Source organism: Pan paniscus, chromosome 11 (assembly GCF_029289425.2).
Source record: "Pan paniscus chromosome 11, NHGRI_mPanPan1-v2.0_pri, whole genome shotgun sequence".
Classification (NCBI taxonomy): Eukaryota; Metazoa; Chordata; class Mammalia; order Primates; family Hominidae; genus Pan; species Pan paniscus.
The window spans coordinates 10,689,377-10,972,269 of NC_073260.2; the positions used below are offsets into that span (position 1 = coordinate 10,689,377).

The 282,893-nt window shown below is 49.3% G+C and overlaps 6 protein-coding genes, 2 long non-coding RNA genes, 1 other non-coding gene and 1 pseudogene across 55 annotated transcripts in view; 3 read left to right on the forward strand and 7 right to left on the reverse strand.

The window, feature by feature from the left end:
- The first annotated feature begins 4,671 nt into the window (after nt 1-4,671).
- DYNC2I2 (dynein 2 intermediate chain 2) lies at nt 4,672-28,968 on the forward strand. 4 transcript variants are annotated; one of them, XM_034929205.4, is made up of 9 exons: nt 4,672-4,979; nt 21,666-21,914; nt 25,596-25,705; nt 26,185-26,342; nt 26,862-26,971; nt 27,370-27,537; nt 27,708-27,940; nt 28,246-28,403; nt 28,647-28,968. In XM_034929205.4, the coding sequence occupies exons 1-9, from the start codon at nt 4,794-4,796 to the stop codon at nt 28,883-28,885; spliced, it is 1,611 nt and encodes a 536-aa protein (XP_034785096.1). In that variant the 5' UTR covers nt 4,672-4,793; the 3' UTR covers nt 28,886-28,968. The 4 variants fall into 4 exon arrangements, with proteins under 4 accessions (XP_034785096.1, XP_034785098.1, XP_034785097.1 ...); XM_034929207.3 differs by having other exon boundaries at nt 4,779-4,979; nt 27,454-27,537; XM_034929206.3 differs by having other exon boundaries at nt 4,779-4,979; nt 21,666-21,887.
- On the reverse strand, nt 28,967-110,127 carry SPTAN1 (spectrin alpha, non-erythrocytic 1). Of its 16 annotated transcripts, XM_055117147.1 has the most exons (59): nt 109,995-110,096; nt 107,293-107,343; nt 95,702-95,941; nt 93,782-93,907; nt 87,829-87,969; nt 87,299-87,445; nt 85,689-85,822; nt 85,372-85,516; nt 85,139-85,293; nt 84,400-84,535; nt 82,899-83,000; nt 81,574-81,711; nt 80,747-80,857; nt 80,084-80,161; nt 79,791-79,946; nt 79,359-79,563; nt 78,671-78,852; nt 78,118-78,361; nt 77,800-77,922; nt 76,678-76,895; nt 74,951-75,043; nt 73,703-73,837; nt 71,323-71,471; nt 69,896-69,955; nt 68,569-68,767; nt 64,454-64,558; nt 63,979-64,002; nt 62,848-62,883; nt 59,340-59,387; nt 58,513-58,604; nt 57,756-57,900; nt 57,457-57,638; nt 55,202-55,301; nt 54,855-55,052; nt 54,628-54,774; nt 53,926-54,029; nt 53,619-53,781; nt 53,238-53,252; nt 51,065-51,196; nt 50,641-50,778; nt 49,400-49,504; nt 47,035-47,243; nt 45,114-45,234; nt 44,766-44,887; nt 43,910-44,042; nt 41,671-41,769; nt 38,117-38,276; nt 37,425-37,501; nt 36,623-36,832; nt 35,913-36,209; nt 35,100-35,212; nt 34,666-34,683; nt 33,421-33,483; nt 32,234-32,288; nt 30,306-30,502; nt 30,145-30,198; nt 29,911-30,057; nt 29,674-29,821; nt 28,967-29,420 (listed from the first exon to the last, which is right to left on the reverse strand). In XM_055117147.1, the coding sequence occupies exons 2-59, from the start codon at nt 107,323-107,325 to the stop codon at nt 29,295-29,297; spliced, it is 7,533 nt and encodes a 2,510-aa protein (XP_054973122.1). In that variant the 5' UTR covers nt 107,326-107,343; nt 109,995-110,096; the 3' UTR covers nt 28,967-29,294. The 16 variants fall into 16 exon arrangements, with proteins under 16 accessions (XP_054973122.1, XP_008974132.1, XP_054973127.1 ...); XM_008975884.6 differs by lacking the exon at nt 107,293-107,343 and having other exon boundaries at nt 109,995-110,127; XM_055117152.1 differs by lacking the exon at nt 69,896-69,955.
- A 54-nt stretch (nt 110,128-110,181) lies between these two features.
- Nucleotides 110,182-135,590, forward strand: LOC103786748 (uncharacterized). Of its 4 annotated transcripts, none has more exons than XR_010109084.1 (6): nt 110,207-110,323; nt 117,942-118,018; nt 119,011-119,314; nt 121,494-123,340; nt 125,735-125,863; nt 133,751-135,590. It is a non-coding gene; the product is annotated as an uncharacterized LOC103786748 (long non-coding RNA). The 4 variants fall into 4 exon arrangements; XR_010109083.1 differs by having other exon boundaries at nt 117,945-118,018; XR_008626559.2 differs by lacking the exon at nt 121,494-123,340 and having other exon boundaries at nt 117,945-118,018.
- On the reverse strand, nt 118,719-118,780 carry LOC112440883 (U7 small nuclear RNA). Its single transcript, XR_003028876.1, has one exon. It is a non-coding gene; the product is annotated as a U7 small nuclear RNA (small nuclear RNA).
- GLE1 (GLE1 RNA export mediator) lies at nt 120,405-157,660 on the reverse strand. The gene is made up of 16 exons (XM_008975883.5): nt 157,402-157,660; nt 153,710-153,931; nt 147,108-147,218; nt 139,979-140,127; nt 139,459-139,519; nt 138,953-139,207; nt 137,387-137,615; nt 135,521-135,633; nt 135,287-135,356; nt 129,063-129,205; nt 128,767-128,957; nt 126,206-126,335; nt 124,602-124,706; nt 122,992-123,074; nt 122,352-122,415; nt 120,405-121,593 (listed from the first exon to the last, which is right to left on the reverse strand). The coding sequence occupies exons 1-16, from the start codon at nt 157,498-157,500 to the stop codon at nt 121,525-121,527; spliced, it is 2,094 nt and encodes a 697-aa protein (XP_008974131.3). The 5' UTR covers nt 157,501-157,660; the 3' UTR covers nt 120,405-121,524.
- A 3,693-nt stretch (nt 157,661-161,353) lies between these two features.
- Nucleotides 161,354-207,275, reverse strand: ODF2 (outer dense fiber of sperm tails 2). Of its 20 annotated transcripts, none has more exons than XM_003822328.6 (21): nt 205,829-207,058; nt 202,420-202,510; nt 201,414-201,530; nt 201,070-201,138; nt 192,947-193,117; nt 190,866-191,026; nt 189,288-189,417; nt 188,589-188,720; nt 180,659-180,730; nt 179,427-179,498; nt 178,246-178,362; nt 177,415-177,600; nt 176,826-176,935; nt 174,267-174,402; nt 169,757-169,867; nt 169,488-169,592; nt 167,646-167,804; nt 166,172-166,272; nt 163,744-163,906; nt 163,182-163,307; nt 161,354-162,245 (listed from the first exon to the last, which is right to left on the reverse strand). In XM_003822328.6, exons 1-21 carry the CDS (start codon nt 205,990-205,992, stop codon nt 162,057-162,059), a joined length of 2,682 nt encoding a protein of 893 aa, XP_003822376.2. In that variant the 5' UTR covers nt 205,993-207,058; the 3' UTR covers nt 161,354-162,056. The 20 variants fall into 20 exon arrangements, with proteins under 20 accessions (XP_003822376.2, XP_008974095.3, XP_034785087.1 ...); XM_008975847.6 differs by having other exon boundaries at nt 201,013-201,138; XM_034929196.2 differs by lacking the exons at nt 201,414-201,530; nt 205,829-207,058 and adding exons at nt 204,650-204,884; nt 205,364-205,687.
- An 8,217-nt stretch (nt 207,276-215,492) lies between these two features.
- Nucleotides 215,493-223,941, reverse strand: LOC129398688 (protein PAT1 homolog 1-like; annotated as a pseudogene).
- A 767-nt stretch (nt 223,942-224,708) lies between these two features.
- On the reverse strand, nt 224,709-251,104 carry CERCAM (cerebral endothelial cell adhesion molecule). Of its 6 annotated transcripts, none has more exons than XM_055117170.3 (15): nt 250,646-251,104; nt 243,102-243,221; nt 241,305-242,192; nt 239,200-239,310; nt 238,913-239,030; nt 237,901-238,035; nt 237,559-237,763; nt 233,646-233,765; nt 233,234-233,310; nt 233,031-233,137; nt 230,751-230,883; nt 227,829-227,956; nt 227,445-227,648; nt 226,144-226,396; nt 224,709-225,207 (listed from the first exon to the last, which is right to left on the reverse strand). In XM_055117170.3, exons 3-14 carry the CDS (start codon nt 241,499-241,501, stop codon nt 226,144-226,146), a joined length of 1,788 nt encoding a protein of 595 aa, XP_054973145.1. In that variant the 5' UTR covers nt 241,502-242,192; nt 243,102-243,221; nt 250,646-251,104; the 3' UTR covers nt 224,709-225,207. The 6 variants fall into 6 exon arrangements, with proteins under 6 accessions (XP_054973145.1, XP_034785082.1, XP_034785084.1 ...); XM_034929191.4 differs by having other exon boundaries at nt 242,103-242,192; nt 250,646-251,100; XM_034929193.3 differs by lacking the exons at nt 243,102-243,221; nt 250,646-251,104 and adding an exon at nt 240,868-241,175 and having other exon boundaries at nt 241,305-241,621.
- Nucleotides 251,105-268,040: 16,936 nt separating this feature from the next.
- Nucleotides 268,041-270,700, forward strand: LOC117974374 (uncharacterized). Its single transcript, XR_004664356.3, has 2 exons — nt 268,041-269,566; nt 270,271-270,700. It is a non-coding gene; the product is annotated as an uncharacterized LOC117974374 (long non-coding RNA).
- A 1,272-nt stretch (nt 270,701-271,972) lies between these two features.
- URM1 (ubiquitin related modifier 1) overlaps nt 271,973-282,893 on the reverse strand; it is a 21,811-nt gene continuing 10,890 nt past the window's right edge. The window contains exons 3-5 of one of the 2 annotated variants that reach the window (XM_003822325.5): nt 274,820-274,901; nt 273,405-273,453; nt 271,973-273,048 (exon numbers count right to left, since the gene is read on the reverse strand). In XM_003822325.5, the coding sequence (XP_003822373.1) occupies nt 272,980-273,048; nt 273,405-273,453; nt 274,820-274,901 (200 nt within the window). In that variant the 3' untranslated portion in view covers nt 271,973-272,979. The other variant, XM_008975843.6, reaches the window with a different exon arrangement.

Below are 282,893 nucleotides of genomic sequence, written 5' to 3' on the forward strand. Positions count from 1 at the left end.
CAGACTCCCGAGTAGCTGAGATAACAGGCACCCGCTATGTCACCCGTATAATTTTTGTATTTTTGTAGAGACAAGGTTTCACCATGTTGGCCAGGCTGGTCTTGAACTCCTGACCTCAGGTGATCTGCCCACCTCGGCCTCCCAAATTGCTGGATTACAGGTGTGAGCCACCACACCAGGCTGGTTTTTTTTTTTTTGAGACGGAGTCTCGCTCTGTTACCCAGACTGGAGTGCAGTGGGGTAGCAATTCTCCTGCCTCGGTCTCCGGAGTAGCTGGGATTACAGGCATGCACCACCACGTCTGGCTAATTTTTGTATTTTTAGTAGAGACAGGGTTTCACCATGTTCATTGGGCTGGTCTGGAACTCCTGACCTCAGGTGATCCACCTGCCTTGGCCTCCCAAATTGCTGGGATTACAGGCGTGAAACATTGCGGCCGGCTCAACACAACAACCTCATTATTAAAACAGCTTTGACCTGGCGCAGTGGCTTTTGCCTGTAATTCCAGCACTTTGGGAGGCTGAGGTGCGCAGATCCTGAGGTCAGGAGTTCGAGACCAGCCTGGCCAATATGGTGAAACCCCGTCTCTACTAAAAATACAAAAATTAGCCGGGCGTGGTGGTGCATGCCTGTAGTCCCAGCTACTTCGGAGGCTGAGGCAAGAGAATCACTTGAATTCAAGAGGTGAAGGTTGCAATGAGCCGAGATTGTGCCACTACACTTGAGCCTGGGCGACAGAGCGTGACACCATCTCAAAAACATAAATAAATAAATAAAAAATAAAAATAAAATTAGACAGCTTTGTCAGGCCAGGCATGGTGGCCCATGCCTGTAATCCCAGTACTTTGGGAGGCTGAGGTGGGCGGATCATGAGGTCAGGAACTCGAGGCCATCCTGGCTAACATGGTGAAACCCTGTCTCTACTGAACATACAAAAAATTAATTGAGCGTGGTGGCACGCGCTACACTGAAGGCTGAGGCAGGAGAATCGCTTGAACCCGGGAGGCAGCAGTTGCAGTGAGCCAAGATCACACCACTGCAGTCCACTCTGGGCAACAGAACAAGACTGTTTAAAAAAAAAAAGAAATAATAGGCAGGGCACAGTGGCTCATGCCTGTAATCCCAGCACTTTGGGAGGCCGAGGTGGGCAGATCACAAGGTCAGGAGATCGGGACCATTCTGGCTAACACGGTGAAACCTTGTCTCCACTAAAAATACAAAAAAACTTAGCTGGGGGTGGTGGCGGGCGCCTGTAGTCCCAGCTACTTGGGAGGCCGAGGCAGGAGAACGGCGTGAACCCGGGAGGCGGAGGTTGCAGTGAGCCGAGATCGTGCCACTGCACTCCAGCCTGGGCGACAGAGCGAGACTCTGTCTCAAAAATAAAATAAAATAAAAATAATAATAATAATGAGTTTTGAGGGTTTTTTTTTTGTGTGTGTGACAGGGTCTCACTCTGGCACCCATGCTGGAAGACAGTGGCGCAATCATGGCTCACTGCACTTGACCTCACAGGCCCAAGCGATCCTCCCAACTAAGCCTCCAGAGTAACTGGGCCATAGATGCATGCCACTACACCTGGCTAACTTTTTTTTTTTGAGACAGAGTCTTGCTCTTGTTGCCCAGGCTGGAGTGCAATGGCGCCATCTTGCCTCACTGCCACTTCCACCTCCCAGGTTCAAGTGATTCTCCTGCCTCAGCCTCCGGAGTAGCTGGAATTATAGGCATGTGCCACCACGCCTCGCTAATTTTGTATTTTTAGTAGAGACAGGGTTTCACCATGTTGGTCAGGCTGGTCTCGAACTCCTGACCTCAGGTGATCCACCTGCCTCGGCCTCCAAAAGTGCTGGGATTACAGGTGTGAGCTACTGCGCCCAGCCCTAATTTTTTAAATAGATTTTGTCTTAGAGACGAGGTGTCCCTATGTTTCCCAGGCTGATCTCGAACTCTTAGCCATGAGCCACCACACCAGACCTTAGTGAGTTTGTGTGTGTGTGTGTTTTTTTTTTTTTGAGACGGAGTCTCCCTCTGTCGCCCAGACTGGAGTGCAGTGGTGCGATCTCTGCTCACTGCAAGCTCCACCTCCCAGGTTCATGCCATTCTCCTGGCTCAGCCTCCCGAGTAGTTGGGACTACAGGCGCCCGCCACCACGCCCGGCTAATTTTTGAATTTTTTAGTAGAGATGGGGTTTCATCATGTTAGCCAGGATGGTCTCGATCTCCTGACCTCGTGATCCGCCCGCCTCGGCCTCCCAGTTGTGAGCCACCGCGCCCGGCCCCTTAATGAGTTTTTAAAAAGTCCCTTTTTCTTCAGTCTACATTTGAGGAAGGGCCTTTCTAGGTGGTGGTAAACTGAGGCCTGAGGGGTGTGCTTGAAGCAGGTGGAAGCAGAGGCCATGGGGTGGAGAGAGGGTGGGAACAGGGACGGAATCTTGGGCCCTGAAGGGATTGAATTGTGTTTTCAAATACCATCTGCTTTGGCCTGGGGAGTGGCTTAGCCTGTATTCCCAGCACTTTGGGAGGTAGAAGTGAGCAGTTCACTTGAACCCAGGAGTTCGAGACCAGCCTGGGCAACACGGGGAGACCCCTGCCCCCATCTCTACAAAAACACAAAAATTAGCTGGGGATGGTAGTGCATGCCTGTAGTCCCAGCTGCTTAGGAGGCTGAGGTGGTTGGATGGCCTGAGCCTGGAGAGGTTGAGGCTGCAGTGAGCCATGATCATACCACTACTCCAGCCTGGTGACACAGCCAGACCCTGTCTCAAAAAAAAAAAAAAAAAAAAAAAAAAAAAAAAAAAATTAGGTCAGGTGAGGTGGCTCACCTGAGGTCAGGAGTTTCAAAGCAGCATGGCCAACACGGTGAAACCCCATCTCTACTAAAAATACAAAAAATTGGCCAGGCGTGGTGGCGGTTGCCTGTAATCCCAGCTACTCGAGAGGCTGAGGCAGGAGAATCACTTGAGCCTGGGAGGTGGAGGTTGTAGTGAGCCAAGATAGTGCCACTGCACGCCAGCCTGGACAACAAAGCGAGACTCTGTCTCAAAAAAAAACAAACAGGCTGGGCGCAGTGGCCCACGCTTGTAATCCCAGCACTTTGGCAGGCTGAGGCAGGCAGATCATTTGAGGTCAGGAGTTCCAGACCAGCTTGGCCAACATGGTGAAACCCTTCTCTACTAAAAATACAAAAATTAGCCCAGTGTGGTGGCATGTGCCTGTAATCCCAGCTACTTGGGAGGCTGAGGCATGAGAATCGCTTGAACTGGGGAGGTGGAGGTTGCTGTGAGCCGAGATCACGCCACTGCACTCCACCTTGCGCGACAGAGTGAGACTCTGTCTTAAAAAAAAAAAAAAGTGGCATCTATCCTTCCCAGATCATTTTTTAGAATTTTTTTTATTATTTTGTTGTTATTATTATTATTATTATTTTGAGACAGGGTCTCACTCTCTTGTCCAGGCTAAAGCACAGCGTGGTTCAATCAGGGCTCTCTGCAGCCTCAATTTCCCTGACTCCAGGGATCCTCTCACCTTGGCCTCCGGAGCAGCTGGGACTACAGGTGTGTGCCACTATGCCTGGCCAATTAAAAAATTTTTTTTTGTAGAGAGGGAGTCTTGCTGTGTTGCCCAGGCAGGTCTCAAACTCCTGGGCTCAAGTGATCCTCTTGCCTTGGCCTTCCAAAGTGCTGGCCATCTCGTCTGGCCTATTATTTTTTTAGAGATAGGGTCTTGCTCTATCACTCAGGCTGTAGTGTAGTGGTGTAATCATAGCTCACTGCAGCCTCAAACTACTGGACTCAAGGGATCTTTACACTCAGCCTGCCGAGTAGGTGGGACTACAGGCACGTGCCACCATGCCCAGCTAAGTTTTAAAACATTTTTTTTTTTGTAGAGACGGGGCTCTCACTATGTTGCTCAGGCTGGTTTCGAACTCCTGGCTTCAAGCGATCCTCCTGCCTTGGCCTCTCAAAGTACCGGGATTACAGGTGTGAGCCACCGCACCTGGCCTATTTGTTTATTCTTTATTTTTATTTTTTAGTCCTCAGGTCAGAATCTCCAGTGTTTTTAAATTCCGGTGGGGCGCGCGGAATGGCAGAACGACATAATATAGTATAAAAAGCAATTCTTTCCTCAGGGTGAGAACTTAGTAAGAAAGAGACGTTCTGGGCTCTTTGCCTGACACACAGTAGGCACATTATTTAGTTATTTGCTTTTAATTTCGATTTAATAAGCATGTTTCTGTAGAAGACCTCATTTGGGCCTCCCAGCTTTTTAACCACATTTAGAATCTCCGTAGGAATATTTTTCATCATCATTCTATTGAGACAGAGACTGAGGATTAAAGGGAGATCACTTGGCTTCGAGGTGACAGCCTGTTCGAGTGGCGCGGTTCTCGGATCTGCTGGAAGAATCAGCTGCTCAGCCAGATCTGCGCTCCCAGGCCCAGACCTCGCGGGCCGGCCACGGCCGCAGGCTGCCGCCCTCTCTTCGCTTCTGCGCTTGGCTGCTCAGCGCCATCTTTGAACCTGGCACCAATGCCTCACTTCCGCAGTTTCCTCGCCCAGGAGTAGCGCGCCTACCCTTAGAGTGCTTTTTCTGGGGACAGGGTATGCAAAACCGGTCATGCTTCTCTCTCTGGCCGAGAAGAATCGTTACTTTTCTTTCTTCCAGGTCTTGCAGGAGGCGCTGCGACCAATTCAAACATGGCGCCGTCAGCCTCACGCTCCCCGTTTTCCGCTCATGGCGGCGTAGGGGCGGAGGTCGCGCCTGAGTGCGTCCGCACGAGAGGGCGGAACCGTCTCCATGGCAACCCGCGCGCAGCCGGGGCCACGCAGCCAGGCGGGAAGCGCTGGTGTTGCAGCGCTGGCGGCAGTCGGGGTTGCGAGCGGCCCGGGGCCGGGGCGGCCAGGGCCGCTGCAGGACGAGACCCTGGGTGTGGCGTCCGTGCCCTCGCAGTGGAGGGCTGTCCAGGGCATCCGCGGGGAGACGGTGAGGGCGCGGGCCCCGCGCGGAGCGACGCGGGCGGGAAGGCGGGGGCGCAGCGCGGCCGTCGGGCGGGTTCGGGCGTCCCACCGTTTGCCTTTACAGTTTATTCCACAGAAACTGACCCAGAGGATACTTTCGGCCCATTTTTTAACAACAAAAAGTGGAAAAACAAAACACCTCCAAGGATCCCACGTTTTGAAGGATTTTGTGTGAACTGTAGTTTTTAAGCATTTCAAACAACTTTTTTTGGTTTTGTTTCGTGTTTTTTTTTTTTTGAACAGGGTCTCGTTCTGTCGCCCAGGCTGGAGTGCAGTGGTGCGATCTTGGCTCACTGCAGCCTCAGCCCCCGGTGCTGAGCGATCCTCCCACCTGCGCATCCAGAGTATCTGGGACCTCAGGCGCGGGCCACCACGCTGGCTGGCTATTTATTTATTATCTTGTAGAGATGGGGTCTCCATGTGTTGCCCTGGCTGGTCTCCAACTCCTGGGCTTAAGCTGTCCTCCTTCCTCGGCCTCCCAAAGTGCTGGGATTACAGGTGTGAGCCACCGCGTTCAGGCTTTTTTTTTTTTTTTTTTTTTGAGACAGTCTCGCTCTGTCGCCCAGGCTGGAGTGCAGTGGGGCGAACTCGGCTCACTGCAAACTCCGCCTCCCGGGTTCACGCCATTCTCCTGCCCCAGCCTCCCCAGTAGCTGGGACTACAGGCGGCCGCCAGCACGCCTGGCTAATTTTTTTGTATTTTTTAGTAGAGACGGGGTTTCACAGTGTTAGCCAGAATGGTTTCCATCTCCTGACCTCGTGATCCGCCCTCCTCGGCCTCCCAAAGTGCTGGGATTACAGGCGTGAGCCACTGCGCCCGGCCTTCTTTTTTTTCTTTTTTTTTGAGACAGAGTCTCACTCTGTCGCCTAGGCTGGAGTGTAGTAGCGCCAGCTACTTGGTTTCGGCGCTACTTGGTTTCTTTCTCTTTTTTTTTTTTTGGAGACGGAGTCTCGCTCTGTCGCCCGGGCTGGAGTGCAATGGCGGGCTCTCTGCTCACTGCAAGCTCCGCCTCCCGGGTTTATGCCATTCTCCTGCCTCAGCCTCCCTAGTAGCTGGGACTACAGGCGCCCGCCACCACGCCCGGCTAATTTTTTTTTTTTTTTTTTTTTTTTTTAGTAGAGACGGGGTTTCACCGTGTTAGCCAGGATGGTCTCGATCTCCTGACATTGTGATCCACCCGCCTCGGCCTCCCAAAGTGCTGGGATTACAGGTGTGAGCCACCGCGCCGGCCCAGGCTAACTTTTAAATGACCAAACTGCATCGTAAATTCTAGATAAGCCAGTTTTCCAGGTGTTTAATCAAACGCACACGAAAGGAGATGCTCTGATGAGGTGAGGGGCGGGGCTGCTGCGTGCTCAAGGCCTCTCCCTAGGGGTCTGTGCGGACTTTCAGCTTGAGCACCTGCTGTGTGCTAGGAGCGGTTCAAGGGTTGGGGACTCATCAGAAAAGAAGACGGACATCTCTCCCTCCTCGAGCTTACATGGGGCAGTGGCAACGGCTGCAACATTAACAGTATATTTAATAAGTAAATTATGCAGTGTGTTAGAAGGTGAATAGTGCCGTGGACAAAAGAGAAAGCTGAGAGATTGGAAGGACTGGGTTGGGGATTGAGAGGGTGGTTTGCCAGGTGGGCTACAGTGAGGGTGACATTTTAGCAAAGATTTGGAGGAGTGAGCATGGGCTAAGTGGATACCTGGGGTAGAGTCATCTAAGGAGATGAAAAGTCAAGTGCAAAGTAGGGTGCCCTGGCATTGTGCCTGTATTTCCAGCTACTTGAGCAGCTGAGGCAGGAGGATCCCTTGAGCCCAGGAGTTGGAGGCTGCAGTGAGCTATGATTGCACCACTGTGTTCCAGTTTGGGTAACAGAGTGAGACCCTAACTTTACAGGGGGAAAAAAAAGTCAGTGCAAAGGCCCTAGGGCAAATCTGTCTGTTTGAGGAGGCAGGTGGGGCTGGAGAGGAGTGAGGGGTGGGGAAGAGTGGTCCCAGGTGAGGTCAGAGAGGGTAAGGAAAGGAAAGGCAGGTCAGGTGGGGGCTGTCAGAATATTGTAAGGACTTATGTTTTTCCTCTGAAAATGAGCAGCATTGGGTGCTGCACACGTCCCAGAAGAGAATACTGAGGCTTAGCTTGCTGCATGAACCTGCAGAGAGCCCAAATCCTCCCCAAGGCCAGTGAGGTTTCCATGAAATCTTACTCTTGAGGGCAGATTTATTACCTCAGGCCTAGAAGTCTGCACAGCTGAAGCCAGGATCTGATGCGGCTTGCACGCACTTCCCACTTTGCTGTGCTGTATGGGAACGGTTCGCAGGGAAAGCCAGGGCACTAGGTGGTTTAGTTAACTGTCCATCCTTATCGCAGGTCAATTGATGATTCAGATGCACTGGCTTTTAAGCAATACTCAAAATAGCTCTTGCTGAACATTTTGTTTTTGTTTTTTGTTTTCTTTTGAGATGGAGTCTGGCTTTGCCACCCAGGCTGGAGTGCAGTGGCGCAATCTCGGCTCGCTGCAAGCTCTGTCTCCTGGGTTCACGCCATTCTCCTGCCTCAGCCTCCCCAGTAGCTGGGACTACAGGCGCCCGCCACCGCGCCTGGTCAATTTTTTGTATTTTTAGTAGAGATGGGGTTTCACTGTGTTGGCCAGGATGGTCTCCATCTCCTGACCTCGTGATCCGCCCATCACGGGCTCTGAAAGTGCTGGGATTACAGGCGTGAGCCACCACGCCTGGCCTTGCTGAACATTTTTAGAAGACTCTAGGTTGGGGCTAGGTGTAGTGGTTCACACCTGTAATCCCAGCACTTTGGGAGGCTGAGACTGGTGGGTCACCTGAGGTCAGGAGTTTGAGACCAGCTTGGCCAATATGGTGAAACCCCATCTCTACTAAAAATACCAAAAATTAGCCAGGTGTGGTGGTGCACGCCTGTAATCCCAGCTACTCTGGGGCTGAGGTGAGAGAACCGCTTGAACCTGGGAGGCGAAGTTGCAGTGAGCCGAGATTGTGCTACTGTACTCCAGCCTGGGTGACAATGAGACTCTGTATATAAAAAATAATAATAAAAATAAAAAAGACTCTAGGTTAGGAATCATTGATTCAGTTTAATACTTTTTTTTCTGATACAGAGAATGAGATTGAGTCTGGCTAATTTTCTTGTTGATAGCTTTAACCTGTAGAATCCCAAGAAAATGATTCTAACACTTGGGTGCGAAGGCTTTCATGTGTGAGGATGGTTCAATGGAAACACAGCCAGCTCTCTTACCTAAGGAGATTCTTTTATGTTGTAAGAATGTTTCAAGGGTGAGAAGAAGGTGGTAAGTTACTTCTTTCATCCCTTCCCTTTCTTTTGTCCCCTTCCCACTCTTCCCTTGCTCCCTTCCTTCCTTCTTTCCACAGGGTCTTGCTCTGTCTCCCAGGTAGGAGTGCAGTAGTGTCATCTTGGCTCACTGCGACCTCCAACTTCCAGGCTCAAGCCATCCTCTTGCCTCAGCCTTCTGTGTAGCAGGGATTACAGACACGTACCACTGTGCCCAACTGATTTTTAAATTTTTTTTTTTTTTTTTTTGTGAGACGGAGCCTGTTGCCAGGCTGGAGTGCAGTGGTGCCATCTCGGCTCACTGCAGCCTCCACCTCCTGGGTTCAAGCTATTCTCCTGCTTCAGCCTCCTGAGTAGCTGGGACTACGGGCACATCCCACCACGCCCAGCTGATTTTTGTATATATATTTTTTGAGACGGAGTCTTGCTCTGTTGCCCAGACTGGAGTGCAGTGGCATGATCTCGGCTCCCCACAACCTCCGCCGCCCGGGTTCAAGTGATTCTTTTGCCTCAACCTCCTGTGTAGCTGAGACTACAGGCACGTGCCACCATACCCGGCTAATTTTTGTATTTTTAGTAGAGACAGAGTTTCACTATGTTGGCCAGGTGGGTCTTGAACTCCTGACCTTGTGATCCACCTGCCTCGGCCTCCTAAAGTACTGGGATTACAGGCGCAGGCCACCATGCCTGGCCTGACAAAGCTGTCTTATTTTATTTTTATTTATTTATTATAGTGGCGCGATCTCGGCTCACTGCAAGCTCCGCCTCCCGGGTTCACACCATTCTCCTGCCTCAGCCTCCTGAGTAGCTGGGACTACAGGTGCCCATCACCACGGCTAATTTTTTGTATTTTTAGCAGAGATGGGGTTTCACCGTGTTGGCCAGGATGGTCTCGATCTCGTGACCTCGTGATCCGCCTGCCTTGGCCTCCCAAATTGCTGGGATTACAGGCGTGAGCCACCGCGCCCGGCTTGGGTTTTTCTTTTGGAGACAGAGTCTCGCTCTGTGGCCTAGGTTGGAGTGCAATGGCGTGATCTCAGCTCACTGCAACTTCCGCCTCCCGGCTTCAAGCGATTCTCCTGCCTCAGCTTCCCAAGTAGCTGGGACTACAGGTGCATGCCAGCACGCCTGGCTAATTTTTTTTTTTTTTTTAGTAGAGGTGGGGTTTCTCTGTGTTAGCCAGGATAGTCTTTATCTCCTGACCTCGTGATCCGCCTGCCTTGGCCACCCAAAGTGCTGGGATTACAGGTGTGAGCCACCGTGTCCGGCCCAGTTTTTTTTATTTTTAGTAGTGACGGGGTTTCGCCATATTGGCCAGGTTGGTTTTGAACTCCCGACCTTTCACCATGTTGGCCAGGCTGGTCTCAAACTCCTGGCCTCAAGTCATCTGTCTGCCTCGGCCTCCCAAGGTATAGATATTACAAGCCTGAGCCACCTCACCTGGGCTACTCTTGGTACTTTCTTTTTTGTGTGTGAGACGGAGTCTCGCTCTGTTGCCCAGGCTGAAGTGCAGTGGTGTGATCTCAGCTCACTGCAACCTCCGCCTCCTGGTTTCAGGTGATCCTCCTGCCTCAGCTTCCTGAGTAGCTGGGATAACAGGTGCACGCCACCACATTGGGCTAATTTTTGTGTTTTTAGTAGAGACAGGGTTTCACCATGCTGGCCAGGCTGGTCTTGAACTCCTGACCTTAGGTGATCCACCCGCCTCAGCCTCCCAAACTGCTTGGGGATTACAGGTGTGAGCCACCGTGCCTGGCACTCTTGGTACTTTCTTTTTTTTTTTTGAGACGGAGTTTCGCTTTTGTTGCCCAAGCTGGAGTGCAATGGCATGATCTTGGCTCACTGCAACCTCCGCCTCCCGGGTTCAAGTGATTCTCCTGCCTCAGCTCCTGAGTAGCTGGAATTACAGGCATGTGCCACCATGCCTGGCTAATTTAGTATTTTTAGTAGTGAGGGAGTTTCTCCATGTTGGTCAGGCTGGTTTCGAACTCCCGACCTCAGGTGATCCACTTGCCTGGGCCTCCCAAAGTGCTGGGATTACAGGAGTGAGCCACTGCGCCCGGCCTCGTTTTTTTGTTTGTTTGTTTGTTTTTGTTTTTTTTTTTTTTGAGACGGAATTTCATTCTTGTTGCCCAGGCTAGAGTGCAATGGCACAATCTTGGGTCACTGCAACCTACCTACACCTCCCGGGTTCAAGCGATTTTCCTCCGTCAGCCTCCTGAGTACCTGGGAGTACAGGTGTGTACCACAGCACCTGGCCAACTCTTGGTACTTTCTTTTTTTTTTTTTTTTTTTGAGATGAAGTTTCGCTCTTGTCCTCCAGGCTGGCGTGCAATGGCATGATCTCAGCTCAGTGCAACCTCTGCCTCCTGGGTTCAAGCGATTCTCCTGCCTCAGCCTTCTGAGTAGCTGGGATTACAAGTGCCTGCCACCATGCCCAGCTAATTTTTGTATTTTTAGTAGAGACGAAGTTTCACCATGTTGGCCAGGCTGGTCTCAAACTCCTGACCTCAGGTGATCTGCCCACCTTGGCCTCCCAAAGTGCTGCGATTACAGGCGTGAGCCACCGCACCTGGCCCGATTCTTGGTGCTTTCTAATTGGTCTGTCTTGTTCCTCTGGTTCTTCTGTGATTTCTGAGCCAATCTGGTCAGTTTCTGTGCCAGTCTGATGAGAATGTTCAGTACTTCGGGTCACCTGGATCAGGCTTCCAGTGCCTTGTAGAAGCATTGCCCTTTGAGATTGTAGCCAGTCCATGTGCATCATTCTCTGCAGCACATGTGCTATATTTCTTTCTTTCTTTTTTTTTTTTTTTTCCGAGATGAAGTTTTACTCAGTCACCCAGGCTGGAGTGCAGTGGTGCTATCTCAGCTCACTGCAACCTCTGCCTCCTGGATTCAAGCAATTCTCCTGCCTCAGCCTCCTGAGTAGCTGGGATTACAGGCGCCTGCCACCATACTCAGCTAATTGTTTATATTTTTAGTAGAAATGGGGTTTCACTGTGTTGGCCAGGCTGGTCTCAAAACTCCTGACCTTGGGTGATCTGCCCGCCTCGGCCTCCCAAAGTTCTGGGATTACAGGCGTGAGCCACCGTGCCTGGCTGTGTGCCATATTTCATGTCTCCTAGGCCTCCAGTTGTGGCTCTCCAAGGTGTGCTTCTCATCTCCTGATAGTTTGGCAAGGTCCTTCCAGTAGTGTTTTTTGAGACAGTCTCGATCTGTTGCTCAGGCTTGAGTGCAGTGGTACGATCTTGGCTCACTGCGACCTCTGCCTCCTGGGTTTAAGCGATTCTCCTGCGTCAGCCTCCCGAGAAGCTGGGATTACAGCCGTGCGCCACCACGGCCCGTTAATGTTTGTATTATTAGTAGAGATGGGGTTTCACCATGTTGGTCAGGCTGGTCTTGAACTCCTGACCTCAAGTGATCTGCCCACCTCGACCTCCTAAAGTGCTAGGATTACAGGTATGAGCTACTACCCCCGGCCCTTCTGGTAGTTTTGAAGCTTAGACATTATGGGGTTACGGAAAGATAGAGGTGCATAATGTAGTTCCTCCTCCATCTCTGCCAGCTTTTTGTTTCCTTCCTGTTGCTTTTCATCAAAATCTCTGATCAACTTCTCTTTGGTCCCCACTGCACCCAGCAGGCGCTTGGGCACTCCTTGTAGGCCTTCATAGAGACAGTGAAAGATCTCATGCCGCTTCCCGACATGCTCCGAGGAGGGGGCAGAGGTGGCCATGGTGCAGGCTGTGTTCAAGCAGCGGCGACAGATTCTGGGTGCCGGTTGTGCTCCTAGCCTGGCAGAACCGCACCCAGCCCCTTAGCCGTCATGGTGACGACTACTGCGCCACTGCTGCCTGGTGCTTTTTGAGTTAACTTTTTGTTTGTTATACAAGTAATCTATGGGCCGGCGTGGTGGCTCACGCCTGTAATTCCAGCACTTTGGGAGGCTGAGGTGGGTGGATCACCTGAGGTCAGGAGTTCAAGACCAGCCTGGCCAACATGGTGAAACCCCATCTCTAAAAATACAAAAATGGGGCTGGGCGTGATGGTTCATGCCTGTAATTCCAGCACTTTGGGAGGCTGAGCTGGGCAGATCAACTGAGGTCGACTGGGAGTTGAAGACCAGCCTGACTGACATGGAGAAACCCTGTCTCTACTAAAAATACAAAATTAGCCGGGTGTGGTGGCATATATATATGTATATATATGTATATGTATATATATGTGTATATATATATGTATATGTATATATGTGTGTATATATGTATATATGTGTATATATATATGTGTATATGTATACATATATGTGTATATATATGTGTATATATATGTGTATATATATGTGTATATATATATAGTCTTTGGCCTGACTTGACTTTTCTTGCCACATCCCTATCTGTTTAGAGGGACAGTGTCCTGGACCTTATTTTCGATCTGAGTTTGAGGGTGCAGATCCTTTTTATCAGTGGCTTGGCCCTGGACTAGTAACGCAGTCTCTCTTCTGTGAAGTGCGATTGTTAGGATACTTCTTATGGGGTTGAATGGGACTGTTGACCAGAAAGCCAAGTGAAAGCCAGTGCTGTTCACGTGGAGTTTCTGAGTGTCAGTGACCGGCCCTGCTGTCTCAGCTGAGGGGGGCCTCCTCATTCCTCTTCTCAAAGGTAGTCAACACTGGAATGCCCTGGAAAGTGTTGAAAAATGTGGACTCCTGGGTTCTACTTGCAGTTACTGTGGCTTACTTTGGATGTGGTATGACCTGGGGATCTGGTTTCATAATATCTCCCTAAATGATTCTAATGCTTAGCAAAGTTTGAGAACCACTAGAACCACTAGTTTAATCCAGCTGCTTTCCAGTAGTTTTTTTAAAAAATTTTCATTTATTTATTTATATTTTAGAGTCTTGCTCTGCCACCCAGGCTGGAGTGCAATGGCGCGATCTCAGCTCACTGCAACCTCTGCCTCCCGGGTTCAAGTGATTCTCCTGCCTCAGCCTCAGTAGCTGAGACTACAGGCACGCACCACCATGCCCAGCTAATTTTTGTATTTTTAGTAGAGATGGGGTTTCACCATGTTGGTCAGGCTGGTCTTTAACTCCTGACCTCATGATCCGCCCACCTCAGCCTCCCAAAGTGCTGGGATTACAGGTGTGAGCCACTGCACCTGGCCCAGTTTTTTTTTTTTTTTTTTGAGATGGAGTCTCACTGTCTTGCCCAGGCTGGAGTGCAGTGGTGCAGTCTTGGCTCACTGCAATCTCTGCCCCCTGAGTTCCAGCAGTTCTCCCACCTTAGCCTCCCCAGTAGCTGGAATTACAGGCGCGTCCCACTAGGCCTGGCTCTTTTTCGTATTTTTAGTAGAGGCAGGGTTTCGCCATGTTGGCCAGGCTGGTCTCGAACTCCTGACCTCAAATGATCCTCCCACCTTGGCCTCCCAGAGTGCTGGTGGTCTGGTTCTGTCTCCCAGCCTGGAATGCAGTGATGTGATCGTAGCTCACGCAGCCTCAAACTCTTGAGCTTAAGCGATCCTCCCACTTCAGTCTCCCGAGTAGAAAGAACTACAGGTGCACACCATCGCGCCTGGCTAATTTGGAAAATTCTGTAGAGTCAGAGGTCTTGCTTTGTTGCCCAGCTGGTATTGAACAACTGGCCTCACGTGAGCCTCCCACTCAGCCTCCCAAAGTGCTGAAATGAAAGCTGTGAACCACCATATCTGGCCCGTTTTAACCATTTTAAAAAGTGTGCAATTCAGAGGCATCAAGTATAATTCCAGTGCACAGTCATCACCGCGATCTATTGAACTTTTTCCCAGTGGGGTGCATTTTTGACATTCAGGTCTGTCTCCCGTGATTTAGCTCCTTGAGGGCAGGGGTGAGTCTCCTGTAGTTTTCCATGTCCCAGAGGTGCCTAGGAAATGCTGAATTGAATGGTTTCTTGTGTGCTTTCACTCCCTGGCAGGCCTCTGCTGCATCCCTCCTCGGAATTGACCTAGCTGCCTAGCTCTGGGCCTCTAAGTGAGTGCCTCTTCTGGACTGGCTGTAGCTTCCGGCCCAGCAGATTCTCTCTCTCTTTTTTTTTTTTTTGAAACGGAGTCTCCCTCCGTCGCCCAGGCTGTAGTGCAGTGGCACGATCTTGGCTTACTGCAACCTATACCTCCCAGGTTCAAGCAGTCCTCCCACCTCAGCCTCCCTAGTAGCAGTGATTACAGTTGCCCGCCAACATGCTTGGCTAATTTTTTTTTTTTTTTTGTATTTTTAGTAGAGATAGGGCTTCATCATGTTGGCCAGGCTGGTCTTGAACTCCTGGCCTCAAGTGATCTGCCTGCCTCGGCCTCCCAAAGGGCTAGGATTACAGGCCTGAGCCACCATGCCTGGCCCTGCCCGCTTGGCTTGGCTTGGCTGGGCCTGGCTTGGTCGGGCCCAGCCCAGGAGATTCTCTAGCATATGGCACCCCCTGCTGGAGTGGGCTTGTTTGAGATGGAGTCTGGCTCTGTTGCCCAGGCTGGAGTGCAATGGCGCGATCTCAGCTCACTATAACCTCCACCTTACTGGTTCAAGTGATTCTCCTGTCTCAGCCTCCCGAATAGCTGGAGTTACAGGCGTGTGCCACCATACCTGACTAATTTTTGTATTTTTAGTAGAGATGGGATTTTGCCATGTTGGCCAGGGTGCTGGAACTCCTGGCCTCAAGTGATCCTCCTGCCTCGACCTCCCAAAGTGCTAAGATTACAGGTGCGAGCCACTGTGCCCGGCCAGTGTTCAGTTTTCATTCAGTCAGAGAAGTCTGGGGCTTGGGGCCTAGCTTGTGGCTTGGGTAGGAGGTTTTCCAAGAAAGGGGTCCTGTGGGGCAGGTGGACTTTCCAGAAGGCATCTCCTCACCTTTCTGGGCTTCAGTTTCCTTCCTCTGAGAGGCAGGAGTGCTGATGTTCTGGGTTTCTCCCTGGCTGCAGGCTCTCTTGGGGCAGGAGAATTGGGCTTCAGGCTGCAGAGGGTCCCTGGGGCCTCAGACTCTCAAGAGGGTGGACCCTGCTGGTCTTGCTTTGGTAATTACTGTTCTCTGATTCCCTCCAAGGATGTCCTGGTCTGATTACATAAAGTCTGGCCCAGCCCTTTGTATTCCCCTGAACGCATTTTTTTTTTTTTTTTTTTTTTTGAGATGGAGTCTTGCTCTGTTGCCCAGGCTGCAGTGCAGTGGTGTGATCTCGGCTCACTGCAACCTCTGCTTTCTGGGTTCAAGCAATTCTGTCTCAGCCTCCCGAGTAGCTGGGATTACAGGTGCATGCCACCACGCCTGGCTAATTTTTTGTATTTTTAGTAGAGACGGGGTTTTACCATGTTGGCCAGGATGGTCTCGAACTCCTGTCCTCGTGATCCACCTTCCTTGGCCTCCCAAATTGCTGGGATTACAGGTGTGAGCCACTGTGCCCAGCCAACCTGGCTAATTTTTAAATCTTTTGTAGAGACTGGGTTTCCCCATGTTGCCTAGGCTGGTCACAAAGTCTTGGACTCAAATGATCCACCTTCATTGGCCTCCCAAAGTGCTGGGATTACAGGCATGAGCCACTGTGCCTTCCTTAGCATAATTTGTAAGGGCCCTAGAATTATCTGGATATAAATGAGCTTTGGCTTTGACTTGAAGTCATCAGCTGCATTAGCCCCTAACAAGAGAGTCAGCCTGTCTCTCGAAGCTTTGAAGCCGGGCATTGACTTCTTTCTAGTTCACATTCCTAGATGGCATGTCCTTCTAATGTTTCATCTACTTTGAAAATCTGGGCCAGGTGGCTCATGCCTGTAATCCCAGCACTTTGGGAAGCCCAGGCAGGCTGATCACCTGAGTTCAGGAGTTTGAGACCAGCCTGGCTGACATGGTGAATCCCCGTCTCTATTAAAAATACAAACATTAGCCAGGCATGGTGGCGGGCACCTGTAATCCCAGCTACTCAGGAGGCTGAGGCAGGAGAATTGCTAGAACCCAGGAGGCACAGGTTGTCGAGATCACACCACTGCACTCCAGCCTGGGTGACAGAGTGAGACTGTGTCTCAAAACAACAAAAACAAAAAAACAACAACAAAAAGAAAATCTATTGTTTAGTGCGGCCACCTTCATCAATAATCTGAGCTAGAACTTCTGGAGAACTTGCTCTGGCTTCTCCAGCAGCACTTGCTGCTTCACCTTGTATTTGTACATTATGGAGATGGCTTCTTCCCTTAAACCTCATGAGCCAACCTCTGCTGGCTTCACACTTTTCTTCTGCAGCTTCCTCACCTCTCTCAGCCTTCATGGAGTTGAAGAGAGTTAGGGCCTTGCTCTGGGTTATGGTGTGTCTTAAGGAAATGTGGCTGGATTGATTTTCTATCCAAGCCACTAAACTTTATCCCTATCAGCAATAAGCTGTTTCACTTATAATTTGTGTGTTCCCTGGAGTAGCACTTTTAATTTCCTTCAAGAACTTTTCCTTTGCATTCACAACTTGGCTGTTTGTTGCAAGAGGCCTGGCTTCAGCCTGTCTCAGCTTTCAACATGCCCTCCTCACTAAGCTTAATCATGTCTAGCTTTTGAATTAAGAGACCTGCAACTCTTCCTTTCCCTTGAACATTTAGAGGCCCCTGTAGGGATATTAATTGGCTTACCTTTTTTTTTTTTTTTTTTTTTTTTTTGAGATGGAGTCTCACTTTGTTACCCAGGCCAGAGTGCAGTGGTACGATCTCGGCTCATTGCAACCTCTGCTTTTTGGGTTCAAGTGATTCTCCTGCCTCAGCCTCCCAAGTAGTTGGGACTACAGGCGCCCGCCACCATGCCTGGGGTTTTTTTTTTTTTTTTTGAGACAGAGTTTCACTCTTGTTGCCCAGGCTTGGTTCAAGTGATTCTCCTGCCTCAGCCTCCTGAGTAGCTGGGGTTACAGGTGCACACCACCATGCCCAGCTAATTTATGTATTTTTAGTAGAGATGGAGTTTTGCTGTGTTGGCCAGTCTGGTCTCGAACTCCTGACCTCAGGTGATCCGCCCGCCTTGGCCTCCCAAAGTGCTGGGATTACTGGCATGAGCCACTATGCCCGGCCAATTTTTGTTTTTTGTTTTTTTTTTTTTTTTAAGTAGAGATGGGGTTTCACCACATTGGGCAGGCTGGTCTTGAACTCCTGAGCTCAGGTTATCTGCCCGCCTCGGCCTCCCAAAGTGCTGGGATTACAGGCATGAGCCACTGCGCCTGGCCTAATTGGCTTACTTTCAATATTGTCTTGTCTCAGAATAGGGAGGCCCAAGGAGAGAGAGAGAGACGGGGAACAGCTGGTCAGTGGAGCAGTCAAATCACACGCAACATTTATCGATGAAGTTCACCATCTCACGTAGGCACAATTTGTGGTGCTGCAAAACAATTACTGTAGTAACATAAAAGATCACTGATCACAAATCAATGTAGCAGATATAATAAGAATGAATAAATTTGAAATAGTGTGAGAATTGCCAAAATGTGGCAGAGGCATCAACTAAGCACATGCTGTAGGGAAAATGGCCCGATAGGCTTGTGCAGTGCAGGGGCGCCGTGATCCTTCAGTTTGTGAAAAGTGCTGAATCTGCAAAGCGTATGAAGCAGAGCGCAGTGACACGTGGTGTGGCCCAGCTTCGCACGTGTTCGGGAGGGCACCGTGGCTGAGATGCAGTTTACTGTTGTGAGGTCAGACAATCTAGTGGCAAGTCAGGTTGGACAGGTGCGGTGGCTCACGCCTGTAATTCCAGGACTTTGGGAGGCCGAGGAGGGAGGATCACTGGAGCCCAGGAGTTGGAGACAAGCCTAGATAATATAGTGAGACCCTGTCTCTATGAAAAAATTCTTTTAAAAAATCAGCCAGGTGTGGTTGTGTACCTGTAGTCCCAGCTACTTGGGAGGCTGAGGTGGGAGGATTGCCTGAGCCCAAGAGGCAGAGCTAGATTGCAATGAGCTATGACCACTCCATTGTACTCCAGCCTGGGCAACAGAGTGAGACCCTGTCTCAAAAAAAAAAAAAAAAAAAAGGCCGCCTGGGTTCAAGTCGATCACCTTTTGCTGTGTGACCTTGGGTGAGTTACTCAGTTTCTCTGTGCCTCAGTGCCAACATTAATATGAAGATAGGATTTACTTCATAGGGTGGTTGTGAGGAAGAAAGGTGATGTGGGTGAAGTTCTTGGCACAGTGCCTGGAAGTGAGCTCTTACCAACTGGCACTGTCATCAGAATTGTGGCTTCCATGGAGTTTGAGATTCTGCCTTAGTCCCCTTGCATCTTGGCTCGGCACATGCACTTTCTGATCCCCTGGCCCATTCATTCATTCCTTGGTGTGTGTAGTCCCTCAGCAGCCTCCTCCAGCTCTGTGGCTTCAAGTCACATGTCTGGTCAGAAACTCTCCAGAGCTTTGTGACCTCCCCCGGGAATACTTGGTGCCTCCCCGTGGGTGGCTGAGGCATCTGAGTCCAAAGCAGGCCCCACAGAACTGCCCTGTGTTCTCTGCCTGAGTGTGACCTCACATCTGGGGACACCCCGTCCACAGGTTCTCAGTGCAGATCCCAGGGTCACCTTGGATTCCCTTCTTTCCACGATTCCCAGAGTCCAGCACGTCGTCTTGGGCTTTACTTGCTCTGTTGCCCAGGCTGGAGTGCAGTGGCACAATCAACTGCTCACTGCAGCCTCCACTTCCTGGACTCAAGCAATCTTCACACTTTAGCCTTCTGAGTAGCTGGGGACTACAGGATGCGCCGTCATGCCTGGCAATTTTTTTTTTTTTTTTTTTTTTGAGATGGAGTCTCACTCTGTCACCCAGGCTGGAGTGCAGTGGCACGATCTCGGCTCAGTGCAACCTCCGCCCCCCAAGTTCAAGTGATTCTCCTGCCTCAGCCTCCTGAGCAATTGGGATTACAGGCGCCTGCCACTGCACCTGGCTAATATTTTTGTATTTTTAGTAGAGACGGGGTTTCACCATCTTGGCCAGGCTGGTCTTGAACTCCTGACCTCGTGATCGACCCGCCTCAACCTCCCAGAGTGCTGGGATTACAGGCATGAGCCACTGCGCCTGGCTTCTGGCAAATTTTTAATTGTTTTGTAGGTACAGAGTTTCTCTCTGTTGCCCAGGCTGGTCTCAAACTCCTAGACTCAAGTGATCCTCTTGCTTCAGCCTCCCAAAGTGCTGGAATGACAGGCGTGAGCCACTGCGCTCAGGGGATTTTCCTCCACGACATTTTATTCTGGCCCACTACACTCCTTCCTGAAGCTTTCCACTTGGCCGGCTCCTTCATGTCCTTCACATCTCAGCTCAAATGCCATCTCCCTAAGAGGCCACCCTCACCATCCCATCCAGACAGCCTCCCTTGCTGTTTCCTTCCTTTCTCGTGCCTCTGCATGTGCTCAGTGCTGTGTGGATTTGGTGTTTTTTTCTTGTTTATTCATCTCTCCCCACCCCTATGTAAGCGCCTGGGGCACAAGAATCTTGCACATTTTCTTTTCTGCTGTGTCCTCATTACCCAGACAATGCCTGGCAAGTAGATGCTCAATAAGTAATTTTTTTTTTTTTTAATGGAGTCTCGCTCTGTCACCCAGGCTGGAGTGCAGTGGCACGATCTCGGCTCACTGTAAGCTCTGCCTCCCAGGTTCACGCCTTCCCGAGTAGCTGGGACTACAGGCACCCACGACCATGCCCGGCTAATTTTTTTGTATTTTTAGTAGAGATGGGGTTTCACCATATTAGCCAAGATGGTCTCGATCTCCTGACTTCGTGATCTGCCCGCCTCGGCCTCCCAAAGTGCTGGGATTACAGGCGTGAGCCACTGCGCCCGGCCTCAATAAGTAATTTTTTTTTTTTTTTTTTTTTTGAGACAGTCTCCTACCATAGGCCAGGCTGGAGTGCAGTGGCATGATCTCGGCTCAGTGCAACCTCCGCCTCCTGGGTTCAAGCAGTTCTCCTGCCTTAGCCTTCTGAGTAGCTAGGATTACAGGCACGCACCACCACACCTGGCTAATTTTTTTTTTTTTTTTTGAGACGGAGTCTTGCTCTGTCGCTCAGACTGGAGTGTAGTGGCACGATCTTGGCTCACTGCAAGCTCCGCGTCCTGGGTTCACGCCATTCTCCTACCTCAGCCTCCCGAGTAGCTGGGACTACAGATGCTTGCCACTATGCCCAGCTAATTTTTTGTATTTTTAGTACAGATTGGGTTTCACCGTGTTAGCCAGGATGGTTTTGATCTCCTGATCTTGTGATCCGCCCGCCTCGGCCTCCCAAAATTCTGGGATTACAGGCGTGAGCCACCGTGCCCGGCATTTGTGTGTGTGTGTGTGTGTGTGTGTGTGTGTGTGTGTGTATAAATGAACATCTGCTTTGTGCCAAATACCATGCAAAGTGCTGGGGATACAAAGATCAGACAGAGTCTTATGCTGGGGGGCTGGCGGTTCAGTAGGACACAGACAAGCAGAGAGAACTGAGTGGCCTGTGGAGGTGAGGGTGGGTACCAGTGCTGAGGCCTGTGTGTTCAGAAGAGAACTGTCCTGGTGAGTCCGGCCCTCTTCCTCCGGGCTTGCCTCCTGGCCCAGCTCGAATCCCGCATGAGATGGGAAGGAGGGAGTGTGGCAGTCCAGGGCCTTGTCATTGTCCCTTGAGCAGCCACCCGAGGAGAGCCCCTCACAGATAGCAGCAATCACCATGATTGCTTCCGCCCAGAGAGCCTTGGTTTGGTGAAGATTGGGCATGTCTGTAAGAAAGGGAGGCCGGCCTCTCCTGCCCTGTTCTGATGTTTGTACCTGTGCCAGGTACAGCTAAGCAGGGGACCAGGAATAGTAGGCGTGGTGGCAGGGTGGAGAGCAAGGCCTCTGGGGGCGGTGCTCTGCCTCCCACCTAGCAGCTCATAGTGGATGCTGAAGCTGCTGTTGCTCACCCGGGTGCTGGGAGGGCTGCCCGTTGAGGGAGGGCCTGGTGGTGTGAAGCTGGGGTGTTCATGGGCATCAGACCATGTGTCTGCCAGGGTGCTGCTGTGAGCCGATGTGGTTCTGCCTGCGTTCCGCATCTTCAGAAAGGGAGCCCTCTGACTCCTCCGAATTGTTGCACCAAAAGTCTTGGGGCAGGGTCTCACTGGCCTGTGTTGGTCACTTGGCCAGCCCTGAATTGGTCACTGTGGCTGAGGTAGGGACACAGTGCTCTGATTGGCTGGCACTGATTGGTTGTGGGACATAGGAGAATCAAGGGGCCATCTCCAACCAAGACCTCACTGAGAGAGGCCCTAGCCTGAGACCCACAGCAGCAAGGAGGGGGTCAAGCAGGAGGGGCAGGCAGGGGGCTGGGTGGGGGCTGTGCGAGGACAGCTGGGTGGTGACACTTGTTTTCACCCTCCCCCCAGAAAAGTTGCCAGACGGCCAGCATTGCCACTGCCAACGCATCTGCCCAGGCCAGGAATCATGTGGACGCCCAGGTGCAGACGGAGGCCCCCGTGCCTGTCAGCGTGCAGCCCCCGTCCCAGTACGACATACCCCGGCTTGCAGCCTTTCTTCGGAGAGTGGAGGCCATGGTCATCCGAGAGCTGAACAAGAATTGGCAGAGCCACGCGTTTGATGGCTTCGAGGTGAACTGGACCGAGCAGCAGCAGATGGTAGGGGATGGGCTGGTGCAGCCTCGGGTCGAGCCCCTGCCCCACTTCTGTCTCCCCTTGTTTTCCTTCTCACAAATAACAGCCATGCCAGTCATCATCACGGCCAGCAATCACCAGGCTCTAATGTTCTGCCTGGTACTGTGCTAGGTTCCCTAAGAATAAGTCAGTGAGCCTTCACTGCTGACCTTGAGGTCGGTATTGTTCTGTCCACTTTACAGTTAGGGAGATGGACACCCTATGTGGAAGTAACGTCCAGAGTGAAACTGAGCGGCTGAGCAGTGGAGGCAGGCTAGAGTCTGGGTGGCCCGGCTGCCCTGCCTCCCCATGTACGGTGCAGTGAGGGCCTTCTTTGGGCCAGGCACAGTTTAAGAATGTCTCCTTGGCCAGGTGCGGTGGCTCATGCCTGTAATCCCAGCACTTTGGGAGGCCGAGGCGGGCGGATCACGATGTCAGGAGATGGAGACCATCCTGGCTAACACGGTGAAACCCCGTTTCTACTAAAAATACAAAAAAAAATTAGCCGGGCGTAGTGGCAGATGCCTATAGTCCTAGCTACTCGGGAGGCTGAGGCAGGAGAATGGCGTGAGCCCGGGAGGTGGAGCTTGCAGTGAGCTGAGGTCGCGCCACTGCACTCCAGCCTGGGCAACAGAGCGAGACTCTGTCTCAAAAAAAAAAAAAAAAAAAGAATGTCTCCTGTGGTATCTTCTTCACTCCTCAAAACAACTGTATGAGGCTGGGCACAGTGGCTCACGCCTGTAATCCCAGCACTTTGGGAGGCCAAGGTGGGCGGATCACCTGAGGTCGGCAGTTCGAGACCAGCCTGGCCAACATAGTGAAACCTCCTCTCTACTAAAAATACAAAAATTAGCCAGGCGTGGTGGTGCACGCCTGTAGTTCCAGCTACTCGGGAGGCTGAGGCAGGAGAATTGCTTTAACCCGGGAGACGGAGCTTGCAGTGAGCTGAGACTGCGCCACTGCACTCCTGCCTGAGTGACAGAGCAAGACTCCATCTCAAAAAAAGACAAAAAAACAAAAAAAAAACAACTGTATGAGGTAGTGCTATTATAATCTTCAGTTTATAGATGAGGCTGAGAGGCTAAGTGACTTGTCCAGGTCCACACACACAGCTCCAGAACTTGAACCCCAGTCTCTCTGGTTTCACTGCCATGCTCTGGGTCATCTGCCCTCCAAGTACAGTCCAGAGTTATGACCCTGTAAATGCTGATGGGCAGTTGGGCAGACAGCATTGGGTTTGAGATGAGGGAGCTTTTGTCTTTTTCTTTTTTTTTATTTTTTTGAGACAGTCTCGCTCTGTCACCCAGGATGGAGTGCAGTGGCACGATCTTGGCTCACTGCAACCTCTGCCTCCCGGGTCCAAGCAATTCTCCTGTCTCAGCCTCCTGAGCAGCTGGGATTACAGGCACCCGCCACCACGCCCGGCTAATTTTGTATTTTTGGTAGAGATGGATTTCACCATGTTGGTCAGGTTGGTCTCGAATTCCTGACCTCAGGTGATCTGCCTGCCTTGGCCTCCCAAAGTGCTGTGATTACAGGCGTGAGCCACCTCGCCTGGCCAAAAAAATTTTTTTAGAGTTAGGGTCTTCCTATGTTGCCCAGGCTGTAGTTCAGATGGGCTCAAGAGATGCTCCTGCCTCAGCCTCCTGAGATGATTTTTTACAAAGTATAAACATTTCTTGAACCAAAACCCAGATCAAGAAAGTGAACATTACAAGGCCTGTAAAAGCTTCCTTCCACCTCCTAGCCCACTGTAGAGCTTTGTTTGAAAATAATAGGTTCATGCGTGTTGTGGCTTGGGTTGGTGCTGCGTTCCTTTTTACAGCTGCATGGTGTTGCATGGACAGACCACATTCATTTAGCCACTCATCAGCTGATGGACATTTGGGCTGTTCCCCTTTTTGGCTATAGTGAGTCATGCTCTTGTGGACATTGGTGTACAGGTGTCCATGTGGACATGAGTTTTAATTTCTCTAGGGTCTAAACCTGGGAGTGGAGTTGCTGGTCCTGGTCTCCTGCAGCTTGTTCTCCACAGCAGAGGCACCTCTTGCACGTGCTGCAGCAGTGCGCGGGTTGTGGCTGTGGAGCTCTTTGTGGAGTGTGGAGTCTTTCCAGTGGATAGTTTCTTTTTTATTTTTTTACAAAATGCATTTTTTTTTTTTTTGAGATGGAGTCTCGCTCTGTCGCCAGGCTGGAGTGCAATGGCGTGATCTGGGCTCACTGCAACCTCTGCCTCCTGGGTTCAAGCTATTCTGCTGCCTCAGCCTCCTGAGTAGCTGGGACCACAGGCACGTGCCACCAAACCCAGCTCATTTTTTGTATTTTTAGTAGAGATGGGTTTCACCATGTTGGCCAGGATGGTCTTGAACTCCAGACCTTGTGATCCGCCCGCCTCCGCCTCCCAAAGTGCTGGGATTACAGGCATGAGCCACCAGGCCTGGCCTTTTTTTTTTTTTTTTTTTTTTTTTTTTTTGAGACAGGGTCTTGCTCTGTTGCTTAGGCTGGAGAGCAGCAGTGCAACCTCTGTCTCCTGGGTTCAAGTGATCCTCCCACCTCAACTTCCTGAGTAGCTGGGATTACAGGCTCTGACCCCCATGCCCAGCTAATTTTTGTATTTTTGGTAGAGACGGGGTTTCACCATCTTGCCTACACTGATCTTGAACTCCTGAGCTTAAGCTATCCTCCTGCCTCAGCCTCCCAAAGTGCCGAGATTACAGGCGTGAGCCATCTTGCCTGGCCCTCAGTTGATAGTTTCTTTATGTAGAATCATGAGGTCAACAGATCTGAAACATCAGAGGATCTGAGAGGCTGTTTGGATTCCTGGCACACACCACTTCCTGGGCAGCTGGTGCCTACCCCTGGCTAGGCTGGTCGTCAGCCTCCTCACATGCAGCTGTGGCCGGCTGCGGGGCTGAAAGCAAGATGCCAGAGCTTGACAAAAAATCGTGTGCAGCCAGGCACAGCAGCTCATGCCTGTCATCTCAGCACTTTGGGAGACCGAGGCAGGCGGATCACCTGAGGTCAGGAGTTCGAGACTAGCCTGGGCAACATGGTGAAACCCCATCTCTGATAAAAATACAAAAATTAGCCAGGTTTGGTGGCACGCGCCTGTAATCCCAGCTACTTGGGAGGCTGAGGCATGAGAATCACTTGAACCCAGGAGGTGGCAGTTGCAGTGAGTGGAGATTGCACCATTGCACTCCAGCCTGGGCCACAGAGTGAGACTCTGTCTCAAAAAGAAAACCAACCAACCAACCACCACAAACAACAAAAAATCATGTGCGTGTAGCACAACGTGACGTCGGGTGGTTCGCTTGACCCCTTGTACTTGGCCGCGTTGGGCACTTTTATGCTGCTGGGCAACCATCCCCACCTTCCTGCTGCAGCCCCTGAGGCTTGGAAACTGTGGAGTGTGCCTGTGAGGGCAGCCACCGCTCTGGGCGGGAGCCTGGTCGGCCTTGCTTCTCAGGCCATGCCTTCTGGGCTTCTGGAAGCATCCTGCTGGGGCAGATGTGGGGATGAACGTGCCACATTTTCCTCTAGGCCTGGCTGATGGACTTGAGGGCCTCTAGGGCTAAGGGTGGCCTGTCCTAGGTGGGGTTTGGTTAGGCAGTCATGAGGCCCCTGCTGGTGGCTTTGGACTCAGGGTTGGGGACGTCTCCGCAGGTGTCTTGTCTGTATACCCTGGGCTACCCGCCAGCCCAAGCGCAGGGTCTGCATGTGACCAGCATCTCCTGGAACTCCACTGGCTCTGTGGTGGCCTGTGCCTACGGCCGGTGAGTGGCAGCGGGGCAGGTGAGGGGCAGCGCGCCACCCCAGGACCCTCCTTGGGCCTTGTCTCTGTAGCTGCACAGGGAAGGGTTGGTTCTAAGAGCTTGGCCATCCTGGGAGTCTCTTCTCAAGCCTTCCTGGGCCGGGTTGACAACAAGTGGCAGAAGAGCAGGCAGTGGGGCTGAGTGCCAGGATCACCCTCCTCGCTGCCTGGCGGCCCTGGGCCTGCCTGCCTCACCCGCCCCACCAGCTGCTTCCCCATCCTGCATGGCATGGACTGTCCTTGGTGCCTGGGGACCGTTTTCCAGAGAATGCCACACCCTTGGGGTGCTAGAGTGGAGCGTGGGCCACTTCAATACCCAGAGTAGTGTCTGGTGGTGACAAGGACACAGAGAGTGTGTCCGGGGCTAGTGGGGAGAGAGGTGGGGTGGGTGATAGGAGCCCCACCCAGGGGCACAGCCGGCTCAAGCCTGTCCCTGCACAGGCTGGACCATGGGGACTGGAGCACGCTTAAGTCCTTCGTGTGTGCCTGGAACCTGGACCGGCGAGACCTGCATCCCCAGCAGCCGTCGGCCGTGGTGGAGGTCCCCAGCGCTGTCCTGTGTCTGGCCTTCCACCCCACGCAGCCCTCCCACGTCGCAGGTGAGCTGCCTGCTGCGTCTGCCTCCTCTCCTCTCAGGACTCAGCTTCCCGCCCTGCAGAGGGCACAAGGGAGCTTTCCATGGGCCCTTTGGCCCGGAGACAGGAAGGCGGGCCCTGACCCTCTCAGTCTGGAGCCCAGGTGAAGGTCTGCAGTGAGCCCTGAGGGGTGGAACTCGGGGGAGGAGTCTGGAAGGGGGCCAGGGTCGGGGCCAGGACTGGGGGCTGTGGAGAGGCCAGAAGAGGCAGGTGCCCTTGGGAAGCCGTCAGTGGTAGGGGGCAGGCAACGCTGGAGGGAGCTGCCAGGTGCAGGGCAGGGGTGTCCGGCAAAGCTCCCTGGGGTACAGCAGGGGAGCTGGGGGCTAGGACTCTCCCTCTGTGGGGATGACTTCCAGCCAAGTGGCTCTGCCGCCTGGCCCTGGCCCTGGCCCTGGCCCTGTAGGTGAGCTGGGGCGGGTGTTTGGCCAGGAAGTCAGGCTGGGGGTGGGGCTGAGCCTCTGCCCAGGTCCACTGTCCCTGCAGGAGGGCTGTACAGTGGTGAGGTGTTGGTGTGGGACCTGAGCCGTCTTGAGGACCCGCTGCTGTGGCGTACAGGCCTGACGGATGACACCCACACAGACCCTGTGTCCCAGGTCAGGGCAGGGGCTGCCGGGCGGGGTGGGCCCTGAGGCAGAGCTGGGGAGAGGGCGCCCACTCTCCTAGGAAGGTCACCCGGGCGTTGGCAGTTGGACAGCTGCCTCCTGCATTCTCGGAGCTCCCGCAGCATGAGTCACCCCCCTCAGGAGCCACTCCCAGGGCCCTGTGGCCATTCCCAGCCTCCTCTGCAGGCACCGAGTGAGCAGCGCTGGGATTCTGGGACTGGAGAGGGCCCTGGGAACCCTCCAGGCCTGCCCCCTGGTGGGTGAGCCTGGCTCTGGGGCCTCCCGGAAGATTTTTTTTTTTCCTGGAAGAGAGGGAGGGTGGGGGTGGGGCGTGACACCTGGGCAGGTGTCCCTTGTCTCCATCCTGGCCCTGCATGCTGTTAACTCAGGTGGTGTGGCTGCCTGAGCCTGGGCACAGCCACCGCTTCCAGGTGCTGAGTGTGGCCACTGACGGGAAGGTGCTACTCTGGCAGGGCATTGGGGCAGGCCAGCTGCAGCTCACAGAGGGCTTCGCCCTGGTCATGCAGCAGCTGCCACGGAGCACCAAGCTCAAGAAGGTACGTGGGCACCCGGAAACTGCCCTGGCCTGCGCCGGTGAGCCTTGGGGGTGGGAAGGTGTGGCAGTGGGCCTGACTTGCTGTGATCTCCCCTCCTGTTCTCTGGCTCTGTTGGGACAGTGCCATCTGATGCCCTTGGCTCTGACCCTGCTGCTGCCATTTCTCCACAGCATCCCCGCGGGGAGACCGAGGTGGGCGCCACGGCAGTGGCCTTCTCCAGCTTTGACCCTAGGCTGTTCATTCTGGGCACGGAAGGTGGCTTCCCGCTCAAGTGTTCCCTGGCAGCTGGAGAGGCAGCCCTCACGCGGATGCCCAGCTCCGTGCCCCTGCGGGCCCCAGCACAGTTTACCTTCTCCCCCCACGGCGGTCCCATCTACTCTGTGAGCTGTTCCCCCTTCCACAGGTACGTAGGGCAGGCCTGGGGCACAGTGGGGCCAGGGTGTCCCTGCCCTGCGGGTCTCTAGCCTGCCAAGCCTCATGACAAACTGCTTCAAGTGCTTGCCTTCTGCCCACTCTGAGACCCGTGTTCAGGTCTTTGGTGGTTGGCCCAGGCATCGTCCCTTCTCTAATGAGAGGACCAACTCCAGGCTGAGGGACCCGGGAGGCTCTTCACGAGCCTGGCAGCCCAGGAGGGGTCTGGTGTTGGGGGCCAGCACCACCCAGACCCCAGCACTGATTCCCTTGCCTGGCCCCCTGCATCCCGTCTAGGAATCTCTTCCTGAGCGCTGGGACTGACGGGCATGTCCACCTGTACTCCATGCTGCAGGCCCCTCCCTTGACTTCGCTGCAGCTCTCCCTCAAGTATCTGTTTGCTGTGCGCTGGTCCCCAGTGCGGCCCTTGGTTTTTGCAGCTGCCTCTGGGAAAGGTAGGAAGGGGCCGCTAGGCCTGGATCTCTTTAAGGGGTGGGTGGTCTGGGCCCTGCTTGTACCTGGGGTTCTGGGTTGGGGAAGAGACCACACATGGGGGTAAGGACGGCTTCCCTCCAGCAACCCAACTCAAAGCCACTGTGGCTGCACACGACAGGATTGAACCCGGGCGTTAGCCTCCTCCTGCCATGTGGTTGGTCTCTAGAGTTTCTCTTACTCCACGTATCTGTCTCTCTTTGCAGGTGACGTGCAGCTGTTTGATCTCCAGAAAAGCTCCCAGAAACCCACAGTTTTGATCAAGCAAACCCAGGATGAAAGCCCTGTCTACTGTCTGGAGTTCAACAGCCAGCAGACTCAGCTCTTGGCTGCGGGCGATGCCCAGGGCACAGTGAAGGTGTGGCAGCTGAGCACAGAGTTCACGGAACAAGGGCCCCGGGAAGCTGAGGACCTGGACTGCCTGGCAGCAGAGGTGGCGACCTGAGGGGTCCCGGGAGGCGGGTGCAAGCCTTCGCTGTGCCGAGCCTTGTGTTTCTGACGCAAGCCAAATGAAGAAAAGCAAAGCTTTGGGGGAAGTCATCATTTATTTGTCTTTTACATGAAAACAGATTTGCGGGAGGGTGGGAGAGAGAACAAGGGGAGGAGCCAGCTGCTTCGATTTTCTGAAGTCGGAATGAGGGCAGCTGCTTCAAGACACAGATCTGGGTCCCCACAGTGACGTGATGATTGTGACTGGACCGGAAGCGGGTTAGTGAAGCACCATTTTCTCCTAAGTCTTATTCCAAGCTAAGCAGGCTTAAGGTTACAGTGGAAAGTGAGAGCACACAGAGGAGCGGACATGCAGCAAGGCGACGCAGGGCAAGCAGCGAGGGGTGGGTGACCCAGGGAGTGGCTCAGTTCACGAAAAGCGAGCGGGTGAACTCCACGTAGTCGAACGCGGTGGGGAGCTCGCGGCCCTTGCCGTCCACGTAGGGCTTCATGTGGGAGACGCAGTAGTCGGCTTGTTCCCGGGTCAGGTTCTGTGGGGTAAGAGATGGCACCTGGTGCCTGAGCCAGCTGCACCCACTTCAAACCCGACCTCCCAGGTCTCAGGATGCTGGGGGCTCGGAGCTGCTTCTACAAGCAGATCCGGGACTTCTGTCCATACTGAGTTTGATTTGTAAATGGGGAGAATACCCAGCGCAGGGCCTGTTACCCCAGACTCAGCTCTGCCACAAATTTGGCTTTAGTTTTCCAAAGGACACCTCTTCACCCACCTCCTGAGGCCCATACCTGGTAGAGCTCCTCCTTGGTCACGTAAGGCTTTCCCTCTGAGCTGAGGGCCCGGAAGGCGCTCTCAATCTCCTCGCTGGACTTGACGTTCTCAGTTTCGCGGCTGATCATGAAAGCCATGTATTCTTGCAGGGAGACATGGCCATCTCTAGGAGGGGGAGAAGCAAGAGCCTGAGCAGGGAGGGCAGGTGGGTGCCCAGGGCAGAGGCTCACAGCACCTGGCCTTAATTAATTTACCTGTTCGGATCCACCGTGTCCAGGATTGCCTCGAACTCAGGGTCAGGTTCCCCTTCCTCCACCATGGGCAGGTCATAGCCCAGGGAGCGCAGGCAAGATTTGAACTCCTGATGGTTCAGCCTGCCAGACTTGTCCTTGTCAAAGTGTCTGCAGCACAAAGCCGAGGGCGGCTCAGCACGCAGCCCTGCTGCCGAACACCCCCCACCCAGCCAGGGCGAGTAAGGCTGAACTCACTTAAACATCATGCTGAATTCTTTGAGGGCCTCCTCAGTCACACCTGTTGTGTTCCTGGAAGAAAAGCAGAAATTAGGGAACAGACCCTCCGCACAGCAGGTGACCGTGTCTTTTCCTCCCCCTGCTCTGGGCTGAGCCTGGCCCACAGCCCTCCCGGGTACCTGGCCTGGATCTGCTGCTCCAGGTTGTGCTGCATGCGCATGCCCAGCTGGTCCAGCTGGTCCCACTGCTGGGCGAGGCCCACGGTGCTGTGCTCCGTGTACTTGTTGTCCAGGATGAGGGCCTCCTCCATGGCGGCCCCCAGGTCCTCGATCTTTTTGAGCTGACTTCTCATGGCTCGGATTTCCTGGTGCTTGCGCTGCAGGGGTGGGGAGCACAGACCTCAGCTCAGTCACCAGCCCAGGAGCCACTTACTGCCCTCTGGTTCCTGCTCCAGGCCTGGCCTGAGACCTCGTAAAACAAGAACATTCTAGAATAGGAATAGTGGGATGGGGTGAAGCTGAAGAAATCCCAACCACCTCAATAGAGGGAGAGACTTTCAATGTGAGGGTTCCACAGCAGCTGGTAGACCTGCCAGAGGGCAGTGCACGCCAAGGACAAGTATGGCGAGGACTCCAGGAAGCAGTGGCCGAAGGTTTTTATTTTTAAATTTTTTTGAGATGGAGTCTCACTGTCGCCTAGGCTAGAGTGCAGTGGCGCAATCACGCTCACTGCAACCTCCCGGGTTCAAGTGATTCTCCTGCCTCAATCTCCTGAGTAGCTGGAATTAACAGGTGCCCATCACCACACCTGCCTAATTTTTGTATTTTTAGTAGAGGCGAAGTTTCACTGCATTGACCAGGCTGGTCTTGAATTCCTAGGCTCAAGTGATCTGCCTGTCTTGGCCTCCCAAAGTTCTGGGATTATAGGCATGAGCCACTGCAGCCAGCCTTATTTTTAAGACGAGGTCTTGCTATATATTGCCCATGCTGGACTTTGAGCAGGTGTAGGCCACCATGCCCAAATAATTTTTTTCAGAGGGAGTTTTGCTCGTCACCCAGGCTGGAGTGCAATGGCCTGATCTCGGGTCACTGCAACCTCCGCATCCCAGAATCAAGTGATTCTCCTGCCTCAGCCTCCTGAGTAGCTGGGATTACAGGTGCCTGCCACCACACCCAGCTAATATTTTGTATTTTTAGTAGAGACAGGGTTTCCCCATGTTGGCCAGGCTGGTCTCGAACTCCTGACTTCTGGTGATCCACCCATCTCGGCCTCCCAAAGTGCTGGGATTACAGGCGTGAGCCACCACACCCAGCCCCAAAGACTTTAAAGTGAAGAGCCCTCGGCCGGGCGCGGTGGCTCATGCTTGTAATCCCAGCACTTTGGGAGGCTGAGGTGGACAGATCACTGCAGATCAGGAGTTTCAGACCGGCCTGGCCAACAAGGCAAAACACTGTCTCTACTAAAAATATAAAAACTAGGCCAGATGTGGTGGCTCACGCTTGTAATCCCAGCACTTTGGGAGGCCGAGGCGGGCAGATCAGCCGAGGTCAGGAGTTCGAGACCAGCCTGCCTGGCCAACATGGTGAAACCCTGTCTCTACTAAAAATACAAAAATTACCCAGGTGTGGTCGTGGGCGCCTGTAATCCCAGCTACTTGGGAGGTTGAGGCAGGAGGATCACTTGAACCCAGGAGGTGGAGGTTGCAGTGAGCCGAGACCATGTCCATTGCACTCCAGCCTGGGCAACAAGAGTGAAACTCCATCTCAAAAGATAATTAAAAATAAAAATTAGCCAAATGTGGTGGCACACATCTGTAGTCCAGCTATTTGGGAGGCTGAGGCAGGAGAATTGCTTGAACCTGGGAGGTGGAGGTTGCAGTGAGCCAATATCGCACCACTGCACTCCAGCCTGGGCGAGAGAGAGATTCCATGAAGAAAGAAAGAAAAGAGAGAGAGATAGTGAAGAGCCCTAGACTGCTTTAGGCCAAGGGAAAAGGGTACAATAATAGCACATCTGGTTCCTGACTTTAAGCCAGGAAGGGAAGGGGTACCCTGGGGGGTGGCTGGGTGAAGGGTCTCTGCTGGGCCAGAGCCCCACGGGCACTTACTTTGGTAGCTTCAAGCTGGGATTCGAGGGTCCCCGACTCTTCCACCATACAGGACCTAAACATGGAAGGACAGTGAGGAAAGGGGCCTGCTCCCAGCTGGCCGAGAGCTCAGAATGAACCTTCTCTCAGAGAGAGCAATGCCTGGCAACCTCACATTCCTTTTAAGGAAACCAAACCTAACTGCAATTGGCCATCTTTACCTAATGGGCCTCAGGGATCCAGGGAGGGCAGGGAGCATTTCTCCCGTTTTAGAGATGGGAAGCTGCTGCCTTGGTGTGGGCCAGGGCTGAGCCCACTTGTCTTGCTCCCAAGGCCAGGATGACTCAGGAATGGAGTTTAAATTCCCCCATGGGTGCAGGGCGGCTGCAGGCCTGTCTGAGCATCCTCTCTGCAGCCATGTGGGGGATGGCACACCCTGACACCTGACAGACAGGAGACCTCAGGGCAGAGGGGAGGCTGAGAACCTGACAGCCTCCCCACAGAAACCCTGGAGTGTCCCGGCAAAGTTCCTGAGGAGGGAGCCCCATTCTAGGGGGAATGAGAGCACGACCCTGCAGACAAAGGACACAAGTGGAGTGCTGGGAGATCACGACCAACTGTGCCAAAAGGAGGGAGATGGCTGTGACTAAGCCCCAGATCCCGGTTCCATCCTCTAGACACAGCCAGGGAGGAAGCCTCCTCTCTAGGACCAAGTTCTGAGAGCAGATGGGCTCTGGGGAGCCTCCTTCCCAAGAGAACACAGTGCCAGGTCACAGAGGCTACCAGTAAACAAAGACAACAAACGAGTTAGGGTTACGTGCAGGGACGAATCACACGGTGCGTGTGGCCTTGGTGGGGTTTTAGCCCAGGCTCCCCTGTACCCACATTCGCCCCAACCTACCCTTTTAAAACCCGGCGAGCCAGGGTTAGCTCTGCAATCTCCCCAGGTTCAAAGTGCTCTAGCAAGGCAAGGCACCAGGCTTCCTCCTACCCCAGCAGGTCAGACTCACAGTCACGCCATGTCCCCCCGGGGAAAATGCCCCCCAGGACCTGGGGGCAGGAGGCTGGGTGCCGGTGCAGTGGGAGGACAGACCCCTCCTTCCCAAGCGGCCGAGGGCGGCAGGTTAGTCAGGGTGGAGCCGCCTGGGGATGTCAAGAGTGCATCAGTAAAGCCACAGTGAGGTAAGAAGAGAAATAAGGAGAAAAACCTTCCAGACAGATCATCCCCAACTTCATACTGATAGACACGAATGACCCGACGATATGCTATGCTATTCAAAGAAAAGAAACCAAATGAATACACCAAAGGGAGGGGAGGCAAGAGCACACTGCAACAGACACACACAAGGCCCAAGCTGGCAGGGCGCAGGCAAGGGCAACCTGGTGCCCGGCAGGTACCTGGAGGCAGCAGGCCCAATGGTTCACCCCAGGCAGCTCACACTAGGAATGGGCAAGACGGGCAGGGCTTGGGAGGAGCCATAAGGTGAGGGGAGCGTGGCACCTCACGGAGACAAGAGCAAGACCAGCAGACACAGCCATGGGGCAGGGAGGGGAGTCAGGTGGCCAGGGTGTCCTACGGGCACAGGCCGGAAACTGCGATCCCTACGTCCCCAGCTGCTCTGCCATCAGAATGTGTGGCCCGGCTGGATGGGTCTATTTCTCCCCTGGCCGCCTATACAGGCTTGATGTGCCTGGGTGCAGAGCCTCAGGAGTGCAGGCCAAGCCACTCCAGTCCCAGCAGCCCTGGCTTTCACAGCAGGCTTGGCAGATTACAAAGGTGACCCGGCCAGGCAGAGGCCCCAGGCCAAGCAGAGAAGTCCCTGCCGGGACTGGGCGGGACAGCCCAGCCCTGCTCCTCCCTGGGGCTCCTCCCACGTCCTGTCTATCACATAACGGGTGCATTTTTGCCTTCTATTAGGGCGGACAGTCTTGTTACCCTCCCTGACCCCAGGAAAGTAAAGTGGCAGCCTCAGCTACTTAGGGGGTGTCAGTGCCCAGCCCTTCTCAGCTGTGGACTTACTGTACCCTGCCTGAGCCCCCAGCACTGCCATCTGCTTCATGCCCACTGACCACTGTTGGACACACTGGGGAAGCAGAGGTGAGAGCCCAACAGAGCCTGGTGGCTGGACAGGCACAGGGGTTCATAGGGCCTCTGGACTCCAGCTCTGGCCTTCGTGCTTCATCACCTTCCCTACCCAAAGTGAGCCCTTGGAATCGCCCAGTGAGGCAAGGACGGCTCCCCCTGGCTTGAAGGCTCTATCGGGGACCAGGGACCATGGGCTATGGGGCAAGGCACACACTCCTCGTCAGGTGACGGGAAGGGTGGGAGGGGAAGTGCAGCCCGCCCTGGGCAGGAAGGCCCATCCCGGGATCCTCCACAAGCCAGGCCACGAGGGGCAAGCGCACGAGACCCCCACACGACAAGCCCAGAGAAGGAAGAAAACAATATTAACCCATCGAGGAGGTATGTCCTGTGGAGAGCAGATCCAAGCAGCCGGGAGACAAGGTGGTGTCCGGACAACAGCAGCAATCGGGGGGGACAGAGAGAAGACACAAGAAAGAAAGGAAAACAAAAGCAAGAACATCAGTACCCAATGCATAGACCCTGCATCGTCTGTCACCAAGTCACGGCTGGGGCTGACCACGCGCCCTGCATGGTCCCACTCAATCCGGGATCTCTAACAACTTGATGCAGCACTGAGAGGCTGCTCCACCTATGCCCCCACTCCCGGCTCCAGAGCCCGACCAGGCGTTGCCAGCCCAGCTTTATTCCCAGGCTGCCTCTGGTTTTACACAAAGCACCACCACCTCCTTGGGGCTGGAAGCTCCCCAGGGCTTAAGTACAGCAGGGACATGCTGCTGCTCCCCGGCCCCAGTGGGCTGGCACCTGGTCTCTTGGATCCACTGGTGGAAGGCGTTGGCGTGCTGGGCAAACTCCTGGCGCAGCTTGTCGTTCTCCTCCTGCCGCCGCTGTTCCTTCTGCAGCTCCAGCTCCCTCTCCTGAGGGCCAAAGGGGGGCAGATGCTGTGCGCTGCTGTGGCAGTGACACCAGCCCCTCCTTCACAGATGGGCTCAGGGTGGTGGTGGCCTCCCCACAAGGAACCTCCCCAAAGATGAGAGAAGGAGGCTGGGAGACATGAGGCCGGCTCAGAGCACTTGGTAGTTCTTTCTCTGTTCCCACCCCCCAGGGGCTTCAGGAAGAGGCGGACCTGGAGGGAAGCGACTGGTCAGTCAAGCAGGGAGTTGCTGGACTGTCAGAAATGGAAACTTCTGGCTGGGTACAGTGGCTCACACCTGTAATCCCACCACTTTGGGAGGCCTGGGCAGGAGGATTGCTTGAGGCCAGGAGTTGAAGACCAGCCTGGGCAACATAGCAACACCCTGTCTACAAAAATTAAAATAATTAGCCAGGCGTGGTGGCACGTGCTTGTAGTCCCAGTTATTCAAGAGGCTCAGGCAAGAGGATCACTTGAGCCTGGGAGGTTGAGGCTACAGGGAGCCATGTTAGCACCACTGCACTGAAGCCTGGGTGACAGAGACCCTGTCTCAAGAAAACAAAAAGAAATGGAAACTTCTGATGAAACCATGCTCCTCCATCCTGCTCCTGTCTTGTCGTGACTCAGTTAAGTGTGGGCTCTGAGCAGGGCCCAGAGAGGGCTCTGGGAGGCCGAGCAGCTCCTGAGGGCAGCGGGAGGTGTACCTTGATGATTTTCTGTAGGTTCCTCCAGGTCTCCTCCAGGGCCTCCATGGTAAACCAGGTGTAGGGGTTGGAGGCTACGCGGAAGCTCTTGATCTGGCGGTCCAGCTCGGCCAGCTGGTTGAAGTCAGCCTGGGCAGAGCTGAGGGAGGAGCGGAAGGCGTCGTGGGCCTCGCGCAAAGCTTTGATTTCTTCCAAGGAGTTGCAGCGCACGGGGTCTGTTAAGTCCTCCTCTGCATTTTCAAACCAGCTGTTGAAGGCAGAAGCCTTTTTGGCGAAGGTCAGGAAGAGGTCCTCCACCTGGAAGCAGAAGAGACTGAGTTAGCGGAGTCGCCAGGGCTGGACGTGCCGACCCAGTGCAGGAGGTGGGGTGCGGGGTGGTTCCTGGGAATCAGAGGCGCACACAGCCTGCTGGGAGCTTAGCTCCGCTCTGCTCCTGTCTCCTGCTCCCCCTTCAAGTCTTCACCAGCCTTTTTTTCCCCTTTCTACCCTTTGCCCTTGTCTCTAGTCTGTCCTGCATGCTTCTGAATGGCGATCTCACAGGGCCCTCTCATTTGCCCTGGTTTTAATTGATGCCAGCCACACCCATGTTTGAAAGCTCTGCGCTGAGCTCACAGCTTCCTCAAGGGGGAGTGGCAGAGCTGGGCAGACAGAAGGTGGGCGTCCTTCCTTGAGCTGTGGGCCAGCTAAGCTTCACGTGGCCCCATCCTCACCTTGCGGAAGTGACTCTGAGCCTCCAGAAGCTTCTTCTTGCGGGCGGCTGAGTTGGCCAGAAGCTGGCTCCACCTCTTCATGAGGGAGGCGTGCCGGGCCTCGATGGCCTTGGACTGAACGTGTTTGGCGGCGAGAAGCTGATCTTTGAGGGCAGTGATGTTGGCAATGCCTTCCTGCTGGAAGGCCTGCAGCCCAGCGTCAAAAGTTTCCTGAACAAGGAGTGACAAGCCAATTTGTGGTGACTCCACAGGACTGGAACTTGCTCTTCCTAGGCTCAGATGGCACCAGCATGTCCCCCAGATGCCCAAGCCAAACTGTCCACCTGGACACTGCTGAGACTCAGTCACACATGCCCCCTTTCCTGCTCTCCTTCAGACCGCAGATCACTGCGGCAGCCTCCTCCCACCTCCCCGACCCCAGCCTCCCGCTCTCCCGCCCCAGGGATCCCTGCCAGCTCTGCCCAGAACACTCACCCTGCCTCTCTCCCTGACCATTTTCATTCACCCCTCATGATTTCGCTTAGGAGTACTTGCCCCTTCAACCCTCGCCTGCTGAAAACTGAGTGAGTGCCCCCGCAGTGCCCAGTCCCATCAGCACCCAGCAGGCTGCTGCAGAGATGCCTGGTTCTGTGTCTGCTTCCCCAGTTAGTCTGGAAGCTCCCTGAGGACCAGGGCAGGATCTTTTTCCTGCTGATCCCCAGGGGCTAACAGAAGATAAATGCCTCAGTGAAAGACGCCACCAGTCATCTCACAGGAGATGCTATCTGCATACATTTCAACCAGTGAAGGGGCCAGGGCAGACCTGTTTGGTGAGGAGCGTCTGCACAGAAGACAGGTCTCGGCCATAATCATCTGTCTTCAAGCTGTTCTCCTTTTCACCTAGAAAGCGAAGTGTGGAAAATATACTGCCCTCCTCAGTGGAGATGGATTAGAAAGGAAAAACACCAAAACCCAGACAATCCATTTTTTGTGTACAGATAAATCCCCATCTTCCTAACTAAAGCCTCGGAACCCACATTAGCAGGCCCCTCCCTGCACCCAGGCCTGGCCTCCATCTGTGCCATGACGAGCTCCTTGCAGCCTGTCTTCTAGTTCAGTTGCTATTACTACTACCCAGGACACGTGGACCCCGATATCCGGACCCAGTTTTCCCTCACCCAGGAGCTGGGTGGCGCCCCTGACCAGGGCAGCTAGTGGTGCCTTTGCTGTGCCAACTTTGTTCATGCCATGACGTCACATTATGCCATCTCTGCGTGCAGCAGCGTTTACAGGCTTTTGTTTATTAACCCTGGTGCCAGCCCAGTTCCGGGTGGCAGCTCTGGCCTCAGGACACTGTCTCCTCCTAGCTGGCAGTCAGTGGTCTGCCCTGGTAGTAGGTTCTCTGCCATGCCCACAATTGATCAGTTTCTTCTCTGCAGAAGAAAACCAATGACACGGAAGGAGACAAAGAGCAGCTCTGGGAAGGCTCTTCCGGGCCTTGCTGACAGTGCTCACCGATCCAGGACTCCACCACGTCCGCCTTCCAGTTGAACTGAAGGAAGGCCGAGTTCTCATCCAGCTTCGCCTTTCTCTGGGCTGCAGCTTTCTCCAGGTCTGACACTTTCCCGTTCAGGCCCTTCATCTTTGAAGAGATGTTCTCCTCATGGTGATTGTTCTAGGCCATGGAGAGAGGCACACACTGGTCAGCCTTACCTGCTGTGGTTACCTGACTATGCCCTCCCTGGAAAGGCTCTAAACTTCTATAAAATGGGCCACTTGTTCCCCTGTCCACTGCTGGGTAAACAATGATAGGGTAAGGCTTTTGTAAGAGCAATGCGGTCAAAGGCTTCACACAAATACACCGTACTGACAATTCTACTTTTAGGAATTCTTTTTTTTTTTTTGAGATGGAGTGAATTTCACTCCGTCGCCCAGGCTGGAATGCAGTGGCGTGATCTCGGCTCACTGCAACCTCCACCTCCCGGGTTCAAGAGATTCTCCTGCCTCAGCCTCCCGAGTAGCTGGGACTACAGGCGAACACCACCATGCACAGCTAATTATTTTTAGTAGAGATGGGGTTTCACCATGTTGGTCAGTCTGGTCTCGAACTCCTGACCTCAGGTGATTTGCCCGCCTCGGCTTCCCAAAGTGCTGGGATTACAGGTGTGAGCCACAGTGCCCAGCCGGTCCAAGGAATTAATTCTAAAGAAATATGGGCCAGGCGCAGTGGCTAACGCCTGTAATCCTAGCACTCTGGGAGGCGGAGGTGGGCAGATCACTTGAGGCCAGGGGTTCAAGACCAGCTTGGCTAATATGGTGAAACCCTGTCTCTTCTAAAAAATACAAAAAAAAAAAAAAAAAAAAAAAATTAGCCAGGTTTGGTGGCACTCATCTGTAATCCCAGTGACCCAGGAGGCTGAGGGATGAGAACTGCTTGAACCTGGGAGGTGGAGGCTGCAGTCAGCCGAGATCATGCCACTGCACCCCAGCCTGGGCAACACAGCAAGACTCTGTCTCAAACAAAAAAAACGAATGGGCTGAAATTTGAAGTTAAGATGATATATTCACTAGTATTATTTTTGATAGAAAAAAACTGAATCATATCACTTAAAATACTACACATACAGGGCTGGGTGCAGTGGCTCACTCCTGTAATTTCAGCACAAGGCGAGAGAATCACTTGAGCCCAGGAGTTGGAGACCAGCCTGGGCAACATAACAACATAGTGAGACCCCATCTCTTAAAAAAAAAAAGAAAAAAAGAAAGAAAGAAATTAGCCAGGTGTGTTGACACCCACCTGTGGTCCCAGCTAGCTAGGGAAGCTCAGGTGGGAGAACTGCTGAAACCCGGGAGGCAGAGGCTACAGTGAGCCGAGATCGTGCCACTACACTCCAGCCTGGGCGACAAGAGCAAGACTCCATCTCAAAAAATAAAAATAAAAAAATTGGCTGGGTACAGTAGCTCACGCCTGTAATCCCAGCACTTTGGGAGGCTGAGGCAGGCGGATCATGAGGTCAGGAGTTTGAGACCAGCCTAACCAACATGGTGAAACCCCATCTCTAATAAAAATACAAAAATTAGCTGGGCGTGGTGGCAGGCGCCTGTAACCCCAGCTACTCAGGAGGCTGAGGCAGGAGAGTCACTTGAACCCAGGAGGTGGCAGTGGCAGTGAGGCAAGATTGCGCCAGTGCACTCCAGCCTGGGCCACAGAGTGAGACTCCGTCTAAAAAATAAATAAATAGGCCGGGCGCGGTGGCTCACGCCTGTAATCCCAGCACTTTGGGAGGCCGAGGCGGGCGGATCACGAGGTCAGGAGATCGAGACCATCCTGGCTAGCACGGTGAAACCCCGTCTCTACTAAAAATACAAAAAATTAGCCGGGCGTGGTGGCGGGCACCTGTAGTCCCAGCTACTTAGGAGGCTGAGGCAGGAGAATGGCGTGAACCCGGGAGGCGGAGCTTGCAGTGAGCCGAGATCGCGCCACTGCACTCCAGCCTGGGCGACAGAGCGAGACTCCGTCTCAAAAAAAAAAAAAAAAAAAATAAAAATAAAAAAAAAATAAAAATAAATAAATAAATAAATAAATAAACAAACCATACTACAAGTCACATTGAATTTAAAGAGAAATTCTTTAACACCTGTGAAAAGGGGGAAAATAAAAAGAAAAAAGAATTGAAAGATAAATTCAAAGAGGAAACAGGCTGTCGCTGAGGACAAAGCAGCCGGCTCGCTGGCCGGGGGTGGTGGCTCATGCCTGTGATCCCAGCACTTTGGGAGGCCGAGGAGGGCGGATCACCTGAGGTCAGGAGTTCGAGACCAGCCTGACCAACATGGAGAAACCCCATCTCTACTAACAATACAAAATTAGCCAGGCATAGTGCCACATGCCTGTAATCCCAGCTACTAGGGAGGCTGAGGCAGAAGCATCGTTTCAACCTGGGAGGTGGAGGTTGCGGTGAGCCGAGATCGCACCACTGCACTCCAGCCTGGGCAACAAGAGCGAAACTCCGTCTCAAAAAAAAAAAAAAAAAAGCAGCTGGCTCGTTGCCAGGAGGCTGAAGGACACTCACACCGGTGATCTCCTGGCGTGAAGAACAGAGAATGTTGTCTGGGTGTGTGTCGGGGGGTTAAGTGTGCAGGAGCCACATCTACATCTATACGTGGCTGTAGCTGAAATTAGTTTCATGCGAGTTTATTTGCAGATCAGAGCAAGGAAGAAAAGCTCTCCAGTGAAGTGGATTTTAGCTACATTGTTGCTGCCTATGGATCAAACCCTAGTCTGAAGGCCATGACTGCTGAGTGCAACCTCTGTGATGAGAAATCTTACTCATGATGTGTGTGTGACAGGAAACCATAGCTGTTAAAACCTCTGTCCTGAGGCACTCCAGGTGCGTCACTGCACCTGAGTGATTGCTGGTGAATTCCCGACCCATGGACGCACTGCCTTCAGTCTAGAGCTTCTGTGTGGGAGGGATGTGGCTTCGCTGCTGCTGAGAAAGCACCAAGCCCCTTTATTTTTTCTCCCAAAAGGGCTGCGAATGAAGTAGATTCATTTCTAAAATGCCTTGTACAGCCTCAAGGTTTTTGATAATTTATGGAGTGATATGATCCTATTAAATGGGACTCTGCGGCTGTTTGATCTAGCTGGTAGCTCTAAACCTGTGGAGAGAAAAGAAAGGTCTGGCAGGTCAGACACAAAGATCTAATGTGTGGTGTCAGGGTGGGGCTTTATGGGTAATTTTTATTTTATGTTTTGCTTATTTGCATTTTCTACTGTCCCTATAAAGAGACTGTATTGCTTGAGAAATAAACTAAGAGCAGCATTTGGGAGTGCCAGTGTCTCTGTTGCTTAATGCAGAAAAAATAAGCACTGCAGAATAACTTTACTGGCTTCAAAAAGGGGGAAATATCCAACTTGTCATGAAACACAGGAATGGAATTGCTACTGGTTTCCACGCAGACCTTGGTTTGGTGAACATCCCGGGAAGTGAACTTTGGGGGACCTCTGTGGTACCAACACGTGGGTGTCCCAGTGGGCGATGGAGGTCTTACCAATGGGCTGGACTCACCTTCTTAATGAGGTCTTGTCCATTGGTGCAGACGTCATTCACGCGATCCTTGTGGACGGTGAAGTCTGTCTCAAAAGCTTCATGTTTCTTCAGTAAGCCCTGGAGTAGAAGCAGCCAAGGCACACTATTGAGAGCCTGCTATGTGTTGTGGGCTAGGCCCCGGGGACAGAGAGTGACAAAACTGCTATGGTCCCTGTCCATGCACACATTACAGTCTAGCTGGGGAAGAGGATAATAAAGAGGAACATTAATAAATAGAGAATCATAAAAGGAAGGAAAACAGGAGGCAGTGAGAGTAACCAGCAGTGGTGGGACAGGCTTCAGCAGGGACAGTCTTTGGACCTTTGGGAAGGGTCAAACCCTTTGTCATCCATCAACAGTGACTTATGGTCTCTCCCCCAAGAGGACCACAAGAATGACACAAAGCAAGCTGAAGATATACACCCAAACAAAAACGATACATTTTTAAGGTTTAACTTGAACACATCTCAGAAAAGGCCTTCCAAGTCATGTCTTTTTTTTTTTTGAGACGGAGTCTTGCTCTATTGCCCAGGCTGGAGTGCAGCGGCGTGATCTCGGCTCACTGCAATCTCTGCCTCCCAGGTTCAAGCGATTCTCCTGCCTCAGCCTCCCAAGTAGCTGGGATTACAGGTGTGCACCACCACACCCAGCTAATTTTTGTAGTTCTTAGTACAGACGGGGTTTCACCATGTTGGCCAGGTTGGTCTCGGACTCCTGACCTCATGTGATCTGCCCACCTTGGCCTCCCAAAGTGCTGGGATTACAGGTGTGAGCCACCGCGCCTGGCCCCAGGTCTTTCCTTAGTACAATTTAAGCACTGCAAACCATGCCTTTTTGGTTGCTTCCAGGGAACTCAACTATGCAGAGGATGGGAAATGACTGACCATCTAAATTTTACCTGAATCACCCTGACCAGCGGGAGGATGCTTCCCATGGTGAGGAAGGTGGCTCAAAGCTAACTCGATTCCTGGGAGTGCACACTCCTGCTTCCACATCTGGGGGCAGGAATTTAGTCATATCTGACCATGATACTTTGCAGCATCTCCTTTCCAGAGGGGAATCTATCCACCTATGCCTCTGGGCTGCCTTGGGACTTGCTTTGGCCAGAAGGCAGTGAGGATGATGTGTGAGGCCGCAGACACCTTGCAGCTCCTGCCTTTGCCTGTCTGAATGCTGCTGAAGGAGGTTGGTCTAGCCAGCTGGAGGACAACAGGCCATGTGGAGGGGAACAGAGATGTCCAGGCTGGATGACAATCAGGCTCAGCTGCCAGTGTGTGACGGATCTCTCAGCCCAGCCACACTCTGCCTGAATGCAGGAGCGTGAGGGACCTCCAGTGACAGCTGCAGATGCCGCTGATCCACAGATCCATGGGAAGTAAGAAATGGGTGCTGCTTTCAACCACTACATTTAGGCGGGTTGTTATGTAGCAACAGTTAACCAATTTAGGGAGTATGTGATGGGCTGAACTGTGTCCCCATCAAGAGATGGTGAAGTCCTAACTTCTGGTACCCATGAATGTGGAAACAAGATCTTTGCAAATGTACTCTGCAAAGGTAAGATGAGGTCATTAGGGTGGACCCTAATCCAATACACCTGATGTCCCTACAACAGAACACAGAAATGTGAATAGACACACAGAGTGATGCCAAGTGAAGACAGACTCAGAGGGAAGATGGCCACGTGAAGACAGACAGAGACTGGAGTGATGCTGCCACATGCCAAGGGCGCCTGGCGCCAGCAAAAACTGGAAGAGGCAAGGAAAGATCCTCCCCTACAGGTTTGCAGAACATGGTCCTGCCTGCATCTTGATTTCACACTTCTGGCCTCCAGAACTGAGAAGCAATAAATCTCTGTTGTCCTCAGCCACTCCATCTGTGCCACTCTGTCTGTGGTACTCCGTTCGTGCCACTCCGTTTGTGGTACTTATTTATGGCAGCCCCAGGAAACTGATATGAAGACTCAAGCCCACAGCGCTGCCTGGTGAATGACAGGGCCCGTGAACTGAGACTGACAAAGCCATACCAGTTTTGTTTACTGAAGGGCGATGTCCCCTAGTGTGAGATCTTGAGGGCTAAAACCAACTACTGAGGCCTTGGCTGCTGGCCCTGTGTGCTCTCCTAGTAAGAGCAGGGCCCTCTAACAAACCAACAGGGAAATGATGACCAGCAGGCAGTTGCCAAGAGAGAAAGCAGGTGACACCTTTGGTTTCTGTCTCACCTGGATGGCAGCAAGAGTGTCGCCATAATCTTCGCTGGCCACCAGGGTCATTTTCTCATTGATCCAGGCTTCCTCCTCTTCCACATTGGCTACAAACTGCTGATATTCCAAGGACTCTTCCAGCCGCTGACCCCTAATTACAGGAGACAGGAAGAAAATTAGCCATAATCTCCTCCAGCTTTGATTGTGATAGATAACATATGCTTAAAAACAGTCACAAAAGCTGGGCATGGTGGCTCATGCCTGCAATCCCAGCACTTTGGGAGGCCGAGGCGGGCAGATCACGAGGTCAGGAGATCGAGACCATCCTGGCTAAGACGGTGAAACCCCGTCTCTACTAAAAATACAAAAAATTAGCTGGGCTTGGTGGCGGGTGCCTGTAGTCCCAGCTACTCGGGAGGCTAAGGCAGGAGAATGGCGTGAACCTGGGAGGCGGAGCTTGCAGTGAGCCGAAATTGCGCCACTGCACTCCAGCCTGGGTGACAGCAAGACCCCGTCTCAAAAACAAAAACAAAAACATTCACAAAAACGGTGAGCCCTCACAGTCAGTCAGGCCGTCCATGGAACATCATGAATCACCCACTCTGTGATTCCAGACTCTCATGTCTTGATTTCTGGAGAATCAAGTGTGATTCATGTGTGATTCTGGACTCATACAGTGGGTCCAGATGAACAGAATGAGACCACCTCAGCATGGCCTGTAGGAGGTGGCTCTGGAGCAAACCGACTATGGCACATGTGAGGCCAAAGGTCCAGGAGACAGTAGGAGGGCCCAGTGGACCCCCACAGCTCAGAGTCTGCCCTTGGGTGCTGGCCTTCCACTTGTTCCTGGGAGCTCCTGCCTCTGACTACTCACCGGGCAGCTGCCAGCTGCTTCAGCTCTTTCCAGTGCTCCACAAACTGCGCCAGCCGCTGCTGGATCTCCTCTTTCCCGATGGTGTTATCATCGGACAGCTTCTTGCCAGTGTCCAGGACACCCTGACAGGCAAGGACGAGGAGGTTAACAGCAGGTAGCTCTGCTGGTGCCTCTGTCTCGAAGCTCCCAGGAAAAGGCCTCAACATCAAGTTTGGGACTTCTCCAGGTTTGGACTGAGGGGTCATGAACACTTTAGGGACCTCAGTGAAATAAGCGCAAGGGGTTTGTCTGTCCCCTGGGGCGCACTCAAACACCTCTGCCCTCTTGGCCAGAAGGCGGCCTCCTTACCTGAATAGCCGGCTCATGCGCAGCCAGTTCTGCTTCCAGGCGCTTGTGCTTCTTCCTCAGGTTCTGCACGCCGGTTAGGTCCCGGCCGTAGTCCTCCGAGCCCACCAGCAGCTTCTTCTCCCTGAATGAGAGATGGGAAACAGCACAGTCGGTCTCTGCACCTCCCTGCTTTCAAGTGGGGACATCAGGTCAACTGTGGACCTCACAGACATCTACTAATCTTTCTGGGAAAATCCTTGCCAGTTTTCTGAACAACAAAAGCCTCTACTTCCCAAATGAGTAGTGACCAAGAACCTCTGTCCATCTATGCATCTATGAGCCCTGCTGTGTGTCCAGATTCTGGAGGGTTGGGGATGCACTGGAGGATGGGAGGCATCACTAGTGCTGCCCTGAGGAGCCCTATCAAATTATATCAATATATATCAATCATGTATACTAAATATGTATTAATATATCAATATATGTCTGTAAATATATGAAGATATTTATATATATACATATATACACACTTTTTTTTTTTGAGACAGAGTCTCATTCTGTTGCCCAGGCTAAAGTGCAATGGCATGATCTCTGCTTACTGCAACCTCCGCCACTCCGGTTCAAGTGATCCTCCCACCTCAGCCTCCGGAGTAGCTGGGACCACAGGTGTGCGCCACTATGCCTGGCTACTTTTTTCTATTTTTGGTAGAGATGAGTTTTCACCATGTTGCCCAGGCTGGTCTCAAACTCTTGGATTCAAGTGATCTGCCCACCTCGGTCTCCCAAAGTGTTGGGATTATAGGCGTGAGCCACCACACCCAGCTATATAGGTAATATATATATTTTTTGAGACAAAGTCTTGCTCTGTCACCTAGGATGGAGTGCAGTGGGGCACAATCTTGGCTCACTGAAACCTCCACTTCCCAGGTTCAAATCATTCTCCTGCCTCAGCCTCCTGAGTAGCTGGGATTACAGGCAGGTGCCACCATGCCCGGCTAATTTTTATATTTTTATTTTTTATTTTTTTGAGACGGAGTCTTGCTCTGGAGTACAGTGGTGCGATCTTGGCTCATTGCAACCTCCGCCTCCCTGGTTCAAGCGATTATCCTGCCTCAGCCTCACAAGCAGCTGGGACCACAGGCGCCTGCTACCACACCTGGCTAATTTTTGTGTATTTAGTAGAGACAGGGTTTCACCATGTTGGCCAGGCTGGTCTCGAACTCCTGACCTCAAGTGATCTGCCCGCCTCAGCCTCCCAAAGTGCTGTGATCACAGGCGTGAGCCACTGCGCCCGGCCACAAACGTCTTTTAAGAACAAAATCCTCTCTCTTAATTCCTTACTTCCTTAAAGCCTTCTGACCAGGCGCAGTGGCTCATGCCTGTGATCGCAGCACTTTGGGAGGCCCACGTGGGTGGATCACTTGAGGTCAGGTGAGGTCAGCTCGAGACTAGCCTGGCCAACATAGTGAAACCCTGTCTCTACTAAAAATACAAAAATTAGCCAGGCATGGTGGCATTCTAGCCTGGTGACAGAGCGAGACTCCATCTCAGAAAAAAAAATGTTTGTTTACCTGCCACATCAACTGGAATCAGTAGACTGACATTTTCGGGGACAGATAGAGAATAAGAAAAAAAGCAACTCTTTCCTTGGAGAAGTGATCTTCTCCAGAAGCTCAGAAACAAACTCACTAACTTTCACGGGAATCTAAAAGGCAGGGTCTAGACAGGGCCTATGTAGCCAGCATGGATCACCACCACCGCCAATTATCATCACTGTAAACCCGGAAAGCAGAAGACACTGAGGCATCCCACGACTGTGTGCCCAAGCTGGGATCCCAGTCCAGCAGGGTTTCCAGCCTCACCACTCAACAGTCAGCCTGTGGTTCCTGCTGCCCACTATTACAGGCGTTAAGGGGCCTTCTAGAGGGCTGAGAAGACATACTTGATCCAGGACTCCTCGTCATCCATGTCCCGGAAGAACTGGTGCAGGCGATGGGATTCATTCAGCTTGGCTCGCCGGGAGGCCGCCATGCTCTTGATCTTCTGGAAGCGCCCGTTGATGGTGTCCCTCTTGTCCTTTACTTGGGAGGTGTCGAAGGCACTGCTGGTCATCAGGCTGTCTGCCTGGCTGTTCAGGTCCTTCAGGCGATCCTGGGGCAGGGGACATAAGAGGGTCAGAAACTGGGTCTCCCACAACTATCTGCTTGAACATAAGAAGTCAGGAATTCCTTACTGAGATGTGGAGTGTTGATATTCTCAAAGTCTGTTATGTGGACCTCTGGCATTCTATGAACTCACACTATTTTCATAACATTATAAGACATTATTATTTTTTACTGTGTGGACATTTGCACTGATAGTACAAAAGCAATGGAGAAGGAGGGGACATGCTGGAGCTTTAGCTCAAATCAAGGCAGTGGCAAACTACTAGCAGAAGTGGATTCTTCACTGCCACCCACTCACAGTGAAAAAAACATGCTGTTTCACTTAAAAATGTCCTTAAAAAGGCAGTGAAAGTTAATTTTACTGAGTAGCCATTCTTTTGTACTTGAAAGAACAACCACCGAACAAACTATGGTCATTCAGACTTGGTATCTCACAGATACTCGGTCCAGAATAAATAAAGTGAGCCTGTCACTTCAAAGAATACTGACAGTTTGTTACTAATGATAAAATTCAAACTTTTATGAGAAAGTAAGAATTTTAGAAAACTTACACCCACCACCAGGAGCCTGAGGGCTTCCTAATATGTGAAGATTTTTCTAATGAAATTGGTGGTGGTATTAACTGCAATGTTTTGATATCATATAATCACGTGTCAACATATAGAACAGGCATAACTCAGTTAAGCAATATTTACCAAATGAGCCATGCATGATGTAACAAAATCATGCACAGGTAAGAGCTACATTCAAAGCCCAAGATGGACCAGTAGGTTTTAATATAATCCAGTATAAAAAGTTTACTGACAAGGTTTCAGGGGCCACTTTGCAACTAACCCCCCAACAACTTTTTTTTTCTTGCTCTGTCATCCAAGAGTGCGGTGGTGTGATCATGACACACTGCAGCCTCGACCTCCTGCCTGGGCTCAAGTGAACCTCCCGCCTCGGCCTCCAAGTAACTGGGACTATAGGTGCATACCCCAACGTCTGGCTAATTAATTTTTGTGGGTTTTTTTTTTTTTTTTTTTTTTTTTTTTTTGAGACGTAGTCTCATTCTGTCGCCCAGGCTGGAATACAGTTACACAATCTCGGCTCACTGCAACCTCTGCCTCCCGGGCTCAAGCAATTCTCCTGCCTCAGCCTCCCAAGTAGCCGGGATTTATAGGCACATGCCACGCCCTGCTAATTTTTTGTATTTCAGTAGAAATGGGGTTTCACTGTGTTACCCAAGCTGGTCTCGAACTCCTGAGCTCAGGCGATCCACCCGCCTTGGCCTCCCAAAGTGCTACGATTACAGGCATGACTCACCATGCCCAGCCTAATTTTTGTATTTTTTTGTACAGACAGAGTCTCATCATGTTGCCCAGGCTGGTCTTGAACTCCTGGGCTCACATGATCTGCCTGCCTCGGCCTCCCAAAGTGCTGGGATTACAGGTGTGAGCCGCTGTACCTGACCACAGCTAAGCTTTAAGAAACTATGACTTTGGTATAGTATCAAAGAAAATTATTCACACTTACCCGAATCAAAATATTCCTCCCTTTTCTACCTACCTACCTGTGTAAAACTGAATTTTCATCCAATACAAAACACCACAACCTGAATTCAGCATTTTTTTTTTTTTTTTTGAGATGGAGTCTTGCTCTGTTGCCTAGGCTGGAGTGCCGTGGCATGATCTTGGCTTACTGCAACCTCCGCCTCCTGGGCTCAAGTGATTCTCCCACCTCAGCCGCCTGAGTACCTGGGATTACAGGCAGCCGCCACCACGCCCGGCTAATTTTTGTATTTTTAGTAGAGACGCGGGTCTCACCACGTTGGCTGGAGTGGTCTCGAACTCCTGACCTCAGGAGATCTGCCTGTCTGGGCCTCCCAAAGTGCTGGGATTACAGCCGTAAGCCACTGCACCTGGCCTTAAAGTTTATGTAATTTTTAATAATGGTGAACATTGATAAAACCTACATAATAAACATCTCTCAAGAGCCCTCAGTAACTGTCAAGTGTATAATGATCCTGAGGCCACAACCTTTGAGAATGGCTGCTTTAAGTGAAAGAAGTCACTCTCTTTTCTCAAACACGCTTGTTTTCCTTAGGAGTCAGGCAGAGCTGCGTCCCAGGCACTCGGGCCTGGCCCGCCTCCCTTTGCTTACCTCATGGGCAGATATATCTGCTTCCAGCAGTTGATGCTTTTTCAGCAGGTTGTTCACAGAAGCCAGGTCTTTGCCATAATCTTCGGATGCCAGCAGGGCCTCCACCTGGCAGTGAAAACACAAAAAGCAAAGGCTACTGTGTGGTGTATACTCAGCATTCTGGAAAATTCAGGTTGCCCAGTGGCTATTCCAGGGCCTTGCTTGGACAGTTTAATACTTCTCCATCACAATGTGTTACTGTGATTCCTAGCCACCCCAATCAGCCTGCCCGGCCTGAGACACTCTCTCCACTCGGTCAGTCAAACCTAGACTCCAGAGTCTATTCATAGTAATTACTACAGCTAAAGGCAAAATGCACAGCAATCCTAGTTCAAGGAAACCCCCCTAGGAAAGAATCAGCAGTGTGGGCAAAGATTAATATTCAAAGATATTCACTACAACAAAATATATACACCAAAAGGCTGGGAACACCCCAATGTCCAACAATATGGGAATGGTTACATTATGGCATGGCTCTATGATAAACTTAGGCAATTATTAAAAAAAAAAATTTTTTTTTTTTTGAGATGAAGTCTCGCTCTGTTGCCCAGGCTGGAGTGCAATGGTGTGATCCCAGCTCACTGCAACCTCCACCTCCCAGGTTCAAGCGATTCTCCTGCTCAGCCTCCTGAGTAGCTGGGATTACAGGAGCGTGCCACCACGCCTGGCTAATTTTTGTATTTTTAGTAGAGACAGGATTTCACTATGTTGGTCAGGCTGGTCTCGAACTCCTGACCTCAAGTGATCCGCCTGCCTCGGCCTCCCAAAGTGTTGGGATTACAGGCATGAGCCACTGCACCTGGCCAAAACCTCTATGTTTTTATAGTCTGTGCTTTCCAAACATTCTCCATGGAGAATACATGACTGACTCTGGCTTCCCAGATGCTACTATCTTGGTTTCTAACCTGGCATAGGCTTGTTAGAGCTGCATGCCATATAACTACCCATAATCTCTTCCTATTTGCCTTCCCTATGGACGTGAGTGACCTGTAGTCCAAGTGCCACTACAAGTCAGCTCTCTTAACATTCACTCCCTTTGCTCATAAATCCCTTACAGCATGCAACTCATATATAATAAAGGTTTCTGTCAAAAGGGGTGTCTGGTGAGCCCTGCCTTTTCGTGGTTTTGGGCACTGATGGACCCACTGTGCCAAATGACTAGAAATCCCCCACTGGTGGGAAGAGGAACCATTCAGTGTTACCTCAGACAGCCAGAAGTCAAAGTCCTTGATCCCTGTGTTGAAGTTCTGCTGCTTGTTGGCTTCTTTCAGTTTCTGGCTCTTTTCCGCTGACTTTTGCACCAAGAATTGCCACTGGTCAGCTAAGGCAGCCAGGCGGGCCTGGGGAACACAAGGGAGCCAAAAAGAGATGAAATCTATGAAGAATCGTCCCTCTCCTAAAGCTCAATTTGAGAACTTCTAAGAGAAGAGAATGGAAAACACTCATAGCAGCCATTCTCACTAGCATTCCCCATCTGTAATTCAGCCTATATAATCCACTTCTATATCCACTTAGTCTTCTATAATCCACTTAGTGTCTTAAGACTGTATGTCCAAGTTATTATATCAGGTTGACAGTGACGGTGCTCATCTTCCTCCCCGGGCACCGGGAGCTGGTGGGCCATACCTTGACAGCATCCTCACTGCCGGCACAGGCTCCACGTTCAATGAGGGAGTTGCCCATGTCGATAACCCCACGGATCCGGTCAGCGTTGGCATGCAGCTCTGCTTCAAAAGCCTGGTGCTTCTGGTGCTTGCTCTAAAAATACCAAAAAAATTTTTTCCAAACCAGTTCCTGCTAGGTTATGTCTTTTCAGGGGGAAGGGGTTCTCAGAGGGAGGGAGTGGCAGCAAACATAAAGAACTGGGGTAAATGCCAACGTTTTTAACAGAAGGCAATTGGAGTTTGTATGAAATATTTTAGGGTTCATCTCTTGGGGAGTTAGCAAAGGAGGAAGGAAATGTACTAGCTCAGGAGTAGATGAACTGGAAGTCCTTTTTTTTGAGACAGGGTCTTGCTCAGTTGCCCAGGCTGGAGTGCAGTGGCGTAATCTCAGCTCACTGCAGCCTCAACCTCTTCAGCTCAAGCAATCCTCCTACCTCAGCCTCCCGAATAGCTGGGACCATGGGTGCATGACATCACACCCGGCTAATTTTTCTATTTTTTGTAGAGATGGGGTTTCGCCATGTTGCCCAGGCTGGTCTTGAACTCCCGAGCTCAAGCAATCGAGCCGCGTTGGCCTCCCAAAGTTCTGGGATTACAAGCATGAGCCACCAAGCCTGGCCAAAAAATCAATTCTTGCAGTAGCTATGCTAGCTATTTGGGAGTGAAGCCCTAGAATTACACACTTCCTAACACTTTCCAGAAGATGGCAATGGCCAACTTCAGTTTTGAATCTGCTTGTACATCAATTTCCATCCATGGCTTTCTCCTTATTGGAGACAGGCTGCAATGAATGAGATACATATGGACATTTCATTATCTAAAGCAGAAATCACCATTAAGCAAAATTCATAACATAAATTGTAATAACCAGCAAAATAATATTTGATGGTCAGTCTTTTCCCTCTGTTGACAGAGGAGAAATCTACAGCTACTACAGACATTGGCTTTGTTGATTTATCTTTAGGTAGCTGTCATTAATCAAAACACTGGGATACTGTCAGAACCCAGGCTTGACTGCAGGAAGGAATTTATTTTACTGGGAAACGAAAGGGCTAGGAGAAGGATGGGCTCCTGATCCTGGGCGCCTGATATGGTTTTTATGAATCCATAAAGAAACAGAAGGTACTGAAATGCTACAAGAGACAATTGCAAGGACATAGCAGCTGTGCCACAATTCTGGGAAAAACAATTGGGTAAGAAATGCAGGGTCTCAGGGGAGTGTTATTTGGGGGGGGAAAAAAACAACTAAAAGGCAGTAGTGTTGGGGAATTCTGCATCAAATGTTTCATTTCAGAGGCAGCAACTGTCAAAGGATGGAGCATCTGGCTCAATTCAGCACTAACATGAAACGCCCTTGTTACGTTCTCCCACCGCCTGATCCCAAAGGCAAGAAGAAAAAGGGTCTCAAACACTCAGCTGTCCTGACAAAAGTCCCATTACCCTCTTCTTCTGTTCCTTGTTCTGATCACCCTTTGGTTCAAATCCCATTTACTCTCTTCTCTATCTTCATTTCTTCCACCCGCTTAAGCAACTTTGAGCTACATGTTGACTGAAGTCTCCTTTCACTACCTGTTGAGTGATGTCTGCTTTTATCTTAACTTCTCATTTGTGTTCCTTGAAGATTTGGAGGTATTAATAGATCATCCGTCTCTCTACAGTTCTCTAGCTGTTCCTCTCCTGACTGGCACCTCTGGATGCCAGAGTGGGTATGCATTAAAACCCTCACACCAGACTGGCCTCCCCCGCCCAGGCCACCGAACACCATGAGCTCATAGCAAGTCTGAGCCAATGTCTACACAGAAAAAGCTGAAGCTGATGTTCCATCTTCAAAAGGAAGCACTCCTTGAAAGAAAATGGTCAATTACTGCCCCGCAAATCAAACACTGTACAGAATTTGCCTAAGTGATAAACTGGGGGAGAGAAGGGGGAGTAAGGCGTTGCAGGCTAATTACAACAGAGAAAGCCACATCCCACAGGGACACTTGAATGGAGTGTAATGGATGATTAGAAATGAAAAGGATGGATGAAGAGACACCAGCAAACCGTGTGACCACAATAATAACAATAATCTACGCAGAGTAACACAAATACTGGAGCTCATTTAACTACAACTCTTAAAAAAATTAAAAACTTACCAGCAGCTTGGAAAGCTACAAAAACAGATTAAAAGAACAAGAGTTCAGTACACTGATGTGGACACACATATCGGCTATTAAATAGAAGCTCATTTTGTCATACTTCCCCCAGGAAGCTCAGCATTTGGGAACAGTAATAGAAGGGGGATTCTATAGACTTTTATTACAGCAGAAATAGTTTTAATGGAGACAAATGAGGAAGGCAACTTTTAAATGGCTCTGAAACTTGACTAGGGATTTCCCACTGGCTGGGCTTACTAAAATATTTTTCACTGACTTCCCATGGGTGCAAGGAGATTGTTTTATAAATGCTTTATTTAACAAAATCTACTCAATAACATAAGGCTACATCAAGACCAACACCCAGTCACTTCAGCTTACCTGGATGTTGGTGGGATCCTTGTATGACTCATCACTTGCCGTTTGCAATTTTTCACTGATCCAAGCCTCAATCTCATCCACATCCCGGCTGAACTGTTGGAGGGTTTGAGATTCTCCTAGCTTTGACCTTTTCTCAATCATTTGGGCTTTCAGACGTCGCCACCTGAAAGAGCGAAACCATGAGATCCAACATGAACATATCTTACCGTGGAGAAGGAAGTGGGGAGACAGAACAGGCCTGGGCCTTCGTATGAGGGGATGCATCCTCTCAGGGCTGCTGACTATGTCAGTGCCACAGGACACCCACCTGTCCAAGACCTCATTGCGCCGGCTAGAAATGTCTCCCTTGGCATAATGGCCGGCAGCGATGAGCTGGTCGGCAAAGGCCTGCAGAGCAGCAATCTTCTCTTCCTGTCAGAAAACAAAGGCGTGAGGTCAAGGTGGGCCTGCGGCTGGGCCCTGCCTGGACTGCCGGTCTTGAGAAAAGGATAGTTATTTTGGGTGACTGAGAACTAGCTGGTGGCAGGATCAGAATACACTGACACTTTAGAAGCAAGAGTGTAAAACGCCAAAAGAAAGCTTGATTTCATTCATTACTAGAGTAGAGTTTAACTCAAGAAGTCTCCAGGTCACTCAGGTGGGGCAGGTGTTAGAATATCAGAACAGAACAAAATTAAGCCTGATAATAGGAAAATGCTGTCAGATTTACAGCAAAGTGACATATAAATCAAACAGTTTTACATCTTCCTTGTTGTTTGTTCATTATTCCCTTAACTACCCACACATTTGTTTTCCATCCCTTTGATAATATTTTTTTTTCCTGTGGCACCCCCCATTATTAAAATCTCAGAAATACCAGAATCTACAAAGTTTAAAAGATTATTTATGTACATATTTTTCTTAAACAACGCAGGTATTCCTTGGAGATATAACAGTGACTATATAAGCCAAGAAACAGATGTCAATCAGGAAAAATCCAGACTCCAACTCCATGGTCCAGAGGCCTCACCTGGACGTTAATCGCTTTGTCAAAGTCTTCATGTTTTTTGATCAGAGCCTCTACGCTGTCCAGTGAGTCTCCTTTGTCTTCGGTATTCAAGAAGGCCTCCCGGGCAGCCATCCAGTTCTCAGCTTGCTCACAGTCCCGATGGAACAGCTAAAGAGGGCAAGAGGCAGGTGAGAAAATGAGGCCCTTCAGCAAGGAAACACTTGGTCAGAAACCAGGAGCACACATACCTGCAGTTCAAGGCACTGATCCAGCATCATCCTGCGCTGAACCCAGGCCTTCTCCAGGTCTGCACGCTCCTGGTCAAGAATATCAAGTTTCTGCTTGATCTCAGGGCTGGCATAGTGTCCGTGAGCCAACAGCTGCTGTCCAAACTGCTCAAATGCCTGGAAAGTGCCAGCCCTGGCATCGATTTCTGTCCGGTGTTCCTGCCAAAAGGAGGGAAGGGATTAGGTAAACTGGCAGCAGATGCCCACTCTGACGTCAACCACCGACTCACCACAAAGGGTGGGAATGAGGCCTCTAGGGCCCTGCAGAGCAGCCACGTCTTTGCTACTCAGCAGGCAGGTCCACCCACCTGGTGTCGCTCCAGCAACGCCTCAGCTCCGGTGACATCCTTGGCTAGCTCATCTGAGGACACCAACCCCCGTATTCCATTGATCCAAGACATGAGGTCCCTGGAAACCAGCACCCCAGAAAAATAGCTATTATATTACCTGGTAAGGAGATCTTCTGCCCAGGAAAACAGAGAATGACATAATTCTTGCCTCAGAAAGTTATCTTGGGTTAATCTGATCTACTGAATGAGGCTAGGTCTTTGGGCAAAGTGTTAAAAAACTTCTTGTTATTTTTTTAAAAGTCCAAATTTCTCAGAGGAAAAGTCAGTAGGTTTATAATTAAGATCTTTTCACCCTCCAGAATAACAAGTTCTAGCTACAATTAAGTCTTTGATAGCTTCAAATGAAAAAGCTTTTGTTGGCCAGGCGTGGTGGCTCATGCCTGTAATCCCAGCACTTTGGGAGGCTGAGGCAGGAGGATCGCTTGAGCTCAGGAATTCAAGATCAGCTTGGGCAATGTGGTGCAACCCTGTCTCTAAAAAAAGAGAAAAAAAAGAAAAAGCCTTTCTTTAGGATTAACCCTTGAAGCCCTAGGCCTGGGCATGCATTTGATCCAGTTTCTCACAGCTGTACAACCACAAGGGCACAAAACTGAGTGTGTAAGGTCAGATATGGTATGATTCCTTTTATATGACATGTCCAGAAGAGGCAAATCCATAGACATAGAAAGCAGATAAAGGATTCCTAGTGGGTGGGGAAGAGAGAAGAGGGAGTGATTAGTTAAGGAATGTTATTCTAGGGCAATGAAAATGTTCCAAAACTAGAGAGAGGTGGCTGCACAACACCGTGAATACATTAAATGTCACTGGATTGCACATTTTAAAGTAGTTAATTGTATGTTATGTGGCCTTTACCTCAATAAAAAGAAGAAAAAGACGACCAGGCACAGTGGCTCACGCCTGTAATCCCAGCACTTTGGGAGGCCGAGGTGGGTGGATCACCTGAGGTCAGGAGTTTGGGACCAGCCTGACCAACATGGAGAAACCCCATCTCTATTTAAAAAAAATACAAAATTAGCCGGGCTTGGTGGTGCATGCCTGTGATCCCAGCTACTCGGGAGGCTGAGGCAGGAGAATCGCTTGAACCCAGGAGGCGGAGGTTGCGGTAAGCCGAGATTGCACCATTGCACTCCAGCCTGGGCAACAAGAGTGAAACTCCGTTTCAAAAAAAAAAAAAAAAAAAAAAAAAAAATATATATATATATATATATATATATATATATGTCTAGGGAAAAATATAATGTCATATGGCAAGGGGATGAGAGGGGGTACGCCCATACTTGGATAGGAAAGTAGAGACTTGTTTTTTTTTTTTTTTTTGAGGCAGAGTCTTGCTCCATCGCCCAGGCTGGAGTACGGTGGTGCGATCTCGGCTCACTGCAACCTCTGCCTCCAGGTTCAAATGATTCTCCTGCCTTAGCCTCCCAAGTAGCTGGAATTACAGGTGTGTGCCAGTGTGCCACCACGCCCAGCTGGTTTGTATTTTTAGTAGAGATGGGGTTTCACCATATTGGCCAGGCTGGTCTTGAATTCCTGACCTCGTGATCCACCTGCCTTGACTTCCCAAAGTGCTGGGATTACAGGCGTGAGCCACCGTGCCCGGCTGCAGAGACTTATTTTTAACAATATGGCATTCAGTAGTTTGACTATTTTACATTGATTATGTACTACTTTTTTCTGTTTTTAATTTTTTTTTTTTTTGAGATGGAGTTTCACTCTTGTTGCCCGGGCTGGAGTGCAGTGGCACGATCTTGGCTCACTGCAACCTCCGCCTCTCAGGTTCAAGCGATTCTCCTGCCTCAGCTTCCTGAGTAGCTGGGATTACAGATGCCTGCCACCACACCTGGCTAATTTTTGTACTTTTGGTAGAGACGGCATTTCGCCATGTTGGCCAGGCTGGTCTTGAACTCTTGACCTCAGGTGATCTGCCCGCCTTGGCCTACCAAAGTGCTGGGGTTATAGGCGTGAGCCACTGCGCCCGGCCGTTTTTGATTTTTAAATTAAAATTTTATAATAGAAATAGGGTTTCGCCATGTAGCCCAGGCTGGTCTCCGGCTCCTGAGTTCAAGCGATTCGCTTGCCTCGGTCCCCCAAAGTGCTTGGATTATAGGTGTGAGCCATTGTACCCTGCTGAGCATGTACTATTTTCACAATAAAAATGACCCCTACAAAGAAGGCTCTGTGTTCCAGAAGTCTGAGTGAATATGGCTCCGTACCGGAAATCGCTAAGGAAGCGCTGCAGGTCGTGGGAGTCACCCAACTTTGCCTTGCGCTGATCTGCACGTTTCCCCAGGCTGCTCCAGGCCTGGTTTAACTCTGTGCACTTTTCCTGCAGGTCTTCTGCTGACTCGGGATGGGATTGGATCAGGCGCTCTGCTGTTTCACCAAGGGAGTTTACCTATGGGAAGAAAGTGGTGAATGAGCTTGCAGTAAGGGGGTATGCTCTGCAGAACAGAAGACTCTGCTCTTTCTGGGGCAAAAATGCCAGACAGAAGGTGACTTTGGGTCCTCTCACCTTGTCACCGAGAGCCGCAAGGTCCCTCTCGAAGCCCTCATGCTTGCGTTGCAGGGCCTGGACACTGGCGAGATCATGTCCATAATTGTCTGTGTTTAGAGCCTGATTCTTCTCTTCAATCCATTCTTTGGTTTCATCAGCATCTCTAAAGGCAAGACACATTCAGGTTAAGAAATGCCGAGTACAACTGCCTTGATTACAGGACAGACACTAAAAAAAAATTATTTATTTATTTAATTTATTTATTTACTGAGACGGAGTTTCGTTCTTGTCACCCAGGCTGGAGCACAATGCACAATCTCGGCTCACTGCAACCTCCGCCCCCACCGGGTTCAAGTGATTCTCCTGCCTCAACCTCCCAAGTAGCTAGGATTACAGGCGCCCACCACCATGCCCAGCTAATTTTTTTATTTTTAGGAGAGGTGGGTTTCCCCAGGCTGGTCTCGAACTCCTGACCTCAGGTAATCTGCCTGCCTTGGCCTCCCAAAGTGCTGGGATTACAGGCATGAGCCACCACGCCCAGCCTAAAAAAATTTATTTAGCTGACATTTGTATATTTGTCTGTGGCTACCACCAATAACTCTAAAAAGCCAAAGAATTCACTTAGCAGGATTTACTGAGCACCCACCCTGTGTCACATATAAACATCAGTAAGAGCCAGCAGTTGCTCTAGGATCTCAGTCAGCAAGCTTGGGGGCTGTCAGGAAACCAGCAGTCACCTGTTTCTCCCTCTCCCAGCCCAGGGCTGACCCCTCACCTGTGGAACCTCTGTACTTCATGGGCGCTGCCCAAGAGCTGGCTCCGTTCCTCGGCCAGCTGCTGTAGGGACCGCCAGCGCTCATTCAGCTCCTGTAGGACAGCAAAACATCAGCTCCACTGCACTCCCTCTCCTGTCATGCCCCCAGTCAGACTTTGGGAAAATGACTTTGTTTGAAGGAGATGCTAGGGCACATATAATTTCCTGTTTCCAACCTTCCTCGCTGAATAAATTAGTATACAATATTCCAGTAAGAGCCAAGCCAAAATTAGCTGTGCTTGACAGCTTCAACACCCACTAACACCTGACCTAGGCATCCTCTCTGAGGCAGCAGGAGAGACACAGCTGACTTTTCCTTACTCTCACCTCCTAGCCTGGGGCCTGGCAGGTAGCAACTGCTTCCTAAGTCACAGTTGCATAGAGAAATCCCAGCGAGTCTGCTGCCTCCCAACACCCAATCAGCAGACTCTCAGGCCAGAGCAGGCCTGGGAAGAGCCGACACGCCACAGGACCTCGCACTGCAGGCAGCAAGGAAGCCGCTCACTGCATTACTGAGACTGTGCTCCTTCCAGCTCCCTGCCCTACTGGAAATCAGAGGGAAGGCTTGCTCCACTGTTGAGAACTGGCGGGCTCTTGACCAGGAAAGCCACCAAGCTACCCAGCGGCCATGAGTGTGCTGATGTTTACTTAGGACATGCTTGGACCCAGCAGAGTGAGATATGTCACAGGTCACCCGGTTGACAAGAACAAGAGCTCTGCTGTAGACAGGGAAAGAAGATAGTGGAGAAAACCAGGGGAGATCAGAGGACCTGGTCACTGCTTCTTACCTTGATGGAATTAAAGGTGGCCACGGTGTGAACCATCAGACGAGCAGACTAGGTAGGGAGGAAAGCAGAAGGCAAAACTAATCAAGTGTCTGGCAATTAGAGATCTGAGCTGCAAGTGTCATTGACTAGGTCCCTGTGATCAACCCAAATTACCTTAAAGGGATACTGTCAACATTCTTAACAGAGATATCAGTAGAAGTGTCAAGTACTGGAATGTCATGAAAATACCCAAAGTGCACAATTAGACTCAACTGAGTAATTAATTTTATCTGATGAAGAGTGAAAAAAGAATGGTAAAAACCACAATTCTAGCAGCTAGTTGGACAGAAAAATACCTAAAAGACTAATGATTAGTGTCATTTTCTTGTCTATACTACAGGAGAACATTCCGGAAAAAAAAAAAAAAAACCCTAAATTTAACAAATGCTGGCAGCTGAGACTGTTTAACAGCCAGGAGCTCTAATAATCACTTTCATCTCCAATTATAGTTACTGGGTTGCTGTTCTTTTTAATAGTATCCCCGTTGAAGGGCAACGGCTTTACCAGAGGGAAAAAATAAAGCAGTGAATTAGCTTTCAACAATGTACATTTCAACAACGTAGCTTTCAACAATGTACATTTCAACAACGTAGCTTTCAACAATGTACATTTCAACAACATAGCTTTCAACAATGTAGCTACTTCTAAAAACCTAAAGTCCCTTAGGGCTAGGCATGGTGGCTCATGCCTGTAATCCCAGCACTTTGGGGGGCCAAAGTGGGTGGATCACCTGAGGTCAGGAGTTTGAGACCAGCCTGACCAACATGGTGAAACCCAGTCTCCACTAAAAATACAAAAATTAGCTGGGCACGGTGGTGTGAGCCTGTAATCCCAGCTACTTGGGAGGCTGAGGCATGAGAATCGCTTGAACCTGGGAGGCAGAGGTTGCAGTGAGCTGAGATTGCGCCACTGCACTCCAGCCTGGGCAACGGAGCAAGATTCCGTCTCAAAAATAAATAAATAAAATACAAATAAAAACAAATAAATAAAGTCCCTTAGGATCTTACAGCCCACCCAATTCACTGGAAAGAAACTCTAATTGGCCCAGGTTATAATGCTCACAACCCTTTGAGTAAAGAACAAGAGGAAGGGCATGATGGCTCACGCCTGTAATCCCAGCACTTTGGGAGGCCAAGGCGGGTGGATCACGTGAGGTTAGGAGATCAATACCAGCCTGGCCAACTTGGCGAAACCCCGTCTCTACTAAAAATATAAAAATCAGCCAGGCATGGTGGCGGGTGCCTGTAATCCTAGCTACACGGGAGGCTGAGGTGGGAGAATTGCTTGAACCCAGGAGGCAGAGGTTGCAGTGAGCTGAGATCACGTTACTGCACTCCAGCCTGGGCGAAAGAGCAAGACTCTGTCTCAAAAAAAAAAAAAAAAAAAAAAAAAAAAAAGAACAGGAGGGCAGGAGGGCTGAGCTTGGATGCAGATGTCCTCATGGCATCCCTAGGTGACATTTTCAACCTGTGTGTTTATGAGTCAGAAGGTGGACCCACTGTCTCCAATAAGAGGTATTGGGATTTATAAAGGTATTTAAAATAAATTTCTGAAAGAATACTTATGTTATCAGAAACATTCTGTTGAGGGGGTAAGGCTGTTGCCCATTCATATAATCAATGACCAAGTTTTGCTACGTAAGAAAAGGGAAGAGTGAGAAAAGGAGAGAAAGTTGAATAGAAGGAAAGGTGTATACCCATGCCTGGCCCAGTTAGAAATCTACTTAATGAGGAGAACAGTCAGAGCCAGTGGGGGAAGGAGGCCACAAGACACAGACCCCTCTCAGCCTAGGTCCTCAGGAGAGGTCAGACAAGGTGACTGAGCGGGTTCAAAGGTGGACACGGAAGGATTGTTGGGGGGAGGCTTTTTGTTTTTAGGTTTTCATGCTTTCTTCATATTTCTGGGGACACACTTTTAAAATTTCTTTTTACTTTTTGTTTTTTATTTGCTTGTCAACTCACCACTGTACTAATGAGGAGAAGGACTACTTTTTTTCTTCTTCTTTTTAAAACATTTTTATTTTTATTTGTAGAGCCGGGGTTTTGCCATGTTGCCCAGGCTGGTCTCCAATTCCTGGGCTCATCCACCTGTGGCAGCCTCCCACAATGCTGGGATTACAGGTGTGAGCCACAACACCTAGCCAAAAGATCTACTTTTATAAAGTCAGAATCTGCTCTCTAACTTGCCTGTAACTCAAGTGATGTATTCCTGAAGAGCTGGGTCAGGAGGGAAGATGCTAGAACTGAGACACAGGCAACTAGTTACACAGGCAACCAGTTACACAATCACAGTTATAAATGTATCACATAAAAAACCTCAGCCGGGCCAGTAATCCCAACACTTTGGGAGGCCGAGGCAGGTGGATCACCCGAGGTCAGGAGTTTGAGACCAGCCTGGCCAACACAGGGAAACCCTATCTCTTCTGAACATACAAAAATTAGGAGGCATGGTGGTGCATGCCTGTAATTCCAGCTACTAGGGGAGCTGAGGAAGGAGGATCGCTTGAATCTGGGAAGCAGAGGTTGCAGTGAGCTGAGATCATGCCACTGCACTCCAGCCTGGGCAACAGAGCGAGACTCCGTCTCAAAAAGAAAAAAAAAAAAAAGACCTTCTCCCTGGCTGTGTGCTGTGACTCAGGCCTGTAATCCCAACACTTTGGAAGGCTGAGGCAGGCGGATCACCTGAGGTCAGGAGTTAAAGACCACCCTGGCCAACATGGCGAAACCCTGTCTCTACTAAAAATACAAAAATTAGCCAGGCATAGTGGCACATGCCTGTAGTCCCAGCTACTTGGGAGGCTGAGGCAGGAGAATTGCTTGAACTGGGGAGGCAGAGGTTGCAGTGAGCCGAGATTGCGCCACTGCACTCCAGCCTGGGTGACAGGGCAATACTCCATCTCAAAACCAAACCAAACAAAAAAACACACCTTCTCCCTGTATTCTTGGTCAGGGATGGCCCATTCTGGTTAAGCCATATTCACACCCAGATTTGTCCAGAAAAATGTCTACTGTAGTGGGGAAACATCTCATTCCTCCCTTTACATCTCTGTATTGGGCATCTCTGAAGCCTTTCTTAGGCCACAGGATAAAGAGGCCAGACAGATGGTGAATGAAGGCCTGCCCTCCTTTACATGTGTAGTTGTTCTCGTGTTCACATCATTTCCCTTTGGACCGCCTCTTACTGGTGGGACCCTGCCAACGACAGTGCTCCCTGCTGCAGCATATCCTGCACCAACATGGGTAATCAATGCAACCTAACTGTACTGAGCATTTGACAGACACTCTGCTTTTGTATATTAAGCATCACATTTTAGAGTTAACAGATTCAGAAAGAAACTAGCCCAAACAAGTCCAGAAATGACTAAAGACTTAAGACAAGCTGAATATTCAGAGAAAGGCACACCAGAAAGGGACGTATTTCATGATCTCGCAAAACTCTTGAAAACGATAATTTGCAAAGGAGTTCTTACCTTCCACGGGGAGGCTGTCTTGGAATCAGTTTCATCCTATTCAAAGAAAGAGGAATTTAGGCAGCCAAGCAATTGACCATGAAACAAAGCACCTGGCCTTTCCAGCGAATGACTCTAGTTTCCCCCAGGGGAGATCCCAGATACTAATACATTAACCAAAACAGCATTTTCCCTCCATAGTTTGGCTGGTAACAAACTACAAGGCTGGTTAAGAAAAATTAAGCCAACAAACAGGGGAGAGAAAAATTCCATTTTTTTATCCAGTAGAAGAAATGGAGAGAATAAAGAAATTTAATAAGAAAACCACCAACTTTTATGTTGTACTCATAAGATTGTCTGCAAAGGGGTAATAAATGAACCTAAAGATAGCTATAGAAAAAGTTTTAGAAAACTGAAAAGACAGAAGACTTTTTTTTTTTTTTTTTTTTTAGAGCTGTGCTTTGTGTTGCATGCCTGTTGTCCTAGATACCTGGGAGGCTGAGGTGGGAGGATTGCTTGAGGCCAGGAGTTCGAGGCTGCAGTAGGCTATAACTGCAGCTGTGAAAAGCCACTGACCTCCAGTCTGGGCAACAAAGCAAGACCCTGTCTCTTAAAAAACAAACAAAAAAAAGACCAAAAAAAAAAAAAACCACCAACTTTTTTTGTCTTTTGGAGAATGGCAAATAGAAATCAATTTCTGGGCCGGGCGTGGTGGCTCACGTCTGTAATCCCAGCACTCTGGGAAGCTGAGGTGGGCAGATCACCTGAGGTTGGGAGTTCGAGACCAGCCTGGACAACATGGTGAAACCCCATCTCTACTAAAAATACAAAAATTAGCTGGGTGTGGTGCCAGCCACATGCGTGGAATTCCAGCTACTCAGGAAGCTGAGATGGGAGAATCGCTTGAACCTGGGAGGTGGAGGTTGCAGTGAGCCAAGATCACACCACTGCACTCCAGCCTGGTTGACAGAGTGAGACTCCGTCTCAAAAAAAAAGAAATCAATTTTTGGTGTTTTCCACAAATCTTTACACACAAAAGGCATCTGAGGTTCAGGAACAGCAATTCTGATGAAGAAGTTCTTAGCTTGGTATTCTTCCCAAGATTTAAGTCCTTCTCATGTTCAAGATCCACATGCAGCACCCGAAACTTACCCTGGGCATCATGCCATACACTTCCTACAAGGAGAGAGAGAAACCAGTTTTATTATTAGAAGAAATACACATCTCTCAAGAATACTTATTATGGCCAAACGTGGAAACACAGGAGATAATTCCAAAAAGACAAATGGAAATGCCAGTCCACACGTCCAGCAGAGCTTCAAGTATTTATACATAAACTTTTTCTTTGAGGAACTTATGAAATTACCATTAGTTAATGGCTATATAAACATTAAATATTTAATGAGCTTATGGAGAAGACAGGAGCCCCCCCCAAACCAAGTGAAAGTGAGGGATATGGGTATAAAGAAGTTAATCAAAATGGTTTTGGTCACATAGAGGACCTGACCTACAGCCAAGCCACAGTTCTGTGTTATGAAACACTGCTTGTTGGGCTATGACAGACATAGGAGGAACAAAGCTGCATCCTTACAGCAACAGAGCCTCACTCCAAGATGGAGACACCTACCTGTTGTTGCACAGCCTGCACCTCCTCTGCCATGAGACCTTCAGACTCCAGGTCTTCAGCTACCTTGTTAATGTCCTTCAACCGTGACTCATTGGCCTTCAGGTCCTTTAAAGCAAAAGCCATAATAACTAAAACCCAAAATAGCAAGCCAAAGTCAAAGGAGACATAGTCACAAACTATGGCTTGAAACTATAAGGATTCTTCTACAGAGGCCTACCAAAAAAAAAAAAAAAGGGGGGGGATTAAAAAAATAAGCTATGGCTGGGGGCATGGTGGCTCACGCCTGTAATCCCAGCACTTTGGGAGGCCGAAGTGGGCGGATCACCTGAGGTCGGGAGTTCGAGACCAAACTAACCAACATGGAGAAACCCTGTCCCTACTAAAAATACAAAATTAGCTGGGTGTGGGGGCCCATGCCTGTAATCCCAGCTACTCGGGAGGCTGAGGCAGGAGAATCGCTTGAACCCCGTAGGCAGAGGTTGCAGTGAGCTGAGATTGCGCCACTGCACTCCAGCCTGTGCAACAAGAGCGAAACTCCCATCTCAAAAACAAAACAAAACAGGCCGGGTGCGGTGGCTCACGCCTGTAATCCCAACACTTTGGGAGGCCGAGGTGGGTGGATCACGAGGTCAGGAGTCCAAGACCAGCCGGGCCAATATGGTGAAACCCCGTCTCTACTAAAAATACAAAAATTAGCTAGGCGCGGTGGCAGGCGCCTGTAATCCCAGCTATTCGGGAGGCTGAGGCAGGAGAATCACTTGAACCGGGGTGGGGCAGAGGTTACAGTGAGCCAAAATCACGCCACTGCACTCCATCCTGGGCAACAGAGCAAGACTCTGTCTCAAAACAAAACAAAACAAACGAAAAAAGCTATAAGGATCTGTTCAACAGGTATCCCTATGGATTGGTTTTCCCAGTCCTCAGATAATTATTGGACTCAAATTTACTTCATTAACTGTAGTTTTTTGTCTTTTTTGGAGACGGGGTCTCACTGTCACCCACGCTGGAGTGGAGTATTACAATCATGGATCACTGCAGCCTCTACCTCCCAGGCTCAAGCAATCCTCCTACCTCAATCTTCTGAGTAGCTTGGACTATAGGCACACACCACTATGCCCAGCAAATAATTTTATCAAATAGAGACTTTTTTAAAACCTCTTTTTGGTTTTAAAACAATGTTTTAAAAATGTGATGAGGCCAGGTGTAGTGGCTCACACCTTTAATCCCAGGACTATGGGAGGCCAAAGCAGGAGGATTGCTTAAGTTCAAGACCAGCTTAGGGCAACATAACCGGACCCCTATCTCTACAGAAAATTTTTTTTCTTTTTTTTCTCTAATGAGACTCAGTCTCACTCTGTTGCCCAGACTGGAGTGCAGTGGCGTGATCACAGCTCACTGCAACCTCCGCCTCCCGGGTTCAAGCGATCTTCATGCCTCAGCGTACCGAGTAGCTGGGTCTACAGGCAGGCGCTACCACGCCCAGCTAATTTTTGTATTTTCAGCAGAGATGGGGTTTTGCCATGTTGGTCAGGCTAGTCTCGAACTCCTGACCTTAGGTGATCTGCCTGACTCAGCCTCCCAAAGTGCTGGGATTACAGGCATGTGCCACTGGGCCCGGCTAGAAAAATTTTCAATTATAATAATGGATGTGGTAGCCTATGTGCATAGTCCCAGCCACTCGGGTGGCTGAGGTGGGAGGATCACTTGGGCACAGGAGTTCGAGGTTACAGTGAGCTATGATCATCCCACTGCACTCTACCCTGTGTGAGAGAGTGAGACCCTATCTCTAAAAAATAAATAAAAACGAGATGAAATTTTAATGCACAGTTACTATAGGAGAAATAAGTTCTCCCTCCTCATTTCAATTTGTTGTAAGAATCCTTTTAAGTGGTGGAATGGATAAACAATGTGTAGTATATCAGGCCGGGCGCGGTGGCTCACGCCTGTAATCCCAGCACTTTGGGAGGCCGAGGCGGGTGGATCACGAGGTCAGGAGATCAAGACCATCCTGGCTAACACGGTGAAACCCCATCTCTACTAAAAATACAAAAAATTAGCCGGGCGTGGTGGCGGGTGCCTGTAGTCCCAGCTACGTGGGAGGCTGAGGCAGGAGAATGGCGTGAACCTGGGAGGTGGAGGTTGCAGTGAGCCGAGATTGCGCCACTGCACTCCAGCCTGGGCGACAGAGAGAGACTCTGTCTCGAAAAAAAAAAAAACGAACAAAACAAAACAAAAAAACCCAAAAACAACGTGTAGTGTATCAAACAGTGAAATATTATTCAGCAATAAAAAGGAATGGAGTACTGGTATGTGCTACAAAAAGGATGAACCTGGAAAACATTATGGGCCGGGTACGGGGGCTCACACCTGTAATCCCAGCACTTTGGGAGGGCAAGCTGGGCAGACGGCCTGAGCTCAGGAGTTTGAGACCAGACTGGGCAACATGGCAAAACCTTGTCTCTACAAAAAATACAAAAATTAGCTGAGCATAGTGGTGCATATCTATAATCCCAGCTACTCAGGAGGCTGAGGCAGGAGGATCACTTGAGCCCAGGAAGCAGAGGCTGCAGTAAGCCGAGACTGGGCCACTGCACTCCAGCCTGGGCAACAGAATGATACCTTGTCTCAAAAAATAAATAAATAAAAGAAAGAAAACCTAAACAAAAGAAGCCAGTCACAAAAAGTCACATAACGTGATTCCATTTATATAAATGTCCAGAATAGGTAAATCTGGAGGCAAGCAGCAGATGAGTGGCTGCGTGGGCCGCTGGGGTTAGGGAGAATGGCAAATGAATGCTTGACGCATATGTGGTTTTCTTCTGAAGTGACACAAATGTTTCGGAACTAGAGGTGGTGGTTGCACAACATTGTGAATGTACTAAATACCACTGAATTGTACAGTTTAAAATGGCTAGCTTTGTGAATTTACCCCAGTTAAAAAAAAAAAGAGTACTTTCACATCTATTGTAGTTTAGGCTTAGAAAAGTTCTTATAACAACATGCAGAGAACATAGCATATCTTTCCTTAAAACTAAACTTGTCCAAAAAGGTTTCAATTAAAGTCTTTTAAAAATAGCTACACAGGCCAGGCGTGGTAGCTCATGCCTGTAATCCCAGCACTTTGGGAAGCTGAGGTGGGCAGATCACTTGAGGCCAGGAGTTCAAGACCAGGCTAGCCAACATGGCAAAATCCCGGTTGTACTAAAAATACAAAAATTTGCCAGATGTGGTCATGCGTACCTGTAATCCCAGCTACTCGGGTGGCTGAGGCATGAGAATCACTTGAGCCTGGGAGGCAGAAGTTGCAGTGAGCTGAGATCGAGCCACTGTACTCTAGCCTGGGCGATAGAGTGAGACTCTGTCTTGAACAAAAAAAAAACTGAGGCCGGGCACGGTGGCTTACGCCTGTAATCCCAGTACTTTGGGAGGCTGAGGCAGGCGGATCACCTGAGGTCAGCAGTTTGAGACCAGCCTGACCAATATGGTGAAACCTCATCTCTACTAAAAATACAAAAACTAGCCAGGCGTGGTGAGGAGCTACTCGGGAGGCTGAGACAGAACTGCTTGAACCTGGGAGGAGGAGTTGCAGTGAGCCAAGATCGCACCATTGCACTCCAGCCTGGGCGACAAAAGAGAGACTCTGTCTCAAAAGGAAAAAAAAAAAAAAATTGAAAAAAAAAAAAAAAGCTACATACATGATGGAATATAATCTATGTAATTTGCATTCCAGTAATTTGCAGTCAGAAATCAAGAGACTCTGGGCCAGGCGCAGAAGCTCATGCCTATAATCCCAGTACTTTGGGAGGCTGAGGCGGGTGGATCACCTGAGGTCAGGAGTTTGAGACCAGTCTGGCCAACATGGTGAAAACCTGTCTCTACCAAAAAATACAAAAATTAGCAGGGCGTGGTGACTCACATCTACAATCCCAGCAACTCAGGATGCTGAGGCAGGAGAATCACTTGAACCCGGGAGGCAGAGGTTGCAGTGAGCCGAAGTCATACCACTGCACTCCAGCTTGGATGACAGTGAGAATCCATCTCAAAAAAAAAAAAAAAAAATCAAGAGACTCAAATCTTTAAACAAATTTTCAGCTGACCCTGAAGACTGCCCATACCTTCTGGAAGTCATCAAACTTCTTCTGGAGCACCTCAACCTGCTCCAAGTCTGCTCCGACCTCCTCACTTGTCAGAGCGGCTTCCTTCTCATTGATCCATTGCTGTAGTTCATTCGCTTCACGGAACAACATAAACTTCTTGCAACTCTTCTCCAACATGCCTTTACGCTTCTCACCCAGTTCCAGCAGAGAATGATATCTGATGGAATTCAAGAGGGTGACAAGAGGGACAAGGAAGGCAGTTAGCTGTAGATGCTAACATAAAGGCAAACCACGAGGTGTCTCCAAGATGTGGATTCCAGGCTACGAGTTTGTAATGATGATGCCCTAGTAACAGAGTTATCGGATGAAGACGAGGATCCCAAGTACCCAAGCCACAGCCTGAGAGATACGCGCACACTGTACTGTTCACAACCAGGTGGCTAGAACAGCCAGGCACACTTATCCCCAGGCCGATTCTGCACTTAGAACAACACAACCACAAGGGACTGAAACCAAGCGCTTAGCACAGTAACACAGGGCTCATGCAACTACAGTGAAGAGATGAGATGAACTTGCTGGGCAGAATGTATACAGACGGTTTTTCTTTTATAATTCTCTGAAGAGCCCCCAGGCTGGGGTGAGGTGGGGGAGGGTACGCTGAGCTTTAAAATATCCTCATATAGGATGTTTTATCTCCATATTAGTAGGACATTTCTAAAATGATACATTCAGCTCTCAGAAAGTTTTGGCAAGTTCAGAAGGAAAATCAGGCACAGTACTGAGTATCTGTGCCATTCTGTTACTTGAAAGATTTCTTAAGAATCAAAGAATATTCTAACCCTCGGGAACTAAAATACAAAAGGCTGAAATATTATCTTTGAACACGAAAACAACAAACAATAAAAAACTAAAAGTTAAAAAAAACTAGAATCATCATCAAATCTAAGTGTCCCAAAGTGAAATAAAAAAGCAATGAGTTACCAAGAATCAGAGCACTTTAAGAGAAGCATATGATTTCCTTCCTACTAAGGAAAACTATAGAACAGGCCTTCAGGTTTGCTGCTGATAGTGGCTGGTCCACCACAAAAACCAACAGGAGGGAGAACCAACACCACTCTGAACACACAGCTGCACATGGAAGCAACCAATGAGATAAGCAGTCATCGACCGACACAGCTGCACCGCGACCTCTTCCCTTGTGAGCCAAAGCTGCTGCACGGACAGGCAGTTCCTCCCACCACCTCATCTTTCTGGATGGACAAAGGCCTTCAAGAGAAGCGGCAGAGGGAGAATGGATAGGGTAGCAGTGGACATTGGTGCTCTGCAAGACTCTCAGCCTACTCACAGTTCTTCCACCTGCTTCATACGCAGAGATACACTGCCGGCCTCCTTAGTTATGCGTGTCCTGCACAGAGGGGGCACAGCAAAAGCATGCACGAATTAGTGGGGTTAATCCACAGGGATGAAAGGCAGCAGCTCCGACTGGTGCCATGATGGTGGATGCTTAATGTTGGGAAACTATGGAGTTATTCAACAGGTCTAAGGAGCAGTCTAAGTCATGAGTGACATGACAGTAAAGAAATAGCAGGAAAATTAGAGGGTTAGTTCACCTTCATTTTCCTGGCGGGTCTGCCATGCTTAAGGCAGATTTTCCTGTGCTGAAAACACTGGTAACTTCACAGAGCAAGGTCAGGGAACAGACTGGACTACCCTTAGAAAGAAATTTTACTGAGTGCTAACAGGCAATTTAGCCACGTATTTGATCTTTTTCCTCTTATATTTATGACCCAGACTACTGGTAAGAATACAAACCAAGGCCAGGCGTGGTGGCTCACGCCTGTAATCCCAGCACTCTGGGAGGCCAAGGCGGGCGGATCATGAGGTCAGGAGTTTGAGACCAGCCTGGCCAACACAGTGAAACCCCATCTCTACTAAAAATACAAAAATTAGCTGGGCATGGTGGCATGTGCCAGCAGTCCCAGCTACTTGGGAGGCTGAGACAGGAGAATCACTTGAACACAGGAGGCAGAGGTTGCAGTAAGCCAAGATCACACCACTGCACTCCAGTCTGGATGACAGAGCGAGAATCTGTCTCAAAAAAAAAAAAAAAAAAAAAAAAAGAACACAAACCAAAACCTCCCATTCTTATCTCTATAGTAACAGAATCTATAAAGTGGACAAATAACTCTGATCTTACTGAGGATCACTGGAGCCCAAAAATTTCACTATTCTACCCAAACTCTAGTGGGAATGTATTTCCTGGATATTTCCCAAGTGTCCAAAACTGCTGATTCCACTAGTGGAGTCAGAAATACCCTAAAGGAGGGACACAGGGCAATATGGGGGCTCAGCTAGAGGAAAGAGGACAGAGCCATTTCATTACAAAATTCCATTCTCAGAACTCAAAGCTATGGCAGAAAGAGAAGCTCTGAAAGCAGCTTTTCAAAGTGGACAGAGCTGTAGGGGCGTAGAGTATCTGAAAATCCAATTTCAAAAAGCATCTCGAACCAAAAGGCAAATGGCAATGATTAGAAAAATTCTGGTTAGGAAAAACTCATGAACACTGGTGGAAAAAAAACAAAGCAATATAAGTCATCAGTCAGGGGTTTGAGACCCACACAGGGAGGTCTGTGGGCTCAAAGTGGAGTGGAGACAGCAGGAGGCGTGCAGGTGGGCTCCAGGAGCCTCAGGACACGCCTAAGCTTCGGCCCATGTGGAACAGAGTATGCCTATGGGACGCCTAGCCCTTGCGGCCCCCAGTGTCATCCTTACTGATTGTCAATCTGCTCCTGCCGCAGTGCTATGCTGCCTTGCTCCTCCAGGAGATTCTCCCGGGAGGCTGACTGGGCGGGGTCCAATTTCTTCACGTAAGCAGCTGGCACAAAACCCTGACGATCGTTCACTTCCACTTTCCACCAATCCTAAGGAAAAAAGACGGAGAACTGAAAGTAAATTCCTTCTCTGAGAGGGAGAATCCAAGGAGGTCATGTGTGTACACACACACGAGAGCGTTGTTTTAAGAGGTCCAAAACGGCCGGCCGCAGTGGCTCACGCCTATAATCCCAGCACTTTGGGAGACCGAGGCGGGTGGATTACGAGGTCAGGAAATCGAGACCATCCTGGCCAACACAGTGAAACCCTGTCTCTACTAAAACAGATACAAAAAACATTAGCTGGGCATGGTGGCGGGCGCCTGTAGTCCCAGCTACTCGGGAGGCTGATGCAGGAGAATGGCGTGAACCCAGGAGGCAGAGCTTGCAGTGAGCTGAGATTGCGCCACTGCACTCCAGCCTGGGCGTCAGAGCGAGACTCTGTCTCATAAAAAAAAAGGTCCAAAATGATATTAAAATCACTTTACATAAGGTCTGATAATTCAGTCCCTTCCTCACCTGCCATACCTGCAGAGGGTCACAGGCAGAAGAGCAATGCCGCCTGCCACCAAGGCCAGCCTTCTCTCTGCTTAGATGCTCCAGAGCTGTGCTAACACTGTAGCCACTAGTCACATGTGCCCACTTAACTTTCATTGAGTTAGAACTCTTTTTTATTGGAGACAGAGTCTTGCTCTGTTGCCAGGCTGGAGTGCAGTGGTGCGATCTTGGCTCATTGCAACCTCTGCCTCCTGGGTTTAAGCGATTCCCTCCCTCAGCCTCCCAAGTAGCTGGGACTACAGGTGCCCGCCACCACGCGCAGCTAATTTTTTTGTATTTTAGTAGAGACAGGGTTTCATCATGTTGGCCAGGATGGTCTCGATCTCCTGACCACATGATCCACCCACCTCAGCCTCCCAAAGCGCTGAGATTATAGGCGTGAACCACCATGCCTGGCCCTTTTTTTTTTTTTTTTTTAATATAAATAGAGATGAGGTCTCGCTATGTGCCCCAGGTTGGTCTCGAACTCCTGGGCTCAAGCGATCCTCCTGTCTAGGCCTCCCAAAGTGCTGGGACTACAGGCGTGAGCCACCATGCCTGGCTTCATCGAGTTATAATTTAATTAAATAAAACACCCAGTTGTACTAGCCATATTTTAAGGGCTTACTATCACACGTAGCTAGTAGTTACTGCAGAAGCAGCACAGACACTTACATTTCCACCATCACAGAAAGTTCTACTGGGCAATGCTGCTCTTGAATAAACCAAAGTTAGACCACAAGTTGGTTTAGGTTTAAATTAGACTCAATAGAAAGATAAGAATCACAGGTTTCCTCAAATTATCATGACAAGGATATATAAGGTGTGGGAATGGGAATAAACTTGCTCTTAAAAATGGCCAAGGACATTTCTCCAGCCTTAACTAAAACAGAAGGCAGGCCTCTTTCAGGATCAGTCAATCTGTGCATGCTTCAAGGCCACTGTCAATTCAGAGTGTGTTAGGGAAGAAAGGCTGGTGGACCAGGATGGATTTATTATTGTCATTATTTAGCCTAAAGAAGACAAAGCCTGTGGGGTGAGGTCACAGTTGTCTTCAATGATCTGCTGGGCTGAGATGTAGCTTGCAGTCTGGAGTAAGAACCAACAGGTCGGCCAGGCGCGGTGGCTCATGCCTGTAATCCCAGCACTTTGGGAGGCTGAGGCGGGTGGATCACGAGGTCAGGAGATAGAGACCACGGTGAAACCCCATCTCTACTAAAAATACAAAAAATTAGCCAGGTGCAGTGGTGGGCACCTGTAGTCCCAGCTACTCGGGAGGCTGAGGCAGGAGAATGGGGTGAACACAGGAGGCGGAGCTTGCAGTGAGCTGAAATCGTGCCACTGCACTCCAGCCTGGGTGACAGAGCGAGACTCTGTCTCAAAAAAAAAAAAAAAAAGAAAAGAAAAAGAAAAAAAAAAGAACCAACAGGTCCAAGTTATACAGAAAGCAAACTTTGGCTTGACAGGACAAAAATTCCACCTAGAGACACTCCATGGTGAAAATAAGCTATCCTTCTGAGTGTGATTATCTATGCTTCTTGCAGGTATTCAAGAAGACAGATTAACTTCTTGGTCATACACAGTACTGCATAAATGTATGTCACGTGGGGGATTGGTGAGGAAACTCATCTCTTTGAATTCTAAGCCTTCTCATTTCAGGGAGACATGCAACCCACAGAAACCCAACTGAGCATACGTGGAGGTGCCAGCGTGGAACAAACACACAGCCACTCTCTGTGCCTTGCCTTGTTGGTGCTGTTGAGTAAGGTAAGGATATCTCCCTTCTTCATGGTGACCTCTCGGGGACTCTTCTCCTGATAGTCGTAGAGAGCCAAGACCAGCTCCTTCCCAGTCTCATCATCCATGGGGGCCACTTGTTGCTAAAAATCCAAAGGAAGGGCAAACATGGTAAAAACACGTCCGCGCTGAGTCATCTAAGTACAGAGCAGATTCAAATGCCACCAGCTGTACCAAATGTACCAAATATACACTCATGAGAATTCTTCACTGAAGCTACCAATAAAATCTGATCCAAGAACTTTAAATTTTTGGTATCTTTAAAAAAAAATCTCATTTTGTCTGGGCACGGTGGCTCATACCTGTAATCCCAGCACTTTGGGAGGCCAAGGCAGGCAGATCACCTGAGGTCGGGGGTTCGAGACCAGCCTGACCAACATGGAGAAACCCCATCTCTACTAAAAATACAAAACTAGCCAGGCGTGGTGGTGCGTGCCTGTAATCCCAGCTACTCGGGAGGATGAGTCAGGAGAATCACTTGAACCTGGGAGGCGGAGGTTGCGGTGAGCCAAGATCAGGCCAATGCACTTCAACCTGGGCAGCAAGAGTGAAACTCCATCTCAAAAAAAAAAAAAAAAAAAAAAAATCTCATTTTAAAGTAGGGCCGGGCGCGGTGCTCATGCCTATAATCCCAGCACTTTGGGAGGCCAAGGCAGGCAGATCATGAGGTCAGGAATTCAAGACCAGCCTGGCCAACATAGTGAAACCCCATCTCTACTAAAAATACAAAAATTAGCTGGGCGTGGTGGCGGGCGCCAGTAATCCCAGCTACTCAGGAGGCTGAGGCAGGGTAATTGCTTCAACCTGGGAGGCAGAGGTTGCAGTGAGCCAAGATAGTGCCACTGCACTCTAGCAAGACTCCATCTCAAAAAAAAAAAAAATTTAGCTGGGCATGGTGGTGAACACCTGTAATCCCACCTACTCAGGAGGCTGAGTCAGGAGAATCGCTTGAACCCAGGAGGCGGAGACTGCAGTGAGCCGAGGTCGTGCCACTGCACTCCAGCCTAGGCGACGGAGTGAGACTCTGTCTCTAAATAAATAAATAAATAAATAAATCTTATTTTAAACTCTGTAAATCTTTGTGTCACAAGAGTTAATAGCAGAGTCAAATGGGGCCTATGATAGAAACACCTGCTGACAGTATCTGAGTCCTTCAAGGCCTCCCTCCAGTAACCCATAAACTGTTACAAGTTTACCCGGCAGGACTGTGCTTGTTCTCGCAAAGCCTGGATGCTGCTGCCGTAGGCACTGAGATCTGACATCAAAGCTTCGTGTTTCTTCAGTAGAGCCTGAAACCAAAACCACACATGGAGCACTGTGCAGGGGCTGAAGCCTCCCATCCTCCACTGCCTCGCCAACCTGCCATCCTGCCTCAACAGCCTTTCTCAGTTGCACAATGATGTAATCACCTCCTGCCCTTCTTACAGTGCTAATATCATTTTCAAAGTTTTTCAGGATTCCCATCTTTTGGGACAATCATATATATTATGATTATAGCTTACTCATCCTGGTCTAGGCACAGAGGCTTATGCCTGTAATTCCAGCACTTTGGGAGGCTGAGGCAGGCAGATAGCTTGAGCCCAGGAGTCAAGACCAGCCTGGGCAACATACTGAAACCTCATCTCTACAGAAAATACAAAAATTAGCCAGATGTGATGGTGCGTGCCTGTAGACCAAGCTACTCAGGGGACTGAGGCGGGAAGACTGCTGAGCACAGGAGGTCAAGGTTGTAGGGAGTCGTGATTGCGTCACTGTACTCCAGCCCTAGCGACAGAACGAGCGCGGTGCCTCACGCCTGTAATCCCAGGACTTTGCGAGGCTGAGGCAGGCAGGTCACTTGAGGTCAGGAGTTCGAGACCAAACTGGCCAATGTGTTGAAACCCCATCTCTCCTAAAAATACAAAAAAAGTTAGCTGGGCATGGCAGGCGCCTGTAATCCCAGCTACTTAGGAGGCCAAGGCAGAAGAATCGCTTGAACCCAGGAGGTGGAGGTTGCAGTTATCCGAGATCGTGCCACTGCACTCCAACCTGGATGACAGAGTGAGACTCTGTCTCAGAAAAAAAAAAAAAAAAGGAAAAATTCAACTCATTCTAGTTTTTGTGAAGACTGGTAAGAGCTAGGTACAGGAACTATACCTAGACCTTTATGAATAAAATTTGAGAATTTTAGTCAAAAAACAGATAACCAGTAAAAAACCAAGTACATCTATGTATGTATGTGTGCATGTTGGTATGTGGGTATATGTGCACACTGGTATGTACATGTGTATGCTGGTATGTTTGCAGGTATGTATGTATGTATGTGTGCATGTTGGTATGTTAGTATGTATGTAAGCACACATATGGTTTCACATAGATGAAACGAGAGTGACAAATGTTAACGGTTGAAGGTGAGTGAGAAGTCATCTTCTCTCTCCTTTAGGTATGATTAAATTTTCATAATAAAAAGTGAAAAACGGGCCAGGAGGGGTGGTTCATTCCTATCATCCCAGCATTTTGGGAGGCTTTGGCAGGAGGATTGTTTGAGGCCAGGAGTTTGAAACCAGATGGGACAACATAGTGAGACCCTGTCTCTACTAAAAATAAAATTAAAATTAAAAAGCGTAGCTAGGCAGGTAGTGGTACCTGCCTATAGTTTCAACTACTTGGGAGGCTGAGGCAGGAGGATCGCTTGAGCCCAGGAGTTTGAGGCTGCAGTGAGCCACAATTGTAACATTGCAGTCCAGACTGGGCAAGAGTGAGACTCTGTCTCAAAAAAAAAAAAAAAAAAAAAACACAAAGTAAAAAATGGATTCCAAAACATTTTAAAAAACAATCACGGTAATGCACACCTCCCGCGCATCACTACTTCTCCTAAGTTCCTTCTCAGTACAAGCCCTGTTCCACTTCCCTGGCAGGTGAGACGCTTCCCAAGCCTGGTTACCTCAGCAGAGTCTTCGTCCTTGCCATAGTCAGTGCTGCCCACAATGGGTTCCTTCTCCCGCATCCAGGATTCAGCCTCGTTAGCATCAGCAAAGTACTGCTGGGCCTGCAGAGAGTCCTCCAGGTCCTGCCGACGCTGGGAAGCTTTGGCTTTCAGTGCCTCCCACTTTTGGTTCAGCTCGTGAAGCTTGGCCTTCACATCCTCTGCAGCAAAATGGCCTGGAAGGTGGGTAGGGAAAGAGGATAACAAAAACTATGTTGACACATCACAGAAGGACAAAAATAAGTTTTCTCTGTGTGTTCACGGCACTTTCATTACTATGTTTTGGTGAGCTGTGCCCTTTCATAATTCCATTTTTTTTGAGAGGCTCAGGTTCTAACCCTCTAATGGACTGTTTCATTTTTTGCCCCCTCAAACCATGACCTCTATCTAGACTCTAAGAAGCAGATATCGCAAGTTGGCATTAGTGATAGTATCATAAAGACTAGTAACAGTACCACTGTAGCGCTCAGTTACTGAGACTGGCACGTGCAGGCACTCTATCAGCTCTTTCCCTACTTGGTTTCACTTACTCCCCACTACAGTGTCAGGAGAGGTGCTGTCATCCCCGTTTCACAGATAAGAAATTCAGGCTCGGAGCCAGGCGCGGTGGCTCATGGCTGTAATCCCAGCACTTTGGGAGGCCGAGGTAGGTGGATCACGTGAGGTCAGGAGTTCAAGACCAGCCTGACCAATATGGTGAAACCCCGTCTCTATTAAAAATACAAAAATAAAAATACAAAAATTAGCTGGGTATGGTGGTGTGTGCCTGTAGTCCCAGCTACTTGGGAGGCTGAGACAGGAGAACTGCTTGAACTAGGGAAGCAGAGGTTCCAGTGAGCTGAGACTGCGCCACTGCACTCCACCCTGGGTGACAGAGTGAGACCCCATCTCAAAAAAAAAAAAAAAAAGAAATTCAGGCTCAGAAAGGGTAAGGTCTGGTCAGGTCATACAGTTAGGAAAGAATGGGGATGGTATTCAGCCCCAGAGCCTGGTTTGTGATGCCCACGTGGCCATGCCCTCGGCAAGAAGAGGAGACACGAGGAGCAGCGCCAAGCCATGTCACTGATACCAATCACTCACCTTCCTCCACCATGGCATTCCCCTTCTGTGTAACTGCTTTGATGCGTGGTTCATGTCCAGCAATTTCTGCTTGTAAGGCTTGATGTTTCTTTAGCAGATTCTGGACCCCAATTAAATCCTTACCTGAAAGCAGACACCAGTCCCCAGTTATCCAACCATGAAGAGAAAAGTCAGCACTGATTTGTCATTCTTAGCTACCACCATGGTTCCAGTTCAATAATTTAAATTCGACCCTGCCCATCCTGACATGCATCCCCTTTATGCTACAATAGCACAGCCTTTCCCAAGTTGATTCCTACCTGAGGGAAGCAGACTGACCTCTGTTGGTAGATGCGGCAATGGGCTCCTTCTCTCGAATCCATGTCTCCTCATCCTCAACATCCCGGAAGAGCTGCTGCAACCGCAGAGAATCGGCCAGCTTCTGCTTCCGGGCAACCATGGGCTCCTTGAGTGCCTCATAGCGAGCCACGAGGGCTTCCTGTTTCTTCTTGATGTTTTCTGCATCAAAATGGCCAGCATCTTGGAACTGGCGGGCCTGAATGGTAATGCCATCAATTCGGTCCTGGGAATGCGAAAGGACAGAGCAGACTTGACTTTGGGTGTGGTTTTATCGTATACAGAGAAAAATTGATAAGGTCTTTTTCCCACTCCTGAGAGGATTCTTTCTGCTATCTCCTTCCTTCATCTGGGGCTCCTAGAAAGCTCTAAGGGATGATATTTAATTTGAGCAGAAGCACATGCAGCACAGAGCGATCTAAGAAAATCAACACATTTCATCCCTCCCAAAACTCATTTAGTCTCAAATTAGCTTTTCCTCCCTCCTATAGTTTCTGCATTCACTTGCCCAACCACAGCCCCCAGTTCACACTACCTGATGAGCAGCCACATCTGCCTCTAGCAGGGCATGTTTCTTCTGGAGGTTCTGCACATTGGTAAGATCTTTGCCGTAATCATCCGAAGCCAAGTGACCTTCTACTTCATATAGCCACAATTCAATATCCTCAACATTGCGATTAAATTGCTGTTGCTGGTTGGCTTCACGAAGCTTTATTCCTATGGAAGGAAACAAGTTTAATTTTGTACTGCTTTGCATTACCCTTTTGCCAACACTGCCCATGAACAGTAGTATCTTAGTGAAGGACTATACAGGTCAGAATTTTATTCCTTCTCTTATGTCACAAAGGGAAAGAAAATATCAATTGCAGCCTCTGCTCTACCTTCTCAAGGTTGAACTGGAAGCATTCTAACCCCCTTGAGATATAAGGACACTGGAGAATTAGTAAATGCCCTTGGCTCTCAGCTGAACTTTGATTTTCAGCAATGAGGCCCAATTCAGTTCCTTCTCACTCAGACTCCCTCACCAACCAGTATGCTCAACCACATTTACCAAATTATTATCAAGAACTTAAGCCAAGTAATTCCTACACAGGAAATTATCCCTAACGCCAAAGTCATCCACCTCACCTTTCTTGGGGGGTATATGTCCCTAAAATACTTAATAGAAAGGGGTATTTAGTTCCCCAAACATGCATGTCACAATCCAATGGAACATCTCTTACCTTTCAGTTCAGTGGCCTCTAGCAGTTTCTTCCACAAACTGATCACCTCATTCATACGAGCTGCCACTTCATCCTTGGCATAGTGGTTGACATCAATCAGCTTTTGGCCAGCTTTCTCCAAGGCATCAATTCGGCTCTGGTTTGCTGAGAGCTCAGCCTCAAAAGCCTGATGCTTCTGTACTTTTCCTTGTAGGTTGGATGGATCCTGTGAATAAAAGAAGGGGGTTCTTTCTATCTTGAACCTGAGAATGTCAAGTTCCCTTGCACTACCTTTATACTTATCTTTATGGAGGAATGTATAAAACAGTTGGCTTACATTAAGTAGTGGGGTTTCTGGAATCCCTTATTTCGTCCTTTAGCTACAATTTATTTGTGAGAGCTGTGTTCAGCTTACTAATCGAGTGCTACATGGCAACACTAACAGTACATTACTTTATAAGCTTCATCTGTGGCAGTTTTCATCTTCTCATTGACCCAACTCTTGAGCTCATCAGAATCACGGAAAAACTGCTGCAGATGGAAAGAATCGGCTAGCTGGGCCCGGCGACGCATGGCTCTCTCGTGAAGGGCATTGCGGCGGCTCAACAGCTGAAAGACAAGGATCCCCTGTGAGTCTCTAGTGTTCACTCCCAAAGGGATGTCCAGTTGAAGAGACTTAACCGGAACATCTTAGAAGAGACATTCACGTACCAAAAAGGAGGAGCATGAAGAACCTACAAACTTACAGCATCTCGGCGAGTGGCCACATCTTCCATTGCATAGTGGTTGTTCTGAATTAGCTTGGTTGCAAATTCATCTAATGCCTAGGAAGGAAGATAAGAGTTCTTCATTGGTAAGCACACTAGTCCCTAGTTTGGCCTCTAGAGAAAAGTAACTGCTGAACAGATCATAAAACACACCAAACTTTAACATAGGTCAAGGTTTTCACCCAAAGGTTGGTGATGACATTTTTCTCATAACTTTTGAGATTTTGCTTGATGTTACCAGTCAGATATCATAAGACTGTACTACCTCCATTCAAGACTGGAGACATTAGTTGTGGCACGATCTCCTGGCAGGGGTCAAACACAGGTTAACAGCTTTCCAAATTCTTATTCCTAAGATGTATTTTCAATGGGAAGAGTACCTCTTAATATTAACCCTGACCTACTTTTAATGAAGGGTACAAACTTAAAGAAGTTTGGAGGTTTCCATTAAGTAAATCATTTTTCCATAAAGTTGTATTATGTCTTCAACGAGATAGCATGTCATCCTTGTGAAAGTTTAAGCACCCACAGGAGTACTCTGCATATGAATCTTTCATCAAATCTGTTTGGAAGCCTTCCAGGGAAAAAGACTCTGGCTTACTATAAGGGTCATTTGAAAGCACTGACAAGAAGGGGTCTTACTGTAATCTTTTCCTCCTGGGCACTAAGGGATTTCTCAAAGTCTTCGTGCTTCTTAAGAAGCGCTTCCACACTATCCAAGGAATCTCCCAAGTCTTCATTCAACAGGAACGCCTTGCCAAAGGAAACAAAGTGTTCAGAATAATGTCCTATTCCTTTGATCTTCTAAGTCTGTGAAGCAAAGGGTATTTTGGCCAAAATATAAAAAGAAGGAAAGAGATTTTATGGCTGCTAAACTTCTAAGATCTCTTCTAGGAAGTCTAAAGTCTTTCTGGATTTTCTTAAAATCAATCCAGCCATATCATGAAATCCTATTCCACATTCTATTGAAACTTCTCTTACATGGTTTTTGTTGCTTCTATTAGATTCAGATGTTACATAATGCTAAGTTTTGTTTGTTTGTTTGTTTGTTTTTATGAGACAGGATCTCGGTGTGTTGCACAGGCTAGAGTGCGGTGGTACGATCATAGCTTGCTGCAGCCTTGAGCTCCTGGGCTCAAGGGATACTCCCATCTCAGCCTCCCAAAGTGCTGGGATTACAGGAGAGAGCCACTGCACCCAGCAATGCTAAGTTCTAAGAAAAAAATCTCTTTAATAAAACATTTTACATCACACTAATCTGAAAAGCTGGGGCCTTTTCTGAAGGCCTTGCAATCTCAGCAGGGAGAGATGCTGGCAGAGCTGAGAGAAGCTTGCTCAATTCCCCCTCTTCAATGGATTCAGAACCAACATGGTACTGATGTCCTAAAACAAAACAAGCACACTACCCGAGGAGGCAAAACACAGGCCCTTCTTCTCCCACCACTGGCAAGGCTTTGCTCACAGATTACCTCCTGCTTGCTCATCCAGTTGTCCACCTGCTCAGTGTCCCGGTAGAAGAGCTGCAGGTCCATGCACTGCTCGTACTGCTGCCTGCGCAGCTCCCACAGCTCCAGCAGCGCCGCTCTCTCCTCGGAAAGGACGGTCAGCTTGGGGGCATAGGAGACATGGTCAGGGAGATGAGGTCAGCCCCAATGCCTCCGAGGCAGACAGAACAGCTACCCTGGAATTCCTAATCCTAGTGCTAATCTTCAGGCCTTTTTTCCGATTTGCAAAAGGGGAAAAACAACATTCACTTGTATGTGCATGTTCAATATAAAAGGGATGGCCTGTTTTAATTAATCTAGAATTAATTTATTGCCACATGATCACAAATGACTTTAGGTAAAAACAGTAAGTAAACTCCCAGGTAGAAGAAATAGGGCATCCATTTAAAAGTGAGGCAGTATAAATGGAGTTTAATGGAGTATAAATGGAGTAGGGACTCTCCACCAAGAAATGTCAACTGAGTGGATGCTCCATAACATATGGAAAATAAATTCAGAAACCCCCTAGACTTTAGGCTCCGAAGCTACTAATGACAAGTCTTTGAAATGTCTTTACTCTATGTAATACTAAAAAACATATAAATCATATAAATCATTATTTATCTAATGTTCCTAGGCAATTTTATACTCCAAGATACTTCAAAACTTACATACATATGTGTATATATATACACATATAAAAAAAGTAAAATAAAATATGTATATATACATATTTTATTTTACTTTTATTTATTTATTTATTTTTTAGAGACAGAGTCTCACTCTGTCACTCAAGCCAGAGTGCAGTGGTGCAAATCATAACTCATTATAACCTTGAACTCAAGTAGCTCGGACTATAGGAATGTGCCACCATGTCTGGCTAATTTATTAATTTTTTGTCGAGATGGGGGTCTCACTATGTTGTTCAGGATGGTCTCCCATTCCTGGCCTCAAGCAATCCTCCTGCCTTGGCCTCTGAAAGTGCTGGGGTCACACCACACCCGGCCTATGTATCATTTTATAAAAATTTGTTTCCTCTTTGCTCCAACTCCTAATGCAAGACTCAGCTCCCTACAGAAAGTCCCTGTAAGTAGGAAACATGCCACACATGCCCCAAATAAGGAGGACTGTCTCTCAGGAAATCAGCACACTATACATATACCTTCTTTTTAAACCTCTGCAGAGAAAGGAAAGTTTCTCACATATCATGGTGAATGCGTTGTCTGGATATTTAAGGATGAATAATAGCTTTCAGAGACTTAGTGAAAGATGTAACTTGCTCCTCAAAAGCTCCATTTCTCTTCTCTTACCTTCTCCCTCACTTCATCTGAGGCATAGTGACCAGCAGCAAGCAGTGCCTGTCCAGATTCATCTGCAGATTTGAAGCTGTCTTCATGGGCATCAATTTCACCCTACAGGAGAAAAAAACAAAGCCATGATTTATGCCCAGCATCTTACAAAATAAAAACAAGGTGCTGAATTTTACATAAGCATTATAAGCCAGACTATGACATCTAAAATGAGAAACAAAATGAAAGATTAGGCCAGATTTCCTAATACATAATCAGTCTAGGTCATCAAATGTGAGAGTATCATTCACTGATGAAGTCCTTTCCAAATGGCTTTTCAGGTCACCTGTCATTTGTCAAGGTTCCACACATTCATATGGGTCTGAGCTCTCTTTCGTTCCAGGGTTCTGTCTTCTTTGTGCCAAATGGACTTGCTTACTATGATTTTATAGAACCTGGTAGGGCGAGTCCCTCCCTGGCCCCATTATGATCTTCAACATTGTCTCAGCTTTTTTTGAATTTTTTTCTTCCAAATCAGTTTTGGAATCAGCTTATCTCATTGCAAAAAGAAACACACACATACACATATACCTGTTGAGCACTTGACTGAAACTGCATTAACGGTATATATCCTGGTGGGAATTTACACCTTCACAAAAGATCGTTCCATCTGTGTACTAGATAAATCATTCTATCTATTCAGTTTTTATTTAATGCCTTTTAACAAAGTTTTATAGTTTTCTCCAGAAATGTCTTACACTCTTTTGTTAGACTTATTCCTAAGTACTTTATATTTTCTGCTCTAATAAGTAGCATTTTTAAAAATTATGTTTCTGTTGCTAGTGTAGAGAAACATGTTTGACTTTCAGTATATTGATTTTGTATCTAACACATTAAAACCTCTCAGAAGTTTGTTTTTTTTTTTTTTTTTTTTTTGAGACAGAGTGAAACACTCTTGTTGTCCGGACGGGAGTGGAATGGTGTGATCTTGGCTCACTGCAACCTCTGCCTCCCAGGTTCAAGCGATTCTCCTGCCTCAGACTCCTGAATAGCTGGGACTACAGGCGCGTGCCACCATGCCTAGCTAATTGTTGTATTTTTAGTAGAGATGGGGTTTCACCATGTTGGCATGGATGGTCTTGATCTCTTGACCTCATGATCCACCCGCCTCGGCCTTCCAAAGTGCTGGGATTACAGACATGAGCCACCGTGCCTGGCCCAACAAATACTTTTTACATCACAAAGGATCAATGTGCCAAGTAGTAGCACTTCTATCTTGCCAGAGCTTGTCTGTTTGCTTTTATGGACCACAGTGAACCTCTTGACACTGAACCCAGTTAAGCCTGTATCAGAAGCAGGTAGACCAGGTCTCCAAAGGCAAAACCAACCATAATCCTCATGATGAGAGACACCTGTGAATAATATGGTACCAACGCCGACTATAGGCCTCACCCAACACTGATAAACTGGTGCATTATAAGCTAAAATCTTCACTTCTGGAAGATTCTAGAGATACCATTACCTTGTGTTCTTGGTGTCTATCTAGCAGGGCTTCAGCCCCAGCCACATCATTGGCAAGCTCATCTGCATTGATGAGGGCTTTCATCTCAGTCACCCAGCTGGTGAGGTCACGGAAGTCAGCAAGGAAGCGCTGAAGCCTAGGGAAAACCAAAGGAAGACATTATGTTTCCAGCGGAGGTTCCAGGGTGGAAAATGGCCTCCCTAAAGCTCTGAATTCTACGCTCTCAAATGTCTAACAAACTATATAAATTCTAATTCTGGGAAATATGAAAATTTCCCAATCTAGACTGTGAAGGAAAGCAAGAGAAGGCTGAAATCAACCCTTTAAAACTTAGGTTCTCTTCATCACTATAATGCCCCAATCCTGTCCCACATTTTCAACTTCCTTGTTATTCCCAGGTTCAACCCTTGGCTAGCAAGGATTCTTTTCCTTTCTAATCCTGGTTTTAATAAGATATTTCATGTGATACTCAGATACTTAAAGGGACATTCCCATTCTATCAATCATAATGCAGTGATGCAGAATAGAAGAATTTATGAAGTTGTAAATACCATACATATACTACACATGATACAGTTGCCAGTCTCCAAACAGAGAGAACATAGGTAAGAAGTGATTTGCATTTGTAGGTGATACCTGACACTTTCACAGAACACAGAACAGACCCTTAACTCTGCTATTCCTGCTTCCAAAAAAGAAGCCAAATGATACTGGTTAAAACCTGGAGCATTATTTGCACCTGTATGAATCATTGAGCCGTGCATGTCTCTCTGCCGCCAAGGTGCGGATCTGCTCCCAGTTTGTAATCAGTTCCTCTCGCTTCACTTGAATCTGTGTTGCACTCAGAGGGTGGGACTGTTGCAGGCGGTCAGCCTCAGCACACAGGGCTTTGACCTAGAAATGAACTCCGTCAGAACTATTCTCCTGACCCTTGGTAACTTATTTACAGAATCAGCTGCTTGTAAAACCCACCTTGTCTTCTAGAGCAGCAAGATCTCTCTCCAGACCCTCGTGCTTCCGAAGCAGAGCCTGAACACTTGCCAGGTCTCGGCCAAAATCATCAGAGGCCATTAACTGCTCCTTTTCCTTAATCCAACTGATAGTCTCATCCACATCCCTACAGAACAAAGGCACCAGTTAATCCACAGCAATGACGACTCCCTAGAACTAGGAACACCCCATGGGACCAAGGCCTAGTCAGCCCCGACAGCTCACCAGCACATGCCCTGTGCTTCACAACTCCCCTCCGGGTTGAGACCCATTCCCCAAAGCCCACTCTGGCTTGACACCTGTTAAAGCGCTGAACTTCTGCTGCCCCAAAGAGCTTCCCCTGCCTCTGCAGAGCCAGGCCCTTCAGCCGCTGCCAGGCTGCATTGACTTCATCCTGCTTAGTCTTGATCAGTTCCTCCTCAGGGTGCTGCTCCTAAACAAGGAAGAGAAGAGACTGGATTTGTACACAACTTCTGGCTCCTCCAACTAGTTACCCTGGGGTTGGTTCCTTGAAGCATCTCAGCAAATCACCACTCTGAAGAGAATCACAAGAAATAATGGTCAACATGATAAGTGAACTACAACTCCAAAGAGTTTCTATTTCTTATGTAAAAAGGGGAGAGCCATTCTCTATCTTTTGGAGTAGTGTGGTTAGTCTATAAGGTGGTTATATGTGCAAAAGTGCCAAAAACCTTTATGTTAATAAATAGTTTGGCAGCAACTTTGTGGTAACTTTATCAATGTACTCATCTACCCTAACTGCTTGAAAATTTGGTATTTCAGATGTTCTTGAGGCTGTTAAGCATTCTTGCACATAAACATAATTTTCGGGGCTCATGAGTTTGTCCCTGGCTTTAGACTGATGACATTTCTTTTTTTCTTTTTTGAGACAGGGTCTTGCTATGTTACCCAGGCTGGTCTCAAGTGATCCTGCCTTGTCAGCCTGAGTCTGAGTAGAGTAGCTGGGTCTATAGGCAGGTGCCACTGCATCAAGCTTAGAGACATTTCTTTAAAAGTATCCTTCCCTACCAACCACATTTTGGTGTTTTAAAAAATATGATATAAAGTAATAAAATGAAGCATTTCAGGGTTCTTGAATCCATTTGGGATACCATGGGTTTGGCCTGACTACTTTTCTCAAGCTCAACCGCAGGAAAGCTTAGGGTTTGGAAAAGCAACACATCTGTCACTGTGGAAGGGTGAGATATTTCTGAGGAATGCCGGGTATCTTTCTCTTAATCACTGACCAGAAAAAGGAAACAAGTACCAGCCTATAAGCAGATTTATACACTTAAAATTTGTACCCCCCAAATCAAATTTCCCTAAAAGTAAAAACTCTCTGGTTCCGAGTACTTGATGTCTTTGGAACCCTTTGGACTCATAGTGGAAGCAGCTTACAAGATTGTACACGTGGGCACTGGGGAAGGGTTGTCATTCCCTCTTAATGGGCTCCAGCGCCAGAGTGGAGAGCCTATTCACGACAAGGTTCTCCCAGGCTCCCAAGAGAGCCCAGGGAAGCTTCAAATAAAAAAGGAAGGCAAGAGCCCTAATGCATTGGTGGACATCTGCCAATACTAACTTAGCATTCACCACCACACCCTCGTCTGAGAAACCCTGAGACCTAGCTTCAGCAGTCCAATAAAAGCTTCACCCAGCCCTACCCAAAAGTGGGTAGAGGAAACAGATCAAATGAACTCTGCCCTTCCTGCCCAAGGCAACACATTGAAAAGCATTTTCCAATTTAGGAGTAATCAGTATTGTGCCTCACATCTAAACAAAACTCTCAGACATGCTTACAAAAACTTGCTCACTCAGAAATTAGGGGACCAATCATCAAAATTTTATCCTGAATATACTAAAAAGTTAACATAATAATGTTGTGAGAAGCATACAGCACTTTGCTATTTACCTGTATGAGTTTGGCAGCAAATTGGTTCACTTCATTAACTCTTTCTTCATGAGCAGCCATATCTGTTTGAAACTCTTCAAATTTCTTCTGTAAAACCTCTACATGCTCCAGATCCTGGCCCAGCTCTTCAGAAGTAACAATTGCTTCCTATTCAGGGACCATAAGAGAGCCAGAGTCACCAACCAACATTTGTTAACAATGGCTTCCAGAAACATCAAACAGACACATTAGGGATGGAGCCATGTTAGCTTTCATGGATACAGTTTTGTCTGTGGTTTGTGATTTTAGTTCCTCCCACAGAAAGTTAAGAGGTTGAGTTCACAGCATTTCTGTCTCAGCGACTCCAGGCTTCAGAGTTACAGAATAGCACATACACCTAGAGAGCAGCTGGAGAGACAGCAACCCCACTTCCACCCTTTCACTTAAAATGGCCGTATCTGTGCTAACACTGGGTCTCACTACAGATCACAGAGGAGTCTCTTCCCTTTTCTTTGAGTAAAGCTTAGCAAACCCTTCTTCCCAAAACATGCCTTGTCATTGATCCAGTCCATCACGTCCTCACATTCTCGTAAGTACTGCACCAACTTCTGGGCCTGCAGCAGTTTGATTCCTTTTTCTCGCATCTTCTCCAAAAGTAATTCCCACTGGCGGTGCAGCTCCATCAAACGGGTCTGAAAGTTTCAAATCAGAGTTTTAATCAGATCACAACTGGCTCTGTGGGATCTGGCTCTTCCATAGAGTTTAGACAAGTTAGAGACCTTATGGAGCTCTGAATAAAAATATTTTTAAAAGATAATCCCTAAACTGAGAGGAAATAGTAAATTTAACTGGGAGTAGGGAAAAGTCCACAGTTCACAGTGGTTTTTTGGTGGTCTTCAAGTTACAAGTAGGTAGATCTACTCTAGTTCTTTCACAGGTAGATTTACTCTAGTTTACATCAGGAAAATCATTATCATTTATATTATTAATAATATCTTTATATTTCATTTATAATTATATTTATGATATATTGTATAGTTATATATTTTAGTATTATATAATAATAGGTACACAATCAATACTATTAATTATTATTAAATTATTAGAATGGAATTCCTAATCCAGAAGACTACTGGGAAAGGAAAAATGAGGAATTAATGTGTAAACTGAGCTGAAATTACTGAAGGATGTATTCCAAATTCATGGAGATAAAGGGAAAAAAACAAAACAAAAGAAGAGGTCTTATAGGCATCATCAATGTAAAAATTATGAGGCACAACAGGAAAATCTTGGTATAAAAGTAGAAAAGGGGAGGCTGGGTGCAGTGGCTCATGCCTGTAATCCCAGCACTTTGGGAGGCCGAGGCAGGCGTATCACGAGGTCAGGAGTTCAAGACCAGCCTGGCCAGCATGGTGAAACCCCATCTCTACTAAAAGTACAAAAATGAGCCGGGTATGGTGGCGCACACCTGTAATCCCAGCTACTCGGAAGGCTGAGGCAGGAGAATCACTTGACCCCAGGGAGGTGGAGCTTGCAGTGAGCCATGATTGTGCCACTGTGCTTCAGTCTGGGCGACAGAGCGAGACTCCGTCTCAAAAAAAAAGTAGAAAAGGGCTGGGCGCAGTGGCTCACTCCTGTAATCCCAGCACTTTGGAAGGCTGAGGTGGGCAGATCACGAGGTCAGGAGTTCGAGACCAGCCTGGCCAACATGGTGAAACCCGTCTCTACTAAAAATACATAAATTAGCCGGGCGTGGTGGCACACACCTGTAATCCCAGCTACTCAGGAGGCTGAGGCAGGAGAATTGCTTGAACCTGGGAGGTGGAGGTTGCAGTGAGCCAAGATTGTGCCATTGAACTCCAGCTTTGGGCAACAGAACAAGAATCCATCTCGGGAAAAATAAAAAAGTAGAAAAGATGGGGTCCTGAAAAGTCATCAGCTATCAAAAAGGATCCCTGATAGAAAAAACTTTGGACCTTCAGTGAAAAGACAGTTTGTGGTACATCTCAAGTGAGGTTTATTTCAAACTTCACCCAAGTGGCAGCCACAGGGTCAAACGTATTCACTTCCCAGCATCTTTGGGTTCTCATAACACAAGCCCAGTAAGGACTTATCAAGAATTGGAGGAAATTGGTAATCAATTCAAGCTTAAATGATGCATTCTGGTATTCCAATCCAACCTCAATGCCTTGATTATGCCTACCCAAGATACTGGGAGTTTCTGTACAACACTGACAGACATAAGTAAAACAAACAAAGAGGTTTAAACACTAACAGAAAAGAAGTCTGGGATCCACCCATGATTGAGATGTCACTCCTAGCAAAATGAAAACCTGAAAACCATGTGACAGTCAACATGGGTGGATTCTCTTAGAAACAAGTGTGGATGTTTTACTTGAAAGGAGAAAGCAGCAGAGGAATACATGCTCACATAATTCACTTCCACCACTGTTGGCAAAACTGTGACCCCACCACTGAGAAAGAAGTGAAAGGCACTCCAAAGCAAGCGGGAAAAGGCAACCGACAGCAAGTCAATACTCCACCTACTCGGATGTAGGACCCGATGTGGGTGGCGGTGACTATGGGGCGCCACGCTGTCCGGTATGGTGTGAAAGTCTAAACCAGTGACAGACAGGTTATCCAGGACACAGACATGCCCTCACATGCCACCCACCTTCCTCTGCTACCACTTTCTGCCAAACTAAGGTACTGAGTTAGGGGACCAAATAAATGACCAAGCCAAGATCACCATAGTAACTGTGAGCATGAAAGTAAAAGATTAAATGAGAGCTCCTGCTCAAATTAAAAATGAGGCCACAGAAGACTAGAGAAAATCCTCTCACATTCAAGTCAATTGTCCATCTCACATATTTCATTTTTACACCCTCAAGGAAAGAACTAGGGCAAGGCCTGTCCCAGTACTGGAACCATTTTCCCATTGCTGATGTGTCTGATCTTGTAAATACTGCAGGTTAGAGAGAGTCTGGCTTCACAGGCTTACTATTATTTGAGAGCGCGAGTGGGCAGGGAGGCAGGTGCGCTTCATAAACATGTGGAAAGCTGACGGGGTGGACAAGCAAGCCTGGTTCTGACTCAGGTGGATTTCTCAATAGGGACATAAGCAAGCAACAGGAGCCTTCATAGAAGCAGATGGTGGAAACATTAAGCAAAGAAGACAAGAATGAAGTACAGGTTGGAAAAACAAAGCACACAGGCTGGGTGCAGTGGCTCACGCCTGTAATCCCAGCACTTTGGGAGGCCGAGGCAGGCGGATTGCTTGAGCTCTGGAGTTCAAGACCAGCCTGGGCAACATGGCAAGATCCCTACCTCTACTAAAAATACAAAAAAATAGCTCAGTGTGCTTGTGCGTTCCTGTGGTGCCGGCTACTCGGGAGGCTGAGGTGGGTGAACCACTTGAGCCTGGTGGAAGGAGGTTGCAGCTAGCTGAGATTGTGCCACTGCACTCCAGCATGGGTGACAGAGCAAGACCCTGTCTCAAAAATAATAATAAATTAAAATAAAACAAATAGTGGTGACTGGACAAAGAAGGGGATAGAGGAAATTCCAGTTCAGTCATCTATCAACTGTGTGACTTTGGGCAAGTTACTCAAATTCTCTGAGACTCAGTTTCTACTCTCACATAATAGGGAAATAATGGCCACCTTGCACACTTACTGTGAAGATCAGAGGTTAGCAAAGTAACTGTACATAAATAGCTCCTAATACCTACTCAACAAACTATATTTAATAGGTTTTTTAAATTTTATTTTATTTTTTTACTTTTTTCAGACAGAGTTTCGCTCTTGTTGCCCAAGCCAGAGTGCAATGGCAGGATCTCGGCTCACTTCAACCTCCGCCTCCTGAGTTCAAGCGATTCTCCTGCTTCAGCCTCCCAACTAGCTGGGATTACAGGCACGCAACACCATGCTTGGCTAATTTTTTGTATTTTGGTAGAAACGGGGTTTTACCATGTTAGCCAGACTGGTCTTGAACTCCTGACCTCAGATGATCCGCCCATCTCAGCCTCCCAAAGTGCTAGGATTACAGGCATGAGCCACTGTGCCTGGCCTTTTTTTTTTTTTATTTTTCCCAGACAGTCTTGCTCTGTTGCCTAGGCTGGACTCCAGGGGTGCAATCATGGCTCACTGCAGCCTTGACCTCCCAGGATCAAGCAATCCTCCCACCTCAGCCTCCCCAGTAGCTGGGGCTACAGGTGTGCACCACCACGCCCCACTAATTTTTAAATTTTTTTGTAGAGACGAGGTCTCACTATGTTGCCCAGGCTGGTTTTGAACTCCTGAGCTCAAGTGATCCTCTTGCCTCAGCCTTGGCCTCCCAAAGTTCTGGGATTACAAGTGTGAGCCACCATGCCTGGCCAGTTAACAGTATTGTTAATGTTGCTTTAATAAGCTATCTAGGCCAGGAGCGGCGGCTCATGCCTGTAATCCCAGCACTTTGGGAGGCCAAGGCGGGCAGATCACCTGAGGTTGGGAGTTTTGAGACCAGCTTGACTAACATGGAGAAACCCTGTCTCTACTAAAAATACAAAATTAGCTGGCTGTGGTGGCACAGCGCATGCCTGTAATCCTAGCTACTCGGGAGGCTGAGGCAGGAGAATCACTTGAAATTGGGAGGTGGAGGTTGCAGTGAGCCGGGATCGTGCCATTCCACTCCAGCCGGGGCAACAAGAGCAAAACTCCATCTCAAAAATAAATAAATAAATAAATAAATAAGCCATCTGGGCTGGGCACGGTGGCTCAAGCCTGTAATCCCAGCACTTCGGGAGGCTGAGGCAGGTGGATCACCTGAGGTCAGAAGTTCAAGACCAGCCTGGTCAACATGATGAAACCCCATCTCTACTAAATATACAAAAAGTAGCCGGGCATGGTGGTGGGCACCTGTAATCCCAGCTAGTTAGGAGGCTGAAGCAGGAGAATCGCTTGAACCCAGGAGGTGGAGGTTGCAGTGAGCCGAGATCTTGCCATTCTGCTCCAGCTTGGGCAACAAGAGCAAAACTTCATCTCAAAAAAAAAAAAATATATATATATATATATATATATATATATACATATATAAAAATAAATAAATAAGCTGTCTAAACAGGGCAGAGGGTACTAATAGACATGAATAAAGTCAGCTTTAGGTCCTCCTCCCTTCCGCCTTAATTACTGAAGCCAAACACTTGATCTCTGTCTAATGTTCCCCATCTGTAAGCTGGTTACATATTCTACTACAGAGGTGCCTCATTCACTCTGGGAAAACAACTTCTATCAAGGAAATAATAACGCAGACTGATTTCATTTACTCTAAGACTGTATATAAAATAGTGTGAAGATGGGAAGATAAATATCTGTATTTAATTGCAAACACATATTACATTGCCCAAATGGGTTAAATGTTATTAGTCATATGACATTTGGAATTCACTTTTATTTCCTATTTACAATCATCATTATTAGTAATAGTTACTAATTATTCATCATACATCTTAGGGCTGATTGTAAGTCCTTAATATGAGACTGCAGAGTATTGCCAAGCAAACGTGAGGAAACAAACATTTATTGTTGAAAATGAGTAGACTGGATCCTCAGTGAACGAAACCTCCACACAGTTATCAAGGAAGAGTAGGGGACAAAACAGTTCTAGCTGGGGCTTAAGGGTGCAGCTTTCATTTAAATCTTCAGGACTGCTTTGACAGGTAAAAGACTAGAAAAGGCTGGGCCTCAATGCAATGTAGCTTTGGATGACAAAGAACCAAAGAGAACACACAGCTAGACATGATGTGTATCAAAGATAGATAAGTACATCCAGTTATAAGAAACTCAATGTGCACACCTCACTGTCAAGAGGTTTGTTTTCCCTTAATATCTTCATACTAGATATGTGAAATGAAGCAGAGAAAGATCAATTACTACCTCAGCTCCAATAAACTCGCACTAAAATCAGCCAGACCAAAGAGTTCCAGGACTCCTGCCTCAAAGTCAGTCCCATCACCATGGTCATTGACCAATAGGTGCCACACATCATTCCTTAGAGCTGGAGCTTTAACAGGCTTGCTGCCTAGACCTCAGTAAACCCCTCCCAGGGCAAGCCAAGATTCAAGACAGCAAGCTTTCCCACAGATAACCTTCTTTATAGTGTCTGTGCTTGTTTCTATTTATCTTTGCATCTGAGTCCTTAAATTTGCCAATTTCACTAATATGCTCTGCCATCTCACTGCCATTTATAAATGTTAAATTCACAGTTTTCTTTAAAGTATAATCACATTCTAATTTGCTCTGCAAAAGGAATATTAATTTCCTCACTGAGTATACAAACACTTGCTTACATTCATGCTGTCATATTACAAAGGCAGGATTCGGGTAACTTCTTAAGGAGACTTCATAAATTCTTTTAAAAGCTGGAAAAGTCTATCTTTTTGGGAACCCAAACTGACATGTATGCATGAATCTACAATGCTCCACCCAGATGAAGCCATCCACGCCACGAGCTACTCATACTCACCCGTATGGTTTCAGATGCAAAATGCCCTTCTGAGATCATCAGGTTTCCAGTTTCATCCAGCTTAACAATGGCTCCTGAGTTGGCCTGCACTTCAGCTTCAAATGCTTGATGCTTCTGAAGCTTTCCCTGTTGGCGGACCTTGAAGTGAGCCTCAGACGCAACCACACAGCATCAGCATTTTGTCCCCCCTGTTCCCCGTGTTCCTCTCCTCCTCAATCCTGCTCCCTCTAGTTAGGGATACATCATTTGGCACCTTGCCCATTCTCTTACCTGCTCAGTTCCTCAAATACTCTGACTGCATTTCTCCTGGTCCTCTGAAAGCCTGGCCAGCGAGGGCCATCAATGGTCCTCACTCACCACTGAGAACTAACATTGTCAATGGAAGATGCTACAAAATATCCTATTAATAATTTTTTTTTTTGCTATCAGAAAATTAGCCTTTATGTGAACATCCAGACCCTTCTAGAAATACAGAACCATACCAACAGTTTTCTCAACATTCAGTGCTTACTCTTGAAAAATCCATCCATATTCACTGACACATGAGACTTTCTTTCACTTGCTTTAGAGGCCAGACTCTTTGACCCTGCCTACACTCCATTTCTCAATACCTCTTTTTCATCAAAAACTAAGATGGGAAGGGGCCTGCCAGGCAGGGATTGTACCTAAAGCAGTGTTCTTCATTCTCTTCTTAGGTTACTGTAGTCAATTTTTTATAGTTAAAAAATCCATGGGCCCAACTACTGTTCCACTTGCTACCGAAACAATTTTCTTTAAAAATCTTTCACTGAAAGTGAGAAGAAAGGCTTTCCCTTTTTATAAAAAAGTTTTGGCCGGGTGCAGTGGCTCACGCCTGTAATCCCAGCACTTTGGGAGGCTGAGGCAGGCAGATCACCTGAGGTCAGGAGTTCGAGACCAGCCTGGTAAACATGATGAAATCCTGTTTCTACTAAAGATACAAAAAATTAGCTGGGCGTGGTGTCGCGTGCCTACAATCCCAGCTACTCGGGAGGCTGAGGCAGGAGAATCACTTGAATCTGGGAGGCAGAGGTTGCAGTGAGCTGAGATTGCACCATTGCACTCCAACTTGGGCAATAAGAGCAAAACTCCGTCTCAAAAAAAAAAAAAAAAGTTTTAAATATATAATTTACGTACCATAAGATTCAGGCTTTGCTTTTGATAAGATTTACCAAGTCTCTGAAAGGGACTCAATAACTTTAAGTACTTATTCTTTGATATCTGACTCCAGAATAACTATAAATTTTTGCCAGCAACAACACTATTATGCCTTCCTCAAAAACTCATTCCAGGCCAGGTGTGGTGGCTCACGCCTGTAATCCGAGCACTTTGAGAGGCCAAGGTGGGTGGATCACCTGAGGTCAGTTCAAGACCAGCCTGGCTAACATGGCAAAACCCTATCTCTACTAAAAATACAAAAATTAGCTGGGCACAGTGGCAGGCGCCTGTAATCCCAGCAACCTGGGAGGCTGAGGCTGGAGAATCACTCGAACCTGGGAGGTGGAGGTTGCAGTGAGCCAAGATCACACCATTGCACTCCAGCCTGGGCGACATGAGCGAAACTCTGTCTCAAAAAACAAAAACAAAACAAAACAAAACAAAAAACCTCATTCCAAGAGATTAACCCAGAACTTCCCTGAAAAATGTTTAAAGCTCACCAGTAGTATCAAGGCAGAGGTTTGAGAACCATCAGTTTAAAGCATCCAGAAAAGACAATTAATACCTCTAAGATTCCACATTCACCCTCACTAATATGGGAAAACAATGAGTTTGTCCTTCCTTACTATATTCTTCTTGTCCAATCTCTCAAGGTCATAATTAAGTAACTTTCCTCGTCTGATTTTTGGGTAAGAACATTTGGGCTCTTGAATTTTGGCAGGAATCCCAGGAGATCAGACGTACCTGCAAGTTGGTTGGGTCTTTATAATTCTCATCAGATGCAATCTGAAGTTTTTCCTGTATCCATTTCTCCAGCTCTTCAGCATCTCTTTGAAAGAACTGGAATCGATAGGAATCTTCCAGCTTCTGACGCCTAAGGGTTGAGAGTTCCTTGAAGCGGTGGTATCGGTCTAGGACCTGCTGCCGCCTCTCCTGGATGTCCTCTGCTGTTTCCAGCACTTTGACCCCACTTGGGTCCATTTTCTGAAATGACAAAATGCGCTGAGATAAGTACCAATAGGCACCAAAATAGATGAAAAGTAATTAGCCTCTCTGAAGGAAAGAAATAATTATCAGATAAACCCAGCAGACAAATGAATTGAGAAGACAACCCCTTCTTAGGAACAATGGAGCCCAGATCCTATTTCTTTATTAAAAACGGCCATCCATTCCCCTGCAACACCTACCTACATAGGGCCCTCAGAAGATGCCTAACCCACACACGGCAAGGAAACCAAATGAAAACTGTGAATGGGAGAACTATGGTTTGTACTGTCAATTCTACAAAGGCTTCAAGGATTCAGAGGAAACAGCAACTGTGGTATTCAAATAATCATTGCTAAGTCCATTCAGAAGTCCTTTCAAGCAGGGGGTGCGGTGGCGCACGCTTGTAATCCCAACACTTTGGGAGGCCAAAGTGGCAGACTGCTTGACTCCAGGAGTTTGAGAGCAGCTGGGCAACAAGGTGAAACACCGTCTCTACTAAAAATACAAAAAAATAGCTGGGCAGCAAGGTGAAACACTGTCTCTATTAAAAATACAAAAAAATAGCTGGGCATGGTGGTGTGTGCCTATGGTACCAGCTACTCAGGAGGCTAAGGCAGGAGGATCACCTGAGCCCAGGAGTTCAAGACTGCAGTGAGCCATCATTGCACCACTGCACTCCGCCCTGGGTGACAAAACAAAACAAAAACCAAAAACAAAGAATATGCCATTTTATCCTCTAACTAATTAAGGAACACAGAAGGAAACAGATACGGATTAATGCCAAAAAGCTTCTGAATTTGTCAGCAACACGTGACCTCACACTAGCCACCTTCCCTCTCCATGCCTCAATTTCCTAAAGTGACTAAAAATGTCAGGAAAAACGACGTGCTCTCAAGTCTCTTCGAACTTCAAAATTACAGCCTATAGAGAGGTTTTTGAGTTCACTAAGGAAGCAGAACAGATAAGCCTGCTGGTCCCTTCCAGCTATTGTTCTACAATGTATAATAAAAGGTATAAAATTGTGTTACCCTGGAAACATCTGGGAGTTCTTTCCTTTATCCTGTCGCCTATCCCAAGACAGAAAGAAAAGGGTGAGTAGGCTAAGAGTTAGGAATGAAACCTGTCAAGAGTGCTGCCCCACATCCACCTAGCAGGTAAACAGAAGGAGATGGCTGATGTCAGAGTTTCTAGCTAGTGCCCCAGCTCTGTAGGGATTCAAGCAGTTCTCACTGGTGGTAGGAAGGCACTGTCTGTGCCTGATCAGATCTGAAGATTGCCTTTCTAAGAGACCATCTTCCTGGAGAAGTGTAGATGAGCTGATTTTAGTCATATCACCATTCCTTTATTCTCCACATATCAACCATGTATTTTTGTTGTATTATTGTTTTTCCACAGTCCAAAATGTTTTATACTATAAAAGGAAACATCCTTCGCCATGCCACTCCCAAATCTTTTATGGCTTTTTTTTGTTTTTTGTTTGAGACGGAGTCTCGCTCAGTCACCAGGCTGGAGTGCAATGGCATGATCTCGGCTCACTGCCCTCTGCCTTCAGGGTTCAAGTGATTCTCCTGCCTCAGCCTCCCGAGTAGCGGGGACTACAGGCCTGCACCACCATGCCCAGCTAATTTTTGTATTTTTAGTAGAGATGGGGTTTCACCATGTTGGCCAGGATGGTCTCGATCTCTTGACCTCGTGATCTGCCTGCCTCAGCCTCCCAAAGGGCTGGAATTACAGGCGTGAGCCACTGCCCCCGACCTATGGCTTCCTTCAGACAGAAGAAAGAACCCACCTCTTGAGCAGGACCTTCACAATCTGGCCCAACATGCCTGCCTGGTATTATCTCTCACCCGTGACCCCTACCCTTGTGGCGGATAAAAGTATTCTTTCTGCTCTAAAATGTGTAATTCCCTTTAAAACTCCAAGCCATGTGCACATGCTTCCTTTGTTTAGAATGTCCTATGACTCTTCTTTGCCTAGATAGCGCTTATTTATTTATATCTCAACACCCAGCTGAAATGGGTAAACTGCAGGATCCTGACTCTTTACTAAACTGTACCCAATGTTCCTTCCTTCCCTCCTTCTCAGACGTAATCACACTTCTCTTTAGATTTGCAAAGCACTTGTACATACATCCTAAGGTATGATTACACCGAGCAACCTAATCTTTGTATACCAGATTTTTATTTATTTATTTATTTGTTTTTGAGACAGGACCTTATTTTGCTGCCCAGGCTGGAGTGCAGTCACGGCTCACTGCAACCTCGACCTCCCTGGTTCAAGTGATCCTTCCACCTCAGCCTCCCACTTGCTGTGACTATGGGTGCACACCACCATGACTGGCTAATTTTTTTTTTTTTTGAGATGGACTCTCGCTCTGTCACCCAGGCTAGAGTGCAGTGGCATGATCTTGGCTCATTGAAACCTCCGCATCCCGGGTTCAAGCAATTCTCCTGCCTCAGCCTCCCAAGTAGCTGGGATTACAGGCGCCCATCATGGTGCCTAGCTAATTTTTGTATTTTTAGTAGAGATGGGGTTTCACCATGTTGGCCAGGCTGGTCTTGAACTCCTGACCTCGTGATCCACCCGCCTTGGCCTCCCAAAGTGCTAAGATTACAGGCATGAGCCACCACGCACAGCCATGACTGGCTAATTTTTAAATTTTTTTTGTAGAGACAGGGTTTTGCTAGGTTGCCTAGGCTGGTCTTGAACTCCTGGGCTCAAATGATCCTCCCACCTCGGGTCTTCCAAAGTGCTAAGATTACAGGTGTAAGCCACCATGTCCGGTCCTGTATCCCTGATTTCTAGCATACAGAGGTCATTAAGAAATGTTGGTTGAATAGGCCGGGCGCCATGGCTCACATCTGCAATCCCAGCACTTTGGGAGGCTGAGGTGGGTGGATTGCTTGAGCCCAGAAGTTCGAGAACAGCCTAGGTAATATGGCTAAACCCTGGCTCTAAAAAAAAAATTATCCAGGCATGGTGGCATGCGCCCGTAGTCACACTACTGTACTCCAGCCTGGGTGACACAATGAGACCCTGTCTCAAAAAAAAAAAAAAAAAAAAAGAAATGTTGGTTGAATAAATGATCAAGTCCATGCTGAGTGTTGCAGCTGCTGTGCAGCAGACCTGAATTCATTTGTAAGGGGTAGGGAGAGAGCTCCGTAACGAATCTTTCAGTTTGCATATTGTAAAATTGGAATTCTATCCAGTTAAGTGCTAGATTGATGACAAGAATGGCAAATAAAGAATGTGCTGACTAAAGCTACACAACTAGGTATCAACCTAATGACTAAATCTGAATTACCAATCTTGGATTGACCACATGGCAGTATACTCTGAGAAAGTGGCGTTTTTTTGTTTTTTGTTTTTTTTTGGCAGGGTCTCACTCTGTTGCCCAGGCTAGAGTGCAGTGATACGATCTCAACTCACTGCAACCTTGCCTCCTGGGATCCAGTGATCCTCCCACCTCAGCCTCCTGAGTAGCTAGGAGTACAGGCAGGTGCCAGCACACCTGGATAATTTTTATATTTTTTGTACAGGTGTGGTTTCACCATGTTGCCCAGGCTAGTCTCGAACTCCTGGACTCAAGTGATACACATGCCTCAGTCTCCCAAAGTGCTGGGATTACAGGCATGAGCCACTGCACTGGCCTATTTTCTATTCTTAAAACAGACGTCAAGTCCTTAAAACCAAAAACTGGGAGTGACCTTGAAAAGCTTAATGTCTGCTCAGAACAGTTTTTGTAATAAAATATATATATATATATATATATATTTTTTAGACGGAGTCTCGCTCTGTCGCCCAGGCTGGAGTGCAGTGGCGTGATCTCGGCTCACTGCAAGCTCCACATCCTGGGTTCACGCCGTTCTCCTGCCTCAGCCTCCTGAGTAGCTGGGACCACAGGCGCCTGCCATCACGCCCGGCTAATTTTTTCTATTTTTTAGTAGAGACGGGGTTTCACCGTGCTAGCCAGGATGGTCTCGATCTCCTGACCTCGTGATCCGCCCACCTTGGCCTCCCAAAGTTTTGTAATAATATTTAATGATAACAGGCAGTCATAGTTTACACTACTGCCCTAAGTCTGTCAGCCTATTTTGGAGAAGGCTGATTTCTGATGAGGACCCTGACAAGGATCACTATCATCACACTTACTAGAAGGTAAACAAGACTTCACTCAGTCACCTTCCAGTTGTCTCCTCCAGCCATTATCTCATGTCAAGCTCCCTCACCAACACCAATTACAGGTCCTGGACAGGGTCCATTTGAAAGTTCAAAAAGTTCCCTTTCCCAGGAGTGCACTCTCCTCTCCCACTCCCAACCCTACCATCTAATATCATACAGATCTCGGCTGGGCGTGGTGGCTCACGCCTGTAATCCCAGCACTTTGGGAAGCCGAGGCAGGTGGATCACAAGGTTAGGAGCTCCAGACCAGCCTGGCCAACATGGTGAAACCACATCTCTACTAAAAATACAAAAATTAGCCGGGTGTGGTGGCACGCGCCTGTAGCCCCAGCTACTCGGGAGGCTGAGGCAGAAGAATCGCTTGAACCTGAGAGGCGGAGGTTGTGATGAGCCCAGATCGCATCACTGCACTCCAGCCTGTCAAAAAAATAAAAAATATAAAAAACAAATCATACAGATCTCTGAGTCCAAAGCAAATGCCTCGTCCTCTATGAAGTCTTTCTGAATCAGAAGTCTCCACTCCCTGACCACCCACCCCTATCATTCATCTTATAACACTGCCACATTCTGCCATGAAATTATTGTGTTCTCCCTACCACATTCATAAGTCCTTTAAGGAACTATAAAGAAGACCATATTTTACTCTTACTCTCTGGGCACAGAACTCAGGACTTGGCACATATTATAGTTCCAATTATATTCAGAGCTTGGAAATAAAGAAACTGCCATCGTTTTATAATTAAGTAGTTGGGAGACAGGTAATTTAGTAAGCAAGTTGCAAAGGCCAGGATGACCTGGGATCCTCCGGTTCCCAGAATATGGCACACTAGACCCAGTGATTCTTAACATGATTAGAGTTGACATATTGACATATTCTTTTTTTTTTTTTTTTTGAGACGGAGTCTCGCTCTGTTGCCCAGGCTGGAGTGCAGTGGCGCAGTTTCGGCTCACTGCAAGCTCCGCCTCCCAGGTTCATGCCATTCTCCTGCCTCAGCCTCCCGACTAGCTGGGACTACAAGCATCCACCACCTCGCCCGGCTAATTTTTTGTATTTTTAGTAGAGATGGGGTTTCACTGTATTAGCCAGGATGGTCTCGATCTCTTGACCTTGTGATCTGCCTGCCTCGGCCTCCAAAAGAGCTGGGATTACAGGCGTGAGCCACCGCGCCTGGCCTTTTTTTTTTTTGAGATGGAGTCTTGCTCTGTCGCCAGGCTGGATCGCAGTGGTGCGATCTTGACTCACTGCAACCTCCGCCTCCAGCGTCAAGCAATTCTCCTGCCTCAGCCTCCCGAGTAGCTGGGACTACAATCACAAACCACCACGCCCAGCTAATTTTTGTATTTCTCTTCTTTTTAAGAGACAGGCTTTCACTATGTTGGCCAGGATGATCTTGATCTCGACCTTGTGGTCCGCCCGCCTTGGCCTCCCAAAGTGCTGGGATTACAGGCGTGAACTACAGTGCCCGGCCGACATATTATTTATTGATGGCTGTTTGGTTATTTATTAGTTCCTTTCACTCTCTCTCTTTTTTTTTTTTTTGAGATGGGGTCTTGCTCTGTTGCCCAGGCTGGAGTGCAGTGATGCTATCTGGGTTCACAGCAACATCCGCCTCCCAGGTTCAAGTGACTCTCCTGCCTCAGCCTCCCCAGTAGCTGGGATTACAGGCACTCACCACCACATGCGACTAATTTTTGTACTTTTGTAGAGATTGGGTTTCACCATATTGGCCAGACTGGTCTCGAACTGACCTCAGGTGATCCACCCACCTCAGCCTCCCAAAGTGCTGGGATTACAGACGTGAGCCACAGCGCCCGGCCTTCACTCCCTCTTTATTAGTTCCTTTTCACATCTGCATTTTGGAGTGAAAAAACAGTGAGGCAGACACAGTGGCTCACACCTGTAATCCCAATACTTTGGGAGGCCGAGGCGGGCAGATCACCTGAGGTCAGGAGTTTGAGACCAGCCTGGCCAACGTGGTAAAATTCTGTCTCTACTAAAAATACCAAAATTAGCTGGGTGTGGTGGCACATGCCTGTAGTCCCATCTACTCAGGAGGCTGGGGCTGGAGAATCCCTTGAGCCTGGGAGGCGGAGTTTGCAGTGAGCCGAGATCAAGCCCCTGCACTCCAGCCTGGGTGACAGAGCTAGACTCTGTGTCAAAAAAAAAAAAAAAAAAGGCAGGCACGGTGGCTTACACCTGTAATCCTAGCATTTTGGAAGGCTGAAGGGGGTGGATTGCCTTAGCTCAGGAGTTCGAGACCAGCCTGGGCAACATGGTGGAACCCTGTCTCTATTAAAATACAAAAAATTAGCCAGGTGTGGTGGCGTGCGCCTGTAATCCCAGCTACTTGGGAGGCTGAGGCAGGAGAATTGCTAGAACCCGGGAGGCCGAGGTTGCAGTGAGCCAAGATCACGCCTTTGCACTCCAGCCTGGGCGACAGAGCGAGACTCTGTCTCTTTAAAAAAAAAAAAAAAAAGGTGAGGTGGATGTGGATGTATTAATCATTTCTTAAAAATCAAAATTATCAGCCAGGCACCGTGGCTCACACCTGTAATCCCAGCACTTTGGGAGGCCAAGGCGGGTGGATCACCTGAGGTCAGGAGTTTGAAACCAGCCTGGCCAACATGGTGAAACCCCATCTCTACTAACAATACAAAAAGTAGCCAAGCATAGTGGCGCACGCCTGTAGTCCCAGATACCTGGGAGGCTGAGACAGGAGAATCGCTTGAACCCGGGAGGCGGAGGTTGCAGTGAGCCAAGATCGCACCACTGCACTCTAGCCTGGGCGACGAAAAAGCAAGAGTCCGTCTCAAAAAAAAAAAAAAAAAAAAAAAAAAAAATCAAAATTATTTAAGATTGAGTCTTGGTAAACAATTAGGGTTAGACTTATTTATTTATATATTTCCTTTGTTCTCAACCCTCAGGAAACAGTTAAGATGGAAAAACATTGAGAAATTATGCATCTAATTTGTTTGCTTCCAAAATTTTCTTGTAAAGAAATTTTCCAAGGAAGGTATAGTTACACATGGAACAATAACGACACTGCACATGAGCTCCTGAAAGAGATGGCAGTCTCCAGGATTCGAGTGTATGGTGCTGTTCTGCCTCCTATCACAGGAGTCACTGCATTTCTAAAATCCTTTACCTGCTACGGAAATTAAATCACATTTGGGAGCAGCCCTTTATAAGAAAATCTCCATCATAATATCGCAAAGGTTCCATCTGAGCAAGTCCCCCTGCTTGGGCCCAGCTTGCTGATTTGATCCTGCCAATCCAGAGAGACAGTTCAGCAAGGCCCTGCTGAAATTAACCAACCTAAAAGGCCCTCTTTGTCACCCCAGTGAAGTAGAACGAGTCAATTCTATACCAAGTGCTTTGGTCAGGCAATAATGGACTTTTCTTTCCTGCAGTAGATCAGCTGACGTCAGTAGGTGGGAGGTCTGCCAAGCCACAACAGGCTGTCTCTGGGGAGCTGGGTATCTGAAAGTCACCAATGTGCTCCCACTGCAGTCAGCATTCAGAATTTTCATTTGTGCAATTACAGGAGACACCAAAAAACATTATGGGTTAGTGAGAGTTTCCCCCCTCTTAACCTGATAGGGAGCTGTCTCTTGTTTATCTACACGAGTTCCAGTTTCTTTTTGCTCCTAAAAGGGTCATTTCTGCAGACTACATTAAACACAGGAAAATTCTCATAAATATCATTAAGAATTCCTGCCATCCAAAGGTGCTACAGCCTCTCACCCGAAACTGTCAGTTACTGAAATGTCAGCTCGGCCTGGGCGTGCCACATTCCTTCCACAACCGAGGCTGCATGCTGCAAGCACCCCACCCCTTCCCTGGCATATGCAGCAGACTGATAAGGCCGACTTCACAGAGAACGTTCCAGGCTGTTCCCAGCCATATGGGATTAACGCCTTTTGAGAGCACCAGAAAGGAAAAATCTGGGAAACGTGCCATTAAAAAACAAACTCCAATCTTACCAGCCTATCTATCAGTTCCACTAACTGCCTAAAAACCACAACAGAGACGACTTCCTAGGAATGCAATCAACTGACTGCTTATCTCAAAGGAGCCAACTGTCTCTGATTTTGCCAATCAAGTCTGTTCACATAGAGACTGAAGGAGGGGAAATGAAGTGCTAAGTATATTCTCTATATGTTTAAGGACAACTTCCCATTTAAGGTAACTTAAAAAAAAAAGGTATATATTTGCAAAATATTATTAGAGGAGACTGAAGACGTAGGCTGTTTATAAATGCTGCAATGCAGCAGTCAAACGTTAGCTGCATCATTCAGCAAGTAATGCGAATCTCATGGGGATAAAGCAGGAATTACAACTATGTCCTCTATTGTAATAAATAAAATGAATAAAATGAACTTGTCAGCATTCTTACAATACTACCAGATCTCGGAAGAAGAGTGGGGTCTGAAGATATGAATCTTGGCTAGAAATTTCTAATATACAGCTGGGCGCGGTGGCTCACGCCTGTAATCCCAGCACTTTGGGAGGCTGAGGCAGATGGATCACGAGGTCAGGAGATTGAGACCATCCTGGCTAACACGGTGAAACCCTGTCTCTACTAAAAATACAAAAAAATTAGCCGGGCGTGGTGGCGGGCACCTGTAGTCCCAGCTATTCGGGAGGCTGAGGCAGGAGAATGGCGTGAACCTGGGAGGCGGAGCTTGCAGTGAGCCGAGATCGCGCCACTGCACTCCAGCCTGGGCGACAGAGCGAGACTCCGTCTCAAAAAAAAAAAAAAAAAAAAGAAATTTCTAATTTAATCCAAAGATACAGCATGCTTCAGAATGATCCATGATATCAAACACAAACTTATACACAGTATCAACTGAAAATGGATTCCTACAAAATAGATTAGACATGAATATCTTTGTCTTATTGATGAATGCCAACAGACAGCTGTTTGAGGCAGTTCTTGGTATTTGGGGAATTTTCATTCCCCAGATAAAAATTTGGGGGTATTTGGGGGCATAAAATTTGGGAGTATAAAAATAAAAAAAATTGGGGGGTATTTATGGGATATATAGCTCTATCTTCTTGTACAGGCAGAGGCAGTGGGTGGGAATCCCACTGCGTTAAGCAACACAAAAGACTGCAGATACAAACATTTTCGAACCAAAGGTCAAATGCTCTGGACTCTGTAAACCTGGCACCTGCAGTGAGTGCAGTCAGTTTCTCTATGGAATCCCAAAAGAGAGAAAAAAATAATAGTGAAGCTGAAAGGAGTCTCTATTAAAAACAAAGCATTGGGATTGCCATTCTTTCAGCAAGTTGAATGTACTGGATGTAAGAGACATTTGGAATACTACAAAATGAATTCTGATTCTCAGGCAGGACACCACTAGACATACAATTTTGCAAGAAAGGGATTTTTAGGGACTAACAGGATGAACGGTCGTTTGGTCATTTGGTTATGGAAAAATTCATAAACATCACCCAAAGCAAAAGATCATAGAAACCATTCATCAGTTGCTTTTGTTGCTTAGTCAGAACCCAAATGTGCAGAACCAACAATGTCTTTTTTCCGTGGCTTAGGATGCCAGCCTATTACCAAATTTCAGATTTGCAAAGCAAGAGAACTATATCCATGGATGTGGAAGGGCTTCCCTAAGAACAAACCACCAAAGAATTGATTAGCACTCATAAAATTGTATACCAGTTGATTCTCAGATCAAACAAAATTAACTCAAAACCAGCTTAGCTGCAGATTTTAGTGGCAGATTTGATGGTAAGCAGAGAGGTCAATAATACATAAAGGATGACTGAACACCATAAATAAAAACAACAAGTATTTTTGCTTAAACCACATTCCAATCAGGATTGTGGATCAGCATGTCAGCCTTCAAACTGATTAATTAATTTCAACTTGTTAGTGCAATTTTGCAGAGGTGAGCAGGGACTTAGCTTTAAGAAAGCAAAAGATTCATACTGCATTGCATCAAAATCCAGAAATGCAGAGCAATATTGAGAAAACTTACTTCTGATTGCTTCCCAAATACTATCTTGCTGCTACTTACCTTTTAACCTGCAAAATTCAGATGAGAGGTATTTAAGTTCCTTATTGTTACTATGACTCAAAACAGGAAATGGTTATAATGTGGCCCATTTTTATAAACCTCATTTAAGTAAATAACTCATCTGATTTATAAAAAGGCCTGCCTTGGATTTATCACCTATAAACACTAGAAATTTCCAATGTTTATATTTCTTATTTTGGGATATCAAGATACTAATTTTTTTTTTTTGAAAAAGGTCCGACTTAGAAAACAAAGACTGTACACAAAGAAAACATATAAAGAGAGCTGTTTTTTAATTTTTTTTTTTGAGACAGAGTCTCGCACTGTCACCTGGGCTGGAGTGCAATGGTGCAATCTCGGCTCATTGCAACCTCCAACTCCTGGGTTAAAGCGATTCTCCCGCCTCAGCTTCCCAAGTAGCTGGGATTACAGGGGCCCACCACAACACCCGGCTAATTTTTTGTATTTTTAGTAGAGATGGGGTTTCACTATGTTGGCCAGGCTGGTCTTGAACTCCTGACCAAGTGATCCACCCACCTTAGCCTCCCAAAGCGCTGGGATTACAGGCATGAGCCACCGCACCCAGCCCGAGAGCTATTTTTTAAACATGAAAAGGTAAGCTCTATTATAGAAATTGTGGTGGAAGAAGTCAATGCAACAGGAAACAAACCCAAGTTTACAATATTTGTCAAATTTTAAAAACACAATTTTTACTATGTATTTTCAGATTATTTTTTCCAAATATCTAGGATAATATGTTTAGTCCCTTGGTTCTTAAAAACCAAGTAGCCACCAATAAAAAGTCAGCAAACACTACATGCAAACACCAGAATGGTGGTAAGAAATTAATATATTCATGCCTTAAAGAGAAAGAGAGGGAGGTTAAAAAAAAAAAAAAAAAAGGAAGGCTTTGCAAATTTTCAAGTAAATTTACTAATACTTCTGATAATTTAACACCAAAAAACCCCAAACAAATCCTAACCAATTTGTTTAACAGAAACATCATGCAGGCAGGGTTTTTTTCCCCCTTTCTTTGGATCATTCAACCTCTTTGACACGAATATGCCTTCACTGCAAGCCAGGCAAAACCAAAAAGGCAACCCGTTTTCTGCATGCTCGTCAAATACCTGGACTCTGCGTTTACGAAACGATGACAACATGATGGAGGAATGTGGAGTCTAAAGAGGGAGGGGGAAGAGCAAGATAACAAGCTTCTAAGGGCAAACGGAACAAAATCATGAAGAAAACAGATTATTTAAAAAATATGAATACAGATTAAAAATCCAATTTCAGATATTTTTTCAGTGTCTTCTGACATTCTGTATAGTGTCTAAATCCCACAAGGGATTTAAAATGTGGAAGGAGAACCAAGGTTCCCAGGTCTTGGCAGTTACTTTCTAGATATGCTGCCCTGGTCAAGTCTCATTCTCCTTTGGGCCTCAGTTTCCCCACTTGTTAAAGTAATAATACTGAATATACTTTTTCAAACTAAACATGCCTTCCTCCTGAGGATCCCAGGACAAGATGATTCCTAAATCCCCTTCCAGTCAGCAATAAAAGAGCATGACTTCATGAAACTGCCACAAAGTAGAACTCAAGCCACAAAGATCTGACTTGGGCCTAGTTTGCCAGTACACTTACTTTACGAAATACTATTTCCTGTTCAAAATTGGTACAAGAGGAATATGCAAAAAAGGTGGAAGAGAGGTGATGGTTCGCAGCACAGCTGCTCCAGTCAAGTGGCCCCCAGTGATGAGCTATGCAGTCCTCCTCCTCCTCCGCATTCCTGGAGTCAGCATTTGCCACTAGGGCGTTGCATTCTTCTACAGTACAGCCGCAGCTGATATGCCGCAACAGACCTGAGTGCGTAACTAGTGGGACCCCTGCATAGCCCACGGAGGACTGATTACAAAGGCAGGCCAGCCTTGAACACACTTGTCCATTCTTAGTGTAGATTCAGCAGTGACAGGACATGGGGGACTATTCCTGAGATCCACTTTTCAGGATCTGCAGTTGACCCCCCACTTTGGATGAAGGCAGGTAAGAAAAAGCAGAAAAAATTCTAACCCAGGGAACCAAAAGACATACTTAAAACAGCTCTCCCCACGTGCACCTCTTCATCACATTGCTTGACAGGCTTACACTGCAGCCTGTGACATATCAGATTTCTCCAATTATTAGATGACTACAAAACACACTGCCAAGACCAAAGCATATCAGAGAATCAGTTACTAGGCTGATGGTTTGCCATAAGAACTGCTTCACACTTGTCCAGGATGAAGCAAAAATCCTCCTTTCCAGTCTCTCCATCAAGGTCCCTGGATAACAGTTAACACACTTTGAGGGTCCCTTTGAGTAATTATTGGCCCAGTTACTAAAAAAGGCTTATTGTTAATTTCCTGCACAGAGGCCTTTACTGCAGCACTTTTTTTTCCTCCGCAGCACATTCAATTTGACCTTTCAAAATCTAAGACATTAGTTAGCTGCAATGAAAGGGAAAATAAACGACTAGTTAAGGAGTCGGAACCTTGACTCAATGGCTTCATATAGCTGAGTGTTCCTGCTGCTATTTCCAAGATTTTCTGTTTCCTGGCTCCAAGACACCCCCACCCTTCCATCTTTGATACATTCTGTTTTACTTAAGGCCAATTGCTATGACGACGCAATTTCTCAACACATTATGAAAATACTTCATATGGCCTCTCTCCTGTTCTTCCCGAACAGCCATGATGGTAAGTTTTTCTAAAATAACATGATGAAGACAGAACAAAGGGCTTAAATATTTTAGGATCTATTATATAAAAGAGATCTGATTAGATGTTGGAACAGTTCAAGCATCATCTCAACCCAGCTTCCTGAGCTATTCAGGCTTTTCATTTAAAACATATTCAACTCTTAACAAGGCGCTTATTTAAAATATATTTTACTCCAGTACATCAAAGAGACTTTTGAAAGCGATGTTCTAGGGGAAGCGTCTAATCAAATTCTCAGGGACAGCTTTCAAACAAAAGACTGTTCTATCATTCAACAGTGGTATGGTAGAATTTTTGACACTGTATCTCGACTCGAAAGACCCAGTCCCAGGAAACACACACACAAACAAGAACGCTAAGCTATTAAGTTATTTGATTTGAGCCACATACCATGCAAGCACTGCATTTACCTATTATTTACAAGCAAATCATAACTGGGAAGAAAGAAAAATGTTTATTACAAGGAAAGAAAAGGAGACGGCCAGTCTCAGACCCTTCTGCGTTCAGAGAGACGGCAGAGATTCGCCATGCAGGATGAAATTAAGGTCAGAGAGCCGTTTACGCTATGCTCGGGCTCCCCGGGCTCTTCCTCCCTCTACGGCTGGCCGGCATTGCTGGTGCGATTCGGAAGAACGAGCTGCAGAAGTCGCTCCCGGCCGAGGGAAGGGACCGGGGGCGGTGCGGGGAGCGTTCTGCAGGGAGGCGGCTGGCGAAGATCCCGACGAGGGAGCCCCCACCCACCTGCCGCAGCCGGATGGGGCAGGGCAGGGCCGCGCCGCAGCCAGGCTTGGGGGTGGTTGGGAGGGACCCGGCGGCCTCGCGCCCCCTCCCCCCGTCAGTGACATTCCAGCGGCGGCGCCGAGCCTCGGCCCGGCTGCTCCTCCGCAGCCCACGCGCCACAAAAGCAGCGGCAGCGGCTTCCCCCACTCAGCCGAATGGAGGCAGCCCCGCGGCCCGCCCGGCTCACCTGTCCGCGCGCCGGCCCCGCCCCGCCTGAAGAGCTGCCCAGCTCCCACCCGGGGGTCGGCTGCCCGGGGCCCCGCTCCCTCCCGGAGCTCCCCGGCTGCCCCTCTCACCGGCTCTCGGGGGGTGAGGGGCGTGGGTGCGTCGGGCCGAGGGGTACTGAAGGACCGAGGAGCCTCCGCGGCCTCCGCTCCGCGCCGTTCACTCCGCAGCGGGTAGTGGCGGCGACGCGCGCGCCCCGCCTCTTTTATAAGCGGCTACGCGCGCTCCCGCGGCGGGCGGGCGCGAGCGCCGGGGGAAGCGCCCCGGCGCTGCGCGAGGGGCAGGGGAGCGCGCCGGCGGAGCAAAGGGGGCGGTGCTCCCGCCGGCTCGCCGCCCGACCGCCCGGCGGAAAGGGCCGAGCGATCCCGGAAGGAGCCGAAGCGACGATGCGGGGGAAGAGGTGAGCGAGGGGCGGGCCGCGGGAGGATGGGGAAATGGGGCGCGCGCAAGGTGTGAGGGGTGATGGTGCAGTGAGGTCACTGCCTACGCCCTGGCGGTAGAGACGCTCCCGCCTCACCTCCCTCCCCGCAGCTTGCGCCCCGCCACCGCCCGCCCTGCGGACAGTCGTCTGCATCGCACCACTCCGCCCTGGGAGCTCTTCCAGGACTGCGGAGAAGGGCGGGGCGGGGGTATCGCTGCAGTCTGGCTGGGGATGCTGCGCGCCCCGGCCGGAAAAACGCCCAGTCCCAAAGGGTGAGATCACCCGAGTGCGTCTCTTCCTGCTCACTTTCCCGAGGAGGAGGCTGGCGCTGGGGTCCCAAGTCAGCCTAATTCGGTGGGGGCTGGGGTCAAGAAGACGCGGATGATTTGGGGCCCCGGGTTTGAGGAGGTGGTGAGAGGAAAAGGCCAAATCCGAATCAGAAAAAAAATTAAGTCGACTAATTTGGGGCATAAAGCTGTCATTCTGGGATTTGGAGAGTTAATTTCTTATGTTCTTGGAGATTATGGGGGAGGGAAACGGCAGCGGCAAAATAATAATTTCTTATATTCCTGCAACAAAAGCTTTCTCACAGGTCGCCAGTGGAATAGGCTACATTCATCCTATTTCATAAACAAGACATTAAGGTTCTTTCTGGCACAATTAATCGAACTTTCCTTGTGTACTAGGCACTATGCTAAGTATTTCGTGTTACCTTTTCATTTCTTAATCTTTGCAATAATTTTATGAGATGTTTTCCCATTTTACAAATGGGCACTCTTACATAATGCTCATGTAGGCTAAGTCTCTTGGCCCAGGTCAGGCAGCTACCAATTGGAAGAGCTAGGATTTACATCTCAGCAGTCAGAACCTTCCCTTTGCAACCGTATGTGTATTGCCTTCAAATAGGAAAGGGAGGCATTTTGATGCGGGTGGCTGCTGGGGTGCAGAAAGAGAAAAATAAGATTCTCAGAATTTCTGATACTTAAAGTCCTAGCAGTCTAAGGGCCTGGCTCTAAACTCTGTAGCCAGAAGCCCTGGATTAGGAAGCCCTTTCCTATCCCCATTCCAGTGACAGCTGGGCCGCAGCCATTGGGAGTAACACCCAGATCATTCCTGTGCAGTCAGGCAGACAGGGAGCTCTGCAGCTTAGGAAGGCTTCAGCCTCCTGGTTACCAAGCAGCTCTCCTCTTTAAATAAATATAAAGTCATTGGGCACTGCACCAGAATCTGGGCCCAGACCTGGCCCTGAGCTTCCTGGCCCTCTGCAGTTTGGCTTCTTTCCCCGTGCCTGGGACCCGCAATACGGTTTCTAAGCTGTCCTGGCTGTAGCCATGATACTGAGGAAAAATTTCCCTACCCACTCACTCCATTGGAGTGGAGAGAAAAGGAGTGACCACACCCCAGAAGCTGCTTCAGAGAATCTGTGTAGGAGAAACGTAGGAGCTGAGAGGCATTTCCTGCAATCTTCTATGTAGAGAAAACAGCGCTGAGCAACTCCTCCCTGGAGTGTGCATTTCTGAGAACAGCTGATGGTATCCGTGGCCTCTTCTCCAGCAGGTTGCAGTAAAATGTTTGATCAGATATTCAGCTCTGGGTACAAAATGGCTAACACAATTGTAGCTCCCTAAAATTTCCAAGACCTTCTGCTCCAGCAAAGAAAGCACCTTGGGACTGAGGGGCAGGAGCTGTTCAAAAGGGAGGGTTTTTCTATGAAATCACCCTGGCCCCATAGTGAACTGGGGGTTTTGCTGCTTTTGCTGGATGCAAAATGGAGACCTAAGAGAGAGCTCTGTATTGATAGAGAAACTAAAATCTTATTTGATTCTTTGTGTGATCTGAGACATGGCCAAGAAACAGTATCCCCAGCGCTCTCCACCTCCCACCCACTCACCCTGCCTTCTCTGCACTTGGCACTTGAAACCAGCCATTTTAAAAAGCCATTCTTCACTGTTCTGTTGTCTGCCTACCTCACCTCCCACCAGTTTCACCACATGCCTAACACCCTAGTAGGTGTGGAAAGTTGGGGGAAAAAACAACAACAACAGAAAAGCACAGGACAGTCTAACGACTTTGTAACCAATCAACTCCATGTTCTCAGTCACACCTCTCCTGGCCTCCTAAAAAGCAGAGGGTTGGACTGAATTCTCAACTCCTTTTTCTAGTTTCAGCAATCCTCAGAAGGTTTGATAGGCACCCTAAGCTTAAGCGTCTAGATAGTCCCAATACTTTTTCAGGTTGTTGAAAAGGTCAACTGTTGGAAAACACACTAATTGTAGTGATGTGTCCATATGTTCCAGCCAGGGAAAGTCACTTGCCCACTCTCCCTGGGAGAGAGCCCTTCCCCTCCCCTCCCCTCCACACCCTGTCTCACCCCCTGCAAAGATAACAGGCAAGCACTTCCACTATTTTTCTTCCCTAGAAGGGAGCTGATTGGGAAGAGTCATGCTGGCAAGTGGACTGCACTTCCCATATGACATTTTGCAGTGTCAGAGCTGGCAAGAAATAACACAGCTCTTCAAACCACAGTGCCTGGATGAACCTTGAAGGCTTTATGCTAAGTGAAATACGCCAGACACATAAGGACGAATACTGTATGACAATTCCACTTATATGAGATCCCTAAAATTGTCAGATTCATAGAGACAGAAAAAACTGTTGTTACCAGGGTCTGAGGGGAGGGAGGAATGGGTTATTATTGTTTAGTGGGAAAGTTTCCATCTGGGATGGTGAAAGAGAGTTCTGGAGAGGATGGTGGTGATGGTTGCACAACACTGTGACTGTACATAATGCCACAGAACTGTACACTTAAAAATGGTTAGGCAGGGCTTGGTGGCTCATGCCTGTAATCCCAGCACTTTGGGAGGCTGAGGCGGGTGGATCACTTGAGGTCAGGAGCTTGAGACCATCCTGGCCAACATGGTGAAACCCTGCCTCTACTAAAAATACAAAAATTAATCGGGTGTGGTGGTGCACACCTGTAATCCCAGCTACTCGGGAGGCTGAGGCAGGAGAATCGCTTGAACCCGGGAGGCGGAGGTTGCAGTGAGCCAAGATGGTGCCATTGCACTCCAGACTGGGCGACAGATTGAGACTCCGTCTCAAAAAAAAAAAAAAAGGTTAAACTTTTTATGTTCTATCTATTTTACTACAATCAAAAGATAAAGCAAAATACAAGCCACTGCTTCTAAAATCAAGCACCACATTAGAGAAGCAGCCTGATAGGCTCTGGGAGTGTGGCCTTACCAAGGTTTTAAGACTCCAGGTGACAGCAGAGATGTAAACTCCTCCCTCCCCTCCCCTAATCCGACCTTGTAATCTGGCTCCCATCATTTCACATCTGTTCCCTTGCAGGGCTGCCTGCTAGGCCTGGTCAGTCCGTGTCCCTCCTGCTTACCTTGAACCCACTACTACAGTTAGTTTCACAAATCACGTCAAACCTTCTCAACAAGTTTCAGTTGTTTCCCATTGCCTACGGAATAGGCCGAACTTTGCAGCCTCCACAATCTTGTTCCAATTTACCTTTTCACAGCATCATTCCCTACAGTTCTGCTCTACTGGTCTGAGGTTAGCCTCTTTCCAAAACATGTTATTTCTCCAACTCCATGCTTTTGTGAACAATTTTTTCCTCCAATTAGAACATCCTTTCCCAACACTCATGCCTCCTTTCTGCCTGAAAATCTTACCCATTTTGAGTATATGTAAGTAGAACCTTTCTGGAAGAGCAGTTGGCAATGTGGATCAAAATATAAAATTTGCATGCCATTTGACCCAGCAATGTTAGTTACATCTAGAAATCTGCCTTAAGCAGGACAAGATGCATTTTCATTCAGGACGGGCGTGGTGGCTCACACCTGCAATCCCAGCACTTTAGGAGGCTGAGGCAGGCAGATCACTTGAGCCCAGGAGTTTACGACCAGCCTGGGCACCATGGCAAAACCCCATCTCTACAAAAAAATGCAAAAATTAGCCAGATGTGGTGGCTTGCGCCTGTAGTTCCAGCTACTCAGGAGGCTGTGGGAGGATCACCTAAGCGCGGGAGGTCAAGGCTGCAGTGAGCCATGACTGTGCCACTGCATTCCAGCTCAGGCAATAGAGTGAGACCCTGTCTCAAAAAAAAAAAAAAAAAAGAATGTTAATAATTTAAAAAAAATATTAGGCATAACCTAGTCACCAAGTGAAAAATGATTAATTACGATTCATAAATTCAAGACTATATTCATGATATAATACTTATTGACTTGAGAAAATATTTGAAGTGTTACGGAATTTTAGGTTACATGAATGGTACTCAGTCCATTTAAGTAAGATTTATAGGCTGGGCGCAGTGGCTCACGCCTGTAATCCCAGCACTTTGGGATGCCAAGGAGGGTGGATCACCTGAGGTCAGGAGTTCGAGACCAGCCTGACCAACATGGTGAAACCTCGTCTCTAGACTAGAATTTCAACCCCAGCTTTCCTGGGTTTCCAGCTTGCAGATGGCAGATTGTGGGACTTCTCAGTCTCCATAATCTCATGAATAAATTCCTTGTAATTAAATCTCATCATATCCCTGTCCATCCATCCGTCTCCTATTGGTCTGTTTCTCTGGGGACCCTAATACAGTGAACTTCCATAGGCCTGTCACCCAGCTCCAACAGTTATCAACATTCTGCCGTTCTTGTTTGTTTTTTTGAGACTGAGTCTCGCTCTTGTTGCCCAAGCTGGTGTGCAATGGCATGATCTCAGCTCACTGCAAACTCCGCCTCCTGGGTTCAAGTGATTCTCCTGCCTCAGCCTCCCGAATAGCTGGGATTACAAGCATCTGCCACCACACCCAGCTAATTTTTGTGTATTTTTAGTAGAGACAGGGTTTCACCATGTTGGCCAGGCTGGTCTTGAGCTCCTGACTGCAGGTGATCTGCCCGCCTCGGCCTCCCAAAGTGCTGGGATTACAGGCATGAGCCACCACACCTGGCCCATTCTGCCAAGTAGGTAAGTAATCATTGATTACTTCACCTTTAACATAGTATTTTCAGGCCGGGCGCAGTGGCTCACACCTGTAATCCCAGTACTTTGGGAGGCCGAGGTGGGCAGATCACGAGGTCAAGAGATGTAGACCATCCTGGCCAACATGGTGAAACCCCGTCTCTACTAAAAATACAAAAATTAGCTGGGTGTGGTGGCGTGCATCTGTAGTCCCAGCTACTTGGGAGGCTGAGGCAGGAGGATCGCTTGAACCTGGGAGGTGGAGGTTGCAGTGAGCCGAGATCGCGCCACTGCGCTACAGCCTGGCGACAGAGCGAGACTCCGTCTCAAAAAAAAAAAAAAAAATTATTTGCCAAATTTATTTGACTGCCAAGCCCTTTTTTTGAACCCTGCAGAAAAGCACTCTGGGATTTAAACCATCAGCTGACTGGCTGTCAGGCCTTTGGACTTAGACTAGATGAAATAAGTCTATCCTCTGTGCTCCTGTAACTTTTAGCTCAACCCATCAAGTGCTCCAGGTGCTTAAATCGCATTCTCGATTGAATTAAAATTCTACCTTCAAGTCACCTATCTTGAAAACATGTTTAGAGTCAACATTCCATCCTTGCTACAGGTTGATGGCTTCAAGGTAACCTTAGTCACAGGGTCCTGTTTTCAGGGTTGTAGGTTCCAGAGGTTGATTTTGTCACCTCATCAGAATTGTAAGCATGTTTTTTTGCAGGGTGAAAAGAGAGGTATCTGTTAATTTTGAAATAGTTTCCAATTTACAGGAAAGTTACAAGAATACGGGGAAGAAATCCCATATACCCTTCACCCAGATTCCCCCATTTGTTAACCTTTGACCACATTTGCTTTATTATTCTATGTTTACATATATAGGCACACATAACAGCTGTATACATATACATTGACATACACACGTGTATACATATATATGTATACACATATATATCCCCTCCCCCCAATCATTTGAAAATAAGTTGCAGGCCGGGTGTAGTGGCTCATGCCTGTAATCCCAGCACTCTGGGAGGCCGAGGTGGGCAGATCACCTGAAGTCAGGAGTTCAAGACCAGCCTGGCCAACATGGCGGAACCCCGTCTCTACTAAAAATACAAAAATTAGCTAGGTGTGGTGGTGGGTGCCTGTAATCCCAGCTACTCAGGAGGCTGAGGCAGGAGAATCGCTTGAACCCGGGAGGCAGGGGTTGCACGGAGCGAGATCGCACTACTGCACTCTAGCCTGGGCGACAGAGCTAGACTCTGTTTCAAAAAAATAAATAAAATAAGTTGCAGACATCATGCCCACTTACCTCAATGTATATTTTCCAAGAATAAGAACATTCATTTTCATCACCACAGTACAATGATCAAAGTCAAGAGATGCATGTTGACACAGTACTGTTATCTAATATACAGGCCTTATTCAAGTTTTACCAATTGTTCCAATGTCCTTTATAGCAAAAAACACACCCACAGAAATATCTTTATTTTTGGTGCAGGTTCCAATCTAGGATCACATGCTGCACTGAGTATAAATATCCTGAAAGAACTAAAAGAAAAAAAAAGTTCTTGAATACATCCATCTGGAAAAAACTGATACTTTCTTAAATGGAGGCTGGCTTTAAATGAAAGGATAAATCCCTTTATAATGGGTGTTTTTGTAAATGCATCACATAGCCAGGAAGACTATAGTTCTAATCTGCTTTTTTTCCCCCTAGAGATAGCGTCTCACTCTGTTGCCCAGGCTGAAGTACAGTGGTACAATGATGGCTCATTGCAGACTTAACCTCCTGGGCTCAAGCAATCCTCCTGCTTCAGCCTTTCAAGTGGCTGGGACTACAGGCGTGTGACTTGTTTTTTGTTTGTTTGTTTGTTTTTTGTTTTTTGAGACAGAGTCTGGCTCTGTCACCCAGGCTGGAGTGCAGTGGCGTGATCTCGGCTCACTGCAAGCTCCGCCTCCCAGGTTCACGCCATTCTCCTGCCTCAGCCTCCCCAGCAGCTGGAACTACAGGCGCACGCTGCCACGCCCGGCTAATTTTTTTGTATTTTTAGTAGACATGGAGTTTCACCGTGTTAGCCAGGATGGTCTGGATCTCCTGACCTCGTGATCCGCCCGCCTCGGCCTCCCAAAGTGCTGGGATTACAGGCGTGAGCCACCGCACCCGGCCGGCTGTTTTTTTTTTTTTTTAAGAGATGGGGTCTCACTGTATTGCCCAGGCTGGTCTCAAACTCCTGGGCTCAAGTAATCTTCCTGCCTTGGCCTCCCAAGTCGCTGGGACTGCAGGTGTGAACCACTGCACCTGGCTTAATCTACTCTCTGTAGGTCCACAGGAAATCTAATGTCAGGAATTCATTAGGCAGGATGAAGAAAAGTGAAGGGGATTACCAGGTGTGACATAGGCACTTGTAAGAAGCTCTGTGGCTCTTAGTGGAGCTTTTGGTTTTCCTGACACTGAGATAGAAGATGTCCAAGCCTAATTTTGTCACTGCTATCATCATAGAAAGCTGGAGAAGTAGGGGGAAAGCTCCTAGCACATGGGTGGGAAATCCTCAGAAATCTATTCTTCTATGTAAGGGAGGTGTAGAGTTTCTGTCCTCTTGGAATTTTTAATTTGTCATCGAATTTGCTTTAGCAGGACAATAATGTGACAAAAACATGGATCCTCAGCCTGATAAATGAGGTCAAGTTTGAAAGCAAGAAAGGAGACAAGTGAGTATTTGAATTAAAGCCGAAGGCAGTCCTTAGTATTCTGCTGTAAGGAGTCTGATGCTACTTTCCATCAGGAGCTGCATCTCTCATCTAGTAATCATTATCTCTATCCGTCAGTATCAAAAACCTGGACTCCCAGTGCTCTCCTTTCTTGGTTTACCATTGAAATCCATTAGGAATACCAGCATCAAATGACATATGCAAGACCACTAACCACTAGAGGAAGAATATTCAAATAATTCAAAAATCGTAAGAGGTATTTCATAAATTTTCTTTTAATTTATTTATTTAAAATTTTAAAAATTTATAATAGAGATGGGGGTCTCAGTATGTTGCCCAGGCTGCTCTTGAACTCCTGAGCTCAAGCAATCCTTCCGCCTTGGCCTCCCAAAGTGCTAGGGTTACAGGCGTGAGCCATCATGCCCAGCCTAAGAGGTATTTTCTATGAAGTCATACAAATCCAAAGTGGAAGAGAAATTATAGATCATCTCATCCAGTGATTTTTCATTTTGTTTTTGACAGATGAACTTTTCCATACATAATCTTACATGGAACCATAATATATCATACAGCACATAAAACAAAAAGGCTGTGGCAGAGAGGATCCCAGAGCTCCATTAGAACCCCTAAATGGTTGTGCAAAACATGAGCTGCACAACTCTGGGAGGTACCATGACCTCCATAATTTTACTTTATTTTTTAAAGCTTTCCAGTGAAGATTGGAAAACCTGCTAGACAAATTCTAAAAGAGCTGTAACACTCATAGATTTGTACAGTTATTAACAGGGCAGTTGTCCAATAGAGGGTGGTAGTATCTTGAAGGAAAAGGGATGCCTTTTGGAAATTTGCTTTAGGCCTCTGTATGTTGACTGGCTACAGGGCTGAGCCCCATTCACTCAACATCCCCCTGTCCTGAAGTCATTGCTTCCCAACCTATTCCCTGTCACGGTACCTAGAAAATGATGCCTTTTTTTTTCTCTTTTCTTTTTCAGATAAAGTCTTCCTCTGTTGCCTAGGCTGGAGTGCAGTGGCGCGATCTCGGCGCACCGCAACCTCTGCCTCCTGGGTTCAAGCGAATTCTCCTGCCTCAGCCTCCGGAGTAGCTGGGATTACAGATGTGCTCCACCATGCCCAGCTAATTTTTGTATTTTTAGTAGAGATGGGGGTTTCACCATGTTGGCCAGGCTGGTCTCGAACTCCTGACCTTGTGATCCACCAGCTTCGGCCTCCCAAAGTTCTGGGATTACAGGCATAAGCCACCACACCCAGATGAATGATGCCATTTTTAAGGCAAAGGTAAGGAGAGGAAATGTGAATGGAACCGCTCCTGGGGGCTCACCCACCACAGGCCTTGTCTGGGAGGGCTAATGAGGTCAGCATGCCAAGGCACACCAGCTGGGAAGCTCTTCGCTAAGGAACTGCTATCAAGCATAGTTTGAAAACTACAGTGACATGTCCAGTTCTTTTGTTTTACAGGTGGGGATACTGAGGTTCAGAGCGGGTGAAGGACCTACCCAAGGCCAAAAAACCTAAAAGTGATTTGAGCCGGGGTCTCCTGACTCCGTCCCCAGTGTTCATTCCATTGTGTCTACCTTATTTATTTATTTATTTTTTTGAGACAGGGTCTTGCTCTGTCACCCAGGCTGGAGTGCAGTGGCATGATCACAGCTCGCTGCAGCCTCGACCTCCCAAGCTCAAGTGATCTGCCCACCTTAGCCTCCTGAGTACCTGGGACTACAGACATGTGCCACCATGCCTGAAAAATTTAAAAAAAAAATTTTTTTTTTTTTGAGGCAGAGTCTTACTCTGTCGCCCAGGCTGGAGTGATCTCGGCTCACTGCAGCCTCTGCCTCCTGGGTTCCAGCAATTCTCCTGCCCCAGCCGCCTCTTGGGTAGCTGGGATTACAGGCACACACCACCATGCCCAGCTAATTTTTGTAATTTTAGTGGAGACAGGGTTTTGCCATGTTGGCCAGGCTGGTAAGATGTGAGCCACCATGCCCGGCCAAAAAAATTTGTTTTAGACATGGGGGTCTCACTATGTTGCCCAGGCTGGTCTTGAACTCCTGGACTTAAACAATCCTCTCACCTCAGCCTCCCAAAGTGTTGGGACTGCAGGCATGAGCCACTAAGCACGGCCTATTGTGTCTTTCAAAGATTTTAATATACTTTCACATCTCTTGCTAGATAAAATAGGGTCAGTTATTAGTACATAATTCCAAAAAAGGAAATGACAGAAAAAGAAGTAATATTCCCAAGGTGTAGGTCAAGAAGACCAAAAGGAATAAATGCATACTGCTGTATACCTGGACTTGTATACTACCATGATTTACATAGCTCAAGGCAGAGGAAATTGATCATATTGAACCAATATATCAGCAATGGGTTTTTTAAAAAACCAAGCTTTATTATTTATTTTTTTTGGCACCTTAATTAACAATTCATAGAATGGGTCACTTCAGGCCACTCAAGAGTACCAGTGAACACTCCCCCACAAACACACCCTGCCACAAGACATTTAGCACAGAGGAACAGATCCATGGCCACTGCCTCTGCAGTATCAAAGAGAATTAGTCTTTCCACAAAACAAATTTTAACAGCCAATCTCTGGATTTCTGTACTGGCTTTAGTCAGGCATATTTATCATCATATTAGCAGTGTTCAGTTCCTGCCCAACATCTTTATTTAATCCCAATTCAATGCTTATGGATGCTCAGCTCATGTTTAATGTTGCAAGCCCCATCTTAGCCCATCTTAATTCAAACAGAAAAGAAACAAAACAAAACAAAAACAAAAAAGGTACCTGCCTGGTTCATGGATCCCTAGCCATCCAGGGACCAAATTCCAAATTAGGACGACAAAGAGTGCTCCTTAGTTCAAAATGACATGTGTTTCCAGTCCTAATCCCAGATGTTAATCTAGCCATAGTGTCACCTGAGCCTTAGTCCATGTGTATATCACATACTTCCTCTAGCTTTAGAATGACTTCACAAGCTGAGAAAGGCAAAACAACCATAACCCAGACTTGCGTGTAAGTATCTGGCCTCAACTATTAAATAATACTTAAAAGGGAACCTTATGAGCCTTAGCTCTTTCTGGAAATTCATCTGAACAGGGGTGAGGGTGGGTAGGTGGGTGCAAATGGTGGGCTCCCTCCATCTCAGAGTGCATTTGTTAAGGTATTGCCAACTTTCTGAAAGACACTAGAGACAAGGGAGGAGACCAAGTGCTAAAGACCTTTTATCACTTTTGCAAAAAACAAGAAAGGCCAACTCCATTTATTTTATCACGTGGATCTCTTAAGGAACTACCAAATCTACTAAGGGACCTCCAAGAATTTTGTGACCCAGGAAAATCTCCTCTCCTAGTCACAAGGCATAAATACATAAAAATACATAATGGCAAATTTCTGAATCTGACATGACTTCTCCCAAATACAGCTGTCTTCAGTTCCTTTATTATTGCCTCTTTGCAGCATAATGGTGATGGTGGGTGATGGAGTGACATCAGGAGCGCCAGAAGGAGGAAGTCAGAAAGCCCTTGGGGACAGGAATGTCCTTGTGTTGCAAACATTTCTGGTCAGGGAAAGATGAAGAAAACAGAATGAGTTTCTGATAACAGTGTTCCCAACACTTAATGGTTAAAAGAAGCTTTGAAGAACACCATATTTCAGCCCTATGGAACAGTGAACAAAAAGGAAAAAGCCAGTAGACTGATGGTTCTGTATAAGATGTCCACTTCTGCATGAACTGCTCCAGACAACAAATGAAATGCTCTTATTATTCCTGTCCCACTCTTGTCTCCCTACAGGCTAACCTCATCTTTCACAATCACTATTTTCACAATCGAGCTTTGAGAAGCTGAAAAGTCAGCAGGCTATCTTGGCAAACCCACTATAGTGTTCTAAATTCTTTGTCAAAATTAACCTTTTACAATTTCTTGGCACTTGGAAGTAGGGGAAGAGTCCAACTGAAAGTGCAGTTTGTTCTCATGGAGAAAAGTGATGACACTTACCAATTCCCCAGACCTGAGACTAAGAAAATAACCTTGGCCAACATGCAAAAAAATATATATATTAATGAGAGGAGATACACTAACTATATTTTACTCATCTCAGCATAGCTTTCTCACAGGCAGTATAGAGAATGATACATATAAAGAAGAGGAAATGGCAGCCCTTACTCCAAAGGTTAAGAGGGAATTAGGAACAAAAAGAAGGGTTTGGAAGAACTAAGAGAGTGCATCAGAGCATCTGAAGGTCCAAGACCTGTCAGACACAGGTGCATTCCAGCCCAACAACAGTGTAGGATATGTTGGTCTAAGGGCATCTTACCTCCAAGAACTGCTTGAGGCGTATGAAGGAACCCATCTGTCCTGAGCTTGTGATAGCTTCAATTCTACAGGGAGAGAAAGACACATGAATCACACCTATGATATACACCTATCTTTTGGAAACGGTGTCTCACTCTGTCACCTAGGCTGGAGTGCAGCGCGGTGGTGCGATCATAGCTCACTGAGGCCTTGAACTCTTGGGCTCAAGCGATCCTCCTGTCTCAGCTTCTCTAGTAGCTGGGACTATAGATGCATGCCATCATGCCTGGCTAATTTTTCTTTTGTAGAGATGGGGTCTCGCTATATTGCCCAGGCTGGTTTTGAACACCTGGGCTCAAGTGATCATCCTCCTGTGGCCTCCCAAAGAGCTGCAATTATAGGCATAATTATAGGCATAAGCCACTGTGCCCAGTCCCTAATTTGTGTTTTTGTTTGGGCAATGATATTTAAGACAGACTCTCATTAAGGTTCAAAAGCATTTATTCAAATATCAACGAGAGGGACTGGAGTAGGAAAGATGTCATACTTAGTACAGGTGTTTTTAACTTGAATCAAAACCAGCAGGTAATAGCACCCTTGGGTATCTGAGGCCTTGTTATGAGTTACTTAATCCCCTGCTGTCTGCTCAACAAGCCTGATACCTGGGAAAGTAGTCCTCTTTGATGAGTATTAGCATCTTCCAGAACTGAACCTGGTATTGCTTCATGAGGGCATTCCCACACACCTAGAGGGAAAGACAGGCACTGTCAGAGCAGAGAATGAAAATTCACACTCACAGGACAGATTCATAAAGCACAATCAGCCCTTCATCTTTCACACCTATCAAAAATTTCAACCACAATGCCACTGAACTTGCTAACAAGGGAATAAATGGAAACACCCAACTTTCTTCTAAAGCATTTCTCTTTATATGGCAATACCTCCATTTAACCAATCAGGTCTTAATGAACTACTCTTCTTTTCCTCTAATGAATGGAAGCCTTCCTAAAGGTATGGTATACCTCCCAAACTTAGTAAGGAGAGTATACAGAATACCACTTGTGTTCTCAAATGATACAGGATCATTGTTCATGTATGGTGACTTCAGGAGCTTTTTATTTTTTTTTTGAAATAGGGTCTCACTCTGTCGCCCAGGCTAGAGGACACTGGCATGATCACAGCTCACTGCAGCCTCAACCTCCCTGGGCTCAGGTGATCCTCCAACCTCAGCCTCCTCAGTAACTGGGACCACAGGCACACACCACTAATTTCTGTATTTTTTTGGTAGATATAGGGTTTCACCATATTGCCCTGGCTGGTCTTGAACTCCAGAGCTCAAGTGATCCGCCTGCCTTGGCCTCCCAAAGGCTGTCAGCCACTGCACCTGGCTGACGTCAGGAGCTATTAAGGTAACTAGGAACTATTGGCACTATAGATCAAATGGTTCCAGATTTGTTATGGCATGTACCCCAAGGCTTTCTTCTATAAGAAGTGTCTTCTTGGCTGAGTGCAATGGCTCACTCCTGTAATCTCAACACTTTGGCAGGGTTAGGTGGGAGGATCGCTTGAGCCCAAGAGTTTGAGGCTACAGTGAGCTATGATCACACTAATGCACTCCAGCCTGGCTGACAGAGTGAGATCCTTTTCAAGCGATTCTCCTGCCTCAGCCTCCTCGGTAGCTGGGATTACAGGTGTGCGCCATCACACCCGGCTGATTTTTTATTTTTAGTAGAGACGGGGTTTTACCATGTTGGACAGGCTCGTCTTGAACTCATGACTTCAGGTAATCCAACCGCCTCGGCCTCCCAAAGTGCTGGGATTACAGGCGTGAGCCACCGTGCCCGGCCTTTATTTGTATTTTTAGTACAGACAGCGTTTCAATATACTGACCAGGCTGGGCTCAAACTCCTGACCCCATGTCATCCGCCCACCTTGGCCTCCCAAAGTGCTGGGATTACAGGTGTGATCCACCGCACCCGGCCTGGGAGTCCCTTCTATATCCCTAAAACAAATTCCTCTTTTCACTTTTGCTAGAATGTACAATTTTCTGTTCTTTATAATGAAAAAAATCCAGAGAAGCCAAGTAAATACAGTATGGAGTAAAAGTGAAAGCAATGTTGGTCTACAGCTTGGGAAAAATGTATGACACTGGAACCTCATGCTGTTTTACTATCAGGCCCAAATGCTATGCTGTTTCCCCATTCATGTCACCCAGTGGATCAAGGCTACCTCAACCACTGGCCTTCTCTTGTGTGATAACTGAGTTACGTACCTCCAGGAAGTCAAAGAGGAGGGTGGCTGTCACATCTGACAAGGGCTCCATGTTTAAGATCTGTGCCAACCAGCGCCATCCATGATTTAAGCCATGAGGGTGAATCTGGGAGGAGAGAAGCTTGGTTATCATTGATCTCATTTTGTTTAGAAATCTAAACTCCCAATGTATCATCCAGCCATTACCAAGTGGAAATGAACCCCACATCATCCAGCCCTAGCACCTGCCACAGGGCAGAAATAACACAAACTAAACAAATTCTGTTTTTCTTTTATTTTTTTGAGACAGGGTCTCACTTTGTTGTCCAGGTTGGGGTGCTGTAGTGCGATCATGGATCACTGCAGCCTTCACCTCTTGGGCTCAAGTGATTCTTCCACTTCAGTCTCCCAAGTAGCTGGGACTACAGGCATGCACATGCCACCGTGCTCAGCTAATTTTTTTGTATTTTATTTAGAGACATGGTTTCACCTTGTTGCCCAGGCTGGTCTCAAACTCCTGGAGTCAAATGACCCACCTGTCTCGGCTTCCCAAAGGGCTGGGATTACAGGCATGAATCCACCTCACCCAGCCTTCTGCATTTAAATGTTTCAATACATTGGTTCCCACACATTCTTTTTTTTTTTTTTTTTTTTTTTGAGGGAGAATTTTGCTCTTGTTGCCCAGGCTGGAGCGCAATGGCGTGATCTCGGCTCATTGCAACCTCTGCCTCCTGGGTTAAAGGGATTCTCGTGCCTCAGCCTCCCAAGTAGCTGGAATTACAGGTGCCCACCACCATGCCCAGCTAATTTTTGTATTTTTAGTAGAGACGGGGTTTCACCATGTTGGCCAGGCTGGTCTTGAACACCTGACCTTAGGTGATCCACCCACCTCAGCCTCCCAAAGTGCTGGGATATCAGGTGTAAAGCTACCTCGCCTTCTATTTTTTAATGTTTCAATACATTGGTTCCCACACATTCTTTATAGGCTCCCTTCAATATGCATGTGTCAGCTTCAGTTTCAGGCATTCCATAGGCCAACAATTAGCCTTATTGACATTTTATTTATTATTCTTGGTACCTTTAGCACAGAACCTGGGACACAGCAGGCATACAATAAAAACTTGGATTTAATCAACTTCTATTTTTTCTCTTTAGGTCTCCATAACTATTAACTTCTCTGTCCTTCTAATCTGTATTCCCTGAGAAATTAATTGGGCTGGCAAGTCAAAGCCCTGAACCCCAGCTGCAGCTTTCTGAGCTTGATCTGTCCATCTGTGAAGTAAGGTATGTGATCTAGATGGCTTCTAAGGTCTCAACTAGTTCTAAGATGACAATTTCTTGCTCATTCCTCTTGTAAGAAAATCTTCTAACCTTAATGACTGATTTATAACAGACTCTCCTCTGGTAGACTCTGTTACAAAACCAGCTCTTTAAAGTACCAGGTGATCCAAGAAAGTTCCCTAATAATCAACATTCAGTCCTCTACATAATACCCATGAAACTGCCATATAGTTTATCCTTTAACTAGACTGGCTCTCTGAAAGAAGGCCAACATTTCCTGTGGGAGGGATACACATGGACTGTGGTCTAACCTCTCATTATTGACAGTAAGCCTCTTTTACCTACCTCCTGTCGGTTTCCATATGGCCACCGGAGCTGGATGATAGCAGCGTAGAGACGGATCATCCCTGACATGCGTTTTAGAAAGTTGTCTTGCTGCTCCACTTTGGAATCCTTTACTTGGTAGCCAAGCATCCTATACGGGAAGAAAAAATTTGGCCAGGCGTGGTGGCTCACGCCTGTAATCCCAGCACTTTGGGAGGCCAAGGTGGGCAGATCACTTGAGGCCAGGAGTTCAAGACTAGCCTGGCCAATGTGGTGAAACCCCAACTCTACTAAAAATACAAAAATTAACTGGGTATGGTGGTGCATGCCTGTTTGTCCCAGCTAATTGGGAGGCTGAGGCATGAGAATTGCTTGAACCTGGGAGGTGGAGGTTGCAGTGAGTCAAGATTACATCACTGCACTCCAGCCTGGGTAACAGTGAGACTGTGTCTCAAAAAAAAGAAATAAGAAAAAATTCACTGGGACAAGGCCAAAATAAGGGTGACAAATTAGAGATAAATTGCTTTTTTTTGGAAACAAAGAGTCTCTGTCGCCCAGGCTGGAGTACAGTGGTATGATCAAGGCTCACTGCAAACTTCACCACCCAGATTCAAGTGATCCTCCCGCCTCAGCCTCCTGAGTAGCTAGGACCACAGGCACATGCCACCATAGCCGGCTAATTTTTTTTTTTTTTGAGATGGAATTTCCATCTTGTCACCCAGGCTAGAAAGCAATAGCATGATCTCAGCTCACCGCAATCTTCGCCTCTCGGGTTCAAGCGATTCTTCTGCCTCTGCCTCCCGAGTAGCTGTGATTAAGGCACCTGCCACCACACCTGGCTAATTTTTTGTATTTTTAGTACAGACAGGGTTTCACCATGTTGGCCAGGCTGGTCTTGAACTACTGACCTCAGATGATCCGCCCACCTCAGCCTCCCAAAGTGCTGGGATTACAAATGTGAGCCACCGCGCCTGGCCTTTTTTTTTTTTTTTTTGAGACAGAGTTTCACTCTTGTTGCCCAGGCTGGAGTGCAATGGCATGATCTCAGCTCAGTGCAACCTCTACCTCCTGGGTACAAGTGATTTTCCTGCCTCAACCTCCTGAGTGGCTGGGATTACAGGTGCCTGCCACCATGCCCAGCTAATTTTTTGTATTTTTAGTAGAAACGGGTTTTCCCCATGTTGGCCAGGCTGGTCTCGAACTCTTGGCCTCAGGTGATCCGCCCACTTTCGCGGCCTTGGCTTCCCAAAGTGCTGGGATTATAGGCGTGAGCCACCACGCCCAGCCAACACCTGGCTAATTTTGTAGAGACAGGGTCTCACTATGTTACCCAGGCTGGTCTTGAACTCCTGGGCTCAAGCGATCCTTCTGCTTCAGCCTCCCAAATTGTTAAAGTAATTACAGGTATGAGGCACTGCACCTGGCCCAGAGATTACTTTTTATGGCTAAAAAATAACAATATATTATTACACTCAGCATTACTATTAATATATTATTACAGGCCGGGCGTGGTGGCTCACGCCTGTAATCCCAGCACTTTGGGAGGCCGAGGCGGGCAGATCACAAGGTCAAGAGATCGAGACCATCCTGGCCAACATGGTGAAACCCCATCTCTATTAAAAGTATAAAAATTAGCTGGGCGTGGTGGTGGGCGCCTGTAGTCCCCAGCTACTCGGGAGGCTGAGGCAGGAGAATCACTTGAACCCGGGAGGCGGAGGTTGCAGTGAGCCGAGATCACGCCACTGCACTCCAGCCTGGGTGACAAAGCGAGACGCCGTCTCAAAAAAAAAAAAAAAAAAATATATATATATATATATATATATATATATATATATTATTACATATTATTACATCTGTAGAATACTTGGTTTACCAAGCACTCATATCCATCATCAAATCTGAGCTTCATGTAAGCCATGAGGTAAATTCACAGGAGGTAATAGATGTCATTACCCTCATTTAAAAATCAGGAAAAGATGCTCAAAAAGACTAAATGATTTGTCCATTTTTGCAAAGGTATTAAATGACAAAGCAGGGATAAAATTCTAAGACCCCAGTATCCTTTCCACTAAACTACACTGACTATTGGCACCTAAGTTCACAAATCCCAAAGGCTCTCCAGTTTACATAAAAGACTATGTATATATAATTTTTCTTTCTTTTTTGAGACACAGTCTTGCTGTGTCACCCAGGCTGGAGTATACTGGTGCGATCTTGGCTCATTGCGACCTCCACCTTCCGGGTTCAAGCAATTCTCGTGCCTCAGCCTCCTGAGTAGCTGGGACTACAGGTGTGCACCATCACACCTGGCTAAATTTTGGTATTTTTAGTAGAGATGGCGTTTCTCCGTGTTGCCCAGGCTGGTCTCAAACTCCTGAGCTCAGGCAATCCGCCCACCTTGGCCTCCCAAAGTGTTGGGATTACAGGCATGAGCCACTGCACCCGGCCGAAAGACATTATATTTCTGATAGAACATTCAAGGTACGTAATAGGAGCTGTGAGGAGGGAAAAACAAATTCCAATTCTATTTATATTTCATTAATCACTCTAGGGATAGTGAGTAGGGAGAAAAACAACTTTACCTCTGATAGTCTTCCAAAGCCATTCCCTCCTTGAAAGTGGGATAGAAAGGAACAGAGTAAGGACACTTCTTATGTAGATGAGCAAGAATGAGGTCCCCCACTCTGGGGTGGAGCTCCCAGATCCCAGATGCCACAACTGCAATGGGGAATGCTGCTTCATGGTGAGAGGCCACTTCCTCCTCGCCTTGTTTCTGAGAACATAGAGGTGGGTACAATTTTAACTTAATACCAGAAAAACGCTGAAATCTTGTACACCAGCCTCTGCTTCCCATACCTCTAGCAACAAGGTTTCTCACCACAAATTTCTCTGCCAGTTTGTATTGAACAAAGTCCAGCCCCTGTGGGTTAAGTGTGACAGACACAGAGCGCCCACCAGATTGAACAGGTTTTCCAGAGAGCAGGCTGTGGATCTTGTCAAAGATCTCCTTCAGTTTTGAGCCTGAGCATGATAGAGAGAAATTAAAAGATACAACCACAGATCAATCTTTTTTTCTTTTCTTTCTTTCTTTTTTTTTTTTTTTTGAGACAGTCTCACTCTATTGCCCAGGCTGGAGTGCAGTGGCACAATCTTGGCTCACTGCAACCTCCGTCTCCCGAGTTGAAGCAATTCTCTGCCTCAGCCTCCTGAGTAGCTGGGATCACAGACGCCCGCCACCACACTGGGCTAAGTTTTGTATTTTTTTTTTTTTGTAGAGATGGGATTTCACCATGTTGGCCAGGCTCGTCTCTAACTGCTGACCTCAAGTGATCCGCCCGCTTTGGCCTCCCAAAGTGCTGGGATTACAGGCGTGAGCCACCATGCCCAGCCTGTTTCATCATTGTAATTACAAAGCATCTACAAAAACCCAGCTGTGCTGCCCTACGGAAATGAAGGGATAAACAGTATCCCTTACTGTACACATAAGATGAAGGGATAAACAGTATAGAAAGAGGTGTTACATTTTGTTACAGACCCCATGGACTGTGGTTGGTATCTCTAGAGGAGTTAGTCACATCTCTAGGAAAAACCTTCTAAAGGATCTACCCAGCTCATGATGATATGCCCCCTTCTCAGGACTTGCCTTCTTCCGTCCTCAGAGACACAGAAGTGGATTCGTAACAGCTATATTTGTACCAAAGATTTTGTGTGCTCCACCCCCACACTAGCTACAGTTAGATTAGAGGCAGTCAAGCTGAGCCAGTCAGTCAAGTAAGAGTCACTTCCTTGAGGTAGCTGGCCCCGTGTCACATACACTCACAAGCAGTGGGGGCTGTGTACCTGCCATGAAGACCAAAGAACGGCAATCTATAAAATAAGAATGGAGATGTAGAGGACAGATGAGATGAGAGAGGAAAAAAGAACTAAAGTTTCTAGCTCCTGAGACCTCACCTCATTCCTGCCACTGGGTTCTGTAGAATATTTCTTTATCTTTCCAATAAATGCTTTTTTTTTTTTTTTGCTTAAGCAGATCTGGGCCAGCACTTTGGGAGGCCAAGGCAGGCAGATCACTTGTGGTCAGGAGTTCGAGACCAGCCTGACCAACATGGTGATACCTCGTCTCTACTAAAAATGCAAAAATTAGCCAGGTGTGGTGGCGGGTGCCTGTAATCCCAGCTACTCGGGGAGGCTGAGGCAGGAGAATCGTTTGAACCCAGGAAGCGCAGGTTACAGTGAGCCGAGATTGTGCCACTGCACTCCAGCCTGGGTGACAAAGCAAGACTCCATCTCCCCACTAAAAAAAAAAAAAAAAAGCAAAGCAGATCTGATTTACTTTCCATTACCTGAAGTCCTGAAGTCAATGTTTTAATTAATACAGCATCTCCAGTTGAGAAATACCCTGTCAAGTTCCTAATCACTTCAAGAAATGTCACAAAAGTTTCAGAAATATCCTGTCATTCAGTTCTCTTATCAAAAAAAAAAAAAAAAAAAAAAAAAAAAGCCAACCATGTGGACCCCACTGGCTGAATGCCCTATCTAGCATCTAGCCCCTCTCCATACCTCTCTAGGTAGGAGGAAAGTTAGTTAGCTTCCAACCCTAGACTGACGTGGCCTCCCCATGCCACAGCAACATCATGTCCTTATTTAAGATTTCTTCTAATTCTAACCACTCATGGACATCCATCTTTTTTTTTTTTTTTTTTTTTTTTTTTGAGATGGAGTCTCACTCTGTCACCCAGGCTAGAGTGCAGTGGTTCGATGTCACCTCACTGCAACCTCTGCCTTCCGGGTTCAAGCGATTCTTCCACCTCAGCCTCCCAAGTAGCTGGGACTACAGGTGTGTGCCACCATGCCCGGCTAATTTTTGTATTTTTAGTAGACACGGGGTTTCACCATGTTGGCCAGCCTGATCTCAAACTCCTGACCTCAAGTGATCTGTCCGCCTCATCCTCCCAAAATGCTGGGATTACAGGTGTGAGCCACCACACCCGGCGACATCCACTTTTTTTTTTTTTTTTTTTTGAGATGAAGTCTCACTCTGTCACCCAGGCTGGAGTACAATGGCACGATCTTGGCTAACTGCAACCTCCGCTCCTGGGTTGAAGTGATTTTCCTGCCTTAGCCTCCCGAGTAGCTGGGATTACAGGCGCCTGCCACCACATCTGGCTAATATTTGTATTTTAGTAGAGATGGGGTTTCACCACATTGGCCAGGCTGGTCTCGAACTCCTGACCTCCTATGATTCACCCACCTCAGCCGCCTAAAGTGCTGGGACTACAAGTGTGAGCCACTGGGCCCAGCTGACATCCACCTTTTTTTTTTTTTTTTTTTTTGAGATGGAGTTTTGCTCTTTTTGCCCAGACTGGAGTGCAATGGCATGATGTCAGATCACCACAACTTCTGCCTCCCGGGTTCAAGAGATCCTCCTGCCTCAGCCTCCTGAGTAGCTGGGATTACAGGCATGCACCACCATGTCCAGCTAATTTTGTATTTTTAGTAGACATAGGGTTTCTCCATGTTGGTCAGGCTGATCTCGAACTCCTGACCTTGTGATCCACCCGCCTCAGCCTCCCAAAGTGCTGGGATTACAGGATTACAGGTGTGAGCCACTGTGCCCGGCCCACCTTTTTTTTTTTTTTTTTGAGACGGAATCTCGCTCTTTCGCCCAGGACGGAGTGCAGTGGTGCTATCTCAGCTCACTGCAAGCTCCGCCTCCCGGGTTCATGCCATTTTCCTGCCTCAGCCTCCCGAGTAGCTAGGACTACAGGTGCCCGCCACCACGCCCAGCTAATTTTTTGTATTTTTAGTAGAGACAGGGTTTCACCGTGTTAGCCAGGATGGTCTCGATCTCCTGACCTGGTGACCCGCCAGGCTCGGCCTCCCAAAGTGCTGGGATTACAGGCGTGAACCACCGCGCCCGGCCCCAGCCCACCTTTTTAAAAAAGAGAGGAATTAGGTGATCCTTCCCTCCTATTCATTAAACGCTTACTGAGCACTAACTCTAGAGCATGTTCTGTGTCTGGCTGGACTACAAGACCTTAAAGGGCTTAAAGTCATGATGGAGACAAAGGGAGAGTCAGGAAATGTGTAGAAAAATTTAAAAAGGCAAAGTTATAGACTAATTCGATGTGGTGAGTGAAAGAGAGGCAGCAGTCATAAAGATGACTCCCAGGTTTCCAGCTAAGATTACTGAGTAGATAATGGTGCTACTGATTACTCAAGAGAAAACAGTAGACAAAGAGGGCTAAGGAAGATGATGGGTTTGGATTTGAACACATTAAACTTGAGGCAGCTAAGAGACATATAAGCAGAGATGTCCCTCAGGTAGCTGAAGCTGGAGAATCTGAAGCTCAGAAGAAAGGAATAAACCAGAGGTAGGTTTCGGAGTCATCAGCATTCAGGTAATGTTTGAAGCCCTGTAAGTAGAGAGAACGAAAAGAACTGCAGGATAAGAGTAGATCCCAGCCGGGCGCAGTGGCTCACGCCTGTAATCCCAGCACTTTGGGAGGCCAAGGTGGGCGGATCATGACGTCAGAAGATCGAGACCATCCTGGCTAACACGTTGAAATCCTGGCTAATACGTTGAAACCTGGTCTCTACTAAAAATACAAAAAATTAGCTGGGCGTGGTGGCAGGCACCTGCAGTCCCAGCTACTCGGGAGGCTGAGGCAGGAGAATGGCGTGAACCCAGGAGGTGGAGCTTGCACTGAGCCGATATAGTGCCACTGCACTCCAGCCTGGGCGAAAGAGCGAGACTCTCAAAAAAAAAAAAGAGTAGATCCCTAGGAATCACCTACAATTAGAGTGGGGTAGAAGACTAAGAAACCAACAAAGGGGAGAGAGAGGGAGAGAGAGAGAGGGAGGGAGAGAGAGAGAGAGGAAAGGGTAGTGAGGGAGGGAGGAGAAGAACCTGGAAAGTAATGGCACCATGGAGGCCAAAGGAGTAGAGTTGCACAGAGAAAGCAGCAACAGTGCCGAACAGAAACCTCAGGAAGATCAGCAAACACTTAGAAGACATAGGATCAAGGGAGACTCATGTTAGGATGTGAGGGGCTCACATATATTTACAGGCTGAGAGAGAGGAGCCTATAAAAAGGAGTAATCACAGAAAACAGGAAAGGCAATAAACGATGAGGCAGTCTGACAGGAGACAGGAAGGAAAGGGAACAAGGGCAGAGGTGGAAGGGTAAGCCCAGCAGCAAGGATGCCTCATCCAGTGACACAGGAGACTAAGAGGTAAATGTCACTGTGCAGTGGTGGAGGGGCTCTGAGGAGCTCACACTGGATGTCTCCATTTTCCTGATGAAGGAGGTACTGACCCTGTCTGCGGTCAACAGAGGGGAACTGGGAATGGCCATCGAGGTGTGGAGTGGCTGTCCCATCAACCTCTCCTGCTTTGCTGTTGCTATCAAAGGACACAGCACTTTAAATTCCAAAAAGTGATATGTTATTTATTTATTTATACCTTGCCCTGTTCCAGAAAGAATTTCAGGCAGCAAAGTCATATGTAAGTTTTGTCGGACTGCCTATCAAGGGCAGGAACTGAAATTTTCCTATGCTTTCCAGGCAATGAGAAGTGAGTCGGGGAACGGAACCCACGATGCGTCAGAGGAGTGTTCCAGTTGCACACACACTCCCCAGCCACCTGGCAGCTCAGTCTATAATCTGGAGGCTTCCACATCTACAGCTCCATACAAATGAACCTCTGGTTCTAAAGAAGTTTTTTCCTTGTCTGGTTCTCACTTTCTAAACCTCAGTCTCTGGAGAGAAAAGAAGGAGTCCTGGAGGATGAACAAGGCGAGCTTGGAGTAATTCGGAAAAGCTAATGTTGTAGGACAGAAGCAAAGCCTGCAAGTCACAGCCTAGGTTCCCTGAGTGATGTTTTCAGCAGTAAACTGCAACTTCAAAGCTAAGAGCCATCCTAATAATTTGCCATAAAAGGTAGCTTGTTAAAAATGAGTCAAAAAGGCCGGGTGCAGTGACTCACGCCTGTAATCCCAGCGCTTTGGGAAGCTGAGGCGGGCGGATCACAAGGTCAGGAGGTCGAGACCATCCTGGTTAACACAGTGAAACCCCGTCTCTACTAAAAATACAAAAAATTAGCCGGGCGTGGTGGCGGGCACCTGTAGTCCCAGCTACTTGGGAGGCTGAGGCAGGAGAATGGCGTGAACCCCGGAGACAGAGCTTGCAGTGAGCCGAGATTGCGCCACTGCACTCCAGTCTGGGTGACAGAGCGAGACTACATCTCAAAAAAATAAATAAAAATAAATAAAATAAAATAAAAAAAGGGGCTGGGCACAGTGGCTCACGCCTGTAATCCCAGCCCTTTGGGAGGCCGAGGCAGGTGGATCACGAGGTCAGGAGATTAAGAACATCCTGGCTAACACAGTGAAACCCCGTCTCTACTAAAAATACAAAAAATTAGCCGGATGTGGTGGTGGGCGCTTGTAGTCCCAGCTACTCGGGAGGCTGAGGGAGGAGAATAGAACAGCGGGAAGCCAGTAGGCGGAGCTTGCAGTGAGCCGAGATCACCCCACTTCACTCCAGCCTGGGCGACAGAGCAAGACTCTGTCTCAAAAAAAAAAAAAAAAAGAAAAAAAGAAAAAAAAAAAGAGTCTTCTTTTTTTGTTTTTGTTTTTGAGACAGAGTCTCGCTCTGTCACCCAGGCTAGAGTGAAGTGGTGTGATCTCCGCTCACTGCAATCTCCGCCTCCTGGGTTCAAGCAATTGTCCTGCCTCAGCCTCCTGAGTAACTGGCATTATAGGCGAGAGCCACCACACCCAGCTAGTATTTGTATTTTTAGTAGAGACAGGGTTTCACTATGTTGGTTAGGCTGCTCTCGAACTCCTGACCTCGTGATCCGCCCACCTCGGCCTCCCAAAGTCCTGGGATTACAGGCGTGAGCCCGGCCATGATTATCTTTGATGAGTTAAAGAGGAAACCAGGGAAACAAGATGTATGTCACTTATATGTACCCGATCCAACTGTAAACATTTGTTTGAATATACTTTTATAGGAACCTTACAGATACATACTTAGATTTGGAGTCTGAAAAATAATACAATGAAATGAAAGATCATGTTCTTAACCCCTCTGACCAACCTGCAATGGTAGAGATTTGGCTCACTGGGATGGTAGCAGCCTTCTGGAGGTCCATCTTTATCTTTTTGGCCTGCCAGAAGAGAACAGTGAGAAGGCAGTGTTCTGAAGAGCTGAGTAGATGTCACTTAGAATCAGGTAAAGTGACATGCCAGCTACATTCATTTGGGACACGAAGTGCTCATTCTCTGAGAACCATCAAGTCCACAAAATTACTGCCATATACCTCTCCCCTACCTGACTGTCCTTGCTGTTGGTCAGGCCCTCAAAGGTCAACACACACTGCATGGAAGCATCCTGCAGCTGCTGGTACCACTGCATTGTAATGTCTTGTACCTTCACCTGGAGGTCTGAGAAATAAAAGAGAGGTTTTAGTAATAGCTAGTATTTACTGAACATGTAATATGAGGCAGGCACTGTTATAATCACTTTATGTATGTACTGACTGCTTTAACTGTCACCATAACTATGAAATAGATACTATTATTATCTCCATTTTATAGAAAAGGAAACAGGCACGAAAAGGTTAAGTGATTTGCCATGGTCACATTACTACAAAGTAGAAAATCTAAGGCTGGGTGTGGTGACCCACGCCTATAATTCCAGTACTCTAGGAGGCCAAGACAGGCCCAGGAGCTTGAGACCAGCTTGCGCAACATGGTGAAATCCCATCTCTACAAAAAATACACAAATTAGCCAGGCAGGATGGCGCATGCCTGTAGTCCCAGTTACTTGGGAGGCTGAGTGGGGAGGATCACTTGAGCCTGGGAGGGTGAGGCTATAGTGAGCCATGATCATACCACTGTACTCCTCCAGCCTGGGTAACAAGAGTGAGACTCCTATCTCAAAAACAAAAAACAAAAAACAAAAAACACTGGGCGCAGTGGCTCATGCCTGTAATCCCAGCACTTTGGGAGGCCGATGCTGGTAGATCACCTGAGGTCGGGAGTTTGAAACCAGCCTGACCAACATGGAGAAACCCCGTCTCCACTAAAAATACAAAAAAATTAGCCAGGTGTGGTGGCGCATGCCTGTAATCTCAGCTACTGAGGAGGCTGAGGCAGGAGAATTGCTTGAACCTGTGAGGCGGAGGTTGTAGTGAGCCGAGATCGTGCCATTGCACTCCAGCCTGGGCAACAAGAGCAAAACTCTGTCTCAAAAAAAACAAAAACAAAAACAAAACACACCAAAAAAGAAAAATTAGACTCCCAGGCTGGGTGCGGTGGCTCACACCTGTAATCCTAGCATTTTGGGAGGCTGAGGTGGGTGGATCATGAGGTCAGGAGTTTGAGACCAGCCTGGCCAACATAGTGAAATCCCATCTTTACTAAAAATACAAAAATTAGCCAGGCACGGTGGCAGGCACCTGTAATCCCAGCTACTCGGGAGGCTGAGGCAGGAGAATTGTTTGAACCCGGGAGGCAGAGGTTGCAGAGAGCCGAGATCGCGCCACTGCAATCCAGCCTGGGCAACAGAGCAAATCTCCATCCCCTCCCCGCAAAAAAAAAAAAAAAAAAAACAACAACAAAAACTAGACTCCCACTGATCTGGCTCCAGAGTCAGCACTCTCAAACACTATGGTACACTGATTCTTTTTCTTTTTTTGAGACGGAGTCTCACTCTGTCACCAGGTTGTAGTGCAGTGGCACCACCTCAGCTCACTGCAACCTCCAGCTCCTGGGTCAAGCAATTCTCCTGCCTTAGCCTCCCGAGTAGCTGGGACTACAGGTGCGTGCCACCATGGCCAGCTAATTTTTGTATTTTTGGTAGACATGGGAGTTTCGTCATGTTGGCCAAGCTGGTCTCGAACTCCTGACCCCTTATACGTATTACACAAACACATATCTGTGTGCATTTATTTAAAATACTCAGCAGCAGCAATAATTGAAATAATGTATCTGCTAGAGTTATACAGAATTTCAAGTCCTCACGCAAAGTGTTGGAATCGTAAATCAGACTCTACATCAACCAAAACTGAATGAAATACATTACATAAAATTCTGGTTAACTGTCCTACAGTTTAACACAACATTCAAAACATGCTCGTTTCTCTTCACATTTGAAACTTACGAGTTAAAGGACCACATCCATACTGAAACCCACCTTCATTCTGTTTCCCTCCTGGGCCCTGGCTGGGAGCTGGGGGCTCTTTGTGGGCCTCTGGTCCCTGCTGCATCTGTGCCTCTTGCAGCTTTACCTGGGCCTCTTCATCCTGCCTCCTCTTGTCTTCGCAGGCTCTGGTGATCTCCTGCCCCAAGTTCATCAGGAGGTCCCGCATTTCCTGCAGAGCTCGCTCAGCCTCAGCTTGACTCTCTGCTGTGGGATAGCTGCTCTGTCAGAGTGACGGAGATGGTGCTTAGTGGTCATTCCCTAGGTAAATCATACCTCATACAAGTCAATAAATTTCCTGCAATTGGAATTGTTGCACCAATGGAGTATCCACATTCAACAAATTGATACTTCTTTCCCTGTTCTCTTAAAGGTATTAATAATTCCAACTTACTGTCACATCCATAGTTTCTAAGTATAAATTGGTCTGTATTCTCAGCAACAAGGGCCAGCGTAATTTTTTAAAAAGTTTGTGACAATATGTTAGACAAAAATAATACTGTTTTATTATAATAATTATTTTTTGAGACAGAATCTCCGTTGCCCAGGTTGGAGTGCAGTGGCAAGATCTCGGTCATTGCAACCTTTGCCTCCCAGGTTCAAGTGCTGCTCGTGCCTCAGCTTCCCAAGTAGCTGGGATTACAGGTGTGCGTCACCACACCCAGCTAATTTTTGTATTTTTAGTAGAGACCGGGTTTCACCATGTTGGCTGAAACCTACCAGTCTCGAACTCCTAGCCTCAAGTAATCCGAGAATCGCTTGAACCTGGAAGCCGGAGGTTGAAGTGAGCCATGATCACACCACTGCACTCCAGCCGGGGCAAGAGTGCGAGACCCTGTCTCAAAAAAGAAAAAAAAAAAAAAAAGCAAAGCAAAGAAACAGGGCAGGTACAATGGCTCGTGCCTGTAACCCCAATACTTCGAGAGGCTAAGGTGGGAGGATCACTTCAGCCCAGGAGTTCAAGACCAGCCTGGGAAACATAGTGAGATCTCTGTTGCTAATTTAAAAACAAAACAAAACAAAAAAAGTTTGGCACCGTGGCTCACACCTGTAATCTCAGCAGTTTGGGAGGCCGAAGTAGGGGGATCACTTCAGCCCAGGAGTTCGAGACCAGCCTGAGCAACATGGCAAAACCCTGTCTCTACAAAAAAATACAAAAATTAGCAGGGCATGGTGGTATGCGCCTGTAGTCCCAGCTACTCAGGAGACTGAGGTGGGAGGATCACTTGAGCCCGGGAGGCAGAGGTTGCATGAGCTGAGACTGTGTTACTGCACTCCAGCCTGGGTGACAAAGGGGGACCCCATCGCAAAAAAAAAAAAAAAAAAAAAAAAAAGACTCCAGAATAAGCAGGTATAAAAATAAAGAAATAAATAAAAGAAACAAAATAAAATGTTAACAGTGGTTACTTCTAGGTAAAGAGATATGGAGATAACAAGTAATGTTTGGTATTTCCCCCAATAAGCAGATAGCAGGTATTACTTTTTAAGTCAGAAAACAGTTTTGCTTTTAAAGTCTTCCATTTCAAAGACAGCAAAGAGTCACTCTGAAGCCCCCCTCACCTCTGAAGAGGCCCGGATGATCCCTGAGATGAGGCTGCACAGCTGGTTGCCTCGGGTCTGGAAGGCAGCCAGGTCGACCTTAAGCAGGGCTTTGTGCTGCTCAGAGGCATCCAGCTGCTGGCTGAGCTGCAGCATCTCCTCCTGCAGAGCATAGAGGGCCCGCAGGCGGACCTGGCCTTCTTCCTTCCGAAGCCGCTCCTGTTCTGCTTGCTTCACGCGCTGCTGCTCTGCCTCCCGCAGCTTCAGGTTGAGAATCTGTAGAAAAGGGCTGAGTGACTTCTCTCTGAGGGGTTCCTGGGCTTCTTCTTTCTACAGTCCTCAAATTCTAAGTGGGCTACATATTTTCACAGATGGGCTCAGAGCAGGAAGAGGACATCCCAAGGTTAGTCACACACAGGCATAATACGGCCCAGATCCTCCATGGTGGCCATCTGCCAAAACCTGGCTCTCCAGGCAGGTTACAGACAGACACCAAAACACCCACACCAATTCTGCCAGGCTCTGACCTTTGCTCTGTGACGGTGCTCAGCTTTTAGCTTCTCTTGGTGTCCCAAGGCTTCTCTGGAACTGCATGAAAAATGGCAGGGAGGAATAGTCAGGGATACTTCCTGAAATTGTTTTTCTTTCTTTTCTCTCCCTCTCCCTGCCCTCCCTTCCCTTCCTTCCCTTTTTCTTAGAGATGGGGTCTCGTTATGTTGCCCAGGCTGCAGAGCATAGCTCACCACAGCCTCAAACTCCTGGACTCAAGCAATCCTCCTGCCTCAGCCTCTCTAGTAATTGAGACTACAGCTGTGTTCCACCACGCCCGTAAAATTGTTTTACCTCTCCTAAAAGCCTCCCTCTTTGTGTTCCTTTGGTTGTCTTTCCAAGTTTGGTCTTTTTTCCAGGTTATAAAATTCTCTGCCTATTTTACCTTGATATTTAAGGACTCAGAAGTTGTTCAACTCTTTCCCCTTGGAATTCCTCTTGGGAAAGAGTTCCAGTTGAACACATCAACATTCCCAGTCATAATTCAGGGAGACTCACCTCTTCTCCATTACTTCCCGCAAGTCCTGGAATTCTTTATGCTGCTTCAGTTCCTTCCATTCATCAAACCGCTTCAGTTGTTCAGATGCCATCTCCGAGAGGGCTTGCACCTTCCTCTCCTGCTCCTCCTGCCACTGCCTCAGGCCCTCCTGAAAAGGTTTTTTTTTTTTTTAGATGGAATCTCTCTCTGTCGCCAGGCTGGAGTGCAGCTCACTGCAACCTCCAACTCCCCGGGTTCAAGCGATTCTTGTCTCAGCTCCCCAAGTAGCTCGGACTACAGGTGCCCGCCACCATGCCCAGCTAATTTTTGTATTTTTAGTAGAGACGGTTTCACCATGTTGGCCAGGATGGTCTTGATCTCTTGACCTTGTGATCCGCCTGCCTTGGCCTCCCTAAGTGCTCGGATTACAGGCGTGAGCCACCGCGCCCGGCCGAAAAGGTTTAACACCTGCTCTCTGGAGCTCCTTCAACACCTTGATCATTTACCCCTGTGGGCTACCTGCCCATCGGCCCCTAACACCATCAGAGATACTTAAGGGCATGGAATCAGAACCTTTGCAGGAATATCCTTTCTCCTTTTGCTTGATCTTTAAGCTCAGCTGTTTTGGAAAGCTCTTCCAATTGCCCCATATGGTTTATGTCACTCCAGTACAAGCTGGGAACGGACAGGAATTTAGCAACATGACATCAAACAGCCATGCACTATTAAGCTTCCATCCTGTGTAGTCTTATGGGGTTCATTGGTAATTTATGGAAATCCTCATTCTAATTCCACAAACAAGCTATACACATTCCTATCTCACTGATTTTGTTAATCTCTGCCTCGAAGATTTTCTCCTGGACCTCCACTAAGGAAAGTCCTTTTCCTTAGTACCTAAGGGTATCAGATATTGAATTTATCATTTCATGAGAGTACTCACATATGGTTAAAGGCAATTTGACATTTTAACTATCAAAATTTGAAGTGTCTATATCCTTTGACGCTTGTTCCATTTCAGGAATTTATCCTGAGGAAATGCTTGTATGTGTGTGCAAAGATATACGTACAAGAATGCTCACTGGAGCCCTGTTGATAACAGCAATACATTTAAAACCACTTAACTAGGGAATGACGACACGTATTATAGTACAGTCATACTGCAGAATACTATGCAGCCCTTAAAGATGACGAGATGCTAGCTAGCATGGAGATATGTCAAAATCTATTGTTAAGACATTATGTTATTTTATTTTAAAACATAATTATATTTTATTTTGTTTGTTTATTTTTGAGACAGGGTCTCACCCTGTCATGTAGGCTAGAGTGCAGTGGCACAATTATAGCTCACGGCAGCCTTGAACTCCTGAGCTCAAGGGATCATCCCAACGCAGCCACCTGAGTAGCTGGGACTAAAGGTGTCCACTACCACACGGGGCTAATTTTTAAATTTTTTATAGAGTCAGGGTCTCACTATATTGCCCAGGATGGTCTAGAGCTCCCGATCTCAAGCTATCCTCCCACTTTGGCCTCCCAAACTGCTGGGATTATAGGCATGAGCCAACTGTACCCAGTCTTAAGACTTATTTTAAAGCTTCCAGCGAAAGAAGGCAAACTAAACAAGCATATATGTCCTCTCCTCTGGGACTCTGTTAAAGTGAGAATTGGAAAGAAAAAAAAGACATAACACCACATAGAGCATGAGAGACATCACCAGCAGGGAAAAATCTTCTACATACTTCTGGAAAACAGTCAGTGGAGAAGTAGCCAGGTGAACTGGCTGAGATCTGTAATCCCAGCACTTGAGGAGGCCAAAGCGGGAGGATCACTTGAGCCCAGGAGTTCGAGACCAGCCTGGGCAACAGAGAGACCCCCGTCTCTATCAAAAATTTAAAAATTATCTGGCTGTGGTGGTGCACACCTGCAGTCCCAGTTATTTAGAAAGCAGAAAGAGCTGAGGTAGGAGGAATGCCTGAACCCAGGAGGTCAAGGCTGCAAGGAGCGGTGATTGCACCACTGTATTCCAGCCCGAGCAACGGAGCGAGACCCTGTCTTTAAAAAAAAAAAATAGTGGAGAAGCAATAAATGATAGAGCAGAGCTGAGAAAACCCAAGGATACACACACACACACACGATGTGTGTGGGAAGCAGACGATGCCTCACGGGAGCAGAAAGCCAATCTACCAGCCGAACTGCAGAGTCTCAAGACTGGGAAATGCCACGACTCATATAGGTGGGCCTCATCGGGCTGAAAACGGAGCTACTGGCTGAATGTTTGTAGACAAAACAGTCAACTCTTGCTGTCTTCCCCTAGTCATTAGATCAAAACAGCCAAGAGCCAAGCATTTGTGCTATAATGATTTTATTGTATTTTTTATATATATACATATATACATATATACACATATATACATATATACATATATACACATATATACACATATATACATACATATACACATATATACATATATATACACACACATATATATATACGTGTGTGTGTGTGTGTGTATATATATATATATATTTTTTTTTTTTTTGGAGACATAGTCTCGCACTGTCACCCAGGCTGGAGTGCACTGGCACGATCTCGGCTCACTGCAACCTCCGCCTCCCGGGTTCAAGCGATTCTCCTGCCTCAGCCTCCCAAGTAGCTGGGATTACAGGCATGTGCCACCACGCCCAGCTAATTTTTGTATTTTTAGTAGAGACGGGGTTTCACAGTGTTGGCCAGGATGGTCTCGATCTCTTGACCTTGTGATCCTCCCGCCTCAGCCTCCCAAAGTGCTGGGATTACAGGTGTAAGCCACGGGTGCCCTATTGGGGAACCTGTCCCAATAGTCATGTAGGTTCTTTTCTATTTTCCCTAAGCATTGGCCAGCTTGAAAAATAAAGGGACAGAGTACAAAAGAGAGAAATTTTAAAGCTGGGCATCCGGGGGAGACATCACATGTCGGTAGGTTCTGTGATGCCCCACAAGCCGTAAAACCAGCAAGTTTTTATTAGGGAGTTTCAAATGGGGAGGGAGTATACGAATAGGGTGTGAGTCACAGACACCAAGTACTTCACAAGGTAATAGAATATCACAAGGCAAATGGAGGCAGGGCAAGATCACAGGACCACAGGACCAGGGCAAAATTAAAATTGCTAATGAAGTTTCAGGCACCATTGTCATTGATAACATCTTATCAGGAGACAGGGTTTTGAGAGCAACCGGACTGACCAAAATTTATTAGGCAGGAATTTCTTCTTCCTAATAAGCCTGGGAGCGCTATGGGAGACTGGGGTCTATGTCACCCCTACAGTCTACAGACCATAAAAGACGGCCACATGCAGGGGGCCATCTATAGACCTACCCCCAGGCGCGTATTCTCCTTCCCAGGGATGTTCCTTGCTGAGAAAAAGAATTCAGCGATATTTCTCCCATTTGCTTTTGAAAGAAGAGAAATATGGCTTTGTTCTGCCCAGCTCACCGGCGGTCAGAGTTTAAGGTTATCTCTCTTGTTTCCTAAACATTGCTGTTATCCTGTTCTTTTTTCAAGGTGCCCAGATTTCATATTGTTCAAACACACATGCTCTACAATTTGTGCAGTTAATGCAATTATCACAGGGTCCTGAGGCGACATACATCCTCCTCAGCTGACAGGATTAAGAGATTAAAGTAAAGACAGGCATAGGAAATCACAAGGGTATTGACTGGGGAAGTGATAAGTGTCCATGAAATCTTCACAATTTATGTTTAGAGATTCAGTAAAGACAGGCATAAGAAATTATAAAAGTATTAATTTGGGGAACTAATAAATGTCCATGAAATCTTCACAATCCATGTTCTTCTGCCATGGCTTCAGCCAGTCCCTCCGTTTGGGGTCCCTGACTTCCCGCAACAGTGCCTGGCTTTTTTTTTTTTTTGGAGTCTCGCTCTGTCGCCCAGGCTGGAGTGTAGTGGTGCAATCTTGGCTCACTGCAAACTCCGCCTCCTGGGTTCAAGCGATTCTCCTCCCTCAGCCTCCCAAGTAGCTGGGACTACAGGTGCCTGCCACCATGCCTGGCTAATTTTTGTATTTTTAGTAGAGATGGGGTTTCACTATATTGGCCAGGCTGGTCTTGAACTCCCGACCTCGTGATCCATCCACCACGGCCTCCTAAAGTGCTGGGATTACCAGTGCAAGCCACCATGTCCAGCTATTTTATTTTTATTTTTTATTTTTTAGAGATGGAGTCTCAACTCTGTCGCCCAGGCTGGAGTACAGTGGTGCGATTTTGGCTCACTGCAACCTCCACCTCCCAGGTTCGAGTGATTGTCCAGCCTCAGCCTCCTGAGTAGCTGGGATTACAGGCGTGCACCACTATGCCTGCCTAATTTTTGTATTTTTAGTAGAGACAGGGTTTTACTGTGTTGGCCAGGCTGGTGTCAAACTCCTGACCTCAAGTGATCTGCCTGCCTCGGCCTCCGAAAGTGCTGGGATTACAGGTGTGAGCCAACAGGCCCGGCCCTGTGCTGTAATGATTTTAAAACAGATCTGCAAATTGTCTGACAGTCCTTCCATACCCTCTACTTCAACCTGAGTGGACTTTATGACTACCGTGACTAACAGAATATGGAAAAAAAAAAAATAGGCCAGGCACGTGGCTCTTTTTTAAGAAAATGAATAAACTGTCCAGAAACAGCTAATCAGTATGGGAACTAGTATTCCAAAACAATATGCTGGCACTTAGGAAGTCCTAAAGCTTAATAACCTTGTTTCTGATTATTCCCCTTGAATCTCTGATCTGATTACTAGCAATAAGGATCTTTAGATAACTGAGGAATCTCTATATCCTAAAAGGGATCAAGATGAACAAATAAAAAATAATGAATCCAGAAGAACATGTATATCAAGGAACACAAGTGAATCTGAAAAAGAGCTCTGAATATGATAAGAAATGAGAATAAGATGCTCTGAAAAAGGAAGAAGTGGAGAATACAAAAAAACTCATGAAAATTAGACATAATAAATACATATGTATTTTTTCAATCAACAGGTGGAGAATAAAATATAGAAATCTTCTAGAAAACAAAACAATAAGACAAAAGGAAAATGAAAGAAAGAATAGGACATATAGAGGATTAACTTAGGCAATGGAGAGGTGAACTAATCAAGGGGAAAAATTTCCAAAGATGCAGGAAATAAATCTTTGAATTAAAACAACTCTGATATGCAGAATTGGTCGTTTCTCACCATCTCCATTGCTACCACCCTACTCTAAGCAACCACCATCTTTCACCCAGATTACAACAATGTTCCAAATATTTTACTTATTTCTCTTGTTTACTTCTGTCTCTTCCCACCACAATATAAGCTCTATGTCTATAATGTTTACTGTTTTATCTAGACCTAGAACAGCATCTAGCACATAGGTGCTCAGCGAATATTTATTGACTCAATGACCAATGAGGCAAGATGCTAGAAGACTTTCATTTTCTTTTTCTTTTTTTTTTTTGAGATAAAGTATTGCTCTGCTGCCCAGGCTGGAGTGCAGTGGCACAATCTTGGCTCACTGCCACCTCTGCCTCCCGGGTTCAAGTGATTCTCCTGCCTCAGCCTCCCGAGTAACTGGTATTATAGGCATGCGCCACCACGCCCGGCTAATTTTTGTATTTTTAGTAGAGGTGGGGTTTCGCCATGTTGGCCAGGCCAGTCTGGAACTCCTTATCTCAGGTGATCCACCTGCCTCACCCTCCCAAAGTGCTGGGATTACGGGCATGAGCCTCCGCGCCTGGCCAAGACTTTCATTTTCTAAATTCCTGTACTCTGAAACATTTTTACAAGATCATGCATTGCTTTCCTAATTAAAAAAAATACATGCTGGGCGCAGTGGCTTATGCCTGTAATCCCAGCACTTTGGGAGGCTGAGGTGGGTGGATCACCTGAGGTCAGGAGTTTGAGACCAGCCTGGCCAACACGGTGAAACCCTGTCTCTACTAAAATTAGACCCTGTCTCTACTAAAAATTAGCCGGGCGTGGTGGCAGGCGCCTGTAATCTCAGCTACTTGGGAGGCTCAGGCAGGAGAATTGCTGGAACCCAGGAGGCGGAGGTTGCAGTGAGCCAAGATTGCACCACTGCACTCCAGCCCGGGCTGACAACAGCAAGACTCTGTCTCAAAAAAAACAAAAACAAAAAACAGGCCAGGCACGGTAGCTCATGCCTGTAATCCCAGCACTCTGGGAGGCCGAGGTGGGCAGATCACGAGGTCAGAAGATCAAGACCATCCTGGCTAACACGGCGAAACCCTGTCTCCACTAAAAATACAAAAAATTAGCTGGGCGTGGTGACAGGCACCTGTAGTCCCAGCTACTTGGGAGGCTGAGGCAGGAGAATAGCATGAACCTGGGAGGCGGAGCTTGCGGTGAGCCGAGATGGTGCCACTGTACTACAGCCTGGGCAACAGAGCAAGACTCCGTCTCAAAAACAAAAACAAAAACAAAATACAATCAAATAAATTAATTAAAATAGTGCTGCTATTTTTTCAAGAGGCTAAGGTCCTGACTGGGCATGGTGGCTCATGCCTGTAATCCCAGCACTTTGGGAGGCTGAGGCAGGTGGATCACCTGAGGTCAGGAGTTCGAGACCAGCCTGACCAACATAGTGAAACCCCGTCTCTAGTAAATAGAAAATAAAGTAGCTGGGTGTGGTGGCACGAGCCTGTAATCCTAGTTACTTGGGAGGCTGAGGCAGGAGAATCACTTGAACCTGGGAGGTGGAGGTTGCAGTGAGCCAAGATTACGCCATTGTAGTCCAGTCCAGCCTGGGCAACAAGAGCAAAAACTCCATCTCAAAAAAAAAAAAAAAAAAAAGAGGCTAAGGACCCATCTTCTCAGAATAAGCTTATCTAACAATCCCAGACCATTTCCAAATTTTGGAGAAGTAAATGGAAGCCAGAAAAGGCTAAGTAATTTTCCCAAAGTCACATGTAAAATGTAACAGCCAGGATCTGAAACCAGACTTCACTTCAGAGCACTCACTCCTGACCTCTATTACACTACCCCCCAAACTAAACAGTAGGTGGGAAGGATGAGTAGCATACAGTGCCCATTCCTACGCCCTGGGGAACTGCAGTTAAATGTGGCTCACAGGATCAAGGCTGCCTTCCTTCATGGGTTCACTTACTGTTCCTTTCATTCTGTGTACCAGTTCGTACATTCGGACGCAGCCTTCCACTTTGATCCCCCGTGAGGACGGAAGTACCATAGATTCTGTGTGCTGGGACTCATCTTTGCCCTATATGAGCAGAAAATGGAAAAATAATTAAGTTTTTAATATGGTAAAGTTGGTGTTATCTCTTCTAGACAAAGACCACATCCCAACTTATGAACAACCACCAATAACAAGAGCAAAAAAAAAATTTAGGTCAGAACTAGTGTGCTTTTCATGAATGACATTGACTTTGTTCTAATTGTTTTCTTTAATAAATTGATGTTTGTTACTTTGGGTGATTTTTTGGGTTTTTCTATGTTTTTTTTTTGACTTGTTTGTTTTACTCTGCCTAGAAAATGTTTCCCCTTTCTTCGGATCAGTGTCCATTTGTCCTGGGATGCTTTGGATGGAGTATCCCCAACCTACATCCCTAAGCCTCCACCCTCCTGGCTTCAGGAGAAAGCTGGCTATCAAAGTACTCTATCCTCAGGCCGGGTGTGGTGGCTCACGCCTGTAATCCCAGTACTTTGGGAGGCAGAGGTGGGCGGATCACAAAGTCAGGAGTTCGAGACCATCCTGACCAACATGGTGAAACCCCGTCCCTACTAAAAATACAAAAATTAGCCAGGTGTGGTGGCACGCACCTATAATCCCAGCTACTGAAGAGGCTAAGGCAGGAGAATCCCTTGAACCCAGGAGGCAGAGGCTGTAGTGAGCTGAGATCGCGCCACTGCACTCCAGCCTGGGCGACAGAGCAAGACTCCATCTCAAAAAAAAGGCCAGGCACCTTTTTCCCCAGCACTTTGGGAGGCTGTGGTGGGTGGATCACGAGGTCTGGAGTTTAAGACTATCCTGACCAACATGGTGAAACCCTGTCTCTACTAAACATACACAAGACATACCCTGTCTCTACTAAAACCTGTCTCTACTAAACATACACAAGACATACTCTGTCTCTACCAAACATACACAAGTTAGCCGGGCATGGTGGCACGTGCCTAGGCATGGTGGCGGGCGCCTGTAGTCCCAGCTACTCGGGAGGCTGAGGCAGGAGAATGGCGTGAACCCGGGAGGTGAAGCTTGCAGTGCACAGAGATCGTACGACTGCACTCTAGCCTGGGCTACAGAGACTCTGTCTCAAAAAAAAAAAAAAAGTCTTCTATCCTCCTACACCCAGTATGGACTTGAGGAATGAAAAATATGACCTGAAGGCCAGAGTTCATCTTGGAACTTAGTTCTAAGTTTTTTTTTTTTTTGAAACAAGATCTCGCTCTGTTTCCCAGGCTGGAGTATAGTGGCGTGATCACGGATCATTACAGCCTGGACTTCCAGCTTCAACTGATCCTCCTGCCTCAGTCTCACAAGTAGCTGGGACCACTGGCGCACGCCACCACACCTGGCTAATTTTTGTATTTTTTTGTAGAGACAGGGTTTTGTCATGTTGCCCAGGCTGGTCCCAAACTCCTAGTCTCAGGCAAGCCTCCTACCTCAGCCTCCCAAAGTGCTACAGTTACAGGCATGAGCCACTGTACCTGGCCTATTTTTTTTCTTTTTCTTTTTTTTTTTTTGAGATGGAGTCTCACTCTGTTGCCCAGGCTGGAGTGCAGTAGCGCAATCTCGGCTCACTGCAAGCTCTGCCTCCCGGGTTCACGCCATTCTCCTGCCTCAGCCTCCCAAGTAGCTGGGACTACAGGAACCCTCCACCACGCCAGGATAATTTTTTTTGTATTTTTAGTAGAGATGGTGTTTCACCATGTTAGCCAGGATGGTCTTGATCTCTTGACCTCGTGATCCAGCCGCCTTGGCCTTCCAAAGTGCTGGGATTACAGGCGTGAGCCACCGCACCCCGCCTTTTTTCTTTCTTTTTTTTTTTTTTTTTGAGACAGGGTCTTACTCTATCACCCGTGCTGGCATACAGTCGTGCTATCTAGGCTCACTGCAGCCGTGACCTTCCAGGATCAAGGATCCTCCTACCTCAGCCTTCTGAGTAGCTGGGACCGTAGGCATAAGCCATCATGTTCAGGTAATTTTTTTGTAAATATGGAGTTTCCCCATGTTGCGCAGGCTAGTCTCGAATGCCTGAGCTCAAATGTTCCACCTGCCTTGGCCTCCCAAAGTGCTGGGATTCCACACCCAGCTTTTTTATTTTCATTAATACACCTGACATGGATATCTTTGAACTTTTCTGATGAAGCTATCTGGGAATGCTAACCTAAGATGTTGAGTCCAGGGCTACCAGTAGCCATCTTGCCGCATAGTCTATCTCAACAATGAAACCAATAACTGAGAAATGGAGAGGCAAAGCCCCATGTTTGGGACACTAGATTGAGTCAAAAATAATCAATCCTATGTGGGGGAGATGTTTGAAAAATAATAATAAATAATGTCAAGCAGAAAGATGCAGAATGTAGATGTTCCTAGATCTAAGTGATTCCAAATGCACTCCTAGACTTCCTAGTTATATGAACTAATTAATACTTCCCTCAGTCCCTTAAGCCAAACTGGGTTTTTCTTACGTAAATACCAAAAATTCCTAAATAATGTGACAATCCATTACATAAAACCATTTAATAATTTATTAGGCCAGGCGCAGTGGCTCCAAAAATTACGGAATTTTATACGTGAAAATAACCTCGGGCTGGGCACGGTGGCTCATGCCTGTAATCCCAGCATGTTGGGAGGCCAAGGCGGGTGGATCACCTGAGGTCACCTAGCCTGACCAACATGGTGAAACCCCGTCTCTACCAAAAATACAAAATTAGCCAGGCATGGTGGTGCGTGCCTGTAATCCCAGCTACTCAAGAGGCTGAGGCAGGAGAATCACTTGAACCTGGGGTTGCAGTGAGTCGAGATCATGCCATTGCACTCCAGCCTGGGCGACAAAAGCGAAACTCCATATTAAAAAAAAAAAAGACCTCAGCAATTTGGTCCAGAATGAGATTTACAGATAAAGACACTGAAGTCCACTAAGGAAAAGAGGCCCACCTGAGGGCACGCCACAATATTGGCAGGATCAGATCAGAATCTGTTGCCAAGAAGCTGCTCATAAAAATACTTTTTACATTTTTTAATTTTTAAATAATTAATGTTCACAGAAAGTTGCAAAAATACATACAGGAAGGTCGCATGTACTTTTCACCCAGTTTCCCCCAATAGTAATGTCTTTCATAAATACAATAAAATAACAAAACCAGTAAATTGATATTGGTACAATCCACAGAGCTTATTCAGATTTCACAAATACAATAAAATAACAAAACCAGTAAATTGATATTGGTACAATCCACAGAGCTTATTCAGATTTCACCAGTTTTAAAGGCATTCATTTGTGCTTATGCATAGTTCTATGTAATTTTATCACATGTAGATTCATGTAAACACCACCACACTCAAGATACAAAGCTGTTCTATCACCACCAACCCCCCCATGTCACACCTATATTTATAGCCTCACCACTTCCTCCCCCATCCCTCATCTCTAAGCTATTCTTCTCTACAGTTCTGCTAATTCAGGAATGTTAAATAAATAAATCTTCACCCAGGCCGGGCCCGGTGGCTCACGCCTGTAATCCCAGAACTTTGGGAGGCCAAGTCGGGCAGATCACCTGAGAACAGGAGTTCGAGACCAGCCTGGTCAACATGGTGAAACCCCGTCTCTACTAAAAGTACAAAAATTAGCCGGGCGTGGTGGCAGGTGCCTATAATCCCAGCTACTCGGGAGGCTGAGGCAGGAGAATCACTTGAACCCGGGAGGCGGAGGCTGCATTAAGCCGAGATTGCACCATTGCACTCCAGCCTGGGGGACAAGAACGAGACTTCGTCTCAAAAATAAATAAAGAAATAAATCTTCACCCAGCCCTAGATTCTGGTTATGTTTTAGTTCTAAAAGGCTTACAGTTTTTTTTTTACATTTAAGTCCATGACTTAATGTAATTTTTAATTTTTTTTTTTTTTTGGAGATGGAGTCTTGCTCTGTCGCCCAGGCTGGTGTGCAGTGGCGCAATCTCAGCTCACTGCAAGCTCTGCCTCCCGCGTTCACATCATTCTGCTGCCTCAGCCTCCTGAGTAGCTGGGACTACAGGTGCCCGCCAACTCACCTGCCTAATTTTTTTTTTTTTATTTTTAGTAGAGAAGGGGTTTGACCATGTTAGCCAGAATGGTCTCGATCTCCTGACCTAGTGATCCACCCGCCTTGGCCTCCCAAAGTGCTGGGATTACAGGCGTGAGCCACTGCGCCCAGCCAAGTTAATTTTTATATAAGGTATGACATTTAGGTGGAGGTTCATTTTTTTCCTTAAGATGTTCAGTTGCTAAAAATATATATTTTAAAGTACCCAGACCTTTTCTGGCAACAACAACAACAACAAAATAAACATAAATATATATATATTTATTTATATTTATAATATATATATTATTTATTTTGTTGTTATTATTTACTCAGTCTCTATATATACATATATTTTGAGACTGAGTCTTGCTCCGTTACCCAGGCTAGAGTGCAAAGGCATGATCTCAGCTCACTGCAACCTCCGTCTCCCGGGTTCAAGCAATTCTAGTGCCTCAGCCTCCCAAGTAGATGGGATTACAGGCGTGCGCCACGACGCCCAGCTAATTTTGTATTTTTAGTAGAGACAGGGTTTCACCGTGGTCAAGCTGCTCTCGAACTACTGATCTCAAGTGATCCACCTGCCTCAGCCTCCCAAAGTGCTGGGATTACACGTGTGAGCCACCACACCTGGCCACAAAGAATATTTTTTAAAGACTAATATTTTAAAAGATGAACTACTAGATAGAAAAAAAATACACTTTCTATGTAAAAAAAAAAAAAAAAACTGGCCAGGCACAGTGGCTCACAACTGTAATCCCAGCACTTTCGGAGGCCGAGGTGGGTAGATCATCTGAGGTCAGTAGTTTGAGACCAGACTGGACAACATGGCAAAATCCTGTCTCTACTAAGAATACAAAAATTAGCCAGGCATGGTGGCACACACCTGTAATCCCAGCTACTTGGGAGGCTGAGGCAGAAGAACCGCTTGAACCCAGAAGGCAAAGGTTGCAGTAAGCTGAGACCATGCCACTGTACTCCAGCCTGGGTGACAGAGCTAGACTCCATCTTAAAAAAAAAAAAAAAAAAAAAAGCCTGGGTGTGGTGGTTCACACCTGTAATCCCAGCACTTTGGGAGGCCGAGGTGGGCAGATCATAAGATCAGAGTTTGAGAACAGCCAGGCCAATATGGTGAAACACCATCTCCACTAAAAATACAAACATAAGCTGGGCGTGATAGTGGGTGCCTGTAATCCCAGCCACTCAGGAGGCTGAGGTGGGAGAATCGCTTGAAGCCGGGAGGCGGAGGTTGCAGTGAGCTGAAATTGCGTCACTGCACTCCAGCCTGGGGGACAGAGCAAGACTCCGTCTCAAAAAAAAAAAAAAGAAAAAGAAAATAGCCAAGTATGGTGGTGTCCACACGCAGTCCCAGCTATTCGGGAGGCTGAGACAGGAGGGTGGATTGAGCCTGGGAGGTGGAGGCTGCAGTGAGCCATATTCATGCCACTGCAGTCCATCCTGGTTGACAGAGACAGACCTCAGCTCAAACAAAAGGGAGGGTGAAGAAGAAGATATGTTCACGTATATTTGTATATACACAAACTACCTCTAGAAGTATATAAAAAGTAATTTTAAAAAACTTCCAAAATTTAACTTTTTTTTGAGATAGGGACTCACTCTGTTGCCTAGGCTGGAATGTTAATGGCTTGATCACAGCTCACTGTAGTCTCAAACTTCTGGGCTCAAGTGATCCTCCCATCTCAACGTCCCAAGTAGCTAGGACTACAAGCTCGAGCCACCATGCCTAGCCAATTTTTAAGTGTTTTGGAGAGACAAGGTCTCACTATGTTGCCCAGGCTGGTCTTGAACTCCTGGGCTCAAGCAATCCTCTTGTCTTGGCCTTCCAAAGCACTGGAATTATGGACATGAGCCACTGTGTTGGGTCCAATTTAACTTTTTTTTTTTTTTTTTTTGAGTTTAGGAGTGGAGGTTTAATAGGCAAGAGAAAGAGAAAGGAAAATAGCTCTCTCTCTAGTGAGAGAGAGGGGTCTTCTGAGAGGAAATGGCCCCAGTTTAGCATTTTTAAGTGGGAGAAATAACAAAAAAACAGAGGCAGGGACAAAACAGAGCCAGGAACAGGGTAAAATCTCCCATAGAACCAATGAGAGAAGGCATGTAAACTTAAAGAGAAGGTATACATTTCACTCTAAGCCTTCTTCCAGCAGATAACACAAAAAGGGAGACCATATCAGTTAAACAGATGCAGCGTTCATCAGAAAAAAAAAAAATCCAATTGCTCATGAAATTAGTTATGCTATTCTCGGTACTAAGAATAGAGGGGATTTTTCTCCCTCTGGATCTGTCTAAAGAGAACACTGAATGGTGCTGTCAACATTGTCTCTACAAACAGCTACAACAATGAGCAATCATTATTTCCCCTAGGGTACGGTCACTGTCATATGACAATATTAAACATTTTGACTTTGCAGCCACCATGTCTTTTGTCTTAAGCTGATCACAACCTTACCTTGGTTCCATTTGGTGTTGCAGGGGAGGCTGGGGAAAAGGCAGAGCTTGCGTCAGGAGATTTGGGAACAAATGAGGGTTGATCTAGGGCTGAAGCTGACGTAGAGGATGGCGAAGTCTCAGAGAGAGGTTGGTTCTCCTGCATATGGGATAGGACGTGCTCTACCACCCATCCAGAATAAGAAGATAGCTTGGGAAGAGACATACATTCTTCTAAAACATCCTAGAGAGAAGAATAGGGTTAAGCTCAACTTACATGTCAACTGATCTCAGTATAATCCACTATATGCCTTACTGAACATCTAAGAAGGCCTAAATAAATAAACATCAAAGACCCAAAGTAATGTATTAACAATCAGATGAAAACAAAGTACAGTGGTTTCTTGATAATGACCTAGACTACTATCCTTCTAATGAAAATCAGACTAAATAACCCTAACTACAGAAAAAGGGACAATGCACAAAGATTCCCATTAAAGCATATGTGAAAGCAATCTAAAGCACTGAACAGAACACGAGGAATTCTGAAGTAAGCTACTGTATACACAATCAGTAGAATTTCAGTCACTTAACAATGGGGGTAAGTTCTGAGAAACACAGGGTTAGGTGATCTTGTCATTGTGCGAGTATCGTAAAGCATCCTTACACAAACCTAGATGTATATATTTTTTCATTTTTAAAATTAATTATTTTTGAGACAGGGTCTCACTCTGTTACCCAGGCTGGAGTGCAGTGGCACGATCTCAGCTCACTGCAACCTCCACCTCCCGGGTTCAAGCAATTCTCCTGCTTCAGCCTCCCAAGCAGCTGGGATTACAGGTGTCGACCACCACACCCGGCTAATTTTTGTATTATTACTAGAGACAGGGTTTCACCATGTTGGCCAGGCTGGTCTCAAACTCCTGACCTCAGGTGATCCACCCACCTCAGCCTCCCAAAGTGTTGGGATTACAGGCGTGAGCCACCACGCCCGACTATTTTTTTTTTTTTTTTTTTTGAGAGACAGGGTCTCATTCTGTTCCCCAGGCTGGAGTGCAGTGGCGTGATCACGGCTCACTGCAGCCTCAACTTTTCATGCTCAGGTAATACTCCCACCTCAGCCTCTCAAGGAGCAGGGACTACAGGCACGCACCACCACACCTGGTTAATTTTTTTGTATTTTTTGTAGAGGTGAGGTTTCTCCATGTTGCCCAGGCTGGTCTCGAACTTCTGGGCTCAAGTGATCTGCCCACCTTGGCTTACCAAAGTGCTGGGATTGCAGGTGTGAGACACCAAGCCTGGCTCCCAGCTTGAACTGGCCTCAAGCAATCGTCCTGCCTCAGCCTCGCAAAGTTTTGGGATTATGGGCATGAGTCACCACAACCAGCCTAATAATATTTTAAAAAATAGAAATAGATATGGATTTGTATGTATACACCCTTAGTAGTAATAATGAGCATATCTAGTACCAGATCTTGGTTTGTAAATATAATTTTAAATCAAAGGAAACCAGGGGTCTCTGCAGAAAAGGTAAGTTCCAGAGCTGGAGGCAGAAAAATATAAGATGAGCGTGGAACATCTTTGTATGAGAAAATAAGTACTGATTACCTATGATATAATAAATAAATGAAAAAACTAGAGTAGTTCGGAGATTGCTACAATGAGCTAAAGTAAACTGATTGAGCAAATAAGTAAACATATTGAGAATAACAGGAGCCAAACTTCTCACTGCTAGGTAACATATTTACAAACATGGATGGGGTAAGATTAGAAAGAAAAGTGAAGTGCTAGGTTGGAAGTGGCATTTATCAGTATGAAGTCATGGTTTTATAATATATATGTACACACAAATAGTTATAGACAGTACATAAATATGTGTGTGGTGATGTGTGTACATATTTAGATATGTATTATTTCCTAGCTCTGTCTACTGAGAAGGCCTAGAAGCAATGGTACCCAATCAAGAATCTCAACACACTAAACTCCCAGATCTTGGTTTGTCAATACAGCACCATCCTCCACTTCAAAAGAGTCAGCCTCTTTGGAGAAATAGCTGATTCCAGGATTAAGACAGGGAAACTTGCACCTGGGACACCTTTTTGTGTCAAAAAGTAAAGAAATGTCAATGAAAGATGGAAATATGTCACAGGAACACAGGAACCAACTTAATGAGGTGCCCAGTAGCCAAATCTGGGACATTTTTCTTTTTAATTCTTATGAATACATAATTGTTGTACATATTTACAAGGCTACATTTTTTTTTTTTTTTTTTGAGACACAGTCTCACTCTGTCACCCAGGCTTGAGTGCAGCAGCGCAATCTCGGCTCACTGCAACCTCTGCTTCCAGGGTTCAAGCAATTCTCATGCCTCAGTCTCCCGAGTAGCTGGGATTACAGGCATGCACCACCATGCTCGGCTAATTTTGTATTTTTAGTAGAGATGCGGTTTCACCATGTTGGCCAGGCTGGTCGCGAACTCTTGACCTCAAGTGATCCGTCCCCCTCGGCCTCCCAAAGTGCTGGGATTACGGGCCTGAGCCACCACGCCTAGCCTTGCATGTGATTATTTTGATACAAGCTTACAAAATCTGGGACATTTAAAATAAAATAAATAAATAATAAAAGTAATGGATTACAACTCACTGAATAAAATATAAAGCACCTCCTTACAGTAGAATGCCAACTAACAAATGCAGAAGGAATAGCGGATATAAAGAAACAGGATCTGGCAACGTCATAGAGGTGATCGATTCATGTGGAAAACATCAATGAATGCTAAAGCCATGGAGGATTAAGGTTTGCCCAGAAAAAAGGATACTGGTATTATTACTTCCCAACAATTACTAAGGGAAAAATGACGAATTTTAAACGGAGAGACCAGGCAGATAATAACGTAACCAGGTGATCAAGATTAGCATCACCAGTGTTGGGATGGGTTGACATCTGTGTGCCTCCTCATGTGACTTACTGAGAAAGCCATGGCATCATTTCTGTGGTATTCCTGCCAAGAATGCTTAACCTTGGTCTGGTGGTTTGAAAGCACATATGCTGGCAGTCAACCTACAGAATGTAAGGTCTGTATTTTTCAAAACTGTCAACAACATAAAAGACAGGGAAATACTTTAGGATTGTTTCCCAAGAAGTCTGAGGATGCAGGACAACGCCTTATCTGTAGCTAACTAGCAGCGACTCGGGAATGGGAGCTCAGCCTTAACTCTCCACATCCCTCCACTTCTCGCGCAGAGCTTTGCAAATGCTAGGTACGGTGACCACGCCCCCATTCACTTTCCAGGTCTGCCAAATCAATCTAAAAATTTGGTCATTTCACTAGTAGCAATGGATTAGGTCGTGTCAATCGTTCGTCGCAAAATCTAGAGCTCCCAGCACATGAGACATAACAGTAAGTTAACTGAACCTGGGGCCAAGATTGCTTTGACAACAGCAGAACGGAGAAGGCGCCCAACTGGCGGAGTGTAGCAATGAAGCCTTCAGAGCGCGGGGCACCTGTGAAGTCAGGGGAGCTCCCCGAAACGCTAAAATAGGCTGAAGAGGACAGAAACCCCAGGACAGAGGGATGTACACACAGAAGTCAAGAAATAAATGCAGGTTGTTAAACTGCACGGGTTCCCGGGAGCAGAACGTGCCAAGGGCTAGGGAGAAGGTTTCGGTCGCGAGGGGCCGGAAGGGCCTACGTCCTCCGGGGCCACCGCTCACCTCGCGCTGCAGCAGCCAGTCGCGGTAGTAGCAAAGGCGACCTTTGTCGGAACTGCGTAGGGCCTGCAAGGTCTCCCAGCAGCGACCCTCAGACGGCATGGTTGGCTAAGGGGCAGCTTCTCTGACGTCCCCCTTCTGACCAAACAATCCCTCGAATCAGCCGCCGGCAAGGCCACACAGGCTTCTGCTTCCGGGGCGCGCGCGCAGCACAGCCCCGCCCCTAACGCCTGCGCGCCCCACCTCCGGCGACGCTCCCGCGCTCCCGCCCTCCCACCAGTGCGCCTGCGCACAGGGCTTGGCTGTCGGGGAACGTTCCGCAGAGGTAACCACCGCTCCCAGTCCCCGGTGCTGCTGAAAATTTGTCTGTGCCTTGAGACTGTGCAGAAACTGGAACCCTCATACACTGCTCATGGGACTGTAAAATGAAGCACCTGCTGTGGAAGACAGTCTGGCAGTTCCTCAAAAGGTTAAACAATTACCATTTGACCCAGCAATTCTCCTAGGTAAATATATATATATATATATAAAATACGCCAAAGAAATGAAACCTATGTATAAATAAAAACTTGTCCATGAATGTTCACAGCAGTGTTATTCATAATAGCCAAAAAATGAAAGCAACCCAAACGTCCATCCATTGGTGAATGGATAAATAAAATATAGTACTATGTGCGTGGTTCCCGAGTTCCCCCGCTTTCTGTGCACTGACCAAGTATCAGAGTGCCTTGACCGCCCTGTGACCCAGCCAGCTGCAAGTTTTTTCCTGCAGACTTGCAACCAAACACGGGCCTTGCATATCCCTAGGCACTAAGGATATCTAGGTTATTGCCCAAAACGCTGAAACTGACCCCTGCCTTTAGCCAAATTCCATAAACCCTCATATAAACTCCATACCCTGACCCCTCGCTGGGGATGTACCTAGGTGAAACACCGCTTCTCTCTGTCGCGAGAATTGCTGCAGCCCACTCTGTAAGCTTCCCTAATAAATGTTTTGGGTTTAATGCTGCTTTTTTGAGACAGAATCTTGCTCTGTCCCCCAGCCTGGAGTACAGTAGCTCGATCTCGGCTCACTGCAACCTCCGCCTCCCGGGTTCAAGCGATTCTCCTGCCTCAGCTCCCCGTGTAGCTGGGACTACACGCGCCTGCCACCACGCCCAGCTATTTTGTATTTTTAGCAGAGGCGGGGTTTCACCATGTTGGTCAGGCTGGTCTCGAACTCCTGACCTCAGTTGATCCACCCACCTCGACCTCCCAAAGCGTTGGGATTACAGGCATGAGCCACTGCGCCCGGCCATAGTGCTTCTTTGGAATCCCAACCAGCCCTGTTTGGCAGGAGGAAACACCAAATCTATATAATGGAATGTTATGGGGCCATAAAAATAAAGTGCTGATGATACGCTGCAACATCAATCTTGAAAGCATTATGCTGAGAGAAGCCAGTCATGAATGGCCACATGTTGGACAATTCCACTTATGTGAAATATCCAGAAGAGACAAATCTATAGAGCCAGAGAAACTTTATGACTAGTTGCCAGGGGCTGGGGGAGGGGAATGGGGAGTGACTGCTAATGGGTATGGCGTTTCTTTTTTGGGAGTGATGAAATCGGTTGGCTGGGCGTGTGGCTCACGCCTGTAATCCCAGCACTTTGGAAGGCCAAGGTGGGCGGATCACCTGAGGTCATGAGTTTCAGACAAGCCTGGGCAACATGGCAAAACCCTGTCTCTACAAAAAATACAAAAATTAGCCAGGCAAAGTGCCATGCACCTATAGTCCCCACAGGCTGATGCAGGAGGATCCCTTGAACTCTGGAGGCAGAGGCTGCAGTGAGCCGAGATGGTGCCACTGCACTGTAGCCTGGGTGACAGAGAGAGACTCCATTTCGAAAAAAGAAAAAAACTAGGTCTAGAATTAGATAATGGTGATGGCTACACAACTTGGTGAATATACTACAAACCATTGAATGATATATACACTTTATCTTTTCGAGACAGAATCTCACCGTGTTGCCCAAGCAGGAGTGCAGTGGTGTGATCTTGGATCACTGCAACCTCCACCTCCTGGGTTCAAGTGATTCTCCTGCCTCAGCCTACCAAGTAGCTGGGACTACAGGCGTCCACCACCACTCCCGGCTAATTTCTGTATTTTTAGTAGAGACAGGGTTTCACCATGTTGGTCAGGCTGGTCTCGAACTCCTGACCTCAGGTGATCCACCCGCCTCGGCCTCCCAAAGTGCTGGGATTACAGGTGTGAGTGACCACGCCTGGCCTATATTTACACTTTAAAAGGGTGACTTCTAGGCCAGGTATGGTGGCTCATGCTTGTAATCCCAGCACTTTGGGAGGCCAAGGTAGGAGGATTGCTTGAGCCCAGGAGTTTGAGACCAACCTGGACAACATGATGAGACCTGCCTCTACCAAAAAAAAAAATCCAAAAATTAGCCAGGCATGGTGGCATGCACCTGTGCTCCCAGCTACTCAGAAGGCTGAGGCAGGAGATCCCTTAAACCCAGGAGGCTGAGGCTGTAGTGAGCCATCATTGTGCCACTGCTCACCAGCTTGGATGACAGAGGGAGACCCTGTTTCAAAAAAATAAAAAGAGTGAATTTTATGTGAATTATATCTCAATAAAAATAGAATGAGTCACAATTGTCCAGAGACGGCTCTAACTGGGACCCCAGACTTTCTGACCCTTCCATTGTCCACTACCTCGTGAGATCTCAGTTTGAGGTAGGAAGAATTCTCTCTGGAGTATGAGCAATGTGAACATTTTTCATTTTCTGAGTTTTTAAAAATTCCCTGGACTTCTTGTAATAAAAATATTTTAAAAAGAAAAATTGTTGGAAGAGTCCCCAGAGTCCCAGCAAGGGACTCCAAGAGAGGTGTTGCTCACACCACAGTTACATAGCAGTGCCCTGCACTGAAGTTTTCTCTAGTTTGGCAAAAATAATAATGAGTTATACAGATATATATACATGCTGGTGGAAGTTTGTCAATTGTCCTTTCTCGGGAAGGTCTTTCACCTATTATAAGTTCATGTCTATTTACGTTAAGAGTATGAAAATGGGCTTAGTTTTTTTGGCAATGGTAGCTGGAATTACCTTCGTTGGAAAAACTGAAAGCTGGAAACTATAAATATCCTCAAAATTTGGTAGAGAAAAGAGATTTCTGGTCTTTGAAATCCAGATGCCTAGGTGGATTCAAGAACACAGAGAAGGCTGGGCGTGGTGGCTCACCGCTGTAATCCCAGCACTCTGGGGGGACAAAATGAGAGGTTCACTTGGGCCCAGGAATTCAAGACCAACCTGGGCAATGTGGTGAGATCTGTCTCTACAAAAAATAATAAAATTAGATGGGCATGGTGGCATACACTTGTGCTCTCAGCTACTGTGGAGGCTGAGGTGGGAGGATTGCTTGAGCTAGGGAAGTCAAGGCTGCAGTGAGCCATGTTCCCGCCATTGCACTCAGTGTGGGTGACAGAGACCTGTCTCCAGAAGAAAAAAGAACAGAGAAGAAATTCTCTAGAGTTGAGTTAGAGTGGCTGAGAGGTGAGAAGACTGGACCACCCAGGCCAATACTAGCTAGAATCAGAAGGGCAGAGGTTAGCACAGTATGAACAAAAATTGTGAACAAAAATGGCCCAGATTCTTATTCAGAAACCAATTCACATTTTAAAAATATATACTGTACACTACCCCATCCTCTTCCTAACAGCTAAAGTGATCTACCCTAAAACACCAAGCAATCCTTCTTACAGTTTGTTCCCTCCTGACAGTTCACTGATTACAATGTGAAAGCACCAACCTGAGCTAAAATGAAATGAGAAGCCTGATGTTTCAGGCACCAAGTACTTTAAAAATGTCTACTGGCTGTCCTGCAGCATTTTACTTAATCATTTTTTAGAGGAGGGATGAGGAGTGGTTGGGTAAAGGAAATCATCAAATGGAGCCTTAAATAACTGATTACAAAAGCTTTTCGTAAAATCACACAAATATTTCAAGAATAAATGCATTCCGGAGATACAAATCAGGCAAAAAGAAACAAAAATCAATGAAATTGGCATTACACTTGTAAAAGGCCAAATGGACACAAGCCCTCGAGGGTCTATTATGAAGTGCTTGGGGGCAAGTGGCCTCAAAGAAACTTGGGAGTGAGAGGTTTGCACTGAGCTTGGGAAGGGAGCCTTGGGAAAACACCACACTTGTGAAATCAGAAAAAAAAAAAGCAAGTGATGGTGCTTACAGCCCAGGACGACTTCCTGCTGGTTTAGGTCAGAAAAAACCTGAGAGAGATTCCTAAAACAATGAGGGCTGTAAGGGGACTGGTGGAAAAAATCCAGTGGAAATATTTTCTCAGGAAAGGAAGGAGCAAAGTCATGGTAAGTTAAAATGTGGTACCCTAATGTAGTAGTAAATTTAAGGCCTGTCGAGGAAATTTTAACACTTCCAACAGGTGACTATATCAGGAAGGAGAAAACCAAGTGCTTCCTGCTTCACCTTCTGCTGCTTTTGGGACTTTTCTAGAGCTAGTAGCTAAGGACAAGACCCTGAACCCATTTTATCACTGGGAGAGGAAAACCACCAGGCTTCTCAGCTATGGCTTGGCAACTCTGGAGTTCCTATGGCTTCCATCAGGGCTCCAGGCCCCGATAGGTGGCCTCAGGCAGGAGGAGATCGGGAGCGGATGGGAGAGCTGGTCAGGAAGGTGGAATAGGGACCATCCCCAAACACGTTGGCGTATGATGATTTGAGGAACTGGACGTAGTTCTGCATGCTGCGGTTGGTGCTCTCGGACTGCTCCAGGCGATCTTTCAGGTCTTGCAGCCGGCTCTGGTAGCGGCGGTCCGCCTAACGAGGAGAAACAGAGCATGGGCCCGCTGTGCAGTGTCCAAAATAGAAATCCATAGAGACATAGGGACTTTCTTAGGAGTTGCCAGGAGGTTTGGGGAGGCGAGTGTGGAGTGACTTCTAATGGGTATGGGGTTTCTTTCTGAAAATATTCTAAGGCCAGGCACAGTGGCTCATGCCTATAATCCCAACACTTCGGGAGGCCAGGACGGAATGATCACTTGGGCCTAGGAGTTCAAGACCAGCATGGGCAACATAGTGAGACTCTATCTCTACAAAAAATACAAAAATTAGCTGGGTGTGATGGTGTGCACCTGTAGTCCTAGCTGCTCAGGAGGCTGGGGTGGGAGGACTACTTGACCCCAGGAGTTTGAAGCTGCAGTGAGCTATGACAGCACCACTGCACTGTAGCCTGGGTGACAGAGTGAAACTCTGTCTAAAACAAAACAAAACAAAACAAAACATGAGTCTGGGTGCAGTGGCTCACGCCTGTAATCCCAGCACTTTGGGAGGCCATGATGGGCAGATCATTTGAGATCACGAGTTGAAGACCAGCCTGGCCAACATGGCGAAACCCCATCTCTACTAAAAATACACACAAAAAAGTAGCCAGGGATGGTGGCACATACTTGTAATCCCAGCTACTTGGGAGGCTGAGGGTGGGGTGGGGATCATATGAAACCAGGAGGCAGAGGTTGCAGTGAGCTGAGATTGTACCACTGCGTTCCAGCCTGGGTGACACAGGGAGACTCCGTCTCTAAATAAATAAATAAATATCTACCCAGGATATCCTTAAGGGATAGGAAAGTGATTGGAGAAAAATAAAACCATGTCATATTCACAAAAACAGTAACAACAAAACACCTTGGCCCACAGGCCCCACAGAAGCTAGGTCTGCTGCCCACTCTCCTAGCCCGGCCCACCAGCCTGACTCACATCATCACGGCTCCGCCGCAGCTGGCTCAGTTCCGTTTTGGTTCTGCTCAGCTGGGTCTCAAGGTCCAGGATTTTGTTCTGGGCTGCTCGCTCCTTGGAGACTGCGTGCTCCTTGGTTTGTTCCACCTGCACATTCAAAGGCCCAGACATGAGACTGGTTTACCGGACATGCGGAACACTTGGCAAAGAGAAGGCTGGGCCCACTATCTGGTCTTGCAGACAGCACTTGCACATCATTGTGGACTGTGTTCTCTAGAACGCTGGGGCAGGAACTAACTATGGGGACTATGCCTGCCACCCAGCTTTGCCTGCCCTTTCCCAGTGCTCCAGGAGTCACCACCTAAGATGTGGTAAGCCTATGTGAGGCTCAAGAGGGTAGTGAGTAAATGAGCAATCATCAGATATCGAGTGCTGAGCCCTCTACAATGAAAATGTGATCCTTACAACTAATTCATGAAGCGGGTACTACTGTGTGCCCATTTTTCAGATGGAGAAATAAGCTGAGAGGTTAGGTGATTTGCCCAAGGTCACAGAGCTAGTCACTCATGAAATCGGGACTGACCTGCCTCCTCGCATCTTCAATGGCGCTCTCCAACTGCCTTGCCAGGGTCCCACATTCCCGTGTTTTCTCCTCCAGCCGCAGCTGGGACTGGTGGATTGCCTCCTCCCTCTTGGCAATCACCTGTAGGAACTCGATATTCTGGGCACTGGTCGCCTCCAGTTTCCTAGGTGAAAGCACTCAATCAGATCCTGGGCATACCCCAACCTGTCATGTTCCACCCCGCCAGGGGGCTGCCAGCCTCTCCTGGACTGGGGATCTCATCATGCCAAGAATCTCCAAGGAGCCACAGGAATAAGCCAAAGAAATCTGCAGATCAGCAAGGCGACCAAAGAACTGTGCAGCTGGAGCAACTGGTTAGAGAACAGAGTGAAGGGTGGGAACGCAAGCAGAGACTGACCGTGGGCTTTGTTAAGTGTGGATAGCATCACATGGAACACAGCAACTTGCAGCTCAGAAAAATGGTACCATTATCATCCCCACTTTAGAAATGAAGAAACTGAGCCTCAGAGAGGGGAATTCATTGGCCTGAAGTCAGCACAGCTGGCAAGTCTGTAACCAAAACCTAAGCCCACAACTTCTGCTGTTCACTGCTGCCTCCCACAGCAAAGGGACTTCAGCTACACCACTCAACATCTTGTGTGACCAGCCATAGGGCAAATATGGCCATCCCGATATACACACGCTGTCCTCAGTGCACTTCCAGGATGCCTTCCAATTTAAGGAGCTCTGCGGGGCCTGGGGGATCTAGCTGCCATTTCCAAGGCTGGCAGGGCAGAGCAGAGGTGGAGCCTGGAAGGAGCCCACTTGGTTGTAGCCTCCTTGCAAGTGCACTGGCCACCTGAGGCACTTAGGGTCTCCTAGGATGTCAGGCACCTTCACCTCTGAAACTAAGGCTGGGACCAGGGCTGGAGGACTCTTGCCCACCTCTTTTTTTTTGAGATGGAGTCTTGCTCTTTCGCCCAGGCTGGAGTGCAGTGGCGCTATCTCGGCTCAATGCAAGTTCCGCCTCCCGGGTTCATGCCATTCTCCTGCCTCAGCCTTCCGAGTAGCTGGGACTACAGGTGCCCGCCACTGCGCCCGGCTAATTTTATACATATATATATATATATATATATATATTTTTTTTTTTAGTAGAGATGGGATTTCACCGTGTTAGCCAGGATGGCCTCGATCTCCTGACCTCATGATCCGCCCGCCTCGGCCTCCCAAAATGCTGGGATTACAGGCGTGAGACACCACGCCCAGTCTCTTGCCTACCTCTTAGAGATGCTCATAGAAGCTCTCGAGGAAGACAGTCACGGGTCTAAGTCATGCTTTGCCAGGTACCAACAGTGTGATGCTGGGAAAGTCACTTAACTCCTCCCCAAGCTCAGTTTCCTCATATTTAAAACTGGGATAATACCAGCTAACTAATAACATGTTCTAAGCTATACTGAGCGCTTCTCTATGCCAGGTAACATGCTAGGACCTTTACCAGGATTATATCATTGAAGACTCACACCACCACCATGAAAAGATTATTATCAGCCAGGTGTGGTGGCTCCCGCCTGTACTCCCAGCACTCTAGGAGGCCTAGGTGGGTGGATCACTTGAACCCAGGAGTTCAGGACCAGCCTGGGCAACACGGCGAAACACCATCTCTACAAAAAATATAAAAATTAGCCAGGCGTGGTGGCATACGCCTGTAGTCCCAGCTACTTGGGAGGCTGTGGCAGGAGAATTGCTTGAGCCCAGGAGGTCGAGGTTGCAGTGAGCTGAGATTGCACCACTGCACTCCAGCCTGGGTGACAGAGTGACATGATAGATAGATAGATGATAGATAGATAGATAGATAGATAGATAGATAGATAGATAAACTCTACCTTGACCCTTTCCTCAAAAGGAGGAAATTGAGCTTCAAAGGAATTAAATGATTTGCTCAAGATCACAATGCTGGTAAGTGGCAGAGCTGGGCCCCAAGGCCAGGGCTTCTGATTCCCAAAGCTGTACCCTTCACCTCTGACTGCCTCCAACAATCCGTAAATAACAGAGAAGGGTCAGATCAGAAAGGTCTTGGGAAGGGTGACTGGCAAGAAAGGGCAGAAAAGAGTGGGGAAGTGCCCCCACCACAGTATACTGGCTGCTCCATTCAAACTGGGCCCTCCTGGCAGGCCTGGACCAGGCATGCCTTTTGGGACAGGTGGTGCCTACAGGTGGGCAGATCCTGATCATGCTGTCATGGAGTGTCTCCCCAGGCTGAGAGGCCCCCTTGCTCTCTCCCACAATGCTTACCACTGAAATGGAAGCAGCTTTTCCTCTGAGGTCTGCCTAGTACCTTCCAGGGCCTCGAGTCCCTCAAACACTTCCGCACACTAAGCAAAAAACAGCTAAGTGGCTGAAAGTCTCAGGTCCTAGGAAGAGGACAGAGATGGGACCAAGTGCCTCTAACCTCTCCAGTTCATCCACCTTCAGACTCAGCTGTTTATTTTCCTTCTGGGAAGCCTGATGTTTCTCTCTTGCCATCTCCAGCTTGTCCCCCTGGTGTTCGATCTAAAATGACAGGAACACAGACTGGTTTACAAAGGAATTTCCCGCTAGAGCCCTCCCCTTTCCCTATGACCTGTTGTCCACACCCAGGAAAGGGGCACAGTGCCCTCAGCAGGTGTCCAAGTCTCAATGCACAACCTAGAGGAGAAAGGACAGCAGGGACAGGTTAGGCCCAACTCCAAAGACAAAAGGCTCTCCCCACACTGGGAGAAACCAGGTTTGATGCTAAAGAATGACAAAGATGCTTTCTCGATCAGGGGAGGCCACTCAGAGAGGCCCAACTAGGATCCAGGACAGAAATGAGAAGGCAGAAACAGCTGGCAGGGCTAACTGGCCCATACAAACCAACCACAGAGCTTTACCTGTTATGTTGCTGGTACTATTGATCTCAACCTCCTCTTAACTGGGGACAAGTGCAGGCAAGACAACAGGAAATCTGTCAATCCTTTCGAGTTGGCAAGTTTGAGAATTTACCCAGAGGGCTGTTTTATGCAGAAGCCTCAGCTATCAAGGCTCAAAGTCCCTGAGAATGCTTAGGTTCAACGGAGAAGGCAGGCAATGTAAGGTTACAGTACTGAGAATGTGGGCTTGGGAACCAGACAGAGCTGGCTGGGTTCCAATCCCTGCTTACTAAGTACTAGCTCTGTGATGGTAGGGAATTACTTCTCCTCTCTATGCCTTGGGCTGCTTTCTGTAAAATGGGGAAAATAATACATGCACCTCACAGAGTTCCTGATGGAATTAAATGAGAGAATGCAGGAACACAGAAGAGGTGCTCAAAAAATGGTAGCCCCTTTTCTAATTATCACAAGTACACACGTCAAGAGTGGGGAAGGGGCCTTGCCCAAGGTCACGTTGCAAATGAGTGGTATATAATTTCTTGGACACTGTAGGCCGTAGGCATGGTTCCAGTAACCCAGAGACAGACTGCTTCTGGGAGAAAGGGACTGCTTGCTTCTTTCAGGACAGAATCTCAGGCAGTGAATCTATTAAAGAGTCAGGAGAAGCAGCTAAAGCAAGAGAAAAAAAGAAATTCTACGGCTCGGTGTCTGCTGGCATCTCCCAGCTGTGGGTGTGGAGCTGAGGACAGCTGCGGAGCACACAGGCAGAGGCAGCAGTCTTGGGTGGGGGCAACAGCAGGAGGGCCCAGTGACTCCACACAAGTGACGGCTCCTATAACTACAATCACTTTGTGCAAACACATGGCATTTGGCACACCAGACTTTTATTTCACAGCACTGATGATAGCTCACTCCTTTTAAAAAGCAGCAGCCAAGAAAAAGGAAGTAGTCCTCCCTTGGGGGGCGTGCAGCTCATCTTGGTATGCGGGCCCCTGCTCGGGTCAGTTCGTGGGACCCTTTCTGCCAGTCCCTTACCCGGCTGCGCAGGTCTGATATGATGGCTGTGAGGTCGATGTTCTTCCGCTCATAGCCCTGCAGTTGGTCTTGGCACTCAGCCAGCTTCGCCTCCGTGATCTTCAGGATGTCAGGGAGCTGCTGCAGGTCAGCCAGCTGAGACTGGAACTGCCTTCGTGCCTGAAGCAGGAAGGAAAGACCCACAGTTAGGAAAGGCCTGGCTCCACAGAGTCCTTTAGAGTTAGGGCAGGGCTGACACAGTCCCCAGTGGAGGATCCCGCAAAATCCACAGCAGAAGTGTGGCCTACACTCCCCGCTGGCCATTGAGCAGGTGGCTTGCCATTCATTTAGTTATCCCGTAACAATGGCAACCACACAGTAAACACCAAGACCCAGGCATTGTACCAGGGGCTCTCTGCACACTTGCTCATTTAATTCAGACAATCTGTAAAACAGGTGATGCTGTCCCCATATAAGTATAGTAAGCATCAAGAGAGCTAAGTCATTTGCCCAAGGTCATTCAGCTAAAAACTGGTAAACACAGGATTAAAGTCTAGTCTAACTCCAAGCCAGGTGCAGTGGCTCACACCTGTAATCTTAGCACTCTGGAAAGCCAAGGGGTGCAGATTATTTGAGGTCAGGAGTTCGACACCACCCTGGCCAACAAGGTGAAACCCCGTCTCTACTAAAAATACAAAAATTAGCTGGGAATGGTGGCACACGCCTGTAGTCCCAGCTACTTGGGACGCTGAGGCAGGAGAATCGCTTGAACCCGGGAGGTGGAGGTTGCAGTGAGCTGAGATCACACCACTGCATTCCAGCCTGGGTGACACAGCAAGACTCTGTCTCAAAAAAAATAAAATAAATTTAAAAAGTCTAACTCTAAAGCCCCTAGGAAAGCAGTCACAATGCTACAGGTCAGAGGGAAAGGGAGAAATATCTGGTCTAAGTCCATCCTTGTACTTAACATGGAGACTGAGGACCAGAGAGGGGCTTGACTTGCCCAAGGTTATGAAACAAATTAGTGGCTGAGCCTGGACTCAGCCCATCTCCAAGGTAACCATTAAGATAATCCCGCTGCTCTAATCAGCCAAACCATCTGTAGAAGAATAAGGCTCTTTGGGAAGAGGATGGGAGACATATTTTCTGGCTGGTACAAAATAAGGACACCATAGAGAATGAAATAGGCATGCCAAAGACCTGGCATAACTGTAGATTTCTGTCTACTTGGATGCTCCAAGCATGAGGTTTTTTGTTTGTTTGTTTGTTTGTTTGTTTGTTTTGAGACAGAGTTTTACTCTTGTTGCCCAGGCTAGAGCGTAGTGGCACAATGACGGCTCACTGCTACCTCCATCTCCTGGGTTCAAGCGATTCTCCTGCCTCAGCCTTCCGAGTAGCTGGGATTACAGGCATGCGCCACCAGACCCGGCTAATTTTGTATTTTTAGTAGAGACAGGGGTTTCACCATGTTGGTCAGGCTGGTCTCGAACTCCCAACCTCAGTCTGCCTGCCTCAGTCTCCCAAAGTGCTGGGATTACAGGTGTGAGAGACCGTGCCCAGCCAGGAGAGTTTTTTTGTTGTTGTTATTTTAAGAAAATTGAAAAGGAGGTAGAAGAAAACCGAGAGAAAAAAAAAGAAAAAAAAGACAAAGCAGCAGCATGAGAGAGAGAAGAGAGGAAACAAGAAAGAGACAAAGGAGAGAGAGGCACAGGGTAGAGTGGATGAGCCCACCAATGAGAAAATGAGCTCACCTTTGTTGCCCAAATCAGGTAGGGTCAAAGGCAAACAAGGGGAACAGATTCACAGTCATTGAGTTAGATATGGAATTGGGTAGGAGAAGAAAGCAAGGAAGGAAAGCAGTACCGCCTCAATCTCTTTGTTCATCTCATCTTTAAGGATCTTGTTCTCTTTGTCACAGCGTTCTAGCTGGGCAGCTACTTCATCAGCCTCCAATCTGGTCTTCATCACCTAGGGACCAACAACACTGTGGTTCATCTTAGGTAGAGCCACGTTTTGGTGAAAACCATCTTCCATACCCAACCCTTCCTGGAAGTGGCCTAGTAGGGAGCCCCCAGTCTGATGGGGGCAGGGTGGGCACTGCTCAGAAGGGCCAGGGCCCCAGTGAGGCCTACCTGACTCTTATAGTTGTCAATCATCCCCTCATAGTTCTTCACTGAGGCCTTCAGCTGCTGGACCTCGAGGTGTGCCTGGTTGAGTTTGTCCTCCATTGGAGCAAAGCTGGCCTGGAAGGGATGGCTCATGAGTAACCCACAGGAAGGTTCTGCTTCAGGTGGACCTCCTACCCTCAACTCTATCCAAAGAACCAGAAAAGGAAAGGCCCCCTACTCTAACCCACAAAGCACTTTCCCTGAGAGAAGCACCGAGAAGCAGGTAAGACTCCTAATGTTACCACCTCAAGTGAATAGAGATGCAAATAAATGACTTCTGTTTTTTCTTAATCCAAAAGCAATATATAATCATTAAAGAAAATGGAGATAAAACCAGGCCGGGCGCGGTGGCTCACGCCTATAATCCCAGCACTTTGGGAGGCCGAGGTGGGCGGATCACAAGGTTAGGAGATCAAGACCATCCTGGCTAACACAGTGAAACCCTGTCTCTACTAAAGGTACAAAAAATTAGCCGGGCGTGGTGGCGGGCGCCTGTAGTCCCAGCTACTCGGGAGGCTGAGGCAGGAGGATGGCATGAACCCGAAAGCGGAGCTTGCAGTAAGCCGAGATCGTGCCACTGCACTCCAGCCTGGGCGACAGAGCAAGACTCCGTCTCAAAAAAAAAAAAAAAGAAAATGGGGATAAAACCAAGACACACTAATCCTAATGCTTAACGACTTGGATATGGCTATATATCTATAGCTGCGTAACTTTTTCGTTTCTGTCAAAAAGAATGAGACTATACTATACTTACTGCTATGCAACATACTTTTTCCCCACCATGGGATCTGCCAGGTTGTATGTAACATACTTTTTATTTGTTTATTTTTTTTTTGAGATGGAGTCTCGCTCTGTCACCCAGGCTGGAGTGCAAAGGCACAACCTTGGCTCAATGCAACCTCCACCTCCCAGGTTCAAGCTATTCTCCTGCCTCAGCCTCCAGAGTAGCTGGGATTACAGGCACACACCACCACCCGCCCTCCGGCTAATTTTTTATATTTTTGGTAGAGATGGGGTTTTACCATGTTGGCCAGGCTGATCTCAAACTCCAGACCTCAAGTGATCCGCCCACCTCGGCCGCCCAAAGTGCTGGGATTATAGGCGTGAGCCACCACATCTAGCTGTAACACACTTTTAAAATTAACAATATGTTGTGGGCCGGATGTGGTGGCTCACACCTGTAATCCCAGCACTTTGGGAGGCCAAGGTTGGGCGGACCACGAGGTCAGGAGTTCGAGACCAGCCTGGCCAATATGGTGAAACCTCATCTCTACTAAAAATACAAAAATCAGCTGGACGTGCTGGCGTGTGCCTGTAGTCCCAGTTACTTGGGAGGCTGAGGCAGAAGAATCACTTGAACCAGGGAGGTGGAGGTTGCAGCGAGCTGAGATTGCACCACTGCACTCCAGCCTGGAGGTCTGGAGTTTGAGATCAGCCTGGCCAACATGGTAAAACGCCATCTCTACCAAAAATATATTTAAAAAAAAAATTATGTTGTGAACTTCTCTCAAGTCAATGAATGTCCTCTCAACTTATAATGCAGGTGGGAAATTTTAAAAAAATAAATAAATAAATAAATAAATGTCTTCCTATAACCCAAATATTCATCTTAAATGGGACAATATAAATCATGGTGTATCAAATGAATAAAGTAACTAGTAGTCACTTAAAAGAGAGATAAAGCTCAAAAAACCAACCTTAACAGATGTCTGTAAATATAGTTAAATCAGAAAAGCAAGTGACAGAATAATGGATGGATGAGTGGATGTGTGTGTGCTTGATATGTTAGTACTGGGGGAAAATCTAGAAAAATATATGTTCATGGCTAGCGAAGATCTTCATGTCTACATCACATTTCTGTAATGTTTTGAATTTTTACTATGAGCATATTTAACTTTTATAATTATACTAGGAAAGGCCAGGCGTGGTGGCTTACACCTGTAAACCCAACACTTTGGGAAGCCATGGCAGGTTGATCACCTGAGGTCAGAAGTTCGAGACCAGCCTGGCCAACGTGGTGAAACCCTGTCTCTTACTAAAAATACAAAAAATTAGCTGGGCATGGTGGCAGATGCCTGTAATCCCAGCTACTTGGGAGGCTGAGGCAGGAGAATCACTTGATCCTGGGAGGTGGAAGTTGCAGTGAGCTGAGATCATGCCACTTCACTCCAGCCTGGGCAACAGAGCAAGACTCTGTCTCAAAAAAAAAAAAAAATTATACTAGGAAAATATACTTCTACAAACATCATTTTGAATGACCACACTGTAATACACTATACAGATGCACCATACTATAACTAATCCCCTAAACAGTTGTTGGCTTTTAAATTTTTTTTGCAGAGATGGGGTCTTGCTGGGGTTGCCCAGGCTGGTCTAGAAGTCCTGGCCTCAAGCAGTCCTCTCACATTGAGATTACAGGTGTGAGCCACCATGGCTGGCCTCCTAAATAACTGTTAAGACGTGCATGTTATTTTTAATTTATCCGACAATTACACTATACAAATGAGATACTACTACACTCCCACCGGAGTAGCTAACATAAAATAGACACTCAATACCAAGCTACCAAGCGTTGCCAAGGAGGCAAGGAGCAACTGTTATCCTTTTACTCACCACTGACAGGTGTGGAGATTTGTTCAACTACTTTACTATTCAGTAACATCTACCAGTAACTACTTTACTACTCAGTGACACACTTTACTATTCAGTGACATCTACCAAATATGGACTTAATGCACACCCCATGATGACCTGGCAATTCTACTTCAAGGTATATAAACAATAAAGACGCACCAAATGTGTACACCTAAAGACATACAAAGATGTTCACAGCAACACTATGGAAACCCAAATGTCCACTGACAGCAGAATGGACAAATATACTGTGGTGTGTTCATATAATGGCATACCCTAGAGCGCTGAGGACGAATAAACTGCTCCAAACAATGGGGCTGACTCAACAAACTTGCGGAGTAGAAGCCAGGCCCAAGGATATTCAAACTATTCAAATCTCTAAAGTTAAAAGCAGGCAACTAATTTGCTAGCAGGAGATGGGCTAGCAGTTACCTTTACAGGGGTATTAGTAACAAGAAAGGTCACTAGGGTGCAGGCAAGGTTCAATCAGAGTGAGTGATGGACAAAGTATATTCACTTTATGAAAATTCTAGGATCTGTGTACTTTTCCATGTGTTATTCTTCCTTAAAATCAATCTTAACAAGAAAAAACAAAATCAGTGAAAAAATAAAGCTAGATGTTATTGCCCAGATCAACAAAAGAGCAAGATAAAACCTGTCTCTGAAATGTCAACCTCTGCTCAGGTGCCTCTCACTCCTGGCAGGCTGGAAGTGGGTATGGTGAGTTTAAGAGCTAGGGCTCGAGTCAGACTCGGGTTCAAATCTCAACTCTGATACTTCCTAGGGCAAAATCTTGGCAAGACACTTGACTTCTCTCTCAGCCTCAGTTTCCTTATTCTCATTTCTTTTATTTTCTTTTGAGACGGAGTCTCGCTCTGTTGCCCAGGCTGGAGTGCAGTGGCGCAATCTCGGCTCACTGCAACCTCCACTTCCCGGGCTCAAGCAATTCTCCTGCCTCAGCCTCCTGAGTAGCTGGGATTACAGGCACACACCACCATGCCCAGATAATTTTTTTTGTATTTTTAGTACAGACAGGGTTTCGCTATGTTGGCCAGGCTGGTCTTGAACTCCTGACCTCAGGTGATCCGCCTGCCTCAGCCTCCCAAAGTGCTGGGATTACAGACGTGAGCCCGGCCCCTTATTCTCATTTCAAATGGAGATAATCATCATGTTACTGGCAGGTTGGACAGTTTAAGTGAGAATTAATGCCTGTGAAGGGGCCCAGCAGGCCCCCAGGAGAGCCCACGTTAACCTCAAATGAGTTCTATCTCATGTGCGCAGGCTGAGTGCACCATGTTAAGCATTTCACATGCGTTACCACATTCTCACAAGGACTTCATTTCCTCTACCTAAGGAAGAGGCATGGAATGTTTTTCACTCAGGTCCTACAGCCAGGAAGCGGCAGAGTAAGAACTTGAATCCAGGCTTTCTTTTCTTTTTTGACACAGAGTCTCTCTCTGTTTTCCAGGCTGGAGTGCAGTGGGGCGATCTCGGCTCACCACAGCCTCAACCTCCCAGGCTCAAGCGATTCTCCCAACTCAGCCTCCCGAGTAGCTGGGACTACAGGCGCATGCCTCCACGCCTGGCTACTTTTTGTATGTTTTGCAGAGACAGGATTTTGCCATGTTGCCCAGGCTGGTCTCGAACTAGGCTCAAGTGATCCACCTGCCTTGGCCTCCCAAAGTGTTGGGATTACAGGCCTAAGCCACCATGCCTGGTCAAATCCAGGCTTTTCTGACTCCCTCTTAGACAAGATGCCCCCAGGCCCACGTAAGACAAGACCCCTCATCAGCTCGCTGGGCCCCACCCAGCTGCCTGGTCCCCAGCTCTCACTGCGAACCTTCAGCCTCTCATTCTCCAGCTTGAATGCAGAATACTCAGCAGTCTGACGGTGTAGTCTCTCCACCAGGCTATCCCGGTCTTCCCGCATCTTCTCCTCCAGGGTTTGTTGTTGGTTTACAAGATCTGTTACCCGGCTGGAAGATCACAAAGTGAAAGCAGACAGAGAGAATCAATTACACAGGTTTGTTTGTTTGTGTGTATGTGTGTTTTTTTTTGTTTTGTTTTTGTTTTTTTTTTTAGATGGAGTCTCGCTCTGTCACCTAGGCTGGAGTGCAGTGGCGCGATCTCGGCTCACTGCAAGCTCCGCCTCCCGTGTTCATGCCATTCTCCTGCCTCAGCCTCCCGAGTAGCTGGGACTACAGGCGCCCACCGCCACGCCCGGCTAAGTTCTTGTATTTTTAGTAGAGACGGGGTTTCACCGTGTTAGCCAGGATGGTCTCGATCTCCTGACCTCGTGATCTGCCCGCCTCGGCCTCCCAAAATGCTGGGATTACAGGTGTGAGCCACCGCACCCGGCCAATTACACAGGTTCTGAAGAACCCAGGTCTTTGTGTGGTGTGGGACCAAGCGTTCTCATCACTCGATATACTGCCTGCCTGCACCCCAATCTCCACACTGAGAAGCAACTCTGCTGCCCTGCCTTGGCATTGCTGCTGTGGTACTCCCATGCCTGTCCCACCTCTGAACAATGTCCGTTAAGATGTGTCTCCCATACCTCCCCCTCCAAGAAACCATCTACAATTCAACAATAAGCAATGACTTATTAAGAGAAGTGTGGGCTGGGTATGGCAGCTCACACCTGTAATCCCAGTGCTTTGGGAGGCCAAGGCGGGAGGATTGCTTGAGCCCAGCAGTTGAAGGTTGCAGTGAGCTATGCTGGTGCCACTGCACTATAGCCTGGGTGAAGGAGCAAGACCTTGTCTCCATTAAGAAAAAAAAGAGAGAGAGAGAGAGAGAGAGGGATGTGTACCCATCTTGATCCTCTCATAAGGCCAAGATACCCTTTGAAGGCAAGGACCAGAGACATGATCCCTTCCCAACTCCCTATGACACCTCCTGGAATCTCTCTGCCTATCAGGTCTTGGTGTTAGGACAGATGCTTCTGGAATCCCTTCTTGGACTCCCAGGCTGGTGGTCAGGGATTATCACCCAGGCATTCCTCTCCAGCAGGGCCCTGAGCACCCTGGGCTTTTGTACCCCCAGCAGGGGGCTGGTGCCATGATTGCTCATTCACATATGAACACTCACCTAACACAGGCAGGAACGGCAATGAGTGTGGTGTGGGTAAAAGGCACAAATAGAGAGAAAGACGCCAACTTAGAAGTCAGCTGCCTGCCCCACCCCCAGTCCCTTCTGCTCCCTGCTGCTGCCTCAGTCACTCAGCAAGGCTATCATCAGTCAAAGAGCAGAGACTGTGGCCTCAAGAGGAGCCCTGGGGCTCACAGGTGCTTACTCCTCTATCTTGACCACAGACCCATCAAAAACCCTTTGCACAATATGTGCTCTCAGTATTGACCAATTACAGTCCACCACTGAACACTGACTAGGCCCAAGCAAACACATCAGTTTGCTGGCAACTCCAGTTTACCTGGCAAACTCCTACTCACACTTAAAAACCCAGTTCAGACTTCAAGACATCTTGTCCCTGACCCCTCCCCTGTACCATGTATGCTTCTGTCTTAGGTATCTATGTTCTCCCACTAGACAGAGAACTCCCTAAGGACAGCAGCTGGCATAGAGCCTGGCACATAGTGAGTTCTCAGAACATGTTTGCTAAGTTGAGTTGAATACAGTAAGAGACTTTCCTGACCTGGGAGATTAAATGAGCTCCCCCATGACCTATCCTTAGTCCAGGGAGTCCATGCCTCTTGTAGCCCTATCTCCTCTACAGAGTAGAGGGCAGGGAATGCATTTGTCTTCTTACTGCTGTAACCCTGATGGCCAGCACACAGCAGCTTGGTATATGGTAGATGCTCAATATATGTTTTTCCAATAAATGAAGGAAAAAAGGAGAATGACGCAATGGTCACTATTCACAGTTCGCCAGTGGCAAGAAAGGTGTCAGCTCAGTCACTTGCAACTTGAGGCCACTTTTGCCCCCTACTCCCATGCCATACCACTGACCTACTGACTGGCAGGCACTGGCAAACAGCTGCTGTCCCTGGACAGACAACAGAGAGAAGACACTTGGGTCACCATCTGCCCCATTCCCCAAAAGGAATGAGGACACCACGGTGCCCATTTCAAATGCTGTGTAGACGAAGGACAGGATCAGGCCCAGGTGATGAAGTCAGACCCACACCTCTGACCAGAAAGACCCGGCCCCTAGCCAGTGCCTGACAGAAGGGTAGGACCCCAGGACTAGGGCCAGAGCTTGCACCCCAGCTCCAACCAGAAAGTCCAGCTCAGGGCTGCCCACATCACAGCCCAGTGCAGCCCCCAACCCGGAGAGTACAAACAGCAGCCACGTGGCCTTCCCTGAGCCACTAGGCCCCTCCCACCTGCACACCCAAGTCCCTCAACAGCGCCACGTTCCCTCTCCTACTCTAAGACGTACTCATTCAGGACAATAATTTCCAGCTCGAGGTCTCCCTTTTCTTTTACAACTTGGTTGTAGCGGCTCCTCCAGGACTCCAGAGTGGATAAAGCTTCTGCGACATAAAGATCCTGGGAACACGGGACAAAAGGGCCTGTTAGCCTAGTGTCAGTGGTGAGGCTGCCAGGAGCTGGGAGCGGGCTCATCCTAGGTGGTTTCTCACCCTGGTAACCTAAACCTCATTCTGGAATTCACCTTTCTAGAGGGCGCTGGAAGCGACAGTGGGAGCCCAGCTAGTGCTCCCCAGATTTCTAGCAATCAAATGCATCCTGTTTGTAAATCCTTCCTTAACCATTATTCTCACCCACAAAGCTGATGTGGCTGAACTCTCCTACAAAGCCTCCAATCATCTCCAGCCACCCATCCCTCCAGCTTTTACCCATTTGATCCCCTTAACTCCCTCTCCCTCCTCCCCAGCCATCTATCCTTTCCACCACTACCATCCCTCATCCACCCACCCCTCCCTACTACCCATCTGGCTGACCACCCCTCTGCCATCACCCAGCCCTCCTCAGGGCAGGTGAGGAGCTGGGCACCGCAGGCCTGCGACCTTGTCGGCGAGTTGCACGTGCAGCTGCTCAGCATATTCCTCGCTCTTCTCGGCTCGCTCCTTCTGGGCTCGGATGGCCTTCTTCAAGCTCTCTTTGTCTCGGTCTCCCTTCTGCTTCAACTCCTTCAGCTGCTCCATGATGGCCTCCACTTCTGCCTTATGCTGATTCCCGCTGCGCTCCAGATTCTGGAAGGGGGAAGGGGTGAGACAGAGAGGGAGAAGAGAGACAAGGAGGTTGTGGGAAGGCAAAGCAGAGGGTGAAGGAGAAAGGGAGGAAAAGGCAAGAGCAAAGAGGAAACGAGGAAGACAGAAAAAAGTGCTTAGCTGTGTGAGAGGCTCCCCTAACTCGGACCAGAGACACAGTCCCTCCCAGCTCCCCACGACACCTCCCTGGATCTCTCAGCCCATGGGGTCTTGATATTAGGTCAGAACTGCTCTGGAATCCTTCCCTGAACTCCCAGCCTTGTGGTCAGAGATAGTTCCTTGGTCACTCAGCAGAGTATGACCTCAGAGGATCCCTGGGCTACAAAGAGACCATCCCTTTCCCTTGGGTAATGAGGAGAACTGAGGGCCTAGGGGATTAAGTGATAGGCCTGGGGGCATGGCACGCAACCCCGTCACTGTTGGGAAGGATGCCCAACACCTCCTGGGTCTCTGTCCATTGCTCTTGCCACTGTCCTGGAATGTCTCTGAGGCCTGAGTATTTTGTCATCAGCTGCCTCAGAAACCTTTGGAGGCACACTTCCTGAGTGTGATATCTGGGCCAGGCCACTACCATCAAATTGGCAGGCCCTTGCCTCCTCTTTCCCCACTTGTGGGGCCAATAGGTACCTTAATCTGCATGCACAGGCGACTGTTCTCAGCCTCTTTGGACCGAAGCTGTGCCTGCAAATGCCCACGCATGGACTCCATGGATTTAGAAAGCTCAGAGGCTGTCTTTGCTTGAGCCTGTGGGGAGACGGAAAAAGTGATGGAGGCACAATTTTTTGTTTGTTTTTTTCATACGGAGTCTCGCTCCGTTTCCCAGGCTGGAGTGCAGTGGTGCAATCTCAGCTCACTGCAACCTCCACCTCTTGGGCTCCAGCAATTCTCCCACCTCAGCCTCCTGAGTAGCTGGGGTTACAGTCACGTGCCATCAAAACCGGCTAGTTTTTTGTATTTTTAGTAGAGACAGGGTTTCACCATGTTGGCCAGACTGGTCTCGATCTCCTGACCTCAAGTGATCCACCTGCCTCGGCCTCCCAAAGTGCTGGGATTACAGGCGTGAGCCACCGCGCGCAGTCAATAATTTTTTTTTTTTTTTTTTGAGACAGGGTATCACTCTGTTGCCAAGGCTGGAGTGCAATGGCGTGACCATGACTCATTGCAGCCTCAGTCTCCCAGGCTCAAGTGATCCTCCCATCTCAGCATCCAGAGTAGCTGGAACTACAGGTGCATGCCACCACACCTGGCTGATTTTTTAATTTTTATTTTTATTTTGTAGAGATGGGGTCTCCCTGTGTTGCCCAGGACAGTCTCAAACTCCTGGCCTCAATCAGTCCTCCTGCATTGGCCTCCCAAAGTGCTAGGGAGTGGCCTAGGCTGGTCTCGAAAAAGTGCCAGACAAGAGCTACTGCACCTGGCCCAAAGACAGGATTTGAACCCAGCTCTCTGCATATCCATTATATTCTACTGGCTCATAAAAATGCACAACTGCGGCTGGGCGCAGTGGCTCATGCCTGTAATCCCAGCACTTTGGGAGGCCGAGGCAGGCAGATCACGAGGTCAAGAGATCAAGACCATCCTGGCCAACATGGTGAAACCCCGTATCTACTAAAAATACAAAAATTAGCTGGGCGTGGTGGCGCACGCCTGTAGTCCCAGCTACTACTCGGGAGGCTGAGGCAGGAGAATCACTCAAATCCGGGAGGCAGAGGTTGCAGCGAGCTGAGATCGCACCATTGCACTCCAGCCTGGCGACAGAGCGAGACTCCGTCTAAAAAAAAAAAAAAAAAAAAAAAAAAGCACACTACCTTCTCACATTGTATTTCCTGAAGGAGCTCTTCCACCTCCTTGTCCTTGTCTTGCAGCAGTAACAGCAGGCGCTGGGAGAGAACACAGGCTGTCAGGTGCCCCTGGGAAGGGCAAAGAGGCCCGGCCCAGGAAGGAGAGAGATTTGTGAGTACCTGGCCACTGGGGCCCAAGGTCCTACATACATTGGCCCATGTCAGAGATTCTGGTAGGAAGCACCTAACATATGCATTAAAACATTTTTTTAAAACAATGAACATGTATTTATTTTGCAATTTAAGAACAGCAATGTTAACTGTAGAAAACATTAAGAACACACCAAAAAAATCCTCCAAAGAAACCCCGTAACCCCCCATGCAGAGATAACCAGTTAATGCACATTAAAACTCATATGCTCAGCACCGTTAAAAAAAAAAAAGTCATATGCCTACTTCGTTCCACAGCCTAAAATCTCATGTTTACCATAATGTGATTAAATCTTCTGTGTCTTTTGAAAGAGTTGCTTGACGGTTCAAGTTACTGATGTATATCATAACAAGGGTTCCTGAGCTGGGAATGCATGTTTAGGCATTATCGCCAAGCTTGCTGCATCTCCACTCCTTCCTCAACTAAGCATCAGAGGCCACAGGCCACACCTTGGGAAACTGGGCCTCCGTCTCCCTCCCCTCTCTTGAAGACTTACAAAAGCATTAATACAGCAGACACTCCAAAAAAGTCTTGAAAGAAGCTGTCGAACTTCATGTTCAGGCCAGCCTATGGTTTCCCAAATTTAACTGGCTATGGAACCTCCCCTTCGGTTTCTTGCACTCATTAACATCTTGAGGAACTTAGGGTTCCATGAACAGACTTTGGAACACGCTGCTTTGGGAGAGAGTCCTAGAATTAGGATTACTGTGTCCAAAGGTGTGTACTTTTTGATGGCTTTGAATCCATAATACAAATTTGATGGAAATCCAGCTTTAACAGACACGGATGATTTACAAATCCAACATCATCATTACCCTCTCTATGTTGGTGTCCAGCTTTGTGGCTCAAGGTCTCAAGTAACTAACTAGACAAGCCTATCAGAACAAGCGTGACAGGAGGACATCAGCCCATTTTACAGATCGTGAAACTAAGACCTAGCGAAATGATCCAGCCCTCCTGCCTTGATCCAAGCACCTCTACACTTTGTAGTGGAATGACACTCTTGCCACCTGTACCCACTAGAGTAGACAAGGGCAGCCTTAGTTACCGCTTTCTCTGAGTCAGCCTCCGCCAGCCGTTTCAGCAGTGCTCCTTGTTGCTCCATTAGTCTTTCAGAATCCTTCAAAGAAAGGCAAAGGAAAAAGTCAAGTCATTAAGCAATAAACCCAGATGTCTACATTTTATTGATTCTTTACCTTTTCCAACAATTGTATTTTTTTTTTTTTAGAGTCTTACTCTGTTGCCCAGGCTGGAGTGCAGTGGTGCAATCATGGCTCACTGCAGCCTGGTCCTTCTGGGCTCAAGCCATCTTCCCATCTCAGCCTCCCAAGTAGCTGGAACCACAAGCATGCACTACCATGCCCGACTTTTTAAACATTATTATTATTTGTAGAGTTGGAGGGTCTCCCTGTTTGCCCAGGCTGCTCTTGAACTCCTGGGTTCAAACAATCTGCCTGCTTTGGCCTCCCCAAGTGCTGGGATTACAGGTGTGAGCCACCACACCTGGCCCAAAAAACTGTAGTTCTAATTTGAAAAGTAATGTGAACATATTCTCACTATAAAATAGTGAATGCTAATAAAGCTACAGTTCCTCCTGTACCCACCTCCAAACCCTACCCTACTGCTATTAGTTTGAGGAGTATCCTTCCCATCCTTTTTCTCTGCATCTACAGAGAAATACTGTATTTCTCTGTATTGAAAATACTGTACAGAATTCAATACTGTATTGAAATACTGTTTCTCTGTAATGAAACAGCATTTTGCTGCATCAAGAGAAATACTGTTTGTCTCTGGGGGAAGGGGAAAGGGATTCATGTGTAACTTTACGAAAATAATATCATATTGTATTTATGTGTTAATTTTTTTTAATTTTTTTTATTTTTTAGAGAGGAAGTCTCGCTCTTGTCCCCCAGGCTGGAGTGCGATGGCACGATCTCGGCTCACTGCAACCTCCGCCTCCCAGGTTCAAGCAATTCTCCTGCCTCAGCCTCCCGAGTAGCTGGGATTACAGATAACTGCCACCACGCCCAGCTAATTTTTGTATTTTTAGCAGAGACAGGGTTTCACCATGTTGGCCAGGCTGGTCTCAAACTCCTGACCTCAGGTGATCCGCCCGCCTTGGCCTCCCAAAGTGCTGGGATTACAGGCGTGAGCCACCATGCCCAGCTGTTACTTGATTTTTAAAAACAGCTTTATTGAGATATAAATTTGAACACCATTTAAAGTGTACAGCATGGTGACTATAATTAATGATGTATTATATACTTGAAATCTGCTAGGAGATCTTAAGTGTTGTCACCACACACACAAAAAAAGGTAACCATGTGACGTGATGGATGTGTTAATCAGCTTGATTGAGGTGGTCACTTTACAATGTATATGGGTATCAAATCATCACGATGAACATCTTAAAATGTATACTACTTCTGTGTGTCAAATATACCTCAATAAAGCTAGAAGAAAAAATAAAGTATACAATTAAATGGCTTTGGTATATTCCATTATTAACTTTTAAAAATTGTGGTAAAATATATGTAACATAAAACTTGTCGTTTTAACCTTTTTATTTCTTTTAGAGACACAGTCTAGCTCTGTCACCCAAGCTGGAGTGCATGTTGTAATCATGGATCATAGCTCACTGCAACCTTGATATCCTGGACTCAAGTGATCCTCCCAACCTCAGCCTCCTCAGCAGCTGGGACCACAGGTGTGTGCCACCACACCTGGCTAACCATTTTTAAGTGTAAAATTCAGTGGCATTTAGTATATTCATAATACTGTACAACCATCACCATTATCTAGCTCCACAACATTTTCATCACCCAAAAAAGAAACCCTGTACCATTAAGCAGCCATTCCCATTCCCTCCCACTCCTGCCCCTAGCAACCACTGATCTGCTTTCTGTCTCTAATATGCCATGGCATGTGGAACCTCTCCGTGTCTCTAATATGCCACTGCCATTTTTAACCTCTCCCCACAACCTCTGGACAATGAGGCTGTTCCCATGTTTTGCAACTACAAACACTGCAGCAATAGACGTTGCTGGGCATATACAAAGTGCCTCTCTAGGGATGATACCAAGAAGAGGAATGGCCAGGTCGGAAGGTCTGAGATTTGTGGCTGAAATGCCCTGCTAAATGCCTGCACCAATTCACTGGGCTACAAGCAGGATGTGGGAGGACTCACTTCCCTGCACTCACCAGTACCAGGCAGCAGCCAACCTCTGCCTCTGTTGCCAGTATCTGCCAACAGCACTCCTGCTGGTTTCATTTGCACTTCTCTAATTACCAGTGAGGATTAGCATCCTCTCATATGAGCCATTTGGGTTTCCTCTTGCCTGAACTTCCTGCTCCCACCCTGGCCCATTTTCTCACTGGGCTATGTCTTTGTGACTGTCCCTATTTTTCTTTGGCACCTGAACAAAGTATCCCTTGAGGGAGGGACATCTTGTTCACCCTCTTTCCCTCTCAGACCCACAGATCCCCTTCATAAGCCCAGAGAAAAGGGCTCTCTGGTTCCCAAAGTTTCCTGGGCACCTAGGAACTGATAAAAGACAGTATTATGGTTTCTCTGGCAACAAGAGGCAAAGAACCTGGGACAGAAGGCTTGGCCACGGATGCAGAACCTGAGGCTGTTCTCACTGCCCTCCAGGCCTCCCCTGGGGCACTGAAACCACTGACCAACTCTTCTGCCATCCTATGTGCATGAACTCACCAAAGCCCCCTACTCTAAGAGCCATGCACTATCACCACCCCCATCTCACAGAGGAGGAGACTAAGGCTGGGAGAAGTGAAGGCAAGTGAAGCCACACAGCTGGAAGGGGTAGTACTGGGCCCTGGAGCCAACTCGGACTCCAGAACCAGAGCAGTTCCCCACCACACTGAGCACTACCCAGCAAGCACCGAGATGGTGAGGGAGCCCTGAGCACAGATGGGCACCAAGGAGCTGAGCCCGGACTAAGCACAAAACACCACTTTTGGGTGGGAATTCAAATTAGCTGACCCTTCATCTCCAATTGAAGATGGGACTCCAGGATGACAGAAGCTAAGAAACCAAAAAAGGAGAAAACTGGCTAGAGCAAGAGGCTTTTTTTTTTTCCTTTTTGAGATGGAGTCTCACTCTGTCACCCAGGCTGGAGTGCAGTGGCGTGATCTTGGCTCACTGTAACCTCTGCCTCCCGGGTTCAAGCGATTCTCCTGCCTCAGCCTCCTGAGTAACTGGGACTACAGGAGCGTACCGCCATGCCAGCTAATTTTTTTGTATTTTAGTAGAGATGGGATTTCACCGTGTTGCCCAGGCTGGTCTCATATTCCTGAGCTCAGGCAATCTGCCCACCTCGGCCTCCCAAAGTGCTAGGATCACAGGCGTGAGCCACCACACCTGGCTTTCTTTCCTTTTTGAGATAGTGTCTGGCTCTGTCATCCAGGCTGGAGTGCAACAATTTCAGAAGCCAAGGCAGACAGATCACCTGAGGTCAGGAGTTCAAGACCAGCCTGGCCAACATAGCAAAACCCTATCTTTACTAAAAATACAAAAAATTAGCCAGGTGTGGTGATGCACACCTGTAATCCCAGCTACTCAGGAAGTTGAGGCAGGAGAATCGCTTGAACCCAGGAGGCAGAGGCTGCAGTGAGCTGAGATTGTGCCACTTCAGCCTGGGTGACAGAGTGAGACTCTGTATCAAAACAAACAAAAAAATTAATAAAGCTTCCCTCTGAGGGGAGGGAGACAAGGTTATTGCAAAATGACACACAAAAGGGATTCAACTATGTAGACACTTATTTTAAAAGCTGGGCGGTGAGTGGCCGGGCGCAATGGCTCACGCCTGTAATCCCAGCACTTTGGGAGGCTGAGGCGGGTGGATCACCTGAGGTCAGGAGTTTGAGACCAGGCTGGACAACATGGTGAAACCCCGTCTCAACTAAAAATACAAAAATTAGCCGGGAGTGGCACCTGTAATCCCAGCTGCTCGGGACACTGAGGCAGGAGAATCTCTTGAACCCGTGAGGGGAAGGTTGCAGTGAGCTGAGATTGCGCCACTGCACTCCAGCCTGGGCGACAGAGCGAGACTCTGTCTCAAAAAAAAAAAAAAAAAAAAATGCTGGGCAGTGAGTATACCACTTTACATTACTTGTTATATATATATATAATTTTTGGGGGGGACAGTCTAACTCTGTCACTCAGCCTGAGTGAGTGACACAATCTCAGCTCACTGTAGCCTTGACCTCCAAGGCTCAAGCAATCCTCCCACCTCAGCCTCCCGAGTAGCTAGGACTATAGGTGTGTGCCACCACACCTGGCTAAATTTAAAATGTTTTGTACAGATGAAGTCTCACTGTGTTGCCCAGGCTGGTCTCAAACTCCTGGCCTCAAGCAATTCTCCCACCTCGGCCTCCCAGAGTGTGGGAATTACAGGTGTGAGCCACCACACTTGGCCTTATTTTATATATTAACAGGTTTTTTTTTTTTTTTTTTTTTTGAGACAGAGTCTCGCTCTGTCACCCAGGCTGGAGTATAGTGGTACAATCTAGGCTCACTGCAACTTCCCCCCTCCTGGGTTCAAGCAATTCTCCTGCCTCAGCCTCCTGAGTAGTTGATATTACGGGTACCCATCACATTTTTGTATTTTCAGTAGAGGTGGGGTGTCACTATGTTGGCCAGGCTGGTCTCGAACTCCTGACCTCAAGTGTTCCACCTGCCTTGGCCTCTCAAAGTGCTGGGATTACAGGCATGAGCCACTGCACCTGGCCAATATATTAATTTTTAAAGATAAGGCCGGGCGCGGTGGCTCATGCCTGTAATCCCAGCATTTTGGGAGGCCGAGGCGGGCAGATTGCCTGAGTTTAGGAGTTCGAGACCAGCCTGAGCAACACAGTGAAACCTCGTCTATACTAAAAATACAAAAATTAGCTGGGCATGGTGGCACGCACCTGTAATCCCAGCTACTCAGGAGGCTGAGGCAGAAGAATCACTTGAACTCGGGAGGCCAGAAGTTTCAGTGAGCCGATATCGTGCCACTGCACTCTAGCCTGGGCGACAGAGCAAGACTCTGTCTCAAGAAAAAAAAAAAAAAAGATAAAAACAAGGTTGACAATGTTAAAACAAAACGAAACAAACAAAAAAACAGGGCTTGGTGTGGTGGCTCACGCCTGTAATTACAGCACTTTGGGAGGCCGAGGCAGGTGGATCACCTGAGGTCAGGAGTTCGAGACCAGCCTGACCAATATGATGAAACCCCGTCTCTACTAAAACTACAAAAAGTAGCCCGGTGTGGTGGCATGCACCTGTAATCCCAGCTACTAGGCAGGCTGGGACAGGAAAATCACTTGAACCCAGGAGGTGGAGGTTACAGTGAGCCAAGATTGTGCCATTGCACTCCAGCCTGGGCAAGAGTGAAACTCAGTCTCAAATAAAAAAGCAAAAATAAGAAGAATGTCACCATTTCATTAGCACTGGCATTTTGAGACTATTGTCATCTCTTTGCTTAGAACCAAGCAGGAGACAACCATTTATACTGTCAGTCTTTTCTGCAATATTTGCTAATATATCATCATTCACAATAGCCAAGATACGGAATCAACCTAAGTGTCCATCAACAGATGAATGAAGAAAACGCAGTAGAGATACACAATGGAATACTACTGAGCCTTCAAAAAGGAAATCCTTTCACAACATGCACAAAACTAGAGGATATTATACTCAGTGAAATAAGCTAGGCACAGAAAGACCACATGACTTCATTTATATGTGGAACCTAAAGAAGTTGAACTCAGCCGGGCGCAGTGGCTTACCCCTGTAATCCCAGCACTTTGGGAGGCTGAGGTGAGCGGATCACAAGGTCAAGAGATCGAGACCATCCTGGCCAACATGGTGAAACCCTGTGTCTACTAAAAATACAAAAATTAGCCAGGCATGGTGGTGCACGCTTGTAGTCCCAGCTACTCAGGAGGCTGAGGCAGGAGAATCACTTGAAACCGGGAGGCAGAGGTTGCAGTGAACAGAGATCACGCCACTGTACTCCAGCCTGGGCGACAGAGCAAGACTCCATCTCAAAAAAGAAAAAAAAAGAAGTCGAACTCACAGAAGCAGAATGCTGGTTGCCAGAGATGGAACTGGGGGGCATTGGGGAAATATTGGTCAAGGATATAAGATTTCAGTTAGACAAGGAGAAATTGTTCAACATGGTGACTATAGTTACTGATGTGTATACTTGAAAATTGCTAAGAGATAATTTTAAGTGTTTTCACCACAAATATCTTAGTATGTGAGGCAATGCATATGTTGATTAACTTGACTTAGCCATTCTACATTGTGTACGTATGTCAAAACATGTTGTACATCATTAATTTTTATTTGACTATCAAAATAAGAAAAGAAATACAGTCATCCCTTGGTATTCATGGAGGACTGGTTCCAGGACATTCTGTGGATACCAAAATCCAAAGATGCTCAAGTCCCTGATATAAAATGGCACAGTATTTGTATATACTTATGTACCTCCTCCCATATACTTTAAATCATCTCTAGATTATTTATAATACCTCATACAAGGTAAATGCTATGTAAATAGTTGTTATATGATTCAGGGGATAATATCAAGAAAAACAGTCTATACGTGTTCAGTAAATATGTAATTTTTTCCAAATATCTTCAATCCAAGGTTGGCTGAATCCACGAATGCAGAACCCACAGATACAGAGGGTCGACTATATTTGCTAACATATAAAGTTCAGACAACTTTTTTTTTTTTTTCCAGACGAAGTCTCGCTCTTGTTCCCCAGGCTGGAGTGCAATGGCACAATCTCGGCTCACTACAACCTCCGCCTCCCAGGTTCAAGTGATTCTCCTGCCTTAGCCTCCTGAGTAGCTGGGATTACAGGCACCTGCCACCAGGCCAGGCTCATTTTTGTATTTTTCAAGTAGAGATGGGGTTTCACCACGTTGGCCAAGCAGGTCTCGAACTCCTGACCTCAGGTGATCCGCCCACCTCGGCCTCCCAAAGGCTGGGATTACAGGCATGAGCCACCGCATCCGGCCCAGACATGTTTTTTTTTTTTTTTAGATGGAGTCTCACTCTGTCGCTCAGGCTGGAGTGCAGTGGCACAATCTCAGCTCACCGCAACCTCTGCCTCCTGGGTTCAAACAATTCCCCTGCCTCAGCCTCCTGAGGAGCTGAGATTACTGGTGCCTGCCACCACACCTGGCTGACTAATTTTTTTTTTTCCCCAAGATGGAATCTCGCTCTGTCACCCAGGCTGGAGTGCAGTGGCGCGATCTCAGCTCACTGCAACCTCCGCCTCCCAGGTTCAAGCAATTCTCCTGCCTCAACCTCCAGAGTAGCTGGGATTACAGGCGCACGCCACCACACCTGGCTAATTTTTGTATTTTTTTAGTAGATGGAGTTTCACTCTGTTGGCGAGGCTGGTCTCGAACTTCTGACCTCGTGATCCACCCTCCTCGGCCTCCCAAAGTGCTGGGATTACAGGCATGATCCACCGCGCTCAGCCTAATTTTTGTATTTTTAGTAGAGACGGAGTTTCACTATGTTGGCCAGGCTGTTCTCGAACTCCTGACCTCAAGTGATCCACCATGCCCACCCTCAGAGAACATATTTTAAGAAAACAAAATGAGACCACACGATTTGTGTCTGCCAGCCATTAATCATTCTCTTACTGAACAAAAAGCTCAGGTCTGGAACTCTCTTTTCTTTGCCCTGGGCTGAACCCCTCCCTGACTCCCCACTGCCCCTCTCCTGACTTTCAAGGTCGTTCCGGTGCTGCCTGGCTTGGATTCAACAGCATCTAAGATGGTACTTGTCTACTGGATGCTGAGCACTTCATGTGAACAATTTCATTACATCTCTCTAAGGCCCTCTCAGGTCGGGCACCAATCTTATTTTCTTTTTACAGACAAGGAGAAAGGCTCAGAGAGGATGGGCATGCAGAGCTGGAGGGAAAGAGCCAGGCCCCAAGCTCACCTCTTTGCAGTGCTGTTCCCTCAGGAGGTCTCGGAGGGTGCGGTTGGTCTCCTCAAATGTGCTCAGCTTCTGCAGGAGAAGTTCCTTCTGCCTTGTCAGGGTGTTGATGTCCGTGCAGGTCATTTGTTTCTCCTGGAAGACAAGTAGCCAGTCTTACAGATGCAGGGGGAGAAGGGAAGAAGCAGGCCCCGTGGGCACTCAAGAGGTCTGGTGCCAGAAAGCCCAGACAAGGAGAACCAGGCTGTGTACAGTGCCAAGGTGATCAAGGGCAGGTTTCCTGGAAGCGGTGGACCTAAAGGGACAAGCAGGAGCTAAGCCTGCTCCGAGCAAAGGTGGAGAAAGGGGTGGGAAGGCTCAGTGTGGGTGAGCACAGTCAGGGCAGACTTCCTGGAGGAAGCAAAGGAGGATGACAAGAGCTGGTGGCTGATACTTGCAGGAATCAACCACATGCCTTGACTCACTGTGATCCCAGGTGACCCATGATGAGGTCTCCTCAGAGGCCCTGGTGACCAGAGGTCATCTTCAAGGGTCAAGGACTGGGAAGAGAGAGTGGTGGGTGGGGGCCTAGTTAAGCATGCCCTCCCCCAGCCTGAAGATGTCATAAAGTCTGCCTGATGACGCGTAAAGACCCTGCCCAGCCTGCAGCTGCCCCCTCCCTGGGCCAGTTCCATGGCTGGGGTCCTGCCACCTGCCACCTACCGTTTTCAGCTTCCCGATGGTATCCTTCAAGGCCATGACCTGCTTGGCAGCCGCAGCCCCATCCATTTCCGCCTCCACCAGCTTGGACATGAGGCACTCCTTCTCCTGTTGTAGGTGTTTCTTCTGAAGTCTGGGGCCAGAAAGACAGGGCTCTGTGAGCCCTCCCAGGCCCCCGCATCCCACAGATCCAAGGCTTGCCTCACAATGCCCTAGGGGGCTCACCTCTGGTCAGGGAAAAGTGGGGGAGGGGGCAGGGACAGCCCTTCTGGCCTGGGTGGCCTTCAGAAAGGACCAGGGCCAGAAGTTACATCTGCCTGGGCACCAGACCAGGGCCTCCACACCAGGAGACATTAGCTACCTGTGGCCCTGTTTCTCTCAAACAGCCACCATTGTCATATCTGCACTGCCCCCCTCCACTGTCACGCCCTCCTACCCACCATCTTCAGATACGATTTTGAGCCCTTCTACCTCTTCTCTACGCTGCAGCCAAGGCTAGTCAGGCCACCTCCCTGCTTTTAAAACTTTTCCATGGCTGTAGGCTGGATACAGTGGCTAATGCCTGTAATCCCAGCACTTTGGGAAGCCGAGGCGGGCAGATCACTTGAGATCAGGTGTTATCGAGAGCAGCCTGGCCAACAGGTAAAACCCCATCTCTACTAAAAATACAAAAGTTAGCCGGGCATGGTAGTGGGCACCTGTAATTCCAGCTACTTGGGAGGCTGAGGCAGGAGGATTACTTTAGTCAAGGAGGCGGAGATTGCAGTGAGCCAGGATCACGCCACTGCACTCCAGCCTGGATGACAGAGCGAGACTCCATCTCAAAAATTTTGAGATGCCTCCCAGGATCAAGCAGTTCTCCTGCCTCAGCCTCCAGAGTAGCTAGGATTATAGGCGCCCGCCACGACGCCCGGCTTAATTTTTGTATTTTTAGTAGAGACAGGGTTTCACCATGTTGGCCAGGCTGGTCTCGAACTCCTGACCTTGTGATTTGCCCACCTTGGCCTCCCAAAGGGCTGGTATTACAGGCGTGAGCCACCACGCCCGGCCAAATAAATTAATTAAATAAAATAAATCCTTTCCATGGCTTCCAAATGCCCTCAATGCAAATGCCTCAAAGTGGCTGCTGAGAGCCAGCCCCCTGCCAACCTATGTGGCCCCCTTATCCTCTGCCCACCCACTCTGGCCTGCCTTCCATTTCTCAGCTACAAACACCTTCCCACCTTGGGGCCTTCGCATAAGATGTTCCCACTGAGTAGCGTGCTTTCTTCCCTAGCACCCACCTGCCGAATGCTTAACCATCCTGCAGGACACCCCTTAAATATCACTTGTTCCAGAAACAGTTCCCTGCTACCCAGTCCCACACCACAATCCACGGGGTCCTCCCTTTCCCTCATAGTACAAATCATAAGCACAACCAGGTAATTAACTGTAATTAATTGTGTGACTGTTGAACAGGCTCCAGGGCACAGGCACAGTGCCTGTGCCCACCTCCTACATTGCTTTCCATTATTGCCCAGGGCTCAGGGCAGCCTGGCAGGGAGGAATAGATCAGCGGGGACAGGGCAGGAGCCACCTTACATGGTGAAGTCCTTCTCCTCCTTCATGCGCTCAATGTTGTGCCTCAACACCGTGTTCTCGTGCTCAGTCTCGGCCAGTTCGTGGGCCACCTCCTCCAGCTCTTCCTTCCGTTCCTCCAGGAACCTTTTGGCCATCTGGCGCTCACCTTTTTGCATCTTGACCTGTGCAGGAGGACCCAGGCAGGGGCCACTGAAGGGAGGTCCTTCCTCTATGCCACATTGCTAGGCTCAATGCTTTGGACCAAAATAAGGCCCCGGCCGGGCGTGGTGGCTCACGCCTGTAATCCCAGCACTTTGGGAGGCCAAGGTGGGTAGGTCACTTGAGGTCAGGAGTTCGAGACCAGCCTGACCAACATGGTGAAACCCCATCTCTACTGAAAATACAAAAATTAGCCAGATGTGGTGGCACATGCCTGTGATCCCAGCTACTCTGGAAGCTGAAGCAGGAGAGAATCGCCTGAACCCAGGAGCCAGAGGTTGCAGTGAGCCGAGATCGTGCCCACTGCACTCCAGCCTGGGCGACAAGAGCAAGACTCCATCTCAAAAAAAAAAAACAAAAACAAAAAAATAAGGGGCCTTCCAATTGAGAACTACACAGGCTGCATGCCAGGGCCTTATGGGTGCAATCTCAGTTAACTGCCATGAAGACTGACTCTCCTGGGAGATGCTGATTCTCTTTTTGTAGATGAGGAAACTCAGTACAGAGAGCCCCAGTGACTTGTGGGTTGGGAACGAAGCCAGGTTGCAAACCGTGGTTTGGCTGGCACACCATAGGAGGAGAGATGTCACAAAAAGGCTCTTGCACTTTGAGTTATAGGGGAAGAAGGGCTTTTTTTTTTTTTCTTTTGAAACAGGGTCTCACTCTTGTCATCCAGGCTGGAGTGCAGCGGTACGATCTCAGCTCACTGCAACCTCTGTCTCCTGGGTTCAAGTGATTTTTCTGCCTCAGCCTCCCAAGTAGCTGGGATTACAGGCGTGTGCCTGGCAAATTTTTGTATTTTTAGTAGAGATGGGGTTTCACCATGTTGGCCAGGCTGGTCTTGAACTCCTGACCTCAAGTGATCTGCCCTCCTCAGTCTCCCAAAGTGCTAGGATTATAGGCATGAGCCACTGCGCCTGGCCAAGAAGGGCCTATTCTAGGCAGCCAGCCCTAGGTTCTCCAGGAGGTTCCCTGGACCTCGAGTACAGGGTGGAGGATTAAAGACACAGGTCGTGTTAGCAGTGAAGACATAGGCTGACATAGCAATCCAAGTCTGAGGCCTGGATTTTAATGACAACTCTGCCAATTTCCTAGTTGGGGACCTTGGACTTCCAGGTTCTATTTCCAATTCCATTGTCACATCCCACCCCAAGAGACAGCACAGCAACTGAGGACAAACTTCCTTGGCCTCTTTGGGGCTTTGTTTTTGTTAATTTTTTTATTTATATATATATATATATTTTTTTTTTTTTGAGACAGAGTCTCTCTCTGTCGCCCAGGCTACAGTGCAATGGCACAATCTCAGCTCACTGCAACCTCTGGCTCCTGGGTTCAAGCAATTCTACCACCTCAGCCTCCTGAGCAGCTGAGACTACAGGTGCACGCCACCACGCATGGCTAATTTTTGTTTTTTAGTAGAGACAGGGTTTCACCGTGTTGGTCAGGCTGGTCTCGAACTCTTGACCTCAGGGGATCCGCCTCCCAAAGTGCTGGGATTACAGGCGTGAGCCACCATGCCCGGCCTGTTTTTGTTAAACCTTATATAAAGCGGAAGGCATAGACCCTAGTTTCCTAGGTATTTCATCTCTGTAATGAGGACAGTAACACCACTGGCTTCACATGCTGTTGTAAAAATTCAAATTGGACCACCCATGTGGAGCACCAGGACAGCTACGTGCTCAATAGAGAGGGCCCTTGTTGGTGGGATGGGATCCCATGCTGCCCCAGCTACCTCCCGGGGCAGGCAACTGAAGCCCGGGGCAACCCTGCAGAGGAGGCCTGAAGGCCTACAGACGCAGGCTGAGGGACCAGGCAGGAAATCCACCTGGGTGCTCCTGCACATCCTCAGGGTAGTAGCTATCCCAGCCCCCTACCTCCCTCACCTCAGACTTCAGACAACCAACCGCATTCATTAGACTATCAATCTTCTTATCATAACGGTTCATTTTACAGTGACCTGAGTCATCATCTTCTGTAGAGAGGTCACTTAACCGCAACACTGAGACCAGCTTTTCTGAAGATGGTGGTGTGATCTCCAGGCAATGAGGTGGATTCTGATGTAGAGGAGGGAGAAACACATGAACTCAGAAGGCAGAACCTTGACCACAAGTTCCACCACTGGAGGCTTATTTACTGATTAGACGGGAAAAGCTGTAACAGCTAACTCGGGGACCCCAGGAAGAACATACTCTGAACCCTCGTGATGGAACATTACCTATCCATGTTTAAACGATGGTTTTGGAGAATTCCCAACATCAAAATTAAAAGCTTGGGCTACAATGTTAAGTTTAAAATAAAGAACATAGGCTGGATACCCTGTAAAACCAGTATATTGGGAGGCCGAGGCGGGAAGTCAAAACCAGCCTCAGCAACATAGCGAGACCTTGTCTCTATAAAAGTAAAAGAATTAGCTAGCGCTGGGCACGGTGGCTCACACCTGCAATCCCAGCGCTTTGGGAGGCCGAGGCGGGTGGATGACCAGAGGTCAGGAGTTTGAGACCAGCCTGACCAACACGGTGAAACCCCGTCTCTACTAAAAATACAAAATTAGCTGGACATGGTGGTGCATGCCTGTAATCTCAGCTATTCAGGAGGCTAAGGCTGGAGGATCGCTTGAACCCGGGAGGTGGAGGTTGCAGTGAGCCAAGATCGCGCCATTGCACTCCAGCCTGGGCAACAGGACGAAACTCCTTCTAAAAAAAAAAAATCAGGTGGGTGTAGTGGCACATGCCTGTGATCTCAACTAATCAGGAGGCTGAGGCAGGGGATTCCTTGAGTCCAGGAGTTCAAGGCTGCAGTGAGCTATGACAGCACCACTGCATGCCAGCCTGGGTGACAGAGTGAAACCCTGTGTCTAAAAATAACAATACTCATAAGGAAATAATATAACAAATCAGCAAAAACATTAATAATACCCAAAGTTGGCAAAAGTTTAGGGCAGTACATTTTTTTATACCTAGGGTAGAAATGAAATATGTCAAAAGTCTTTTAAATGAATATGAATAGCTGATAGTGGATTAGTTACAAAGGTAGATGAATCTGCTGAAAAGGTATTGTAGAAACAAGTGGGTAAATTTGAAAAAGGACCAGATATTGTATGATATTAAGAAATGCTCTTAGGAGTAATCAGTTATTTTGATGATGTAGAAAAATATTATAAATGCACATGGTACAATACCTGGAAAGTATTGTATTAAAAAAATACAATACTTTTTAAATACGTCAGTATAAAAAATATTTTAGGGCCAGGAGCGGTGGCTCATGCCTGTAATCCCAGCACTTTGGGAGGCCAAGGCGGGCGGATCACGAGGTCAGGAGATCGAGACAGTGAAACCCCGTGTCTACTAAAAATACAAAAAAATTAGCCGGGCGTGGTAGCAGGTGCCTGTAGTCTCAGCTTTTTAAATTTTTTTTAAATATTTTAAAATGCATATATGCTTCAGGAAACTTTATGCAAAGCTGGAAACACTTTGCTTTTTTTTTTTTTTTGAGACAGGGTCTCACTCCATCGCCTAGGCTGGAGTGCAGTAGTGCCATCTCAGCTCACTGCAACCTCAGCCTCCCAGGTTCAAGCAATTCTCCTGCCTCAGCCTCCCGACTAGCTGGGATAACAGGCACCTACCACCATGCCCAGCTGATTTTTGTATTTTTAGTAGAGGTGGGGTTTCACCATGTTGGCCAGGCTGGTCTTGAACTCCTGACCTCAGGTGATAAGCCCGCCTTGGCCTCCCAAAGTGCTGGGATTTCAGGTATGAGCCACCACATCCAGGTATATATATTACTTTTAGAAGAAAAGAAGTTACTTTTAATACTTAAAATGACAAAAATAGGAAAATGTATAAACAGTCATGTGCCACGTAACATTTCAGTCAGCAACGGACTGCATATATGACAGTGGTCCCAAAACACTGTATTTTTACCGTACCTTTTCTATATTTACTACGTTTCAATATGCAAATACTTACCATTGTGTTAGTTGCCTACAGTATTCTGTACGGCATCATGCTGTAGAGGTCTGTAGACTAGGAGCAATAGGCTATACCATACAGCCCAGGTGTGTAGCAGGCTCTACCAATCTCGGTTTGTGTAAGTACACTCCATGATGTTTGCACAATGATGAAAGTGCCTAACAACATGTTTCTCAGAATATATCCCCATTGTTAATTGATACATGACTACATATATATATATATATATATATATATTTTTTTTTTTTTTTTTTAATTGAGATGGAGTCTCGCTCTTGTCACCCAGGCTGGAGTGCAGTGGTGCAATCTCGGCTCACTGCAAGCTCCGCCTCCCAGGTTCACGCCATTCTCCTGCCTCAGCCTCCCGAGTAGCTGAGACTACAGGTGCCCGCCACCATGCCCGGCTAATTTTTTGTACTTTTAGTAGAGACGGGGTTTCACCGTGTTAGCCAGGATGGTCTCGATCTCCTGACCTTGTGATCCGCCTGCCTCGGCCTCCCAAAGTGTTGGGATTACAGGCGTGAGCCACCACGCCCGGCCACATGACTATATATTTTTTAAAATGACAAATATATATATATATATATATATATATGAGAAAGTGTGACTAGTTACTCCTTGTGATGGGGAGGGAGTGACATAGACAAAAGCCAGGGGCAGCTTCTAGGATGCTGGGTGATCGTTACACAAGTACCTTCAGCTTGTGAAAATTCATGGAGCAATACACTTCTGATGGGTGTACATCCCTGCACTTTTCCATTTTTTTTTTTTTTTTGAGATGGGGTCTCACTCTGTCAAGCAGCCTGGAGTGCAGTAGCACAACTTTGGTTCACTGCAACCTCTGCCTCCCAGGCTCAACCGATCCTTACACCTCAGCCTCCCAAGTAGCTGGGACCACAAGTGCACACCACCACACTGGGCTAATTTTTTGTATTTTTGGTAGAGATACGGTTTCGTCACATTGTCCAAGCTGGTCTCCAACTCCTGAGCTCAGGTGAACCGCCTGCCTTAGCCTCCCAAAGTGCTGGGATTACAGGCGTGAGACACCAGGCCCGGCCAGTCCTCTTTTCGTTTTTCTTTTCCCTTTTTTTTGTTTTTTGTTTTTTTTTGAGATGGAGACTCGCTTTGTTGCCCAGGCTGCAGTGCAGGGGCGCGATCTTGGCTCCCTGCAACCTCCGCCTCATGGGCTTAAGCAATTCTCCTGCCTCAGCCTTCTGTGTAGCTGATATTAGTGGCGCGACCACCACGCCAGGGTAATTTTTGTATTTTTAGTAGAGACGGGGTTTCACCATGTTGGCTAGGCTGGTCTCAAACTCCTGACCTCAGTTGATTTGCCTGCCTCGGCCTCCCAAAGTGCTGGGATTACAGGAGTGAGCCATTGCTCCTGGGCCTGTACTTTTCAACAAGAAATTTTGAAACTTAATAGCAGCCAGAATTGAGTAGCTGATTATTTTTCTGTATTTTCAAATTTCCCTAAATAAAAATAGATCTTTTTTTTTTTTTTTTTTTTTGAGACGGAGTCTCGCTCTGTCACCAGGCTGGAGTGCAGTGGCGCAATCTCAGCTCACTGCAACCTCCGCCTCCAGGGTTCAAGCAATTCTCCTGCCTCAGCCTCCCAAATGGCTGGGACTACAGGAGCGTGCCACCATGCCCAGCTAATTTTTGTATTTTTAGTTGAGATGGGGTTTCACCACGTTGGCCAGGATGGTCTCAATCTCTTGACCTCATGATCCACCTGCCTTGGCCTCCCAACGTGCTGAGATTACAGGCGTGAGCCACCGCGCCCGGCTGATCACTTTTAGCAATAGAGGCAAGAAAAAAACCTAGACCTTCTTTCTCCCAAAGCTGATCTTATATTCCAGGAGTTGTAAGATATCAAACAAGAACCCCACATGCATACAGCAGCTTTTGGTCTTCATTTCCATATCTTCCTCAAACTTCCACCTCCAGGGGCTGTTCCCCTTCCGTCCATGAAGGACAGGGTTGAGTTAGGGCCTCTCAGGGCCACAGGAAGCCACTGGCAAGTGGAAAGGGGCAGACACAAGAATGAAAGCAGAAAAGACAGCTACTGTTTCAGGTGCTGAGAGAACCTGGGCAGATCACCTCTCTGGGACCTTCCATCTCTAGGATTTGGCAATGGGGCTGGAAGTGGCATTATGCTTTCCAGAGGGGATTATTACCCCTAGCAACCCATGTCAACAGGAAAATTTTTCATAGCAGCATCTCTGTGATGTGTACTTTGAAAACTACCAAGGAGGCCAGGCACAGTGGCTCACGCCTGTAATACCAGCACTTTGGGAGGCCGAGGCGAGCAGATCACTTGAGGTCAGGAGTTCAAGACCAGCCTGGCAAACATGGTGAAACTCCATCTCTATTAAAAATACAAAAACTAGCTAGGTGTGGTGGTGCATGCCTGAGTCCCAGCTAACTCAGAGGCTGAGGCAGGAGGATCACTTGAACCTGCGAGGTGGAGGTTGCAGTGAGCCGAGATCATGCCACTGAACTCTAGCCTGGGCAACAGAACAAGACACCGTCTCAAAAAACCAAAAACAAAAAAACCAAAACTACCAAGGCTTTTTATTTTTTTAAAAGGCATTTTTGGGCTGGGCACAGTGGCTCACGCCTGTAATCCCAGCACTTTGGGAGGCCAAGGCGGGCGGATCACGAGATCAAGAGTTCGAGACCAGCCTGGCCAATATGGTGAAACCCCATCTCTATTAAAAATACAAAAATTAGCCAGGCGTGGTGGTGCACACCTGTAGTCCCAGTTACTCGGGAGGCTGAGGCAGAAGAATTGCTTGAACCCGGGAAGTGGAGGTTGCAGTGAGCTGAGATTGCACCATTGCACTCCAGACTAGATGACAGAGCAAGACTCCGTGTCAAAAAAAAAAAAAAAAAAGGCATTTTTGGCTGTGCGTGGTGGTGGCTCACACCTGTTATCCCAGCACTTTGGGAGGCTGAGGTGGGCGGGTTACTTGAGGTCAGGAGTTCGAGACCAGCCTGGCCAACATAGCAAAACCCCGTCTCTACTAAAAATACAAAAATTAGCCAGGTGTGGTGGTGCATGCCTGTAATCCCAGCTACTCGGGAGGCTGAGGCAGGAAAATCGCTTGTACCCAGGAGGTGGAGGTTGCAGTGAGCCGAGATTGCGTCACTGCACTCCAGCTTGGGTGACAAAACGAGACTCTTTCTCAAAAAGTAAATAAATAAATAAAAATAAAGCATTAAACCTTGCCATACCTCAGAGGCAATCACTGCTTACCACTACTTGCATATTCTCCTAGAAAACGTTCTGTAGATATAAACATATTCTCCCAGAAAACGTTCTGCACATACAAACATATGCATTTATACATGGACACAGATGCCCATTTTCTGCACAAATAGGGCCAGCCAAATGTTATATGTTGTGCATCTCCATGCTTCATTATCATGCATAAATATCTGTCTCAATCTTTTTGTTTTTGAGACAGAGTCCTTTTCTGTAACCCAGGCTGCAGTGCAGTGACATAATCACAGCTTACTGAAATCTCAACCTCCCCTCCAAGTAACTAGGACTACAAGTGCGTACCACTGCACCCAGCTAATTTTTTATCTTTTGTAGAGGCAGGGTCTCGTCGTGTTGCCCAGGCTGGTCTTGAACTCCTGGGCTCAAGTGATCCTCCTGCCTTGGCCTCCCAAAGTGCTGGGATCACAGGTATAAGCCACGGCAACCAGCCTCTACCTCAGTCTTTGCAAGGCTGCATGGTATTCCATTGTATGGATGTATCATATTTCTCTTTTGTTTTGTTTTGTTTGAGACAGGGTCTCACTGTGTCACACAGGCTATGCAGTGGCATGATCATGGCTCACTGCAGCCTTAACCTCCCTGGCTCAAGCGATCCTCCCACCTCAGCCTTCTGAGTAGCTGGAACTACAAGCGCATGCCACCACGCCCAACTAGTTTTTTATTTTTTGTAGAGATAGGATCTCACTATGTTGCCCAGGCTGATCTCAAACTCCTGGGCCCAAGCGATCCTCCCTCCTGGGCCTCCTAAAAGTGTTGGGATTACAGGTGTGAGCCCACCACGCCCAGCCAGATGTATTATAATTTAACCAACACTCTCCTGATGGACATTTAGGTTGCTTCCAATTTTTCTGTTACAAACAATGCTATAGCAAAAAATCTACAAAAAATCCCAGCACTTTGGGAGGCTGAGGTGGGCGGATCATGAGGTCAGGAGATCAAGACCATCCTGGCTAACACGGTGAAACCCCGTCTCTACCATAAAAAATTAGCCGGGCGTGGTGGCGGGCACCTATAGTCCCAGCTACTCGGGAGGCTGAGGCAGAAGAATGGTGTGAACCCGGGAGGCGGAGCTTGCAGTGGGCCGAGATTGCACCACTGCACTCTAGCCTGGGTGACAGAGCGAGACTCCGTCTCAATAAAAAAAAAAAAAAAAAAATCCCTGAACTCTTCTATGATGTTTTTAGGACAACTTCCTAGACGAAAAATTACAGAATCAATGTTTAGACAAGTGCTGCCAAACTGACTCCAGAACAGCTGAATCAGGTTCACAGTCCTATAAAAAACGTTTTAAAAGATTCGGGCCGGGTGCAGTGGCTCACACCTGTAATCCCAGCACTTTGGGAGGCTGAGGTGGGCTGATCGCCTGAGGTCGGGAGTTCGAGACCAGCCTGACCAACATGGACAAACCCCATCTCTACTAAAAATACAAAACTAGCCGGGATGGTGGTGCATGCCTGTAATCCTAGCTACTCAGCAGGCTGAGGCAGGAGAATCGCTTGACCCAGGAGGCGGAGGTTGTGGTGAGCCGAGATCGCACCACTGCACTCCAGTCTGGGCAAGGGCAACAAGAGCGAAACTCCATTTCGGAAAAAAAAAAAAAAAAAAAAGATTCATTGGTATCCCATATGCTTGATGGCAGGAGATAGTTGTCATTTTTTAAACTTTTTCCATTCAAGAAAAAAGCTCTTTTTGTTTAAAAAAAAAAATACTGCGGCTTTTAATTCACATTTCACTGATTATTAGTGAAGTATATGTAGTAAAAAATGTAAGGCAGCATTCTAATTTCAATCCTTGTAATTTATTGTACTGGTCAGAGCAGTTTCCATTTAATCCTAAGAAGGCCCCATACTCCCTTTGTCTCTAAGGGAAAGGAGTCTCCTTTGTCTGGTAAATCAATGAGTCAGTTTTGACATAGTTTTATGAGGTATGACTATAAACTTCAAGGAGTTACTTTTGTTTTTCATTTCTATTTTTTTTTTCTTTTCACTGCTGGTATGAAAGATTTCTAATGTAATAAACTATAAGAAAAATAGGCTGGCTGCGGTGGCTCACGCCTGTAATCCCAACACTTTGGGAGGCCGAGGCGGGCGGATCACCTGAGGTCAGGAGTTCGAGACCAGCCTGGCCAACACGGTAAAACCCCATCTCTACTAAAAATAAAAAAATCAGACGGAAGTGGTGGCGGGCGCCTGTAGTCCCAGCTGCCAGGGAGGCTGAGGCAGGAGAATCACTTGAACCTGGGAGGTAGAGGTTGCAGTGAGCCAAGATCATGCCACTGCACTCCAGCCTGGGCAACAGAGCAAGGCTCTGTCTCAAAAATAAAAGAAAGAAAAGAAAAGAAAGGAAAATACATGTGATGTGGCTCCTCAAAAGCAAAGCAGAGAGGCTAAGAGTACTGCCTCTAGAATGAATCTTAACTCCAGCTCTGCTACCTTCTCTGTGACTCTGGGAAAATCACTTCTCTCTGAGGTCTGGTTCCTCATCTCTGCCTTTGGACAGCAGGACTTTCCACACAGCAGTATCATAAGAACTCAAGAAGATTCACACAGTTTCAGGGTTTAGCAAGGCCCTCAGTAAATGGGGTCTGTTAGGACATTCCAGTAGCTATAGCTGACCCTGAATCATACCGAGGCTGAGGCCTGCTAGGATCTGAGCAGTCCGAGAAGAAAAGCCTGGGCAAGGGTGAGCCTACCTCCCACTTGCATCCCACAGGCCGGGCAGATGATTTTCCAGGGGGCATCCAAGGTACCTTGGTTTTCACCCGGACACTCCGCCGCACATTCACAGTGTCCCCTTTCATTCCTCGCTTGTGAGATTTCTGTGGAAAGGGACAAACCCAGGGTCACTTCCACACCCAGCTGGCCACGGTGCCACGCTAGCGACATCCCTCTCCGACTGGCAGAGTGCCTCTTCTGACTAATGTTACTGCTGCTGCTCCTGGATGACAGGCCTGCCTACCTTCTAACCAGGAAACCGGCCTCCGAAAGAGTGTGTTTGTCTCCCAAACCTTTGGAGTCAGAGTGCGAGGAGGCTGGGCTTAGCAGGATCACTCAGATCCACAGCTACTACCTCGCCCCACTGGCATGCTCCTACCTGGCTGCTGGTCGCTGATGGTTTCGGGAGTTTTTTTATGTGGACGTGGACAGGGGTGTTCTCATCCACGTGAACATGTAAGGGGGGAGTTGAAGAGCGGTCCTTCATGGTTGGCTTCTGGCAGGTGGGGGAGGACAACACAAAAATGGTTGATCTGTGGATGAGCAAACAGCATAAAAACAGAGCTCACAGCCTCTGGGGGCCACCAAAAAGTCTAGCCACCAAGCGAGCAGGACAGCTACCAACTACTGGCATGCAGGCAGGGAGTAAGGAGGGAGTATCATTCAGCAGGCTCCTGCAGAGATCCCAGCAGAAGACCACAAGGGAGATTCTGGTCCACTCAAGAGAGGGTCTGCAAGACCCACCCGTTCTAGAACAGATCCCAGACGCCGGCCCCAGGGTCCTTAGGGCTGGATCTCCTCTAAACCTGCTGGAATGCACAGCTCCTCCTTGGATTTAGTGAAGCACAGCGGAAAGCAGGCGGATCCTTCTACACAGTGATCTCAACTGGGCATGCAGATTGGCATGGGAAACACAAAATGCTCAGGGTGCAGAATAAATCAGAGAGCAGGCAGATCAAAGAACAGGAAAACAGAAAGCTGGAGGAAATCCTAAAGATAAGAAGGTTGTCTAGATTCTAAAGAAAACATGAGCAAGGCAGAACCGCAGCTACAAACCCCTCAACCACCACCAGCTCTTATCCTTCCCCTCATTCTTTAAACTTTTTTTTTTCTCTTCTTTTTCTTTTCCTTTATTTTAAAAATCTCAAGATTTTAGGATTTGGCTGGAAGAATAAGTCTAAGACAATTTCCTCACACCCGGCAGCCTTACCACAGGCAAAAATGATGATCATAATTAAAAATCAGCAGGGTATGCACAACAGCACCTAGCAGAGCAACTGGGCGGCGATGGTGCCCAGCAGGGTAAGGCACCTCCTAGAAACGGTGTGCAAAAGCATTTTTAGCAAGGTGACCAAAGAGGGCTGCTACGTGAGTGCATCACCTACCGTCACAGTTACACTGGGTGCGCCACAAGGTGCTCTCAAGACCTTTTTCTGCGTGAGACTCGTTACTCCGTTCTTCCCACACGATGGAAACCTGCACCCAGGCACAAGAACCAGATTGTAAGCAGAAAACTAGGGCAATCTTATATTTCAGATCTCATGAAATTACACACTGACTACGGTAGCTAACATGTTCATGGCTAGGAAAACCAGCCTGGAATTCCTTCACTCCCCTGAGATGAGCACCAGATGTGCGTGGTGTGCCCAGCAGTGGGATGGAAATAGGGTGACAGGCATTTGCAGGCTGGACTTTTAACATATCGTCACATCACATGTATTATGACCCTTGCTGAAAAGCCTAGCTGACATCCTGCCAGATGACAAAAAGCAAGCAGCACATGAACAGCAGCCAAGGCGCTGGTTTGGCCAAGGGTAGAAGCACCCAGGACAGTGCCTGGAGCAGAGACGGCCCTGGAGAAAGATGCAGTGAGTGAATGACAAAAATAGAGCATTAGTGGCCACAAGCCATGTCTCATGCCTATAATCCCAGCACTTTTGGAGGCCAAGGCAGGCAGATTGCTTGAGCCCAGGAGTTTGAGACCAGCCTGGGCAACATGGCAAGACCCCATCTCTACAAAACGTACAAAAATTAGCTGGGCGTGGTGGTGTTTGTCTGTAGTCCCAGCTACTCGGGAGCCTGAGGTGGGAGAATCAATTAAGCCTGGGAGGTGGAGGCTGCAGTGAGCCGTAACCACGCCACTGCACTCCAGCCTAGGTGGCAGAGGGAGACCCCATTTCAAAACAACAACAAAAAAGAAAAAAAAAATTTTTCAAAGAGCATTAGGCTCAGGCACGAGAGGTCACTGTGACGCACACTCATCAAATTAAGGCTCAAATATTCCCCTAAGAGAATAAAAAAGTATCTATTTCCCAAAATATTCCACTTGCTATCCTTTAAGCTCTTAAGCAGCAGGGGATTTTTTTTTTAATGCCATGTGTAATTCACTTTGCTTACACATATACTGTACAGCTCCATCACCAGATCTGCAAAGACAGCCAAATAAAAAAAAAAAAGAGAGAGAGCAAAAGTTTATTTGCTCCAAAATCTTTCAGCAGTATATCCAAGAACTCCAGGATGGGAAGGGTCTTGGAATAACCATCTGATCTACCTCATTGCTTTTTTTTTTTTTTTTTTTTTTTTTTTTTTTTTTTTTGAGATAGAGTCTCGCTCTGTCGCCCAGGCTGGAGTGCAGTGGCCTAATCTTGGCTCACTGCAACCTCTGCCTCCTGGGTTCAAGCAATTCTCCAATTCTCCTGCCCCAGCCTCCTGAGTAGCTGGGATTACAGGCGTGTGCCACCATGCCCAGCTAATTTTTTATGTTTCTAGTAAAGACGGGGTTTCACCATGTTGGTCAGGCTGGTCTCAAACTCCTGACCTCAGGTGATCCACCCACCTTGGCCTCTCAAAGTGCTAGGATTGCACAGGCATGAGCCACCGCACCTGGCCCCCCAAAGTGGGGGGAGATCAGAGAGGCTGAGCGACCAGGGGGTGGCAGGGAGGGTGGGGCAGAGACCAGGAGGTCCCAAATTATCATCTTGCCCTCTTTACAAACACTTGGGGAAAATAATGCAACATCAAAATGCAAGGAAAAAAATACTTGAGCACTTTGGTATGCGTTTTGCTGTATGTGTATTACATCGTGATTTTAAAAAGAGGGGGAAAAATATATATACATATATATAGACCTCTACTGATCCTTTAGCCAAGGAATACCAAAACTGAGAAGACAGGCTTTTTTCCCTAATCATTTAGAACATTGTTCATGTAAAGCCAATAGCTTTGGGAAATCTCTCAGTGGGTTTCTTGTCAAACCTCCTGGATTCCATTATCTTGCTAACTGCCACATCCACCTCCTACATGTTATTTATTTACACCTCGACTCCCTTCAAAAAGGCTCTGACCCTAGTACTCTATTATATAAAGACAACAAGAGCGACCCTGTTTGCTTCCAGGAAGCTGTGACATCTGGGGAGGGAAGGAGCGAGGGAGGTAGAGCTAGGATTGTGTATATATTTCGTTCCCCCTTCCCTTTAAAAACGATTTTTAAACGTTTTGGTCCAGACTTTCAGCAAACACAATCAGGAAGCTGGAAGCCTCAGGCGAGCCTGCCCTGGGGACCCCTGGCCACCTTTCCCTGCCCTCCGGCGCAGGCGCCTCCCACATCGGCAATACCTGGGGGAGCCGCCTGAGGATGAGGCAGACATGGCTAGGCATCAAAGCCGCAAAGGTGGGCAATTGGGTCAGCAGGCTCTGCTCAGGGGGACCCAGAGGGGCGGGCTTGTCAATGAGCCTCTCAAGGGGCCCGGCATCAAACGTGCTCTCTGAGGGGAGAAGGGTGGAAGCTTTGGGGTTGGCAGTTGGATGAAAACTTGGGAGGCGCTCCTCTACTGTCCAAGTCGCACAGCAACTGTCCTGCCAAGGTAGGGGGAAATAGTAGAGGCTGAGCGACCTGGGGGCAGAGGGGAGGAAGGGGAGGGGATGGGGCAGAACGGCGAGGGAAAGGACCACCGCGCCCGGGTCCCACGCGGAGGACTGCCGGTGGCTACCGGGGAAAACCTGAGGCGCCGGCAGACGTGCGGAGAGGGCGGGTGAGAACCGCTCGGCCCCAAGTGGGCCCCAGAGGGCCGGAACCGCGCAGGGAGCCGCGGGGATGCTGGGGCGGGGCCGGACAACTGTCTCCTAGGAGAAGGGGCGTTCCCGGAAGAACAGGTGCCCGAGAGGACCAATAGTGTTTAAAGGAGGGAGGCGCGGAGGTTGCACGGGCCCCGGGCGCCCCGCCGCGAGGGAAAACCGAACAGAGTTCTGAGCAGGATAGACGCCGGGCTGGGAGGGGGCGGGCGGGACCCCCCCCCCCGGGCGAGGGCCCTGGCGACACGGAGACGGTACCCGGGGGACAGCGCTGCCTACGGAGGGCGGACAAGTGACTGCCATGTGGAAGCCCGAGGAGAGGACGAGGCGGTCGGGGCGATGCCGCCGACGGGCAGCAGAGCGAGGGAGAGCCTCTGTCGGCGCAGAGAAGGGACGGCCACCCACCAGCAGGCAGGAGGGTACCGCTTTCTGCCCACAGAGAGAAAGGCGAAGCCCTGCCCGCGGGCGGCAGAGGGGCAGAGCACCGTGGTAGCCAGGAGAGGAAGGAGGCGGCCGACCGCCCGTTAGCGGGAGGAGGAGAGGCCCCGCGCCGGTGGGCGGGGCGGGGGCCCAGGTTCTGACAGGAGGGGGACGAGCGCGACGCGGCGGGGAACCCAGGACCCGACGGCCCTGCGGGGTCGACCGCGCCGGAGGTGCGAAGACGACGGTCTCGCCCGCGGTGCCCCGGAGGGCGCTGGATCCCGCCTGCCGGCGGCCTCTCACCAGGAGCGACACGGCTGCGCCCAGAAACGCCGCCTTATGTAGTCTTTGAAGTCGGAGGCCAGGGTTGTGCCATGGAGACGCCGCGGCGGATGCAGTCTGGCTCTGGCGGCGGCTCCTCCCCGCTTCCGCCTCCTTTTCAGACACCCGGTCGGCAGCTCGCCCATTGGCCAGTTCAAACCCCCCCGGGAGCCGCTTGGGTTTCGCCATCGAGGCCCAGCCCCTAGCGTCACAGAGATGCCCCGCCCCGCCAGAAGGGCCGCCCACTTCCGGGCCACGCGTCCCGTCACCAAGGAGACGTGCTACGCGTCCAGCGGGCCTGGCCGGGTCTCGCCCCCCATTCAAGGCCTTTCCCGCTCGGCCCTGTTTCCCCTGCCTTGGATCCTCCCGGATTCCCCTCACTCAAAGGAGCGTACGGTTCCGACGCGCTCCCCTCGGTACCCACCAGGAAACTAGGCTCACAGAGGACCCATGGAACTAGTTATTGGGAGCTGCACACTGCATCCGAAAATCCAGCCCTGCCCCTAGTCCACTATTAATGCAGAGATGGAGTCGGCTTCTGCGCATTCCCCGGCCTCTCTCCCCTGCCCACATCGCCTGTCTTGGCCCCAACAGGAGAAAGAGTCGGCATTCCCCTTGCTGTTCACTACCTTCCTGCACTTTTTTTTTTTTTTTTTTTGAGACAGATTCTTGCTCTGTTGCCCAGGCTGGAGTGCAGTGGCGCGATCTCGGCTCACTGCAACCTCCGCCTCCCGGGTTCACGCCATTCTCCTGCCTCAGCCTCCCGAGTAGCTGGGACTACTGGCGCCCGCCACAACGCCCGGCTAATTTTTTTTTTGTATTTTTAGTAGAGACGGGGTTTCGCCGTGTTGGGCAGGATAGTCTCCATCTCCTGACCTCATGATCCACCCGCCTCGGCCTTCCAAAGTGCTTATATTACAGGTTTGAGCCTCCGCGCCCGGTCTACTACCCTCCTGCACTCTCTATGCCGCTCTGTGTACAGACCTATTCTGATGAGGTCCTTGCTGGTCCGCCATCTTCTCAATTATGCTTCACTGTCAGCCAGTCAGGGGAGGTCTGTCACGTGGCTCATAATGCCGCCCTGGAATCTGGGAGACCTGAACCACCTCCGGGCCAACTGGGCCACAGTCCCTTGACCTTTCTCCAGTGACCCCGCAGCACCTTAGCCACACAGCTCCAGGGTCACACAAGTGTTTCACCTGCAATCCTAAAGTCAGACTCGCAAACAAAACCTGCTTTTCCGCCTCGCTTTCACAGTATACTGCATACTGAATTTGTTCTGTAATGTCAGGGAGCTCCCCAATCCCTTGATCCATTCATTGTCTCTCTGTTGAATAATTGATAGATTTCCTAATCCTCATTGTAACCCAACCATTTAAGACTCTGCGGTGGCTCACGCCTGTAATCCCAGCACTTTGGGAGGCTGAGGCAGGCGGATCACCTAAGGTCAGAAGTTCAAGACCAGACTGCCCAACATAGCGAAACCCCGTCTCTACTAAAAATACAAAAATTAACCGGGCATGGTGGTGTGTGCCTGTAATCCCAGCTACTAGGGAGGAGGAGGCAGGGAGAATTGCTTGAACCTGGAAGGCGGAGGTTGCAGTGAGCCAAAATCACCACTACACTTCAGCCTGGGTGACAGAGTGAGACTCTTGTCTCAAAAAAAAAAAAATAAAAAGTATATACAGGTTCAAGGAAAAGAGGACAGGAAAAGGAGGTCCCAGTCCTCCTGGGGCAGGCAGGAGATGGTTCCCAGAGGTGATGGTATTGGAACTGAGCCATGAAAGATGAGTGGAAGTTCGCCAAACAAGCAGCAAAGGGAATTCTAAACAGAGTGCAGTAGGTACACAGGTACCACATGCAGGTACAAGAGAATACTGCATATTCTATGAAGCATCATCACTGCAGTCCCTTGAAGTGTTACAGGGCCAGTGATGAGAGAAACCCTGCCAAAGTCAGCAGGACCAGACTATGCAGCGTCTGATAAGCCAGCCTAAGGTGTTGGACTTCATCCCTCAGAAGCCTGGAAAACCATGAGAGGGTTTTCAGTATTTCACTCTAGGCTGGGCGCTGTGGCTCACACCTGTAATCCCAGCACTTTGGGAGGCCAAGGCAGGTTGATCACTTGAGGTCAAGAATTTGAGACCAGCCTGGCCAACATGGTGAAACCCCGTCTCTACTAAAAATACAAAAATTAGCTGGGCATGGCAGCCAGCGACTATAGTCCCAGCTACTCAGGAGGCTGAGGCAGGAGAATCACTTAAACCCAGGAGGTAGAGGTTACAGTGAGCCAAGATTGCACCACTGCACTCCAGCCTGGGCGACAGAGCGCAACGCCATCTCAAAAAAAAAAATAGTGGCCAAGCGCAAAGTGGCTCATGCCTGTAATACCAGCACTTTGAGAGGTCGAGGCAGGCAGATCACCTGAGGTCAGGAGTTCCAGACCAGCCTGGCAGACATGTGGAAACCTCATCTCTACTAAAAATACAAAAATTATCCGGGTGTGGTGGTGCATGCCTGTAATCCCAGCTACTCAGGAGGCTGAGGCATGAGAATTGCATGAACCTGGAAGGCAGAGGTTGCCATGAGCCAAGATTGCAACACTGCACTCCACCCTGGAGGATAGAGCGAGACTCCAACTCCAAAACTGCGGAGCATGGATTGGAAAGACAAGAAAGCATGTAGAGGAGGCCTTTGCAATATTAACTGTAAACAAAATTTGGGGGTGGGGGGTGGCAGACGTGGTGGCTCATGCCTGTAATCCCAGCACTTTGGGAGACTGAGGTGGGAAGATTACCTGAGCTCAGGAGTTTGAGACCAGCCTGAGCAACATGGGGAGGCCCCATCTCTTAAAAAAAAAAAAAAGGTGGGGGGCTGGGCACGGTGTCTCACGTCTGTAATCCCAGCACTTTGGGAGGCTGAGGCAGGCAGATGACTTGAGGTCAGGAGTTCCAGACCAGCCTGGCCAACGGGCGAAACCCCATCTCTACTAAAAATACAAAAAAATTAGCCAGGCGTGGTGGCAGGCACCTGTAATCCCAGCTACTCGGGAGGCTGAGACAGAATTGCGCGAACCTGGAAGGCAGAGGTTGCAGTGAGCAGGGATCCCGCCACTGCACTCCAGTCCGGACGACACAGTGAGACTCCGTCTCAAAAAAAAAAAAAAAAAAAAAAAAATCACCGGGCATGGTGGCTCATGCCTGTAATCTCAGCACTTTTGGAGGCTGAGGTGGGAGGATTGCTTGGAACCTGGAGTTTCAAACCAGCCTGGGCGACATAAGGGACACCATCTCTACAAAACATTTTTAAAAGTTAGCCGGGCATGGTGGCACATGCCTGTAGTTCCAGCTACTTAGGAGGCTGAGGTGGGAGGGTCGCTTGAGCCTGGGAGTTCGAGACTGCAGTGAGCCATGATTGTGCCACTGTACTCAAGCCTGGGTGAAATAGTGAGACTCTATCTCAAAAAATAAACATAAATAAATAAACATAAATAAATATACACATTTTTATACATACATATTATATATAATATACCCAGGCTAGAGTGCAGTGGCATGATTACAGCTCACCGCAACCTCAAGCTCCTGAGCTCCAACGATCCTCCCTCCTCAGCCTCTTGAGTAGCTAAGACTGCTGGTGCGGGTCACCAAGCCCGACTAATTTTTTTTTTTTTTTTTTTTGAGACCGTCTCACTATGTTTCCCAGGCTGGTCTCTAACTCCTGGTCTCAAGTGATTCTCCCACCTCCCGAGGAGGTGCATCAGTCTCCCAAGTAGCTGGGATTACAAGGACAAGCCACTGCACCTGGTTGTAATATAAACTTGTATGAGATTGCTCTGTCACTGCCTGCTGGCCACCCCAGTGTCGCCGCTGGACCATGGATTCCTTGTGGACTAGGGTGACATCACAGTCATTTCTGTATCTCCAGTAGCCAAACCAACCTGTAAACGGTAGACAATCAACAAAAAAAATGTTGAATGAATGTATGGATTAATAATACTATTAATAATGCCACCTAGTACATTAAGTGGGAGGGAGGTAGTATTCACGGGAAGGGAGGTAGCATTCCAGAGAATGCCCTGGGTACCCCTTGTAGACCTCACCTGCTCCCTGCAGGAGAGGACGTTAGCCAAGCAGCATCCCAGCTCCCAATCCTCCTGCGAGCCATCAGTCAGGAACAGCTTCAGCTTCTTAGAGGTGAGCATGGAGCAGTCGGGGATGGTGGACAGGGGTCGGGGGAGCCCAGGCTGGGCCCCGCTTCCCTGGGTCACCTGGAGTAAATATCGCTATCAGTGGTTCTCAAACCAGAGTCACAGGCTTGTTAAAACACAGATTACAGGAACCAATTCTCTAAAAGTTCCTGATTCGATAGGTTTGAGATGGGGCCGGAAAATTTGCATTTCTTTGTTGTTGTTGTTGTTGTTGTTGAGACAGAGTTTCGCGCTTGTTGCCCAGGCTGGAGGGCAGTGGCATTGATCTCGGCTCACTGCAACCTCCGCACCTCCGGGTTCAATCGATTCTCCTGCCTCAGCCTCCTGAATAGCTGGGATTACAGGCGCCTGCCACCATGCCTGGCTAATTTTTTGTATTTTTAGAAGAGACGAGGTTTCATCATATTGGCCAGGCTGGTTTCGAACTCCTGACCTCAGATGATCCACCTGCCTCGGCCTCCCAAAGCCCAGGGATTACAAGAGTGAGCCACTGCGCTTGGCCAAAAATTTGCATTTCTAATAAATGTCCAGGTGATGCTGGTGCTACTGGCCAAGGATCACATTTGGAGAACCACAGAAGTATTCTCCAGACCCACAGGCCACCCCGAAGCTCAGAGGCTATAAGTCTGTCTGATCTCTGCATCCTCCACCTCCCCAGTCCCCATGGAGAGTTGAGAGGAACTCCTGCTCTGGCCAAAATGGAGCTGATGGTTTACACAGAAACATCCAGGAGTATGTGCATTTCAGAAAATAAGGGCAACCTGAGAAATTCCCTTGCCCCAAACACACAAACCACCCAAACCAGAAACAGTGTTCATCCTCCACTCGTCTCTAGAGTGTCCACTTCAGGAGCGCAGGGGCTGGGCCTGGGCCAGGATCTCCAGCCCCTGCAACTGTGGGAACCCTCCAGGCCAAGTTCAGATGCTCCCTCCTCCATGAGGCCTGTAGTGGCTCCCACTTCTCAGGATGCACTGATGGCTCCCTCCTGGGTATGGGTCCCAATATCCCTGCTGTGAGCACTCGTGTGTGTACGGAAATCTTGTGCCACCTCCTACTGGGTGCTCTCTTAAGGCAAGGGCCACTTCTTCATGTCCCACGGAAACCAGCACAAAATAGATGCTCTGAGAGTTTCACTTTAGAAGTCCAATGAAGGATCAAATAAACTTTAAAGACTTCTTTTGGGGGGCCAGGCACAGTATGGCTCATGCCTGTAATCCCAGCACTTTGGGAGACTGAGGCGGGCTTGAGCCCAGGAGTTCAAGACCAGCCTGGGCAACATTGTGTCTCTACAAAAAAATACAAAACTTAAAGCCGGGTCCAGTGGCTCACGCCTGTAATCTCAGCACTTTGGGAGGCTGAGGTGGGCAGATCACGAAGTCAGGAGATCGAGACCATCCTGGCTAACACGGTGAAACACCATCTCTACTAAAAATACAAAAAAATTAGCCGGGTGTGGTGGTGGGCACCTGTAGTCCCAGCTACTCGGGAGGCTGAGGCAAGAGAATGGTATGAACCCGGGAGGCGGAGCTTGCAGCAAGCCGAGATTGCGCCACTGCACTTCAGCCTGGGTGACAGAGCAAGACTCTGTCTCAAAAAAAAAAAAAATACAAAACTTAGCTAGACGTGGTGACACTAACCTGTAGTCCAAGCTATTTGGGAGGCTGAGTTAGGAGGATCACCCGAGCCTGGGGAGGTTGAGGCTGCAGTGAGTAGTGATCGTGCCACTGTGCTCCAGCCTGGGTAACAGAGTGAGACCTCATCTCAAAAACAACAACAACAAAAAAAAACTTCTAAAACTTTTAGACTTTTGGGTCTAAAAGTAATGTTAAAAATTTGGGAGCAACCTAAATATGCATCAACAGAGGAATCAATTAACATAGTACATCTATGTTATCTGTATACCAGTTTAAAAGCATTAGGTACATCCATAAGTAATAATAGGAGAAGATCCCCAAGACATACCATATGATCCTACGTATGCTAAAACATAAACTGTAGGAGCCAGGCATGGTGACTCATGCCTGTAATCCTAATACTTTGGGAGGCCTAGGTGGGAGGATCACTTGAGGCCAGAAGTTTGAGACCAGCCTGGCCAACATGGTGAAACTCTGTCTCTCCTAGAAATACAAAAATTAGCTGGGTGTGGTGGCACACACCTGTGATCTCAGCTACTGGGGAGGCTGAAGCATGAGAATTGATTGAACGCGGGAGGTAGAGGTTGCAGTGATCCAAGATCACCACTGCACTCTAGCCTAGGCAAAAGAGTGACACTCTGTTTCAAACAAAAAAAAAGACAGGAAATCTTGTCAAAAGGGTTAGGCCAGTTTATACCCAACCAACAGTTTCTTTTTTTTAAAATATATGTTAACTGCTGTTTTATTATTATTATTATTTATTAATTAGAGATGGGGTCTTGCTATGTTGCCCAGGCTGGTCACGAACTCCTGAGCTCATGTGATCCTCCTGCTTCAGTCTCCCAAAGTGCTAGGATTACAGACATGAGCCACTGCACTGGCCTATTTACTGCTGTTGACCTTTTAATGTGTACCTTACAGACTTTTCAAGGCAAATGAAAATATTTTTCACTTAAATCAACTCATATTACACTTACTATTCAACAACCTTTTTCTCTGATTTAACATGGCACAGGTACAGCTGTCTTTCTGTGTTGGAGCCCCAACCAACAGTTTCTGAGAATGCATAAACTCACCCAGTGTTTACTGTGTTATAAACAACAGGAGGGATTTTGCCAGTCTTACAAGCAACGAATATGCCCTCTGCTATACAAACTATCCCCGCATGCAGAAAACTGAAAGTCTCTCAATTCTAAGAGATTTTTGTTTTGTTTTGTTTTGTTTGAGACAGGGTCTGGCTTTTTCACCCAAGGTAGATAGAAGAATTGCTAGAACCTGGGAGGCGGAGGTTACAATGAGCTGAAATGGCATCACTGTACTCCAGCCTGGGTGACAGAGCAAGACTCTCTCTCAGAAAGAAAAAAAAAAAAAGGAAATGTATTGTCTGGCAGTTCTGGAGGCTGGAGTTCAAGATCAAGGTGTCTGCAGGGCTGTGCTCCTTCTGAAGGTGCCAGGAAAGGATGTATTCCCAACCTTGTTCTAACTTCTGGTGGTTCCTTGGCAGCATAACTCCAACCTCCATCTGGTGTTCTGTGTGTGTGCCTGTGTCCAAATTTCCCCTTTTTGTAAGGACATCAGATATACTGGATTAGGGATCCACTCTACTTCAGCAGGGCCCCATCTTAACGGATTACATTTACGATGACCCTATATCCAAATGAGCGGCTGGGTGCAGTGGCTCATGCCTGTAATCCCAGCACTTTGGGAGGTGGAGGCGGGCAGATCATGAGGTCAGGAGTTCAAGACCAGCCTGGCCAACATGGCGAAACCCCGTCTCTACTAAAAATACAAAAATTAGCCGGGCATGGTGGCATGCACCTGTAGTCCCAGCTACTCGGGGAGGCTGAGGCAGGAGAATTGCTTGAACCAGGAGGTGGAGGTTGCAGTAAGCTGAGATCGTGCCACTGCACTCCAGCCTGGGCAATAGAGCTAGACTTTGTCTCAAAAAAACAAAACAAAACAAAATAAGGTCACATTCTGAGGTACTGGGGGCAAAAACTTCAACACACGAATTCAGGGAGGATGCAATTCAACCCATAACAGAATGTATAAGTTTAGTTTAAGGATTATAATAAAATAAACACTAACATACCCAGGACGCAGCTTAAGAAAGAAAAGAGGCTGGGCACAGTGGCTCAGGCCTGTAATCCCAGCACTTTGGGAGGTCAAGGAGGGCAGATCACTTGAGTTCAGGAGTTCAAGACCAGCCTGGCCAACATGGTGAAACCCCATCTCTACTAAAAAAATACAAAAATTAGCTGAGCATGGTGGCACATGCCTGTAATCCCAGCTACTCGGGAGGCTGAGGCAGGAGAATCTCTTGAATCCAGGAGGCAGAAGTTGCAGTAAGCCTAGATGGCACCACTGCACTCCAGCCTGGGTGACACAGAGAGATTTTGTCTAAAAAAAGAAAAAAAAAAGGAAAGGAAAGAGATTAAAAAATCATTTCAGGCTGGATGTGGTGGCACACACCTATAATCTTAGCACTTTGGGAGCCAAGGAGGGCAGATCACTTGAGCCCAGGAGTTCAAGACCAGTCTAGGCAGCATATTGAGACTTCGTCTCTACAAAAAAATAAAATAAAAAACCCAGCCATCACAGTGTGTGCCTGTGGTCCCAGCTACTTGGGAGGCTGAGGTGGGAAGATCACCTGAGACTGGGGAGGTGGAAGCTACAGTGAGCTGTGATCAAGCCACTGCACTCCTGCCTGGGCGATAGAATGTTACTGTCTCAAAAAGAAAAAAAAAAAAGTCTAATTTTTTTTTTTCTTTTTGAGACAGAGTTTCGCTCTTGTTGCCCAGGCTGGAGTGCAATGGCGCGTGCGATCTCAGCTCACCGCAACCACCACCTCCCAGATTCAAGTGATTCTCCTACCTCAGCCTCCCAAGTGGCTGGTGTTACAGGCATGTGCCACCACGCCCAGCTAATTTTGTATTTTTAGTAGAGACAGGGTTTCTCCATGTTGGTCAGACTGGTCTCAAACTCCCGACCTCAGGTGATCCGCCCACCTTGGCCTCCCAAGGTGCTGGGATTATAGGCATGAGCCACCACGCCTGGCCTAAAAAGGTCCAAATTTTATATCACCTGCAGCTGTGAATAAAGGTTCTCACTATTAGTAGCCATCAAGAATTTCTTAAGAGACTACCATTACAAAGCCTATTTCTCCTGATAAAAAGTTATCAGAAATTGTGTGTAGCTGTTTCAAACATGAAACCTGACATAAAAAGTTATTTTCATAGAGGCAAGCTCACATTTCACATGTATTTATTTAGCTACAGTGTCTCGTTCTGTCACCTAGGCTGGAGTGCAGTGCTGTGATCATAGCCCATTGCAGCCTTGAACTCCTGGGTTAAAATGATCCTCCCACCTCAGCCTCCCAAGTAGCTGGGACTGCAGGTGCACACCACCACACTCGGCTATTTTTAACTTATTTATTTATTTTGAGATGGAGTCTCGCTCTGTCACCCAGGCTGGAGTGCATTGGTGCAATCTCAACTCACTGCAACCTCCACCTCCCAGGTTCAAGTGATTCTCCTGCCTCAGCCTCCCAAGTAGCTGGGATTACATGTTGTGCGCCACCATGTCTGGCTAATTTTTGTATTTTTAGTGGAGATGGGGTTTCACCATGTTGGCCAGGCTGGTCTCGAACTTCTGACCTCAAGTGATCTGCCCGCCTTGGCCTCCCAAAGTGCTGGCATTTCAAGAGTGAGCCAGGGCGCCTGGCCCTTGTGCATCCTTCTTGATAAAGAAAGGGAGGTTCCTGGCTGTTATCAGGAGAATGTCAGCTGCTTGCTCTGTGGAGAGCAAAGGAAGAATACAGGCAACCATTCTCTTCTCTTTTTGGATATACATGATCTGTACAAAGTGGTCATCACTAGGCCTCTCTTGTCCAGGCAATTTCCCCCTTAAGTTGTCATACATGCTACAAATTTTGTGCTTTCCATCATCCATTCTAGCTTTAGGCAATAACTTCTTTCATAGTCCTCCACATCAAGGAGTAATCTGTAGGTTTTCTCAATTATGATAAGGGTTTTGTTTGTTTGTTTGTTTGTTTGAGATGGAGTCTCCCTCTGTCGCCAGGCCTGGAGTGCAGTGGCATGATCTCAGCTCACTGCAACCTCCACCTCCCAGGTTCAAGAGATTCTCCTGCCTCAGCCTCCTAACTAGCTGAGACTACAGGCGCCCGCCACCACGTCCGGCTAATTTTTGTATTTTTAGTAGAGACGGGGTTTCACCGTGTTAGCCAGGATGGTCTCAATCTCTCGACCTCATGATCTGCCTGCCTCGGCCTCCCAAAGTGCTGAGATTACAGATTTGAGCCACTGCGCTCGGCCATAACAAGGGTTTTTCTCCTCTTGTCTCAAACTTTTGTTTCATCATCCTCACTCCAAGATGTCACAACAGCATCAATCATTTTTTGCTGATTATTTACACTAGAAACAGTCAGCTTTCCCAAAGAGCCCACAAATTGCACTGGATTATAGGCGCACTCCAGTTTGGCCACCTGAGGGGTGATGAGCTTGGTGTGCTCCTTTTTCGGGCCATCACCTTATATTTCTTCAGCAGCTGACAGTTTTTCCAAGTAATTCTGGTAATAAAAATAATCCAGGGATCAGTGCTTTGCAGTTGCATCATCTGGAATTTAGGGACCCAATCCTTTTCCCACTGCAACATGAGATTGGCATATGGATCCTTTCAGAGAAGATCTTGATGACTGTTCCATTGACTTCCTCTATCTCCTGCACCATTGAGACTCTGATGCTGATTTCTATTCTGTTGCTGTCTCTGATGCAAGAGTCGACAGTGCTGTGGATGAAAGTGAGTTGCGTCTGGTATAAACATTGGGGCCTGAGATCTTAGGTTTTGCAGGTGAAGTCCTGGGCCAGGAGGGTGCTGCTGTGGAGGTGGTGCAGCAGGGGTGGAGCACTAAAGAAGGCACAGAAGCCTGGTGCTGGGGGAAGCATCTGCCCAACTGGCCCTTGTAGTAACTTGGGATTCATAGCAGCAAGTAGACTACCAACAAATCCAGGGACCCAGGCGAACTGGCTGAGAGACATACATCCAGACTGTAGCGGGACACAGCAGAGCTGGCTTGGAGATGTCCTGTCACTATAGGGAGCAGGATATTGTGGTGGCATTGGGGGCTGAACATGGACAGGCGTCAGACACAGAAAGTGTTGGGTGAGACTGGATACAGCCATCTGCTTAGGTGAGGTGCCTATGGGGACAGCTCTAACAGGAGGACTGCCAATGATAGGTGAAGTTGGCCGCCTTGGTAATGCATGTTCAGAAAGGTCCCGATCATCTTCTGGAACCTGGGGGCCTCTGAGGCAAGGCACACTTTAATACAGACACTGTAGGCATTTCCTGAACAGTAGTCTTTGGATTCCCCTCAGAACTTCAGATCCATCCCAGATACTGGAATTCAGACTTCCTGGTTGGGGTTATAAAACTGGCCTGGTTTGCACTGCCCTCATGATAGCTGGATCTTCTAGTTCATTTTCAATCACCATCTTACTGAGCCTTTCTGCCAGATTCTCCTCATGGTCACCCAACAAGTCCATTTCATCCCTCTCTCCATTGCCTATTTGTTCAATAACTGCCACTGGTTGCTTTTCTTCCAGTTCAGCCAGGCACTCATGTGCTTCCCGCCAGTCATCATCAATTGCACCTGACCCGAATGTCTTATCACTGAATTGTTCAATTTCCTCATCTTCTTTTCCCAGGCCCTGAAATGCATCTTCAACTTCATCCACAGGACAATCCTCCAAAGATTCTTGGGGAGGGAGGGAGGGAGTGGGGAGAAGAGTAGGGAAGGGAGGGAAGAAGCACTGACTCCCCGGGCTCGGGTCCTCCACCGACTTGGGACCCCTGGCTGCTGCCATACGCCCAGTTGCAATTACATTTAAAGACTTAGGCCAGCCGGGCAGGGTGGCTCATGCCTGTAATCCCAGCACTTTGGGAGGCCGAGGTGGGAGGATCATCTGAGGTCAGGAGTTCAAGACCAGCCTGGCCAACATGGTGAAACCCTTTCTCTACTAAAAATAAAAAAATTAGCCGGGCGTGGTGGCACACACCTGTAATCCCAGCTACTCCAGAGGCTGAGGCAGGAGAATTGCTTGAACCCAGGAGGCGGAGGTTGCAGTGAGCTGAAATCGCGGCACTGCACTCCAGCCTGAGTGACAAAGCAAGACTCTGTCTCAAAAAAAAAAAAAAAAAGACTTGGGCTGGGCGTGATGGCTCATGCCTGTAATCCCAGCACTGTGGGAGGCCAAGGTGGGTATATCACTTGGGGTCAGAAGTTTGAGACCAGCCTGGTCAACATGGTGAAACCCCGTCTCTACAAAAAATACCAAAAAAAAAAAAAAAAAAAAAAAAAAAAGCCAGCCATGGTGGCACACGCCTGTATTCCCAGCTACTTGGGAGGCTGAGGTGGGAGGATCACTTGAACCGGGAGGCAGAGGTTGCAGTGAGCCGAAATTGCACCACTGCACTCCAGCCTGGGCGACTGAGCAAGGCTCCATCTCAAAAAAAAAGCTGTCACAGATGCCAGTAGGAGAACAGGTTAGTTGCAAACAGATGGGAAGTATTGAAATTTGTGAAGATGGAGCTGGGGAGCCACCCCCAGGAGCGATGCACACCAGCCTCCTCCTTCCTGGGCCAGCTGCACCTTGGGCACACGGGACCAGAACTCCTCTAGCAGGAGGTCCATGGGTCCCCTGTCCAAGACAAGCAGTGGCGTCCTATGCAGCTGACTGCTTAAGTGGATGTCTGGGGTGTGGACCCCCACCTTGGCCGAGCTAGCTCATCAGAACATGTTCACTTTCCACAGGAACCATGGACATAAAATAGAATCCTGCCCCACACAGGCCACCATAGGCCCTGCCCAGCTGCCCCAAAGAGGGTGCTGATCAACATTTATTGGCTCACTTGCCAATAAATCACACTGAGTGCCCATGGCACACCGCTGCAGAGGAGGCTGAGCCCAGCCTGGCTCTGAGGATGAGTCTGCTTGGCCTGTTGATAATCCCACCTCCTTGTCAGTGATTGTCAACAATTCGTTCAGAAATGGACACGTGACTCTATTTGGGCCAATGTGGAGAGGCTGGCTGGGGTTCTTTCTTCAAAAGCATCTAGAAGTGACTTTTTTTTTTTTTTTTTTGAGACAGAGTCTTGCTCTGTCGCCCAGGCTGGAGTGCAGTGGCACCATCTCAGCTCACTGCAAGCTTCGCCTCCCGAGTTCACGCCATTCTCCCACCCCAGCCTCCCGAGTAGCTGGAACTACAGATGCCCACCACCACACCTAGCTAATTTTGCTTTTGTATTTTTAGTAGAGACGGGGTTTCACTGGGTTGGCCAGGATGATCTTGATCTCCTGACCTTGTGATCCGCCCGCCTCGGCCTCCCAAAGTGCTGGGATTACAGGCGTGAGCCACCATGCCCAGCCTAGAAGTGACTCTTTTTTTTGAGATGGAGTCTCGCTCTGTCACCCAAACTGGAGTGCAGTGGTGCAATCTTGGCTCACTGCAACCTCTGCCTCTCGGGTTCAAGTGATTCTCCTGCCTCAGCCTCCTGAGTAGCTGAGATTACAGGTGCCTGCCACCACACTCAGCTAATTTTGGTATTTTTAGTAGAGATAGGGTTTCCCTATGTTGGCCAGGCTGGTCTCAAACTCCTGACCTCCAGTGATCCATCCACCTCGGCCTCCCAAAGTGCTGGGATTACAGCTTTGCACTCTGTGTTATGTCAGCCTGTACATGGTCTTCTTAAGTCAGTTTGAGTTGGTCCCTTACAGCAAAAAGCATCCTTACTCACAGCTCTGGGATAATCAGAAGACCAGATAATCAAATACCATTCACTGTGCCTTACCCGCATTCTACAAGGTAGTATTGCCCTCACTTGCAGATGGAGAAATGAAGGTTCAGAGAGGCTAAGTAACATGCCCAAGGTCACACATTCCCCACGCCATGTCAGGACTATAGCCCACGTGGGACCCACTCCAGATTCCACGTTCTTTATCCTGGTAACATGCCAGCAAAGGAGGAAGCAAAAGAACTTTAAAAGCAGACAAAGGAGCTCAGGAAACTCTGCAGTTTGGGGCACTCAGCAAAGGGGCCGATAGCCCCTGACTTCAGCAGACGGAACCAGAAGCACTTACAATTCGAGTTTACAAGAGAAGGTACCACTCGCTACTTAAAAAGTCAGGGAACAGATTTTTATAAAAGCCATCACCTTGGTAAGGCGTGGTGGCTCACACCAGTAATCCCAGCACTTTGGGAGGCCGAGGTGGGGGGAATTGCTTGAGCTCGGGAGTTCAAGACCAGCCTGGCCAACATGGTGAAACCCAGTCTCTAATAAAAATACAAAAATTAGCCGGACGTGGTGTCTCACGCCTGTAATCCCAACTACCTGGGAGACTGAGGCGGGAGAATCACTTGAACCCAGGAGGTGGAGGTTGCAGTAAGCTGAGATCCCGCCACTGCACTCCAGCCTGGGCGACAGAGGGAGACTCGTCTCAAAACAAAACAAAACACCAGCCTTGGCCTGGTGGCTCACACCTGTAATCCCAGAACTTTAGGAGGCTGAGGCAGGAGGATTGTTTGAGCTCAGGATTCAAGACCAGCCTGGGTAATATACCGAGATCTGACCTCTGCAGAAAATTTAAAAATTAGCCAGGGGTGGTAGCACGGTCCTAGAGATCCAGCTACTTGGGAGGCTGAGGCAGGAGGATCAGTGGAGCCCAGGAGGTCAAGGCTGCAATGAGCTGTGGTTGCACCACTGTACTCTGGCGAGTACATCACTGCCTGGGTGACAGAGTAAGACAGAGTGAGACCCTGTCTCAAAAATAAATAAACAAAAATAAAAAAGGCCAAGTGCAGTGGCTCATGCCTGTAATCCCAGCAGTTTAGGAGGCCAAGGCAGGAGGATCACTTGAGCTCAGGAGTTTGAGACCAGCCTGGGCAACATAGTGAGAACTGTGTCTCTACCAAAAAAAAAAAAAGAGAGAGAGAGAGTAAAAAAAGTCAGGCCTCACCCATAGCCTACTAAATCAGAACCTTCAGAGAACTGGGAGCGGGCAGGAATATGCCTTTTAACAGGTTCCTGTGGTGGAGGAGTATACAGCTTGAGGGGTTCCAAGCTTCTATCTCCAGCCTAGACTGGGGCCCCGAATTCCAGACTTGTGTATCCAGCTACTTACTTGACATACCCTTTTGGATCTCAATTTTTTTTTTTTGAGACAGTCTCTGTCACCCAGGCTGGAGTACAATCGCATGATTGCAGCTTACTGCAACCTCCGCCCCCAGCTTCAAGAGATTCTCCTACCTCAGCCTACTGAGCAGCTGAGACTACAGGTGCCCACCACCACACCCAGCTAATTTTTTTTTTGAAACTAAGTTTCACTCTTGTTGCCCAGGCTGGAGTGCAATGGTGCGATCTAGGCCCCCTGCAGCCTCCACCTCCCGGGTTCAAGCAATTCTCCTGCCTCAGCCTCCTGAGTAGCTGGGATTACAGGCACCCACCACCACGCCCGACTTTTTTGTATTTTTAGTAGAGATGAGGTTTCACCATGTTGGCCGGGCTGGTCTCGAACTCCTGACCTCAGGTGATCCACCCGTCTCGGCCTCCCAAAGTGCTAGGATTATACGCGTGAGCCACCACGCCCAGCCATGCTTGAATTATTACAGTGGGTTCCTAACTGGTCTCACTGTTTCTTCCATGGACTTGCCTACAGTTTATTCTCAGCACAGTAGCTGGTGTGATCTTATAACACTACATGAGATCACACCACATCTCTGCCAGGGTGATCATGTAAAAATGTAAGTTAGATGGTTACTTCTTTGCCTCCATCTCTCTGGGGGCTCCATCTCAGAGTAAAAGCCAAAATGGCCTTCATGGCCATCCCTGCTCTGGCCCCAACCTTGGCTCTATCAACTCTAGACACTGGTCCTCCTCTCTTCTGCACTGTCAGTCCTGCTTCTGCCTCAGGACCTTTGCATATGCTGTTCCTTCTGCTTGGAAGCTCCTCCTTTTGCTATCCCCAAGGCTCAGCCCCTCCCCTCCTTAAAGTCTTTTTTTTTTTTTTTTTTTTTTGAGACAGAGTCTCACTCTGTCACCCAGGCTGGAGTGCAGTGGTTTGATCTCGGCTCACTGCAACCTCCGCCTCCCAGGTTCAAGCAATTCTCTTCCTCAGCCTCCCACGTAGCTGGGACTACAGGCGCCCACCACCATACCTGGCTAATTTTTGTATTTTTAGTAGAGACGGGGTTTCACCCTCTTGGCCAGGCTGGTCTTGAACTCCTGACCTCGTGATCCACCTGCCTCGCCCTCCCAAAGTGGTGGGATTACAGGTGTGAGCCACCCTGCCTGGCGAAGTCTTTTGTTTTTGAGATGGAGTCTCACTCTGTCGCCCAAGCTGGAGTGCAGTGGTGCAAGCTCAGCTCACTGCAACCTCCACCTCCCAGGTTCAAGTGATTCTCCTGCTTCAGTCTCCCGAGTAGCTGGCATTACAGGCGCCCGCTAGCACACCTGGCTAATTTTTGTATTTTTAATAGAGATGGGATTTCCCTGTGTTGGCCAGGCTGGTCTCAAACTCCTGGCCTCCAGTGATCCATCTGCTTAGGCCTTCCAAAGTGCTAGGATTACAGGCGTGAGCAACTATGCCTGGCCCACTCCTGCGTCTTTGTTCACGTGTTAACTTCTCAGATCTTACTTTGTATCTCCCCGCTTCTCATTTTTCTCTATAGCAATTCACACCGTCTAATCTTTCCTTGTTTTTGTCTGCATCCCTCATTAGGATGTCAGTTTTGGCCGGGTGTGGTGACAGAAGGTGATAGAGTGAGACTCCGCCACAAAAAAAAAAGAAAAAAAAGAATGTCAGCTTAATGAGGTCAGGGGTTTTGTCAGTTTCATTCACTGCTGAATCCCCAGGGCCTGACTGCGGCCCATGGGAGGTGCTTAATAAAGGTTAACAAATGAATGAAGGGGACACCTGGAGCCTGGAGAGAAGTGAGTCGCTCAAGGTCATAGCCATCCAGAATGAATGACTTTCATCTTAGAACGAATAAAGCACCGAGTCCACAGCTCCAGCCCAAGGTCCTTGTCACAGCCGTGCCAGGTCCTGGACCTCAACCCCAGGACAGAGCCAAGGGATACCCCAACCTCAGGGAGTGCCTGTCAGGCTCTGCCAGGACTGGAGTGCTCACACGACCAAGTCAGGGGGCCACATGGAAGAGGAGCAGGAAGGGTGGAAGCCAAAGCAGCCATGGCCAAGGCCAGGAGCCATCTCCCCTCCCACCCCTCCAGCTGCCTGAGTGCAGGCATGACAGACAGCGGCTGGGCCCAGAAGCCCGACTCTCTGGGGGCAGGGGAGAGGCCTGCAGTTCCCATCAGAAGAGCAGAAGATGCAGAGCTGCTGCGGGTTGCCCCAGCACCAACGGGAGCTTCCCTATGGCCCATGCTTCCTTCCTGGTGTTGGCCCCAACCCAGCAGAGAGCGTCCTGGCCAAGTCCAGGCTCTGCCACCTCGCGCCCTCTGGTGGCCACATTGGTTAGTGCCAGAGGGGAACCCAGGATCTCCCCCAGCCCCTCCCAGGCGGTTCCTCTTCCCCTAAGCCAGGGTTTCAGCTGCACAAGAGATGATCCAAAGGGCTGGGGGACATCAGCAGCCCTTGGACTGGCTGGGCCCACCCTGACCAGCAAGGTGAGGCTGGTAATGACTTCGGGGATGACCACATCAGCCCCAACAGGTGAGCACTCACTGTGAGCCGGGCTCAGGCCAGGCCACTCTATACCCAACCAGCCACAATGACCGAAGAGTAGACTAAGGCCCAGGGAAGGGATGGCACCCACCCAAGATCACCCAGCACAGAGGTGATGCTGGATCGGCCTGACTCCTCACCTGTCCTCCCCTCTCTGTCCCTCCAATTGCTCAACCATAGATCAGGAAGCCTCCTCCCAGGCCAGCTGAGATGCAGAGGCTCAGCCATGAGTTAAAAAATATAAAGTAAAAATACAAAAATTAGCTGGGCGTGGTGGCGCATGCCTGTAATCCCAGCTACTAGGGAGGCTGAGGAAGGAGAATCGCTTCAACCCAAGAGGCGGAGGCTGCAGTGAGCCGAGATCACACCACTGCACTCCAGCCTGGGTGACAGAGCGAGACTCCGTCTTAAAAACAAACAAATATATATACATGTATATACATGTACATATACGTATCGTGTATATATGTATATATACATGTATATATACGTATATACATGTATATATACGTATATACATGTATATATACGTATATACATGTATATATACGTATATATACATGTATATATGTATACATGTATATATGTTTATACACATGTATCTATGTATACATGTATATATGTATATATACGTGTATATATGTATATATACACGTATACACGTATATATACACGTATACATGTACATATACACGTATACACGTATATATACACGTATACACGTATATATATACGTGTATATATACGTATATACACGTGTATATATACGTGTATATATACGTATATACACGTGTATATATACGTATATACACGTGTATATATACGTGTATACGTGTATATATATGTATATATATAAAGTGGCAGGGTGCAGTGGCTCACGCCTCTCATCCCAGCACTGTGGGAGGCCGAGGTGGATAGATTGTTTGAGCCCAGGAGTTTGAGACCAGCCTGGGCAACATGCAAAACCCAGTCTCTACAAAAAAAATACAAAACAAAATGTAGCCAGGCATGGTGGCATGTGCCTGTGGTCCAGCTACGTGGGAGGCTGAAGCAGGAAGATTGCCTGAGCCCAGGAGGTTGAGGCTGCAGTGAGCTGGGTTTGCGCCATCGCACTTCAGCCTGGGCAACAGAGGGAGACCCTGTGTCAAAAAATATATATATACATACATGTGTATATATATATATACACATACATGTATATATATATATACACATACATGTATATATATATACACATACATGTATATATATATATATATATTTAAAGTGCAAATGGCTTTTATTGAGGGCCTACTGTGTGCTGGGCAACAGGTCTGCAAGGGTCCTCCTTTACCTCCCTGTACTTTGCACCGGCCAGGGAGGAGGGTGCTGGGGAGACCCAAACATCAAGCTGGGGGAGGGTGCTGAGGTGGAGGTAGAAGGGGGCAGAGGGGCCCCTCAGCTGAGTCCTTAGGGAGGGAAGGGATCCTGGGGTCTGCCCAGCTTGAAACAGAAGCTGGGGGCCACGAGGCCCTGAATCAGGCCAGGCAGGATACAGGGGCCTGGGAGTCCTGCTCCTTTGCTGTGAGACCTTTAGGGAATGGGATCCATCTCTGAGTGGTTTCTCCCGATGAAAGACAGGTCCAGAGGGCAGAGTGGCCATGCCCAAGGTGGTGGCCAGGTCTGACAGGATCTGCAGTCCCTGCCAACAACCTCCTCCTCTGCTCTCTGGGCAGTAGTGGCCTGCTCCTGGACACTGCTTTGCAGTCATCACCTGGACCTGGTGGGACAGGAGGAGCAGGAAGAGAAAGAGAATTAGAGTCAGACAGAATCAGACAGACACTGACAGATATAGGAAAACAGGGGCAGAGACAGGCAGAGAGGGAAAAAGCTAGAGAGGGATGCGGAGACAGCTGAAGGTACAATTATAGACAGACACAGAGGCCAGGCACAGTGGCTCACGCCTGTAATCCCCAGCACTTTGGGAGACCGAGACAGCTGGATCATTTGAGGTCAGGAGTTGAAAACCAGCCTGGCCAACATGATGAAACCCTGTCTCTACTAAAAATACAAAAGGCCAGGCGCCGTGGCTCACGCCTGTAATCCCAGCACATTGGGAAGCTGAGGCGGGCAGATCACCTCAGGTCAGGAGTTCAAGACCAGCCTGGCCAACATGGTGAAACCCTGTCTCTACTAAAAATACAAAATTTAGCCGGACGTGGTGGTGGGCGCCTGTAGTCCCAGCTACTCGGGAGGCTGAGACAGGAGAATCGCTTGAACCCGGGACGCGGGAGGCAGAGGTTGCAGTGAGCTGAGATCATGCCACTGCACTCCAGCCTGGGCAAAAGAGCAAGAGTCCATCTCAAAATAAATAAATAAATAAAAATAAAAATAGAAAAATTAGCCAGGCCTTGTGGTGGGTGCCTGTCATCCCAGTTACTGGGGAGGCTGAGGCAGGAGAATCTCTTGAGCCCGAGAGGCAGAGGTTGCAGTGAGCCAAAATCACGCCACTGCACTCCAGCCTGGGCGACAGAGCGAGACTCCGTCTAAAAAAAAAAACAAACAACAACAACAACAAACATAAAGGCAAAGCTAGAGATGGAGAGGGAGAGAGAAGGCTGAGAAGGGGAAAACAGCCTCAGACACAGTTATGCCATCAAAGAGGAGAGCAAGCCAAGGTCTATGGGGCTGGGGCCTCTTCCCGCCCCGGCCTCACCTAGAGCTCATCTCGGGGCTGGGGTTGGAGGCTGTGCCCGCTGCTGCCAGTCAGGTCCAGGCGGGGGCTGCGCAGGGTCTTTTGGGAGCCGCTCCAGCTGATGAGGCGGCCGCTGTCGTCATCCCATGGAGAGGATGTCTCCGTGTCACTGAGCCACTCGGCATCCCCGGCATAGTGGGTAGGGGCAGCGAGCAGGGGCTGGGCGGAGAAGGCCACCAGGTCCCGTGGCCAGAAGTGTGCCTTGTACTGCTCGCTGTAAGGTGAGAGGATAGCTCAGGGGGATTGAGGCGGGCCCCTACTCCCCGGACACACGCCTGCCAGGAGCCAGGCACCTTGCCTGCCCAAAGCACCTCACTCCCCGCCATCTAGTCCTCACAGCGGCCCTGAGCAGTGGGACTTCTACTACCTCCATTTTCCAGATGAGGAAACAGAGGCTGAGAACAAGAAAGTCATTTGATTAAAAACTGCATGCAGCCGAGTGCAGTGGCTCATGCCTATAATCCCAGCACTTTGGGAAGCCGAGACGGGTGGATCACCTGAAGTCGGGAGTTCAAGACTAGCCTGACCAACATGGCAAAACCCCATCTCTACTAAAAACACAAAAATTGAGGCTGGGCACAGTGGCTCATGCCTGTAGTCCCGGCACTTTGGGAGGCCCAGGCAGGCAGATCACTTGAGGTCAAGGAGTTCGACACCAGCCTGGCCAACATGGAGAAACCCTGTCTCTACTAAAAATACAAAAAAGTTAGCTTGGTGTGGTGGCAGGCACCTGTAATCCCAGCTACTCAGGAGGCTGAGGCAGGAAAATCAGTTGAACCTGGGAGGCGGAGGTTGCAGTGAGCCAAGAGCGCGCCACTGCACTGCACTGGGTGACGGTGCGAAACTCCATCTCAAAAATAAATAAATAAATAAATAAATAAGTAAATAAATAAAAATTAGCAGGGTGTGGTGGCACTTCCCTGTAATCCCAGCTACTCAGGAGGCTGAGGCAGCAGAATTGCTTGAACCTGGGAGGCAGAAGGTGCAGTGAGTCAAAATCATGCCACTGCATTCTAGCCTGGGCAACAGAGCAAGACTCCATTTCAAAAAAAAAGCCTGCATGCACTGTGCAAAATACACACCGAGACTGGTCTGACTCTAAGGCTAGGCTGAGCCACTCCTTGGTGACCTGGGCTAAGTGGCTTGGCCTTGCCAGTCCCAGTCTCCCCATCTGCCAGGTGAGGGGACTTCCTGCTGACTGAGGTGAGTTCCTGGAGGGGACGCCTCTGCCCTGCCATGCCCGGCCCCCATCAGAGCCTCACTTGGGGTGCTGGTCGAACATGAGGGGCAGGAACTCGTCCACGGGCAGCATGCGGCGCAGAGGCTGTGAGGCCAGCAGCTTGCGGGCACCCGCCAGGCTCAGGGCATAGGCCAGTGTCCAGTAAGAGTACCCAGCCACCACCAGGCCCGGCAGCCCCTCCACGGCCGTCTCCTTCTCAGGGTTCACCTGCTTCCGTCCGAGGTAGCTGTAAGTGACACCAAGGGGCCCAGGAGTCACTTAGGTCCTGGGTGTCATGGGACCCTCCCACACCCGCTCCTACAGGGCCAGGCTCTCAGGGGATGGGCCGGCCAGGGTCCCAAGCAGGAAAAGGCAGACTCCGGAGGCCCACCCCGCCCCCTTGTCCCTGAGGGTGCAGGCTGCCTACATCAGGTCCCAAGACAGTTTCTCTGCCTCCACATCCTCCATCAGCCGCTCCAGCCGCCCCCTGAAGTTGCTCTCAAAGCGCACGTCATCCTCAAACACCAGGACCCGGGCCAGGCCCCTGGCAACCACCTGTGGCACACAATGGGGTGGGAGATGGCTCTTCAGAGTTAAACTATCCCCCTCCCTCCACGCTGAAGCTCACAGCCTCTGCCTGGCCTCAGTTGGCCTGGCCACATCATGCAGTTGCCCCAAAGCCTGCTGGGGGCCCCACTGCCTGGGACCGGAAATCCCAACCTCGCTCTGGCATTTGAGGATCTCCAGACAGAATCATGATGGTAACCGTGGCCCTTGCTACATTCCCTGAGTGCTACTGTGCCCCAGGGCTGTGCCACTGCGTATCTGCAGGGGCCCTCAGGAGGCAGGAGATGATGATCCTCAATCGCAGGAAGGAGGTGGACATGCAGGGATGGGAAACTGCCTGACCAAGGACACACAGCCAGGAAGTGGCAGAGCTGGGATATGAACCCGCATCTGCTGAACACCAGGGCCCAGCTTGTCACTTTGGCCTCCTGCAATTTTCCTTTTTTTTTGAGACGAAGTTTCACTCTTGTTGCCCAGACTGGAGTGAAATGGCCCCCCAAGTCAGGGGGCTGCATGGAAGAGGAGCAGGAACAGTGGAGGCCAAGGCAGCCATGGCCAAGACCAGGAGCCATCTCCCCTCCCACTCCTCCAGCTGCCTGAGTACAAGCATGACAGACGGTGGCTGGGCCCAGAAGCCCGACTCTCTGGGGGCAGGGAAGTGGCTTGCAGTTCCCATCAAAAGATGGTCTTGGCTCACTGCAACCTCTGCCTCCCGGGTTCAAGTGATTCTCCTGCCTCAGCCTCCCAAGTAGCTGGGATTACAGGTGCCCGCCACCACACCGGGCTAATTTTTTTTTTTTTTTTTTTTTGAGACGGAATCTTGCTCTGACGCCCGGGCTGGAGTGCAGTGGCGCAATCTCGGCTCACTGCAAGCTCCACCTCCTGGGTTCACGCCATTCTCCTGCCTCAGCCTCCCGAGTAGCTGGGACTACAGGCGCTGCCACCACGCCTGGCTAATTTTTTTGTATTTTTGGTAGAGACAGGGTTTCACCGTGTTAGCCAGGATGGTCTCGATCTCCTGACCTCGTGATCCACCCGCCTCGGCCTCCCAAAGTGCTGGGATTACAGGCGTGAGCCACGGCGCCCGGCCAACGCCAGGCTAATTTTTGTATTTTTAGTAGAGACGGGGTTTCACCATGTTGGCCAGGCTGGTCTTGAACTCCTGACCTCGTGATCTGTCTGCCTCAGCTGGGATTACAGGCGTGAGCCACCGCACCTGGCCTGGCCTCCTGCTATTTTCTAAAGGAAGCTGGGCTGGGTGGGGGGTGGGAAGACCCCAGCCCCGAATATCCAAAAGAAAAAGTACTTTTGATAACTTTTGGAAAAGTTACTTTGGAATAACTTTTGGAAAACTACTTTTGATAACTTCTGTGAAAAGGAAATCAGTTCAGAAAGTAGTGAAGCCAGGAGCGGTGGCTCATGCCTGTAATTCCAGCACTTTTGGAGGCTGAGGTGGGTGGAATCACTTGAGCTCAGGAGTTTGAGATCAGCCTGGCCAACATGGCGAAACCCTGTCTCTACAAAAAATACAAAATTTAGCTGGGTGTGGTGGTGCGCGCCTGTAGTTTCAGCTCCTCGGGGGTGCTGAGGTGGGATAATTGCTTGAGCCCGGGGGGTCCAGGCTGCAGTGAGCCAAGATCACGCCACTGCACTCCCGCCTGGGTGCCAGAGCAATACCCTGTCTCAAAAAAAAAAAAAAAAAAAAGTAGTGAACCACGTCATCCTCCAATTTGTTCAGGGACGGTAAAAAAGCCAACATAGGCTGGGCATGGTGACTCAAGCCTGTAATTCCAGCACTTTGGGAGGCCGAGGTGGGCAGATCACCTGAGGTTGGAAGTTCGAGACCAGCCTGACCAATATGGCGAAACCCCCTCTCTACTAAAAATAGAAAAATTAGCCAGGTGTGGTGGCACATGCCTGTAATCCCAGATACTTGGGAGGCTGAGACAGGAGAACCGCTTCAACCCAGGAGGCAGAGGTTGCAATGAGCCAAGATTGTGCCACTGCACTCCAGTCTGGGTGACAGAGCAATACTCCATCTCAGAAAACAAAACAAAACAAAAACCCATAAAGCTCACATACACGTGCACATATATTTGGCTATAGCAGAGAATACAAACAAGGAATCCATGTCCCATCTCCTGGAAGGGCTGCCCTTGGAGGGTCCAGTTCCCATTCTCTCCTGCCGTGTCCAGCAACCTCTTTCCTGCGCTCACACTCCCAGCCCCTGGGCTGAGGCTTCTTGGCCAAGTACTGAGCACATGCTAAGCCCCAGGCTTCCTTCTTTCTGCTCCTAAACACCTTCCTGCCTCAGGGCCTTGGCACCCACTGTTCTCTTCTGCCTAGAAGCCTCTTCTCCCGGCCCCTCAATGGTGAGGTCCATTCTGACCCCCTCCCACACGAGGCACCTCTCAAAGTGGCCCATACCTCTCCCCTCCACTGCAAGCTTGGTTTTGATTTCCATAATCCCGCTCTGGTCCCTGAGCCCCAGGGCGATCCCTTTATTGTAGGAAGGAGCAGACATGCATTGTTCCTGTCTTCCTCTGTGTTCTCAGAGCAGAATATCTCCTAGCACATAGTAGATGCTCAAGAGAGACTGCAGAATGAAAACAAGCACCGCTTAGTGGTGCCCACTGGGGTGTTGAACACAGAGGAGATTGAAAGCTGCTGGCCAGGTTTTGATGAATGTCTTCATTCACGCACTCGTTCACAGAGCAGTGAATAGAACAAACTGGCCCCGTTCTCCCCGAAGGCTGTGGGTGGAGGAAGCAGGCACCCTCACCTCTTCCCAGATGGAGTAATGGCTGAGGAAGCAGCCCACCTCGCCCTTGGTCAGAGTGCGGCCCGAGTAAGGGTCCTGGTAGCCCGGGAGCAGGTCTACGCCGAGGCTCCTGATGGCACTGCTGTTGAGCATCCTGAGGGACACAGGTGTGGCGGGGTGAGGGGTGCCTGCCAGAGACCCCTCCAGAGGGGCCAGGCCTGTGCATGTTGGGGACAGTCACACTGGAGTCGGGTTTGAAGAAGGTTTCTGCCTTGTAACTCCTTTGTGTGACCTGAAGCTGTCAAGGGACTGGACCTGGGGAACTGGAGCCCCTGTTGCCCAGGCTGGAGTGCAGTGGCACCATCTCAGCTCACTGCAACCTCTACCTCCCAGGTTCAAGTGATTTTCCTGCCTCAGCCTCACAAGTAGCTGAGATTACAGGTGCCCAGCTAATTTTTTTTTTTTTTTTTTTTTTTTTTTTTAGTAGAGATGGGGTTTCACCATGTTGGCCAGGCTGGTCTCGAACTCCTGACCTCAGGTGATCCACCCACCTCAGCCTCCCAAAGTGCTGGGATTACAGGCATGAGCCACCACGCCCAGCCACCTCGGGAGTTCTGAAAGGATAACTATTAGGACATGTCCTAATATGATAAGACAGGGGTGACCCTTGAGGAAAGGGTGGGATGATAGGGGGCTGCCTGAGAGGGAGGCACTCTAGGAAGCATGTGGGAACATGATAGATACTTCTTGGGCAGAGGCCCAAGCAAAGGATGGATAGCCTATGGTCAAGAGACCTCGGGGGATGTGGTGTCTCACACCTGTAATCCCAGTGCTTTGGGAGGCCAAGGTGGGAGGATTGCTTGAGGCCAGGAGTTCAAGACCAGCCTGGGCAACAGAGAAAAACCCCATCTCTCAAAAAAAAATTTTTTTTTGAGACGGAGTCTCACTGTTGTCGGCCCGGGCTGGAGTGCAATGGCACAATCTCGGCTCACTGCAACCTCTGCCTCCCAGGTTCCAGCAGTTCTCCTGACTCAGCCTCCCAAGTAGCTGAGATTACAGGCACCCACTACCATGCCTGGCTAATTTTTGTACTTTTAGTAGAGAGGGGGTTTCACCATGTTGGTTGGCCAGGCTGGTCTCGAACTCCTGACCTCAGGTGATCCATCCACAACCTCCCAGAGTGCTGGGATTACAGGCATGAGCCACCATGCCCAGTCAAAAATTTTTTTTAATTAGGTGGACATGGTGGTGCATGCCTGTAGTCCCAGTTATTCAGGAGGCTGAGGCAGGACAGTCACTTGAGGCCAGGAGTTCAAGACCAGCCTAGGCAACAGAGTGAGACCCTATCTCTATGAAAAAAACAAAACAAAACATTTTTTTTATCCGGGTGTGGTGATGCAAGCCTGTAATCACAGCTACTTGGGAGGTGAGGGAGGAGAATCACTTAAAACCTGGGAGGCGGATGTTGCAGTGAGCCAAGATTGTGCCACTGCACTCCAGGCCTGGGCGACAGAGCGAGACTCTGCCTCAAAAAAAAAAAAAAAAAAAATTCTTTTTAATTAGCTGGATGTGATAGTGCACACCTATAGTCCCAGTTACTCAGAAGGCTGAGGTGGGAGGATTACTTGAGCCCAGGAGTTTAAGGCAGCAGTGAGCCATGTTTGTGGCACTGCACTCCAGCCTGGGCAACAGACGGAGGGCAACAGACGGAGACCCTGTCTCTAAAAAAAAAATAAAAAGAGCTGAGTACTTGAAGCAAATGGCAGCCGACATATGGGGCCATAGGACCCCTGGTGGCTGGAGAAGCCTAGCCTCTGGGTTCCTCGGGGGAACATGGCTGGCCTTTCCTAATCCCCACGCATCAGTAGCTCAAGTCCAGGATGGAGAGTAATAATAAGGGAGACACCTAAGCCTTTGAAAACTACGTGCCCGGCCCTGGCTAACTTCACTAAACTCACAAAACCCTAAGAGAAGGGCACAGTTATCTGCTGTTTATACAAACGGGCTGAGAGATGGGGGTAGCTGGCTGGAGGTCACTCATTCAGTAACTGGTAGAGCTGGAACCCAGGCCCTGGAGCCTCAGCCACTGTGCTCTCCTCCTCTGGTGAGCAGCAGGAGGGCGTCTTCTCCCACGTGTGTCTGCTCCGGAACTCCCTGAGAGGATATTACTCAGACCCTATTTGGATACTACCTGGGACAGGAAACTCATTCAACCCGTCTGCTTTTCCCAGTCCTAGCGGGCTAGGAGATGGACCACACTGCTCCCCCAAGCGCACAGGGCCCCCTCCCAGGCAGGCTCACCGGCCATCCACAGCGTCCACCACCCGCCCAGAGATCTCCATCTCCCAGAGCGAGGCGAGCATGCGTTCCCGACGGTCAGGCCTGCGAGCCAGGCTGATGACAAAGACCTGGAGGAGGCAGGGTGGTGGGCGGTAAGTGCAAGGGAGCGGAAGAGGAGGGCCCATCCACCTCCTAACAGCGAGCCCACAGGCTGGGGGACTTACCTCGTCAAACCCTATCTTGCTGGGCCTCTTAGAGGGCCGAGTCACATGAGCTGAGGCCTGCATGCGGGGGCCGTCCACTGCAAAGGGAAGCACACCCCAAGCACGAGTCCCTACTGACTCCTGTTAGCAGTCACCCTGAAGTCCTAGCCCCCAGCCTCATTCCTGCCCCCTTTGGCAGAACACCCCACAGGACGGGACCTCGGAGATCACAGGATCCACCTGCCCCCATTGTAGGGAGGCTAGACTAAGGCCCAACAGGGAAAGGGACTTTCTCAGAGTCATGGAACGAGTTAGGGACAAAGCTGGAACCCCAAGGCCAATGCCCGCTCTGTCCAGGGCCTAGGGAAAGGGGCACCGTGGGGAGGCAGGGAGCCCCGGCAGCAGGTGGGTGGAACAGTTCCCCAGCCCTCACCTAGTGCTTCTAAGATCAGGTGGATGAAGTTGACCCTCTCGTCTTCCAGCCCCTGGTGGGATTTCACCGGCACATTCATGTACCCATAACGGTGCTCATTGCACACGTGGACGGAGACCCCTGCAGAGACAGGCTGAGTGAGAGCTGCAGTGGAGGGTGGGGCTCTCAGAACCCAGCTGAGAGGTCCTAGGCCCAGCACTGCCAGTGACCCACCATGTCAGTCTTCTCTGGGACTCAGTTTCCCCACTTATGGGACCAGAGGGAGAAAGGGCTTGGCTCACACAATATCTAAGGGGTCTTTCTACTGAAATGGTTCATTCATTCAATATACCTGTCCAGGGCACCCGCTGGGAGCCAGGGTTACGGCAGTGAGCAAGACTGAGTCCCTGCCCTCAGGGTATCAAGGTGAGGCAGGAGCAGGCAAACTCCTACCCATCACAGCCACAGGATGCCAGTGAGCCCCACTGCTCTGTCTCCTAAATCCCCCCACCTCTCCTGATCCCCACCACCCCACCTGGATCCAAGGGCCATCGCCTTTTCCCCACACCCCTCCACTTCACCTCACACCCTCTCCTGATCCCCACCACCCCACCTGGATCCAAGGGCTATCGCCTTTTCCCCACACCCCTCCACTTCACCTCACACCCTCTGGGGCTCCTCTCCACGATGTCTTTCACCTGGCAGCCAGAGTGGCCTTCCCCCGGCTTCAATATTTGTTACTTTTTTTTTTTTTTTTTTTTTTTTTTGAGATGGAGTCCTGCTCTGTCACCGAGGCTGGAGTGCAATGGTGCGATCTTGGCTCATTACAACCTCTGTCTCCCAGGTTTGAGCAATTCTCCTGCCTCAGCCTCCTGAGTAGCTGGGAATACAGGTGTGCACCACCACATCCAGCTGATTTTTGTATTTTTAGTAGAGACGGAGTTTCGCCATGTTGGCCAGGATGGTCTCGAACTCCTGGCCTGAAGTGATCCACCCACCCTAGGCCATCCAAAGTGCTGGGATTACAGGCGTGAGCCACTACACCCGGCCAATATTTGTTACCTTTATTATAATTATCCTCAGGGGCAGGCACACAGTGCCAATTAAAAAGCTAACCCAGGTGGGGCACAGTAGCTCACGCCTGTAATCCCAGCACTTTGGGAAGCCCAGGCAGGCATATCATTTGAGGTCAGGAGTTCAAGACCAGCCTGGCCAACATGGTGAAACCCCATCTCTACTAAAAATACAAAAATTAACCGGGTGTGGTGGTGGCCGCCCGTAATCCCATCTACTTAGGAGGCTGAGGCAGGAGAATCACTTGAACCCGGGAGGCAGAGGTTGCAGTGAGCCAAAATCGCGCCACTGCACTCCAGCCTAGGCGACAGAACAAAGCTCTGTCTTAAAAACAAACAAACAAAAAAAACAAATAAAAGCTAACCCTATTCCCAGCATTGAGCACAGAGCCTGGCCCAGAGCCGGGATGTAGTATCTGGCTGTTAGAGACTGAATTCCTTCAAACCATTGACCAATTAACAACGGCTGTCACTTGAAGTAGGGCTAGCAAATGAAAAATAACAGAATGCTTTTGTTTCCTCTTGTGTTTTCCCCTCCAATTGTTTCACCTTCACTCACTTTTTGCACTTGGTAAGATTTCTTCTTGCATGTCTGCATACTGCAGACTTCTCCAGCACAAAACAAAGAATTACAACATCCTCCTTACCAGCTGCCACTGATTACTTGATTAAATCGTCACCTCTAATTTACCCTGAGCACCTGCAAAGTTCTTCTCCATGCACCAGATAGTCTTCAGGGTCGGAATTACATATTCTCTGCAGCCTTCTCAAGAGCTTCACTCCAACATCAGTGTCTCCACCCCTCCCTCTCATCCTCAGGACTGGATTTTTTTTTTTTTTTTTAAGACAGAGTCTCGCTCTGTCGCCCAGGCTGGAGTGCAGTGGCGCGATCTCGGCTCACTGCAAGCTCTGCCTCCTGCGTTCACACCATTCTCCTGCCTCAGCCTCCCGAGTAGCTGGGACTATAGGCACCCGCCACCATGCCTGGCTAATTTTTCGTATTTTTAGTAGAGACGGGGTTTCACCATCTTAGGATGGTCTCGATCTCTTGACCTCGTGATCCACCTGCCTCGGCCTCCCAAAGTGCTTAGATTACAGGCGTGAGCCACCGCACCTGGCCAGGACTGGATTTATTCCATCCAAACCCAAACACTTTCTTACTCTCTGTTTTTTTTCAGACAGGGTCTCATCTTGTGTTGCCCAAGGTGGAGTACAGTGGCACGATCACAGTTTACTGCAGTCTCTACCTCCTGGGCTCAAGCGATCCTCCTACCTCAGCCTCCCAGGAAGCTGGGACTACAGGCGTGGGCCAACACGCCAAGTTAATTTTTAAATTTTTTTGTAGAGATGGGATCTCGCAGCCGGGGGCGGTGGCTCATGCCTGTAATCGTAGCACTTTGGGAGGCTGAGGGGGGGCAGATCACTTGAGCCCAGGAGTTCAAGACCAGCCTGGGCAACACGGCAAAACCCCATCTCTACGAAAAATACAAAAATTAGCTGGGCATGGTGGTGTGCACCTGTGGTCCCAGCTACGTGGGAGGCTGAGGTGGGGGAGGTCAACATTGTAGTGAGCTGAGATTGCGCCACTGCACTCTAGCCTGGGAGCCACAGAGCAAGACTCCGTCTCAAAAAAAAAAAAAAAAAAAAAAAGGCTGGGCTGGGCTCAGTGGCCCATGCCTGTAATCTCAGCACTTTGGGAGGCTGAGGCGGGCAGATCGCCTGAGGTCAGGAGTTCGAGAAGAGCCTGACCAACACGGAGAAACCCCGTCTCTACTAAAAACACAAAATTACCCAGGCGTGGCGGTGCATGCCTGTAATCCCAGCTACTCGGGAGGCTGAGGCAGGATAACTGCTTGAACCCGGAAGGCAGAGGTTGCAGTGAGCCAAGATCACGCCATTGCACTCCAGCCTGGGCAACAAGAGCGAAACTCCATCTCAAAAAAAAAAAAAAGGGCAGAAAAGAGATGAGGTCTTGCTATGTTGTCCAGGCTGGTCTCGAACTCCTGAGCTCAAGTGATTTCCCCTCCAGCCTCAGCTTCCCAAGACTTTGAGATTAGGGTCTGAGTCACCTTGCCCGGCCATACCCAAACTCTTTCTAGTAACTTTCATCTTGGCTGGGCGCAGTAGCTCACGCCTGTAATCCCAGCACTTTGGGAGGCCGAGGCGGGCAGATCACGAGGTCAGGAGATCGAGACCATCCTGGTTAACATGGTGAAACCCCATCTCTACAAATACAAAAATTAGCCGGGCGTGGTGGCAGGTGCCTGTAGTCCCAGCTACTCTGGAGGCTGAGGTAGGAGAATGGCTTGAACCCGGGAGGCGGAGCTTGCAGTGAGCCAAGATTGGCCACTGCACTCCAGCCTGGGCAACAGAGTGAGACTCTGTCCCAAAAACAACAACAACAACAACAACAAACCTTTCATCTTAAAAGTAACCACTGGCTGGGTGCGGTGGCTCACACCTGTAATGCCAGTACTTTGGGAGGCCAAGGCGGGTGGATCACCTGAGCTCAGGAGTTTTGAGACCAGCCTGACCAACATGGCGAAACCCCGTCTCTACTAAAAATACAAAAATTAGCTGGGTGTGGTGGCGGGTGCCTGTAATCCCAGCTACTCGGGAAGCTGAGGCAGGAAATCATTTGAACCCGGGAGGCAGAGTTTGCAGTGAGCCGAGATCACACCAAAAAAAAAAAAAAAAAAAGAGAGAGAGAGAGAGAGAAAAGAAAACTCATGACCCAAAGTTGTAACTCATAAGTTAACAGGATGAAATGCAGAGTAGGGAAGGGCATGGTAAGCAGCCGGAATAGCATGTGCAAATGTGCAGAGGCCTCCAAGGAATGCTAAAGGAGGGCTGGTCCTCACCAGCAGCCTGGCAGGCATAGGCGAAGACGATGATGTCGTCGAAAGGCCAAGTGTAGTTGGGATGTGGCGGGTAGAAAGCAAGCTGGTCTGCCCCTTCAGCCCGCAGGGATACAAGGAAGGTGGAGTGGACCATGGGGACACGGAAGCAGCCCCGGCGCTGGCGGTTCTTGGTGGGGAAGTACTCAGCTGTGCGGCGGTAGTAGCCCTGGGGAAAAGGGATGCTTTGGGCTGTGAGAGGGCTCCCCTGCCCCTGCCCACAGACCCCAAGGCCTCAGGCTCTCTGCTCTCCACGTCCCTCCTTCCACGACCTCAATCCACCCAAGGCCCCCATCCCGGCCTCACCTGGGGGGTGATCCCACACCAGAAGTTGGAGTAGTAGGTCTGGGAGTCCAGCATTGGGGCCACCACTGGAAGCCCCTGCCCCATGAGAAGCTGCAGAGTCTGATTGTTGGTCAGAATGTTGTCTGTGTCTGCAAACTTTGAGGAGGGGACGTCACAGGCTCCAGCCCTGCCTGGGCTGCAGCCCCCCAAGGAGTTCACTGAGTGGTCCTGCCAGAGACCCAGCGTGGCTCCTAGGATCTAGTGGGAATGCTCTTACAGAGGTCTAACAAACTCAGTACATCTGTTTCTGGACCAAGGCTCTAGTCTGGGGCACTGACTCAGGGACTGGGTCCAGAGATTATACCTGAGTTACTGATCTAAGACCTTTATCTGGGATCTGGCTTAGAAAATGGATCCAAACACCTACTCTGAGCTCTAGTTCAGAGATCCAAGCTCAATTTATACCCTGGGCTCTAGCCCAGAAATCGAGGCTCAGTAAAGTATATACAACGGGATCTATCTGAGGGGTCCAGGCTTAGTACCTAGTCTGAGCTTTTAACATAGGGATCCAATCTGAACATCTGGTCTGGGCTCTGGCCCAGATAGCCTGCTGAAGGATCCAGCCTTCGGGTGGGTCAGTCACATTCAGATTTCTTTTTTTTTTTTTTTTTTTTTTTTTGAGACTGAGTTTCACTCTTGTCACCCAGGCTGGAATGCAGTGGCATGATTTCAGCTCAGTGCAACCTCTACCTCCCAGGTTCATGCCATTCTTATGCCTCAGCCTCCCAAGCAGCTAGGATTACAGGCGCCTGCGACCACGCCCAGCTAATTATTGTATTTTTAGTAGAGATGGGGTATCACCGTGTTGGCCAGGCTGGTCTCGAACTTCTGACCTCAGGTGATCCACCTGCCTTGGCCTCCCAAAGTGCTAGGATTATAGGTGTGAGCCACTGCGCCCAGCCTATACCCAGATTTCTATCAGGGACGGATACTACCACCTTTCAGAAGCCCGATTCTAGCCAGACTTCCTCACCAGGATATAGTCGGCCCCCCAGTTCCTGGCAAAGGTGAGGGCTTCCTGCTTCAGCTCCATCAGAAACTGGTGCCTTTCTTTGGTCCAGTGCTTGGGACTCTCTTCATCTGGGTAGAACCTGAGGGGATAGAGCGGTGAGATGTTCCCATGGGGTACATGCCCCTCCCTCTCTGCAGGGCAGTGGACAGAGCCCTGGCTTGGAGCCTGTGGCTCTGGGCTGTCCCTTTTCCTCTCTGGGCTGCAGCTGTTCTCCATCTTCCCCAGCACCCTTCCCCTCAGATCACCACCTGGGCTCGCCCTCAGGCCTCCAGACCACAGCAGCATAGTCATCGCCCACAGCCGCCAGCCACTCCTGCAGCATCTCTGTGGTGTTGTCCACATTGTGGTCCGTGGCACACCTGGGGACGGGAAGAAAAAAGGCTGAGGGGGCACAGCCACAGGATTGAACCCCAAGGCAGCCTTGACCCCAAAGCACTAACACCTTTGGTGTTGTCCACATTGTGGTCCGGGGCACAGCCACAGGATTGAACCCCAAGGCAGCCTTGACCCCAAAGCACTAACACCTTTGGTGTTGTCCACATTGTGGTCCGTGGCACACCTGGGGACGGGAAGAAAAAAGGCTGAGGGGGCACAGCCACAGGATTGAACCCCAAGGCAGCCTTGACCCCAAAGCACTAACACCTTTGAGGTCGAGCTCTCCTTGGAACAGTGAAGGGTAGGTGTGCTACAGCAGAGAGGCTGGAGGCAGCACAGCCAGGTCCCCACCACAGTTCTGTGACCTGCTGTGTGACCTCAGGCAAGTCCCATCTTTCTCTGGGCTTCATGTCCTCCCTCTATAATTTAAGCTGTCCTGCCTATGTCATGGACGAAGATAAGAGAAGAAGAATGCATTTTTTTTGAGATGGAATCTTGCTCTGTCGCCCAGGCTGTAGTGCAGTGGTATGATCTCGACTCACTGCAACCTCCGCCTCCCGGGTTCAAGTGATTCTCCTGCCTCAGCCTCCTGAGTACCTGGGATTACAGGTGTGCACCACCATGCCCGGCTAATTTTTGTGTGTTTAGTAGAGATGGGGTTTCACCATGTTAGCCAGGCTGGTCTTGAACTCCTCACCTCAGGTGATCTGCCCACTTCGGCCTCCCAAAGTGCTGAAATTACAGGCGTAAGCCACCACGCCTGGCCAACGAATGCATTTTGAAAGATGAAAAGTACCTTGACTTTAAGGATCACACCTGGCACATTCCCTGGTTACCTTCGTTAGGTGGGCAGATACCTACCTATGTGACCTGTGGCTGTGTGACCACAGGCCAGCCCCTGTCCCTCTCTGAATGGGGACTAGACAGAAGAGCTGCTGCTTTCCTCCACCCCCAGGTTGTAATAAGGACCAAACCATGCTCTAAGCGTCCCTAAGAATGCAGATGGGTCCAAGCTCTGCTGTCATGGGGCACAGCCTCCCCTCTCCTGGGGAAGGGGCCCCCATAACAGAGGTGGGGGTTTAGCCAAGTGCCCAGGTTTTGGGTGATGCTGCCCCTTTAAGCCAATTCCCCAGAAATGAAGACTACGTGTCAAGTCTTACAGGGGTGGGAACTAACAAACTCCCAAACTGTGGTAATTGTGGGCGGCCTCCCCAGGCCAGGGCTCCACCCCCCCCAGCCCAACTGTGGTGTGTTGTAGAGGGTGGCTTGTCATTTTTCTCAGTTTACCCCCAACCTCAGCCAGGGACTCCTCCCTGTTCTGGTGTCTACAGACCAGGGGTTGTGGCCTTCGATCCCAGTGCCCTGGGGGTACAGAGATGCCAGAGGGGAGAGGCTCCAGGAAGGGGGACTGCCCTTGGCTGACAGGATCCCGCCCCTCTACCAAGATCTACCAAGAGAGCTGGCCCCAGCACGGGGGTGGTGGGGGGGCCGGTGTGACTCCCCTGCACAGCCCGGAGCCCAGTGCTGATGGCACCCCCAACCTGTGCCCGGAAGCCTCCAGCGTGGTCGATCCCTGCCACGTTGGGCCCCAGTGGACTTCAGAGGTTCCTGTCTGCTCCTCTTCAAATCCAGCCAACCACAGGTCCCACTGGGGTTGAGCTGGGCCCTGAAGGCTGGGGTGAAAAGGGCTGGCTGGGCCCAACCTACACCCAGGGAAGGCCCCAAGAGGAAGGAGTAGGGGACCAGAAGGAGGGGTGGGTGTCCCGCGTCGGCCTGTGGCCTCAGAGGTCTGTCGTCTCCCAGCAGGGGGCTCGGGGTCCTCTCTGGCGGCTCGGGCTGGCAGGGCCGTCTGTGAGGGGAGGGGCCTGTCTAGGTGGTGTCTGGGCAGGGAGCGAGCAGACAGGGCCGCCGGGGGCTGGGGCCATCTGCGAAGCTGGGGGTTAGGTGCCCACTCGGTGCCAATGCCCGGGTCTCTCACCAGAGGGCCATCCTGGCCCGGGGGTAGTCCAGCCGCTCCAGAGCGCCCAGGTAGTGGGGCAGCGAGTGTTCGGCATTGCGGGCCAGGATGGCAAGGACCACGGCGGGCAGCGGCGACTCCGCAACGCCCGCAGCCTCCAGCCACGGCCCCAGCAGGAGCAGCAGCTGGAGCAGCGGCGCGGCGGGGGCAGCGCGCATGGCGGGCGCTTGGGCGGCTGCAGCGGCCCCCGGGGCTCTCGGGCCGGCGGAGGGGAGGGGGCGGGGCCTGAGGCCCGGGCGGGGCCGAGGCAGACCCGGAGAGGGCGGGGCAGTGCACCCCCAGAGTGGGATCCTGCTCCCCACCCCTGCGCGTGGATGCTCAAGTTTTCTGTCCTTGGCCCGGGGCACCGGAGGGCCAGGGCCCGGGGACCCGCGCCAGCCGCGACCCTGGAGCAGCCCCGCCCGGCTAGACCCCGGAGGGGCGACGGCGGAGGGGCCGGAGGACCGGACAGGGGAGGGGTGCTAGGACTAGTGCGTCGGGGCCGGCCGGGCGTCCGAGAACAGTAGCGGCTCATGGAACCCCTGGGCGTTGAACCCCCGGAATCCGGATTCCCCGGCCCACGCAGCCGACCCTTCGACCTGAGCCGCAGACCCAGAGGGGCGGCGCCCACTCGGGCACCACCTCCCGGGCTTCCCCGGCTCCCGCCCCATCCTCCGCCCCGGGCGCCCTCTGGCGGCCCTGGCGCTAGCTCCGCAGACCAGCCGGGCCACGCGTGGGCCGGAGACCCAGCGTAGGGGGCGCAGAGGGAGTCCCCCTGACCTGGGCGCGTCCTCCCGCGGCGGTCCGCTCCTTAAGTCCCCTGTGCGTCACCTCCTTGCGTCGGTCGCCAGCACCCGCATTGCTTCGGCCCTTTAAGAGAGCACAGCCAGGCCGGGCGTGGTAGCTCACGCCTGTAATCCTGGCACTTTGGGAGACCGAGGCGGGAGGATCACCTGAGATCAGTTCAAGACCAGCCTGGCCAACATGGTGAAATCCCATCTGTACTAAAAATACAAAAATTAGCCGGGCGTCGTGGCGGGTGCCTGTACTCCCAGCTACTTGGGAGGCTGAGGCAGGAGAATCGCTTGAACCCGGGAGGCGGAGGTTGCAGTGAGCCGAGATCGCGCCACTGCACTACAGCCTGGATGACAGACCGAGACTCCGTCTCAAAAAGAAAAAAAAAAAAAAAGAGCACAGCCCTCACAGCCCTCTCTTGGTCTGAGTGTAGAACTAGGGGACACCACGGAGCTGCTCACTGCGACCCGACCCGTCCGTCCTCCAAAGCAGGGGATGTTGGCTCCCCTGGAGCACCGCCGGGGTCCTTAGGACCCTGCTGGGAGGGAAAGGACTCTGCAGCTCTCGGGAGAGAAGCAGAAAAGGGAGCGGCCTGGCGGCACCACAGATGGGATCGAACTGGGTGTCTGTCACCAACCTCAGACAGGTCCCTTTCCCTCAGGAGCCTCTCGGGTAAAATCGGGCTGATAACGCCACCCATCTGGGAGGGTTTGCAGGGATTCCTCGAGAGAATGAATGCACTGGCAGCTTTTCCCGCGTGGAGGCTGACACACAGGTAGAGCTCCGCCCTGGGGCTGGGAAGACAGGACTGGAGGAGAGGGAGGCTCCCCCTTCACCCTCCCACCGCTGGGAAGATCTCCTTTCCTAGGAACAGCACGGGGTCTCCCTTCAGCCTTTTCCCAGGGTCAGGGAGGGGAGCCAGGGCTGTGCACACTATCTCCACTGCAAGGGTTGGGCTGAAGGTCCATAGAGGAAGGAACTTACCTAGTGCAGGGGCAGCACGTGCGCACTGAACCCCGGAGTCCTGATCTCTAGCCTAGCTCCAAAGCCTCCACCAGGATCGGGTGGCAGCTTCCATTTGAGGCCATTTCTAGGCCAGCGTCCCTGCAATGAGAAGCATTCTGGAGAGATGCCAGATTCCTCCTCCCTTGCACGGTAGTCCCCTGCGGGAAGCCACTCCCAGCCCCAGAAGAGGGATTCCCTTTCTAAAGCAAAGCAGTGTTCCCTACTTCACCCACCCCAGAGTCATTCCACAGCCTCTCCCTGTCCTATTGGTCCAAAGGTGCTATGGTCAGAATGTCCGTGACCCTCAAAACTCACATGTTGAAAACCTAATGTTGGCTGGGCGCGGTGGCTCACGCCTGTAATCCCAGCACTTTGGGAGGCCGAGGTGGGCGGATCACGAGGTCAGGAGATCGAGACCATCCTGGCTAACACGGTGAAACCCCATCTCTACTAAAAATACAAAAAATTAGCCGGGCGAGGTGGCGGGCACCTGTAGTCCCAGCTACTCAAAAGGCTGAGGCAGGAGAATGGCGTGAACCCGGGAGGCGGAGCCTGCAGTGAGCCGAGATCGCGCCACTGCACTCCAACCTGGGCGACAGCGAGACTCCGTCTCAAAAAAAAAAAAAAAAAAAAAAGAAAACCTAATGTTAATGTCAGGGTATTAAGAGGCGGGGCCGGCCCGGCGCGGTGGCTCGCGCTTGTAATCCCAGCACTTTGGGAGGCGGAGGCGGGCGGATCACGAGGTCAGGAGATCAAGACCATCCTGGCTAACACGGCAAAACCCTGTCTCTAGTAAAAAATAGAAAAAAATAGCCGGGCGTGGTGGCAGGCACCTGTAGTCCCAGCTACTCAGGAGGCTGAGGCAGGAGAATGGCGTGAACCCAGGAGGCGGAGCTTGCAGTGAGCCCAGATCGCGCCACTGCACTCCAGCCTGGGCGATGGAGCCAGGCTCCGTCTCAAAAAAAAAAAAACCAAAAACAGGCGGGGCCTTTGGGAGTTGATTGGGTGGGCTACCCCACCTGAATGCGGCTAGTGCCCTTATAAAAGAGGCCTGGGGGCCGGATGCGGTGGCTCACGCCTGTAATCCCAACACTTTGGGAGGCTGAGGGGGGTGGATCATGAGGTCAAGAGATCAAGACCATCCTGGCCAACATAGTGAAACCCCATCTTTAGTAAAAATACAAAAATCAGCTGGGTGTGGTGTCGCGTGCCTGTAGTCCCAGCTACTCAGGAGGCTGAGGCAAGAGAATCGCTTGAACCCAGGAGGCGGAGGTTGCAGTGAGCCAAGATCATGCCACTGTACTCTAGCCTGGCAACAGAGCGAGACTCCGTCTCAAAAAGAAAAAAAGAGGCCTGGGGAGCTTGTCAACCCCTTCTGCCACATGAAGACACAGCTAGAAGGCCCCAGGTATGAGGAACGGGCCCTTACCAGACACCAAATCTGCTGACGCCTTGACCTTGGACCTCCCAACCCCCAGAACTATTAGCAATAAATTTCTTTTTTTTTTGGCCAGGGGTTGGGGGGTGGTTCAAGCAATTCTCCTGCTTCAGTCTCCTGAGTAGCTGGGATTACAGCCGCACACCACTATGCTTGGCTAATTTTTTGTATTTTTAGTAAAGATGGGTTTTCACTACGTTGGTCAGGCTGGTCTCGAATTCCTGACCTCAGTTGATCCAGCTGCCTCAGCCTCCCAAAATGCTGGGATTACAGGTGTGAGCCACCGCACCCGGCTGATAAATTTCTGTTGTTTATACATTATGCAGTCTAAGATATGTTGTTATAGCAGCCCAAACGGACTAAGACAGGGAGCTTCCTGATTCTTCCCTGGCCTCAAGTCCTCCTCTTCCCCCCAGTCCTCCCACCCTCCCCAGTAGTCCAGCCTGTCACTAACTTTCTTGCCTCAGAGTTTTCCCATCACACCTGCCTGGAAAACCCAATAGCCATCTTGTTTTGGGGCAGGTTGGGGCAACTGCAAACTCAGGGTCTCTACCCTCACTTGGGCTCTCACCCAGCCCAAGAATCCTGTTTCCCTGTGTCCCCTGCCCACTCCCCTCAGGGCATTTCAAATGCTTCCAGTCATTGAGGCACGGTGGCTCATGCCTGTAATCCCAGGACTTCGGGAGGCTGAGGTGGGCAGATCACTTGAGGCCAGGAGTTCGAGACCAGCCTAGGAAACACAGTGAAACCCTGTCTCTATTAAAAATACAAAAAAAGACCGGGGCAGTGGCTCACACCTGTAATCCCAGCACTTTGGGAGGCTGAGGCAAGTGGATCACCTGAGGTCGGCAGCTCAAGACCAGCCTGACCAACATGAAGAAACCCCGTCTGTACTAAAAACACAAAATTAGCTGGGCATGGTGGCGCGTGTCTGTAATCCCAGCTACTCAGGAGGCTGAGGCAGGAGAATCACTTGAACCCGGGGGGGCAGAGGTTGCAGTGAGCCGAGATTGCGCCATTGCATTCCAGCCTGGGCAACAAGGGCGAAACTCCGTCTCAAAAAAAAAAAAAAATAGTAATAATACAAAAAAAAATTAGCCAGGTGTGGTGGCACATGCCTGTAGCCCCAGCCACTTGGGATTCTGAGGCAGAAGAATCACTTGAACCTAGGAGGTGGGAGTTGCAGTGACCCGAGATCACGCCACTGCACTACAGCCTGGGTGACAGAGTGAGATTCTGTCTCAAAAAAACAAAACAAAACAAAACAAAGCCTCCAGTCTTCTCAAGCCCCCATTCCACTGCCCCTCTCCCCCAGCAAAGATCTCTCTACTACTTTTTGGAGAAAATAGAAGCCATTACCTGGGAACTCTCATTTCCAGCCTCCAAACCTTCCACCTCTGCCCTCAGCCAGCCTCAGGAGGCACACCCCTCCTCAACAGAACGGCCCCTGTGAAACTGCCTTTGCAAATTTGTAACTCAGGAAATTATGACAGCGGAACAAATCAGACCTAACTGATTCTGTTTTGCTTCTAACCCTTAAGCTGTCCTTGTTCACTCCTGGGCGTAGGCTGAACTAACTTTGGGAAGGAATTCAGTTCATGGTTTGACTCTGAAACAAAATTTATAACAGCCCTTTCCCAAAAAGACCCTTCTTCTTGCCTGGGGTCCAGTCTGCCTTTGCAGGACTGGCAAACTAGCTATAAGATTAGAAATTACAGTTTAGGGGTCATGCAGCCTTTGGGTCCTCCCCAAATTGCTCCTGGGGTAACATCACTATTGTAAAACCTAAAGTCAGTGCTTGAGATATTTTGCAGACCCTGCACCCGATGGATCAGCTGACACCAGCCAGACCAGTAATCTGGCCCAACCAGTTCTACCATCGCACCCAGGAACAGAAGACATTAAGAACACCTAACTTCCACCTCCTATGATTCCATCTCCAATCTGACCAATCAGCATTTTCCACTTTCCAAGCCCCTACCTGCCAAATTATATTTAAGAACTCTGATCCCCACATGACTGGGGAGAACCGATTTAAGTAATAATAAAACTCCAGTCTCCTGCACAGCCGGCTCTGTGTGAATTACTCTTTCTCCTTTGTAATTCCCCTGTCTTTTTTTTTTTTTTTTTTTTTTTTTTTTTTTTTTTTTTGAGACGGAGTCTCGCTCTGTCACCCAGGCTGGAGTGCAGTGGCATGATCTCGGCTCACTGCAAGCTCCGCCTCCCGGGTTCACACCATTCTCCTGCCTCAGCCTCACGAGTAGCTGGGACTACAGGCGCCCGCCACTACGCCCGGCTAACTTTTTGTATTATTAGTAGAGACGGGGTTTCACCGTCGTCTCGATCTCCTGACCTCGTGATCCGCCCGCCTCGGCCTCCCAAAGTGCTGGGATTACAGGCGTGAGCCACCGCGCCTGGCCTCCCCTGTCTTGATAAATTGGTTCTGTCTAGGCAGCAAGCAAGGTGAACCCATTGGGTGGTTACACCTGGTCCCCTCACCCTTCCTGGATCCCCATCCTCCCTCTCTTCTAGGCCCTTCCTTCCACTTATCAAAGGACTTGGATCTCCCACAACCCAAGATAAGAAAGCACCAAGGCACCCCTGTGGCCTCTAGCTGTGGCCATAACTCACTCTCTTCCTCCAAGCCTCTTGAATGGTGAATGTGAACCTTGTTCCCTGTCTCACTCTTCACTTCCTTCCATTCTCTGCTTGACACACATCAAGGTGGATCCTGCAGAGACCAGAGTCCTCCAACCACTCCCCCGAGTGGACACTTCCTCCTCATACCTGCATCCAGGCTGGAGTGCAGTAGCATGATCATTGCTCACTGCAGCCTCGAACTCCTGGACTCAAGCCATCCTCCCGTCTCAGCCTCCTGAGTAGTTGGGACTACAGGTGCATACCTAATATTTATTTATTTACTTACTTTGTATAGACGGGGATCTCACTATGCTGCCCAGGCTGGTCTTGAACTCCTAGACTTAAGCGATCCTCCCACCTCGGCCTCCCAAAGTGCTGGGATTGCGGGTGTGAGCTACTGAGTCCGGCCAGCACGCCTTTCTAAAATGCCTGACAATAACTCCCTTCAGAGCTGCCACCGCTGAGCACAGAGCTCAACCCCTCAAGGGGCAACAAGGCCCTTCATGGCCTGCCTGCATCTTCTGCACCTCCTCTGGTCTGCAAGCCCTCCCCCTGACCCGACCTTATGCTCCAGCCAAATTGCACAATTTACAGTTTCCAGAATACTCCATGCTTTTGGACCTTCCCACATCCTTTTCTATTTTTTCCCTTGGTCCCGCTGCCTGGATTGGTCTTTCCCTTCCTGGGCAGCTTCTATACTCTGGGTCCTATAGTCTCAGCCAAAACTTCCTCTCTCTGCAAAGATTTCCCTGATGCCATGTCTGGGAGACATATCCCTACAGGTCATTCTGTATGATCCCGTTCATTCAGCAACTATTTCCCGAGCACATGCTATGTGCAGGTGGAACGCTAGGGGCTGGGAATACAGAGATGCACAAAACAGAAGCAGTCTCTGCTCCTAGGCTCCTTACATTTTGGTGAGGAGAAACAGGAAACAAGCAAAACAATCAATGAAGAGATCATTTCAAGGAATGGTAAATGCCATGAACAAATTGAAATACATGATCAAGAACTGAGAGTAGGCTGAAGGCAGTGGCTCACACCTGTAATCCCAGCACTTTGGGAAGCCAAGCCAGGCACATTGCTTGAGCTCAGGAGTTCCAGACCAGCCTGGCCAACATGGTGAAACCCTGTCTCTACAAAAAGTACAAAAATCAGCCGAGCATGGTGGTGCACACCTGTAGTCCCAGCTACTCAGGAGGTTGAGGTGGGAGAATCACTTGAGCCCGGCAAGCAGAGGTTGCAGTGAGCTGAGATTGCACCACTGCACTCCAGCCAGGGCAACAGAGCAGACACTGGCTCAAAAATAAATAAATAAATAAATAAATAAATAAATAAATAAATAAGAGAGAGAGAGAACTGAGAGTAGTTGGGAGTCGAGCAACATTCAGACAGAGGGGTCAGGGAAGACATTTTGGAACAAAAGGAAGAGTTAATCAAGGGGAGATCTGAGGGAAGAGTGTTTCAGATGCAGGAACAGGTAGAGCAAAGGCCCGGGGTGGGAACACGAAAGGCGGCCAGTGTGATTGGAGCAAGGTGAGCAAGAGGATATGGTAAGACGTGAGGTAAAATAGGTAGGAACGGCCAGGTCACCCAGTGCCTTGAAACTATGGCAGGGTTTTGGTTTTGGTTTTGTGTTTGAGAAGGAGTCTCGCTCTGTCACCCAAGCTGGAGTGCAATGGTGCGATCTCGGCTCACTGCAACCTCTGCCTCCTGGGTTCAAGCGATTCTCCTGTCTCAGCCTCCTGAGCAGCTGGGATTACAGGCAACTGCCACCACGCCCGACTAACTTTTGTATTTTTAGTAGAGACGGGCTTTTGCCAATGCTGACCACCCTGGTCTCAAATTCCTGACCTCAGGTGATCCGCCCACCTCAGCCTCCCAAAGTGCTAGGATTACAGGCATGAGCCACTGCGCCCAGCCATATGGCAAGGTTTTGGATTTTCTTTTTTTCTTTTCTCTTCTTTTCTTTCTTTCTTTTTTTTTTTTTGAGATGTAGTCCCACTCTGTCACTCAGGCTGGAGTGCAACGGCATGGTCTTGGCTCACTGCAACCTCCGCCTCCCAGGTTCAAGGGATTCTCCTGCCTCAGCCTCCCGAGTAGTTGGGATTACAGGCGCTCGCCACCATGCCCGACTAATTTTTGTATTTTTACTAGAGACAGGGTTTCACCATCTTGGCCAGGCTGGTCTTGAACTTCTGACCTCGTGATCCACCCACCTCGGCCTCCCAAAGTGCAGGGATTACAGACGTGTAATCCCTACTAAAAATACAAAAATTAGCTGGACATGATGGCACGTGCCTCTAATCCCAGCTACCTGGGAGGCTGAGGCAGGAGAATTTCTTGGACTGGGAACCAGCAGGCGGAGGTTGCAGTGAGCCAAGATCGCACCACTGCACTCCAGCCTGGGCCAGAGCAAGACTCCATCAAAAAAAAAAAAAAAAGCCCGGGTGCGGTGGCTTACGCCTGTAATTCCAGCACTTTGGGATGCTGGGGCGGGTGGATCACCTGAGGTTGGGACCAGCCTGGCCAACATGGAGAAACCCTGTCTCTACTAAAAAATACAAAATTAGCCGGGCGTGATGGCGGGTGTCTGTAATCCCAGCTACTCGGGAGGCTGAGGCAGGAGAATCGCTTGAACCTGGGAGGCAGAGGTTGCAGTATGCCGAGATCTCGCCATTGCGCTCCAGCCTGGGCAACAAGAGCAAAACTCTGTCTCAAAAAAAAAAAAAAAAAAAGTGCTGTCCTGTGGAGCCTAAGACCTCATTAGCTGGGTCATGCCTGGAAAAAAATGATTGCTCGGACCCATCTGGCTGAGCGCGATCCGGATCCTATGGGGTTGACACCTGGTGGGGCTGCCGGTTTCTGCCTGCAGCATCCTCACCCACTTCAGCCATTGTAGTTCTGACCAAATCCAGGTGATGGCGCCAGCGCCTCAGGCTTGACTCTGGCTTCCTGGAGTAGAGACCCTGCAAGAACCGTCCCCCTCCCCAGCGCCTTCGTCCCGCTGGGAGCCTCAGTTTCAAGGCCTGCCTGCCCCCGGCAAAGACTTTGTAGCATGGCTCCACCAGGGAGAGGGGAGCTGAGGCTGGCAGACTCAAACTGGGGGCCAACCCCTACTCCTAGATGTTAGGGAGGTGGGCTACAAGAGCCCCTTTGGGTCAAAGAGAAACTAGGGGTATCAGGCCACTGGGAGTTGGGGGTCAGGAACCCTGGTAGGCTGCTCTGGTCCAGTGGACTCTGGCCACACCCCCATTAACCCTCTGCGTACCCTGCCCCACCTCATTTGAGGTCCCAGGAGCTGCTTCCTTGCCAATGGGTAGGGGCAGCCTGGGGGTGCCCCAGGGCCCAGGTAGGGCCCCCGGATTGGGAGTCCTCATGGCCTGGCAGTCAAACAGGCTTGAAATGGGGACCCAAAGCAGAGAGGATGCTTGCATGCTCTTACCAGCTGCCAGCTTCATGTCTCCTGAGTTGGGGGATCTCTGGTCCCCTGTCCTGCTTTGTGGCCAAGGAAGCCCAGGATCCTGGCCAGAGGATGGGCCCGCACCCCACTCCTGGTTCTGGGTGCAGTTCGGCAGATGGGAATCCAGGAGCTCAGCTTGGGCACCCTCCCCACCTCCGGCTCCAAGCCCGGTTCCAAGAGGACCCAGGGCTGAGCAGAGGCTTGTCCCCAATATCCTCCCCTGCCCCTCATCTTTCCTATTTGAGGGAAGACTGACACCCTCAAAGCCCAGCTGGAGGCATCCCTGCCCATTCTGCTTAGACTTAGCACACCCTGGTCTCTGCTCTAGGAATCTGCCCTCAGCCCCCCTCATTCTGGGGGTCCACCCAACACCCACACACACTTCCACGGACCACCCTCTCTCTCCCTTTTGGCCATGCCCTCCTCTCCCCGGATCCCAGATGTGCAGCTGTCCTCCTCTGAGGCTCTGCCTCTGTTCTCAGGAGGCTGGGACCAGGCCAGCTGTTTTCTCTGGGCAGCCAGCTGTTTTGCCCATCAGGAAGCAGTCCTGGCTCCTCCGCTAAAATCGTTGCTGTGGCTGCAGCGTGGCAGCCCTGTTGAGCCAGGTCCTGGGAGCTGTTAACTCCTCTGGGCCCAGGCAGCCCCTTCCCTCTCTCAGCCCTGATACCTTCTGCTTCCCCCTGACCCACAGAACTAGCCCATCTCGGGACTTCTAGGGACCCCAAGAAGACCAAGTTTTGCTATCCCCACCCCCCTCAACAACTCCTAACCCCCGCCCCACTCCACAGAGCCTTGTCCTCAGGTGAACCCAGCAGGAGGCTCAAAGGGATAAATGTTAACCTTATTCAGAATAATAATCATAGCTATCATTAACCGTTTGCTGTGCGCCAGGCATCTGCTAAGTGCTTTTCTTGGCGGTGGGCGATGGAGTCTCACTGTGTCGCCCAGGCTGGAGTGCAATGGCGCGATCTCAGCTCACTGCAGCCTCTGCCTCCCGGGTTCAAGCGATTCTCCTGCCTCAGCCTCCCAAGTATCTGGGATTACCCACCACCATGCCCAGTTGATTTTTGTATTTTTAGTAGAGATGGGGTTTCACCATGTTGGTCAGGCTGGTCTCCAATTCCTGACCTCAGGTGATCCACCTGCCTTGGCCTCCCAAAGTGCTCAGATTACAGGCATGAGCCACCGTGCCCAGCCTGCTAAGTGCTTTAAATGTATTATATAACTTGATTTTCACGACAACCCTGTGAAGTCAGGAAATCTTTTTTTTTAATTTTTTTTTTAGATGGATTCTTGCTCTGCCGCCTAGGCTAGAGTGCAGTGGTACCATCTTAACTCACTGCAACCTCTACCTCCCTGGTTCAAGCAATTGTCCTGCCTCAGTTTCCCAAGTAGCTGGGATGACAGGCACGTGCCACCAGGCCCAGCTAATTTTTGTATTTTTAGTAGAGATGATGTTTCACCATGTTGACCAGGCTGGTTTTGAACTCCTGACCTCAAGTGATCTGCCCGCCTTGGCCTCCCAAAATGCTGGGATTATAGGTGTGAGCCACCATGCCTGGCCAGTTGGGAATATTTTTATTTTACAGAAGAGGAAACCTTGAAACTGAGGCACGGAGAGTCTAAATAAATCACTTGCCAAGCTCATCCAGAGTTGGGGTTTGGGGTTGGAAACCAAGTCTGCCTGTCTCACTCTGGCCAGCCCTGGTGACTCTGGAACTGCTGTTGGTGTTACTGTTTAAGTTCCCTGGAGCTTTTTGCCCCAGGCTTTCTCTCCCTGTCCTCAGTCGCCCCACCTGTGGAATGGGGACACTCTATGCATGGAGTAAACACCACCAGTTCTGAGTCTGGAGCTGTGTCAGGTTCTGTGCTCGATTCTTTCCAAGTATTTATTAGCGAATTACTCCTCCTGGTGGCTACGGTCGGCCTGGGCTAGAATCCCAGCTCTGCTGCCTCCAGACTGCCTGGCTTTGGGCAAGTGACAGGACCTCTCAGAGTCTAGCAGTCTCCAAAGCTGGAAAATGGAGACAGGAAAAATGCCTCTGCATCTTTGATTTTGTTATGGAAAGGATGAGATGACGCAGATGAAGTGATTAGCCCAGGACCTGACCCAGTGGTAGTGGGTGGGAAATGCTGCCTGTTACTCTTCTATTTAACCACAATGGTCAAGGGCAGGATCCAAGTGGCCCATCCACCACCGCGTGCCCCCGTGCTCAGCTCAGAGCTGGTACGTAGGAGGGCTCCATCATTACCTGTGAATGAACCTGGTCCGTGGTCCCCACATGGGGAAAGCAGGCTGGGAGAGGGCCACACCTGTCCAAGATCACACAGTTACCGGGTGGAGCTGGGTTCAGCCCCGTCCGTGAGTCTGCCAAGGTCCCCTGCTCTGACTCCTGTACCCCTAGGGCCTTCTCTCAAGGCCAGAACCTGGAGTGGGGAGGGGACAGGGAAACAGGGACAATCTCAGGGCTAAGACAACCCAGAAGGTGACTTGGCTGTGGCTGGGTGGGATCTCAGGGTCTGGGAACGACCCCTCAGGATGCAGTGACCCGTGCTCTCCCTTTTTGTCCTCCCCCCCTGCCCACCATGGGTCAGTTCCCTGGTCCCAGCCTAGACATCTGGAACTGGGGCAGACAAAGGGCTGCGGGAAGGGACAATAACCTTCTGTCCATTTTCAGATGTCGGGCCGCGCCTGGCCAGGGCTGGGGGCCGGAGCCCCGGCGAGGCGGTGCCAGGCCCCCCGCGGGCAGCGGACAATGTTGGCAGTGATGGAGAGGAGGCATTTCAAAGCGTTTTGTTCCCGCTGACCCCCTCCCCCCAACATCTCGCCCCAGCTCGGGGCGAGGCCCCATCCCCACCCCCAGCCACCCAGGCCTCTGCTCTGGGCGGCTTGGGGACCAGCCACATTCTTGACCTCAGGGGAAAAGTTTAGACTCTTTGCGCCCTGGGCAACAATAACAGTGTCACAGAACTGATTTAGGAGCAGCACTTACCATCACAAAGCAGCAGACAAAGAGCCGGGCTGAGAACGCGCCGGGCCGCTGCGACTACTCCACCAACCGCAGCTCACTTCTCTCCAGGCTCTGCCAGGCAGGACTGGGTGCCAGGCCCCACACCCTAGGCACACCAGGGGAGGACTTGAGGTGGGCAGTCATCAAGAAGAGACAGGGGAAACCAACCGGGAATGTGGAGGCCTGAGAGCTAGTTCCTGCTCCACCACCAATTTGCTACGTGACCCTGAGCAAGTCCTTCCCCCCTGTGGGCCTCAGTTTCCCTATCTGTAGTAAGAAGGCTAAACTATAAGGCCAAAAGCACGAGGCTCTGATCTTGCAGGTAGAAGGGTTTCAATGAGGATGATGACAGTGGTGATGGTGGTGCTGCCAAGGCCCCCTCCTCCAACTCCTTTACCCCTAGGGCCTTCTTTCTTGAGGCCAGAACCCGGACTAGGGAGGGGACAGGGGAACAGGGACAATCCTATGGCTAAGTAAGGCAACCCAGAAGGTGACTTGGCTGTGGCTGTGTGGGATCTCAGGGTCTGGGAACGACCCCTCAGGATGCAGTGAGAAGAAGTATTTGCCACTTGGTCCTGTGCACTTCAGAGGTGCCATGCACTGTGCTCACTAAGCCCTTTCAGACCTTCATACCCTTTTATCATGTAAACTTTCTCAGACTCACAAAGCAGATGTATAATTAGCTCCACTTTACACTTGATAAGCTAAGGCTCAGAGAAGTTGAGTCATTTGTCCAGCGCCACACAGCCTGGAGGTTGTGGAGCCAATACTCAAGGCGGAGCCGCTTCCTTCCTGAAATTATACTCCAGTGGGAAGGAGAGAGGAACAACGAGGCAGCTGGACATGGTGAGTTCTGGCTGGGAGGGTCTTCCCTCCCTGCCAGAAGGCTATGAATAAAGAAATGTCTGCTTATCCCCAGGGGAAATTCCACCCTTGGAGCAGGTGCCTTTATTTATTTATTTATTTATTTTTTGAGACAGAATCTCACTCTGTCGCCCAGGCTGGAGTGCAGTGGCGCGAACTTGGCTCACTGCAACCTCCACCTCCCGGGTTCAAGCGATTCTCCTGCCTCAGCCTCCTGAGTAGCTGGGACTACAGGCACCCGCCACTACGCCTGGATAATTTTTGTATTTTTAGTAGAGATGGAGTTTCACCATATTGGCCAGGCTGGTCTCTCAACTCCTGACCTTGTGATCAGCCCTCCCTGGCCTCCCAAAGTGCTGGGATTACAGGCGTGAACCACTGTGCCCAGCTGCAGTTGCCTTTAAAAACGAGGTTGGACAAGCACTTTGGGAGGCCCCCGCCTGTAATCCCAGCACTTTGGGAGGCTGAGGCAGGTGGATCACTTAAGCCCAGGAGCTCAAGACCAGCCTGGGCAACATGGCAAAACTCCATCTCTACAAAAAATACAAAAATCAGCCAAGCATGGTGGCCATGCACTCCAGCCTGGGTGACAGGGTGAGACTGTGTCTCAAAAAATAAAAATAAAGTTTATTTAAAAAAAAGCTTGATTGATTTTTATCTGTGAACAGAGGTGGGCCTGGGTAGACACCCAGATGCAGGGGATTGAATGCAATGACCTCCAGCGGAGGCCTCCTAGGAATCAGAGGCACTATGGAAGAACGTTTAAGGGATTGGGCTCTGCAGCCAAGCTATGGGCTTGAATCCCAGCTCTTTTTCTCACAGTGTGTCCACAGATGAGTCACTTCAATGCTCTGTGTCTCAGTTTTCCAATCTGTAAAACTGACTCCACACTGCAGGAATGTGGTGACCACCATTCAGCAAGGTACGTGGACGACCTCAGAACAGAGCCTGACCCAGTGAGGAATGCCTGTTTCTACTCGGCAGGGTCCCCCCAGCCAGGTCCCACCTCAAAGCAGGCACCACTGGGGTGCTGTGGTATGCAGTCAGCTGTTGACCTTGCTTTTTGGGAAGTGGTTGGGCTTTAAAGACAACATGAGGGACTATGGTTAGACACCAAGAACAAAGACGCCATTCTCTGGGGGATGTAAGGCAAAAGCCAACCACGGCTTCCCAGGGATAGTCAGAGGAGATTGTGGCGCTCTGAGGCCCAGGCAGGGGCTGCTCCTGCTACTAGGCTGGGCCCTGGGCATGGTGCCTGGAGAGAGAACAGAAAGGAAAGGCCTGGAGGTGCTAGGCAGAGTCGGCTCCCTCCACCCCTCAGCCTCTTAAATTCAGGGGGAAACTGCATGTGGAGAGGGAAAGAGAGAGGTGGTCAAAGATGGCTTCCATAACACAAACAGCCTGCGGTGTGATGAGGGGGCCTGGTGGGTTTGAGTACCACCAGTTTGCTGTGTCACCCGGGATGAACTGCTAACTCTCTCTGAGCTCATTCCAAAGGTCTTTTAGAATCCAAAGTGTTAAAAGGAAACCATTACAGCAGCCTCTGTGATTTCACAAATCTAATCAGAAAGTTGGCTAGGCTGGGTGCGGTAGCTCAGGCCTGTAATCACAGCACTTAGGGAGGCTGAGGTGGGAGGATTGCTTGAGCCCAGGAGTTCAAGACCAGCCTGGGCAACATAGTGAGACCTTATCTTTTTTTTTTTTAATATAAAGATATATTCCATGCAAGAGAGACCTCATCTTTTAAAACAGAACTTTAAAAATCATACAAATAAAAATAAAACACAAAAACCTGGCTGGGAATCCAGGAGTCCTATACCCTAGACTCCAGCCCCTCCTACCTCCTCACATTCCCAGCCCTCTCCTCCAGCTTCTCTAACCATCCCTTCAGCTCCCCTCACCAAACCATCAGTGACACACGAGTCCCAGACAGAGGGTGAGACAGTCACAACAGAAAAGGCCACAGAACCATGAGGACTCACGGAGATTGTGGGGGTCTTGGGGAGCCCCGACATGGACAACCTCTCCCTCCCTCACTGCCTGGCTGTGGGGCCAGAGGAGCACTCACCCGGGCAGAGCCTCTTGGGGGTACTCCTCAGCCCAGGAGGTGGATGGCACTGCTGGGGCGTCTCTGGCATAAGGTGACTCCCACCCAGCTCCTGCTGCTGAGAAGGACTGGTCAGGCGGGGCCCTCAGGTGCCAGACCGCCCTTCCTGGGCACAGATTTTCCTGGCATCTGCTGGGCAGGAAGGGCACTGGCTGGGGGTTGGGCAGAGGAGCAGGGAAAGATTTGAGCAAAGACGTCTCCCAGAGGGCTTGCCCCTAAACCTTCACCCCACTCTCCTTCTGGACACTGTAGGCCAAGGGTCCAGGAAGACAGGGAGCCTCAGGAGTGGGGAGAGGTCTGATCAAGGAGGCTGAGAGGAGCCCAGGCCCCTGCCCCCCGACCGCTCCCATCCACTGCCAGCAGGGCCCACACGGAGGTGTTTGCTTTTCCTGCCTCTACACTGACTCCATTCAGAGCAGCCAATCCCCACCCCCGGCCAACGACCAGAAAGTCAGGGCACCAGGGAGTGAGATCACGGCCCCCACCTTCCCCTCCACAACCCTTCCTGCCCTCTTCACTGCAGGAGATACCTCAGCCACAAGGGCTTCCTAGTTTCATGGACGACTGGGGCGTGGGGGGCGGGCAGGAGGAGAGAAAGAGGGAAACCAAGTCGAGAAGAGGGTGGTGGGAAGGAGTTGAGGGGAGGGACGCAAAGGGACACGGACGACAGGGCTCCTGATGAAGGAGGCCCAGGCAGAGATGGGGCAGGGACAGGATGGGGGAGCCACAGAGCAGAGGACTGTCTAGGAGGCAGGCAGGGCCGTCATTAACCAGTCCAGGGCCTCACAGCCTGGCTCTGCACCGGTCACGGCCAGCAGGGCCCGGAGTGGACACTGAGGATGGGAGCTCCTGGCGCCCACCTGAAAACCAGCCTCCTCCTCATCCCCGGAACAAGGGCCCAGGCAGAGCTGTGACCTGGTCTGGGGCCAGGGGAAGGAGGAGGGTGAAAAGTTTCCCCAAGTCAGAAGGCCATGGGGGAGGCATCTCAGGGGGTCCTGCTCTTTGCTGTCTCTGACTGTCACGTTGGTACATAAAGGGGGTAGAAAGGTCAGATGCGGCCTTTCAGGCCCGTGGGAAAAACTCAGCCCATTTCCCTAATCCATATTTATTGGTGTGAGACACTGGGGTGGGAGGAAGCCCGCTGCCCCCACCCGCCGCCCCGGCCAGGCCAGGTTAGCACTAAGAACAGGCTCCATGTCACCCAAATCCTACTCTTTGTCTCCAGATTGGCTCCAGAATCCTCCCCCATCCCTCCTCCCCTTGGTCCCCCCCACCCAACCCCCCCTCGGGGTTGCCAAGCAACCATGGAAGGGTAGCTGAGATATTTTCTTTATTACAAGCAAAAGCAAGACAGCATCATGGCCCCAGGAGGGGAGCAGGGTGGGGGCTGGGGGAGAGGGCGTCCTGTGCTCTGGGGGGACTCAGCCACCTCCACTTGTTCTGAGCGTGAGCAGTGGGGAGACAGGGCCCCAGAGCCCAAGAGAAGGAGGGAGATGGAAGAGAGTGTTGGTGAAGGGGTGGCTGGAGTGTGCAGACCCTGGTCCACTCTACACAATGCTAAAAGATGGGGTGGTGCCATGAGACCCAGGCCTGAGTCTCTCACCTGCCACCCACCAGCTGTGCCATCTGCACCCAAGTCACTTCCCTTCTCTGGGCCTGTTTCCTCCTTGATAAAATGGGAATAATAATATGTATTATCTCAGTTAATCCTCACAAAAGACCCAGGAGATGTTTATTTTTCCTATTTTATTGGTTAAGGAAGCTGAGGTTGGGAGGTATGAAGTCATGTGCCAAGCAGGTAAGTGGCAGAGGTGGGATTCCTGAGCCCCATCCCTCTCTTTTTATTTTTTATTATTATTTTTTTTTTTTGAGATGGAGTCTCGCTCTGTCACCCAGGCTGGAGTGCAGTGGCAGAGTGGCGGGATCTTGGCTCACTGCAACCTCCGCCTCCCGGGTTCACACCATTCTCCTGCCTCAGCCTCCGGAGTAGCTGGGACTACAGGTGCCCACCACCATGCCCGGCTAATTGTTTGTATTTTTAGTAGAGATGGGATTTCACCGTGTTAGCCAGGATGGTGTCGATCTCCTGACCTCATGATCCACTCGCTTCGGCCAGTGCTGGGATTACAGGTGTGAGCCGCTTCGGCCAGTGCTGGGATTACAGGTGTGAGCCACTGCGCCCGGTCTCTTTTTTTTCCATAACAGCATTGTTGAGATGTAATTCACATGCCATGCAATTTGCCTACTTAAAGTGTATCATTCAACAGCTTTTAGTATATTCAAGAATTGTGCAACCATCACAACAAGCCATTTTATATTTTCATTATTTTGAAAAGAAAGCCCATACTCAGGCTGGACGTGGTGGCTCACACCTGTAATCCCAGGACTTTGGGAGGTCAAGGTGGGCTGATCACCTGAGGTCAAGAGTTCAAGATCAGCCTGGGCAACATGGTGAAACTACATCTCTACTAGAAAAATACAAAAATTAGCAGGGCGTGGTCGTGGGCACTTGTAATCCCAGCTACTCGGGAGGTTGAGGCAAGGAGAATTGCTTGAACCCAGGAGGTGGAGGTTGCAGTGAGCTGAGATCGCACCACTGCACTCCAGCCTGCGTGACAGAGTGAGACTCCATCTCAAAAAAAAAAAAGAAAGAAAGAAAGAAAGAAAGCCCATACTCATTAGCTATCATTCCCCATTTCTCCCCAACTGCCCTTCTCCCCAGCCCTAGGCAACCACTAATCTGCTTTCTGTCTCAATAGATTTGCCTATTCTGGATATTTCATGTAAATGGAATTATACAGTATGTCTGAGTCCCAATTATTATTATTTTTTAGACATGGTTTCTCTCTGTCACCCAGGCTGGAGTGCAGTGGCACACTCATGGCTCACTGCAGCCTCAACCTCCTAGACTCAAGTGATCCTTCTGCCTCAGCCTCCCAAGCAGCTGGGACTACAGGCACCCATCACCATGCCCAGCTAATTTTTTTTTTTTTGCAGAGATGGGTTCCCACTATGTTGTCCAGGATGGCCTTGAACTCTCGTGAGTCCCAACTGTTTAACTTCCAATGGTTCCTACTTCACTGGGTACTGGGGCAATAGAGTAAGAGGAGTGAGGTGGTGAAGTATTGAAGAATGTGGTCTTTGCAGATACACAGACTTAGGTCTAAAACAAACCTAGGGCCGGGTGTGGTGGCTCATGCCTGTAATCCCAGCACTTTGGGAGGCTGAGGTGGGCAGATCACCTGAGATCAGGAGTTCAAGACCAGTCTGACCAACATGGAGAAACCTCGTCTCTACTAAAAATACAAAATTAGTTGGGCGTGATGTCACATGGCTGTAATCCCAGCTACTTGGGAGGTTGAGGCAGGAGAATAGCTTGAACCTGGGAGGTGGAGGTTGCAGTGAGCCGAGATCATGCCATTGCACTCCAGCCTGGGCAACAAGAGCGAAACTCCATCTCAAAAAAAAAAAAAAAATAACCAAAACTCTAGCTCTTGGCAGGGCGTGGTGGCTCACAACTATAATCCCAACACTTTGGGAAGCAGAGGTGGGAAGATCACTTGAGCCTAGGAGTTTAGGACCAGTCTGGGCAACATAGCAAGACCTCATCTCTCTTTTTTATTATTTTTTTTGAGACGGAGTCTCGCTCTGTCGCCCAGGCTGGAGTCCAGTGGCGCGATCTCGGCTCACTACAAGCTCCGCCTCCCAGGTTCATGCCATTCTTCTGCCTCAGCCTCCAGAGTAGCTGGGACTACAGGCGCCCTCCACCACGCCTGGCTAATTTTTTTGTATTTTTAGTAGAGACAGGGTTTCATCGTGTTAGCCAGGAAGGATCTCTCTTTCTTTCTTTTTAGACAGAGTCTCACTCTGATGCCCAGGCTGCAATGCAGTGACGAGATCTACGCTCATTGCAACCTCCACTTCCTGGGTTCAAGCAATTCTCCCACCTCAGCCTCCAGAGTAGCTGGGATTACGGGTGCCCACCAACACACCCAGTTATTTTTTTTATTTTTTGGTAGAAACGGGGTTTCACCATGTTGGCCACACTGGTCTTGAACTCCTGAGCTCAAGCAATCCACCTGCCTCGGCCTCCCAAAGTGATGGGATTACAGGCACAAGCCACCGTGCCCGGCCTGGGACCCCATCTCTATTAAAAATAATAATAATTAATTGAGCCTGGGTGCGGTGGCTCATGCCTGTAATCCTAGCACTTTGAAAGGCTGAGGCGGGTGGATCACCTGAGGTCAGGAGTTCGAGACTAGCCTGACCAACACAGTGAAACCCCGTCTCTACTAAAAATACAAAATTAGCTAGGCGTGGTGGCACATGCCTGTAATCCCAGCTACTTGGGAGGATGAGGCACCCAGGAGGCAGAGGTTGCAGTGAGCCGAGATCACACCACTGCACTCTAGCCTGGGCGACAAGAGCGAAATTCTGTCTCAAAAAAAAAAAAAAAAGATTAATTGAAATCAATAAAACCTATCCCTGTCATTCAGGAGCTCTGTACCTGGGGGAAGTTGCTTGCTCTCTCTTGGCCTCAGGTTCCTAGTGGGTAAAATGCGGAGAGTGATAGAATTTCTCTGAAGGGCTGTAGTGATGCATGTCAAGCGCTTAGCCCAGTGCTCAGTGCTTAATATATGGTAGTTGTTGCTAACTAGATTACAATGGTCCATGTATCTATTTATTCCTTGACCCAGGTATTTAATAAAACTTAGCACCTTCCGGCCGGGCGTGGTGGCTCACGCCTGTAATCCCAGCACTTTGGGAGGCCGAGGCGGGTGGATCATGAGGTCAGGAGATCGAGATCATCCTGGCTAACACGGTGAAACCCCATCTCTATTAAAAGTACAAAAAGTTAGCCAGGTGTGGTGGTGGGCGCCTGTTGTCCCGGCTACTCGGGAGGCTGAGGCAGGAGAATGGCATGAACCCAGGAGGCGGAGCTTGCAGTGAGCCGAGATCGCGCCACTGCACTCCAGCCTGGGTGACAGAGTGAGACTCCATCTCAAAAAAAAGAAAAGGAAAAAAGAAAAAAAAAGAAAAGCAAAAATTTAGCACCTTCCAGCCGGGCGCGGTGGCTCATGCCTGTAATCCCAGCACTTTGGGAGGCTGAGGTGGGCGGATCACCTGAGGTCAGGAGTTTGAGACCAGCCTGGCCAACATGGTGAAACCCTGTCACTACTAAAAATACAAAAATTAGACGGGCGTGGTGGCAGGCCACTGTAGTCCCAGCTACTTGGGAGGCTGAGGCAGGATAACTGCTTGAACCCGGGAGGCAGAGGCTGCAGTGAGCCGAGATCGCGCCATTGCACTCCAGCCTGGGTGACAAGAGTGAAACTTCATCTAAAACAAAACAAAACAAAACAAAACAAAAAAAACTTAGCACCTTCCAAGGGGCAGGCATTGTTCTAGGTGCTGGGGATATACTAATGAACAGGACATGATCCCTCATACGGCTTCTGTTCTAGTAGGTGACAAACAAGACAGCTGGTAAATATGACACTTTCAGGGAGTGATCCAGTCAAGGAAGACATCAACACAGCACGATGGGCTGAAGCGTGCCGGGCAGGTGCATGTTTTAATCTGGAAGGCTTCCCTGCCCTGCCTTCACTCACTTCATAGAGAGGAACATCTTCTGTAAGCTGAAAAATGCTAGGCAGGGTGGAGGGGTTCTTAGGATCCCCTCTGAGTGGGGACAGGTGGCCTGGCTCTGGCATCTTCTGAGACTGGAGTGAGTCAGGTTGTCAGTTCATTTCTAGAGGTAGGACACCTGGCCAGTCACCATGTAAGAGTGCCGGCCAGTCTTAGAGAATTCTCTTTGTATAAATGGTTCTGGCTACTGAAGCCCAGAGTGGGCAAGGGCCTGGCCTATGGAGGCACACTGAATAGCAATAGGGTTCTTTCCTCTATCCCGGGCTGCCAGGCCAAGTCACAGTGAAACCCGGATTGACAGAAACACTTGGGGACAGGAATCTAGGGATGGAAAGATCTGGCACAGAGGTGGAGCCTGTCGCCACAGCTGTTCCCTGGGCATCTGTCTGCATGCTCTGGGTCCTGGGCTTGCCTTAAAGTGCAGAACTGAGGCTGCTGCATGACAGAAGCCCCTCCCAGCCCCCTTCAATGAGCCTCACCCACAGCAATATCTCAAGTGCCACACCTAGAACCTCAGCTGATTGGCTGCAAACATCCATGCACCCACTGTCAATTCCTTATTAATTTCATCTTTCACTCCATTGTCCCAAAGTCTGCTTTTTCATGCATCCGTCTCCATCTACCATTCATTTAATTATTACTTCAATAAAGCATTCATCAATTCATTCATTCATTCATCTTTCATTCAACAGATGTTTACTGAGCATGTCCTTTGTGCTGAGCACAATGTTTGGTCAAATCCTTGGTAAAGGCCTGGTGCGGTGGCTCACGCCTGTAATCTCAGTACTTTGGGAGGCCGACAAGGATCACCTGAGGTCAGGAGTTTGAGACCAGCCTGGCCAGCATGGCAAAACCCTGACTCTACTAAAAATACAAAAATTAGCCAGGCGTGGTGGTGGGCACCTGTAGTCCCAGCTAAGTGGGAGGCTGAGGCAGGGAGAATTGCTTGAACCTGGGAGGTGGAGGTTGCACTGAGCCGAGATTGCGCCACTGCACTTCAGCCTGGGTGACAGAGCAGGACTCCATAACCAAAAAAAAAAAAAAAAAAAAAAAAAAATCCTTGGTAAAATTCCAGGCCAGGCCAGGCCAGGTGCAATGGCTCATGCCTGTAATCTCAGCACTTTGGGAGGCTGAGGTGGGCGGATCACTTGAGGTCAGGAGTTTGAGGCCAACACAGTGAAACCCCATCTCTACTAAAAATACAAAAATTAGCTGGGCATGGTGGCACACACCTATAGTCCCAGCTACTTGAGAGGCTGAGGCATGAGAATTGCTTGAATCTGGGAGGCAGGGGTTGCAGTGAATGGAGATTGTGCCACTGCACTCCAGACTGCGTGACAGAGTGAGACTCCACCTCAAAAAAAAAAAAAAAAAAAAAAAAAAAAGCCGGGTGCGATGGCTCACGCCTGTAATCCCAGCACTTTGGGAGGCTGAGGCGGGTGGATCATGAGGTCAAGAGATTGAGACCATCCTGGTCTCAACCCACCTCTACTAAAAATACAAAATTTAGCTGAGTGTGGTGGCACGTGCCTGTAGTCCCAGCTACTTGGGAGGCTGATGCAGGAGAATCGCTTGAACCCGGGAAGTGGAGGTTGCAGTGAGCCGATATCACGCCACTGCACTCCAGCCTGGATGACAGACCGAGACTCCGTCTCAAAAAAAAAAAAAAAAAGCCAGTCCTGGTGGGAAGGAAGGGCTTGCTTAACTGGCAGTGTGGACAACTCTGCCATCTTCTTTTTTAATTTTTTTTTTTTTTGAGACGGAGTCTTGCTCTGTTGCCCAGGCTGGAGTGCAGTGGCGTGACCTCGGCTCACTGCAAGCTCCGTCTCCCGGGTTCACGCCATTCTCCTGTCTCACCCTCCCGAGTAGCTGGGACTACAGGCACTTGCCACCACGCCCGGCTAATTTTTTTGTATTTTTAGTAGAGATGAGGTTTCACCGTGTTAGCCAGGATGGTCTCGATCTCCTGACCTTGTGATCCACCCATCTCGGCCTCCCAAAGTGCTGGGATTACAGGCGTGAGCCACCGCGCCCGGTCTTCTTTTTTAATTTTTTTGTTGAGACAAGGTCTCACTCTGTCACCCAGGCCGGAGTGCAGTGGTGGGATCTCAGCTCACTGCAACCTCCGCCTCCTGGGTTCAAACAATTCTGCCTCAGCCTCCTGAGTAGCTGGAATTACAGGCACCTGCCACCACGCTCGACTAATTTTAGTATTTTTAGTAGAGACGGGGTTTTACCACGTTGGCCAGGCTGGTCTCAAACTCCTGACCTCAGGTGATCCGCCCGTCTCAGCCTCCCAAACTGCTGGGATTACAGGTGTGAGCCACTGCATCCTGCTGACTCTGCCATCTTCCTGAGAGTTGGTTGTGTGTGTGTGCTGTGTGTGTGTGCATGCACACCCGGGCTGTATGGTGGTGAAGGTGGAAGCTCATGATGACACATTACTTAACTGCAAGCACATGCAGAGGGTGTTTGGATCCTAACACCCACCCATTTCTAGAGAGGCAGGACAGGCACGATGGATAGGCACAGAGGCTGTCACTAAGATTCAGCCTCCTGGAATCACTTGTCCTGGAAGCCCAAGGCAATGCTGGCTCTTCCTGAAGTCTTCCCACAGCTTCCCTGTTGGAATGAATCTCTGTCTTCTATAATCCCCAGAACCTTGCTAATTCTTCAGCTACCGTGCTTTCCCGGGGCTCTGCTTTCATTAGAGTTGGCTGGGTATTTGTGTCTGTTGGTCCACTTGGATACTGGCTACTTCCGGGGGGCAATGACACTATTTGCCTTTCTCCCTTCCCCTACCTTCAGTGCACACACAGTGCTTTGCAAACATCGGTCCACTAAGCGTTGCTCACGGAGAATCACTCAGATAGACCGTCAAGAACACGGCTCCAGAGCCTGCTCTGCCACCGCCGGCCCTCACCTGGGAACCAGCAGTAGCCTAACTGGTCTCTGGTCATCAAACTTGCCCTATCCCCCTATCCCCCCTCCCCCTATTCTCCACACTTCAGTCCCAGCAAACCTTTAAAAATGTAAATCTGAACTTGTCAGACCTTTCAGGATCCCCACCGCGTTTAGGATATAATCGCAAATCCTCCCAATAGCCTAAGAGCCTGGCAAGGTCGACCTCAGCTTTATGTGGAACTTCCCCTTCCTCACTGCGCTCCAGCCACACCAAATTTCCTTCCTTCTCTGAGCTCGCCAAGTACTTCTTTAGAGCACGCTGTTCCCTCCGCCTGGGACAGTGCTCACCTTCACCTAACTCCCCACTCCTCCTCCCCCAGGATCTGCCTCCGTCCCACACTGTGCGTCTCCTCTGGGGACATCTGTCCTCTGCCGAGTCCTGGGCGAGCACACAGTAGGCATTCCATCAATATCTGTTCAGTGGCTGCAGTTAGCAGCCTTCTTGGCTTCTCAGTTCCCTGAGGGTGCGGGTGAGGGCAACTCACTTCTCTGCCCAGTACTGATGGGCTTTAAATACCTCAGTTGGGCATGGTGGAACATTCCTGTCAAATTTCAGCTACTCGGGAGGCTGAGGTGAAAGGATCCCTTGAGCCCAGGATTTCGAGAACCAGCCTGGGCAACATAGGGAGATACCCGTTTCAAAAAAAAAAAAAAATTGGCTGTCTGGCCGGGTGCAGTGGCTCACACCTGTAATCCCAGCACTTTGGGAGGCCGAGACGGGCGGATCATGAGGTCAGGAGATCGAAACCATCCTGGCTAACACGGTGAAACCCCGCCTCTACTAAAAATACAAAAAATTAGCTGGGCGTGGTGGTGGGTGCCTGTAGTCCCACCTACTCGGGAGGCCGAGGCAGGAGAATGGCATGAACCCGGGAGGGGGAGCTTGCAATGAGCCGAGATCACGCCACTGCACTCCAGCCTGGGGGACAGAGCGAGATTCCATCAAAAAAAAAAAAAAAAAAAATTGGCTCTAATGTACCCTGGGGACAGAAAAGCCCTTCTCCTAGAAGGCAGCTAGGACCTAGCTTGGGAGCCCCCAACTCTCTTTTTTTTTTTTTTTTTTGAGATGGAGTCTCGCTCCGTCGCCCAGGCTGGAGTGCAGTGGCACGATCTCGGCTCACTGCAAGCTTCGCCTCCCGGGTTCATGCCATTCTCCTGCCTTGGCCTCCGGAGGAGCAGCTGGGACTACAGGCGCCCACCACCACGCCCGGCTAATTTTTTGTATTTTTAGTAGAGACAGGGTTTCACTGTGTTAGTCAGGATGGTCTCGATCTCCTGACCTTGTGATCCGCCCACCTTGGCCTCCCAAAGTGCTGGGATTACAGGTGTGAACCACTGCACCCGGCCAGCCCCCAACTCTTTTTAAAATTTTTATTTAAAAATCTTTATTTTGGCCAGGTGTGGTGGCTCAGGCCTGTAATCCTGGCACTTTGGGAAGCTGAGGAGGGTGGATCACTTGAGGTCAGGAGTTTGAGACCAGCCTGACCAACATGGTGAAAACCTATCTGTACTAAAATACAAAAATTAGCCAGGCATGGTGGCGGGCACCTGTAATCTCAGCTACTCTGGAGGCTGAGGCAGGAGAATTGCTTGAACGCAGTTGGTGGAGATTGCAGTGAGCCGAGATTGTGCCACTGCACTCCAGCCTGGGTGACAGAGCGAGACTCCCTCTTAAAATAAATAAATAAATAGTTTATTTTTATTTTTGTAGAGATGGGGGTCTCACTTTTTTGCCCAGGCTGGTTTTTTTTTTGAGACCAAGTCTCTCTGTTGCCCAGGCTGGAGTGCAGTGGCACGATCTAGGCTCACTGCAACCTCCACCTGCCAGGTTAAGTGATTCTCATATCTCAGCCTTCTGAGTAGCTGGGATTACAGGCGCTTGCCACCACACCCGGCTTATCTTTGTGTTTTTAGTAGAGATGGGGTTTTGCCATGTGCCCAGGCTGGTCTTGAACTCCTGGGCTCAAGTGATCTGCCCGCCTCGGCCTCCCAAAGTGCTGAGATTACAGGCATGAGTCACCTCACCAGTCACAGGCTGGTATTTAACTTCAGGCTTCAAGCAATCTTCCTGCCTTAGCCTCCAGCCTCGGCCTCCCAAAGTGTTGGGATTATGGACACCAGCCATGGCACCTGGTAATCAGAGACTATTGTTGCCCAGTCCATCTTGGTTGTGTTCATACCAGGCTGGGGTGGGCTGGGACTGGATTATAATGTATTAATATAAGGTGACACAGAGTGTCTCCTGGGTCTAGCCGTTTTAAGTGTGCATTTACGTCCATCCCCTCTGTACCTACTAAATAAAGGCTGGGAAACTAGAGTGTGCAGTAAGTCCTAAAGCTCTGGGTTTCTAGATCCCTAGTGGGTGCGGTCTCTGGAGGTTGGGGATTGGGGCTGCATGCCTTCTGTCTTATCCTCCAGCATGGTCTTCTCAGGGGGTGACCCTGTGACCTCCAGAATGCTCCCCCTCCCTCTCCAGCTGGAAGCTCCAGGGAGGAGCCTAAGGAAGGAGGGCTCTGCAGTTTCTTCATCTGTAAAATGGGGCTGATAACAGCACTTACTTTCCAGGGTTGTTGTGAGGAATCAGTGAGCTACTACCTTCAAAGAGCTTAGTGCTTGGCACACAATACACTCTTTGCTGTTATTATTACCAAATGGAGCATTCCCAGGAGTTGGGATCTGGTTAGCAGGACTCCCTCCCTGTAAAACCCGGGCTGCAAGAATTACCTCCCACAAGCAACATTCTTTCAACTTTTATAAGAAACTCCAAGAAGTCTATGTGGCTCATTTTAAAGTCACCGGGCATGCGTACAACCACCCACAGATATTTAATGATTGGTTGGGGGGAGGGCACTCTACTAGGCCCTGGAGGCACAAAGATCCGTAGGACCCGTTTCCTGTCCTAGGGAGGAGACTCAGACAAACCGATATTCACAATTCAGCCGGGCACGTGGCAAGGCCACCCAGAGATTGTGAGGACAGGAGAGCATTTCAGAGCAAGGCAGCTTGGTGTGCCAGGACAGAGGCAGGGGTATTCTGGGTGCTTGGAGAACCCTGGGGTGAATGGAAGGCAGGCTGTATGGGAAAAATGGCCACACACTCCCACTTTAGGGTGTGAGGTTCATTGGGAAAGACAGGCTGGGCTTTGGGGGTGAGAAGCTGGCTATGTATTTACCCAGTAGACTGAGAACCGTCTCTGCCAGACCAGGCTGGGGGTGGGGCTGGGGGTGCATTAGACCTTGGACAGAGCCCCTGCTCTCCTGGATGGGTGGACTGTCCAATGGAAGAGACAATGACAAGACAAGCATTCACAGATTCCACGCCCCTCTCACACCCACCTGCTCCCCTCCCCCCACCCTTGCTGCTAGCCCCGAGGTACCCAGGAGCCTGCTGGAGCCTGGGAATCAAGCTCTGGTCCTTGGTCGGGGGAGGGGGCAGGCTCCAGCTCCCGCGTGGGGTGTGGTCTCCAGGGATGGCATCCTCAGCCCAGGGGTGGGGACTGTACCCCCTTCTCCTTTATCCTTCAGCGTGGTCTTCTCAGGGGGTGACCCTCTGACTTCCAGACTGTTCCCCCTCACCCTCCAGTGGAAGCCCCTGGGCAGGGGCCTAGGGAGGGGGCTCCAGAGGCCTTTGGTTTCCATGCAGCTGGGAGACAGGGGGTGGGCCGTAAAAGACTCTGGGGTGCCCTGGGTGCTCTTGGAGAGCTCAGCCAAGGCCGGGGCCTGAGTCAGGTCCACGGGAGAGCAGGGCCGGGATGCTGGTGCCTGGCCCAGGAGAAGGGAGGGGGCGATGGGCAAAGGGGTCAGGCCGAGGGAGCAGGCGGGGCATCGGGAGTTGAGGGCGCCGAGTGGGGGTGGGAGGACGAGGGGTCCGACCGGTGCAGAGGGGGAGGCGGCCCCCGGGGAGGGGCACGCTATGTCTTTAAGAGCTGCCTGAGCGCAGGTTGCAGCTGCCTGGCCAGCCCGAGAGACAGCGGAGATTCATTACCCGCCGACACAATGACCATTGATGGCCCCGTGGCGTTATTCAAATCCAGTACCAATTGCAGCCGAGCCCCTTTCTCCGCGCCAGGCCCGTATTGTTGGAGCGGCCCACTAAAAGCCCGCCCCGGCCCCGAGCCGCCAGAGGCGCCCGCTCGGGTTCAGCCTTGCGCCTCGGCAGCCCGCCGGCTCCCAGTCCGGCTCCACGGGCGCTGCAGGTGACCCGGCGGCGCATTCCAGCACTCCCCGCCGCCCGGGCCACCGCCGCCACCGCCACCGCAGGCGCCCCGGCCGCGACTCAGCCACAGGAAAGCGGAGAGCGCCCGAGCCGGTGCGTGCGCGGGGCTGGGCGGGGGCGGGGGACCCACGAATCCAGCAGCCCGGACCCCGGGCTCGGAAACGCGACCCGGCCTGGGGCTCCTGCCTTCCGGATTCCCGGAGATCCCAGGCTGGGGGCAGGGAGAGGGGAGTCGGGGTTCCCCAGGCCAGACAGAGGAGATTCCCCCTCGACCTGGGGCGGCGCTGAGACCCAACGCGGGCCACTCTGCGGACTCCGGGCCGCGATCGAAGGAGCCACGCCAGGGGCGATGGGGATCCCCGCACAGGGTCAGGATCCGCGTGCTTGCTAGTCCACCTTACCGCCGGATGGGCAGCCGCTGCTGAGCGCCTGCTAGGTGGTCCGACGCGCAGCTCCGAGCTGTCCTGGACTGGCGCTTTTTAGGAGCGAAGGGGAACCCCGCAGGAGACCAGGGCCCTGAACTCAGGGGCTTCGCCACTGATTGTCCAAACGCAATTCTTGTACGAGTCTGCGGCCAACCGAGAATTGTGGCTGGACATCTGTGGCTGAGCTCCGGGCGCAACAGGGGCGGGGGCCCCAGGGACAGGGCTCAGCGCGGGCGAGACCTCTCGGGGCGGCGGCTGGCTGGCCCCAGCGCGAGGATCGCGGTCCCGGCCCGCGCGCACAGAGACGCCGGTCCCTGCCACCAGCGCCGCCATCCGCATCCTCGTCCTTCTTCCTTCTCTGCGGGTGACCAGTCCCGGCCGGCAGGGTCCTCCAGTCGATCGCGTCGTTTTTCCTCCTTTCAAATTTCGGCCGGAACGAAGCCGGCACGCAGCGGCGGGGCCGAATGTGGTCCGCCCTCAGCCCAAGCCGCATGAAGTCGGGGGTGAAAGAAGAGGCCGGCCGAATGCGCCCGCTAACTCGTTTCGCAGTTGTTCTAACTTATCACCCCAATACTCCCTACCTAAACAAAACAAATCCTCAACCAACCCCTAAATCCCAAACAAACCAACCCCTCCCGCAAGCCCCTCCGGACGGACCGATGGGCTGAGCCTCCTCCAGCCGCTGCCAGGGTCCGACGGGCAAGCGTCGCCAACGATGCGCTCCAGCCCGGCAATCTCCTCGGCTTTGGAAATAGAATTTGGAAAAACGAATCCTTTCATTAAAGAAAAATCTTCGGAGATAGCGGGGTTTTATTTGTTTATTTCCTCAAAAGCAGGGATCAGGAGTTGCTTGGGAGAGGGGCAGTTGGGAGCTGCTGGGGGCTGAGCCCAGGTCACCTGTCCCCTGACCCCTTTCCAGTCTAGGGCTAAAAATGACCTGAAATCGTCTGGTGCGCCTTGGACATGGCCAATTTCAACCACAGTGCTTGCACCCCCATGTGCCAAGAAACCCGGTTTTCCCAGCACCTCCTCCTGCCCTACTCTTCAGTATTAATTGGAGTGTGCTGAGAGAAGGGATATTCCACATCACGCCTCCCACTCTCTGCAGCCAGGGAAACGGATCCTAGCGCCCAGTTTCCAGGACCTGAAATCTAGTGTGTTCCAATCAGGTGCACTGATGGGGCCGCTCCTGCAGCTCAGGGGGCTGCAGATGGGGAGGGACCTCCAGGTTACAAGAATTGGACAGGCTGACCTTCTAGAAGTGCAGCTGTAGGGAGCTGTTCCAAGTCTCTTGCTCTGTTCCCTAACATGGAGACCCTGACCTCAGGAACTAGTGAGGGTTGGTCACACAGCCTTTCTGGACAGCACTCAGACCCCAACACTGGCCTTAATTTGCACCCAGACCAGCTCCTCCCCATAGTCCCAACACGGCTGCTCCCACTCCACACAAGCCCAGAGGGCCTCTACCTGCAGTAGTCCTGGAGAAAAGCCCACCAGCCAGCAGGTCATCTATCCCCAAAAGAATGATGTGCACACCCCGTCCCCCAACACTGCTGGGACAACCTTTTGCCACTTTCATCTCCACAGGGTGAGAGAAATTCCACCTTAAATTATTGACATAGAATGAAAAGCAACATTTTGGGTGGGATGATGCTTTTGGTGGGATGTTAGCACCCTAATTCTTTTTGGGGGTCTCCCTCCAGCAAAGCTCTTTTCTCTAGGTCATGGAAAGGAAAGACCACAGAAAGGGGGCTCAGCAGTCTTATCTATGCTACCCTCATTTTGGGTTCTGAGGCTGCTGGCTGCAGCTGGTAGGACAAAGCCTTGGACAGACGGGTGGGGATGCGTCCCGGGACACAGACTGGTCAGCACAGACTGGCTCTGCCACTCCCTTCTCCAGATGGCTCTATTAGACTACCCCCTCTCAGATTGTCTGAGTGTTCACCCCCACCCCTCTTTTGGGTGAAGGGTAGCTCTGAGGCCCTAGGCTGAGGATGGAGAGGTTGTATCACAGACCACGGCTGGGGGGATATGAGGTGCCACCCGTTTCCAAGGATGAAGCTCCAAGCAAGGCTAGTAAACAACCTAGTCTTTTATTTGCCCAAGGCCGGCTGTTGCAAGCACTGAGGCCCCAAGACTTCCAGAAGGGAAGGGGAGGAGGGGCAAAGCACTGTGCCCACCAGGTGCTGCCTGCCCCGTCCTGCTTCCTGCAGGAGGTGGGAAGGGAGAGAAAATGGACATTCGCGCCATCAAGTATCTCCCCAGTTTTCAGCCACTATAAATATTCAGTTGTGGAGGAGGAAACTGAGGCACACGCATCCCCCCAGGCTTCTACTTGCTAGTCCAAGGTTTAACTTACTCCCTCCCCTCATCTCTACCCCCAGCAGAATGAGCTGTAAGCAGCCTGGGGAGGGTCTCAGGAGCCCATCTGGTGGCCTGTGGAGGGGGGCAGGCCAGCCAGGGTCAAGGGCTAGGGGTGGGGGGAGCAGAAGGAGGGGTGTGGCTGGAGGAGCAGCTGCTGGCGGTGGGGGGAGTCGGCACTCAATAAGGGACCCCAGCTGGGGTTCCATACTGATAGCAGTGGGGGACAGGCAGAGCCCTCAGCTGTCCCGACAGGGAAATTGAGGCTGAGAAGCCTCCAGTCTTTGGGTAGGGAGGGGCCTTCCTTCAGCTACTCAGGTCCATTCATCTTCCCCATGAAGACGCTGGCTCTGGGGCTGGAGCGGCTTGTCAGCAGCCACTCCATGTTTAGACTGAGGTACAAGGAGTGGAAGGCAGCCAGGTCACCTGGCCACAGAGCCTCCTTCAACTCTTGACAAACTGGAGGGGAACCCTCCCCCACCACAGCTGCTGGAAAAGGGAGTGCTGGGCTCTGGCGCCTGTCTGCCTTCCGCTGCTCACGTGCTTGAGAAAGGCTCATTTTTAGCACCTGGCCTCTTTTCCCTGCCTGGAGGGAGCTTAGGGGACAGAGCAGGGAAGAAGGCAGGCAAGGGGGACAGGGAGACCTGGAAGCAGGGCCCAAGGGGATGTCTGATTGCTTCGTTCTCCCCTCTAAGGGTGCCCAGGCCCGGAGAAGGGCCCTCAGCCGCCGTGCAGAGTGGAGATGAAGAGGACGCTGTCCTGGTCCTGAAGCTGGTAGTCCAGCTCACCCTGGTGCGGGAGAGAGGGGAGCGGGAGACCCTCAGGGCCACCTTCCCAGGTCCACCCCAGGAGTTGGGAGAACAGGGGCTGAGGACTGGCTGCTCTGGAAGAGACAGACTCTACCAGAAAAATGGGTATCCTATACCTCAACCTGCAAATCTTCAGGATGGAGGAGTACTCCCATGTCCCCAGCTACCCATCCCTTCCTCACCTGGAGTGGGAGACTCCAGCAGCCTCAGTGTGGGGCTGGAGTGGGGCGGAGGATTACCCAGCCACTCTATATGTGCCTGAGGAGAGGCCCAACGCTTTCCCACTGAAGCAGCAAGGGCAGGGGCTGGAGGAGGGATGTCCCCCAAGGTACTGACCAGTAGCTCCCAGTCGGCATCGTTAATCAGCACCAGAATTCCTGGCCGCCTGTGGGAAAGATGGTGGTGAGTAGCAAGGAGTGAGAGGCAGGAGGCAGTAGCACAGAGGAAGAGAGGCTGAGAGCTTTGGGCTGCAGGAGAGTGTGCTGAGGAGCCTTCCTCCTGGGGTCTGGCTAAAGATATCCCAGGAAGGGGAGGCTGGTCTGAGTGTGAAGGAAACCAGGTCAGACAGTCATGCATGGTCTTTGTAGCCAGATGGAAAATGGGTGCAAATGCCAGCCAGCACCACCACCCAGACCATGGGCAGGTCATTTTGTTTCTGAGTATCAGGTTCCTCATCTGAAAATGGGATAAGTGATACTGTCTAACCCACAAGGCCTATATGAAAACGAAATGAGCTGATATGTGTGGAGTGCTTGCCACACTGTCATGGTAACCATTAGTAGGACTTTTCCAGGGGTCTAATCTTATTCTCGTTAGCCCTGGAAAAGAACTTCAGCTTTTTTTTAGGCCTCTGCATGCCCATCCTGGAGAGAAGGCTGTTTTGCCTCTTCCGAATCAGTTGCCATGCCACATGGCAATGCTCACGTGCAGTCCTGCCTGGCATAAGGCAGGGTAGGTCAACATTTGGTCAGGCAGCTTAGCCTGGCTCCCACTGGTAATGGCCCAAGGAGCACTGCTGGCATTAGAGGTGGCCTCCAGGACCACTGGACCATGACCTGAAGGAGGGCTGATCCCCTAGGCCTGATCCCTTAGGACCTGACAGTGACCTATGCTTCGAGGCAAATAAGCAAGCCTCACAACTGCACCGGCCACCTTTCACGTGGGGGACTGGCCTTGTTTTAGAAGTAACTTCGTGGCAACTGGAACCTGGTCCTTTCCAAGGAGACTGCACTGGGCTTCTATGGGGTGTCCCCAGTGAGTGTGTGTGCATGTGCATGGGTGTGTGCACGCAGAGAGTCAATGACTCCTTGGAATTCTAGACCCGTGCTGCACTGTATGGTAATCTACTAGCTGCATGTGGCTATTTAAATTACAATGAAATAAAACAGAATATTTAGCTCTTCAGTTGTACTAGCTACGTTTTTTCCTCAGCACTTTCTGTGTAGAGAGTAACTGAGGCCCAGAGAAGCGAAGTAAGTCGCCTAAGGTCCCACAGCAAGTCTGTGGCAACCAGAGGGCAGAATCCAAGTTTTCTGAGAAATTCACCAGGCTCCTTTCATCTGGGATTTAAAAAATCCTCAAGAGTTCGGTTTAGTAACAAGAAAACTGAAAATAGATCTCAGAGCTGGAAGAGTCAGGGAGGAGGAAGGGGAGAACCGGATTCAGAGAAGGCCAGGACTGAACCCGAGGGTGGGGGCTCAAATATCCGTCCCTCCCTCCACCTGCTTTGGGAAGGGAGGAGTGGGACTCACACGCTGTCTCCCTGGATGAACAACTCTGGCCGCTCTTTTAGCAAATTCTTCTTGATCCAGATGAGCAGGTTCCGGATGTCCCCTGGAAAGGAATGCACAGAACAAACTCTTGTCAAACCCAAATGGCACCTGCCACCCCCCCCAGAGCCTTGCCTGGCCCACAAGGAAATACACACGGGGTTTAGAGGGCTTCTTTTAGACCAGGCTGTGATAGCCCATGAACTTGTAGATTCCAAAGGTGAGGAAACAGGTTAGGACAGGCCAGTGACTTGCCAGGTGGATCTTCAGAGAAAGCTGCACCTGGCACTGCTGAAGTCCCGGAGAAGAGGCAATGGGATTTACCTATAGTGGGGGGATTCAAGGCAGATGGCGGGAGGACTGTCGTATCTAAAGGGTTAGGAGACAGGCCCCTACCCACAAGTCCTGGAAGCCAGTCTCCAACTGCCATGGCTGGACTTCTGAGAGGACCCTGAAGAGCCCCCTCCACCTTTATCTCTCCAGCCAGTCGCAGATGGGGAGGATTCGGCTTTGCTCTTGGAGGGGTCTGCATATATTTCCCTTTGTGAGGGGAAAAAAAACAATTGCTGAGCTGATAACATCAGTTAATTTCCTCTGGCAGAGGGAGAGAAGGATCATTCACCAGCTAGGGATGCTGACAAATCCCTGCTCCACTCCCCTGCCACCACCCTGTGCTTCCAGAGCCCTCCGCGCCAGCGGCGGCCAGAGGTTCGGGTGACAGGGCCTCTCCAGCTCAGCTAACGCTGAGATCTGCCTCCTTGTGGTTCTGGGGGAGCCACCAGCCTCCTTGTATGTCATGTGGAGGCTCAGAGCCACCTGTCTCCAGGGTCACCTGTCCTTTCCTAGGGGCAGCAGTATCGGGCCACAGCACACAGAAATGTGGCTCTATAAACACCTCGAAGCCTATGGTCCTCAACTGTCCGCCCCCGAAACAGGGCCATTCTCCTGAGGCTGAGGAGTTCCTTCTCATTCTCTTAGACGACTTGAGGATAAAGGTCCCAGGGAGGCAACTCGCCTCTGGGAAGCCAGCAGACAGGTTGGGGTTAACCACCCCCATCCCGAGTCAGCGTCCAGAGGGGTCTGCTGTCCTGGACTAATGCCTGAGACAAAGCTCAGGGCTAAGCTGGAGAAGTCCCAGGTGAGGCCTTGATTTTCCTGCCTGGAGTCCAGAGTGTACGCAAGGGAAAGGTGGCTAGGACTCAGGGAGACTTTGCTCTGCCCTGTCTGGGCCCACAGTGTGGCACGCACACACGGCCCCAGCCTTGGGCAGGGAGTTAAGGCACGCTGGCTGGCACGCGTGCCCCCTCGCTCTGACAGGCCTGCAGCCTGGATGGTCCACTTTGCTTGGTGCCAACTTGCCTGGATCGTACGCCAGCAAAGCACAGGGCCACGGGCAAAGTGTCCATGGACTGAGACTGCCGCCTTTCCATTTTAATGTCTCCTTTTAAACAAAGCAGATCAGAGTCTTCACGGTCCCTGGAGCAGGCATGGGATGGGGAAAATGCTGCCTCCAACTAGCTGCAGCTCACTTGGACTCCTGGCTGGGTTCCTCCCTGAGGTCTGGGTTTCAGAGGTTTCCCCTTGGCTCTGAATCCCCTTGGCCTCCATCTTGGTACTGTCTGGTGGGCCGCCAACCCATACATCTTGTGGCTGCTCGATAGAGCCACCGGGGTCTGACACATCCATCAGCCAGCCCTGGCGGGCGGGGGTGTGCCTGTGTGTGTGGAGGCGGCGAGAAGGTCTGGGCAGTGCCTGGCCTGCATGGAACCAGGACTCAATTAGGGGACAGCCCTGACTCCCTCCAAAGGGAAGGTGCTTCTGCTCCACTCTGGATAGGCCTGGGGGTGGGGGAAGGGCTAGTGGTCATGGTGGGGTCATCCAAACGATGGCACCAGCATGGAGTCCCAGAGGGACAAGCTGGAGGATGAGTGTGCTGCCCAGTGCGGGCTCATTTATCATGATGCTCCTATTTGCTGAGGTCACTCCCTCCCTCTTCTGCCCGCCCCCCACCCAGGCCTGCCCACATTTTTGATAGCCTGTTACCATGGCGAGGCTACCGCATCGCCACCCGTATTGTTCCCCCATGCCTGGATTTGGGGGTGGGGAGAGGGGGAACTCATGGCTCCCTTCGCAGGATGCAAGGGCCACTCGGCCTGGCCTGAAACACACCCCCAGGGACATCTTGCTAGGCTTGCTGAGGCACAGACAATATGCAAATAGCCTCCAAGCCAGATGGTCGGCTTCCAAAGGCGCCCAGGGGAGGAGGAAGGGTTAAGCAGAGTCAGGGGCTGGTGGCTTGGGGATGGATGGCTCTGTGATAGATGGGGGCTGGAGACTCTCACTTTCACCTTCCCACTCTGTGTCCTCTTGTCTTCCCTCTCCTACTAGGGGCGGTCTCCCTCCTGGGATCCCGTGTGATCACGCAGGAGAAAAATATTTATTGAGCAGCTACTATGTGCAAGATGCTAGGGAGATGGTAGTGGGCAAGAGGGAAACAGAGCTACCTACCCTCAGGGAGCTAGAGGTCAGCAGGGGAGACATACCATACTTAATTAGTTGTGACAAATGCTATCTCCTTCATCTGGGATCAGGAGAGGCCTGACTGAGGGTGTTAAACAGTGAAGCTCGGGTCTGAAGGATGAGTGGGGTGGGGAGCATTCTGGACAGAAGGATAACACATGGGAAGGCTGGGGCAGGATGGAATGGGCAGGTTCAAGGTAGCAGAACAGAGAAGGTAAGAAGCTCAGCAGGAGATGGGGCCAGGCCTTGAGAACGGGCCTGCTCCCATAGGGGCCTCTCCCTCCCAGTGAACCTCAGCGGTATCTCCCAGGTATGTGCTTCCTGGGAACCAGGCCCCATTGCCCAGGCCTGTGCCTCCATGTGTCTCTGACTCAACACTTGAATCACGATCCAGCTCAAATGTATGGCACTACCATTACCATTACTTGAGTGGACAACTGGGGAGGTAGGGAGGGAAGGAGGGAGGAAGAAAGAGACTAAGAGCATGGACCCTGGAATCAGACAGGCCTGGTTTTGAGCTGGACTCCATCACTTCCTAGTTCTATTACCTTAGGTAATAGGAAGCCTCGGCTTCCTTTTTTTGTAAAATGGGGATGTTAACATTGTCTCATAGGGTCATTGTGGGGGATCAAATAAGACGATATATACAAAGCTCTCAGCACTGTGCCCTGCATATCAATGCTGTAATTACTCCAGGATCCAGAGGAAGAACCTATACCCCTCGCGCTCTCTGGGTTTCTGCACGCTCTGCCCAGTGGCCTGGCACCTCAGCTTTAGAGGGCAAGGTAGAGCCAACCATTAATCAGATAGTGCTGGGACCGGCTGGGGTTTTCTGTGGCATCCCGTATCTTCCCATCAGAAGCTGGAAAGGGAATGAGGGGACTGCGAGAGTAGTGAGGGGTCCTAGATACTGACCTTCCTTCTGTGTTAGATGTTTGAACCCACAAGATGTTGGGGTTGGCCAATGCTCCCAGTACAACCCAGGTGGTAGGAATGACACTCTGAGTCTGTAGGTGCTGGCGGCCAGGCGGCCCCCGGGCACACAGCACCAGAGGAGGGAGATGGGCACTTAATACAAGGTTTCCAGTGCAGGATGCCTTGGCACCTGGCCTGCCCATCGGGGGCAGAGCAGGCAATGAGAGCTGCTGCTCTATGCTGGAGTGGTTGAGTTCTGAGTCTACAGCCAGAGGACCTCGGCTGTGTGCTCGATGGCCTTAGCTAGGAAGTCACTTCATCTTGCTGTCTCAGTGTCATCCTCTGACAAGCAGGGATAATAATCCAAACACCAAGAGCTGCTGAGGGTTACGTAAGGCACAATGCCCAAGGCAGGCCTGGCAGTGTCACACACACAGGACACGCTCAACAGATGGCTGCTCTGAGCTGTAAGCCCACAGTGACTTCAGATTCCTCATCCTCTGGGCTCCAGTACCTTCTAAAGGCTGCTGCCAAAGGGAGGATACCCACTGTGGAGAGCACCGACGCAAGCTCCACCAGAATCCCTCGCCCCGGTGGACTTGTCCTATTCTGGGGGACACTGACTGCCCACTGTGGGAGGGCCCCAAAGGTTGTCAGCCTCAGCCTCGTGGGACTGAAACGGAACAACCTCAAAGTCGTATCTGATATTGACTCGCAGGCGTAACAGACCCTCATCCAGCCTCTCTTTGAACACCTCCAGGGACAGGAGGTCAGCTCCTCTGTGGAGCGGCTCTGATTGTTAAGAGCTCTTTTCTCCCAAGCAGAAATCTGTCTTCCTGTCATTCCCACCCACTGGGCCTGAATGGTCCACGGGGACCATGCCAACAAATGCACCCCCTCTTCCCCAGGATGGCCCTTCAGATTTGGAAGAAAGGATCCCCTAAGTCTTCTCTTCCACAGGTTAAACTGCCTCTGTCCCCACCAAGTCCACCAGGCTCCAAGACGGCTCTTCGGGGAGCCCACCCCAGGCCTCAGTTGAAAAGGGAAAAGAAAGAGCTGGCAAGGGGGGAGTAACAGAGGAGAGGGGGTGGAGGGAACATCAGAGGGGCCATTTACAAGTGAATGGGGGTAAGAATGGAGCAGTTTGTGGGCTAAACTGGCCTCAGAAGGAGGTTTACAGATGTGCGAGGGGACCTCCTCATTGTTTAATTAAGCAGAAAGTGGATCTTTTCAAAAGCAATTTTGCACAGGGACTGGGAGGGGTGTGGGGAGGAGGGAGGTGGAGAGGGGATCAGCAAACAGGCCCTGAGAGCAGAGAAAGGAACAGCTGGCCCCAGAGAGGCTGTGAAATGCATGCTAAGCAGTTTAAAGCGCCCAAGAGCTCCTGCAGCTCCTGCCCTCCCTCACCAGCCACCCTTTAACACAAGTGGAGCAGGCGGAGGGGGCACAATGGCAGGACGGGGGAAGACAGGCAGGGAAAGGTGAGGCGGCCATGTCTACACTTGGGGCCTGGGCAGGGGGCCTTGGGTCAAAGGGATGCTTGAATCACAGAGGCCAACTCCCAGCAGCCGCAATACCCTAAGCTGGTGGGTGCCTGCATGGCCGTTTCAGCGAGATGGCTGTTAAGACATCCCTCCTCTCACACAACTTCTTACTGGGTCAGCACACTCTGCTTCACCGAATTGTATATACTTGGATCTTGAAGAAACTTTTCTTATAGATGTCAAAGAGACAACCAGCTCAATAACATACAAAGCGAGCCCAACCTCCCATCTTACAGATGGGGAAGAAAGAGGCTGGCAGGAATAAGTGATGTGCAACTGCGCGTGCCAGGCTTCCTCTCTCGCAGTCTCACTCCCTCAGGCCTTGCTCATCATTTCTCCCAAATTGGCTGGGTTGGAAGCTCTCCCCTGGCCTAGGAGCCATGAGTTCCCTCATTTGTGAGGCTTGTCACATTCTGAAATCTTACGGCTGCTATTATTTCTGCTGGAACCTCCAAGACTCGCTTGGCCAAGTGGCAGCCCCTAGGCTGGGAAGTCTGCCAGATGACATATCTGAGCATGGACTTGGGGGAAGGGTAAGACTCTCCTAGCAGCACCAGGCCCCTGACCCCCAGCTGGGCTCACATGTGCCAGGGTGAGGCCTGGCAGCTGCTAACCAGCTCTGTTGGTGACCTAGGTCACCAACCTAGGTTACCATGGGTCTGCTGTGTGACCCATGCCTCTGGGCACAACAGGAACCAGGTGTAGGGACTCACAGCAAAGGAGCCAAAGACTAAGTAGGCCATTGTGCCTTCCCTCCCACTCCCCTCCTTTCTTCCCAGAGTGGGGATAGGCCCCTGCCTGTTCCCTGAACAGTGGCTGGAAGATGAAGGATAAAAAAATCTGAGTCCCAGCCCAGCCTCCCTACTTGGGTAACTCTGGGCAGGCCTCAGGTCCCTCCCTCCTTCTCTTTCTCTTTTAGGGGTCTCTTATCTCTTGGGGTCATCTGAAAGTTGAAATAAGTAGTTGTTGAACTCATGAATAAATAAATGAAGGAAAGCGTAAAAACTGGAAAATGTAAGATGTTAGAGTAATTCAGGGAGCCTCTCGGGATAGACGGTGATGGGTTAGTGGCAAAGCGCCAGGACTCTGAAATTCAGTGGCCTGAAAGCTAGTTCTGAATCCCAACCCTGCTATTTAAATAACTATGACTTGGGGTGAGACCCCTGACTTCTCTAAATTTTGGTTTCTACCTTTTATTTGTTTTGTTTTTTGTTTTTGAGACGGAGTCTCGCTCTGCGCACAGGCTGGAGTGCAGTGGCACGATCTCGGCTCACTATACAACCTCCACCTCCAGGGTTCAAGCGATTCTCCTGCCTCAACCTGGGATTACAGGTGCCCACCACCATGCCCAGCTATTTTTGTATTTTTAGTAGAGACAGGGTTTCACCATGTTGGCCTGGCTGGTCTCTAACTCCAGACCTCAGGTGATCCGCCTACCTTGGCCTCCCAAAGTGCTGGGATTACAGGAGTGAGCCACTGCACCTGGCCTTGGTATGTTACTTCCTTAAAGAGACCTCTGCTGACCACCTATTAGTCCTATTCAAGTACCCTTTTGTTCTCCTCATGCCAGTTACTAAAAGTTGTAATGACGCAGTTATACATTCATTTGTTTACTTGTTTATTCCCTGGCTCCACTCTCATTACACTGCTAACTCTACTAGGGCAAGGACCACATCTATTTTGCTCACTAATGAATATCCAGTAACTTAGTACAGTGATGGCACAAAGAGGGCACTCGAAATAGATTTGCCAACTACATGAAAGAATAAAGTACTTTGGGGCTGGGCGCGGTGGCTCACGCCTGTAATCCCAGCACTTTGGGAGGCCGAGGCGGGCGGATCACCAGGTCAGGAGATCGAGACCATCCTGGCTAACATGGTGAAACCCCGTCTCTTCTAAAAATACAAAAAATTAGCCGGGCGTGGTGGCAGGCGCCCGCAGTCCCAGCTACTCGGGAGGCTGAGGCAGGAGAATGGCGTGAACCTGGGAGGCGGAGCTTGCAGTCAGCCAAGATCGCGCCACTGCATTCCAGCCTGGGCAACAGAGCGAGACTACGTCTCAAAAACAACAACAAAAAAACAACAACAAAACAAACAAAAAAAACCATACAAAAATTAGCCAGGTGTTGTGGTGCCTGCCTGTAATCCCAGCTACTTGGGAGGCTGAGGTGGGAGAATTGCTTGAACCCAGGAAGTGGGGGTTGCAGCGCGCTGAGACTGCACCACAGCACTTCAGCCTGGGAGACAGAGCGAGACTCCATCTGAAAAAAAAAAGAAAAGAAAAGAAAAAAAAAGAAAATTTGTGGGTTTTCATGTCAGACAAACTCCACAGGAAATAAATAATAACTTGTGATATTTTAATAAACTTCCAGACAAGGTCTTTGAGACTGAATCTTTGAGAAGCTTCTTCTGAGAGCACCGTGTGCCCTCCCAAGGCTGCATGGCCATCTGTCAAACTAAGAAACAGTCACGTTTAGCACCCCATGTCTTCCTCGACCAGGGACACACAATCCTGACACGAAACCCCAGCCACATATCCCTTCCCAGCTCAATGTGGGCAGTGACCTGCTCCTCAGTAAGTGTCCCCCCCCAGCCTCCACGTGTGGCAGACAGACCCCACCCTGTGCCACTGCTCTCCAACCTGAGGGAGGGACAGAGAGGTGCGGCAGCCAGTGAATCTGAGCAATAATAATTGATTCCTGGCAGATGTGTGTCCAGTTCCAGAAGAATCCTACCAAATCTCACTTGACCATTTTCTTTTTTTCTCCCCATACATATTCTGCTTATGTATTTTTTTTTTTCTTTTGAGACAGGGTCTCACTCTGGCACCCAGGCTGAAGAACAGTGGTGTGATCATAGCTCACTGTAGTCTCGATCTCCTGGGCTCAAGCAATCCTTCAGCATCAGCTTCTAAAACAGCTAGGAACACAGGTGCATGCCACTATGCCTGGCTAATTTTTTATTTTTTTGTAAAGACCAGGTTTTGCCATGTTACCCAGGCTGGTCTCAAACTTCTGGGCTCAGGTAATCCTCCTACCTCAGCCTCCCAAAGTGTTAGGATTACAGGCATGAGCCACT

Coding starts and splice junctions, on each gene's coding strand:
- CERCAM (XM_055117170.3), bottom strand. CDS start 241,501: ATGCGCGCTGCCCCCGCCGCGCCGCTGCTCCAGCTGCTGCTCCTGCTG. Junction 239,311..241,304: donor CGGGCCAGGATGGCCCTCTG/GTGAGAGACCCG, acceptor TCCCGTCCCCAG/GTGTGCCACGGACCACAATG. Junction 227,649..227,828: donor AAACTGTCTTGGGACCTGAT/GTAGGCAGCCTG, acceptor TGTCACTTACAG/CTACCTCGGACGGAAGCAGG.
- GLE1 (XM_008975883.5), bottom strand. CDS start 157,500: ATGCCGTCTGAGGGTCGCTGCTGGGAGACCTTGCAGGCCCTACGCAGT. Junction 124,707..126,205: donor CATATGGAAACCGACAGGAG/GTAGGTAAAAGA, acceptor CTCTCCTCCCAG/ATTCACCCTCATGGCTTAAA. Junction 122,416..122,991: donor AAAGAGGACTACTTTCCCAG/GTATCAGGCTTG, acceptor CTCTCCCTGTAG/AATTGAAGCTATCACAAGCT.
- ODF2 (XM_008975847.6), bottom strand. CDS start 205,992: ATGGGCGAGCTGCCGACCGGGTGTCTGAAAAGGAGGCGGAAGCGGGGA. Junction 202,511..205,828: donor GCGCAGCCGTGTCGCTCCTG/GTGAGAGGCCGC, acceptor GCCTGGGTGCAG/GTTTCCATCGTGTGGGAAGA. Junction 191,027..192,946: donor TTGGTTGTCTGAAGTCTGAG/GTGAGGGAGGTA, acceptor CCTCCTGCACAG/GTCAAGATGCAAAAAGGTGA.
- DYNC2I2 (XM_034929205.4), top strand. CDS start 4,794: ATGGCAACCCGCGCGCAGCCGGGGCCACGCAGCCAGGCGGGAAGCGCT. Junction 4,980..21,665: donor AGGGCATCCGCGGGGAGACG/GTGAGGGCGCGG, acceptor CCCTCCCCCCAG/AAAAGTTGCCAGACGGCCAG. Junction 26,972..27,369: donor ACACAGACCCTGTGTCCCAG/GTCAGGGCAGGG, acceptor CTGTTAACTCAG/GTGGTGTGGCTGCCTGAGCC.
- SPTAN1 (XM_055117147.1), bottom strand. CDS start 107,325: ATGTTGTCATCGTTTCGTAAACGCAGAGTCCAG. Junction 95,942..107,292: donor TTCGTAAACGCAGAGTCCAG/GTATTTGACGAG, acceptor TTGTCATTTCAG/AAAATGGACCCAAGTGGGGT. Junction 36,210..36,622: donor CTCAGAGTCACTTCCGCAAG/GTGAGGATGGGG, acceptor TTCTGCTTCCAG/GTGGAGGACCTCTTCCTGAC.